The sequence below is a fragment of the Phyllostomus discolor genome, chromosome 3 (genome assembly GCF_004126475.2).
Source record: "Phyllostomus discolor isolate MPI-MPIP mPhyDis1 chromosome 3, mPhyDis1.pri.v3, whole genome shotgun sequence".
Taxonomy (NCBI): Eukaryota; Metazoa; Chordata; class Mammalia; order Chiroptera; family Phyllostomidae; genus Phyllostomus; species Phyllostomus discolor.
In genome coordinates, this window is record NC_040905.2 from 206,661,642 (window position 1) to 206,926,581 (window position 264,940).

A 264,940-nucleotide genomic window follows, 5' to 3' on the forward strand; every position below is an offset into this window, starting at 1 on the left:
GCCTTCTATAACGGAGAGCAGCGAGGGCAAATTTCTTTCACGCCATGTGCCTGCTCAGATGGACTGGGAGTGGCTGTTGCTGGCAGCTACGCACCAGACCCAGGGCGGACCCTGGGCGAGTAGCCGTGTCTGCCGTGAGAGTAAGAAGTTCTGGTTGTGGGATGGGTGCTAAATTCAACATTTCTATGGTATTTTAGGGCAAAATCTAGATAACCCTTCTCACTCTGGTTTTTGCCTGGCTTTCTGTGCCAGTCTCCACACTGATCTTTCTGCTTCTCCCCACCCTCTGACCCCTGACTTCAGCTGCTAGACTGAACCTGAGAATGAAAACCTGGCCATTTCGCTCCTTCACCGGTCGCTGTCCCGTGGCCCCGCCCATGGCTCTGAGGATCAAACCGTGCTCCCAGGGCTGACATTCAAGACCTCCACTGGCCCTCCCAGTTTCATCCATGGCCACTCACTTCCAAATATCCCAACCACAAACCCCATCGGCCTGAGGATCTTTAAGAACCAAGATGTGATTTTCCTGGCTGGCGTAGCTCAGTGGACTGAGCACGGGCTGCAAACCAAAGTATCGCAGGTTCGATTCCCAACCCGGGCACATGCCAGGGTTGCAGGCCATGGCACCCAGCAACCACACATTGATGTTTCTCTCTCTCTCTCTTTCTCCCTCCCTTCCCTCTCTAAAAAAATAAATAAATAAATCTTTAAAAAAAAAAAAAAACAGATTCCGTTTAAAAAAAATGGACCAAAATGTGAGGATTCAAGGACGTCTGGAAAGTCAAACTGAAAGCCCGTGCCCAGACTCACAAGATCAGGTGGAGATCGGAGGGGCAGCCCCGAGACCTCACTGCATTTGGTGAGCGACTTGCCCAACTGGAAGGAGCTGGAGAGCTTCCAATGAACACTGAGTGCAGCTCAGTGGAGCCGTCACCCTGCTCACCCTGAACCACGCTGATGGGATCAGTCCCGAGTTGCCCCTGCAGGGCGGGGACTTTCCCTCCTCTCTCTCCTGGTTGCCCATTCCAAGGTGAATCCCTTTGTCAGCGAGACAGGGGGCGGAGGCTTCCAGGCACTGCTGTGTGCAGAGCTTTTTCGCCCAGGGTCCAGGCATGCACGAGGGCCCCTGCCCCACCGGAGGCCAGTGGGGCTCCTCCCTGTTCCCTCTCAGTTCCCAGCTCTTACTATTCCCCCGATATTTTGATCTTCCAGTTTACAAAGCCCGACCCTGCGCTCTCGCTCTGACCCGGCGTGGGGATGAGCCTTGGGGATTCGGATATGGCGTGGCGGGCGTGTGCACTGGATGGACGTGGTCACTGAGCCTGGCAGGAAGGGGCGGTGGTCGAGACCCACACCTGCACTGCACAGCCAGGGAACGAGGACCTCACGAACAAACCTCGGTCTGTTTCCGAAAGGTTGGCATCTCTGCTGAAGTCACCAAGGAAGAGTCCGGGCTTGTTGAAGACTCAGCCATCTGAATGAGTTCCTTGAGGGGAAATAGCTTCTTTAAAGAAAAGCATCCAAACAGGTTTTCTTCTTTCTTTTTTCTGTTCAACTTTTTCCACTGACGTAATGTTGAAGTTACAGAAAAGTTACAAGAATAGCACAAAGGATTCCCATATACTCTCTCCCCAGATTCACCGATTAGTCACGTTTTGGGACATGTGCCTTTTCATTCTCTCTGGGCGCCTTTTTTCCTAAACCATTTGAGGGGAAGTGGCAGACACGATGCCCCTTTCCCCCTAAAGACTTCAGTGTCTATTTCCTGAGAACACGGGCATTCACATAACCACAGCACAATGAGCAAAATCAGGAAATTGAGGCTCAATGTAATGTTACATCTAGCCCCGACCAGGTAGCTCAGTTGGTTAGAGCATTGTCCCAACACAGCCCAAGGCCGTGGGTTTGAATCCCAGTCAGGGCACATATGAGAAGCAACCAATGAATACATGGATGAGTAGAACAATAAGTCAGTGTTTTTTATTCTCTCTCTCTTTAAAATCAATTTTATCCCTGGCTGGCGTAGCCCAGTGGATTGAGTGCGGGCTGCAAACCAAAGCATCTCAGGTTTGATTCCCAGTCAGGGCACATGCCTGGGTTGCAGGCCACGGCCCCCAGCAACCGCACATCGATGTTTCTCTCTCTCTCTCTCCTTCTCCCTCCCTTCCCTCTCTAAAAATAAATAAAATCTTTAAAAAATCAATTTTAAAAGTTTAACAAATATATTATATCTAGTTTACAAATCTTACTCAAATTTGTCAACGCCCCCAATGGCGCCCTTCAGGGCACTTTTTCCTGGCCTCCCCTGTGTCACATTTTTCTCCCCCCTACGGCAGCGGAGAGCAGGCCCTCAGTGTCCTCAGCGTGCTTTGTTTTCCACTCCGTTCTCAACGCACGGAGCGCGCTGCACAGCTGCTGACCCACACCGCTCCGAAAAGCAAGCCTCGTCGGCGGAGGTCGGTATTGGCTTGTTGTTCTTTTCACCTTCGGACCGAGTGTCTGTCTCAAAGGTCTGTGTTCGGAAGTTACTTGGGTTGGTCCTTTTTTCCCCTTTCAGTGCGGTTGGTTACTCGTTTGAAATACAAATTGATAATTTATAAATACAGAGCTCTTTCCCTCGAGATTTCTTTGTTTTTTCCTTAGCTTGTTTTAGGTCTCTTATAAATAATGTGCAACTGAAATTTTCTTTTCCTGCTTTTCAGCCTGTCTTGCTGTTGTTTTCATCGAGGAAATTAGCCCATTTACATGTAGAGTAAAAGATACTCTATTGTATCACATACATCTGACATCTCGTTTGTGTTTCTCAGTTTGTTTACCTCTTGGGTCCGCGTGGGAGAGAATTAAGGGCCCCTTCCCCTGCCGGTGCGCAGCAGACAGCGCTCAGCAAACGTCCGTGGGATGTTGCCCCAAAGCCCAGCAAGTGGCTCTCCCTGGGACCTCGATAAACAGACACACGGTCTCGGCCTTACCGGGGTGACAACAACGACTGACTCAGCCGTTACCACTGAGTTGAATAACCATGAAAATTCTTAGCAAAGGGCTTGGAAGCGATGCTCGCTGAAGAGATCCTACCTGTTATTTAGCAAGCACCGGCTCAGAGCCAGGCATGGTGTTCCATCGTCTTATCCGATCCTCCCAATAACCCCGTTTCACGGACGGGAAACCTGAGGCCTAGAGAAGTAGTTTTTGACAACGAGGAAGCAGTCGAGCTGGGACATCAATCCAGATCTCACTTCAAAACCTGCCCTTCATGCACCACGTGTCCCTGCCCCCACACACCCAGAGGAACACGGACACAGCCGGGCAGACATGAAAAAGGGTTGTGCGGATCTGCAGGGACACAGAAAGACGTCTCTGATACTTGATTGTGTAAAAAAAATCCTTTTAGACCACAGGCATCGGATAGTTTGTTTCTACAAAACCATGTATGCGCAGAGTGAGGGGGAGTGCCATGTGTAGCAGGAGGGACGCAGTGGCCCTCGTACTGGTGTAGGACACGATGTGACGCGGTGCGTGGTGTAGAAGGGAGGCCGGGCACAAGAGCCATGTATCGTGTGGTTCACAGGCACCACCCATCCAGGCAGGGAGGTGGGTGGCCTCCAGGGGCTGCGGGGGAAGGTGAGGACTGGGACGCGACTGCCGATGGGTTTGGGGTTTCTGGATGGGCTGACAAAAACGTTCTGGAATAAGGTAGTGATGATGGTTGCACAAGCTTGTGACTTTATGAGAAACCACCGAATTGTATACGTTAAGAGGATGAACGTTACAGTCTGTGAATAGTGTTTCAGTAAAATGAATTTGGACAGAACTGCCAGGAGAAACGGACCAAGCCAGAGCCATGATTGGGAAGATTGGGAAGCCGGGGACGTGACAGAGAATCTGTGCACCCCAGCAAGGCAGGGGACTCTTGGAAAGAGGAGCTAAAGTTGGTTGACTATCAAAAGGGCCTGGGCAACGTGGGGACAGCTGGGGCTGACTCGTGGCTTCGGCACATACTGGCACGTGACCATTTCTCCCACCGTTTCTCTGAGCATCCCCCCCATTCTCCGAGCACCCCCCCCCATTCATTACTCGCTGCAAATAGGCTCTGGGGTTAGTGGCTGCTCCCGTTGGTGGGCTTTCATGGGGCCAAAGGACAGTCTGGGGGGTGAAGCTCCGGCTCCGCCCTCATCATCTGCGCCAGCCCCCATTCCCAGCCCCAGGGAAACCCACAACCCGGGTTTCAAAAAATGTGCTCCTCTCATTACGCAATCACGGCAGGACAAAATCTTCACCCCCACTTCCAACGAGACTGACGCTCCCAGAGCCCAATCCAAAGTCACTTCAGCAGCGGAAAGTCCGGGGCAGGGCACTCAGGGTTGTTTATCCGAAGTCTGCATAACATCACGAAGGACCCAGATTCTTGCTCTTTCGGCTTGGCGGCCCTCAGTGTTGTTGGTCTCGTCCTCCGGGGTGGAAATGGCCGCAGCGATTCCGGACATCTCACGGCATCCCTGGGGTCCAGAGGCAGGACAGAGATGGGCCGGTTCTTCCCAGAAGTCCCCCTGCAGACCACTCCTTCTCTCTTCAGCCAGAGCCAGACCACGCGCCCTCCCTGCCCCCAGCCCCTGGCAAGGAGAGGAGGCCCCGGGGATTGGCTCAGACTCGCCGGGATCTGCTGGGTGTGTTAGTAAACACGTTGGTGGAGGGGGCGACCCAGAACAGAACCTGATCTTTGCAGCAAGAGAGGACGAGAGAGCAGCCGTGGTGGGGCCACACTGGAATTCCTTCTCCAGAGGTCTTGCCCTCTGGCCGGACATGTCCTTTCTCAGTCTCCCCCGGGGACAAGGCCTCCTGTTCCTTCACACGGCCCATCACCTCCTCCAGAAAGCCCTCCCTGTCCGCACGGGCTAGGTCAGAGAGCCGGCCCTCTCTGCACAGCGCTGGTCGCAGTGACAGCTAAACAAGTACATGCGGCGTTACTTGAGTAAAGTCTGCCCCTCAGAGGGAGTTCTGTCCTTTATTCCCAGGACCCAGCCAGAGCCCGGCACACAGTAGGTACTCAGCACACGGTGAGTGGCTAGGCAACTGACTCAGTGTGCCACAGGAGGCAGACGTGAGGTCCGGAAGACGATCTCAAGACCTTCCTCTGGGTGGTGAGATTTCTGATGAGCGTGCACACGCAGCGGAGAGCTCACGCTTAGGCGGGGCTCGATGAACACGCTCGTGTGAGCGGCTGGGCAGTGGGACGTGGTCAACTTATTTTCCTCTCTGTCTTTTTCCGGGTGGTGCCCATCCCTTTCAGTGATGTGGTGAGCATCACTTACAAGGGGCTGAGTCTTTTTTTACTAAAACAAAGGCTTTATTTTTATTCTTTCAAACAAAACAACATTTTCAACTATTTGGTTGTGGAAGAAACCGTGGGGCGCTAACAACTTCCTTCCCTCTTGTATTTTCCAGCCCCCCCCCCTCCCGCCCTGGCCCCTCCCCTGGAGCTTGGATAACCTCCTCCTACTCCCGTGGGGTGGGGCGGGTCTGTGACAAGGGCCGGAAGGCTGCAGGATGCTGCGGGCTCAGAATGAAAACTGAGGGGAGGAGGTGACTTTCCGTGAGAGAATCATTACAGGTGTTTGGGTTTTACGTTTCTTTTTCTCCAAAAGCAGGAACCTAAGGGATTTGAAACGTCTGGCTCTTTTAATAAAGAATTGGAATCTAGTCGCAGGTTCGGTTCCCAGTCAGGGTACATGCCTGGGTTGTAGGCCATGACCCCCAGCAACCGCACATTAATATTTCTCTCTCTCTCTCTCTTTCTCCCTCCCTTCCCTCTCTAAAAATAAATAAATAAAATCTTTTAAAAAAAAGAATTGGAATCTGTTCTCAAAGATATGCCCAGGTGATTTCATCATTTAATGTGTATGTGATGAAGTGTTCAATCATTCATTCATTCATTCATTCATTCACTGCCATCTGCCCCCGTGCCTGGCCCATCCCATGTGTGGGGGGGGGATACAGAGATGGGTCGGATCTGGTGTCCGTCCCCAAGGAGACAGACACATTCACAGCTGTCCCTTCAAACCGTGACTGGTGCCCTAATGAGAGCTGGGTGGGCCTGGTGCAGAGCAGAGGCTGACTGTCATCCAAGGAAGGACATTTGAGATGGGTGTGGAAGAACACATAGCAGGCGGCCAGGCAGAGATGGGGTGGAAAGGCATTCCAGGCAGAGGGAACAGCTGTGTGAAGGCTCAGAGGCTGGGACAGCCCAGTGCCGGGAGTGCGGAAGTCCGGGACACGGATGGACAGCCAGGCTGCCGGGGCTGGGCTGCTGCCTTACCCCTGTCTTAGCTACGACCTGGAGCAAGGTTTTTACTCTCACCTAGGAAGGAGAGATCGTGACAGTGCCTCCCTCCACCCAGAGCTGTTGAGGATCAACCCAGACAAACCGCCTGGAGAGCGCCTTCCTGCCCCTGCCCAGGGCAGACTTCAGTGAGTTGTGAGCTCCCGGTTCTGGCGTGATGGGTGCTGGGCCTGCGGGCGGGAAGGCCAAGGCGAGGCTGGGGGAGCTGCTGGGGGCGGAGGCAGTTTGCAAAGGGGATTGACACGGTCAGACAAGGGCGCCTGCAGGAGAGAGTGAACTGGAGGGGGCAGTAGAGAGTCGACTCGGCGGTCGAGGCGCAATGGTGAGGCCGTGAGCGCAGGGAAGGCGGAAGATTCAAGACAGTCGGTTAGGGGCCGAACTGGGTCCCCTCAACATTCACAGGTTGCAGCCTTCACTTCCGGTGCCTGAGGCTGTGATGTGTTTAGAGTCTTTATAGAGCTAATTAAGGCAGAAGGATGCCGTTAGGGTGGGCGCTAACCCAACGTGGCTGGTGTCCTTAGGAGAAGACATAGGGTGAGCCGAGCACGCAGGAAGGACCCTGTGAAGACGCAGCCGGGAGGCGCCGCCTACCCGCAAGGCGAGAGGCCTCAGAAGGAGCCAGCCCTGCGAAACCCTGGCCTCAGACTTCCAGGCTCCAGGATGGAGAGTGAGTGGATTTTGTTGTTCAAGCCATCCCGCCGCTGGTGCCTTGTCATGGCCGCCTGAGAAAACTACTGCAGAGTCCAGCGGTGGAGACACTTGGGTTTGAGTGGACACGGAAGCTAAGGGACAGAGAGGACAACCCTTGGATTCTGGTTGACACAAGAGGTGGGAAGGAGGTGCCACCAACAAGATGGGACAGGTGTGGGGGACAAAGGGTGGCCGCTGTTGCTTGCTCATGGGACACATCTGTGACATGAAATATGGCGGGGTGGGGGACGATGTGGACCCCTGCTCCTGCCGCCACCCCTCCCAACTCATGCCTCTTGGCCTCCTGGGGCCTCGGCCCCCAGCCCTGCAACGGCTCCCCCAGGTGCCTTGGGCTTGCCAGCTCCATGCACTGGTGACAGGTGGTGACACGCCCACTCTCAGTGCAGCCCAGTTGGGGCGCTGCCAGCTGGGCATTGTCTCAGTGTGTCAGAGTAGAAGGAAGGGGGCCCCACTGAGGCACAGGACCCGCAGACGGGGCCAAGGGTGTCCATCCTCGCAGGAAACCAGGCTGGTCACCAGGATATAGCTCGTCACCTCTCTGCGGGCCCGGCCCAAGTTGTGGATACTTCGGTGCATTGGGGACTTTTCTGAGACCCCTTCACCCCTGGTAGTATTAAGCACACCACTCCCCAGGTGTGACATGTCTCCCCAGGCTCAGAGAGGTGAAGTGGCACCCGGGGACACGCAGGTGGGTGGACCAGCCTGTCTCACTCTGGGACTCGCGCTCTGAACCACTCGCCCTGAGGGCAGCTTTCATTCCAAGTTTCCTTCCACAGCGAACTTGGGTGATCGCCACTGGCTTTCACAATGACTTCCCCAGAGCGTGGAGGTTACAGAAAGAAAGGTCATTTCTGAATGTGTTTCTGAGTTTCATGTGTAAGAAATTTGTTGTTGTTTTTTAAGGAGGTTGCAAGGCTCATCTAAAACATTTGGGTAAGAACTTGGAAGCCGTCAGAGGCCGGGAACAGTAATTACCTCAAAGTACACACAAATGCTTGCCAATTCCCGGGCCATCTGGGGGAGACCGGGCCCTGCCCTGGGGAGAGACTCTTGGGGAGCGCCCCACCCCCTCAGGGGTCCTGGCCAAAGCCACTTCCGCGGACTTGGCCGGAGCTCGGAGCCCGCCTGGAAGCTGGCCTGCTGCCCGGCTGCGGTTTTTGCCCTGATGTGCTGGGAGCCATCCCACGGTCTGAGGCCTGGCTCCTTGCCTCCCGGGGGAGTCTAGGGGAGGACGGGAGCCTGGATGCAGCCGATCCTGGGTTCAAATCCCACCTCTACCTCCTTGAGGTCCACAAGCCCTGAGGGTGGGCTCTGCAGCCAGACCCTGCATTAGAGCCCAGACTCAACCACTTCCTGGCTGTGTGGCCTTGGGCCACTCGTTGCCCTCTGTGCCTCAGTTTCATCGCTCGTGAAACTGACGTCACCAGCTTGGATTAAATGCACGCAGTGCTCGGAACTGTGTCTGACACAAAGGGCCCGGTACATGCGGGATGTCACTGTGGCGGTGCCTGGGCACAGCGCCCCTCAGCTCCCTGAGCCCGTCTCCCCGTCTGCACAGCGGGGACGGTCAGCTCTGATCGGCTGATTAGACGAGATGACGCAAGAACACCACTCGGCACAGTACCTGGCAATTAGTGAGTGTTCAGCAAATTCTCAGCAATTATCCCCAAACCCTTCTGGGAGCCCTTGCTCTGGAAAAGCTGCCTGAGATTAAAGGATTAAATCAGCGGGAACGGAGGCAAAGCCAAGCCACTTAACGATCTCTAGGGCAAGGGTGGCCAGCAGCCCCTAGGCCCTGGGAGCACCTTCGTGAGCGGCACAGGATGGGCACAAGGGACACGGAACCGCGGGTGGCCTGGAAAGCAGCCTGTTCCGATGCAGAGGCTGCACGCTGGCAGCAGGCAATGCTGAGAGCAAAAGCAGCTGGAGAATGTCAGTTGTGGGGCTGGGGGATGAGCTGGGGGAGGGACACCGCCAAGGCCAAGGGCAGGGTACAGAGCGGCAGTCTGGAAGCTGAGACTGTGGGGGGGTGGGGCGGGGGCGGGGTTCCAACGTGGCCGTGAGCTCAGCAGAGTCCCTGCCCCTCTGAGCCACACTTTCCTCGTCTGTTCAGTGGGGCGGGTGATGCATTCGGTGACTCAAAGGACACAGGTGTGCTCCATGCCAGGTACCCAGTAGGCGCTCAGCAACAGGGCTGTTATGACAACCTGCAAGCCTGGTTAGGTGTGGGCAGAAGCTGGCAACAGACCCACCTGACTGCAGCTGAGACAGCCCAGCCAAGGGCACCAGGCTCCCCGAGCCTCCCCTACTTGGCTCCCCCTGAGTAGACCTGAGTGGTTTCCCTGGGGCCCTAAGGGGTGGGAGGGGACAGATTTCCCAGACCAGAGGTGGGCCTGGGCCTGGTGCCAGTGGGCACTGGAGAGGGGCCCTGTAGGTGAGGTTGCCCTCCTAGGCGCCTTCTGTAGCCCCAAGCTCCATGCCCCACAAACTACTTCCTCCTGACAGGCCTCAGGCCCTCCCCCAACCCGCTGGTGTCAGGACCAGTGCAGCTCCTCCCCAGGCCTGCACACCGGGTCTCGCTGAGCTGGGCGCTCTGCCAGGGGCCTCATGTGACTCCCAGTGCTGACTCGGTGGCCTCCACCACAGGAGCCCTGTTGGGGTGCGTGGTCTGACTTTGTCCTCCATGGATTCGACAATTCGTCCTGCAGGCTTTCATTAATAACAATGGTTTTGCATTTACCGTGTGCCAGGTGCTGAACTGAGCTGCTACTTGCAGGGAAAATGAGAAAGGACCCCGTGAGGTGGGCTCCATGGTCCTATTCCCAGGCTGAGGGATGTCCAGCACCTTGCCCAGCATCTCACAGTGAGGGTCCAACCCAGGCAGGCTAACACCAGCGGCCCCTCGCTCTGGGGCCACACTGGCTTTGACTCTGCGGAAAGAGCGCTGGTTTGGGGGTCTGTAGGCCCGGACTCTGCCTCCCCCTGGTGCCCTCAGACCACCTTCCAACAGCCATGGAGGTGAGCCCTGCCCGCACCCCCAGATGGCACCCGGACCACAGATATCACCCCCCATCTAGCTGTGGTTCTTCAGGGAAACAGAACCATGGAGATGGGGATACATCTGTATTGCTCACAGAGAGAGGCTGAGGCTCGGGGGCGACCAGCAAGCAGCCCAGGTCCCACAGATATACCTGAGAAAGCGACAAACATGGGCCTTGTCCACATAGACCAGGTCCATCCAAAGGGACCCAGCCATGTCATATGAAAAATAGGGACACTTATTGAAGAAGATACAAGAAACACTGCACACAGGACAATGACGCCTCAGTCCCCTTCAAAGTAGACACCTTGGGACCTCACACAACTCTCCCAATCACCATCAGCTGCCCTGTCATATTTTCCTGAATCTCATCGACAGTCTGAAATCTCTTCTCTTTCAAAAGTGATTTTAGTTTCAGAAAAAGCCAGAAGTCACAGGGCTCCAAATCTGGGCTGTAGGGCTGCTGAGTCACCTGGGTGATTTGATGTTTCGCCAAAAAACTCTGCACGAAATGTGGTGCATGAGCAGGCAGGTTGTGACGAAGCTGCCAATCACCAGTTGCCCATAGCTGCGGCCTTCAGAATCATCTAAATAGTTTCCATGGAGGAATGTTCAAGCTTAATGCAAAATCTGATGCAGATTCATTGCTCTACTCGCTCAGTCATTTTGAGTGCCACGGCCACACAGTGCACCTGCTCACTCAACAGCGTCTTCCACCCCCACTGACTAGTACGGTGAAGTCATCATGGCTCACGCATGCGCACTCCAGTCCCCTCTCCTTGGCTGCCAGGTTACATCGATGTTGCACAAACCATTCTCATTATAGAACAACAGCTGGATTTTCTCCGGACAGACCTCGTATATCTATGTTAACATTGTTAGGAAGTGGGATTTGAGGTGATTTTTACTTTTCTCTTTATCTCTTTCTTACTGTCTAGTATTTTTTAAAATGCATGTGTATAACTTTTATAATTACAAAGAAACATTAAATGATTTTCACTTTGAAAAAAGACTTATTTTCTGAGACTATCATCCTAGGTAGATAAAACATTAAAAAAAAAATAAAACACTGAAGAGTCTACAACTAATTATCCAAAGACTCAGAAAAAAAGCACGGCTAGACCCCCGAGGCGTGCCAGAGCTGTTGGGGACCCCAGGTGGAGACGTGTGTGAGGGCAGTTTCTGTGAGTTGGATTGTTCAGAATAAACGGTTGGGGGGCAGGGTGCAGGAATGTAAAATAACCCGGGAAGAGAGTAGGTGTTGGTAGAAACGGACCACGCACTCGTCACTGACCTAGGTGAGGGGGACTTGGGGACAGACTTCAGATTACACTGGGTTAGGAGTATGGGCTTTATCATTTTTAGGGCAACACGTAAAAATGCACACTTTCCAAACTACTAGGGAAAAACAGATAATCAGTATAAGATAAGAAAGGAGAAAAGGAAATGGATCACAAACAAGAAAAATAGAAGGCACATGAGAAGGTAGATTTTTTAAAATATTTTTTTTCATTCTTTTTTTTTAAGATTTATTTTTAGGGAGGGAAGGGAGGGAGGAGAAGGGGGGGGAGAGAGAGAAACATCAATGTGCGGTTGCTGGGGGTTATGGCCTGCAACCCAGGAATGTACCCTAGCTGGGAATTGAACCTGGGACACTTTGGTTCCCAGCCCATGCTCAATCCACTGAGCTATGCCAGCCAGGGCTGAGAAGGTAGATTTTTTAAAAAATATTTATTATTAAGGACAAGCACATTTTTAAAAAAAGATTTTATTTATTTATTTTTAGAGAGGGAAGGGAGGGAGAAAGAGAGAGAGAGAGAAACATCAATGTGCGGTTGCTGGGGGTCATGGCCTGCAACCCAGGCATGTACCCTGACTGGGAATCAAACCTGCGACACAGAAGGTAGATTTAAATACCCAACCAGTCAGTGATCACAGCGTGAATGAGCTCAGTGATCCGATTGAAGACACGCCTCTCAAACCAAAGGAGGCCGAAAAGTGGAGAGTAGAGACACAGCGTGCAGATAACCAAAACGAGACGGGCACAGCTGTGTCCATAGCAGACAAGACAGACTTTAAGGCCAAAATCATTGCTCTAAATGGATCTCCTCTGATCATAGAGAGAGAGGCAAAGAGAGGGAAAGAGAAGCATTGACTAGTTGCCTCCTGGACTTGCCCTGACCGGGAATTGAACCCAAAACCTCAGTATGTGCTCTGACTGGGGATCGAACCCACAACCTTGTGGTGTACAGGAAAACGCTCCAACCAACTAAGCCAACCCAGCCAGGGGGAAATAAAGACATTTTATAATGACAGAAGGTTTGATTTGTTGGGAAAATTAGCAATTTTGAAATTATATGCAACTAATAAAGTAACTTCAAATTCCGTGACATAGATATTGGAAGAAACACAAGGATAAACAGATAAACTCTACTGTTGTGCAGAGAGACTGTAACAGTTTCTTCCTCGGTGCCTGACAGAAAAGGCAAGGGAACCACCAGTGAGAAGCCAGATTAAGGAGCGGGACCTGCCAGACCCGCCCACGGCCCTGCAGCCCCACAGGCAGAAGGCACAGGCTGTGCAAGGGCAACGCCACGTGGGCAAAACGTGGCCGAAAACTGGGCATAAAGCAAAGGGTTCAAGTCCTTCAGAGCATGGTGTGACCACATGCATTCAATACAGAAATACGTTACAAAAAGGATAGGTAGAAAATCCCCACACATTTGGAAGTTAAGGAACACACTTCAAACACAAATTTGTGGGGAAAAACTCTAAAACAGGCCCACCGGGGGTCTAGGGGAGGGGCAGCCACCTGGGAACCCCGGCAGTCTTGGTTCTGGGGGCTTTGGGGGGTGTGGCCTTCTCGCCGGTTGCTCCCAAGCTGTTTCTCGAAGCCAGCACTCACTGAGGGCCCAGCGCGTGCCATGGCTGTGAGCTCTCCGGCGACTTCCCACCAGGAATCTCCGTGGCAGCCCCACTGCTGTCTCCGTTCTTCAGAGGGGAGAGCCGAGGCTTGGAGGTGTCAAGCGACTCACCCCAAACCGCCCATCTGTAAAGCAGCCCAGGGCTGTCGGACTCCGTGTTTTTAGTTACTCATGGAGCCGGGGCCATCAATACTCCCATTTTTCAGATGAGAAAACTGAGGCCTATTGGCACAAGGCCAACAAGTGGTAGCATTTGAACCCAGGTCTAAAAGGTGCTTAAGCTATTACAGAGTGGGAAACTGAGGCTGAGGCCTGCTGGGACTCGAATGGGCCCACACAGCTGGGAGCGGTGCCAGGCAGAGCTTCTGGAAAGGGACATGAGTCTGAGAGGAAGAGACCACACAGGCCTCCCACCCCCACCCCACGGGAAGGAAAGGACGGTGCCCCAGACAGACTGAAGGAAGGCGCTTCTCCCCGCCCCAGCCCCAGCCCAGGGGCCCCCAGGGCTGACAGGAGTCCTTTATTTTTCATCTCGAGGTCCCCGGGGGGTGGCGGCTGAGGAAGGAGCAGTCCCCTGGCAACAACACAAAATGGCCATTGAGGAAAGTGCAGGCCTGGGGGCGGGGGAGCTGCTGTGCCCAGGCCCCACGTGGAAGACGGAGGGTCTGCCTACAGGGCACCCCACCCCCAACCCTGTTGACTTGACGAGGAAGCCGAGACCCGGGCCCAGATCACTCAGCCCGTCAGCACTGCAGGCTGGTGAGGGCGGCACCTGTGGGAGCCAGGGTGCTGTTCCCGGCAGGAACGGGCGAGCCCAGGAGGCCACGAGTTGCATGTAGTTAACCCTGGAGCCTGAGGGCCAGGGGGCTGCCACTGAGCCCAGAGAGGCCCGGGAGGAGCTCATGGCCACACAGCAGGTGGAGCCTGCTGTTCTCTCCCTGCGCTACCAGAGCTGCTCCTACCCCTGGCTGGAGCTCTGTTTCCCATCCCACCCCGTGTCCCTGTCCCCATTGCCAGCTGTCTCCTTGGAGGGCAGCACAAGGCCGATCGGATTTCCACAAGGCCTGTGGGTGCCAGGTGTGGCGGAGACAGTTGGAAGGGCAGGTGTGCCGAGGAGGCAGGAGGCCCCTCGGGATCAGGCCCCACAGCAGCTGCCCTGCACCTGCTCCGGGCTGCCCAAGGGGCCGGGCACCCGTGGTAGACCAGGCTCCGGGTGTGCGCCCTGGCTCCGCCACTGCGGCTGATGGGAAAGCCCAATTTTGAGTCTCTTCTGCTCCCGTGCACTCCATTTATTTCCGCATCTCCACACTACCCACCCGATGCGGTGATGTAATGGGGCTTGCAAGGCACAGCACCTACTGCCACCATGATGGCCGGGCGATCATTATTACTGTTGCCTCCTGGTGGCCTAGGAAGGAAAGGTCAGGAGGCTGGAGAACCTCTGCAGAGGCTTGGTGGGCCGCTTGACCCCTGGAGGTCAGTCCGTCCTCTCTGGCAGCCAGCGCCCGCTTCCTAAAGCCCACGCTGGGCTGTCCGCTTGCCCTTGCTGAGCGCCCTTTGCGGCTGCGCACCGCCTGTGGCGGCAGAGTCCATACATCTTGTGAAATCAGAGCCATTCTGGCTGGGGCAGGGCGGCCCAGAACTCCCCACTGGTGCTCCTCCCCCCGACCTTTCACTGTCAAGGAGCTCTGAGGTTCCTTCTTGCACCCTCTGGGTTCCAGGTTGTTCACTTTGAGAACTGCTGCCCAAAGAACGTGATCCAAGCCCCTCAGCCCAGCATTCAAGGCCTCCGTGCCAGGCACCTCTCCTCAGTGTCTCATTCTGGTTTCCCATAAATGACCCCTGCCCCCAGGTGTCCCAGCGTCCCCAAACGCTATTCCTGCCTCCCAGTCTCCCTTCTCCCTGTTTTGTATCCGCAGATACTTTTTCAATTCTGGGGCCTAGAAGCCCACAGTCTCCTCCCAGAAAACCTCCCTGACCACCCGAAGGTCCCGTTCCTCCACCCCAAGCCCCCCAGAGTGCCGGTGGCAGGCTCAGCGGGGTGGAGGGGCAGGACTGGGCAGGAACAGGAGGGCGAGATCCGAGTGGAAGGCAGTAGTGGGGGTGGAGGACAAAACAGGAAGAGGGAAGGAGGGGGGGAAGAGGAGGGGACAGGCTGGGGTGGGGTCTGACGGCACCCTAACCTGGGCCTGGCATCAGGAGGGTGGGTGTTCCGGACCTCCCTGGTGCTCGTCCCAGGCCTCAGAGACTTCTCCTTCTCTTTGAGAGTCACGGGGGAGAGGCCTGAGGGACCTGTGGGCTCGAGCCCCTGAACCAGAGCTGGGAACGCAGGCACCGGGCCACGGGCCCACGCTGAGGACAGTGGGTGGAGGTCAGGCCCCCAGAGCTTCTCGGGTTTCTTCTGGCGTCGGGTCACTTTGCTACCCAAACAAAAAAGGAGTCTTTTGTGCTAAAAATATAATAAGGTAAATAAATAAAACCAAGTTCCTGGGTCTAGCAAATTGTGCCCCAAGAGAGCCAGAGGAGAAGGCGGGACCCGGACATCATAAGAGCGGCCCAGAAGCCAGGAGAGAAGAAAAGCACCATGGTCCCAGGCTACGAGAAAATGTGAACCCGGTGGTCACAGGCTGGCTGGCCTGACACTGACTGCCCAGCCAGGTCGGCACAGGTCACCTGGCAGTGGTCCAAGTGCTCAGAAAACAAGTGGCCACCAGAAGTGCCGACAGGGTCCCAGAAATCGAACCTCGTCACCCCTGCCTCTCGCCTCTAATAACCCAGCAACCGTGCCCAGCACAGATACAGCTATCAGTGCTTCCTATCTTGGAGTTGAGTGGGAAAACGTGGACCCGCCACGTAATGCCACTTCGACGACGTGGTTGGCCAGCAAGGAATCCTGACTCTGTGCCAGATGCTTTGCCTACGGTAACTCCTTTCCCAGGGCAAACCCTGCAAGGCGGGAAGCAGTCACTGCCCTCACTGAAGACGAAGGAAAAGGAAGCACAGAGCAGGTAGCTGGTGGGCAGTGGAGGCCGACTGGAATGCAGCGGTCTGGCTCCAGGACCCACAGGTGCACGGCAGGTTTTCAGCGGGCCTGGGGATCCCTGCGTGATTAACAGAGGAGGCCGCAGGTGGGAGTAGAAGCCCAGCGCTTACCAGGACTGCCAATAAAGACACCCAGCCCTCCACTCACTAGGCCAATGTCAAGCTCACCAAGGACCCTGAGCCCCCTTTTGGCCACTGAGGCCCCTGTTGTTTGCAACCAAAGAGCTTTGCTTACAGTAGAAGTTCATCGCTCTCCTGCCCCACCCACGGTGAGTCCGTGATCCTGATGGGTGGGGATGGGCGCAAAAAAACGTGAGAATAACTGGCAGACTTTAGTGACAGACCACAGGCTTCTGTGCTCACCCTTGTCCCATTGATCATCGTTTTTACAATTTGGATGGAGAACACAGAAGGCCTGGTCATCAGATTCGCAGCCGCCACGGCGCAGAATCAATGCTTTGTGCCACAGAGGCCGGACTCACGCTTTCTAGACCAGACGGCTGGATGGGAGCCAAGAAGATGACATTTAACCAGCATAATGTAAGGTCTTGCCTGAGTTTCTGAGGAATTCATTGTGCAATTACCAGATAGGGGGGGAGAGAGTGTGCCAGACAGTAGTTCATGGGAAAAGGCTCGCACTGCAAATTCAGTGAGTCACCAGAATAATGTAACTGTTGAAAACCCAAATGCCTCTCGTAACGTGGGTGGCATTACTAGAGACTGAGCGTCCAGAAAACGAAATGACAGCGCCCGTCAGCTTGGCCCTTGTCGGGCCATACAGAGAGCACGTTTCTGGTTCTGGCCTCTCTGCTGCAGGAGGGACGGTGACATCACAGTGCCCCCCAACACCGAAGGGCCAGGTGGAGGGGAAAGCACTGAGACCTGAGGGCATTATCACCTTGGGGAGCTAGGGTCCAGGTGTGCAGGGGAATCCCAGAGAGGAAGTCCCAAAGGCATAACGCTAAGGGACCAGCTCTGGAAATCAGGGATGTTTTAGAAGAAGCCTTTCAGGTGGCGAGTAACCAAAACCATACTGGAGATTGCCCAGCCAGAAAAGGGGGGGCAGATTTTAGGGAACAGGCATGTTTTAGGGTGGCAGCGTCAGGGGCCGGGGCTGGCAGCTGAACAGCTGGCAGAAACCGGGTGGTCAGACTCTCCACCTCTCTGCTCCCCGCCAGCTCTCCTGCTGCTGAGCAGCTTTCCCTGCTTCCTGGGGAGTGCGTCCCAGCCCTGGCACTGCCCAATCCGCTAACTGCCCAGAATGGGGTGGCGGGGGCAAAGAAGGGACGAGTGAGGAAGGGGGCAGGGGAGGGGGCGGGAGCCAGATAGGAGGGCCCAGGTACCCCTCATAGGATGTGGAGGGCCTGTCGATCATTGTGGCGGGGGGGCTGTCTGGCTTCCTGCCCAGCGCAGGCTGCCCCTACAGGGTGCCCCTTGGACTGTCCTTTCCTTCTCGGGAAGCCTGCCGCATTCTCCCCTCCCTCAGCCCAGACTGTCTGGGGAGGGGGGTGTCCCACTCTCACTCCCTCTGCTGAAGGTGACCCACGGTCCTGGGACCAGCCTTGTTCTCTTCATTTCCTCAAAGCAGCTGCCTTTGCAGGCTCCTTGGTTCCCTCTGAAACTGCCATGGGTAACGGCCACTTTAAAGAGAACACCAGACATTCAGAGAGGGGAAGTGACTTGCCTCATATAGTCACGCAGCTAGAAAGTACTAGGTGAGACTCGAACCCATGTCCCATAGCGATCCCCGATCGTTGGCTGACAGCCCCTGATCCACAGGCCCTCCCATGAAGGGCACCCGGGCCACTTTAGGGGAGCCTGGCAAAGGGCATTTGTGTCTGGGCTCTAAGCTAAAGGGACTAAGGAGGGTGTCGCAGCTCCAGCCTTCTCGGAGCACGGACTGCACCCGAGGTGACACCGACAGGCACCGTCTCACTGACTCCTCACGGGGCAGCCACTCTGAGCACCCCTATTTTACAGACGAGGAAACCGACACACTGCGTGATCAGGTGGCCTGGCCAAGGCTGCAGAGCTGGCTGTCGCTAGAGCCCAGGTTTAATCCTAACCTGTGATTCTAAGGTTCCACCCATCTCGGGCAGGAGCTCTGACTTGGGCTGGGGTGGGGAGGGGCTGTTACTTGAACTAGGTCGGAAGGCAAACATAGGCCAAGAGGGTGGGGACCCCATGTGCACAGGCCCGGGACGGAGGGATTAAAGAAAACGTCCTCGTGGCTGAGTTCAGGGAGCAAGGTGGGAGCAGGGGACAGTGGCAGGATGAGGTGGCAGAGGTGGGCATGATGCTTGAACCCCTGAGACCCCTGGAATTCGTGGTGAGTGGTTCCGACTAGAGGCTCCTGGGTTGAGAAGAGACATTCTAACCTCTGCTGGCCGAGCAGTTGCTGGGCCTGGAGGACAAGGTCTGCCTAGAGCGCCCTGGGAGCGATGGGCTGCATCCTCCAGGTGGAGTAGGAACAACCAGGTGGCTGAAGGAATGCCGGGCGGGGAGTGGGCTGCGGGCACCTGAGCAGAGAGCGGGAGAGAGGGCCTGGGGAGCCGGCTGTGGAAGCACTCTCTCTGGGACCCACGTCTGGGGGTGAGAGGTGTCCCTACAGGCCTAGCTCAGATGGGTCCCTGAGGAGTCAGTTCAGGGACCTCTGGGACTTAGAATGGGGGTGGAGCTGCCTCAAAGCCACCATTGTCACCCCCTCTCCCGCCAGACTGTCTGGAACCTAAAATAGAGCTGGAGCTGGGGGATTCCGTGAGAAGGGTTTCTGGCGAGGAGGTGGGGGAGGAGGGGTGTGAGTCACCACTGGGAACCCTCAAGTCTGAAGCTCCCAAAGCCCAGCTGCCCCACCCCCACCCCTACCCCCAGGGGCTCTGGGATCCTCCACTGGACAGTGGAGTGGAGGGTGTCCTAGTCCCGCCCCCATCCAGCTGTAGGGAGGGGAACTGGGTCCTGGCCCTAGCTCTGCCATGGAGGAGCTGGGCAGCAGGGCCAAAGCTCCCCTGTCAGGACCGCAGCTTCCCAGACGTCCCAGGAGTCAGGGCCCTGGGCATCTGCTGCAAAGCCCCTGGAACTCATGGCAGGTGGTGCCAACACAGGCCCCCAGAGTCAGACACACAAGGGATGAAGTCCCAGTTCCTTTCCTGCCGGCTGAGTGACCTTGGACATGTGCCCCCCTTTGTTGGGGTCTCAGTTTCCTCATCTGTAAAATGGTCATTGAAACCAAGTCCTGTCCTTTCGCAGTGTCAGTTTGAACTAGCCAACAAGCATCACAACAGCCCCTGGGGCCTTTCTCCAAGGCTCCTCGGCCTCAGTGGGCACACTCTGTGCTGCTAGGATCGTTAACAGCAGTGACTCCACCTCTCAGTGCCCCCTGCTTCACCCAACTTCCTCTGCCCCACATTCTGGAGGGCAAAGATGGGCACCATCTCCGGCCCTCCTTGGAAGCTCTTCAGCCTCCTAGAGAGAAGGGTTTTGGTTCCAGGGCACCTACCAGGTACCAGGCTCTACGCTCGGCTGCAGCCTGGAGTGTTTGGGGGCCGGGATGGTCCTCCCCATTATGCAGATGGCGAAACAGGCTCGCCTCGGAGGGGTCTGAGTTCTTTGCAAACTGTTAGCCCTGAGCGCCGCTCAGAGCAGCGGGAGAGTTGCGCTCTGTGGGTCTGGTGTGCCCTCTCGTGGCCACTGGGCGCACAGCCTTGCGCCGCAGCGGGAGCCGCCTGCCCGCTGTGGCCCCACCTCCCACGAGCTAAGAACTCTCCCAGTCAAGTCTTCCAGCTTGGCTTCACAGAGACCCCACAGCGGCTGCGTGCCCCGCCTCGATTGCCATGGAGACCGGTAGTAAACAGTTTCCCCCTTCCCCTTTCCCCTGCCCTAAGTCCGGGCCCGCGGCCCCACCAGCGCCTGCCTAGCAGGGACACTGCCACCCCCCGGGGCTGGCCGGCCGCGGGCCCATGAACAGTAGGGCCCCAGGGATTCTGGCAGTGGGGAGAGTGAAATTCTTCCGCCGGCACCGTGGCGAGGTGAGGCCAGCAGCCTCTGCCCAGACTGTAGGCCCCTGGCTCCCTATGGCAGAACTCCAGCCCCCGAATGGGTGCCAGGTTCTAAGCTCGGGTGCCAGAGAGGGCTCACACTCCTGGCTGGCTCCAATGTTCTTTGGACTCTGGCTTTCAAATGAACTCCTGCTTCTGGGCTCCAGCTCTAGAATGGACTCTTGGCTCAGAATCTGGTTCTAGAGAAGGCTCCAGCCTCTGGTGTCTGAAGCTCAGCTCTGAATGCGCAGTGGTTCCTGGGGTCTGGGTGGGGCGGTAGAGTGAGGTCTGAAGCCATGGCTCCAAACCCAGGCTCCTGGGGGGTGGGGGGTGTTTAGTTTAGGGATGACTCAGGAGCCAGGGGTCAAGAGTGGACAGGAGAGGACTTCTGGCCCCACAGTGGGACTGCTCTTGTGCTTCATTCCAGGTCAACTTCTCTGCCTTCTCCCCGGATGGCCAGATGCTGCTCACGGCCTCCGAGGACGGCTGTGTCTACGGCTGGAAAACCCAGAGTGGGCATCTGCTGTGGAGGCTGGGTGGCCACACAGGTGGGGCTCCTCAGGCTGCACAGGGAGGCTGCAGCCCATGCTCTGGCATTTTGCAGACATTACCATAGTGACCTCCAGTGTCTGAACTGGGCATCCGTGCAAGACTGCCTGGGCAAGGCTGGGGCAGGAGGGCAAGGAGACAGGACCTGGTCGCTGGGGCCACGGGCATCTGACTCTGGCAGACCTGGACTCCATCCTACTTTTTAAAAAGGGACTTCATTGCCCCAGCTGGTGCGGCTCAGCGGATGGAGTGCTGGCCTGTGAACCAGAGGGTCACTGGTTCAATTCCCAGTTCAGGGCATGTGCTTGGGTTGGGTCAGGTCCCCAGTAGGGGGCGCATGAAGGGCAACCTCACATTGATGTTTTTCTCCCTTTCTCCCACTCTTCCCCTCTAAAAATAACATCTTTTAAAAAAATAAAAACAACATATTTATGTTTAGAGAGAGGGGAAAAGAGAAAGAGAGAAACATTATGTGCAAGAGAAACAGCAATCAGTTGCCTCTCACGCCCCCAACCAGGACCCGGGCCCACAACCCAGGCACGTGCCCTGACTGGGAGTCCAACCAGCAACCTCTGCACCCGCAGGCGGGCACTCGGCCCACTGAGCCACATCAGCCGGGGCTCAGGTCCTATTTAAAAAAAAAAAGTTTAAAAATACACATATTTACTGTCTTACCCATTTTCAAGTGTACTCTTATGTATGTTCATATGGCTGGGCAACTGGTCTCCAGAACTCATCTTGCAAAACTGAAACTCTGTACCTATGAAACACCCCATTCCCCCCTCCCCCCAGCCCCTGCAACCCCATCCTGCTCTGTCTCCATGAACTGGCGACTCTAAGTACCTTGTGTAAGTGGAGTCACTCAGTGTTCCTCCTGGTGACCGTCTTACTCCTCGTCAACACATCCTTAAGGCTCATCTAGGTTTTACCTGCTATTGTGACTGTGACTGTGTCACGTCACCTCTCCGAGCTGTTTCCTCCTCCTTACAACGGGGGGTGGTGGTTGCCACCCTACAGGATGGAATAATGCGAAGTGCCTAGCACCCGATAAAGGACTCAGTAGATATAATTTATGATTAAGGAGACAAGGGGAAAACGCTGGTTAATTACTGGGCATATTGATTAATGCTATAATAGGAAAACCCGGGGACACAAAGGAGGCAATGAACCTATGCTAGGTTGTTAAGGAGTTTCCGAGCGGTGCCTGCATTTGATTGGATATTGATTTTGCGGATGGGCAAATGGAGGTTGGGTATTCCAGGAACTCCCAGGTGGACGGCGAGGGTTGGAAGGGAGTGAGGAGAAGGGAGGCAGGCCGGAGACAGGGGAAATTAGCAGGTGTCAAGGGCGGAAGGGCCGGGGGTGGGGCAATGCTGTTCTCTGACCCTGGGCACCTGCCCCAGGCCCCGTGAAGTTCTGCCGCTTCTCCCCCGATGGCCGCCTCTTCGCCAGCACCTCCGGCGACTGCACCATCCGCCTGTGGGACGTGGCAGAGGCCAAGTGTCTGCAGATATTAAAGGGTGAGAGGGCTGGCCTTGGTCGGGTGGCTCGGTGGAAGCATCGTCCTGTGCTCCAAAAGGCTGTGGGTCCGCTCCCTGGTTGGGGCACACACCCGAGGTAACAGATTGATGTTTCTCTCTAAAGCCAGTGAGTCTTTTCCTCTGGTCAGGATTTAATTAAAAAAAATCGGGGGGGGGGGGGGGGGAAGGGAAGGGTGAGTAAGGTAGATGGGATTTGGAGCCAAGCAGCCAGGCCTGGGTTCCCTTCCGGACCGTGCCACCTTGCAGGTCACCAGCGGAGTGTTGAAACAGTCAGCTTCAGTCCCGACTGCAAGCAGCTGGCATCGGGTGGCTGGGACAAGCGGGTGACGCTCTGGGAGGTGCAGGTACCGTGGAGGGGCAGCCAGAGAGCCTGGGATCTTGATGAGACACCCTCCACACTGGCTCCAGAAAGGTCACCCCCAGTACCCCCCCACTGCCGGTGCCCACACCTAGCACCCAAGACCCCTTGCATCTGGCTGCAGCTACCTACTCGCATCCTCCACCACACCCCATGCTCATGAGGTTCCCCTTGCCTCTACTGCCCTCTCCTTTCAAGGGTGGGGAAGCCTCCCAGACCCTGTCTTATGCCTCATTACCCAGGCAGCCCCCCAAACGGGAGCCTGGGTCTGACCCATCTGAGGCCTAGAACCCTGCAGAGGCTTCTGGGCTGCCCTCCGAAGCTCAAGGCCTGCACCTTCAGTCTGGCCAGATGCTGCGCCACTTAGCAGGGCACCGAGACTCCATCCAGAGCAGTGACTTCGCACCCAACTCAGACTGTCTGGTGAGCCATGCCACCTCTGCCCAGGCCCCGCCTCAGGCCCCTCATCTGTCAGATGCTTCAGCAGGGCTTGGCGACATGGTGCCGCTTTCTGAGCCCACCCAGCCTAGGAACTGGGAGGGTGGGCATGGGTTTGCTGGTTCGTGCTCACGGCAGCAGCTGTCTGCAGGCCACTGGCTCCTGGGACTCCACCATTCATATCTGGGACCTTCGGGCAGGGACCCCAGCAATCTCCCACCAGGAGCTGAAGGGTCACACTGGCAACATCAGCTGCCTGTGCTACTCAGCAGCCGGCCTCCTGGTGAGCTGGGCTGCCCTGTGTTCTGGTCTGGCCCCTTGCTGGCTGCAAGACAAGTTGGAGGGTCATGGGCTATTGTGGGGTCCAGTGAGCACGCAGGCCCCAAACAGAGCTATCTGCTGTCCAGGCATCTGGATCCTGGGACAAGACCATCCACATCTGGAAACCCTCTACCAGAAGCCCGCTGGTCCAGCTCAAGGGCCACATCACCTGGGTGAAGAGCGTAGCTTTCTCCCCGGACGGGCTGCAGCTGGCCAGCGCTGGCTACTCCAAAATGGTAACCCTACCAGGCCCCTCCTTCTGGCAAACTCCTACCCCACATCCCACTTACAGGAGTCCTCAGCACTGTCCAGAAAAGGACCACACCCCAATCCCCCCTGAATAGGAAAGTGCCGAAGGTAGGGCCCGGGTGTCAGCCACTCCTATACACAGTGCCTGGCACTATGGTCTGCACTAGCCCAAATGTTAGTAACCGGCCTACGACTCCAACAGCTTCAGGGGAAAGATTGTACTGCACTCAGTGTTTCTATCAGGTGTCACGCCAGGTATGTTAAATATACCTCATAAATAAACCCCAGGAGTTAAGAGCCCAAGATGGTAGCTAGGACTCACCCCCAAAGTGATTTCAAAACTGCTTGTGTTGTGAGGCCTCCCTGCCTTTCTGCTTTTTATTTCCAGGTCAAAGTCTGGGACTGCAACACGGGAAAGTGCATCAAGACCCTGAAGGTAAGGCGCCCATGGCTGCAGCACCCAAGGGCACAGGGGAACGTGTGCCAGGAAGCCGGAGGTAGGCGGGAATTGAATCCTCAGAGGCCAACGATGTGTTTCCGGCAGGGAGCCCTGGATGTGGCCCACACCTGTGCCTTCACCCCAGACGGGAAACTCTTAGTGTCTGGAGCTGCTGACTAGACCAGACACCAGCCCCGCCACGTGACCCAATCACCCAGAGCCTACTACTGTGTAACACCGCCACACGCGGCCCCTAGACCTCCTGCTGCTGCCTCTCCCGCCCATGGCGCATGGGGCTGGCGGAAAGGGCAGTCAGGGCAGTTCCACGCCGCAGGCCTAAGTAATGGTAACACAGCACCCAACAGATCCTCGAGGCCAGCACCGTCATGCCCCGCACCAGATTCAAACAGCTACAGGCAGGCCCGCCAAAATCCACCAGACAGCGGGGCCACATCAGCCCACCTCCCCAGCATGGTTATCTGAAACAAGTGAAACACAAAGCAACGTGAGCCAGTTTGTGCTTTATTGACCCCGAGATGCTCAGGCCTTGACCGCGTACTTCCGCAGCGGGTACAGCCGCTCCTTCCGCTGCTGCTTCTTGGTCTTCAGGTTCTCTTCGTGCTTGTTGAGCCGGCGGCGCATGGCCCGTGTTTTCTTGGGCCGCAGATCCAGGGGCTTGTACTTCTTGCCCTGGGTGACGGAGAGCAGGGGGAGTCTGAGGGCCTCGGCTCAGGAGCTACCAAAGTAGCTAAGGAAGCCCCCGAGTTGGGACCAAGGTGCTGGGAGGGCACTGGGAAGACCTGGGAGGTGACCGAGGAAGGTGCACGGCTGGGTTGGGGACATTAATTGGTAGGCATGAGTGTAAGGAGCTGTATGACATCCAGCCCAGAAGGCGACTGTCAATGTGGGACTAGAGACAGACAGGCTATGCATCTTATTTACTAGTTCATATCATTCCCCCAAACTCAAAGGTTGGGGAGGAATCCTCCCCGTTAAAAAAAAAAATCTGTGAGTTACAGGGCCCAAAAGGGACTGAATTTGTCCGAACCTCAGCAAGCTGTGGCAGAACTGGGGTCTGCACCTAGGTCAACCAACTCCCTGGACAGTGCTGTTCCCAGCAACCCGATTCCCTGCCACGGTGTCAACACCACACCAGCCCAGCGAGGGACACGTGGTGTCTAGCAAGTACCAGAGCAGCAAGTACTAGGGATGGTCACTGTTATCTTGGCTTAAGTTATGCAAGCTGGTGCATGGGGTGTGTGTGAGGTTTAATCTGATAAATCTGGGGTGTCCACCAGGGACCAGTGGGTGTCCCCTGTAACAACGTTCCCACTTAACAAGGGTTCCAGAGGGAAGCTCTGTTGGCAAAGGCAATCCTGTCCCAGAGGCGACACTGCCTTCCCAGCCTCCCACCACTCCTGCTTCCAGCCTTGAACAGGGCCACCGTCTCTCCACCCCTGGCTCCTACCTATTCCCAGTGAACAGGTCCAGACTAAGGCAGCTCTCCCTCCTTTGCTCTGCAAAGGTTCCCTGGACCCTCTGGCTCGAGGCCCTGTGCTGGGTCCAGGCTTGGTGACGAATCAGGCCTGGTCCTGCTCAAGGAGCTCCCAGCCCAGTAGGGAAGACTGAGCAGGTAACAAGTGGCCCATCAATGGGGAGGAGGTTTCACCTAGCAACTGGCAATAGCCCTGAAAGCAATACACACGCCTGCCGAAAGGGGGAGAAGCAGTGTGCGCAAAACCCCCGTAAGGAGGACAGCTCAGGCTCTTTCCGGGAACTGCCAACAGCCTGGAAGAGCAGGCACAGGGCAGAGGACTGCAGAAAAAAGCCGAACAGGAGATGAGGGCAGGCTCTGGAGGGAACCTGGAAGTACTCAAGTCCTAGTCCACCTGCATCCTTTTCATCAGCTGTCACAGGCCAGGACCGTGTCCATTTCAAATTCACTGATGAGCCCCTTAGAGCCCTGCTGCCCAACAGGGCGGCCACTGGCCTGCACTGTTTACATGAGTCAGTCCTCAGACACCAGGCCCATGAAGTGTTCGACAGGCACATATGGCTGGGTGACTGTCCTGGACAGAGCAGACGCAGAACAGGCCTGTCACCACGAGGTCTGCTGGACAGCACTAACGCACAGGCAGAGACTTCACCTCCACCTCCCCGAGTGGTGCCTGGTGCGGGTGCACGCGCTGCTGGTTATGAAGACAGTTCTTCCAGGCCACCGTCTCCGCCTGGGCCCCTCAGAGCCTGATGAGAGCTTCAGACCCAACCCTCAGAAGAACGCTCCCCCACAAAATGTGCACACACCCACGGGTGGCAGCATCCCCCCACCCCCCCACAGCTAGCATCCCGTGGGCAGCTAGCACAGACACAGCATGATGGCTTTGGTGGATACCAAACCCTCCAGTTATTCGAGTACTAATTTAGGAGTTGATGTGAAGTCATTTTATAGATGTGACTGAAGCCACTAATCAGTTGATTTAAAGTAAGAGATTATCTCGGGTAACCTAGGCAGGCCGAGGCTGCAGATAAAAGCAGCTGGAAGTCCTCGAAGGCAAGGCTGAGACTTCCCCCAAGAGATCTCAGCAAGACACAGTCTGTCACAGTGTGTCTTGTCACAGACACACTGTCACAGTCTCCAGCCTGCCCCCGATCTTCTCCTCTGACAGCCATAGCCTGGACGTGCCATTAGCCGGCCCCCACAACTGCATAAGCCAACTATTTGTAATAACGCAAGTACACAAATACACGCATGTAAAATGTCTCCTACAGGTTCAGCTTCACTGCTTGGACTCTGGTGAGACTAATTTGAAGACAGGACTAGAAAACGGGTGTGAAAATCCTAAGCTGAGAGGCCAGACACCTGTGGGCTCTACCAGGAGCACTCCACCCTCCCCAAGACGTGGTTGGGAACCTCACCCCCATCACATCATTTGTAGGTGACCCCGAGTAACTCAAGCTCTGCAAGGCTTGAGGTCCTTTAAAAAAAACAAACAAAAAAACCCAAAAACCAGAATGACAGGTGCTTGGCAGTGACCGACACATGGTGCTGTTAAGACAAAACATTTAACAGCCAGCCCTTGAGAGTGCCCCAACGGGTGTAGTGCACCCAAAACCCAAGCGTCCGGCCGGACCCCTACCACACCACTGATTCCTGACAACTGCAGCCCTGAGGAAACACAGTCTGTACACCATGTGCTGGGAAAAAAGGTGAACCCACCTACAAGCTGGGAAGGCTCTAAAGAGCCCAACGATGTGGGGGCAAAGCCTGTCCCACACCGCCCAGCAGAAGAACCTCCTCTTACTGACCCCCTCGGCAAAGGGGGGCCAGTACTTTGCTCTCCATAGCCAGGCACCCCCACATGGACCCCCACTCACCTTGTAGAATTTCCTGAGGTTCTCTTTCTGAGTCTGGTTAATGACGGTGAGAACACGGGCGATGGATTTGCGAACAACTCGGCTACAAAAACAGACAACTCAGTGAAGACAGCGAAGACAGACAGTGCTCCCCAAAGCATGCCATTCAGGGCCTGCCCCAGATCTCACAGGGCAGGGGCACGCCCCACCAGTTCATCCATGTTCACCCAAGGGGCGCCCAACCCAGCCCAGGAGGAAAGTAAAGGCTGGGGAAACTACAGTGTATGGGTACCCCAGGCATCGGACTAGGGAAAGACTGGAGTATCCAGTGCTTTTCGGGAGTTGGGAAGTGTTCACTCAGGAGACTTAATGAAAATCGGTGGAAGAAAAATCTTCCATCCCGGGCCATATACCCCCAGGGCTATGAAGCCTAACTAGCCAATGCCCATCTTAATGAGCTGACCGGGAAGCATCATGACACAAGCAGGGCAAATCAGGGAAGCTTAAGGAGATGCAGCAGGAGCCACTTGGGAGGGAGAAACCACACTGGGGAAGCAGGCAGCCTGAAGCTGGAAACCAGATCAATCTGTCGTCATGCTAAGTAGCACCCACCTACCAATTGAGGGGGAAAAATCAGGTGCTGACGAGAGGGGAAAGAAAACGTCCAGCTGGGTTTTTGAAAGCAGCATTAAAATGGGTCTTCAGGGACACCCTGCTCTTTCACTAGCTGAAGAAACTGAACACGAGCACTCGGGGCAAAAGGACCACAGGGTCAAAGGCGGGTAAAGGGAGCCGGGTCTCCCAGCAGGTGGGCCCGGTTCCATTCCAAACCAAGAACCACTGAATGGGCACGTAAGCGGACAGCTCCTAGGACAACTTCAAAAACCCACAGATGCTCCCGAGGCGCACAAATTCCTCTCCCCCCAACCCCGCCCCCCGGCCCAAGGGCCTGTCCCCCCCCCCCCCCCCCCGTCCCTTACATCTTAGAAAGCTTGGAAGCCGCGCCGCCTGTCACTTTGGCGACACGCAGCTGGGACAGTTCCACTTTCAGGTCGTCCAGCTGTTTGAGCAGCTCCTCCTTCTTCTTGCCGCGAAGATCTCGAGCCTTAATTTTGGCCTGCGTGCAAGGAAGGGTCTAGGTCAAACGCTCGGTGGCTCCGTCTCGCCCTCCGCCGCCCACAGAGGCCTCCACCAGCCATCCCCTCCTCTCCACCTGCGTCGTGGCCACTCCCAGAACAGCGCGCGCCTCACGCGGGGTAACCGAGGTCCAGGCCTACGCCGAGGCTGGGCTGCCAGTCCCATTCCGCAGACGGGAAGACGGTGGAGCCCCAGCAGCGCGCGCGCACCTCTCCTAGCCCAAGCCGGCAGGGGTCGGAGGGAAGGCTGGCTGTGGTGGCGCCAGGCCTTTCTGCACGGTGCCCCACAGGCCCGGCTGGTAGATGGGATCCCGGGGTTCACCCCGCACTCTCCACCCCAGCTCCCGAACCCCTCAACCCACGGATGGCAACCGATTTCACAGCCCTCACCATGTCTGAACGAGCGCCGCCGCCGCTTCCAGGAGAGAAAGAGGAAGGGGTGGGGCTGACCTCCACGACTACTGCCGGGTGACGGCGGCGGGCGCGGCCAATGGCGTCGCAGCGGAGGAGCACGGTTCCGCCTCTGCCACTCTCCCCAGCTCCGCGAGTAGCTCAGTGGTATCGCTCGCTCAGACGGCTGCAGTAGTTCCAGCGTCTCCCTCTGGCCCCCGAAAGTTTTTTAGGGCTGCCTCAATCCATGAGCAGAGCAGTTGGGGAAACCGAGGCATGGGAGAGGCACTTTACTAGACACGGCATAGTGAGGATTCAAATTCGTGTATTCAGTCGTGTTTTCGTTCATTCATTCGGTAAATCTTTGCAGGTCCCCAGTTCGTGCTACTCTGAGCGGAGCGCGCGTGTTCTGTGGATGGGGGGCATGAAATATGAAATCTGAGGGGTTTCAAAGATGAATTAACAAGGCTCCAGCCTTGGAGTAAAGTCCTAGGTGGGCGGGGAGGGGCGGGGTCAGACGGCCGTAATCCAACTCCATAAACGTTCCAGTGGCAGCAGCGTGTGGAAGAATTCATGTCCTTTTTTAGTGAAACCGACTGGGTTTCAGACTCTTGCTCTGTTGCCTGGAGCTAGCTGAGACTCAGCAAATACCTTCTCCTCTTTGGGTCTCAGTTTTCTCACCTGTGGAACGGGGGGTATTCATGAGAATTAGGAACGTAACACTTAAAACTTCTCACAAGATCTGATGAGTAACAGTCGCTCAAAATACCATCCGTATTAATGTTCCAGTGGAATGAACACTTGAGTTGGGCCCTGAAAGTTAAAGGGGAATGAATTCACAAAGCAGGAGGTACTTAGGCTTCATGCTGGGCTGTTTCATGGCTTCCCTAACCAGCACACATGAATCAGTGCTCCAGTGTCACTCCATTGCCGTCAACAAAGGCACACCAGCACCTCTTAAGAGTTCTAGTTACTGCCAGGTTGCCCTCTTGTTGCTGTCAGATGTCACCTCCAGGGGCATCTTCTCCCATCCCCTTCTGGGGTTCAGTTAATGGACATTAGCCTTGGAATAAATTGTGACACAGGGGACTGGGTCCCAAGTTTTCTGTGCAATCCTTTCTTTAGCTCCAAACATACTGAGTTAAAATGATATTTGTGTGTTGTCCCCACAGCCAGCCTGTGAAGTTCTCTGGGGGCAGAACCACAGCTGACACGCAATTTGGTGTTTCTCGTCTCCAGGCCCAGCCTGGGAATGCCCGTTGGATGAATGAATGAGACTTGCCCCAGGCTACAATGAGAAAGACTTTTAAGAAGTGGAGGGATATGGGGAAGACCATGCAGACAGTGTGCAATCTTGGCACAAATTAGTCTTAAATGGAAGTCAAAGAGTGCACAGGGACTTGGCTCTGCTCACACACAGTTCTGGTAGAGCTAATGATTGTGTACATCTTTCTACACTTGCAGTCATTTGACTTACATTGCTCTTACATGCCACATCAAATTCACCAGCAAACTCTGTGGCCTCTACCTTCAAAATATACCTGCACTCCTCCCAGCACTCTTATTGGCACCTGCCTGGCCCAAGCAAACATTGCCTGTCCTCTGGATTGTTGGTGTCCCCTCTTTTTTTTTTTTAAGATTTTATTTATTTATTTTCAGAGAGGGAAGGGAGGGAGAGAGAGAAACATCAATGTGCGGTTGCTGGGGGTCATGGCCTGCAACCCAGGCATGTGCCCTGACTGGGAATCGAACCTGCGATGCTTTGGTTCACAGCCCGCACTCAATCCACTGAGCTACGCCAGCCAGGGCCTGGTGTCCCCTCTTAAATCACCTACTTTGGCTCTTGCTTCCATATGTGTTCTCAGTACAACTGCTGGAAAGATCCTTTTCAAACTTAAATCAGAGCATGTCACTGCTCGGCCCAGAATTTCCAGGGCTGTCCCATCCCCTGTAAGAAAGGCCTCACCCCATGAAGCCTAACGGCACCCCCTCCACTTTCATCTCTCTTCTCATTCTTCTGCTCCAGTATGGACTTGCTGTTTCTGGAACACACCAAGGTTGCCCTGCCTCAGGGCCTTTGCTTGGCTCCCTCCTTCATGTCCTTCAGGTCCCTTCTAGGGGACACCTACCACCCTTGACCAGTTTCTCTATGGTACCCTCTCTCAGGCACTGCATGACTTTTTCCCTCTCAGCACACAGTCATCCCTGACATGTAGTATGGATTTTTAAAATTCTGCCCCCCCTGACTAGACTGGGGGGGTCCGCAGTGATAAGTAGGGACATTATTTCATTCACCAGTTTATTTGGAGGCTTTTCCCTTTTTATAAAATGGGCATTTCTGGTCATCCTGACCAGGCTGTTCTGGAGTAGGGGACAGGATGTGAACTCTTGCTGTCTTGTGGCCTGCCTGAGTCACAGAGGTTTATCCCAAGGTGTGGAGTTGAAAGACAGATGGGCTTTGCCTATCTCCAGGACCCTCGGGACTTACTCAGCATCTATTTCCCACTGAAAGAGCCTGTATCTTTAGCACCCAAGAATTAGGTAGCATCATGGTCTGGCATCTTTTTTTTTTGATCTGCAGAGACAGTTCAATTAGAAATACTCAAAGCGATAAAATGAGTCCCATTTCATTAATGTCTGGCCTTTATTACAGAGCACTATTCTATGAAAACAAAGGCCCAATTTAGTCTAAGGTTAAGCCCTATTAATGGAACCCTTCAAGCAACAGCCTAGGCACCTATTCCTGGCACGACAGGATTTGTCGTCTTTGACTGTGCCCTACCTCCTCCACCGCCGTCTCTCCCCATCTCAGACTCTGGGCTTCCTGCCAAGCATATGCCTCTCCAGTCAGGTCCGACTTCTAGGCCTCTAGGACCTGGCCCTTCCTGCCGATGGTGGCCAGAGTCATCTCTCTCTCCTCACCTCCACCCCCGCCAGGCCAAGGTGACTGCTACAGATACGGGGCCACCGCACCCTCAAGTCCAAAGGTCTTCATTGTCTTGTCAGCACCCTAAATACACTTTAAACGTCTTTAAATTCTCCTAGTCCGTTTAAGAGGGTCACTGGGGTGTACACGGCAGAGGCCACCTCCTCTCAACTCAGTATAGTGGCGTTCAAATCTCCTAAAATCTCAGACTTAGGCTCCCCCAATCCTCCTCACTCCCAGGGCAAAAGCACTACTACTCATGCCTCAGCTCGAAGGTTTCTTCTCCAAGAATCCTGCCTGGCATTTGACAGGAAGAATCGGGTGCCTTCTCCTGGGGGTCCCGTGCTTCCTCAGTCTCGGCAGTGAGGAACCCGGGAGCCGGGGGCTGTGCCTGTGCAGGCCCCTTCCAGGGTCAGGGGCTCCTCCAGTGCAGGAGGGAAGCCGAAGAACGAGCGCAGTAGTGGCGTTCAAGATGCTGGGCCAGTGAAGATGAGAGTTTGGCGGGAGCTGGCCGAGGAAACGACCACACGGGCTGCAGAGCGCTTCCAGTCGCGCCCCCGCTAGGCCCCGCCTCTCCTCCAGTACTTCCGGTTCCGGTATGGGACGGAAGTGGGCGGGCAGCGGCGGCGGCTACGCGCGGAGGAGGTGGAGGTAGTGCCGGGCGACCGCTTCCCGCCCCCGAGCCGGGTCCGAGCTGAGTGGATCTGAGGTCGGGCCCGGAGCTGAACCGGCTGAGCGGGCGCCGAGCCCCCGCCATGGCCCGGAACACGCTGTCCTCGCGCTTCCGTCGGGTGGACATCGACGAGTTTGACGAGAACAAATTCGTGGACGAGCAGGAGGAGGCGGCGGCGGCGGCAGGAGAGCCAGGCCCGGACCCTAGCGAGGTGGATGGTCTCCTGCGGCAATATCCTTCCCCGGCGTGGCGGCTAGGGCTCTTCTTTGGTTCAGCCTTCCCACTTTCCTCCTCCCCCGGCCCCTAGGCTGACTCCCCACTCCTCTTTACCCCAGCCCCCTCTGGTCAGTCTCCCAACTCCCGATCCGGCTCTCCTCGGGCCACGTTCCTTCCGTCCGAATATCCCCCACTTCCCTCTGACTCGCCTCCCCACTCCTCTTGTTCCAGGCCCCGGCCCCCAAAACCTCCCTCAGCAGCGCACTCCCACGGTGTCCCTAGACCCTGGTGGGCCCGCGTGGCCCGCGGCTCCAGGAGCATGCCGGCGCGCCTCCGGCCCCGCAGGCCGCTCACTCCTCCGCGAGGCCTCTCTTTCCTTTCCCCGTGCCGCCTCATCTCAGGCTGTCCCTTCCTTGGACGCTCCATCACTCCGTCCCTCCATCCTTCCCTTGCAGGAAATGGGGTCAAGCTCGGGCTTCACCGGCGGGAGGGGCGGAGGTGAGCCACCGCTGAGTAATTGAGTGCCCTGGGCGGTTCCCGGGCACAGTCCTCTTGTCCCAGTTGCAGCACCACACGAAAATAGGTGGGTGTATGGCTGCGGGAAAGAAAGGACGCGGGCAGCGAAGGCTGAAGCCTTAGTGCATCCGTGAGGGCTGAGTCTATATTATACCTCTCACTCCCAGATCACTGTGATCCTCCAGCCTAATGCCGGTGTTTCCCACCTATTCTCAGCTTCCTAGGAACACCTTGGGCTTGGGACCTCGATGGCCTCAGCCATGTTCAACAAGTGAGTTTGGCTCCCTCCCCCCACCGAACAGCCGCCTTGTGCAGAAAGCAGTGGGAAAAAACTAGTAGTTTGGTGCTAAGAAAAACCAGAGAGTACAACGTGAAATGTAAAAGTAGAGCCCCACGACTGGAAATGACTATTTTTGTGGCCGCAGCAAACGAGCCTTTAGAAAACAAGATTAAAAATAGAGGTGGTTTTCGCAGCCTGCTTGGTCCCTTAGCAGTTTGAACACAGGAAACTGACTTATTCTCAGAGGAAGGATTTTTCTTGATTCAAATAGTGTTACAGGAAGTGCCTGCCCCTCCCCCGCACTTGCCAGGGCAGGGTTGAAGGCTCATGCTGTATATAAATCAGGTTCTGAGTGTTTAATCGGTTGACTCAGCTTGCCTGGGGAGTCAGGCCCATAGACTGCCTTTGGGAAGAGTCCTGCAGTGTTCTTCCAGTGTGCCTTTAAGACAAAACCCTTCAGACTTTGTTTGGACGGGGATGTGTTTTCAAAGGTGGGGTACAGACTTGTATTTCCTGCCCCATCAGGATCACCTTGCTTAGTCCTTTGGTGAAATGGTGGCACGAGGTGGGCCCCGTGAGGGGTGGTGGATTCTGCAGTCTGGTGCAGTACCCGCACTTGGGCAGGTGGTACCAAAAGGGCTGCAGGGTCAGGCCTGCAGCCCAGAACCGCCCGCAGATGGGGGGAGAACAGGGTCTGCCTATCTGCTCCCTGGGTCTCGGTGTTGTAGGGCCTTGTTGGAGGTCATCTCTTGTATGCCACTGACTAGTGATGGGTTTCTTGTGGCCGCTTGGAGGCCTAGGCGGAGCACATGCAGGGGTGGTAGTTTCTCCACCGCTGGCAATGTCAGGAGCCTTGTTACTATGGAGAGTGTACCTCTAGGGACTGGGGAAAGGAAGGTTAGCAGGTGAGAACTGAAATCCTAGGAAATGTGAGGCCCAGGGAAGGAGGAAGAACTAATGTTGACTGAGTCCTTACCATGTGCCAGGTATGGACCTCATATTAGACCATTGAATTTAAACTATGGAACAGGCTTCTGGGAGTCAGGACGGAGGTGAGGAGAGTAGAAATAGGGGTTGATTGATTGGAGTGGGAAGTGCAGGAAGGAGGCCCCTGCGGCTGTGCACGGAAACCGGTCACGGTGGGAGATAACACAGGCCAAATGGAAGGAGCATGGGCTGCGCATCCACATGGACCCAGCTCTGTTGTGCCATAGCTGTGTGACCTTGAGTAGCTTGCATACCCTCTCTGAAGCTCAGTGTCCTGTGTGAAAAGGAGGAGAATCATACTGCCTTGCAGGTTCCGTGGGAACATGGCTAGATGACATCCTAGAAGGCTCCAGCACACTGCTAGGCACACAGCGGGTGTTTTGGCCACGTGACATGGGTCCGTGGGCGGAGTGCAGCAGGGGATGGTGAAAGGAGCTTGGCTCTGGAGGCAGGCATACTGGGCTCGAAGGCCAGCTGGACAGCTTAGCTTTGTGACCTTGGGCAGGTCACTTCCCTTCACTGAGCCTCAACTTCATTTCCTTTAAAATGAGAATAATGATTTTTGTTGCAAACAGCAAGTAGTCATTAGCAGTAATGACATGGGAAAGCACTTGGTACCGGATCTGAGTCCTTGCGGAGATTTTAAGTAGTGTTAGTTCCTTTTCTTCCTCGCTGAAGCACCTTCTGGCCCTCAGGAGCAGGGTTCTGTTCAGAGTAGTAGTGGTGCTGAGAGACTCTGCACTCTCCTGCCCCCCGGGAAAGTTGGCAGTGTTTGGAGACGTTTTCAATGTCATGGCTTGGGGGGTGTGCAGAGATCTAGAGGGTAGAGGCCAGGGAGGCTGCTAAATCCTGTTGCATAGCGCCGATGCCACATGGGTCATCTGGTCTAAACTGTCAGTGGTGCCGTGGTTGAGAAACCCTGATGCAGAAGAGACGAGGGGCTGGGCAGGGTTCCCCAGCTCCCACGGTCTGTTCTGGGAAGGGCCTGTTCTGGGAAGGGCCGTAGGCCGGCTGAGTATAGAGGCCGGCTTGGTAAGTGGTATGCCCTCCCTGCACCCTGTACCTCCTCAGCTGCCGAAGGTCCGCTGTCCATCAACACCTACAGCGAATGCTTGGGTGGGTTCTTGCTGCAGAGAGGCAACGCCAGAGCAGTGACTTTTTGTCCCCACGGACTAGTCATGCTGCCCTTCCTTCCAAATTATTTTGCTTGCCAGCCGTGCAACAGAGTGAAGAGCACCAGCCGTGTTTCCTTTCAAGCCTCAGAGTCTCTGCTTACGGCTCTGGAGCACCACATTAGAGAAGAATTCTGAGGTAGAAGTTATCGGGGGCTGATAACAGACTGGCCCTCGCCTGGCCGGGAAAGAGGAATTCCAGAGCTGACGGAGAGGGGGGTGGGCTGCCTCTCAGAGCCCAGCAGGCAGCCGGGGGCTTGGCAGGAGTGGCTTTGGGGTGCCGTGGGCCCCGCTCAGTGAGGATGGAGCCCATGCTAGAGCAGACAGGACAGCTTTGCTCCAGAGGCCCTGTTTACACGTGGGCATCGCTGCGTGAACAGGAGTAGGGACCCGATTGGGCAGAAGCCATTCCTTGTTCTATTTTTGAAGCCTTTTGGCTGCAGTCAGTGTTTCAGATGAGGAAATGAAAGTTGGCTGATGTAATTTGGTTTAAAATAGGTGTCACCTTCGGGGACCTAACCTAGATTGTAATTATCTTTTGAGTAGAGGTTATTCAGAACTCAGCAGAGAATCTGTCAGGATTGCAGCTAAGGCTTGGGGAATGAGGTGGGGAGGATTGGCCCGTTTTTCGGCAAAAGTTCTTACGGACGAATAACTCTCCCTCCTGGTAGCATTTGGGACCTCGCTGGCCTGGGGAGGTCTTGGAAGAGGAAAGTTTCAGCACATTTTAATTTCTTTAGTAGTCAACTGATACAAAACATCTCATTAAGAGTGAGAAGACCTCAGTGCCTTTGTTCTTCGCTTTTGAGAATGAGAAGGTGAGGGCGACAACCTCACTCGCTGTTGTGAGGACCCAGCAGGGCAGAGATGGGGCAGGTAATGAGCAGGTGCAAGCAGGCCCAGTAAGATTTTGCTGGAAGTTACCCCTTGGGGGCAGCTGGCTTTGCTACTACCTTCCAGGGGCAGGGAGGGAGTGTCCAGACTTGCTGCGAGGGGGGCAGGTTAGGAGGTGGCAGAAGGAAGGACACGCAGAGTTGGCAGAGGTGTCCTCCGTCCTCCGTGTGGCTCAGGGAAGCTGGTGGCTGCCCTCTGAACAGGCTGTGCCCACCTGGAAGCCCCAGTGGGAGGTGGGTGGATGAGAATAAGGTGCCATTTGACTCCACTGTCCTGAGCTGTTTTTGAGATGAGTTCGTTAGTCAAAGCACAGACAAGCTCGAGCCTAGCCATCCTTAACTGGCGGTGATGCACAGGGGACATGCTTCGGGCGTTTCATGCAGCCTTACGGAACTCGCCCGTCAACACCAAGAATCAAGCTGTGAAGGTAAAGGAGGCTGCGCTGCAGCTCTGCTGGGGGGTGTGGGGACAGGGCTGCAGTTGTCTCCAGCCGAGCGTGAGCTCCCTGGGCCCGGGCAGCAGCAGCTCTATCGCTGCGTCAGTGAGTATCTACCAAGGCAGCGAGCTGGCACTGGGCAGCGCTTCCGCGGAAGCCGCCTGGTTCCCGACATCAAAGCTATCCGTGTTTGTAGCGAAAGCTCCCCAGAGCAACTGTTCACTCCTCCCCAGAGCCTCTTGGAGTGAGAAGCCAGCAGCTATAAATTAGCTTGCCATGTGAGACTTACCGGTGGTTATGCTTTTATAGGTATTGAGTAGGCTTTATTTGCATAAGGATTCTCAGTGCTTTTAAGATTTCCTGCCTTTTAAAGCTGGGTGAAAAGATAGAGTCGTGCTTATTGCCTCCCTGAGGCTAACATTTCATCGCTGAAGCTAGAATTTGGTCCAGGGAAAGGGGTCTCTGAAGCTGGCATTCTGCCGTTTTGTGACAGCATCTTGATGTAGACAATGGCTGCACCTCTCAAAGGTGGAGGGGGACGGCCCCCGGTACTGGGGTGAACACAGAGGGAAGCTGCAGCCAGATAAACCCGTTTACAAAACAGATCTCCCAGTCCTGCTGCTGTGGAGTCTAAGGCCCGGCCGGTCCCATCAGAGGTGGTGATGCTTCTGACTTCCCCCAGGGTAGTGGAGCAACTTGCTGGCATAAAGGATGCTTTGAAATTAAATCAGTAAAGAATGCCTTCCCTCTTTTTTTTTTTTTTTTAAGTATTCCAGGCAAATTAGAAACTATGTGGTGTTTCTAGTGAGCTCTAGCCACTTGGTTTGGGGTTGCTGGGCCAGCAGTGGGGGGCGCGGACGTGCCTGGGCCGCGGCTCTGGCCTCACTCCCCTTCTCTGTCCTCTGCAGGAGCGAGCCCAGGGCGTGGTGCTGAAAGTACTCACAAACTTTAAGAGCAGCGAAATTGAGCAGGCCGTGCAGTCACTGGACAGAAATGGCATTGACTTGCTAATGAAGTACATTTATAAAGGGTTTGAGAAGCCCTCAGAAAATAGCAGCGCAGTGCTACTCCAGTGGCATGAAAAGGTATGTGAACATACTGCCCACCAGGCAGCCCACCGACTCGCCCCAGCCCCAGGGTTCACAGCAGCAGGCCAGGTTTTCCAAAGCAAAGGTCGGACGGTCTGCTAGGCGTGTAAGGATGAGCGGCCACACCTAAAGCAACCTGGGCATTTGGTCACTTGCCTCTGCCAAGGAAGCACTGGTAGGGGTCCACTGTCTCTGGTGATCACCGTTGCTTTAGCTGCTGATTTATGCCAGGCAGGTCATGGGCAGGTGGCTTGGCGTGTCCCAGGTGGGAGGGAGGCAGGCTAGCTGGTGGCAGGGGCTTCGTAATACTCCTTGCTTTGGTGCAGGTGGTGGGGTAGGGGGCGCTTAGCTGGCTCTCAGGGCTTCCTGCTTTGGCCCCAGCCTTACCGAGCTAGAGGGGTGGTGGCAGAAACCTTGACAGTCACTTAAAGGGGCCTTCACCTGGAGCAGAAAAAGCTGTGCTTGTCTTTTGCTCCGGGTGGCACAGGAGCACGGCTCTTCCTCAAGCCCGGGCCTTGCCTGTGTGTCAGTGTCCCCTCACCCAGAGCTGCAGGAAGCACGCCCACCCACACAGCAGGCCAGGCTGTCCTTCCAGAAGGACTCCATTGTGTTTTAAGGGAGTGGTTCTCTTACTGGGGGGGGTCAGTCACTTGGGCAGCCTCAGAGCCGGGGTTGTGGCCTTCGGTCCTGCTGGTAGGTATGCTGCCTGCTCCGCCAGACGATGAGCTCCTGGGCTCGGGAGGTGGGGGTGGCTGTGGTGTGGGGGGAACTGAGCAAGCCCTCTACATGGTGTGGAGGCCAGGCCTTTTGAGCCGTTTAAGGCAACCTGGCTCTCAGCCCTACTGGCATTTCTTTTTTCCTCTTTTATTTCCTTTTTTTAAGGGTTTATTTATTTACTTTTAGAGAGGGGAAGGGAGAAAGAGAAACATCAATGTGTGGTTGCCTCTTGTGCTCTCCCTACTGGGGACCTGGCCTGAAACCCTGGCATACCGTTTGACTCTGCCCTGACTGGGAATCGAACCAGCGACCCTTTGGTTCCCAGGCCAGCACTCAGTCCACTGAACCACACCAGCCAGGGCCCTATTGGCATTTCTAATGTGGGTGCCGTGAGATAGCCTTGATGGGCATGTGTTGGTTCCGGTCCCTGGGGCAGTGCCGGCAGGCTGGAAACAGTGAGCTTGTCCAAAGGGAAGTTTTGGGGGCTCTGTTGTGTGTGCTTGGCTCCAGTACAGGGCTGCGCCCCTAGAGTGTGGGCTCTGTTGCCTCCTAACTGCGCCCATTGCTCCTGCAAGAATCCTTTTCAGAAGGTCTGTGCCATGGCGGGACCTAGGTCAGGGAGAGCACCATTCTGTCTCCCCTGGCGAGCCCAGCCCCCCTCGTCCAACCAGGTTCTGACGCGTTTCCTTTTCCTGCCCCCACAGGCATTAGCAGTAGGAGGACTAGGCTCCATTATAAGAGTTCTTACAGCAAGAAAGACTGTTTAAAAAAAAAAAGACTCATGTTACTTTGAGAAGAATTTTGGATGCACAGGCTGGTGAAGAAGGGATTGACAATGGACCACCTTCCCAGGAACTCCCAACTATTTCAGGACATGCATCCGCTGAAGTGTATTTTATTTTCAAGGTGGAGGGAGAAATTGTCTTACTGTTTCCTAAATCCTTTGCAGGATCGATAGTCTATGCCTTTGTCCACGAATAATGCAGAACTGACATTGTGACTGTCTGCCAGAGTGGCTAGCCACCACTGTTGGTCAGGTGTGTCTGTGGGCACTGCCTGTTTAAAGTGGGGGAGGGATGGCGGGGCAGGTGCTGATCCAAGGGCTGCCACGAAGGGGCGAGCTGGTGTTTCTGAAGCGGAAACCCCCCGGGGGTTTGTACAGACGTCCCATCCTCCCAGAGAAGGCGGGCTCTCTTGGGTTCATTGTAAAGTGCCTGCTGCATCAATAAAGCTCTTGGCTTATTAGTATATACTCTGCGGTGTGTCTCATGTATGTAAAAAAAAGTGGCAATGAATGGGACGGTAATGAATGAGGGATCGACTGTTCCGGAACCCCCCCCCCCCGGGGACATGCGAGGCCATCCGGCCTCTTGCACAGCAGTGCCTCAGGCCTGGGCCACTGTGCTGCGGCTGCTGTGGAGAGACGTTTTGCCGAATAAGTATTTATTGTTTTTACTCCTTTGATTTGTATGTAATTTTGGAGCTTATTTAATTTAATAAAGTGCCAAACATTCAATAATTGACATAGGCTTTAAAAGTCTGTAGTTTGTGTGACTGCACTGGGAGCGGGCCTCAGACGGGCCTGGCCCCGTCTCCTGGCACTGGGTCTGGCTGTGTGGCAGGAGCATTCTCATCCTGGCGTCGACACGTTCTCTTTAAAGGACTGAAACCAGAAACGGGTCGCAGTCAGCCTATAAATATAAAAAGAACATTTTGTTCCCTATAGCTACTAACAGTGAGCCTCTTTGAAAAGCAAAGATACTTTCTCCTTTTAGCACACGCAACTAGCCTGTCTCCTGTTAAAGGTAAGGACCCCGTTCATACTCCTGAAGCTCTCCCCAGTCACCTGGGCCCTGGACATGGACACCGACTGAAGGGACACAGTGCTCCCAGCTCCTCTGCAGAACCCCCACCATTCTGGGGAGGTGGGCCCAGGCTGCCGGCTCACTCAGTTGCATATATTTATTCACCCAAACCCTATCTGGGGAGGTTCTTTCTAAAAAAACACATGCTCTGTGGCTCTTGAAGTATATAAGATCCAATGTACTGGATTTATATTATAATAAGTCAGAAATATCGACATACCATACTGTATCAAGTAAAACCCACTGTAGTTGCATCTGGATTGAAGAGCTTTAATCAAAAAGTATATTGCACCACATGTGACTTTTCTACAGCAGTTTTAGATAATATAATCCCTATTTACAAATGGAAGGAGAGAAGATCCAATGCTTATGAAGGGCTATATATATTGTCCATCACAGAATGTTTATATACGTGAAAGTGCATTAAATCACTTAGAATTGTTACTCCACTCTTCCTCTTAAAGCTGAAGGAAGTTCAACATGCAAGAGGAAAGCCTCACCGGAGTGAATCCTCTCTAAGCAAGTCCAGACTTAGTGATGGCCCCGCATCTACACCTAAACCTGCCAGGGACGCAGGTAGGGGCTGGGGCCGGCCGGAGAGGCCATGGAGGCTTTGGACGGGCTCCGCAGCTGGGCTGTGGCTGCCTTGGGCGAGCCCTAAACTACTTGAATTTCAGGATTCTTTCTGGGAACAGCTGGAAAAGTTACGTCTTCCTCATCAAAATTAAAGAACAGAAGGGAGTCCTGGTTTGTGCCCCCAATAGGAAAGTGGAACATAGCATGCCGAACAGGACAGACACCTGCAGGGAAGAGGTAGGTAAGCGAAGAAGGGCTCACTTGGACGGCAGCGAGCCTAAGCGGGGACAGAGGTGGTGCTGCCCTTGCTTGGTACTTGCAGGTCTGTGGAGATGCAGCAGGTTAACTCTGCAAACCCTCGTTTTTCTGTTGAGATACATTTTATATGTGTTAACCCTAAGCATCATTGAAGAGACATAACTTCACATCATGGGATAATGATAAATTTAGGAGCTCCGGTTACTAATTCAGTTTTTTAACCAATGAAACTCATCAGACTAAATCAGTAAAAGCTTTCTCTTTTGATTTGGTATTGTGGCTAATCCAAGGCAAGCATGTTCTCCCTTTTTAGTAATAGTCCAAGTCTTTGTCAGTCCCCACCAGTCATCTGCAGCCAGCTGGAGCTGTCTGGACACCATACAGGAATGTAGTGTCATCTTAAGTATTTGGGGGTAGGGGGAGGGGGAGAGGTGGTGGCGCCAGTACCAGGCAGACCACCTCCAATGTTTTGGTCAAGGCTGGGGGAGGGACAGCTGCTGCTGCCTCTGAGTAGAGCAGACTGTCCTTAACAGTAGAAAACCCGTGATTAGCATTTGCTCAGTGTTACAACCCAGAATCAAGAGCAAAGCAAATGAACCGCCACCACTGCTTCAGAGGGAGCAGATGCTACAGGATGCTAGTGAAACTACAGAGGGACAGGAATCCCAACCTTAGAAATAATTTCATCTTGATGCTCCAGTTTCCCTCAAAAACACCCTTCCAATACAGAAGACATGTTTGTAATAGTGAAGAACTTAGCTATAAAAAATAGTTCAGAATGGTTTACCAGCAACCTATCCAAGACAAGTACATTCATTAAGAAGGCAATTGAGGGTATTTGGTACTAAGGATCTTTTTATATATTTGCTAGTATTCATCAGTAAAATGAGATACTGCCATCTTCATATTCATTAATCCTCACTGACTCTAGATCTTAAGGATGTACATATTAAATTTCTAGGTTGTTTTAGAAACAAGGTAAAATGTTTTCTTGAGAGGAAAGGTCAAAAACCTCTTCTAATTCATCTGAACCCAAACATCCTAACAGGGAAGGGGAATTTTTAAAAGCCACCCCCCACCCCCCGAGTGGGCTCCTGGCAGGAGCAGGTGAGTCTGGCCTGCGGGGCACCACTTCAAGGGGCGCTCTCGGCATCCAGCACCAGCACGACAGGATGGGTCAGCGGCCTCCTCTCTGCGAGATGCTGGTGCTTCAGCTTTAAGCACTGACAAAGGTCGGAAACTCAGGTGCAGACATGCTGGCCGGAGCTGAGATTTTAGCAGCACTGGGAATGTGGGTAGTGCCAGGACCTCCCTGTTTGTGACCAGAATGACAGGATCAGCTACCTCCTGAGGTTCACGTCAGTCTGAGGGAAGTGGACCTTAAGTCTTGTAAACAATGTTTAGACACTTGTACAAAATACTGCAGTTACAGTGATTAAAAACCCACCCAGACTGGTGTGTCAGTGTTCTTTTCACAGAAAAAGTGTCAGCCCGTGGAACTCCATCCTCGGGTGGTTTCATCTAGGACCACGGTGTCCGCGGGCTGGAGATGGATGGCCGGATGCTGCCCTTGGGAGCTGGCTTGGACCCGAACCAGGACATCTGCGTTTGAAACAGGAAAGGCTCCTGAGATGAGAATCAGTGTAGGTGCAGAGGGAGCCGAAAGAGCCCTCTCGGGACCCCTGGGCCACCCCCTCACGCCCTCCACACATCCTGACTCCAGCCGTGACCACAGCAGTGAAGACCGCGGCTGTGGTGACTAGTGTGTGGGTCACGACATTCTAAGGAAGGGAGGGAAACTGGAGAAAGAGTTGACAAAAACAAGGGGCTAAAGTTGCAGGTAATTTTTCTTGAAATTTTTTTCTATTACAGAATTTACGCAGGTAGTTTGAATATTCTCTCTCTTTTTTAAAGTCTGGGCACGGGGCCAGACCTGGAGCTACTGGTGAAGTGACACCATGAAACTGCTTTGGAAAACCAAGTCTGCTGGCCAAGCCCAGCACAGGCCTGGGGTCGGAGGGCGCGTCCTCAGCAAACACTGCCCGAAGCAAGCTCACTCAGAAGCGCCTTCGCATCTGGTGCGGCGGCGTGGGCTGCTCGCACCTGCCAGCGCTGGGCTCACTAGCTGCATTTTTGGGAAGCCAGACGGTGAACTAGGGAACCCACCTTGTACTCCAGGGTTTCTTTGAGCATGTTCTCTTCCTCGTGTGAAAAGTTCAGCAACACCGACACAGCTTTTATAAGATGAAAAGCCTGAAACAGAGGGAGTTTTGCTGCCTCGGGTCTGGGTGGGGAGGGTGAGTGGGGGCTAATGGCAGTGTCCCTGGCTCTGTCCCTGGCGTGCACTCCCGACGGGAGCCAGGGCCATGCCGAGGTCTGACGGCAATGCCAGGTGCTCTTTCTCCCTCCATCTTTCACTTCGGGGGCCGCACGACGACCAGGACACCCGCAGCAGCCGCTCTGCTCCTCTGAGGGTGCGGGGGTGCCAGGTGGATTCGGTTCCCTGGACTCTGGTCCCACCCCCTGGTGCTCGGTCAGCAGGTCAGTGCCAAGTAGAGAAGTGACTCAATGTCCACTCTGGTCAAACCCGAACGTGGGACAGGAAGGAAGCAATGGACGTTGGGGAGCTGTCTGGGGCTCCGACAAATGAGCCAGGCCCTGGGGTGGAGCTCAGTGCCCAAACGCAACTCAGAAGCCCTTTACCTCAGACTCCCGACAGGACATGAATTTTAAAACCACATGTTTAAGGTACTCGAAGTTGACCTCTCGGGCATCAGGCAGGTCGGTGTGATTTGTGACAGAAGGGGTCAGGTTTGGCATCTCAGGGCCAGGCTTCTCCCGGACTTCAAAAAGCTCACTATCAGGTTTGATTTTCTGAAAGGCCAAAGGAAAGATGCTACATTGAACCACATAAGACAGCTCAGAAAACCACACGGGAGCTTCAGGGGCCCACGCTGTGATCACCTGCCGGTCCTCAGCCACAACCTGCACAGGGCGGACCGCAAGGGCCCCACCCCCCAGGAGGAATCACCAGCGGCTGAAGAAGGCTCAGCCCCTCTGGGGGCAGCAGGGCGGACGGTTTGAGAGGAGGGAAAGAGGTGACCTGGGGCAGTTCAGACATTCCCTTTATCTGTGCCAGGACACGTGTCCTGGGTGGTGAGCCAGGGCAGAGGCCCTGCTCGCCCCCTGTGTCTGCGCCTGGCCCTCTGCCATTCACACACAGTGCATACACCACCTCGCTGACTTCTCGGTCAGGCAACGCGCAGGCTTGGAGAAGGGGGGGTACATGCCTGCGGTCACACAGCTGCTTTACACAGGCATGTTAAAGCTGGCAAGGCCACTGTCCTACCAGCCAACATGCGACATCCCAGAGACCCCTTGCAATCAATGGGGGGAAGAGCAGCATTGTCAGGCAGCAAGGGAGGGGATCCGGGGAGGGCACAGGCAGCAGGGAGAAGAGGGGCACTCACCAGTTCCTTCTGCAGCGTCTTTTTGAGTTCTAGCATCCTCTGCTGCATCTGCTTTATGGTCTGCAACAAAGCCCCCACCCCGGCCAAAGCCATTCATTAACGCACATCTTGCCACCTTTAAGGTGCAAAGGACAACAGAACAGACGGACCCTCTCTCGGATCCCCACACACCTGTAGACTCCCCTGCTTTGTCTCCTGAGAGGCTTGTGCCGTCTCACCTGTGTGCCTGCTGCCCTGGGCTCTTCCCTGCACACGGAGCAGCTGTGCACACACTTGCTCCTCAGGCCCGTCAGTGGCCAACAAAGTCACCACGCACCCCTCTGCGCAGCTTGCAAACGCCCCAGTGAGGCCTGGGTCAGAGGACCAGGGCTGCTCCCCAGTGCTTTCCTCCGTAGTAGCACAGCTAGAAACACCTCTGTCCAGTCTGTCCTTCAGAATGACACGTATGGGCTAGGAGCTCAAGCAGGATACGTGGGCTCAGCCCAAACGTACGGTTCACTGCTGCTCTCCTGAAGCGCCCTGATCACGGGCGGCGCTTCCGTGGAACCGCGTGAAAGATCAGCGTTCCTCTGCACATCCCACCAACACTGGGTTTCATATGGTTTACGTCTTTCATTTTTTATAGTGAGTTTAGTTAGCATTGTGAACCTTAAATGTAATTTATTACACACTCTATTAATCACTACAACAGCCGAATGTTTTCCCAAGAAATTTACTGTATAAGCAGCAATACAGGGAAAAATTTTAAATACAGATTTTCTCCAAAGCCTCACAACCGTGACATCAAAACGAGATTTTCCTGTGGATTTCTAGTCCATGTTGCTATTCTTGCATCGAGTAAATTCTAAATAGTATTTTTCATTTATCAGAGTGTTCACAGCCTCCTACAGTTTTCCTAGTTAAAAGTTTCAATGGGACAGTGACTCTAAGGGTTGCCCCCCGTCTCACTGTGTGGCTAAGTTTCTGTTTTTAAACAAAGCCGTAACATACTGTTTTCTCCAGAGAGGCATCTCCACAGTCTCTCTGGAGGGAGGCGAGGACTGGGTCAGAGGAGCGCCCGAGCCAGAGGGGCACGGAGGCCCTGGCAAGCACAGTAAGCTGCCGCCAACCTCCCGTGTTATAAACCAGTGACAGGTGGCTTCACTGTGTATTCTCGTGGTTGAACATGAGGCTGGACATCCCTCCAAAAGTACATTTGCTACTTTATGTTACTTGATTTTCTAGGTTTGTGGCTCATTCATTCATTCACTCAGCCAACAGATACTGACTGAGTCCCTACTATGCGCCCTACACTGTCCTAGAGGCTGGGGAAAGAGCAATCAACAAACAAAAACTGTCTGCCCTCAGGAGGGCAAGTGTCAAACCAAACAGCAGCCTGTCAGAAGGCGTGCAGAAGACGACCAAGGCTCAGGGGACAGACAGTGCTGGCGGCGAGGGCTGACAGGAAGAGCTGGGAGGCCTCAATGACAAAAGTGATACCATAAAGGAAGCGAGGGTAATTGAGGGACCAATTTCCCAGAGAGAAGGCACAGCAAATGCAAAGGCCCTGAGGCAGAAGGGTGCTTAGTATTCCCAGAGGGCAAGGCCTGTCCGCGTGCCTGAGAGGGGCGCTGGGGACAGCAGCGGGTGGGCAGCGGAGGGCTGCCAGGGGCCAGACCACACAGGGCTTCATGGGCGCTGCAGAGACCTCGGCTTTAGAGAGAGACGGAACGCCACCCACGTCATCAGAGGGCTAGAGCAGAGGAGTGAAGGGGCGACCAGCGGAGGCCCAACACTGTCCTCTAGGGCAGAGGATGGCAGCATCCTCTGGTAGGGGCGAGGTAGGGACGAGAAGGAGCTGGGGACAATTTAAAAGGAGGTCCTGAAGGATCTGCTAATGGTTTGGATGTCAAGGGGGTTGAGGACGACTCCAAGGTTGCTGCCACTTACTGAGACAGGAAGGATGGCAGCAGATGCTGGGAGCTGGAAATGTGCAGTTTGGTTTTGGCTGCTTTAAGTTTCAGACGCCAGGCAGACATTTGTGTGGAGACACAGAGCGGATGGACGCGGGAGTGCGGTGTCACGGGGGCTGCACGGAGCTGACGCAGGGGTGTGCGGCCAGCACTGTGCAGTGTGGGCGAGGCCACCGAGGGCGGGAGTGCAACTCAAGAGAGCAGGTCTGAGGGCTGGACCCTGGGGCACACGGTGTTTGTGCACTTTTCTACGTCGTTTGTTATTTCACAAGAAGAAATGAAATGTGGGTAGGCAGAAGGTAGGGGAGAGAAGGGGGTATAGGAGGGCGAGGGACGAGCAAGAGAAAGAATGAACACTTTTTTCCTTTGTTAAAGATCTAAAAAAAAATCACACAATCACACAATTTGGGGGTAGGATTTCAGGTCAGAGCAATAACTACAGCAACACATTCCACTTCGCAGGGCTCTTTAAAAGCCAGGGTCAAATGAGACCCTGCATTTATAGGTGCAGAGGCCTGGTGGGGAGGCTGGACTCATGAATAAGGAATCACTAATTAAGCCTCTACCAAACACCAGAAATTTTCCAGGACAGCTGACACACCGTTCACTTCATCCCCACCCCCCGCAAACACCTAAAGGCAGATTTCAAGCTATCCCTTCACAGCCGCAGAAAGGAAGGACAAAGGGAAGGTGAGACTGTGGGTCCAACATGACCCAGCTGCTGGCAGCCAAGGAGGCTGGGAACGCCGGGGCTTGCGAGTATTGCTCAAGCTCTAATACTCTGGACGTGGTCTCAGGTGGGTAGCAGGAGTGGGGCAGTGTGAAGAAAGACAAAAATGCAGGCAGGAAACAGAAGAGGAAAACCAGGAAGAAGCCCTTTTAACGAAAGAGGATCCCCCAAGAAGTGCCCAGGGGCATCAGAAAAACTCTCAGAAGGGACCGAGTGGTTTTAGGCACAAGGACAGGGAAAGGTGGATATATAAACAGCCGAGGGAAAGAGCATCCCTACCTTATTTTTCTCCAGAAGTTGCTGCTCCAAGTCCTGTTTCTCCTTCTGTAGCTGCCCTAGATCCATGCCCCCCACCTCACCGTTTGGTATCCCCTCTGCAGGTGAAAGCTGGTACGCAGGGTCCTGCATGGCCCTCAAGGTTACCTGTAGGACAATGGCAAGTTGAGAGCCAGGACAGGGGTCAAGCTAAGCCACAGGTCCATGGGAAGGGGATCAGAGTTATCCCAGAGACGTGCTTCACTACGCCAAGAACCAGACAAACTACGGAGAGCCTGCCCAATGCCTTCCAGAGGGGCCCTCGGCTTTCCACGCCTCGCGTCCACCTGGGCGGAAAGGGCGTTGACGCCTGCACACTGACAGGTGCTGCACACCCCAAGGGCTCCTCGAGACTCACCACCTCTGAGTCGTCAAGCAGCCCCACCTTAAGGAAAGGAGGTGCAAACAAGAGGAAGTGACTTGCCCACCGTCCCTTAGCTCGAGAACCCAGCATGCTTCCCCGAGTCTTCCCACTGCTGCCTCCTCCTGGCAGACTGTGGCTTCGCCCCGTGTCTTGCTGCAGCACACACGGCAGCCACTACACTGTGGCCTGGGGCTGACGTGGGACTTACGTGAGGGTGAGGCTCGCTGACTAACAGCGCCAACCCCGGCTCCTGGCCCGGCAGCCTCAGCCGGTCCTGTCGCCCAGCAGCTGCCTCAGACTCCTCTGCCCTCAGGCTCCGCAGGGCCTCCAGCTCGCTCTGCAGCTGGTGCGCTTGCAGCAGGGCCGCCTCGTGACCTAGGCCAGGCAGAGGGCAGGGCACTGTGAGCCCAGGGTCTCCACGCTGCCCCACGACTGGGCCACCTTGGGCAGAGGTGCTGGGCAGAAACAGGCAGACTCCTCACCTTTCTTCAGCTGGAAAATCTCCTGCTCTTTCTGGAGAATCTCTGCAGCTTTTTCCTGTAGACTCTGCTCCTTCTCATCTACTATGGATGTCAGATTAGCAGCCTTGGGGAGAAAAACCAACGTGAGAGAAGGGTGGCAGCAGTAACCCCGTCTCCTCCAAAGGAACCCCTACTTTTCCACGCCCCAGGAATCCCCCCTGAAGTCTGCAGCCCCGAACATGCTCCAAGCTAACCTCTGCTCCCAGAGTCATGCAAAAATCAGCTCCCCTTGGCGGGGGACAGGGTGGGGAGCCTGCACACAGGCAATCGCCCTCACTGCCCTCTGGCCTGCACTGGGCTGGCCAGAGACGTGGCCATTCTGCTCAGCCTTCCAACAAGCTGTTATAACTGTGACTTCTGTGTCCAGAGTGCCTGCGACGTGCCTGGCATTTGCTACACATGACGTCATTACGGCTTCTTGGAAGGTGTGATTATCCGAGTCTTTTCAAAGGCAACCCTGAGGCTCCATTAAGGACTTAGCCAAGGCCTAGAGCCAGCTCACTGGAAGGTCTGGGGCTGATGCTGAGTCTGTCTTCAAAGGCAGGCCCTTCTCTCCCTCTCCGCTGAGAGCTCAGGTGTCTGTGGCCCACCTCCCGGGACAGAGCCCAGTAGGGACCTGGGTATGGGCTTTTCCCAGATGATGTTTATAATAATAACTGACCATCACAAATCAAAAAAGGCATCCTATGGGGTTAGGGTTTCTTGATAACATTTTCCTCCCACCTTTTAAGAGACTTCAGGGGAATCACACAGCTGTCAGCATTCCTGAGACCTGTGCCCACCGCCTGCCCTGGACAGATGGGGAGGCAGGCTGGTCTCGCCTGGGAGTGAGGTCAGGGTATCACCCTTCGGCCTACCTGTTGCTGGAACTCTTCCCTCTGCTTCCGCGCCTCCTCCAGCGCTTGAGCCACTGTCACGCTCACAGCTTCTCTTTGGCTCCACTCTTCCTACAATCCAGAAAACGGGTCGGAGGTTGAGCCTGAGAACTCAGTGCACACTTTCAGCTCTCATTTGTCACGAAGCCCACAGAGGGGGGTCTGTCTCGCAGGGCCAGACTAACATCGCTCCTGCTTCCCCAGATTCCCCAGCTGCCCTGTCGCTGCAAACCTTCAGTATCTCTCTGGAAACCAGCGCCCCGCAGGGGCACAGCAGCCAGTGCCTGGGCAAGGCTGGGGGCCTAGCATTTGGAATCAGCACAGAACAGGGAGAGACTCTTGGGCTCATGTGAACGGCACAGTGCACTGGAACAATCGGTTACAGAAGAAATAAGAAGCAATTACTGAATTTTAACAGGGCATAATGTCACAGGCTCACCAAAATGACTCATTTTATCAGAGAGGAAACCGAGGCTCCTGAGAGGGTAGGTAATCGGCCCGAGGTTTCAAGCCGGCACCTGGCTGAGCCCAGCACCGAGCCGTGGGCTGCGGGACTGCAGCACGCAGAGTGTCTTCTACCCCGGCAGGGCCGGCTCCCGCGCGGCCTTCCCCAGGGCACAGGGACTCGCACCCGACAAACAGGTCAGTCCTCTTCCTTGAGACGGACGTTGTGCTTGCCCTTCAGCCCCCAGTGAGCAATGTGGCTTCTCAGGTGCCCATGTGACCGGTCTGAGATGTCTGCTGTTTCCGTCTGCCCAGAATCACCCCCAGTTTTTGGGGTAACAGCCTCACTGTTGCTATGCCCTACTCCCACCCCACAATTCCGCAGGGTTATAGTAGGGCTGCCAATAATGACGCTCCCATTTTGTGGCCACAAGGTCAGCACGTGATAAAAGCCTGCTTAATCATAGTGCTTCACTGCCCTGGCCAAATCGATTTGTCCAAAGGGTGGCTCTGTCACCCAAGATGAACCAGTTGGCATCCCTTTGCATATCAGAGCCCTTTTCCTAAGTATGGTGGAGCTAGGGAGAAGCCCTCCTTCCCCTGGGGCTGCTAAGCTGGAATGTTCCCAGCCTGGAGCGGCTGTGGCCTGTCCTCCCAATCTGTGGGATGCAGGCTACACTGTGCAGAACAGCAAGGACGAGAGTCGGTGACGCAGGCAGAGAAGAGAACCTGAGGCCCCAGTTCCAGTCAGACAAGTCCTTCTGGTTTTGTAAGCTACTCACCTCCTCCTAGAAACCTCCTCTCCACTATCCAGTGGGAGGGGTTAATGGCCAGGGGCACCCTGGCTCCGCCTGTGCAGCTGTCAGAACTGACCTTCCTGACTCCACCTCTACCAGTGCAAAAGGCTGGTGGTGAGACCTGGAACTACCCCAGACCACTCCCCTCACTGGGGACGCTCAGCTCTCCAGAGAAAGAGCCTGAGGTCTCAGGCTGGGTGGAGCTATGCACCCCTGGCCCCACCTGCCCCTGTGGGGAGGGGAACAGAAATGCCACGCCTCTGCAGGAGCTTTTCTGGGGAAGTTTCGAAGAGATTCTGTGACCGCTGGTGCCTAAGAGGACAGGACACAGACTGTGAGCCAGAGGACAGGGAGCAGGCCTGGGCAGGAAGCAGAGACTCAGTGCCTCCCTGCCAGGAACTGCCCTCACACTTCCCGGTCACGGTCACACCTGATCGATCGTCGGGGCAGTTCTCTTGAGGACGAGGGTTTAAAAGAAGGAAACTGAGTTCCCTCAAGAATGGGCTAGTGAAGGGTGAGGCTGGCCCCCAGAACTGCAGCTAGGGGGCTGTGCAGCCTGTGCTGCCACCGCAGACACGGGCGCTCCAGGACCGCGGGCTCGAGGCTGGCGGGCATGGCTCCGGGTCGCCGCGCAGCCCTCTGCACCTGGGGACGCCTTCCGCAACAGGCTCAGGGAACAGCTCTATTGAAAAATATGGACACAGGCAGTTCTAAAAACGTACGCACCTAAAAAGAGTGCTTCAAAATTCCCAAAGCAAAGACTGACACAACTGAAGGGAGCAAGAGACAAGTGCATGATCACAGTGCAAGATTTGCACACCCCTCTCAGTAACTGATGGAATAAGCAGACAGAAAAAAAAAATCAGAAACATATAGAAGATTTGAACAGTACTACCAACCAACTTGACCTAATTAGCATTCGTAGGATGTTCTCTCTGCAGCAGCAGAAATACATTATTTTCAAGTGCACTGAAATGTTTACTAAGGTAAACTTGGTAAATACTTACCAAGGTAAACTTGGGTCTTAAAACAAGTCTAAAGGAGTATCAGAGGGTTGAAACCATTCAGAGTGCTAATGGACCAGAGCGGCACTAAACCAGAAATCCCAGATACTGAGGAAACTCCCCAAAGTGGACATGAACTGCACTTCTAAACAGCCTGTGGGCATTGGCTCTGAGTTCCTGCCTCTCAGCCCGCACACGCCCTTCCACGTTCTGCTCCGGACGCCCACCTGGGACCCTGCAAACCCTGCTCCTGTCTGCTCACCCAGCTGGCTCCATGTTGTTCTTGGCCGAAGGGAGGAAGCTCAAGGGAGACTAGAAGGCAGGAGGAGGGAGGGAACGACTTGCTCCCTCCTGTGAGCTTCCCGTTCCTGTGCGCAACACTGCTTTGGCCTGCAGCGTCTGCAGGAGGCAGCCGCTGCCTTCACTGTGCTCGCAGTCTTTCCTGCACGCGGGGCTGACTTCACTCACTGCCCTACCCCCAACACACGACACAAGTGCCAACCGTACAGCGACCACCCGAGGTCTGAGGGTCAGATCTGTGGGGCTCCTGGTCTTAATTCCTGAACTTAGTAACTTCTTCACTGAGTTCTTCACCCTAAGGTTGGGAGCTGCTTCCTTCAGTTGCTCCCTTTGTGGTACCTTTCACCTGTTCTAATGCTGGATTAAAAATGTTACATTAGAGTGTCGCAGGTTCAATTCCCAACCAGGGTACGTGCCTGGGTTGCAGGCCATAACCCCTAGCAACTGCACATTGATGTTTCTCTCTCTCTATCTCCCTCCCTTCCCTCTCTAAAAAAAAATAATAATAAATAAATAAATAAAAATCTTTAAGAAAAAAAAAAAGAACCACTATTAGAAAAAAAATGTTACATTAGGACATAAATTCTCACTCAGATACCCAGAGTGGTTCCCTTCTCCTGCCTGGACCACGGCTGACACAGGCTGACAGGGCCAGATTTCTGTTTGTTCTTATGTGTGTATTTGCAATTCTTTCTTACCTCCTTACATCCTCCACACTCCCATCTAGAATTTCCCTTCACCTGAAAGGTGCCCTTTAATACTTCCTTTAGGTGCAATCTGTTGGTGACTACTTCTTTGTTTTTGTTTTACTGGTTTTCTTTAATTCTATTACCATGCTGTGTCTGCATATGCATCTTAAGATTTATCCTGTCTGGATTTCTAAGGGTTCTGACATCTGTACCTGTGATTGACAGCTTTCATCAGCTTGGAACATTCTTGGCCACCATCTCTTCGATAGCTGCTCCCAACTCATCTGTTTCACTCCTTCTGGCCCCGATGGCACATGACAGAGCACCTCACAGTCCCCTGTATGTCTTTTGTCATTTCTTTTCTGTATTTCATTCTGCTCTTTCCTTCTTTTCACTATTTCTCTCTTTGGTTCTAATCTGCCGATAAACTCATTCACTGTTTTTTTTTTTAAATTTTATTTATTTAATTTTAGGGAGAGGGGAAGGGGGGAGAAAGAGAGGGAGAGAAACATCAGTGTGTGGTTGCCTCTCAGGCACCCTCTACTGGGGACCTGGCCTGCAACCCAGGCATGTGCCCTGACTGGGAATCGAACCAGTGACCCTTTGGTTTGCAGGCTGGTACTCAATACACTGAGCCACACCAGCCAGGGCTAATTTGATTCCTTTTCAACACTGCTGTCATTTTTTGCAGTTTCCAAATCTCTGCTGAAATTTTCTATTTTGTCTGTTATATCCTTAAACACACGAGCATAGTAATATCTGAGCTTCCTGACAGGTTCTCCTGCTTCTGCACTTGCGTCCTTAGAGAACTCTCCACGCAGAGCCAGAGTCACCGTTTAGAAACAAAACTCCTCACACCACTCATCTGCGCAGAATGTCCCATGTCTTCCCTGCCTCCCGGCTTCCTTCACTGTTCTCCCCGCCCACCAAGCAGCCGCTGCACCACCTCTGTGCTGTTCTTGGAACAAACAACCCAATCTTTTTGTGCCTCAGTGTCTTTCTAACTGCTATTTCTTCTGTCTGGAATATCCCTTGACCAAACATTCACATTGTGGGCCCCTTCTCGTTATTCAAAGCTTTTGTTCAAATATCACAGAAGCCCACCCTACCTTCCATATTTAAAAGCCCTCTCCTCCCTACTCACTGTCCTTCACCCTACTTTATTTTCTTTATAGCATTTATGACTATTTCTCACTAGTTTACTGTTTCTAGTTACCAGCCCCACCGGGGGGCAGGGAGAGGGAGGACCGTCCGTCTTGCTCACTACCACATCCCAGCACCTGCAACGGTGCCTACAGGTACTCAAAGGTTGGTTGAAGGAATGCATGAAAAAATACTTGACTCCGAAGTGCAGGCTGCCACATGCAGCTCTACTGCAGTAACAGCTGCAGATCTCAGAGGCGACGGCTGCTGAGAGCTGACTCAGTGCAGGCCCTCCGCTGTGCGTGCTCTCAGAGCAGACCCTGGCCACAAGACCTGAAGCATCTGAGCCGTGACCAACTGGGCAAGCACCGCAGTGACCCATAACGCACTACAGAATGGACGGCTGAGAAGGGAGCCTGGAGGCTGAGAAGGGAGAGGCCGAATCTCTCTTTCCTCCACATCCATGTGTGTCCAGGAAATGAGGGGAGCAGCACCTGATTAGAGCACCGGGCTCTCAGAAGGGGGGAGGGCGGCAGTCCAGCAGACTGCATCCTCATCCCCGCACATGGCGCCTGTGTAAACGAGCAGTAAGGGCCCTGCCACCCTCTGAGGCTTTGCTGTACAGACCAGCAGCAGCAGTGTTCTGACAGCGGCACCTTCGGGCGGCTCCTGACGTTGGCCCTGGGGAAGGGCTGCGCCTCTGCGCTGGGGTGACAAGTCAGACTGGCACCGCCTCCGACTAACTATGGAACTCAATGACAACTGACAACAAGCACAGTTCTTCCTAGTCCTGGACCACTAGAGGACTTAAGGAGGTGACGCTGTCTAGCAAATGCCTAACAGAACTACTGAATAAAGGTTAGTTCCACAGTTCCACTCCTTCTCCAAGTGAAAGGCATGACGCTCTTATGAAACTCTGAATCAGTTACATAAATACCTTTAGCTTCTTTAATTCAAGTTGGTGGTGGTGTAAAGAATGTTCACATTCATTCTTATTTTCTTTAAGGACTGCATTTTCTTGTTCCAGCTCCCTCTGCAAATTGAGAGAAGATATATAAAAAGAAAAGCTCTTTACCATATTTCCCCTGGGCACAGTCCTATCTCTTTGACACTGAACCTTTAAAAACAACCCCCAAGCCTTTTCTGGGGATATGAGAATGGGGTAGGGGAGAACCACTGGCCCCACTCCTCACAAGAAGAAATAGGCACTTGATTCTGAAGACTGTGGAACAGGAAGAAGGACTGGAGAAAGCAGAAGCCATTAGGGAAGACAAATATAAACTTTAGAAAGACAGTGGGAAGCAGCTGATGGGACTGGTCAGGAAGACTCAGGAAGTTCCCATGCAGCCCAAGGAAAAAGAAAAGCCACCTGTTTGGGGTTTTTATTTTTAAAAGCAGCTTTTTTACATCTAGTCTCCTGAGTAGGTGTCTTGTTGGAAAGAGAAAAACTGCTCCAAAGAGTGTCCCCTAGTTCAGAGCGGCTGGCCCCAGTCCCTTCCTCACTCACCACCTGACGCTCTGCAGCCAGCTGGTCGGCCGCCCGAGCTGTCTCGAGGGCAGCGAGCTGGGCCTCCAGCGCGTGGACGTGCTCCCTGCACTGCTGCTGTGCACGGCTGCTCTCCTGGTTTGCAGTGGCCTGTGGGGGTAACAGAGGACAATTATTCACGGGGACAATGGGGGCCTCATTCTGCTCCTCGGTGACCCAAAGATGGGTGTCCGATACAACCATTCTTCCCGACTGTTTCCAGCCTGGGTGCTACCGCGGTCCCTCCCTGCAGGCTCTGCCTATTACCCGCAGGCCCTGGCCTGCCCTGGAGCTGGTGTCTGGGATTGGTCTTGGTGCTGGGGTGCAGCTCCAGGCACCTGCCTGTCCTAAGACACATCCCTCCCTCACCGTACTCAGTGCTGCCCTCTATGGCGGTGGCTTTCCCCTGGGAGGCAGCCTAACCCAGTGATAAAGGCGAACAAGGGTCTTGCCCTGAGAAGAATGCTGGTTCTGCCATTTACTAGCTCGGAGACCATGGCCTAGCAACCTGGTCTTTCTGAGCCTGCTTCCTCTAGAGAAGGAGGACAATAGCTCATACCTCTTGGATCTGCTGCAAGGACTACAGAAGAGGTGCGGAGTACTCGGCACAGTGCCGGGGACAGGGTGACTGTGCAATGAGTGCCATTCTTATTTTTCTAGTTTCTAACTCAACACCCCTCCTGGGACTGTGACAACTGACCAAGCGCTCGCCACCTTCTCCCCAGAGCCTGGACCTGTTCTCCACCGCCCTGGCTGTAAGCTGAGGTTTGAGTGCCGGGGCGCTACCACTGACTGTCACGGTCCCAGAACTAGCCTGGGCCCTCCGGCCAGCTGTCAGGTGGGAATTAGCCAGTCACTGACCCTCTGGGAAACCCAGGGCCTCCGCCAGGCCCTGACTCCCTCCACCTGCAGCTGCCCAGCTGCCTTCACCCAGCGCAACAACTGTATCTACAGTCAGGTCCAGAGACCATTCCAGAAGTCGGGAGTGAGGTTGGGTATGTGCAAAGGTGTAAAGCAACAGCCTCAAGGGCCTGGGACACAGCAGCCACAATAACCACTTACAAGCTCCTGAATCTGAGCTTCCTGTGTGGCGGCAATGGCCCTGCTCTGCATCAGCTTCTCCTCAGAGGCTTGCAGGCTCTGCTCCAGTTCCTTCACCTGAGGGGGGGAGACAGAGGCCGAGAGTAAGAGCAAATGGCTTTCAACACCAAATCAGTTTAAGTCTACCACTAGAAAATGCCATCGCCCTTTCTGTAAAAAAATTCTTTATTTTTAGAGAGGGGGGAAGGGAGGAAGTGGGGGACAGAAACATCGATTGGTTGCCTCTTGTGAGCCCCCAGCTGAGGACCCAACCAGCAACACAGGCATGTGCCCTTACTGGGAATCGAACAGGCGATCTTTCGGTTCACAGGCTGGCACTCAGCCCACTGAGCCACGCCAGCCAGGGCACTATCATCCTTTTTTTTTTTTTTTTTTTAAACACTATCATCCTAATGTATTTCCTTTCTATCTATTTTTACAACTTTAAAAAATAACTTTGTGTACAATTCTAGCAAAACTTTGTATTTTCCTTTCTCAATCAAGTTTTCATCTGTGTTTTCATGTGGTCTTCATACCTGAGATTATTTTCTCAAAGGCTGTTTCGGAATTTATGGCTACACTGCCTACTGCGCTGGCATTTTCCCATCCAAATAATAACGGCAGTTAATATCTTTATGCAGAGTTGTTGGCCTGGTTTGAATCACTTTGTTAGGACAGATTCCCTGAGATGGAACTAGGGTTGCTGCTATGACACAAATTTTGGTCATTCATTCCACAAATGTTGACCAAATCTGACTGTGACGTGCCCGGCCCTGCACTCGGACACGAGGCTGACCCAGTGGGCAGGGTGACAACACACTGTCCAGCTCTCAGCTAGACTGGACTCTCCGGTGGGGCGTTTTTATCTGACCCAAGCCATCTCTGTCAATTTCTCTGATAAAGCCCCCCGTTTGTGGAATAAGGTCTGCCAGTGGGGAACTTGACTACTGAAATATAAGCACAGGCAGGTTAGAGCTTTGTTGAGGAGGAGGAGGCACCCAATGAGAAAAGGATGTTTTTGGGTCTCATGGTTCCTCAGATACATTCCCATTCCATGGTTTCACTGACAACCCCACTGAAACTGTGTGAGTACTTCCACAGAAGAGACCAGTAATGTTAACTGTCCATGATCATACATTTTATCAGTGATAGAGACAGGACCGAAACCTAGCTTTTTAAACTCCTGGCCTAGGTTCAGAACACATCTACTCAAGCCCCAGTTAGAGGCAGAACTCAAGAATGATTTCAGATCTTCAGAAGGTTAAGCACAGAGTTACCATTACATCCCAGCAAGCCCACTCCCAGGTATATATACGATACATCTCAGAGCCGTGAAAGTATGAACCCTCGCTATAACCTCGTCCATTGCGCTACACTGGTATTCAAACAGCATTACCCGCAAGAACTAAAGGGTGGAAACAACCCAAACATCCATGGATGAATGAATGGACTAACAAAACATGGTACATCCATGGAACAAGAGCCTGAAGTGGCTTCTTCAACCTTAAAAAGGAAGGAAATTCTGACACATCCTACAACACACATAAACCCTGAGGACATTATGGTAAGTGAAGTAAGCCAGACACAAAAGGACCAATACTGTACGATGTCACTAGCGCGAGGTACCTACATCCGTCAAATCCACAGACATAGAAAGTGGAATGGTGGCTACCAGGGATGGGGGAGGAGAGAATGGGGAGTTATTGTTTACTGTTTATTTTCTTAAAGATTTTATTTATTTTCAGAAAGAGGGGGAGGGAGGGAGAGAAACATTGATGTGTGAGAAACATCAGTTGGTCGCCTCTCACACGCCTGGCCCACAACTGGCCCACAACTGGCCTGGGCTGTGAGCCCACACCTGTCCCACAACCCAGGCATATGCCCTTTACAGAGAACTGAACCAGTGACCTCTTGGTTCACAGGCCGGCGCTCAATCCACTGACCCCAGCATCCAGGGCCAGGGAGCTACTGTTTAATGGGCACAGAGTTTCGGGCAGAGAAGGTGAGAAAGCTCTGGAGATGGAGGGTGGGGACGGCTGCACAACAGTGGGAATGTACCTGACACCACTGAACTGTACACCTGGAAATGGCGGAAATGGTGAATTTTACGTTACATATATTTTACCACAATAAAAAAATGGATATTCAGAAATACAACGGAATTATAATAAAACAAATAAAGCTGTATTTAGAGAAAAATATACCTTATAATGTATTTATTGGGAAGTAAGATTTTATAAAATGAGCTAAATTGCTATGATCTGAAAGTCCGTGGTCGCCTCCCCTCCACAACAATTTACCTGCTGAGATGCTGACGTGGGGCCTTTGGGAGGGGCTTAGGTCCCAGGGTAGAGCCCTCATTATCTCTGAGGCCCCACAGAGATAATGTCCTTCTCACCACTTCCCACTCCTTAAACTGGCAAGAAATGAAAAGACTGGGAAATGCCAATGTTAGAAAAGCCCCCAGATGCGGACATGGGAACCCAGGTGCATGCTGGGGGTAGCACCAGGTGCAGCCCTGCTGGGAACATCCTTTCCTAGTTAGTCACATCAGGTCACATGCATTCTCTCTCCTCCTTAAGGTGACAGGGATAAGGGTGTTCACTGCAGTGTAATCTGTGGTGACATCAAGAAGGCAATCTGTCACCTAGAAAATAGCTACAAGTAGAGCAGGTACGTACAGTGAAGTAGACACAGAAGATGGAGCTGTTGAAAGCAGGAGAGAAGACACACATGGCTGTATTATTCACGTAAACCCGTACACGTGCACACCAACCAATGCCACCCATTTTAGGGTAACCCAACAATAGGAGGGTCTCCACCAACCATGTCAGGATGGTTTCTCATGGGAGGAAGAGAAATGGGGATAAAAGGAAATAACAAACAAGAAGACACCTCTGTGTGGACGATGATGATAATGTGGCAAGAATGAAGAGAATGCCTACATAAGTCAGACCCAAAAACAGCCCCTTCAAAAGAAAACCTCTGACCCAAGGGGATTCCCAGCCATAGCCCAGGCCTCCAACCAGGCCGCCACCCAGACGCTGCGATCAGGAGGAGTGAGGTCAGTACCCGCGTCTCCAGGATGTCGACGGCCTCGGCCTGGCTGCTTCTGGCTACCGAGAGCTGCCGTCTGGTCTCCTCCAAATTCTGCTCGGCAATTGTTTTCTGTAAGTGTGAAGAAGAGTAAAAGATAAAAATTCACATATCATGAAGTGCACACAGATAAATTCGACACCGTCCTTTACTCTTGAGGTTGGGGCAAAAGAGTAACAAATGAATTATATAATAGAATGCAGTCTGTTCACAAGGAGGAGCACAGAGCAGGAGAGCTCACAGCCTTGGGGAAACGGGGCCTAATTCACAGGTGGCAGGGGCAGGGTCGGGGGTGGCGCACCCAGACAGAGGGATGACCACTGAAGGTGTGAAACTGCCTGGGACATTTGGGAGCTACAACTTGCCCAAAGATGAGAGTGATGGAGGGTTCTGGTCAAGAAACCAGACTGGAAGGTGAGGCAAAGGGCCAAATCATAGAAGCGTTCTATGCTGCAGAACGGAGTTTGAATTTAATTCTGTAGACAATATTTTTCAAAGTGGAGCTGTCCAAACACTGGCATTAAAACTTATAATACTTTGCTAAACTTGAGGCTTTAGTCCAGGCCAATTACCCCAGAAATCATAATTTCTGAGTGTAGGGCCAGAGATACATATACTTTTAACAAACTCCCCAAGTAATTCCTATGCACACTAAACTTTAATAATAATGATGGTGGCACAATAATGATTATATTAATAGCTGAAATATATTAAGACCCTACTATGTTGTAAGTCTCATTCTAAGCATTTCACATACTGTAACTCATTTAATCCTAGTAACAACCCCATGCATTTGGTACAATGAATAACCCTGTTTTAGAAGAAAAAATAAACACAAAGAGATTACATTACTAGCTCTAAGTCACTAATAAACAGTAGAGGTGAGACACAAAGCTAGTCTGGCTCTAGACATTAATTTACACCCTAGAGCCCACAGTGCACGCAGGGCCGACTGTGGGGAGAGGAACCGTGGAAGATCTCTAAGTTCAGGAAGAGCAGTCTGGCAGCACGCTTGGAGGGCTGTGTCAGATGGTGGAGGAGGGCAGGCTGACGCTGGTGGGCTGGTCCAGAGACTTCTAACATGAACTAGGCTAGGGCTGCTGGAAGCCCTCAAGGACAACAGTGGCAGTGGAGATGGAAACTAACTGAAGACAGAAAGTGAGGGTCTAATCTAGGCCCAAGGCCTTGGCTTTGTCACCTCTGTCATGGTGAGGCCCATCACTGGTATAGAAGAGGAGGAAAGGAATGGGGGCAGACAAGGAGCTCAGACCTGGTGAGAAAGCAAGCTCACCTACACCACCGGGCAGAAGGTCAGCCTTCTCAATAGCCTCCTTCCGCTAAGGAGAGTGCACTTACCGCCCAAGGCAATTTTGCTCAAGCCAAAGGCAGATGGTAACTGTCTTCCTTGGCCAAGGGAAAGTGCGAAAAGGGAGAAGTGAACACAGCAGTACCAGACAGTCCAAGTGGAGCAAATCCCTAGGTGGGGTTCGCTGGTGATCAGGATGCTATTTATTCATGTGCATCTCTGAACAAAGCTCTCCCTGAGGAAGACATGTCACACACAGGTGACATGAGGCTGTTTTCTGCTGCAAGCAGGACAATCAAAAGCTGGAGGGAGTGTCCTCTCACCAAGCTGTTTGCAGACTCTCAGGATCAGAAACTCTAGGGTTTTACGAATCTCCTGCCCCACACTGGCTGGCCCCCAGAGAGTTCACTACCTCTTTCAGGAGTTCCTGCGCCTGTTCTTCTCCTGACAAGTTCTGCTCCAGTCTCTTCTCTAAGGACGCAACTTTCTCCTGGAAATGGGTGACGAGCTTTTCTTTCTCTTGAGTTTCAGCAGTGACCTGCAGGTGAAAGCAGAGATGACATTATACCACAAATCCTCTGTCCCTCCCTTCCTGTCTCCTCTAGGACCACCGCGTTCCCCTGAACTTGTTCTCAACTGCACTCCAGAAGAGTATCCAGCCACGAAATCTTCCCTGAAAATGGGTCAAAAAAGATACAAAATCAGAACCCAGTGCCACTTTGGCATCCAGTTCAGACCCTGTTCACCAGGAGGCTAACGCCTGCCCCGATTTAAGCCGCCTGGGGACAGCCTGGGAAGGAGCTCACACTCCTGCCTCTGTGGAATCTAGCCTGGACCCTGGGAAAATGCTTCTCCTCCTTACAATGACTAGGTTCACTGCGATGATTCACTAGCTAAGGGAATGTGTCTCCTCTCTCTCATCAAGCATGTGTTTAATTCCATTAATCCAGTGTCCAACGTCTTTACCCCACACCAAACCCCAGTAGAGATAATCCCATGCAGGAAGCTACCTGCTAGCCCCACAGTATCCAACAGAACCGTGCCCCTGGAAGCGTGGGGCTGGATGAAGCAGCAATGAGGCTAATGCAGCTGCCTTAAGGCCGAAGACGAAACTTCTACAATTAGGGACGATATACACCCTGGCTCACACAGGGACCACGAGAGAGCTGCTGTGCATCTCACACCTCAGCCCTAAACCAACAGCTGCCCAATTCTTTATTCCGGTTTATTGCTTCAGCTCTGATGGTAGCGGTGGGTTGGGGCTGGATGAATGGGAACATTATGCAAGGCAGAACACACAGAAGAGAAGAAACTTAACAGGAAGGAAAAACTAAGCTTTTGCCATATTGACCCATCTGTATGGGTCTCTTACTAACAATGTTAATAGCAGTGACAGGGATGATTATGATGGCATGGAACAGTAGCACCAGCAGCTGTAGTTTTCAGAACATGCGCAAGCCTGCCCCACTGCCACTAGTCCTCACAACCACCCCTCACCGTGTCCCTTTACAGGGAAACTGAAGCGTAAGGACTAAGCCTAGTCCTTAGTGATAGATAACGGATTCAAAGCCAGGTCTTCTGGGTCCAAAGCCTGTACTCATTCTACTACACACTCTACTACATATCAATCTGAACTTGAAAAATACAAGTGACCCTTCCCAGTGAAACCAAAATGACTAACAAGCCTTATACCAGTCACTGCGTCAGGCAGAGCTAGACAGAAGAGAATCAGAGTCTAATTTCCACATAGACTCTGCGCACCACACCCCGTGTGGAGTCCCCTTCTCCACTCGGGCTGCTTTAACGCAGGCCCTCAGCACCTAATGTGCTACAGCTCACATCACACTTAGTGGTGTGGTGAGGAACCGCAAAGCTTTCCCAGTCAGATCAGTGACAAGGCCAGTATGTCCCCTCTCACCACTCTGGTCTGACACTGTACTGGAAGTCCTTGCTAATGCAATAAGGAAAGAAAAGGAAATAACAGGTGTATAGGTTAGGAAGGAAAACATAAAAACTGTGTTTGCAGATGACATGATCCTCTGTGTAGAAAATCCAAATGAATCGACAAAAAACGCCTGCAACTAATCAAGGCTGCGGGACACAAGGTGGTCTGTGACCCCAGGTTAGCTTGAACCTGATGCCCTCTTATAGGGCCCCACCGCATCCTGTGGACTTCCTTCACAGCACGAGTAACAGTTTGTAATCACACACTCACGTGAGCACTGACTAGTGTCTGTCATCCCTGCTAGACTATCAGCAGTATCCACTCTGCTCACCACAGCATTTCTAACACTTAGCACAGCACAGAGCCTGGCACATAGTAAAGCTCAAATCGTATTTTTAGAATGAATGCGAGAACTTAGTATTACCAGCATCTGGACAGTTAGTTTTCCCAATTATAAAATGGATAGTTCTAATTGATATCCAAGGGTCCCTTCAATCCCAAAGTTTTGTATCTGTTATCCCCTCCACGCCCAGCCCCCAAATGCATTCTGTACCCTTCTGCTTTCTCACGCATCCTTGAAATTCCAGATCCTCCAGGAAGGATTCTTTGACTCCCATGCTGGCAATGCACTCTCCTATAGCGTGCCTTTGAATGTGAAAAATCTGCTTCATTTACTTGGGACCTGTTGAGTTGTGATGTTTTTCTCATGGTCACAGTAGGTTTGAGTTCCATACTGAAGTTGTAAGCCTCTAAAAGTGAATGCTGGATGTGTCTAAATTTTCAGTTCACTGAGGACAGAGACCTTGTCTCACAGTTATTCATTTGTGCAAGATGTATTTCCTGGGTGCTCCGTGTTGTGAGGCAAAAGCCCAGAATAAGCATGAGCTTTGGAGAAAGACTTGGGTTAGAATCCAGCTCTGTCACTTACTGGATAAATCTGAACAAGGTGTATCACCTCTCGTAGTCTCCATTTAGCTTCTGTAAGTGTGCTAGTACTTGGCTGGAGGGGGCACTCAGACTTCTATTTACACGAATCTGACTGCACTGTAACAATGCTGCAGTCCCCCTTGCCTGTGAGATTAGTCGTTCCCAGGGGGCAAGGGAAGAATGCAAGGGGCGCCCTCTAGGGGGTGTTCTGTCACAGCAGGGGAAGGGCTGGATTGACATTCAGAACCCAGGGTTCAGGAAAGCCCAATGTCCTGCACTGTGCGGGACAATCACACAATACAAACTGTTCTGCTCAAAACGGTAATAAAAAAAAAAACAACCACTGAGAAACACTACTTTACAATCAACAATGTTGCTAGTGTTCATTTTTATATTCTCAGAATTTAGCATGTACCTAGAGTAGAAGGGCAACAAATGCATGTTGGAAAAAAGAAAAAAGAAACTGTAATATCATTTATGTGCTTTCGAACACACTGGAGTAGAGCCAGGAATGTCAAACTTGGGCTGTGTCAACCATGACTATGACATTTTCTTGTGCTCAGGGGCCCTCACATAGAATTTTAAAACATACCTGAGTAGGCCAAATGGCGCGCTCTGAGAATTCCTGTCAGGACAACACTGACCTCCTCGGTTAAGCTGCCCTTGCCCAGCTGCGTGGCCACGTCCCTGTGAACGAGGCCTGGCTAGACCAGGAACTAGGGTGATGCGGGCTGCATGAGAGCCAGGTTTCGGGAACTGTCCTGATGTGGAAACTTCTGACAGAACTGGTTTTTTACCCTACTCCTGAATCCTAGAAACTGAGTCCACTCCTAACACTCTCTTTACCTTTTGTTTTTTGTTTGTATGTATGTATGTATGTATATATATATCTGTATATATGTATGTATCTATCGAAAGAGAGGAAGGGAGAGAAGCATTGATGTGAGAGAGAAACATCTATCAGTTGCCTCTCATCTGCACCTGAACTGGGGACCAAGCCTGCAACACAAGCACGTGCCCTGACTGGGAATCGAACAGGCAACCTTTTGCTCTGCGGAACTATGGATGCTCAACAAACTGAGCCACATCAGTCTGGGCTGTTTATTTTTTTATTTTTTTATTTTCTGTTTTTGTTCAACTTACCTTTTGCAAATCAATGGAAAGCTGCTGAATGAAAGCTTGGAGCTCTTGTTCCTTTTGCTCCAGGGCTGTGACCTTATTTTCCATGCCTGTTTTTGAAGCTGTCACAAGATCTCTTCATTGAAAGAAAGCAGATAATGAACAAATTTGGATATCTCATCTAATACACACTCTTCTGCAGGAAAAATACAGCGATTCTTTAGATGTCAGGGCTGTGAACATTCACCACGTGAAGATTATCAATGGAGAAGACTCCTTGGCCCTCTCTGAAGCAGAAGCCCAAAGAGAAAAATTCCACCCAGGCTTAAGCAAGAAATCCTAATCTGCCTTTGGTTTCTCAACAGCATAGAAAGTAAAACATACTGAATTGCTCAGCACGGCTGGAGGAGTTCTGAGCTTAGGGAGGTGACAGGGAATGAGAGTTTGGGGGTGGGGGTCCTGAGCCCTAGGCAGAGAAGGGCAAGCCCAGAACCTGTGCCAGAACTGAGATCAGAAAGTGTTGCAAAGGGTAATGGGGAATGGTGGGCGGGTTATAGCCAGAGCTACACTAACACCGCTTCCCATGGGCCCCACAGACCAAGCAAGAACCTCTGCTCTTCCAGCGCTGAGCAGTGTCTCTGCAATTCTTCTAGCTTCTGCCTTAAGTCTGATGACATCTGATTGGAAGTCATCAACTCCTTCTGGGTGCGACTAAGTTCTCTGGTTTGTGCCTCCAACTCTTGCTCCATTTTCCCCAGACTTTCTTCTTTTTTTAAAAGCTGGCACAAAGATAAAGTTTCACTGAGCCACTACTAAGAAATATAATTTAAAATAAAAATCTGGACCAATTAGCCAAACTTTCATTACATTTTTGTGGGCTTCTAATTGGCCTTATATGCCCAGCAGTGAAAAAGAAAGAAAAGAAAATCAAACTGAACTTTTCCACTTTAATAAATTGAAAAAATAAAAATATGATTAATATCAATGATTACTGGGCTATGTTTATCAGTACTGAGAGGGTGATGACTAACAAAATCAGAACAATTAATCATCCATTCAGCACATAGTGACTACAACAAAAATGCGCACCATGTGTTTTACTTTACTTAGCTCCTGCTGCTGGAACCCCTCTAGTTCATCCATTTCATCTCTCTTTTGGAAAAGATTCAAACTCTGGTTCTTCACTTCCTGTAACTGAGCTGTCAGAAACCTTTTCTCCTAGGTGGAAGAAGAAGACATCAGCTCAGGCAACTAAGACATTAAAATCATATATAAGCAGAATTCGTGTGTATGTGTGTGTGTGTGTTTAAGATTTTATTTATTTACTTGTTGGAGACAGGGGAAGGGAGGGAAAGAGAAATAACAATGTGTGAGAGATACAGCAATTGGTTGCCTCTTGTGTGCCCCCAACTGGGGAACCTGGGCTGCAACCCAGGCATGTGCTTTGACTGGGAATTGCACCTGTGACCTTTTTGTTTGCAGGCCGGCACTCAATCTAATGAACCACATCAGCCAGGGACATAATTCTTTTTTTTTTTAAGATTTTATTTATTTATTTTTAGAGAGGGAAGGGAGGAAGGGAGGGAGGGGGAGGGAGGGGGGAGGGAGAGAGAGAGAGAGAGAGAGAGAGAGAGAGAGAGAGAGAGAGGGAGAGGGAGAGGGAGAGGGAGAGAGAGAGAGACAGGCATCAATGTGCGGTTGCTGGGGGTTCTGGCCTGCAACCCAGGAATGTACCCTGGCTGGGAATCGAACCTGGGACACTTTGGTTCTCAGCCCGTGCTCAGTCCACTGAGCTACGTCAGTCAGGGCTCAGAATTCTTTTTTTTTTTTTTTTAATATTTTATTTATTTATTTTTAGAGAGGGAAGGGAGGGAGGGAGGGAGGGAGAGGGAGAGAGAGAGAGAGAGAGAGAAAGAGAGAGAGAGAGAGAGAGAAACATCCATGTGCGGTTGCTGGGGGTTATGGCCTGCAACCCAGGCATGTGCCCTGGCTGGGAATTGAACCTGGGACACTTTGGTTCCCAGCCCGCGCTCAATCCACTGAGCCACGCCAGCCAGGGTTCAGAATTCTTAATAAAGGAAAATCTCAAGGAAATCTCTTGTCAGTAGATAATAATATATTGATAATAGAAAGCTTTACACAGTAACATGATCAATTTGTCATTACCTATAAATTCTTTAAGTTAAAAATAAATGTTTTAAATTACTTAACACTTTAAGTCTTAAGTCTGACTAGCAATTCCGGGTATCCATTTTACACATCTATTCTCAGTGACAGACTCAACTGGCTGATAACAATAACTGAAGCAAGACCAAATGCCCTAAAAAAGTTAGATGCATTTTAGTAGAACTGATTCAGTTAGCAAGCCAACAAAAACTAGACATGACCGGTGTCAGCAGGTAACAATTTACTACATGACAGCTTCCCGAGATGGATTCTCTTAGGGACAAATACTACTATTGCAGTTTCCAAATCCTGATTGAAAAGAAATTAAAACAGCCTAAAAATAACATTTCCAAAAATCACAGTGGCTACACAGTGTCTCATGAGTCTTTCCCAATCTAAAATATTTCCCAACCCCTCCTTTGATGGGGGAGGGAAAGAGAAACAATCTCCTTAGTGAACTAAACCAGGTTTTATTTAGTACAGTCCTATATGGATCCCCCTTTACCATAATTTTACAAGATAAAAAAATAGTCCAATCATAATTTCAATTGCTACAATCATAACAGTTTCTTTTAGGGTAAGAATACTTTGACCTAACCCATACCACCATATTTAAGAAAACCATCATTAACACCATGTTTCGAGTTTTTTTTTTTTTTTTAGGCACACTTTCTTTGGGAGATAGCTTGACTTTTCTGTAACTCTTTCCTTATACATAAATATGTTAAAGTATTCTGATTTAATAATCAGATTTCTACAGAACACACAGAAAATCACTGGCTTAACTTGGTGCTTTATGTGAAGAATAAAGCAATAATAAAGTTCATCTGTTGAATAAAACTAACGGCAAATATATTTTGCAACTTTCTATATCAATCCAAGAAATAACTTTTCTACCATGAAGAGTAACTTAGGACTGCTCAGTGAAAACAAGGAATGACTCAAGTAGTAGCACATAATTCAGGCTGAGCGCGTTGACTACTGATTATTTTAAATTAAAATGTTCTTCTAAGTCAAATGCCATGTGATTTCACTCACATGTGGAATCTGATGAACAAACTGAACTCACAAGGAAAGTGGGGACAGACATAGATGGGGAGCAGGATGACGGGCAGTGGGGGCACAGGGGGAAGCTAGAGGATGGAGGGGTTGAGTCAAAAGGAAAAAGGACTCATGGGCATGAACAAGAGAATGGTGATTGCTGGGGGGAGAGGGATACAAGGGGACTAAAAGACAATGGAAAAAATACAATAAATATTTTTTTTAAATTAAATAAAAAATTAAAACATTTTCCTAATTGTAGCCTTGAAATTCCATCTTCCTGTCCATGCCTGGGGGCCAGGACTCCCTCAGGCGCCAACACAGCGCTGGACAAGCCACAAGCCACGGGGCTGGAGTAATCAGCCCTCCTCATCTGCACGCAGCCAACAGGCTCTCTCAGCTGCTCGATGCCGAGCTTGGAGAAATGCCCTCCTCTCACTGTGTCCTCAAAAAGGGTTCCTAACAGGACGAGTGTCGGTCAGGGTCCCAGCAAGAAAAGAGATGGCAGACTCAAATTATGTATTTTGAGAAATGTTTAATAAAAGGACTTCTCAAAGCTGTGGGCAGAGTAACAAAACTTAAAAAGAGAAAATGTGCTAGTAGTAGATAGGCACGAAGGGGCGAAGGGATGAAGAGGTTACAAGAAACCCAGAGGGAGAAACTGTGTCAAGAGGGGAAACCAAAGGTCCGACTCAAGCTGTGACCTTTGACCGTGGGATACAACCAACCTTGAGGGACCCCACGTGGAGAAGGCTGGGAACTACACATTCTGACCACGGCCTTCTTCCCCACACGGTTCTCTAGTGCTCCCCCACAAGTGGGACCCAGTGGGAAGGGAAAGGGCAATGGAGCCCTACTGAGGAGCTCCTACCCGCCTTCAGGCACACTGAGAAAGTTCAGAGCCGGGTAGACAGTATGTTGGGAGGGGTCTGGCCCCCACGAAAGCGTAAGACATGAGTTTTTCAAGTCAGTACCTGGCTTCGAAGAGGTGACATAGTTATCAGTACCATGGACAGTGCAGAAACCATTTTCTAAGCCCACAGAAAAGGCCAACATTCACAATGAGGCAAAAATAAAGATGAACTAACCTTTTCAAGCTGATCCATTTTTTCTGACCATTCCTAAAACAAAATAACAAAAAAGTATAGTTTCCAGGGAAGAGTATCAATAATAGCATGATTTTCAGAAAACAAAACCACCTACCACTCCCCTCCCCAAAGCAACCCAGCAACCAAACAAAACAGAACATTTTTTAAACGCCCATGAAGTTGGCTTAATATTAAGAAAGCCAAGAGTCCTAAAGGAAGAAAATGAACTTATATAAGATCCTAGGACACAAATATAAGCCTGTGTATGTTTACTAAGTAGACACCCGAACAGAGCTATCTCTGCTGTTCAGATGCGGCTTTTCAGCTTCCCCCTGAGTGTTTCCCCATGATTATTACTGTAATTTCTTGGGATGGGTAGTTTGGACCAGCAGAGTTGGTAACTCTGTAACTGATGTTTAGAAAATAATTTACTAAAGGGGAAAGTCTTCAGCAGCCCCCTAATAATTATTTTCCTTCTTGTCTTGATTTTACCAATATGCTTCATGCCATCTGGTGTAAGTTAAGAGAAAAGGGATTATGCCCCTTATTTACAAATCACTGAACAGGGGAAAAATATCTGCTGGTTCAAAATGCCCTATACCAAGTACCTACAATCAGAATCGGCCGATTTTAGAGTATTTCATCATTTACAGACACTCATACCTTAGTTTGCCACTAAGTAGTGGTGAATGATGTTTCTTTTGTCTAGTAAATATCCTACTTGACAAATATACACTTTAAAACCAACCAACCGACCGACCACCCCACCTAACTGCAGGTAAATCATACATTTTCTTAAATGTAGTAATATAATATTGATAAATTGACCCTGTCTTAATTAATAAGGATTATCATTATAATATCTTGATGCTTATCTTAAATTTAAAATGCCATTGTACAAAATATACCTCATAATAGCTAGTGATAGCATTATTTTCCTTTCTTAGTGTCGCTCATTGAGCATCTTAAAACAGATGATTCTAATGAGATTACAGGCCTTCCTTTCTGTCCAGCTGGCTGGAGCTGAAGAAACTTAGGAGCCTGAGAGTGTAACAACTACGTACGTCACAGGTGATGGCTAGCTTGAAAGCATCTTTTCCAGTATAAAGGGCAGGTATTTGAGTCTAGGTTTTGAGACAGTTTTTCAGAGGACAGAGGCCTTTTCCTTGTCTTGGGCTCACCACCAGATTATGGACACACAATTTCCCTTTTCCATTTTACAAAGCTACACAGTTGCAGACTAATACTCTCACATTCTGGACACATTTCACAATTATAACTGTAAAGTTTCTTGATAATATTCCACCCTGAGGCCAAATGAAATCTCAAAGAACATATATAACAGCATTCCTTTTCTCCTAGGTTGTAAATATTTTCTACCAGGTTTACATCATGATTTTTTAAAATCCCGTCACTAAGTGAAGTCTCTTCACCAGTCTTGGGCAGTGTCACACATAAAATACCTGGTCCTTTCTGGCTAATGCCAAAGCCAGTTCTTCTGCCATTTTGGCTCTGTTGGCTTGGAATGTCTCATTCTGCTCTTGAAATTTCCGCATGGAAGCTGTTAACAAATAGGCTTTTTTTGAGATATGGAAATATTTCAGAAACAGTATGACAAATAACCCATGTGATTACTTTACAATTGTTACCTAACCAAAAAGGCTGAGGTCACATAAGTGAATTATGAGCCTGGCAAAAACCTGATCCATCTCGCCTTTCCCAGAATCTTTTTGGCCTTAGTAATAGATCACCATTTTTTGTTTGTTTCCTATTTTTTTTAATAGTTAAGTATATACATTTAGGAAGATGCCAAAAGGTGACTTTTCAAATGGCACAATGATAGATAGAGCACTGAATTAGGTAAGGCACAAGAAAACACTAACACTGTTGCTAAGGGATGACTGCTACCACTTTACAGAATTAAAACCAAAAACAAAAAGCAAAGCAACATACAAAAAATATGTCTTTCACTTTGTTTTCCTTTAAAAATATTTTTAGTATGTATTACATCAATAAAAAATAACTTTCTACTTCTGGTAGCATCTCCTTGGACTGGGCCCAGCGAAGCACACCCGAGACAGGGCAGAATGAACACAATGCACGTTCCGCTGTGGGAGGAACAGGGGCAGGCAGAGGTTCCCCCCCGCCCTGCTTCTGAGCAGAGCAGGGAGGGAGCTATGGCCAGAACCAGAGTCTCCCAGTCTGGGTCCAAAAGCCAGGTACGAGGTTTTGCCAACAGACTGGCCAACTGGATGGACACAGCTGATAATGACCTTCTCCTAAGAAGCATGCCCATAAAACAACATAAATACCAAACAAATGTTATTATATATCAACCTGATTAAGAAATACTGTAAACTACTCATAAAATAAAGATTTGAACTATGGCAAAGTGAAAAACTTAACTATTTACTATTGTTTCATTTCAAAAAACTAAACCCTAAAAGGATTAAAAAAAAAAAAAAGGAAAAAAAATACGTACAATCCTGGTGTTTTTCTAACGCAATTTCAAGCTTCTCTTTTATCTTCTGCAAGTTTCGGACCTGCTCAGCATAGTCTTGGGTGAGGAGGATGACGCACGTACCAAGAATGGACAAACATCAGGAAAGGAAGTTAATTAAACAAACAAAAAAAAATGAGTGAAAATGATGATGATTTTCTCAGCCTGAAAACCGTTCCTGTTAAGGAAAGCTAGGCAGACAGCCTCCATTAACGATGAACAACACAGGCAAAACAGGTATAGTACAAACTGTGTGTGGTATAAATGGTGAATACAAACAGGCAGATTTTTCTAGCCTTGATAAAGAACAAGGACCAGGCCTGGTTTGGTCATCAGAAATGCCCTGCTGTGAAAACCAGTAATATCTCATCATTTAATTTCAAATCTCACTTTTCACTTCCCCTTCTAATCCTAGCAAGACAGACCAAAGGGAAACCACTAGATACTCACTTACAGTCCACACAACCAAGTGACAGTGGTTAGGGCCACGCAGACACCTTACCACAGGACTGCCTTTACAGTGAAAGTACTTCAAGCTTAGAAAAGCCAGCTTCCTTTCTACACAGAACTGAGCGGCCTGTGCCACCTCACAGGTGCAAGTCAGAACTAATTACCTGGGCGGGCAGAGAAGATAGCATGGTACAGCGGAAAAGGAGACAGGTTTCAGTTCAAATCCTGACGGTGTCAGTCCTTAAGCAAATGACTGATCCTAAGTATCAGTTTCCTCATTTATCAGATGATATCAACTGTACCCCGATAATGAACCATTTTGTATGCCTCATGCACCTGGCACACAGGGCTCAATGAAAGGGAGCTGCTAGTGCTGTTGTTATTATTCACACTGAGCTTCTAGGAGGATACCCAGGACATAAGTGGACTCAGTAAATGTCAGTTCTCTTCCCTGTCCCTTTTCTCTAACATAAATCAAACTTAGACTATTCTCCCTTCCATATTAGGAGGGGTACCTATTATTATATAGCTTTCCCCACAACATTCAACAAATGTACAATTATTTCACCTGTGTTACTGGTATTATTTATACTAGAGGATACGAGGAAAGCGACAATGGGGTTTAAAGCAGACTATAATTAGAAGTATGGACTCCGGTATCAAGCAAATCTGAGTTTGGATCCCAGCTCTACCACCTACTGCGTGTGTGGCCTTAACCTCACTATGTGTAGTACGGCCACCTACTGTGGGGACAAAATGAGGTAACGGACTAACTGGAGGCTGTGAGCTGCACTATGGACCTTCGATAACTGCACATACACAAAGATTTCACACAGAGTTTGGTAAATTTTGCAGTCCACTGCTTTCCCTCCAATAAAATGGGCATATGGCCAAGGGACAAAAAGAAACACAGAAGCCAAGGACCACTTCACAGAATGAAGCTTTCAGAATGTGTCCCCTGGCAGAAACCAACATAAGAACTCACAACTCTACCACAAACATGACCAGCTCAGGCAAAGGAAAAAATGGGAGTTGTGTAAATTGTGAAGCGCACACAAAAGACACAGTGAGAGTTACTGCTCCCATGCAGGTGCCGAAGTTAGAAAAACTACTGAAAAGTGGCCCACACACCAGAAAGACACTTACATAGGTGATGCGTAGCTGCACCAAGTGGCAACATAGCACCAAACCCCGCTGGTGTTGAAGAATCCAACATCTGCTGGTCATTCCCTATAAATGGCATCCTCTGCCTCTCTCCACCCAAAAGCAAGCTATGATAATGGCTAAAAAAGGTGGTCAAATCTATTCTACACACATTTTTAATACCTTTTATATTTGTGGCTAGAAACCTTAGGAGCGGAAAAATATCAGTTGTTTTTTTTAAACCTTAAAACTCAGTTTTGAATTTACACTATATAGTACACTAACAAAAGAAAAAAAAAGGGTACAAATGGCTCCTTTTTTTTTTTTACTAAGAAGATCAAAATACCTCAAAATAAATATAAGGTTATGCTACATGGCTATTTTATAGGGAGAGATGGTTGGTCAAGGCAAATTTCCCGGGTTTGCTTTTTATTAACCCTTAGACATACCAGAGAGCCTGGCTTCTAGTTTCCGTATCTGTTCATTTCTTCTCAAAAGCTGAGACGACAGATCTTCTCTGGAGCTGCTTCCGTCGGAAGCCTGTTGAGATAGACACAAGAAGAGGTTGTATTCTCACAGGTGGTTTCAGACGCATGAGACCACAGTACTGAGCCAGAAAGTGATGACTCTTATTTTAGGTTTAGTTACACTTTGTGATCACTGAAAAGCCTCTTAACTTAGCTGGGCTCTAGCTTCTCAACCAACAAAGCAGAAGCAACATTATATCCATGTATAGTTGAAAGAGATAAAAGATGCTAAACAGATAAATTATGTGTGTGTGTGTACATGCTATCAGAATAAAGGGTGGTGGACTTCTGGCCAAGATGGAGGCGTAAATAGACACACTGTGTTTCCTCACACAACCAAAATAAGGACAACAACAATTTAGAAACAAAATAACAACCAGAACTGACAGAAAATCAAACTGTATGGAAGTCCGACAGCCAAGGAGTTAAAATAGACTCATTTGTCCAGACCGGTAGGAGGGGCGGAGTTGGGCGGCTGGGCAGAGAGGGGCTGAAGGATAAAAAGCGGTGGCACCAGGCGCACAAGGTGGAGGCTGGCAGACCATAGGCACAGGGTGACAATGGGCAGACCCAGTGAGGCAGTGGATTGTGGAGTCGTGCGGCGCGCCAGGCGGCTGACTTACCCGGCAGTCCCACATTTGCACACAGATAAACCAGGCGAAACTGGGGAGCGAGACAGACCTTGAAACCCAGGGTCCCAGGGCAGAGAAATAAAGCCTCAAAACACCAACTGAAAACACCTGTGGGGGTTGAGGTTCTGAGAGAGACTCCCAGCCTCACAGGAGAGTTCGCTGGAGAGACCCATAGGGTCCTAGAATGTGCACAAACGCACCGACATGGGAAGTAGCACCAGAAGGGCCCAGTTTGCTTGGGGGAAGCAGCAGAAGGGACTGAAATCCGACTTAGAGTGAAGCAAGCGCCACTGTTTAGTCTTGGACCCCGCCCCCACAGAAGCATCACAACCTAGCAGAGGTGGGTTGCCCCACCTGGGTGAACTCCTAAGGCTCCACCCCTAATACGTAACAGGTGTGACAAGACAAAAAAAAAAAAAAAAAAAAGGCCCAAATGGAAGAACAGATCAAAGCTCCACAGCAAATACAGCTAAGCAACCAAGAGATAGCCAACCTATCAGAATCACAGTTCAAAGCACTGGTGATCAGGATGCTCGCAGAATTGGTTGAATTTGGTCGTAAATTAGATGAAAAAATGAAGGCTACGCTAAGTGAAATGAAGGAAAATGCACAGGGAACCAATAGTGATGGGAAGAAAACTGGGACTCAAATCAATGGAGTGAACCAGAAGGAAGAAAGAAACAACCAAACAGAAAAGAATGAAGAAAGAAGAATTCACAAAAATGAGGAGAGGTTTAGGAACCTCCAGAACATCAATAAACGTTCCAACATCAGAATTATAGGGCTACCAGGAGGGGAAGAGGAAGAGCAACAAGTGGAAAAGTTATTTGAACAAATAATAAGGGAGAACTTCCCCATTCTGGCAAAAGAAATAGACTTCCAGGAAGTCCAGGAACCTCAGAGAGTCCCAAACAAGTTCGACCCAAGAAGGAATACACCGAGGTGCATCAAAATTGCATTAGCCAAGATTAAAAAGAAGGAGAGAATCCTAGAAGCAGCAAGAGATAAGGGGACAGTAACCTACAAAGGAGTTCCCATCACACTGTCAGCTGATTTCTCAAAAGTGACCTGACAGGCAAGAAGGGGCTGGAAAGAAATATTCCAACTCACGAAAGGCAAGGATCTACATCCAAGATTTCTCTATTCAGCAAAGCTTTCATTTAGAATGGAAGGGCAGATAAGGTCAAGTTAAAGGAGTTCATCATCACCAAACCCTTATTATATGAAATGTTAAAGGGACTTATCTAAGAAAAAGAAGATAAAAAACATGTACAGTAAAATGATAGCAAACTCACAATTAACAATCACACCTAAAACAAAAACAAAAACAAAAACAAAAACAAACTAAGCAAACAACTAGACTAGGTACAGAACCACAGAAATGGAGATCACATGGAGGGTTAGCAACAGGGGAGTGGGAGGAGGAGAGAGGGGGAAAAGGTACAGAGAATAAGTAGCATAGATGGTACGTAGAAAATAGATAGGGGGAGGGCAAGAATAGTATGGGAAATGTAGAAGCTAAAGAACTTATGACCCATGGACATGAACTAAAGTGGGGAATGTGGGTGGGAGAGGGTGTACAGGGTGGAGGGGAATGAAGGGGGGCAATGGGACAACTCTAATAACATAATCAATAAAATATATTTAAAAAATAAAGGGTGGTGAACAAACCCATTATGACCTTATTACACCAAGTACCCCATACAAAATATATGTTGTCAGTGATAAAAAAGGAAATCACTGTATTTTTCTAAAGGTAAAATCGTGGGATAAAGAGGGGAAAGCTGGTCTGTGATGAAGAAACCATCGCTGATATTGATTAAGTTTCAGTATCTTCATCTATAAAACAAAGCGATGTCAATCTAAAGCTCTAAAAAGCATCAACAATTTTAGCAGATAATGCATATTCAATTATCAATATATTAATGAGATATCAACTTTCCCCAACAATCTACATTGTTTTAAAGCACATGGGCACTTTTATTATTTTAGGCACTGCTTACTGTTGCTAATAAAGAACTTGCTTCATCTTTTAACCTCAATTATAAAATTTTTTAAAATACAGAAGAGCAAATGGTTTAGTGAATATTCTCTATCTACTGTGACAACTGCTGATGTTTTCCCACATTTGCTCCATCAATTTTTATGTCACTAAAGTATTTTAAATAAAAGATACCATAGCATTTCATCCTAAATATTTGATAAACATTTTTTCTTTTTTAAAAAATAAGATTTTATTTATTTATTTTTAGAGAGAGGGGAAGGGAGGGAGAAAGAGAGGGAGAGAAACATCAATGTGTGGTTGCTTCTCACATGTGTCCCCAACTGGGGACCTGGCCCACAACCTCGGCATGCGCCCTGACTAGGAATTAAACCCATGACCTTTCGGTTCACAGGCCACCACTCAAACCACTGAGCCACACCAGCCAGGGCTGAAAAACATTCCTAAAATATAAGGACATTTTCCTTTATGGCCACAATACCATTATCACATCTAGCAAAACTAAAAATAATAGCCCCTAATATCTTTATATTTCCCCATTTTATTCCCAAAATGTCTTTAGAGGTGGTTGAACATTTCACTCTAAATCATTATGCACCTAGCCACTTGCCCGGCCAACATTTACAAAGATGCAGTACACTGTATAGTTAAAAGGGAGTCTCTGCAGGGAGAAGGTCCAGGTTAAAGTCCCATCTTCACCACATATGAAGTATAGAACTTGGGCCAATTATTAACGTCTCTGTGCACTGACTGCATACACAAACTATGACAACGAACACGATGTACTTCACAGAACTGTGATGAGGAGTACATAAGTCAAAACTTGTCAGGTCCCTAACATGCAGCCAGGCACATAGCTGGTTTTAATACATGTTCTCTATTATGAGTAGAAGTTATGATTATCACTGTTAGTGAGACATCCTATTCTCAGCACTGGGCTAAGCACTGGGAATAGTGGTAAAACAAAAAGTCCTTACCTGAAACAGCAGTAGCTGCAGCAACTACTAATTTTGACATGTTTGTTAAGAGCCAGCCAGTACGCTACAAAGTGGGTGTTTTCAATTGTATTTTTTCCATCACCATTTATCCCCACTATACCCTTTTCCACTTGCCGCACTCCCCCAGCCCTGCAATCACCACACTGTTGTCCATGCAGCAACTGCTAACTGTGAAATGCTTGCTACGAGGCAGGCACGACATTACAAAGCATTTTGTATACTGTGCGGAAAAGAGTTAACATCATGGACCTGAGACTGCTATTCTTAGCAAGGCCTGCTTGCAAGGTCAGCCCTCAGCTGGCCTATGGGAACTTAGATTTTCCAAAGGTTTCTACTGTTCCTAGTAAGAATGGCTCATTACACCCTAAACTGATTGTGCAAAAAATATGGTTTATGCTAACCTCTGTCTTCCTTCCAGGGGTCTGAAATTTTGGACAATGCGAGGCAGAGGATGCCTCTGTGACTAGTATCCCAATAAAATCCCTGGGCACTGAGACTCTTAGGAGCTTCTCCGGCAGACAACGTTTTACCCTGTGTGGTAACAAATCACTGCTGAGGGAATTAAGTTGTCCTGTTTCACTCCACTGGGAGACTATGCTTAGAAGTTTGTGCCTGGTCTTCCCCAGGCTTTGCCCCATGCACCTTTTCCCTTTGCTGGTTATGCTTTGTGTCCTTTCATTGTAGTAAATGATAGCATCAATAAAACTATATTAGAGAATGGTACAGTTCCTACCTACTGTTACCAATGGGGAAACTAAGTCATAGAAAAGTGAAGGAACTTGCCCAAAGTCATGCAAGAATGATGGAGGCAAGGAATCCAATTCAGGCCTCACTCCATAACCTCACCTGAGTTTCCAACTGCTACATTCTACTGCCTCTCATAAAGCTCCCAGTCCAGTGCGAGAGACGAGCAAATCATCAACAACGATGCAATGCACCAGGTGCTCTGACGGAGTAAGCAGGAGGCCAGAGACCAAACTCAGCCAGGAGGGATGAAGGATAGAGGGGATGAGAGGGGCAAATCCGGTCAAGGGGCTTCCTGGAAGTAACATGTGAACCAGTCTTGGAGGATGCACAAGAGTCTGTCAGAGGGACCCAGAAGTGAAAGGACACAGGAGACGTTCCAGAGAGTGGAAATTGCATATGCAAATACGTAGGCATGAAGGAATGCTGTCCATTCCAGAGGGTACAGTAAGTTCACTATGGCTGTAGCACAGGGTGTGGGAAAGCAGAGTGACATAAGGCTGGACAGACCATGACTGTTCACCATTATATGACAATAATGAGTTTGCACTTCCTCCCGAAGATGATGGGGAAGCCACTGAGGATTTTTAAGCACTAGAGAGACATGAATGTATCTGCTTTGGGGAGTTACTGAGGGCAGGAAGCCCAAATAAGTTACTGCATTTGTCCAAGAAGCAAACACAACCTGAAATAAAATGGAAGTGAATGTATCACTGGCAAATCAAGTAGCACGTTTGAGACACTGAGGAGATGGAAGCCAAATACCTGCTGACTGACTGGACACCAAGAGGCCAAGGAGGAAAGAGTCTAAAATTCCTCCAGCATTTCCTGTTGGTGACTTGGGGGATGAAGGTGCACATGTGGAAATGCAGTTAGCGACGTCAGTTTTGTTCATTTTAGAATTTGAGACACCAGAGGAAAAACATCTAGTTGGAGAAACATACACAGCAGGATATGAGTCTGAAGGTAGGGAGGGAAAAGAATGAATATATATATATATGTGTGTGTGTGTGTGTGTGTGTGTGTGTGTGTGTGTGTGTAGTACAAATCAATTACTTTAAAAGTCTCAGAGCTAAGTATTTCCTGATTTCAGGCCAATCTGGATGTCTGGAATACATTTGAGATGAGAGCCTTCATGTAGCATGTCAGCATGCAGGTATTTCTGCCACAGAACTCAGAATTGAAACTGTATCTTTCAGCCTGGTGATCAAATGCGCATTTATATTTCCTGTTAATTATAGCAGCCAATGATAATTTAGATCTGGTAATCTTATTGTTTCACCTCAATAACCTAATAGCTTCTGCCATGTAATCTGACCCAGACAGGTAGTATAAGAAAGGAGGAGGAAGACTCATCTGACCATGGAAAGAATTCAAGTGTCTATCACCAGGAGTAGACAGAGATCAACTTTCTTCAAATGCTGGAATCTTATATGGCAGTAAAAATAAGTGAACCACAGCTTCATATAACATAGATGAATTTTAGAAACACGAAAGTTCAAAAATAAGCAACATTAAACAACAAACTGTTTGACTATATGCATATCTGGAAGGATATTTTAAAAAGCAAGGGAATGATAACACAACATTTGGGATAATGGTTATCTGGAGGAGATGAGGAAAAGGGAATTGGGACGGGGCATACAAGTGGTTCAACAGTATTGCCCTGGCTGGTATGGCTCAGTGGACTGAGTGCCACTTTGGCTTTGCGAACCAAAGGGTTACCAGTTCGATTCCCAATCAGGGCACATGCCTGTGGTGCCGGCCAGGTCCTCAGTACGGGGCACAAAAGAGGCAACCACACACTGATATGTCTCTCCCTCTCTTTGTCTCTCCCTTCCCCCCTCTCTGAAAAGAAATGAAATCTTAAAAAAAAAAAACAACCCAGTATCAATAATGTTCTAGTTCTTTGGGTAGGTGACAGATTAACAAGCATTCATTTTATTTTTATGCTTTATACTTTACATTTACATTATACACATTCTTTTACATATTCAAGCATTATAAACCTTTTTTAAAATACTCGAGGATATATATTTTTTAAATTGATTTTAGAGAGAGAGGAAAGGTGGGGAGGGAAAGAAAGAGAAACATTGATGTGAGAGAGAAACATGGATTGGTTGCCTCCCATACACGCCCTAACCGAGAATTGAACCTGTAACCCTTTGGGGTACCAGATGACACTCCAACTGAGCTACCCAGCCAGGGCATTATAAATCAGTTTTGAAAAGAGTCTTATCTGATGTTAAGAGGATCCTAACATATGCTAAAGGCATACTTTTAATCCTAAGGCTTGACCTTTACCTAACACAGCAACATCCGCGTTTTTAAAAATCTTTCCAACCACAAAGATACTTTACAAATAACAAACATAAGTGCAGTCATCAGTGCCAACTTTTCACCAACTTTCCCAATAAAAGAGTATACTCTGGTTCACTCCACACAACAACTCACAGACCTTGTTAAGCAATAATGACTTAAAGTATACATGTCTGCAGAGACAATAGACTGAAGTACTGAGAAGTGAAATGTAAAAGAAGATGTGTAAGATATATACATGAAAAAGAAACCAGGGACTTCTGGTCAAGACGGTGGCAAGAAGGCTGGCTTCCTTGCACAACCACATCAAAATATAGAACCATCACTGAGAACTGTCAAAAATCGAGTTGAATGGAAGTCTGACAAATACAGAATTCAAGAAACCACATCCATCCAGACTGGTAGGAGGGGCAGAGACATGGAACAGGCTGGTCCCACATCCACGTGTGGTGGATAAAAATTCAAAAGGGACATCTCAGGAGCGAGGATTCCCAGCCCCACACCAGGCAAAAAACAACCAATTAGAACTACAAGAAATAAAAAGAATAAAAAAAAACAGGGATAGTGTAAGCAACTTCTGGGAAACCTTAAAGTGTTCCAACATTCACATACTAGGGGTGCCAGAAGGAAAAGAAAAAGAGCAAGAAATTGGAAATCTACTTGAAAAATAATGAAAGAAAACTTCCCTAATTTGGTGAAGGAAATAGACTTGCAAGTCCAGGAAGCATAGAGAGTCCCAAAGAAGAAGGATACAAAGAGACCCACTCCAAGACACAGCATAATTAAAATGCCAAAGGTTTAAGATAAAGAGAGAATCTTTTTTTTTTAAGATTTTTTATTTATTTTTAGAGAGGGAAGGGAAGGGGAGAAAGAGAGAGAGAGAGAAACATCAATGTGTGGTTGCTGGTGGCTGTGGCCTGCAACCTAGGCATGTGCCCTGACTGGGAATTGAACCTGCGATGCCTGGTTCGCAGCCCGAGCTCAATCCACTAAGCTATGCCAGTCAGGGCTAAAGAGAGAATCTTAAAAGCAGCAACAGAAAAGCAGTTAGTTACCTACAGGTGAGTCCCCCTAAGACTGTCAGCAGATTTCTCAAACTTTGCAGGCTAGAAGGGACTGCCAAGAAATATTCAAAGTCAAGAAAAGCAAGGACCTACAGCCAAGATTGCTCTACCCAGTAAGCTATCATTTAGAATCGAATGGCAGATAACAGACAAGAAAAAAACTAAAGGAGTTCATCATCACCAAACCATTACTATATGAAATGTTAAAGGGACTTATTTAAGAAAGAGAAAATAAAAACTATGAACAATAAAATGTCAATAAATATGTATCTATTAACAATTCAACCTAAAAAATAAACTAAGCAAACAAGAACAACAGAGACAGAATCATGGATATGGAGAGTGTTTTGATGGTTGCCAGATGGGAGGGGGTGGTGGGGGAATGGGTGAAGAGGTGAGGGGATCAAGAAGTACAAATAGGTAGTTACAGAATAGCCATGGGGAGGTTAAGTACAGTACAGGAGATGGAGTAGCCAAAGAATCTACATGTGACTCACAGATGTGAACAATGGTGTGGGGATTGCCTGAAGGAGTGGGGTATGCTGGGTATGGAAGAGCAAAGGGGGAAAAATGGGGACAACTGTAATAACATAATCGATAAATTATAATGTAAAAAATTAGCCCTGGCTGGTGTGGCTCAGTGGATTGAGCAATGACCTGTGAACCGAAAGGCTGCCAGTTTGATTCCCAGTCAGGGCACATGGCTGGGTTGTGAGCCAGGTCCCCAGTCAGGGGTGTGTGAAAGGCAACTGATTGTTGTTTCTCCCACTGATGTTTCTCTCCCTCTCTCCCTCCCTTCCCCTCTCTCTGAAAAAAGAAAAAAATATTATTTTACATATATATTGAAATGGTACCAAATATTAAAAATTAATGAAGATACTTACAAAGTCATCTCCTGAGTCAGCACCCATAGAGGCAACCGATTCCTTGCTCACGGACCGTGGGATCCTAGTAGTGCCTCCTGGTTTCTGGGAAACAGCAGTCTCTTCGGCAATTTTCTTCTTTAGTTTAGCAAACATTTTGCTGTGGGGCTATCCTGCCCTGAGGACCAGCTCCTAAACCGCAGTAGTCTTTAGGCCAGCAACCAGGAATCCCAAGACAGGTGCCTAAAGAGTTCCAGATATCCAAGCTAGCTTCATCCCTTCTTAAATGTGGGCCAAGGACCGTGGCAACACAGTATCTATAAATCAGAAGAAACAGAACTCTAAGTTAAACACTAGAGAGAGTTCACATTCTCAGTTAGTATGTTAAGCTTCAGGTCTGAAAATGAAGCTTTGTAATTTTACACGTATACTTAATAGAACACCATTACTAAGCATTTTAGAAAGCAGTCAGGTGCTTCATATGCATATACAGATAAGGAAATCCAGATTCGAGTTGGTGAAGTAATCTGTCAAAGATTGCTAGGTGGCAGGGCTGGTATTTGAAATAAGGATTCTGACTCACAAGTTCCTACTCTTTTTTTTTTTTCATACCATGTTGGCTATGGCGTATAATAAATACATTAAGTAAAAATTTCCAGAGCTAATATTAACATCACATGTTTTTGAATCTTTCTCCCAATAGTACTAACTATAGTTTAGCATGTTTTAAGATGAAGGCAAAAACATATAAATTAATTTGAGGAAAAGGCATGATGTTCTAATGTTCCAGGATGGTTTGCAATCAGCTATGCACCAGAAAAAGCCGACCACCCGGAAAAGGCATTCCTGGAAATGCTATGTGGTTCTCTTTAAGGGCGATTAAAATGAATCTCGATTCAGTTTCTTTTTTTTTTTTTCAGAATGTTTTACATAATATTCAATAATGAGATTCAAGTTCTTTTCCTCCCATTGGTGTATAAAAACACTAATATCCCGGTTCCAACCTAAACTTTTCATGTTTTGTGGAAAAAGTCCAAGCTCTACTACCTAAGATCTACAAAGGACTTCTTACATTTCCATTTAGGTCTGTCTGTACAATTCTTCAAAAACTTTACCTTCAATGTCTGTAAACCAACTACTCACCTAGCTTATCTACTAGAGTTAAAACAGCTTGGAGGTCAAAGCATTCTGTCCTGCATGAAGACAAAGATAAAACGCATTGGATACTTCCTTCCAAGTGTAAGGTGAAAATGCTGGGGTGGGGGTGGAGGTGGGAGTGGAGGGGTTGGAAGAGTAGGGAGAGGGATTAGAGGGGAGAGAGAAAAAGTTGTCACTGCCCCATCCCTCAGTGCTACCTTCCCACAGCCTGATATCCTCTGCATTTGTGATTTGCCTAAGAGTTTCACTTACAGGCACAAAGAACAAAAACCTCTCATTGCAGGAGGTCCATAAATTCACTTCACACTGGCGACCCGAGCAAAAACAACTTGAATGAGATTACGACTTCTCAGAACCAATGATTATTTCTCAGTTGATTCTGAGTCACAAACTACCTGGCCAGACCCTGGAGCCTTGACTCACACTATGAAAGCCGCTGGCAGAAAGGATGGCTCAGCTGGGTAAAAGACAGCTGCCCAATGCCCAAGGAGGCAGGCTGGTACCTGCCGCGACAGTTCGGATACCACTCTGACTCCGAGACGCGCTCGGGCGTAGACTGTCAAAGAAGGGAGCCCAATGTCCAATTTCTGTCCAATTTGTCCAATTTGACAGCAGTGAAACTGAGAGCCAGAGAGGAGTGACTTGTCAAAGGTCGCGAAAGGAGGAATCCTGGAACCCTAGGCTCCACGTTCCCAGGACGGGCAGCCCTCCTCTGCCCCCACCCTCGCCCTTTCAGCACCCCGGTACTGACCCCTGCCTTGGGACTTGGGGCAACCCCGTCTGGGCCGCTTTGGGGGCAGACCGAATCTACTGAGAGGATGAGGGGCCTCCTCGCGTCTCTGGCCCCGGCCCGCGCACCTGCCGCTCTCTGGGCAGCCGGCAGAGCCCCGCCTCCGGGGCTTCTCACGAACGCCGGGCCGCGTCACCAGCCCGAACGGCCGGCCGGCGAGGAAAGCACTGACCCGGAACCGCACTTGCACGAGCGCGCCGGAAGTGGCTGCGCGGGGGCCTGCCCGTCCGCCGTGCGCAGGCGCCTGAGAGCCGCCTCCGCAGACCCAGGCGTGAACTTGGAAAGGCGGTTGGGCCCCACCCACTGGAGGGCGCGGCGCGGTGCCGGGCGTTCCCTCCGGCCGGCCGGCCACGTCAGCAAGCGGCCGATCAGAGAATGTTGACGGTGAGGCCGAAGCCTTTCTAGTTTAAGAGTCCGTACGGAACGGAGGGGAAGTGGGCGGAGCCTCGAGGCAAAAAGGAAAGAAGCTTATTGGTGCAGCGGGGCCGACGTGTGTTGAGGGGGGGACACCCGCCTGCTGGTGGCTGCGCTGGGCCAACCCGGAGCTTCTTTCTCCCCCAGCGTCCCGTTCCCCGCACCCTAAACAGCCGCTTAGTCATTTAGTAGGTGACCACTCCAAGTCTGTAATGGGTGCCCCGTGCCTTGTGATTAGTTTTGACTTTTGTGCCTATGACCTGTTGTAGGTTACACATTTTATATTGCAACCCTGGGCACATATGCTGTACCACTGAAAGAAGTTTCCAGCATCATACCCTTATTATATAGTGTACTCTGATACGGTGCATTTAGTTTAAAAAACAAAAACGCTGGTTTGGCAACCCAGTGCATTCATTACGAGGTACAGACTGCCTCGTACAAAGTTAGAGTGCAAATTAGTAGCCTTTGCCAGGTCTCCGTACTCCTCAATGCTAGCCAAGCCAGACATTCCACACTGCAGTTGGTCTTGTTCGTGCCCCAGGCGCAACACCAACCGGCCCCCAGAGTCAACAGCTTCTATTGGATTCCCCTAAACAGTCCCTCCCTTTGCGTGTTCCACTTTCGACCATCAGGAGCAGGGGAGGGAAAAAACCAAGAGTGAGGCTAAGAAGAAATACACAAACTAGGAGAATAAGCCCTGACTCCACAGCCGCGAAAGAAAGAGTTGGAACTATATTATGACACATTATCTGAAATAAGCAAACAAACGGTAAGAGTTTAACATTTAAAGTTGTCAACAATTATTAAGAACCAACTATTTTTAAGCAAATAATGTTTATTTTTATATTGATACACTTAATATATATGTGAATTCAAGATACAAAATTCATTTACAAGAGTTCACACCTGATGAATGTAGTCACATTTCTACAGTACATTTATTAATGTAAAAATGCTCTCAATACACTGACAACAAAAATCAAATGCTGTGTAATCTTGTTACTCAATAAACATAAAAGTGACAATGTTTAACTTTCCATCCTCTAGTATTGAAGCGCCCTCAAGGTGGTAGGCACCATATAAAAGAAGGAAACTGGAAAGACAGGGGCCTACTAAATCTGCTCTGCAGGGTCACAGTGTTTAATTCTGAAATTCATTTTGTGAAGTAGTTCGTGAAAGGCTGACTATTCTTTATGACAAATCACATATACAAGAGTCAAAAGGGATGAACTCAAGAAAAAAAAAGTTTCAATAACCTCTTAATTTTTATAAGCCATTAACCATAACAGACAAAAAGGCTGCTGAAAAAGAACATAAACATCATTAAGAGTATGTATGGCTTAAGCAAGTTTGAAACACAACAGACAAGACTTACAAGATCACAAAAGTTCAAGTCAAATGTTACTGACAATATAATTTTCCCTCTTAGCCATTGGTAGTAAATAGCCCCTTCAAAACTTACTCTACTGACAATGCTTACAAAACTAATGAATTCAAATGGTTTGCTGTCTCAGAGACTGAGTTGATGGATTCTGTCCTAAACTATTAACCCACAATATCCAAAATTTAATACAAGTGAGCAACAAGACTACGTCTCAAGGATTACAGTCATTTGTGAATAGCTAGATAGGCAATCAAATAGCTTCATTATTTGCACGACAGATTAGCAGCACTTGGATAAGAACTGTTACATGAAAATTATTGTGCTTCAATGTCTTGAGGAGAGCTAATATAACTCTATAATCCCTATATTGTTACAATTCTATAACATTTCAGTTACAGACAAGCACAATTTTTAAAAAGTATTTCACACCACTAGAAAATCAATTATATTCTCCAAATGTAATTTCTGCTATGATTGAAACAAGTGCATTTCTGCCTAATATCCGTAAGACAGACAATAGGTTCACCATTATTTTCAGGGAAAAACAAACATAACTTATTTTAACTCCTATTTGATTATCTTAACCTTTGTCATGATTTGAATAAAGAAAAATGATATTCAACCTGACAGTGGAAACCACTCAGCAAAAAGAATGTGGCCTGAAATGATAATAATCATTAGAGCAAATGAAGGGATGATTTATCACTGCTTCATCAGATTCCCTGACTCAGGAAACCCCTGTCTGCACTGAAGACAACCTACTTGGATAAATCCCTTCACTTGTAAGCTCTACTATGAAATATTAGGACATCACACCTGCCTTTCCTAATATCTAAGATCTTTCTACCTTAACAAGAAGAAACCTCTAAAACATAAGATGCTGATTATTTAATGGCAGGTTTATTAAAAACAAGAAACATTTGGAAAACTAGCCACATGGTCTATGTGACAAAAGGAATGTACCCAGGTAACTGTAAAAAGCCGTGAAAGTCAAGTCCTAAAGCATTTTACTGAACCATTAAAAGTTATTTTTAATGAAAGATGAAGAAACAAGAGTTTGTTTTTATTAAAGAACTCATTCTTGAAGGAACAGTAATAATGCTTATTGCCCTAAAACATTTAATGCAATTTTTCTTGCAGATTTTAATATATCACAACACATTTTTATAATTTAGAAAAAAATCAGTAACATGCAAAGGAGGGTAGGAATAAGATTTTTAAAAATACTGCAGTTATTTCCCTATAGTTTGGACATATTTACTTTAGGATAATCATATATAATCATCTCACATTTTACAATGGTGGATCACACTGATTTAACGCTTGAGAAAACTTATGGGTCAAGTTGTGATGTTCACTAATCCTGATTTTCAATCATGGACAAATGGACATTTGAAACAGCTTCAAAAGAGAAAAGAACATTAGTGATATAACATAAAATTTTATTTTATTTTTAAATAGACCTGTAAAAATTTAAAGATTTTACTTACTTATTTTTAGAGAGAGAGGGGAAGGGAGCAGGGAAGAGAGGAAGAGAAACATCAATGTGCGATTGGCTGCCTCTCCCCGCACTGGGGACCTGGCCCGCAACCCAGGCATGTGCTGTGACTGGGAATTGAACCGGTGACCTTTTGGTTCTCAGGCTGGCACCCAATTTACTGAGCCACAATGGCCAGAACTAACAAAATTTTAAATATTGTTTACTGCAGACCTATAGGAAGGCTAGCTATAATTTTCTATCTCATTCTGAAAGTGATAAAACCACTCAGTCTATTAACTTTCATTCCATAAACCTACCAGAAAGGAAGGATCTGAACCCTGAAATTACCAATGTCTCAATAAACACAACATTACACCTAAAAAGATGATTGTCTTAGGATATACTGGAATTGTCCTCCAAAATAGGAAAATACTCCCAATTTACAGTCAGTTCTGTGACCAAATTCAGGTTTATGATTAAGTGAATGTGGAGTGCAAAATTAATATACTTCAAACTATTTAAAAATTCTGACCTACTATTCAAATCTGTTTTAAAAAATTACACAAAATTAGTGATAATTAATTTTAAAAATAACTTCAAAAAACAAAATATTTTAAAATTAAGAAATGGTGCTTCAATCAGTGATTAAGTAACTGTTATGCAGAAATGAAATTCTTCTCAAAAGACAGTATTACACCAAATAAGTGAAAAATACTAACTTTAGCTTAACAGAATATTCCATATCTGCAGATGGATATATTTCTATGGCACAAACAAATTAGTTAATACATTTCTCTTCACCCAGTTAGGGGCATGTCCCTTACATCGTCCTTCTGACACCCTTCTCTTCAATAGGTGTTTGATTCCATTAACATATCAATTATTTTTCCTTAAACAGAAGGTATGCTTAAGAAGTATGTGCCCCAAAAAACTCAGTGAAGCTGGACATAGTGTAATATTATGTTTTGAAATTCTAGATTGAGGAAGACGAATTGCCATTAAAAAGAATGTTTCAAGTAAAGTGGTCACAATATGCAGGAAAGAATGGGAGGTCTAGCACTGTTAGGTTGAGAGTATCAATGTCTAGGAGCACAGGAGAACAGGGGGAAAGTGCTTGGTTTTCTAAGCCATCCTTACACAACCACCAAGCAACCGGCTTAGAGTCCTATTCACAACGGCCCCTCGTCTGCTGCACTTATTGTTGCTGCTCTCCTCAAATCAATGTCCATATTGAGCCCGAGTTGGTTCCATGAATTTTAAATACTGGGTTGGTCAAAGTGTCCGTTTAGTTCTTTTCGTAATGGCAAATTTTTCATTTTCACCAATAACTTCATTGATTTGGATATTCTGAGTGTCAGCTCTCCCCGTGTGGTATAATGTTGATTGTTCTTGATTTGATCGCTGTCAGCTTCAACTGGTCTATGACCGTGGAGCATCGTCCCGTGAGAAATCTCCACCACAAAACTTTGCAAACCACTTTTGACACATTTGATCAATCACAGCACCTTCTCCATACACTGCACCAATCTTTTTCTTGCATTTCAGTTGTGTTTTTACCTTTCTTGAAATAATAAAGCATGAGATGAAGAAAATGTTGCGTATTTTCTTTCATCTTTAATATTAAAATGGCCACACAAAATGTTTGATAAGCTTTTAAAAAATGCACGCTGATATGACAGCTGTCACAGTACAATCTCACAGAAAAAAACCAAGCGAGCGTTTTGGCCAACCCAATAGCATAACTCCTGCTCTGCTAGTCTCCGATTGCAACAAATGATTTGGCGAACATCAAACTCTATGAACGTGTTCACTGATTTTTCAAAATGCTACATTGCCAAATTTTAATATTTATACCATTATTTTAAATTTAAGACTTTAATTGAGAAGTGTTATGCATAGTTGACTGTTTTATTAAAAAGACAATGAAGAGGCAAATGTAATATTTTGGGGGTGGTAAAATTGATTCCTGATTCTAACTTCTCTAAGATAATTTAACATTGGGTCAGACAGAATTAATCTTCTGAAGAACACTGGGGTAAACAGTTGTTTTGCAGTTATATTTTATCATGCAAAAATAACCTCTAATTAATTTCTGTGGTGACTGTATTCAAGTGTATATTAAACATCTTTTACACGCTTCCATGCAAATAAACATGCCCAGTGAAGACAGGCGTAACTGAACATTGCTACTCTGTGATATCTCACAGGTTCACAAATTGGCACTGTACATAATTACTATCCTCTTATCTCCCCCACCTGTCATCTTTGGTAGAGGTTTGAAGGCCCAGAGTTTAGAGCACGCCATGCACCTAATATTAAGAATCCTACTTCATGTATGAATATATCATCAATTTGCAGAACACAAGTGATCTCATAGAGACAAAGAAATACAAGTGGAGGCTTTTTATTCAATGGAAGCATTTGCTCAGATGAACACGCTCATCTTCGATATGCAACCCCCGTAAGAAACATCTATAGTCGGAAATGCCACAACGGGACTAATGTGATCACAGCTGCTGTAAAATGCCGAATAACAACCCCCTGCTCTCAAGGAAGTTCACCTAACTTCAGTCCCCTAGCTAATGCCCCTTTTTCTGCCTCACGGAGTCAGATATGGAATGAGACACACTGGTGAAAACAATTGTTCCCAAATTAAAAGTCAGTATTAGGCAATAAAATGGCAACTAGGAACATATACCCTAGTTAAAGGACATTTTCCTCTCTATTTTGAAATGTGATCAAAGTAATTTTTCCCACAGTCCCTCAATTCTCAGCATAAATACTTTACTATTCAGTAATAATATTTAACTATGGATCAAGAAAATAAAAGACTAATACAGCTTAAGAACCTGCTGGTGTCTCAGTTTCATATACTTAGGTTTTTCAGGTTTATATCACTAATTTTATCATCAGTTTAAAAGAAAATTGGCAGATGAATTTAAAGCTAAGAATACCCAGCCTTCTGTTCAGATCTTCGTACCCTAATTTCAACCCCAAATTTACCCATTTTACCCCAACAAAAGCCCCTTAAAATAGAGGCTCATGAATGAGATACAGCCACAACCTAATTACAGCAGCATGAACAATGCCACTATGATGTCCTCACAGAACGTAAATAAACTCAGCCCACAATGGGTACGGCTATATAATATACACAGACTACATCACTGCATACCAATATATTTACAAACATGTACATATATACAAAAAGTATACAGATTGCATTTAGCATCATAAAAATATACACATGCCATTACAAATAAGGATTTCAAGTAAATAAAATCAACAAAAGAGCCCTCAACATAAATACTCTTTACCCTCTCCAAACAAACACGCAGGAACACATATACACACCCAAAATACTACCAGAAGATTCATACCATTCATATTAAAAATCAAATCTTTTACTCACTTAGGGTGGGGGTGGTGATTCTGAATCACTGGCCGTGGCCAAGTTTGCAGACCTTGGTACCTTACTATATTTCCAGTGAAGAATGTTCTCTGCGTATCAGGCTGATTACGAGTCTCCATGGATAACTAAGTACAAAATTTTTCAACTGAGGCCAAACCCCTTCTAAGAGACAGAAAATTACAAAGTCACACAGGTCAGAGATTAAACCTGAAGAAGAATGCTACAAAAAGCTCCAAAATTGATATATAAAAAAGCAGATTTGTTGATTTCCCTCCACCTCAATGAAATTCAGTTCAATCACCACCTAATCCATTTCAGGGAATTCTATTACAAAAACAAAACAGGGGCAGAAGCCATACATGAGGAAAAATAAAACCCAGACTCCAGATCAGAAAAGTTTTACTCATGACTAGATTGCACTTTGTTTTTATAATCTCAAAACATTTCAACTTGGTAAAAATATAAAGGGTACGATAAATTCTATGTGCTTTGAGAGGTTTTGAGAGCACCACTTCCTAAGAGGAAAACACACACACACACACACACACACACACACACTACATCCTGGCTAAAATCAAAGACAAAGTGTCTAACTTGTGGATTCTTTATAATTAATGCATAAAAATTTGCTAGGGCTGACTGATTTACTGGTTTTAATATTTGATATTAAAAAATACCATAACCTTTGTGCCAAAATATAAATCTCTAATTATTTCTTTCTCGTTCACTATAGAAAACCACCTGAGCTACTGGAAAGACTGGGCTGAGATTAGGAGGTTTGAGTTCTAACTATCACTGTGAGTAAACGAATAGTTTTGGTGGTGGGGGGGGGGTCGTAGATTATTTCCCTTTTGTAAAAGAGGGAAGATAGATGCATTACCAACTTCAGAAATATATGGGTAAAGAAAGAGAAAATAATTCCTTGTGCTTAATTTTGTTGCGTGTATAACTGACTTCTTGTAGTCTTTGACTCCCTATTTTGTTTATAGTGATTTTAAGGGTAAGAGACTGTATCAGAATCTCCAGGGGGGAGTGTGTGCAATTTGAAAACAAAGAAGTGCCCTTTCCTAGTGCTTTGCTCTGTTCTTAGTTCCAATATTTCAATTTCTATGAAATCTAAAAATAAATAAATAAAGGGCTTAATATCTTTACATTTCTAAAGGGGAGCAGCATGCACTGGAAAAAATGAGACCCTTTGCCACTGCCATCCTGACCCCACTGGGTGATTGTCCTTCTACGTTTCTTTGTCCTTGATTAAAGTAACGCCTTCAAGTGTACAAGCTGGGTAGTGGGCACAAGTGGGTTCAGTAACCTCTGTTTACATTTAAAACTTTTATAGTAAAAGGTAAAAAACCAGAGAGAGAAAAGACAAAGAAATACAAAATGTTTGCACAAATGTAATCTTCTCAATAAGGCCTACCCTGATCACTCATTTCAACATTGCTCTTTGCCCCAAAACAAACCAATAAAATTTCCCTTACAGAGATCTAATTTTTCTTCAAACAACTTATAAATTTCTAACATAAAATTACTTAAATTATTATATATATTGCCTGACTCCTCTTACTCGAATGGAAGCTTCACGAAGACAAGAATTTTCAAGTCTACTTTGACTGCTTCCCCAGCACCTAGAACACAATCTGGAGTGCAGGTGTTATTCAACATGCTTTTTTTCTGAAGGCATGAATGAAACAATAGTCGAGAGTTTTCTAGCAGTTTTCCTCTCAAAATCACTTTGGCTTGCTTAAAAACTTTAACTACCAGTAAGCAATTACACTACTCCTAGCTTAAGAAGCAATGCCATCATCTAAACCCTCACTGTGGTGTCTGAGACCCCTTGTTCCTAGATAAACACATTTCTCATCACAGAAGCTCTGATATTTCAGGAGATCCGCTCTCTGAACTAGTTTCTAACAACAACTAAGTGGGACCTAGACATTTTCTTGAATAAAAACTAGTTAAATATAATCTAGAAAAGCAAATATTGTGTACACTAAAATCAGGGAAACTAATTTTCCAGGTGACATGGGTATAAAGAAATCAGTACCTTTGGAATCAAGAGTTCAAATTATAGAACCATTCAATTGGACAGCACCCAGGGCCAATGCCTTCATTTTACAGATGAGAATGCTAAAGAGCAGAGACATGCAGACACCCGCCCAGGGCCTAAAGCTAATTACCAGGAAAGCCAGGATTAGAACTCAGGCCTCCTAGTTCTCAGACCAGTGTTCTTCATGCTAAACAGGTGAGGATAAAGCTCAGGATGTAATATTATTTTAATCATCAGAGAACAGGAACATATGTGTTGCCGGGAATGTCACTGGCACAGAACTTTGGGAGAACTGACACAGCAGCCAGACCACTAAGGCCTGTCTTGCTGGAGTCAGGTGAACACGGGGCTCACAGGAATGCTCCGACATTAGCGAAGGGACCGAAAAAAAGAGAAAACAGTGTTTATCTGCTAAGGAAAAACCACCCACGAGCAAAGAAAATCTCTACCCAGAATAATGTTTCCAAAGCTTTCTGAAATAATGTTTAAAAGAACAAACAATTCAAAAACTAATAAAACATCACCAAGTCCCCCCGAACCAAGAACAATGGCTTCAAGACTTCAGGTGAAAAATCAGCCAACTGAAACAAGTATATGAATAACTTAGGCCCAACTAATTCTGTATGACAGAAGTGAAAACCAAGTTAAAAATATTACAGAAAAAAATTCGCTAGGGACATAGGAAAGCGGCCGCAAAAGCTATCACCATTTCCCCTGGGGCTGCCAGAGGTAGAATCCGAGCCTGTACAGAAGATTAAGCAGCAGGGCTTTTGATTCATAACGTTCTGGACTTGAATTCTGTGGAGTTAAAAGAGGGGGAAACATCACAGCTAGTGCCTGCGAAATTATGAAGGGGATGACAGGGAGGGAAAACACAAACACCTTTATATTATATACTGAGTCCTATTTAAAATAATAAAAAGAACTTGTGCATGAATATAAAATATTAAATAAAACAAGTTTTAAAAAACCTTATTGCCAAATTGTCAATGTGAAATCAACTTCCATTTTAGGTTAAATAACAATTCAGTTACCCTCAGCTAAAATGAATAACAGCTCTGACCCTGAAGTCACGTACATTTGAACTACACAAAAAGGTTACAGACTCTCAACTGCATTCCATGGGCTTCCATCTAGACAGTCTTTAAACCTGACCTTACGAACGAAGAATTTAAATAGAATTCCCACTGCAAATACTGTCTTATGAAACCAACAATCTGCGTTTCAAGTGAAATACTTAGAAGTGGTTCTTTTTCATCTCAACACTCAGAGACTATGAAGGAAACAAAGTATGCAAACATATCTCATAGCAACACAGCACCCACACATCCCAAACGATAGTCATCCCTCTCGAGACCCCAAAGAACGGTTTAGCCTTCAGATGCAAATCAGTCTTATACAGTTTCTGAAATTCTGACAGTATTTAAACAAGCGAAATGATTTCAAGAACTGTCTTGATTATACTTCAGAGAATCATACTCTTTCTATGTACTTAGTTGGAATGAAAAGAAATAGTATGGCAGGACTCTGTTCTTGATTTCTAATGGTCCATGCTGGCTAGTTTCCTCTCTGAACAATTATGTATTTTCCAAATCCACACACGTAAGGTCCAAGTTTAAGAGTTGGATTTTCTTCATGTACAAAAATAAATAATTCACTCTTCACAGGGTGAGAATAGTGACTATTTGAGTGTAGGGTTAGATGCTGGAGGCAAGTTTCCATACCTCAAAACCAAAAATGAAAAAAAAAAAAAAATCCCAAGATTAGTTGAGTTTTTAAAAAGACCCGAAAGACTGTATTTTAAAACAATTACCCTAAAAGTATGAACATTTTTTTCAGTTTGTTCTTAAAATGGTGGTCCTAAATTAAAAAATAAAAACTTAAGTAACACCACTGTGTGTCTGTCATCACATTAGAAAACGGCACCATTTAAAATCTGTGGCAAATGAAAAAGCTGTTTCGACAAGAGGATTCCTGTGTTAATAGTCATCTATGGTATTTTCAAAGAACACGTTTCGAACATCCAGAATGGACGCCAATTCCAAAATGTGCTTCTGGAGGTGAGGGTTCTCCACGGTCTCATCCCTTGGCAGCTGTGGGTATGATTCAGGATAGTTTCGTGTTTCCTAACAGGCAAAGAAGAGAAAAGTCAAGTTTTATAGTTTAATGACAGAAAATCATAAGCATTAATGTTACTGTATGATTGTTCACATTAACAATATCAAGGAGTAACATTGATGTTATATATTTTTCTCTTTCATATTGGTATGATTCTTTCTGGTAACACATTTTTTAAACATATAAAATTTGACCTGAGCCCTGGCTGGCGTAGCTCAGTGGATTGAGCGCGGGCTGGAACCAAAGTGTCCCAGGTTCGATTCCCAGCCAGGGTACATTCCTGGGTTGCAGGCCATAACCCCTAGCAACCGCACATTGATGTTTCTCTCTCTCTCTCTCTCTCTCTCTGTCTCCCTCCCTTCCCTCTCTGAAAATAAATAAATAAAAATCTTAAAAAAAAAAAATTGACCTGCATTTGACCACTTTGACCTTAAAAAAATGACAATTTCATATGATTCAACCTAATTTATTAATTTAGTGAATTAATTAACAAATATTTACTGGGGCAGATCATTTCTGGGCACTATGCTATGTTGTGGAAACCATGTAATTTCTATTTGTTAGGAGATAGAGAAATCCTAGCATGTTTCAACAAGTATTTGTTAAGTGAATGAATAAATATGTTTGTAGTGGAAATTAAAATGAGAGAAAAAAGATGAGAAGCATGGTCCTTCAAAATTAATTATAAGAGAGGGATGTGTCCAAATGACTGTAAGATTTCAGGAGTGGGTGACTCGAGAGAAGAGTCGGGAACCACTGAGAGAAAAAGAGGAGGAGGAGCTGATTTGGGGGTAGTATGAAGCTTCAGGTTTTAGGTATATTTCATTTTTATTTTTTAAATATTTCATTTATTTATTTTTAGACACAGGGGAAGGGAGGGGGAAAGAGAGGAAGAGAAATATCACTGTGTGGTTGCCTCTCACATGCCCCCTACAGGGGACCTGGCCTGCAACCCAGGCACGTGCCCTGACAGGGAATGGAACCAGCACACCTTTGGTCCGCCAGCCTGAGCTCAATCCACTGAGCCACACCAGCCAGGGCACAAAGACCAAATTTTTGTTTTACTACATTAAATACAGGAAACTGATAGAAGACTTCATAGTGGCAATGTTTATTATAATGAAAAATTGGAAATACCCCAACTGTCCATTATCAGTAGGCTAGATGAGTAATTTGCGCTACATAGTCAAAAAATGAAATCCTATACAGCAGTGAAAATGAATGAGTGAAAGCTATAGTCAGTCATCAACATGGCTCAATCTCAGGAATACAATAGGGAGTAAAAAAGCAAGTTATAAAATACATAAAATATGGATCCATTTATCTGTTGTGTAGGAATATAAGCACATGTGGCAAAACTTTAATGCAAAGTGAATGACAGTTATGAAAATCAGGATTTTAGTTTCAGCTGAGAGGAAAACAGGATTACGGAGGACCCAGCCTCAGAAGCAATGAAAATGTTCTACCTCTTAAATTGAGTGGCAGGTAATCAGATATGCCTTATTTTGTCCATCCGTAATACTTTAAATACAATACAATTTGTTTATATGATTTTGGATCTATTCAAACTCTATTTAATCCAGGTGAAATATAACATGTTTCTTAAATACCTAACATGGTAAAATTGGTCATTAAAATACTCTTTGCCTACCCGAAAAATCTTGTGCATCCTCATGGTGGCTGAACAAAAGACAAATCTTGTGAGAAGCAAGCGGAGAAATTCATCTCCAAAGAACTGCAGGAACGCCTGATCTGCAAAGAGGAGAAAAATGACAGTAAAACAAAACTTAAAGGGAAAAACACATTTCCAAGGGGAAGAAAAATTCAGGAAAACCTTCTGAACTTTCCTGCCTTCAACAAATACCTTTAAAAATTCAAATAATTTCAATGATTTTTAAAAATTTTAAACCATTATAGTACGTTCTGTTAAGTGTGCCGTTAGATACTAGTAGGGTACCTATTGAACGTGAATGCGTCAGTAGCTGGGCAATGTCGCGGTTGATTTTTCGAAGATATTCTTGACACTTTTCCCACAGGCCTCTACGCATGCTTGACAATCCAGAGACAAATAGGAAGGCCATTAGAGGATTGTTCAAAAAGAGAGTGAAGAGGCTACCTCGTTGAGATTGATCTGTAATAACAAACATGTTTTATATATACAGATACACACATACATAGAAAACACTTTTGTAAAAGATAAGGATGCATTTGACGAACATTTTAATATACTGATGTATAAAATTAAAGCTATATCATTAAATCATAATTCAACAAAGTAGATCCTGCAAGGAACTACAAAAACATATTCCAGGTACCTTGATTTCTGCTGAACAAACTTTAGAACCTAGTAAACTAAGAGAAAAAGAACATGAATATATTCCTTTGCCGTTTCCCCTCCAACTCACAGATTTTATCCAAATACAGCAGGGTCTGGCTTACAGGCAACTCGACAGAATTCTCTGATGAGTACTAGGATTGCCGGTCTTTTTCACTCTTTTGTTAGTTGCTCTTTTTCCACTTATCCCTTCAATATCAACCTTTCTTTGCCTGATACATCACTGATCTCACCTACTCCCATAATTTTGGTTATCATTTATATGCCTATTGATTCCCAATTCTCTCAGATTGAGCTCCTTAGGTCTAGAACTATGCTGTCTCGCAGCACTTAAAAAGAACTTAAAATGTGCCTGGCTGGCATAGCTCAGTGGATTGAGTGCGGGCTGCGAACCGAAGTGTCACAGGTTCGATTCCCAGTCAGGGTACATGCCTGGGTTGCAGGCCATGACCCCCAGCAACCGCACATTAATGTTTCTCTCTTTCTCTCTCTCTCCCTCCCTCCCTCCCTTCCCTCTCTGAAAATAAATAAAATTCTTAAAAAAAAAACAGCTATGACACCACTGATTAAAAAAAGAACCTAAAATGTGACTGGTCCAAAGTGAGACACACTGTGAAGTGTAAAATGTACGTGGGATTTCAAAGTAGGAGTACAAAAAGACACATGTTTTTTTAATCTTTAAAGATTTTATTTATTTATTTTTAGAGAGAGGAGAAGGAGAAAGGGGAGAGAAAAGTGGTTGCCTTTCACACATCCCCTACAGGGGACCCGGCCCGCAACCTAGGTATGTGCCGGACTGGAATCGAACTGGCGTCCCTTTGGTTCTCAGGCTGGCACTCAATCCACTGGGAGCCACACCAGCCAGGGCTTAAAAGGCACATTTTTTAACATTAATTTCACCAGTTTCTACTTTTTAAAAAACATGGCTACTAAAAAACTTAAAATTACATGGATGACTCCCATTATATTTCTATTGTAGAGTTGCCCTAGACTACTAAATTCAACCTAACTCTCAAAGGTAACTTCAAACTCAACATGTCAAAAATGGACAACAAATTTCCCTCCTTTTGTTTTCTTACAGATTCACTTCTTATTCAGTATCGTTATTTCTACCAGCACCTCAGCCAGAAACCTGAAGTCCATTCCTGCCTCCTTCCTCTCCCTTATTTCCTCACCATCGCCAAGCCCATCACCAAACCCTGTTGGTTCTTTGGCTAGTATTTTTTGAAGCCAGCTAACCAGCCACTGTCCTACCTTGGCCACCACGATCTCTTTATTTCCATCAGTGCTCCTGTCCAATTCATTTTACATAAGATTAACTGAATGCTCTTTCCCATTATGCTGTTTAAAATCTTTTGGTGGCACCCCACTGTCTGCCATTTAAATCAGAAAAGGTTTTTCTTAATTCAGTCGCACGATTCCAAACCCCACCCTTTAATGAGCAGGAACTATTTTAATTGCTCCAAACGTTCCATAATTCTACATGTCCTTTAGCTCCACTTTAGACATCATTTCATGCACTTTCTTAACTCTCAAAAGCTGTTAGGAGTTCCTCAAGTGTTGCGCACGCTTCCTCCTGGGACACTAGGGGCCCCGCAGTAACTGTCTGGACGGCTGGCTGCATCTCCCGCCAGACACCTGGCTCTGAGAGAAACAGACGCCGTCTGTCTCATCAGAGTGTTAGCCCCAGTGCCGAGCACTGCACCTGACAGATAAATGTCGAATAGATATTTGTTGAATGAGTGAAGGAACTCTTGGGTAAGGAGAAAACTGTGGACTTTAGATACCAGAGGCACAGGAATCTAATCTGACATCCAAATACTTAGACACCTGCTGGTTTTGTGCCCGGAAGGGGCACATTTAGGGATTAGAGGGCTAAACTTCATAGCACAAAAGATGGAATACTGGACTAAAAAATACTAAGGATGTACATTATAACTAAGCATATGAATAATGACAGCTGGCACATACAGAATACTTATGATGTACTCAAAGTTATGAAACTGGTACTATTACTGTCTTCATTTGATAGGAAATACTGAGGCACAGAATGGCTAAGGAGCCATCCAAGGTCACACAGCTAGTAAGTGGTTGAGTTGCAATTCAAGTTCAATCGGTTTGCCTTCAGAGTCTGTGTTTTCATCCTATGCGTAATAAAGCCTTGCAGACCAGATGATCTTGGTATTAACCCATTACATCATGCAACTTTAACTAAACCTCCCCCTTGAGAAGACGGATTGACAGCAAAAAGTACTCCCAAGTCACTGGAAGGGGTTACACTTCTCCGGGGCGACAGGTTAACAAAGTTCTCAAAGCAGGAGAATTTTACCGTTGTTTGAAGGTAAGTTCTATCCCTCAGTAATCTGACTTTTGGTTACAGGAACTTAGTATTTCTACATGTTTCTCCCTGTTAAATAGCAGAACTTACCTTAAAACAACAGTGACAAGTCTCCAGCTTCTCTCAGGCAGTCAAATGCTGACCATCACTTCCTGTGTCAAACTATGTCAGCGGACAGGGCTTCTGGCTGGGAAGTAGCAGTAAAATGCCATCCCCCACAGAGAGACATCAGCACTATTCACAGTCAGGGAGATAGTGAATTGGTGACAAGTACTGCTGAAACAGCGTGAAGGTTTGTTTAGTATCGTACCTCGTACCTCGCTTAATGCCTGGGCCACAGAACCAGACGGCACGTGCTGCCAATTAGGGACAAATTATTCAAAGTCTTTCATTTCTTATTCATCTGAGAAATGGCCAGAACACTGACCTGTCTCTCCGGCACACTGAGAAGAGGTTCTTTTATTTATAAAATACAACCAGGTAAAAATGTGGATAAAAGAAACCCTTTAAGTTGTGCCGGTTAGGGTATCCTAACTCATAGGCATAGGCTGAGGAGTCTTCTTGACCAGAAATCTTACAGTCTTAAAAGATGTAGCCAGTCATTACAGGAAATCACGCTAGACAGATGAGAACAAGCTCTCCAAAAACAAAGAGCTGCAAAACAAATTTTTAAATTCACAAATTTTAAGTTCCTCAAGAGCAAGAGACCAAAACCACCTCTGACTCGGGGATGCTTTGCCATTTCTTTGAGAACTATCTCAAGGCCTAATGGTAGCAAGACTTCTGGCTGATTTCAGACTGACACGTGCCACATCAAACACTGCACATCCACATGTGATCATTATAGGTGGGAAGCAAAGATCAATATTACTCAAAATGTAAACAGTGTTTATTGGCAACCTATGGATAGAAGAGGTAATGACAGAACATACCTTGTAAAGCTTTTGGATATGCTGTAGGAGAAAGCAAGCAGACTAGCGGCTGTCCAAATAAGTTTGTGAAATTCTGTAACATATAAGAATTTAAAGCGTTCATTAAAGGCTTGACCAAAGATAGTAATTTTCTAAAGCATATCATTAGTGTGTAGATTGGGCTCTCTGACTCATAAGCAGCTGCAGACACATCAGTAACAGCTGAAGAGACTGCCATTCATGTTTAACTACTATGAATAATAGGCTTTCTTAAAATAGTGACACTGACTAAGTGAACTATTGATTTTTTAAAAATAAAGGCACAGATACTGTTGCAGTGCTCCAGGTTACAGGGGGAGGTCATCTGGCTGTTTACCAGGAGGCCACCCTGTGGGCAACATGCCCTGATGGGTGTATGTATGCACAAGGGTGAGTTTTCTAAGCTCTGAGGTCTGGCTCTAAAACCCGACTTAACAGGTCTGTGAAGACAGAGGTGCCTCTCACTGTGAATCTCATTCACTGCTCACACAGAATGATGTACAAAACCAGAATGTCGATGTGAGAATTAAACTGACATGCAAAAAATACTCTCTGCATGCTTTAAGGGTATCCTTTCCCTAAGGGCAGATCTACACAGGAAATAAAATTATAAACTGCTTGGTAAAACAAGATAGATAAAAAACTAAAAGTAAACTTGGGACACCAGGCAAGAGGGTGGTGTAGGCAGACATGGCTCGCCTCTTTGCACAACCACATCAAAATTACAGCTAAAATGTAGAATGACCATCACTCAGAACTGGCAGAAATCGAGTTGAATGGAGTCTTACAGCTACACAGTTAAAGAAACTACATCCATCCAGACTGGTAGGAGGGGCACAGATGTGGAATGGGCTGGTCCCACACCCACGTGTGATGATAAAAATTCAGGGGGGATATCTAGGAATCCAGGAGTCCCAGACCCACACCAGGCCCCCCAGCCCAGGATTCCAGTGCCAGGAAAAAACAGTGGGGATTGAGTCAGTGGAAGAAACTGCTGGAGCCCCAGGCAGTTCCTCTGAAAGAACCCACACACGGACTCACCCACTCAGACTCACTCCCTTTGAGTTCTAGCTTGGCATAGCAGATGGAAAGGCACTATTGGCATACGGGGAGGAACTGAAGCATCTGGCATCAGGGCAAGCAAAGGCCATTGTCCCTTTGCTAAACCCTCCCCGCACAGAGCCAGTAGGCTGGTGCCATATCTGAGATTCCATTGATCTGGCTAACACTGTTCGACCTGCCTTAGAAATCCCAGAGACTCTGCCCCACCCAGCTCACAGGCCCACCTAAGCTGCTTTCCCATGTGAATGGCTCGTCTTGGCTCATGCTTCACAACTTCCTAAATCTTCTCAAACAAGTAACAGCCAGCCTCAGTGAACCCCAGCCCCACCTGCCCCACACATACTACAGCAACCAGATTAGGATCACAGCTTGGCTTTACCTGGGAATCTCCAGGCCCATCTCAGATGCCTTATAGCTCAGGCAGGGTGGCCCTGGGCAAAACACAGTGGAGGCTGACCTTGGCCTGCACCACCTGGGAAATCCCCAGGGCCAGCACAGTCAGTGGACAGCTACAGATCACATCAGAGTATTACCATCCTGCCCTTGAACAGCTGATCCTCCACAGAGCGTGGAAGTTCATGGTCAGTAGTCACAGCCAATCGTTGCAACATTGACCTGCCAGCAGCAACCAAGTCTCAACTACAAGAGGAGGGTGTACTGAGCCCACATTAAGTACGTACCTTGAGTACCCAGCTTGGGTTACAGGGGAGTCTGTGCCACTGGACCCTACAGGACACCTACTACATTAGGCCACATTACCAAGACATGGAGTCAAAGCAGCTCTGCCTAATAAATAGAAACAAATATATGGAGGCTGCCAAAATGAGAAGACAAAGAAACATGGCCCAAATGAAAGAACAGGTCAAAACTCCAGAGAGAGAGTTAAGCTAAATGGAGAAAAACAATCTATCAGATGCAGAGTTCAAAACACTGGTTATAAGGATGTTCAAGGAACTTAGTGAGGACCTCAGCAGCATAAAAAAGATCCAGTCAGAAATGAAGGATTCACTAATTGAAATAAAGAACAATTTACAGGGAAACAACAGTAGGGTGGATGAAGCCGAGAATCAAAATCAGTGATTTGAAACATAAGGAAGCAAAAAACAACCAATCAGAATAACATGAAAAAAAAAGAATCCAAAACGATGAGGATAGTATAAGTTGCCTCTGGGACAACTTCAAGAGGCCCAACATTCACATCATAGGGCTGCCAAAAGGACAAGAGAAAGAACAAGAAATTCGAAATCTATCTGAAAAAAGAGTGAAAGAAAACTTTCGTAATTTGGTGAAGGAAATAGACATACAAGTCCAGGAAGCATAGAGAATCCCAAACAAGATGGATGCAAAGCGGCCCACTCCGAGACACATCATAATTGAAGTGCCAAAGGGTTAAAGATAAAGAGAGAATCTTAAAAGCAGCAGGAGAAAAGAAGTTAGTTACCAGATGGGTGGCAGATGTGAGGGGAGTGTGGGAGAATGGATGAAGAGGTGAGGGGATTAAGAAGTACAAATAGGTAGTCACAGAATAGCCATGGAGATGTCAAGTACAGTACAGGAAATGGAGCAGCCAAAGAACTCAGACACATGACCCATGGATGTGAACAATGGTGGGGGCATTGCCTGAGGGAGTAGGAGGTGCTGGGTAGAGGGAGGCAAAAGGGGAAAATCAGGACAACTGTAATAGCATAATCAGTAAAATATTATAAAAAAATAGAAATAGAAATTGAAATAAAGTACAAAAAACTTAATAAAAAGTGAAAAAAACAAAAATAACTAAAAAAACACTCTTCAATCATAAAAATAAAGACTAGAACAAATGCAAAGACATACTATGTTCTTAGAGAAGAACCCATTCTAAGAATGCCACACTAATTTATTAAAATTTAAACCAACCTCAAAAAATGGCCACAGATTTTCCCCTGCGACTGAAAAAAAATAATCCCTAAGTTTATAAGGAGAACGTAGATTAGCCAGAAAACCCTGCAAAAGAAGAGCAGAGAGGGGATAAGCCCCATCAGCTATTAAAACATACTTTAAAGCCTCAGAAATCAAAAATAGGAGCGGGTGGGGAATGGGGCACATCTGTGATAGTGCCAACAATAAAGAAAAAGGAAAAAACTAAAAAGAAAATGAGAACTTTGAAAAAATAAATGTGGCCCTGACAAGAGAGTAGGCAGAAGGCCAAGGAAAAAGAACGGAGAGCCTAGAGTGAGATCCCCAGGCAGTCGGAACTGGCGGTATGCGAGGGTGAAGACGACAGTTTCAGTTGGCAGGAAAAACTGGAGAGCCACGCAGGAGAAAAGTTGGCCCCATACTTCACACCACACACTAGGATAACACGTGTCAAAGACTTAAATGTAAAAACTTAAACCATGGAAGTGTTGAAAGGAAAATAGTAGAGTTATTTTTGTAACCTAGAAGAGCTTCCTATCACGATGATGGTTAATCAACCCAGTCACAGAAATCGAAGCCTCGTACATAGTAAAGTACAGCATACACTAAATCAAAAGCCAAACGACGTTGGGGGAAATATATCCGCAACTCACATTACAAAGGGTTAATGTCCTTAACATTGAAAGAACTTCTCAAATCAGTAAGGACGAGTCTGCTGAACCCGTAGAAAAACAGGTGAAAGACAAGAGAATTCAGAGGAAAGGGAACACAGTCGGCTCAAAAGCATGAAAGATGCTGGGCCTTACTGACGAGAGAAAGAAAACCAAAGCAACACTAAATTTCCAACTGTAATCTACTGATTCGGCATTTTTCTAAAAGTCTGAAAATATATGCTCTTGGCAAAAATATGGGTAAACAAATGCATATGTAGACGGCAGGAATATAAATGAGCACAAACAACGCAGAAGACAATTTGGCAGGCTCCACTGAATTCAGACGCATGTTCCGTTACCACGGCAGTTCCACCACAGGAACGCACCCTATCACTGCACCCCCAAACCTGTAAAAGAAGTCCCAAGTTATTCCTCGCAGCATTGCTAATGATACTAAAGGGTTAGAAACAACCAAATGACCAGCAATCAGGGACTCGTAGACTAAATCGTGGCACAACCATACAACGGAATACTGTGCAGCTACAAGGAAAGAAGGAAGAAGTTTTTACGAGTGGATATGGGTAGATCTCCAACATTTCTTCGCAGCAGAAAAACGTACCATACAGAGCAGTTGTGTATGGCATGTGACTACCATTTATATGGCTGATCTTGGCTTATATATGCATTAAAAATTTTTTTCCCTAGAAGGATGAACAAGAAACAGACAACAGCGATTACTTCAAGGGAGAGACAGTAACTGAGTGAGTTGGGCCTGGGAGGGATAACACGCCTTCTTAATTTGGGGACATTATAAATATAATAGCAATACAAAAAATTAAATAATTAAAATGAATTAGAAATTTCTTGTAACCAGAACACAGGGAGCAAGCTGAATGATAGATACTGAGGAGCATCCTTCAGCGGAGGCAGCCCGAGGCACTCCTGCACACGGCGGAGACGGCCTGGGTCCGTGGCCGGGACACTCCGAGTAGCACTAAGATTTGAACACTGCCGTTCCTTGTGCCCCCAGGTTTCCTTTTCCTCTGCTTGCCTTCTGATCAACTGCTCTGCTGATTTGTTTAAATACTGTATGAAAAGAGTTGGCACGGCAAGCCTGACTGCTATCCTGCGAAAGGCCTGCTTATTACAAGGTTGGCCGTTGGCTGGCTTCTGGGAACTTAGATTTGGCCGCGGTCCCACCATTCGCCGAGCTCACTTCACCTGGACCATGCAGACAAGACGGTCTATGCTGAACACCTGCTCTCCTTCTGGGACGATGGCATTTTGGTACGTGCCAGGCACAGGGCGCCTACACGATCAGTCCCCAATAAACCCCCTGGGCGCCGAGTCCCCTGTGAGCTTCCCTCCCTGGTAGACACTGCAGCAGCGTTGTCCCAACTTGTTGCTGGGGGAGTTACGTACGTCCTTGTGTGACTTCCCTGGGAGAAGGCTCCTGGAAGTCGGAGCCTGCTTTGCTCTGGGCTTCATCCGATGTGCCTTTCTCCTTTGCTGATTCGCTCTGTCTCCCTTCACCACGATGCACACATTGTACTGAGCGTTGACTACACGCTTGGCCCCGGGAGTCCTCCCAGCAAATCACTGAACCTGGGGGTGACCTTGGGGACCTCTGAGTCCCTTCTTTCAGATTATATTTAAATTTTATGTCTAGGAAATAGTAACTTAAAGATGTTTCACATCTCTGTTTTAACTCATCCACTAATTAATTTTATAGTTCAACTCTCATTAGGTAATCTTATTTTTTCTGCAAGTGTTGGGGGATGTCTCATAATTTTCCCACATATATGGATCATATGATTCAATGCTATTATGTTTAAAAAATTGTGGCAAATGTATGTAAATGCAATATATATGGAAGAAATTTTAATTTGTTATATGGCTCATACATAAGATTACTATTGATTTTTGTACACTCACCCTATATCTAATTACTTTGCTGAACATGTATTCATATTAATAGTCTTTCTGCAATTTTTTGGGATTTTCTCTATATAAAAATCATCTACAATTAATAATTTTCTCTTTCCTATATGTATACCTCTCACTGGTCTGGACAGCTTTTTTTATTGCTTTATTTTCAGAATATTACACAATTCTGGTCAGGACTAAGACAAGATTAATCGGAATGATAATAGCAGGCATTCTCTTTTTCTTTCTCCTTTTAATTAAGAACACTTCAGTGTTTCTCACTCTAAGTACAAAGTTGGCTACATAATACGGAAGCTCTTCAGCATAGGCTGTTTTTTCCATTAAGAATGGGTTCTGAATTTTAATAGATTTTACAAATGACCATTGAGTAAGCATGTGACTTTTCTTATTTGTCCTCTTGACATAATATATAATATTGATTTATTTTCATATACCTAACCTTTATGTATGATTCAGATAAACTCTTTTGGTACATTATTCTATGAATAGGTCTCTTTACTAGCATTTAATTAAACTTTTTCTAATCCACAAAGATAAACTAACAGGGCAGAGTCTCCTTTTGTGTTTGCTATTTTCAACTCAAACAACGTCAGCACAATAATTCCCACCACTCACTGAGTGCTGACTGCTTTTCAAGGACCGTCCCCGGCGGCTGAGATCCTAACCTGTAAGACCAATATTGCCAACTTATATTACAGAGAGGTGAAAAGAGGCGCAGGAAAGACCAAGAACACATTCAAGGTCATACAAGTGTGTCACTACAGGATGAATTGAATAGGTCGGATCTTCTCCATTGCTCTGGAATTGTGTATTTGATCCTGCAAGTTTCAAGTATTTATCACTGAGCCCAAAGGGCCGGAGCCTTTCTTGTGGGGGAAAGAAGATAATGATGATCACTTCCCTCGATTTCATGCCCTGTGATTAGGCTTTTCAGATTTCCTTCTTATGGCCATTAGATTTTTTTTTTCTCCCAGGAAATTACCTATTTAACTCAGGCTTTAAAACACCTTCAAACCTGAAGACAGTACATGGTGCCCTTTTCAAAGATCTCTGTTCTTCAGCAAATACTCATTGAACCTACGGATCAGACACCATTCTAGATGTGAGGATTATAGCAGGAAACAAAACAGTTTCTAAAAACCCTGTCTTCCTGGAGCTGACATTTAGATGAGGGCGGAGGTGGCAGGTACAGACCCGCAAGAAACGAAACGAAGAAGTTACATAAGAGCAGTGGCAAGTGCTCCCCGTGGGAAGACAGCGAGAGCACAGTTAGCAGCACGGCCTCTGCGATCAGATCGTGGGCAAATCCCCACTCAGCCGCTCGCTAGTTTTGTGTGTGTGACCCTGGGAGAGTGACTTCATCTTTCTGTGCCTTGGTTTCCTCATCAGTAAAATGGCGATAGTGAAAGTAACACACTGGGTTGCGTAAGGGTTAAATGTGTTAATATTCACACAGTGCTTCGAACAGTGCATGGCACTGTACAGAAGCGAACTGCTCGAATTAAGAAAAATAAAGTCGTGGATAAAGAGTGTTGGGGAGGCATAGAATTGTGAGAAGGGCGATCCCTTCGTAGGAAGTCCCTGTGAAGGGCTTTAGTTGGTTAAATACCAGAACAACGATGCTGGTATCTTCTCAAGAGGATTCAAAGGCAGGGGGACCGGAGCCCAAAGGTCCTAAGCAAGAGTGCCGGGTATGTCTGCGGAGCAGTGAGGTCTATGTGACCGAAGAGAACGGACAGGAAAGCGAGAAGACCAGAGAGGCATCTGAGGGGAGTGCGGAGCTGTGTGAGGGCGGGTAACAGGCTGCCTCTGGTCTGCGGGAGAGGATCAGCCTTTGTAGGTTTTACGTAGAGAAATGACGCGATCCGACTTACAGGCACACGCTGCCGGGGCCCGGGAGGAGGAGGAAGACTGGTTAGGAAGCTGCTGCAATAATTCGGGGAACAGACGGCAGAGGCGTGGGCCAGGGTGACGGCAGTGGAGGTGGTAGGTTCTGGATGTACTTGTTGGAGACGACAGGATCTCCGGAAACGGATGTGGGGGTGAGGGAAAGAGGAGTCAACGAAGAACCAGTGGGGGAGACTGAGAAAATAAGCTGACTCCAGATCTTTGTAGTCCTGAGGAAATCGAGCAACTTAAGTTTAGGTTTTAAAGATTTTACCCAGAGAAGGGGACAGAAGTCAGAGCTCAGACGGTGCCTGAGATGGGAGTCTAAGGGAAAACCATCCCTGGGAAATGAGAATCCCAAAGGGCCACACCCCATGTGGAAGGATGAATCAAAACAAATTTCACATCTTCCTTCCTTCCGTGACTCCTCCACAGGGGACTGCAAGGGAAATTTTCTCAGTGCAGAGCAGAGCAGAGACAAACAAAACAGTCTCTGAGGGTTTTAACTATAAGTCAACCCTCCATGTGTTTGCAGCCCAAATTCACACCAGTGAGTAATCCCTTAAACCAGGCACCCAAATGGGGGCATCTCCAGGTGTCTAGCAAAGCAAATGCAGACCCTCTCTGGATAAAAGAAGCTTCAGTCAAGGGCTCCAGCAATAATGAAAGACTTCTTGAGATGGTAGGTTGGAGTTTAACAAGTCCCAGTCAGTTAACTACAAGGAGCGAAACCTAGAACTATCACAGTGTAACTGCAGCCTGCCAAAACCTTGCACAAGAGCAAGAAGGAATGGAACGAGTGAGGCTGGCTGGCAGACGGGCTCTTACACAATCTCACGATAGGGTGAGGCCTCAAGAGACCGCAGCAGCACCGCCAGCTGTCACGCAGGGTGAGGCTCCGTAGACATCGATAAATAGGACTGTTCTGGCAAACGAGTTAGCCACGCTCACCGGCAGGGATCCGGCCTTGGTATAATCACCAAGACACTCAAAAGTGTTTCTTCTTTCAAAGGAAAGACAGCAGAACTAAAAGAAGTGTTCGAAATTGACAGCAGGATTTTTTCACGCCCACTAGTACTACATGACTACAGGTAAGGCCACTGCCACCTGCCTAGTCCCTAAGGGTAATTTGAGGGCCACCGTGTGGACCATACTTGTTACACGCATCCTGGCATTTCACTCAACCTCCTCTGCACTGCAGCTCGGACTAGCATGTAGAGCTCCTCTTTTCCTAAGTGTGGGAGGAGCTGGGGTTTGGAACGAGAAAGGCTGCTGGAATCGGTCCGGCAAGTTACCTAACCTCCATAGGCAGAGTTTCCTTGACTGTAAGGATAATAGCACATCTCTTCCCTTAATCATTCAGCATACATTCACTAAGATTCTTTTAAGTGTGAGGCCCTGGGGACACAAAGGTATATGAATATAAACACTGAGAGAGACTCTAGGGAAAGAGAGCCCAATGTTGATCGGCCTTTCCATTCCAGGCGGAACAGCTGAGTCTGCTCTGGGGTTACGACTGGACTGTGCAGACAGACCTAAAGGGCCGCCAGAGACTACCCGACAAACAGGTACAGCCAGGTCGTCACACCGAGCTGCTCAGAGTACAAAGCCTATCCACAACCTCAGAGATTCTGACCACGTTGCTCGCTAGCTTCCACTCTTGGATCTGAGCAGATAGGCAAAAATTACAATACTCTGAGGAAGGTCTCTAATAGGACGTAGGCAGGCAAAAACAAGCAGAAATGCATCAACATGAAGGAAATAGCTAGCAGGGAGAACTTTTAAAATAAGCACTGATATTCTCAAAGGTAGGAGAATACGAAGTCTGTCTGGAAAAAGTCCAGCTGTTGTTAATATAACGAGAAGGGTTTGTGTGACATTGATGTAACGTGGCAGCCAAGGAGAGTGGACTGGAATGTGCATGCATGAGCAATGACGACTTCACTGTACTAGTCAGTGAGGGTGGTAGACACTGTTAAGTGAGCATGTGTACTGTGTGGCAGTCAAATTCAAAATGACTGAGCAAGTAGAGCAATGAATCTGCATCAAATATTGCATTAAGCTTGAACATTCCTCCACAGAAATTATTCAGATGATTCAGGAAACTATTCAGATGATTCAGAAGGCCATAGTTATGGGCAGCTGGTGATTGGCAGCTTCATCATGACAACATGCCTGCTCGTGTATCATGTCTCGTGCAGAGTTTTTTGGCAAAACATCAAATCACCCAGGTGACTCAGCCCTCCTACAGCCTAGCTTTGGCACCCTATGGCTTCTGGTCTTTCCTACAACTAAATAACCTTTGAGCCTTGTTGATGTAGCTCAATGGATGGAGCACTGTGGTTCGATTCCCTGTCAGGGCACATGCCTGGGTTGTGGGCTGGGTCCTCAGTTGGGGATGAACAAGAGGCAACCAAACCATGTTTCTCTCATACAGAGATGTTTCTCTTCCTCTCTTTCTCTCTCCCTTTTCCTCCCTCTGAAAATAAAGTAAATAAATAAATAAATAAAATCACCCTTGAAAGGGAAAAGATTTGGACAGTCAATGAGAATCAGGAAAATACAACAGGGCAGCTGATGGCAAATGGGAAAACTGTATGAGGGGTTAAGGTGACTACTTTGAAGGGGACTGAGGTGTCACTGTCCTATGTACAAGGTTTCTTGTATCTTGTATCTTCTTCAATATTATTTTTCATATTACATGGCTGGATATCTTCTGGACAGATCCCCGTATATTTCAACCAGGATAAAAACCAAGATAATTATACATGTATATGAATATGTGTTTTCTATGCCTCTATATTTTTATGAAAGAAACATCTAAAGAACAAATTAAAAATCTCAAGAAGAGGATTAGAAGATAAAGGCAAAGGAATTTTCTAAAGAGCAAAAAGACCAAAAGATGGAAAACAAAGAGCAAGAAAATCAGAGGGCTGGAACAGAGGGTCTAAAATGTGAATGACAAAAGCTGCCAAAAGCTAGTACAGAGAAAATGGAAGAGAGGAAATCCATGGAACAACTCAAGAAAATGGGCACACTCTCCAGACTGAAAGGACTCAAGCACACGCCAAGCACCACGGTTAAAAGTAATCCCAGACTGAGACATGCTGTTAAGAATATCAAAAACACAGAAGACTTTAATCAATGTCACTCCAATAAAATCAATTTTTAAAAAATCTGCCTAGTCTTCCATGAAAAACAACAACAACAACAATAAGAAAACAAAAACAACAGGAACAAAGAGAAGATCCTATAAGCTTCCAGAGACTGGAAACAGGTCACCTGAAACCATCCAGAACTAGAAAGCTCTATACTTCCTAAGAAGTACCGGGAGCTACAAAGCAATGTAGCAATGCCTGCAAGTTTTGAAGGGAAAGTATATCTACTCTATTCCAAAACCATCACTGAAGTGTGAGGGTAAACTAAAGACACTTTCAGAAGTGTAATATTTCAAGTGTTTTATCTCATATTCAACCTTCTCAGGAAGCTACTACAGGAGACGCTACACGAGCTGCGAGAGTAAACACCCAAGAGGAAGACACAGCATTGGGGACAGGGACCCAAGACAGGAGAGAGACGAAGACCTCCCAGGACGACAACGGAGGAGGGTCTGGGGTAAGGGCTGTGTGGAAGAGGCAGAGGGCACGCGGGCAGAGGCTCTGGGAGATCATTCACCATGGAGAAAAAATGGCGAGACTCATACATCTGCCTAATCTGAAGAAGATTTAGATAATTGGTGAGGAGTTTGGGGTTGAATTGGTGATAGGCTCAGGGGAGAAAAAAGCCAGGACCAAAGATAAAGAACTATTTGCTCCAGGAAAAGTAGAAAGTTGCATAGGAAAGGAAAAATTTACTATGTGGCTGTTAAAAGCACTTTATAGCCACAATAATATAAGCACTAAATATTTAGTGATTCAAACTTATACATTTATTATATGAATAAAAGGATATAAAAGGTATAAATGTGAATTGGGGCTAGAAAGATGAAAGAAAGCTAAATTTCTCTTCCATACTGGGATATCAATGCCTAAACGTGAAGAATCAAGAAATACAAATACCAGCATGTTATTTAGGAAAATGGTGGTTAAATACCAATAATCAGCTAAAAAAGTTATGAACAGTGGCCTTTGGAAAGAGGCCAACAGGGACAGGGCAAGAGCAGGGAGCCGCTTTTGTAGTAACACCTGGTGGAGCTTGTAGACCGTGCAGCTCCCACGCTGACAGTACGCTGGAATGACAGCAGCATCTGACCCCCGCCCGAGCCCAGGGAATCCGAAGCGGGAGTTAGGGCCCCAGTACAAGTTGCGAAAGGCGCTGTGAATGTTTCCGATGCACAGAGAGAGTTGAGAACTAGAGCTTTAAACTACTACAGGCATGAGTTCATCTCATAACAATAAAAATGTAATATTTAAATAAAGAAGTATACATGAAATGTTTACATGTGAAGAAGCATTTAGAAAACATACACATTTATAAAACACTCATATGTATGAGGCATATATAACAACGTGGGAACTCAAGAAATAATACTTGTGTATGGGTCACACGGCTTTCTCTTTTTTTCATTAGAAACTTGCAAAATGGTAGTTTAAGAGTTTCTACACATGTTTTCTAGAAAAAGCAAGTATGAGACACATTCATATATTAATTAACACAGAACTCTTACTTCATTTAGAGGCGTTAAACAGTTCTAATTTTTAAAAAGACTAGATTGGTCTGTGCCATACTCCGATTTGCCTACTGCAAACGGGTCCCCGTCTCATTCCTGCAGATCAGTATGTTCTGGAAAATTTAATTTTTTAGAGGAGTTACACTGCATGGGCCATCAAACACAAGCAGACAAAAACCAAACAACAACCTTTCTGTTATTCCACTGCTATCCCGTCAGAATATTAAAATCTAGAATGGTGGCGGGAGGAGGGGTTACAGGGCAGCGGGGAATAAAGGAGAGGAAAAAACGGGACAACTGTAATAGCATAATCAATATATTTTTAAAAAATCTTTAAAAAAGGAATATTAAAAATCTAGAATTCAATCATGGTACCTAATTAAGTAAATACACTTCCAAGTAGGCACAGTGGTGTTTTTTTTTTTAAATCAGCATCCAATACTCACTCATTCTACATCCAAAACACACTCTAGAAATAGGCACAGGTAATGAAAGATATTTTGAGATTATAAAAAGTGCTATTGAATAACATCCAATTAAAGTGAGAGAAATTACTAGACTGCTGAAGTACTCCCAATGCACGCTGGAGCATATAAGCAATACACTTGACCTGCTGTGTCAGCAAAGGCTGCCACACCCTTAAACTACAGCAAACGATCCCTTCTCGTTCACTGACAAAGACGCTGAATGATGCTTTTGAATTCTGTGAAGACAAATGCCTGGACTCCTCTGGTTTTGTGAGTTTTAATGGGAAAACTAATAAACTTTCTCCTTCAGCAACCTTGCACCCCCTCAGAAAGACTAACACACCACCACACACATGATTTAAGAAAGTATGCAGCTAATGCTCTCCAACATCAAAGTTGTAACGTCAAACTTGATAAAATGGGTAGCAGGAAATTTGCTGACAAGCTCAGGGTAGGTTGGAGGCTCTTGGAATTCTGACTTTAAAAAGTGAAACTAAACATGAAAATTAGATGGAAAACATATGCTTGGGGTCAGCTCTCAGAGCTACATGACATTTCCATTGCTCTACTGAAATAAACCTACTAACGTTTGCTTCTCCACTAATTACATGAACACCCACAACAAAAATAGCTTTAATTGGCAGTTTTAATGTGCCGATCCCAGCATATTTCTGAACGTACTGTTCACTAATGAAATATTCCGACCACATATAAAGGACTCCAAAAATTCTGTTTTCATTTTTCTGTAAATTACTATAATGTGAACTCTAATATCCTACTTTAAAGTGTTTTGCTGCTGACATCCTTTATACAATCATCAAAAAACACTGCTTCAAAAGTAAAATATAAGACAAAGGACTTTCAAGTTAGATCCCTGTTACTTATTTCAGAATTCAGGGCCATCACTTTTTACTTGTTGTCACAAGTTTTTAAAATAAATGCATTTAAAACAATTCGTGTTGATGTTCGGTGACTGTGACTGTAAAACATGGGATATAAATTTCAGTTAAACCTCAGCAGCTCGGTGTGTAGATGGGGGAGAAGTCTGGAAACTAGAGAATACAATGTGCTCATGTGCTTCTACCTCTATAGAAGGAAATCATTCTGGGTTATATAACAGAAAGAACTTTCCACCAGGGATCTTGGAAATCTTGATTTTTTTTTCCTGCAGAAGGATTTATTATTTTCCACTGAGTATCCATTCATGCGTTTTCTTCTTGTTTCTATTCATAGCACCAGATCCTGACTAGCATGCACAACCTCAAAAGAAAAGAAAGACTAAATACAAACTGTGTAAATAAAATGAAGCAAAATAAAAAGGCACACGTCAAGATCAGCCACCTGGAGTGGCGCCACCACGTCTCACACGTGCCACGGTGCGCAGGGAACTCACCTTATAGGCGACACTGTTGGACGAGTCCACGATGATGAACAGCGGCTTCCTCGTGAAGGGATAGAGGTCTCCAGGGTGGAGGCTGGGAAACAACAACAACAGTGAGTGACTGAGTAACTATACCGCCAAGTCTGGGAATCTTTCTTCTTCGGTTTGGTTTGCTCCCGTCTCCTTTTCATGGTAGCACTGAGAGAAAAACAAACATTCATTAAGCAAAAGAGAAAGATTGTCTGTATTAAGTGTTGTTGGGAAAAAACTTCAGAGATAATTATTACTCAAGAATATCCAGACTGGAGAGAAGGCTATTGTATATGTAAAGACAGGCTAAACACACAACGTGCAGATCTCCAAAGTGAGCACTGAGGTCCTAGCTTAGTATTTAAAAGCCCCTTTGAGAACAAAGATGTGATAACACAACTAGATTTGTACTTCAATAAGTCTTTCAAAATCTATACCTATTTTAGAGATTTTTTTAGTATTTCAGGTTATATCTTTCTATTGCAGACAATAATAGGGCTTCCCTTTTTTACTGGTCTTTGCTTTCTCTGGACAAGTTCAGTTCCTTAAATAACCAGATCGCTCTCTTTCGAATAGAGAAATTGTAGAGCCAATAATGGCTCACCCAGTGGATGTGTCGGACCTAGAAAAAATGCAACTTTCTCAGGTGCATTCTACTTGAAATCATAACTAAGTTCATTTGTGGTATATCAAACCAACAGAAGCTTATACTAAAAAGTTTGTATTGATGTTAACATGTATCATGTCCTGATACATTATTTACGTATGTATATATTTATAGTCTCCTCCAACTTAAATGTAATTTTGTTCATTGACATATATCCGGTAATTGAATAGTGTCTGACATATAACTGACATTCAATGAAAATAAAAAATATATATATATTAGCTGAAATTTCCTAAGATAGTCAGAGATGGAAGTACTGCTGGATTCAAGTAAGTGTAATTAATAGCAGCCTAGGAGAGTATTTCTAGCACTAGAAAAAGTCCCTATTTCACTTTATATTTCATAAGAGAAAACTATAATTTTCATAGTAGGGAGAGACACTAGAATACATACCAGTGCATTTCTTTGTGGGACTGATTTCGTTTGTGAATGGCATCTCCATTTATAATATCCCGGTTACTATTAGTAAGTACCCCTCCAAAATCATAGGGACCTATGAAAACAAAGGGAAGAATCCTAGACTTCAATTGGAGAGTAACATTGTAAATCTCTCACTGATACAAGTAGAAGGTAATTACAAAACATTTTAATTATTTTAAAATTTCTCATTTAATGCAGCATTTAAATGATTTCAGCATGTTGCTTATTTCAACATTTTTAAAAATTCACTTAATTATTCATCAGTTCTTCAAACACAATCTAATGGGAAAACAAGAATCCGAGGTATCCCATTATTCGGGGAAATAAAAGGGATGGAGATCTGGGATGCTCAAAATGAGCTTTGCGTCTCAAGCAAAATTAAAATCTCAGGTTTGACAAAATTATTTAAGTAAGAAATCGCAGACTGAAGTCCAAATAATTTCTTAAGTATAATTTTAAGCAAGCCATTAATTGTAAAATTTAGGAAAAGTCTGGAATAAAAATTTAGGAAAAGTCTGGAAACCTTGAAAATTCTCACTGACAAAAGCTTCACTTATTGAGAAGAATGGCTGCCCTGACCGGTGTGGCTCAGTTGGGAGGGTGTTGTTCCCCAAAGCAAAAGGTCACCGGTTCAATCCCCAGTCGGGACACCTGCCTGGAACGCGGGTTTGGTCCCTGGTCAGGGCGTGTGTGAGAGGCAACTGGCTGTTTCCCTCTCACATCGCTGTTTCTCTCCCTCTCTTTCTCCTTCCCCTCCCCTCTCTCTAAAGATAAATAAATAAAATCTTAAAAAAAGAACTGCCAAATTGTAGCATGTGAAAAAAATCCATTGTCACTATTATACCAACTGCTGGAGTTCCAGTTTTGAAGTTAGCCACTAGTCATACTAGTCAGTTACACTTTCATCTGAACGGAACAGCAACTGAGGGGTGTTCGGAAGAATCTGTCTCCAAGGACTAGTCTGGTAGTTACCGACTGTAGAGCTATTACAGTTTGAAAAGGTAACACAAGAGGTCAGTGTATTAAGCAGGGGCCCAGAAAATCTGGTTCAACAGTAGCTAAGAGATAGAAATAATTGCTTATAAATAAAATTACTAACTTCACTACAAAAGATTAGTTTATGACTTCCAATCACTTTTAATGCTGTTATATTTTATCCCTTAGAAAATCACTGCAGCGAAAAGACTTGAGGTTTATTTTGGTTTGTTTCCATTTATCACTTTAAGAGGATCTGTAGGTCATGCAGGAAGATGGGAGGGACATGCACTGTATAAAGGAATGCAAATTTCACAAACAGATGAGGAGGAACATGTTAAGGATGTCAAAAAATTTTTGTGTGTGTGTCCAGACAGAGATTTAAATGCCTCTTTTCCATCCCAGTTACTCACCTATTCTGACCAATTTCATATGTTCTGGGCTCACATATTCTGGTCAGTTTTAAGTTTTTATTCTGAAACAGCATCCCACTATTCTACATGTTGAATCCATAAAAACCAAAGAAAGGACGGAAAACAAAATCATGACAAGGACTTGAACTTTCACAGTTACAAAAGTGTACTGATTTCTACAAAGACGTTCGGCCACGATGAAGCCACTAAAAGCTCAGAAACATTCAACGACGTGAGGTTGCTCATTACCAGGCTTGGCCATTTCACACACACGTGTGCTTCTGGGAAATCTGACAGTGAGGCACACAGTTGGTATGTGAATTTGCTGACGATTCGTGGACTTTAATGTATACTATTTCAGCAAATCAAATAGACTGGGGTATCTGTAAGACTGCCAATCCCACAAATAGACCAGGTTCCCAATTTGGACGCCTCCCCAGAATGCTGGAGAGGGTCTGCGGGCTGTGGGCCACCGTCTTGTAGAAAACACAGAGAATTCAAGCCCTGCTCACAACAGGAGCATTCCTTTATTGTACCTTCACTATCAGAACGACCTGTGGGGAAGACGCCGGTGGCTGACAGGTAGATCAGGAGCACACTATTGGCGGGCAGCTCCTGAAATTTAAAAAAATCACATATACAAAACAACAAACAGGGAAAACAACAGCTTTACTTAAAGCTCATGACACTTTAAAGGTGTGGGGGGGGGGAAGAACCTAATCTGACCTACTGTCTTCTCCGAGAGAAGAGTCACTCGTACCGGTTCCAGCTTCTGTCTACACGGCAAAGATTCTTTATTAACCTACAATCTACAACTACTGCCAAAATTTTGAAGACATTCTGTGCTTCAAAATGTCCATCATTTAGAAAACGTTCACTGGAAAACTTGAAATGGAGGAGGAGAGATCCTGACTGCAGCTGGAAGAGACAAACCCCCCGTCTACGGCTTTCTCTGCTGGACTTTGGGGGACTCCCTGCTTACTCCCCGTAGCTCTTTCAGTGACCGAAGTGTCTCCCTGAGCTGCCTGAATACATAACAGGCCTACGCGCCCTGCTCCTGTTTTTTCAGTCCTGCACAGACTCTTATGCCTAGAGTAGTTTAGCGATAAAAACCTGGACGGAGGAGAATAATTAAGCAATAGTCTCATTAATTAATGGTAAGGAACATTCAGAGCACCATGAGCAATTTCCATTCTGAACACAGCTATGATTAGGATATTCCAAAGGCAGTTTCAATTTCTTCCTTCACCTAAACTCTTGACTCAAACATTCCAAGAGAAGAGGGACTCTCAGATTCCATTCAGGGCACACTTTCCCCATATAGTAAAATACACTGGATCATATATACCTTAAAAGATGCTGCTAAGAATGTGTACAGTTGGCTGAAGGTGGGTTTGTAGAGCAGGTACTTGTGGGGGTTTTCTCGCCTGGTAGGCTTGTCGGCTGATTCCTGTATTTACACACAGAAAACAACACACAGACAAGCTCTACTTGACAGATGGGTTATCAATGTCTATTTTTACTATCCTCTTCACCAAATAGCTTTCGTTACTATTATTATGCTTATCTATATTTCCTGCGTTTCATCAAGAGAGTTCTTGATTCGCGCTCACACCATGTGCTGGGTAACAGCATTCCGTGGGGAGTAGAGGCAGCAGGAGTGTTACCAAAACCGCAAAAGTAGGGAGAAGGTACCTGCATTCCTGGCTTATTCATCTGGGAGGCTAAGTTCATCGGCTCCCTTTCCAGGGCTTGCAACATCCGGAACATGTCAACAGTTAGTTCACTGAACTTAACCTGCAAGGCCAACAGACCTGACTATTAATGCAGGACGCAGACCTTGAAGCCTTAATCATATTATTACTCTTAACATTCATGTGTACTTAATGACATTGGGTCTTTTTCCAATATTTTGTCATAAAAAATTTCAAAAGATAGAAGACTGAAAGAATTCCACAGTGACATCCGTAAGCTTATCATCTAGATCCTACAACATTTTCTATATTTGTTTTATCACATATCTCGCCATCTATCCATTCTCCTATCAATCCATCAATTTCCTCAGATATTTTTAGAAACAAATCAGCCCTGGCTGGTGTGACTCAGTGGACTGAGCACTGACCTGAGAACCAAAGGGTCGCCAGTTCGATTCCAAGTAAGGGCACATGCCTGGGTTGTGGGCCAGGTCCCCAATAGCGGGGGCGCGTGAGAGGCAACCACACATTGATGTTTCTTTCCCTGTCTTTCTCCCTCCCTCCCCTCTCTCTAAAACTAAATAGATAAAAGCTTAAAGGAGAAAGAAACAAATCAAATTCGACATGTAAACACAGAGACCTACAGAGGTCCCATAAAACATGCTAACTTTTGGCAACACACCGAGGCTACAATACGGCTGTGGCGCACGTTTTATAACCTCCTCACTACGCTTTGGTGCTACACAACGTGTGAGACGGCATCTCTTTCCATTCTGAATAATACTTCTATAGAACTCCGGGTAGGCAACATTGCACTTAAATTAAAATTTTTTAATTTAGAAACCTATGAGTTAATGGTAATAAAAGCCAAAGTTGGAAAAGCACTAGAAAAAGTTAATAACAAAAATTGTAAGTGTAAGGAAGGCTTCAAAATGAAAACTTGTATAAATAATGCATGTAGAAAAATGTATTTACTGGTAACTTTTCCAATATCTCATAATTTCTAGTAAATTACATTCCTAGGACTTTAAATCACCATCATGGGACTGTTCTGTCATGAAAAACATATTTGAAATTTGCTTTTGACAAATGTACTTAAAAAGAACCCCCTTCCCTTTTTTGTGGATTATAAATAATAATAAGCAGACTTAGAAAGTTGTAAAGAAGAAAATAAAAACCACCTATAATTCTGCTACTCAGAGATAAACGTTTTATTATGTTGGTGAATTTCTTCTTGGTCTTTTCTTGTGTGTGTGTGTGCATTTTAACACATGAAATAATTCTGTTTCTCTGTGGAGTACAGCTCCACAACCAGTTTATTTTTACTTACCATATCATGAGTATCTTCCTTTGTGATTAAAAATTCTTTCTAAACCATTTAAATGTCTATAATATAGTCCATAGACAGACATGGCATAATTAACATTTCCTCACAAATGGATGTTAGGACATTTACAAAGAAATAAAAATCCTGTAATATAGCAAAAGCACTATTTTTCAAAGTGGACTTGCAGCTTAGTTCCTTCACAATTCTTTACCTGGTTATTACAATTACCAATAATGAGTGCGTCAGCCAGAGACAGCTGTCCCACAATCATGCCCTGTTCCAGCAAAGGGGCTCCTGTCTCAGCGAGGCGGTTGGATGTGATAACAATGGTGTTGTCATCATTCAGGACCATGACGGGGTCCGCCTGGAGAGAAAAGCAGTCAGTAGTTGACAGCCAAGACAAAATGTCAGTATAATAAGTTATTCCTGCTTGATATACACACAGTCAAAATGCATACCACACAAGAATTCACTTATCCATTAACTATGACAACCTTTTGTCAAAAACTGACCTCAATGAAAGCTGCGACTTCTTGAAGCACCAGGTTCCACTCCACTTGATCTTCAGTATTAAAGCGGTGAGTATAATCTTCGATTTCATCGGACAATTCCTGATTTTAAAATATCATGAAGAAAATGGTTATACAAAAAAAACCTACATGGTACCATATTCCTGACAGAACTGACATTGGTAAGAAGTTTGATTATTATCAGATGCAGTCCCCATTACAACCAAAAAGAAAGAATGAAAACGACCTGGATTTATCGCAAACTCAAAAACTCCAGAATGATCCACATCAATAAGATCCTCAGAGAGATCCTGCACGACCCATACCCACTCAGCGCCACATCAGCATTTACTTTATTAATAGAAAACTCTTAAAGGTAAAACCCCAAATTTTTAACATGCAAAAAAGTAATAATGTCTAGCTGATTCTCTTTGGCTTGTATATCACACTGGTTTTATCTGGAAATTGTCAATAGTAACTAGGAGTGGAGAAAGACAGAGGAGGACTTGTCAAAACCAGCATGGGATACTTGAGTCCCCCAAATTAAGAAGGGTGCCGCGGAAACCGCTATCTGGATGCAGGGTGCAGCCAGAATGCAGTCTGCGATCGTGACAGACAGTGAGTGAGTCCCAAGTGCCGTGAACTCTCCACTGTCTCAGTTAATGAAGGACACAGTGATGCGAACACACTAACGGGATGAAAAAACCAAAACTCTTTCACAATACCTTTGCAAAATATTATGTACTGTAGTTTTTTATGACCTAACACTTCAATTATTTTCTCTTCAACTAAGTATTTTAACTTTTGTTTGCATTTCCCAGCCACGCACGGATGGGTGGTAAAATGGACAACATGCTGATGGGGTACAAGCAAGGAATGAAGATAACCATCTCCAGTCAGTGTGTGTTTGAAGTACGAAGAGAGTCGAAACAAATTTTTTTATCGTTACCCTTGTCAGAAGTTACCATACTTTGAATGCTGGAATGATTTAGATGTATCAAAAATTATTTTCACCTTAAATCTATTTTTAAACAAAATTATCCATGTAGAGTTAGATATTTAATTGTTTTAAAGTACATTTACCTTCACCAGATCCTTCACAACATCCATTTTGTTGAGAAGAAGACAAACGACTATAAATCTTGCATAGTATCGTAGCTTCTTAACTACCAACTCAGGCCTACGGTAGACAAATGGAAAATTACTCATTAGATCAAAAAAGGAAATATGCTTTTTGATTTTTTCCAGCTTTCTTATAGCTTTTAAACTCTTGACCCTATTCTGCAGTTATAAATGTTTTGCATATAACCTATATTCTGAACACATTTCTTACTGATTCATCACGTACTTCATTCATTAAACAAATACCTGCAGTATCGAGAACTTAGATGCATCTGGTACTATGCTAACTGCTGGGGGTGAAAAGAAAAACAAAACCCCAGAACTACAGACACCATTCCTTCTTCACAGAGTTACAGACAAAAAAGCGTTTAAAATATAGAGGACAGATAAATTCTTAAAACACAGTGGAATGAGTACAATGACAGGAGAAATCAAGGGTGCAGGTGCTATTTGAGCCCACAAGGCTGGATCTTGAATGACAGCAGATTTCCTCGAAAGAGTAACATTTTAAGCTAAGGCTCCGTATAAGGATGAGTAGAAGACAAGAGGCAGAACGACACGAGGTGAAAAGCATTCCAGGAAGAACATTCTTTGTTTTAAAATCTTATTTTTCTGATATTAATATTACCAAGCCAGCTTTCTTGTGCTTAGTGTTTATATGTCCTATCTTTTTTCTGACCCTCTGCTTCCAAGCACCCGTGTCCTTTTATTTTAGCGCCTCTTTTGTAGATAGCACATGGGTAGGCCTTGCTTTTTGAGCCACTGGGATAATCCCTGCCTCGTGCACTCAGGTCCTCTGGCTTTGCGTGTCCGCCTTGCTGTACTTGTTTCCGACCTGCCCTTCTGTGTCTGTGTTCCTCTACTGCTCCCCTCTTGCTTTCCTTCCTGTCCCTCTAATGCATTCCAGTGTACCTTTTCATATCCTCCATTGGCTTCTTTCTTATCCCTCCTCATTACTGTTCTTTCAGTGTGGCCAGAAGTAGCAACTGCACCCTCAACTCTGCAAAGGCTGTTTACAGTCCATATGGCACCTCTTTACATCTGACGCTTTATAGTCATCCCTTACCAATTCAGACACCACACTCCCGATTTCCGCTTCCTGCTTTCCACACCCTACATTACAAATATAATCACCTTACAGCAGTATATTTTTGTATATGTTTGACATTTTCCATAATAAAACAAAAATTGCTCTTTGACCCATGAGTTATTTAGAGATGTGTCTACTAATTGACCGATTATTGATTTTTAAAAACTATGTTTTCCATTCTTAATTTTTAATGGATTTGCACCATAGTTAGACAACATATACTTGAAAAAGCTATTTTGATAGAGAACAGGCTGGCAGTGACCAGAGAGGAGAGGGGAGGGAATTTCAGGGGGAAAGGGGAAGGGTTTACAGGAACAAGTATAAAGGACACATGGACCAAAACTAGGGTGGGGGTGGAAATGGGAGGGAGATGGGTGGGCTGGGGAAGTGAGCTGGGATAGGAGTAAAAGACAGAAAACTACCTGAACAACAATTAAAATTTAAAAAGATTTTTTTAAAGACCTATTTTGAGGTACATATAAGTCAATTTCATACAAAAGTTTCATATAAGCTTGGATATTATGTGCATGTGCTTATTGTATGCAATTTTAAATACAACTTTTTAATTGTGTTATTCAAATCTTATAATTTTTTGTCTTCTTGATATATAAATCACTAAATATGGTATATTTAATATCTCCATGAATATTAAACCATTTATCAAATTCTCCCTGAAAATTTGCCACTTTCTACTTAGTTTACTATAATGCTACACTGTTGGGCATATACATGTTAAGAATTTTTATATTTTCCCGAGTTGTTCCTTTTATCATTATGAGATAAGCCTCTATACTTAATAATACTTTCCGCCTTAAATATAAATAATGCACACATAAGCGCAGCAGCATTCTATGTAACTTATCTCTTTGGAGGATCTCTTGTAAAGAGCGTATGACTGGCTTTTCCTTAAAAAGGCATCCTGATAGTCTCTGCCTTTTGCCTAGGGCGTTTAGACCGCTTTCATTTACTATGACTACCAATGACTTGGACTTATTTCTACTTTATTATTTTGTGCTAATTATATATCTTTAATATACATTCCTCTGCTACCTTTTGTTATAATAATCATAATTGTATTACTCACTTTGCTTACCCTTCTACCTGTTTTGAAATTACGCATTCTCCTTCGGTTCTTTAAAAATATTTTTCTTAATATTTAACAAGCAACTTTTACTCTAAGTTTCTTCTGAACAATAAATGGATATTACTAGTATGGTTTAATTCTTTATTTCCTTTCTTCTTTCATGTTATAGTTCTCCAGGATTTGGCTCCATTTTTAAAAAGATTTTATTTATTTATATTTATAGAGAGGAGAAGAGGGGAAAAGGGAGAGAAACATTGATGGGTCTTCTCTCATACGTGCCTGACTAGGGACCGAACCCACAACCCAGGCCTGTGCCCTGAAGAGGAATTGAACTGGCAACGTGTTGCTTTGTGGGACAACACCCAACCAACTGAGCCACGCGGGTCGGGGCAGCCCCATTTTCTTAATAAAATCAAATAGCCATTATTGCAATGATTGCTGTCTTGTGAGGCCTGTGTTTTTTTAGGAAACAAGGGAAAATTTTTTTCTCACTAATCCTTATACATCACCCCTTCTTTCTAATTTCAATTTTCCTGTCCCTGAAGAAATCCTTAGTAGTTCTTTTCTGCCACCTCCCACCTCCCCAGGTTGCTGTAGCACTGGTCACAGTGCTAATGACCGGAGGATCTCCCTTACTCTCTTGAAGCTAAGCTGTCCATTTAAAGAAGAGATGACTGCTCTATTTTTTCCGGCATTGCTAGGTGTTTTGGAGAGAGTATTTTAGATTCTCTATCCTACTTCATTATCAGAAATGGAATTCAAAACAGAAGAAAATTGTAGGAGCAGGATGTCAATTCACACTTGAAATATTAACATAGCAACTTTTTAACATCGGATAGAATAAAATAGGTTCTATGAAGCCATATCACAGTTTCTACAACTATGTAACAGATTACACGAACAGATCTCGAACTGCAGATTGACAAACACTAAGTGGCCAGACAGTAAATATTTTTGACTTTGCAGGCCACAGATGGTGTCTGCAGCATATTTATCTTTTCTTTTCTCACAACCCCTTTAAGAAGGTAAAAACGCGTCTGAGCTACTAGACAGTACAAAACCAGACCCTAGTCTGCTGGCTCTGCACTAAATGAACGTACAGAAGTGGTGGACGCGCTCTGTTCTGGAAACCACGTGCTGAACGACAGCAACGCGCAGATGAAAGGAGTCAGTGCGGCCCACCCACACAGCAGAGGCTACCCCAGCCCAGCGGGAAATCCCGAACCCGCAGCCCACGGCCCACTGCCGGGCTCCCTGTTGAGCTGCGGGAGGAAAGGTCCACATCAAGTCCTCCTTGCCAACGTCACTAGAAAATGCCCAGGCCTTCAAGTTTAGATTCGCATTTCCCACTGCAGAAAACTTCAACACTCTCAACACTGAAGCTGACATCATGATCTTTTGACAAAGTTCTAGTGGCCTCCGGAAGTGTCCAACCTGCCAGGCCCTCCGCTTGTAAGACACCGGATCTTCACACATTTGCAGGGAAACTGTTTCCCAGATGACTCAGTGCAACACCACCCCAACCTCTGTGTACTCGGGCACTTTACCTTCTCCGAGTCTAAGTCTGGTCAGGGTCCGCTGCTGCCATCGCCACAGTCGGGGCTCAAAGCTCCTAGGACGACTGATTAGGGGGTAACATCTCCCTGTAGTACACAGGATGGCCCTGAGGAATGACAGTGTGCGGGCTGACTGCTTAGTGACAGGCAGTTACCTTGGTGATTGCTAGAACGAACCCTTCCTCCCGGCACTGACAGAATCCTAGGCACTGAGACAGTGCAGAGAACTCGTCCCTTTGAGGAGGGATTTTTGCCTGTGAAAGCAACTGTGATATTGTGGAATGCTTTCCTACTCAGTTCGAGTCTAGTGGCTGTTGATTACAGGGGCTGTCTCGGACTGCTACCTGGACTGGCCGCCTTGCCCTGCCTGCACGTGCTAAGGAACAAACAACACACCAACTGAACAAAGTCCCCCCAGAGAACAAGGTCCAGATTTCTGATGGTCCTTTGATTCCAATTCAGTGCCTTTAAGACAAGGGACTTTGGCTCCGTGGTTCCAAACAACACCACCTCTGTTCACCTGCCCTGCTCTAGGAGGCAGCACAGGAAAACAATTAAGGAGCGGTGTTCGCCGTTAGGATAGCAAAGGATTTCCATGAATCAAACTGATGGGTTTTAAGCCAAGGGGCTTATGGCCAATTTTCCTTTTGACAAATTAGAAAAGTGAATTACACAAGGTACTTTACTATTGCTTAAAATAGTTCCTTGCTGATAAAATATTACAGAGCCCTTTTGCACATTCTTAGAGATAAATTCATCTCACCAAGAATTCAGACAAATTGTACGACATAAATGCAATAAGGAGAGGGTTGGAGGAAATATATCTGTAGTGAGTATAGGCAGAGCAAATCGTTTAATCTGAAGGGAGAGTAATGGACGGGAGTCTAGATGGAAGGAGTGAGGTGACGACACAAAGACTCCAGCCTCTACGAACCTCACTTGTACCCAGCAAACTCCTCCAGACAAGTCTGAGCAAGACTTGCAAGGGCACGAGGGGGATTTACAAAGGTGGGGCTTTCCAAAAAACATTGCCGTAGAGCGGGAAAGCCTACGACAGTCAAGCACAAAGTGTTCTCCAGAAAAACATGTCAAAACTATGTTTTCTCCTAGTGCTAAGAGAATGTATTATTTTCACTATAGAACAACCATGAGTTCTGTGAGTCAATGGTAGAGAGAACGTTCACATCTTCTAGTCCTGAACTTTTTCTTTTTTAAATAAACTTTATTTTTTATTTACTTTTAGAAGGGAAGGGAGGGAAGAAGAGGGGGGGAGAAAAATCAATCAGTTGCTTCTCACACACCCCCAACTGGGAACCTGGCCCACAACCCAGGCATGTGCCCTGACTGGGAATCAAACCTGTGACCTTTCGGGTCACAGGCCAGCACTCAACCCACTGAGCCACACCAGCCAGGGCTCAGTCCTGAACTTTCTCTTCCAACAGTTCTTGGAATGCCAGCAATAAGGGTTCTCCAGCAGATCCCTGGTTTCTCCCACAACTCCACACTCATCTGGAATTAAAAACATCACCACCTACTTGCACCCCAAAGGCGTCTGTAACTCCCACGAGAAGATAACCATTTAAAACAAAACAGAGCACACGTGTACACCTTTTCTTTTTTCTTTTCCCACCCAAGTACCAACCACACCGCCGTCTATACATGTAAGTGCTCAACAGATTATTGTTGGGAATTAATAAATCCCACCAGATGTTTCTCCCTAACGCCCACACAACAGTGTTGTGCTTACAAAATAAACGCCCAACAGCTTAGCGCCTTTTCTTTAGTCCCACATGGCTGCTGTCAGCAGGCTTTTGAATGTATATGAAGTAAGAGTGCCCAGGCTAAAAAGAACCAAGATTATTGGCAAAGGCTCACGCTGGAGTTGTTTCTTTTCAGTGACACTTTGTGACCCCACGCTCTCATAAAGAAGTAAGCTATCCCTCCTTTGTGCTTTGACTGCACACTGGTACTGTGACATCTGTTACAACATCTACAATGTTCAAAGCCACTAGGTAACATCTCTGTGTGCTGCAGGAGGCCTGGCACATAGTAGGCACTCTGTAAGACCCGTTGAATGAATAAAAGTTATACACAAATGTATGCATTTCTGCATAATTTGTACACAAACTAAAAATGTCCAGTGTTTTTCCTTCTTGTCTCTAAAAACATTCTGGGTACGTACCTGTCCTCTTTATTGACTTGAGAATAGTAAGATCTCTGTCTGATGGCGGAATAGAAGGAGAAAGCCTCGTTCAGGTAGCTGGTCTCAGATGTGCGTAAGCTATGAGAAAAAAAAAATCTTTCAATTTGACACTGTCTCAAATTCTTCACCACAATCAGTGCTTGTTCCATTACCCCCCTATTCCTCCACATGGGGGGAGGGGAACGACTGTCCTAAATTTGAATCAGCAAAGCAATATGCATATGCAATATTGCTATATGCATATGCAATATGCAAATGCAATATGCAATATGCACCCTTAAAATATATAAAAATAATAATAGTTATTTTTATAATACCTCCCCACCGATCCCGAGCCTTTTTTGATGGCACCTCCAAATAAACATTATTCTCATTCTTCAAGGGGACTCTCCAAACAGCCTTCCACTGAGGTAAAACTGTCCGCCTAGGACAGACCTTTCACGACCCTCCCCAAATCCACACAGAGTCACTTCTCCTTTGACTCATCTCTTTCATTTTTTTCTCACAGGATTCAGAAATGGACTAATCCATATCAATCTTCAGAGGATGCTGATAAATTAGGTGCTTTGTTTAAAGAACTGGGTGAACGAGGTGAAGGGATTAAGAAGTGCAAGTTGACAGTTACAGAGTAGCCACAGGGACATAAAGTACGGCACAGGAAATGTGGTCGATAATATAAGGACTATGTCTGGTGCCAGGTGGGTGCTGGAAATATCGGGGAACACTTGGTAAAGTATACAATTATCTAAGCACTATGCTGTACACCTGAACTAATACAAAATAACACTAAAGGTAAACTGTAATTGAAAAATTAAAAAATAAATTAATTAAAATAGCAAAAACCAACACTTCTAGTTTACAAAGGACTTCTTAAGAAAATATGCTACCCAAGAGAGTGATTTTACTGGTGGGAATTTTGGGAGATGTGCCAAAGGGCAGGAAGAGGAAGGGACTTCTGGCCTCTCAGGTCACAGATGGTCCAGGCCTTTCTGTGGTACCCCTGACGCTACTTCACGAGAATGAGATTCAGAGTCCTGAAGGAGCCCTCTTCTCTCCATGGCCCATGGAGGGGGGCTGGACTACCCAGATGCTGTCACTCCAGGGATATAATCAGAAGTATCCTTATCTACTTCATGCAACCCTTTAGACACATCCTCCAAGTAGGAGTTGGAAAATACCCTCCCGAAAACCACTCATCCAAACACACGGGTTATGGTCTGTCTCGCACAGTTTCTTCATGGTTTAAGTGAAGCCACGAAGAACTAGAAATGCATTTATATTTATCTAGTACGAAGACCACACTCCTTGAAGTTAAAAATGAGTCTGACCAAATGAACTGTTTGGAAGGTGAGCCCTGGAAGCAAATAATGTTACTTTCATTATGGAAGGTCATTTCATAATGCTGCCTTGAACAATCTGATCTGAATTATTAAGGTTTCATTTGTAACTCCTTAGTTTTCCCTCCAAACAAATAAGCATATCATGCATACTTCCGCATGCTGTAACTTAGGACAACACTTGGTTTTTCCACATGCAATTCACTTACTAATAATGGTAGTACAGCTGCCCAATCTTAGAAGCAATTTCCCCTATTTGCCACCGCTTCAAGCCATACCGATTATCCAAGACTTGTCTGTTTTATATAGAAAATAAGAAAATAGAAATAAGAGACCATAATTTTCAAAAATAACCAAATCTGTAAACTTAATGGGATAAAATAACACCCAATTCAGCATGAAATTTTAAATTCATGAATTTTTCATGAGATTTCAACAAAATCATTCCATTAAATTCAAAAAGCATTTCTAGAATGTCTATTTAAAGTAAGTTGAAATATAAAAAGAAACTTCTCTGAGCTATACTCACAACTATTAGCAGCATAAATACCCCCACATTGTTTTGGCCAATAAACAACACCTATTTTAGAATGAAACCACAAATCAGTCAAGCTATGTTAGACTTACTCTGAACCATTTCAGTTATATATAGTCTTTAGAAATCTGATAAGAACACTACATTTCAAAACCTCAAGTAAGCGAGAAAAAAACCAATTTGTTTTCATCTGGGTCATGCAGATAAAATATACTAAGATGCACCCAGAGATGAAAAGCACTGAGGCAGCAAAGGTCAAGACTGTGACTAAAATAAAAGGGAGCCTCACTCTCCTTTAACTACACAATCCCTTTACCGGTGCTGCTGCTGGAACTTCCAGAGTTTGGTGTAAACGTCAAAAGTTCTTCCAAAATAGGACTGCCACTGCTTCTGCCCGTACTGCGGCAAATCTCTGTAAGAACAAATACGCATGTATTAGTTTTAAATCTCTTACGCTAGTTGGAAACTAACTCTTGTGGTGATACAAACTGGATAGAGTTAAATCGTTTGCATTCAGGCTTTCTCTCCTTAAAAGAAGTTATTTTTGGAGAACAGCTCTGTAACAAGTCTCCTGGGCGCCCTCTTTCCTGTCCTGCCCCCACCTCCGACGGCTCATTCTTCGTCTCCCGTGAGGTCTCAAGCACTGGCTTCCCTGTCCCGGGTGATCTTATTCATACACACCGAGACAGTGAGAGCGTCCAACAGCTTATCTTCAGCTAAGAACTCAGCACTTTGAAAAACACTGCTTTAGGGACTCTGGAAGTGAACATGCAGGTGGTACCGTTCTCAACTGTCCTGCCCTCTCCCTTCCAGTAGGTGACCAGACAGCTGCCTGTGCTTGGGCCTGATGGCTGCAGTACGTGCCTCAGGGACACTCCCCTGCCATGCAGACACGGGGACTGGCCATATAACTTCCTTTGGCCCAAGACATATACTTGTAAATTATCTGCACCATGTGTGAGAGGCATACTAAGAGATATGACAGGGGTCAGCACTGTCACTTTTCCCTCTGACCTAAGTAAGACCAAGGCAGGGCTGCTCCTCAGACTGAAACACAGAGCAAGGCACATTTCACGGAGCCGCAGAATGGCATGCAACTCGCGGCTAACCCGGGAACTAGAAATCTCTGTTGTCGTAAGGCGCTAAAATTTTGGAGTGTTTACCGCAGCCTTATTTAGGAAAAGCCAGGAGAGAACCTGGTACCAGGAAGGGGCCAGTGCCATAACAAACACATTACACATGTGAGACTGGCATGGAGAGTGAGTGGTAAGTGACGGTTACGGATGACTGGAAAAACAATGACACGCATCATAACAGCATCATAACACGGCAGGACTATGTCTGCCAGCAATAACCCGGGAAGCGGATCATGGGATTAATGAACTGGTGGATTCATAGGAAGAAGTCAAGGGACTGCATGCTCTTAGCTGTACTTAGCAAAATATGAGAAAGGGATGAACTTTTGCTAAGAGAAAATCTGCAAATTACAAAACTTGAAATACACAACAGTTTCTAATGTATAAGTGTAAAAACTATCAGTTGAAAAATGCTAGCTTAAGACTGTGTCTTATCCTTAAAAACCTCGTCATGAAAACCTGTGAATAAACACAGGAGAAAAGCCCCAAATGTATCGTTTCAGCAGGACAAAACAGATCAGGGAAAAGACTAAGAATTCTGCTGTCTTGTAGAATTCTGATCAGCTCAAGGTATTCATACTAGAGTCTAGGGGAGAGAGAGAGACATGTCTCAGAATATCATGGGCATGGCTGTTGGGACTCGGAAGCTACCCTGGATCGAACAAGCAAACAGTCAACCAAATCTGCTGAGAGCTACACTGCCCAAGTCACCTGTTCTAGGAAGCAACAATAATCGTATGTATCAGTTACAGCGTGGAACACTTCTCACCCCAGTCTGTGACTTGTCGTCTCATTTTTACTGATTTTTTTCAGTAGTTATCAAACATATCAAGCTTAACCTTTATGTGTAGTGCTTTTAATATCTTTTTAAAGCAATTCATCCACACACTAATACAGTCTTTTTAAAGATCTATAGTGTTGGCTTTGAAATGAACTCCTTAATATAACCAAAAACAAAGTCCATCTGATTTTTTAAAAACCCCCTTCTGGCCAACGTGCCGGCACTGCGGTCGCCGCCATCAGTTCCCCGTGTGCCCCTGTCCCGGCCCTTTGTCTGACTCCGCGGGGCGGCTGTTCCAGCTCCTCACTAACCGTCCGTTAATGCGCTCTGTAATAAGCCTGGCATGTTTCTTCTTTTGCAGGGCTGCCCTGGCTATCCTCGCTCCCTGGTACTTGCATGTGAATTTTAAAATTAGCTTATCGAAAGTCTAAAAATAATCCTCCCGGTAGAGTTATAATAAGGACTGAATGAATCTAGAGATCCATTTCGGGAATTATTTTTTTAAAATAAATTTCATGTCAATAGTATCTCTTTCCATTTATGTTAAAAATACTGTCACTAAATCAATTTTACTTTTTCCATAAAGATCATTTTATCACTTTTGTGAAGGGTGTCTCTATTTTTTAAGTTATATCTTTAAACTACTTTTTATGGTGGAAGGTTTCAAACACACACAGAAGCGGAGAAGAGTACGATGAACGCCCATGCACCACCACCAGCCTCACAGATTACAGGCTTGGGGCCAGCCCCTTCCACGGGGGTCACCAGACAAACCAGTGCTTTGGGTGCACGGCTCTCTGCTCCTTCCCGTCAGTCCCCCTGTCTGTCTCCGTGCCAACGTCACTGTGTCTACATCCCTGCCCCTGGGATCACCGCGAGTACTTTTCCAACTAGGAAAAGATGTGCAGGCTGTGTTTTAGAATGAACCCCCATGCCACAAATGTCTTCCAAAATACATAAAATAGAGAAAACAAATGTTTAGGAGTAAAAGAAACCTTTAAAATATAAATTCTCTCATTTAACCCTATTCTAACTCTGAAGTATAAAAGAAATCCTTTACTTACTTCACAAAGCTAAACAAGCCAAATGGTCTCTGTATTCTATACAGTTTATGGGAACACGAGGAAGTGGTTTATACTGTTTGGTTGTTTCGGAGGCAGGGATGTCTATCATCCTAGATTCTATACATGTACAGTATTAATACAAAGTTTCCCACTTACTATATTATTAGGATTTTTTCGTTTTCATATACACACATGTGTCACACTGTATATAATATACATACATGTTTGGATTGGTAAAAAAAGACCACACACACACACACACACACACACAAACCGGCTATGCATGTTTTTATTTACCTGACGAAGGAAACATAATTTCATGGAAAGGAGAGAGCTACAGGGCAGAAAGAAATGCAGCCCGGGTTTGCGTGGCTCTTCTCGTACACCAGCGGGGCATCATGCTACTGCTGGAGGCGCATGCCCGGCAGCTCGGCAAGGTGCGCGCTGAGGACTCGGGGTGGAAGGAGGAAATCTGGTACTACACGTAGTTCTCTCAAGCACTGACTGTTATGAAAGCCAGAGAAAGTAATGTGAAATAGGATCTGTACAATCAAGGAGCTTATCATTGGGTAGACAGAAAAGACTAAAAAGATATATACAGAAAAAGAGAAAAAATGGCACCTAAGTACTAAATTACATGGTATTGAGTAAAAGTAAAAGAGTGTAGAGAAGAGATACATTGAGGGCTTGAGGGAAAGCTGCATGAAGACAGATTTGGGTATGCAAAAGAGAAAGAAGACATCATCAGAGAGAGAGCCAAACAAGACATTTAAGAGAAACAAAGGCAGGATAATGCTACCGCTGGTCAAGATGGAGGCGCCGGTAAACACACTTTGCCTTCTTGCGCAACCACAGAAAGAATTACAATTGGACCTCAAAACAAATAACACCCAGAACTGTCAGAAAATCAGCTGTACAGAAGTCCAACAACCAAAAATTTAAAGAAGCCGCATTCATCTAGGTGGACAGGAGGGGCAGAGATGCAGAGACGGGCCAAGAGGCACAGAGACACCGTGTGGCATGGAGAGGCAGCGGTGGCAAATGGGTGGTCCCACATTCACGTGTGTGGATAAAGATTGGGAGAGATGCCCTGGGAGAAATCGACCCCAGCCCCAGGCCAGACTGCACAGCCCAGGGTTCTGGCACCAGGAAACTAAATCCCCATTAACTTCTGGCTGTAAAGACCACTGAGGGTTGGAGCAGTGGAAGAAACTTGCCGGATTTTCAGGCAACTTCACTTAAAGGGCCTAAACGGACTTAGAAGTCATGCAAATCCACCCACTCTGGTAATCACCACCAAAGCAACAGCTAATAGGGTGACAGCTGCACAGGGCGAGTGCTGGGCAAACCTCCAGACACCAGGCAGCAGCCCCGTCCCCTCTCCAAACCCTCCCCCAACACAGAGCCACAAAGTGGTGAAGTGCATTGCCTAAGGCTTTACCCCACACAATTTACAGGTGCTTTTTCTACAATAGGCTATGCTAATAAGACAAAGCAGCTCTACCTAATACACAGAAAGAAACACAGAAGGCTGCCAAATTGAGGAGACAAAGAAACATGGCCCAAATGAAAGAGCAGAACAAAACCCCAGAAAAGGAACTAAATGAAGCAGAGACAACCAACCTATCAGATGCAGAGTTCAAAACACTGGTGATCAGGATGGTCAAAGAACTCACTGAGTACCGCAACAGCACAAAAAAGATCCAGGAAGAAATGAAGGTTATGCTAAGTGAAATAAAGAAAAATTTACAGAGAACCAACAATGAAGGGGATAAAGTGAGAATTCAAATCAACATTTTGGTACATAAGGAAGAAATAAGGATTCAATCAAAACAGCGAGAAGGAAAAACAATTTTAAAAAATGAGGATAGTATAAAGGTGCCTCTGGGACATTTCCAAACATACCAATATCTGAATCATAAGGATGCCAGAAGGAGAAGAGGGAGGGCAAGAAATTGAAAACTTATTTGATAAAATAACAAAAGAAAACTCCTAATTTTGGTGAAAGAAATAGACATACAAGTCGAGGAAGCACAGAGAGTCCCCAACAAGTTGAATCCAAAGAGGACCATACAAAGACACACTATAATTAAAATGCCAAAGGTTATAGAGAGACTCTTCAAAGCAGCAAGAGAAAAGCAGAGTTACCTACAAAGGAATGCCCATAAGACTGTCAGCTGATGTCTCAAAAGAAACTGCAGGCTAGAAAGGATTCACAAGAAATATTCAGTCATGAAAATCAAGGACCTACAACCTACATCACTCTACTCAGCAAAGTTATCATTTAGAATGGAAGGGTAGATCAAGTGCTTCTCAGACAAGATAAAGCTCAAGGAGTTCATCATCACCAAGCCATTATTACATGAAATGTTAAAGGAACTTATTTAAGAAAAAGATAAAAACTATGAACATTAAAAATGGCAACAAACTCACAGCTATCAACAAATGAATTTTAAAAAACAAACAAAGCAAACCACCAGAACAGGAAAAGAATCATAGATATGGAGAGCATTTGGAGGGTTATCACCTAGGATGGGGTAGGGGGAGAATGGAGGGGAAGGTGCAGATATTAAGAAGCATTAAATGGTAGGTGCAAAATAGGGGATGTTAAGAATACTATAGGAAATGGAGAAGCCAAAGAACTTTTATGCATGATCCATGAACATGAACTAAGGGGGGACTGCTGGAAGAAATGGGGTACTGGGCAGGGAGTGGGGAAAATTGGGACAACTGTAATAGCATAATCAATAAAATGTATTTTACAAAAGAGAAAGAAAGGCAATTAATAGCTAATAAAACTATAGCACAAGTCTCAGCCAGACCTCACTCATGCAACTGTAGACAGACAGTGGTGGCAACCTCTCTCAAATACCCAGCAGTTGCCTGGCCGGCAGCTAGGGTGCTGCTGGGGCACGTGTTTTTCATCGTCTACAGGCAATGTAGGTCTGTTTACATGGGGCTGGTGGCAAGATTCCCAAGAGCAGCAAAAGGGAGGGCAGCTCAAATGTGCATTTTTCTTCCCAAGTCTTTGCACCAAGTTTCTGTGGTTCCATTGGTCAAAGCAAATCTCCTGGCCAAGCCCGGAGTCAGAGTGAAAGAGGATGACTGGTGGGCATGGGTACAGGGAAGGCAATGGCTCTTTACAAACAATCTATACAGAGACCTTATGCTTCTTTGTTTTTTGAACTTTGAAAATAATATAACGCTTGGAAAACAAAGGTACTAAGCATACAAAATGAGAAGTAAAAAAATACCCTATTGCTTCTGCCCTCAATTCTAGTGCCCAGAAATAGCCCCCATTAAGAATGTATTTTGTATGCATTTTATAGGAGTTTTTGTATTCTTTCTATGTGAATTTTTCTATTATTTTAAATAGGTGGGATCAAATGATATATAATGTTTTATAACATGCCTTTTTAATTTATGACTATATCATTTTCTTTAATAAATACAGAATTATATCAATATTTACTATGTACAATGTAGTATATAATGAATCACTTTTACCAATCCCTCCTGACAAACATTTATGTTGCTTCTAGTAACAAATTTGAATAGTTTTGTGATATGAGTAAAAGGTAAATTTCTACAGATGAAATTGATGAGTGAAAAGAAGATTCCTATTTCTGTACCAGGTATTAAGAAAATGAGTAAAAAGCAAAAGGCTTTCCTACCCCAAATTTTCAGGCACACATAAAAAGAATGAGCAAGTAATTGCATTTTTTAATTCATTTCCATTATCCTTATGACAAGTAGAAACTCATTTCAAATTACAGAAATAGGTTAACTAGAGGTACTAGTTTCCACATTTATTGAAAGTTTTCATCATTTTCTTGTCTCTATGGATCTCCAGTGGGAGGCTGCATTAGGAGGAACTAATCAGATATTTAAAAGTGGAAGCTGCTGCTATAACCTTTAAGACTCTTACCAAGTGGCTGCTGACAGGAAGACTGTACTATTATATAAAAGCCTTAGGCATCAAAATCACCTTCATGAGACCTGACAACACTTGGGTGCTTCTTTAAAGATATTGTCTAAATTCTTTAGGCAAATTTTCAAGTAGGCATTTGCCTGCAAGTTCCTTTGTTTCCAAATCTGACAAGTTTAATAAACCTCAGTAATACATCTTTTTAAGGGAGAAAACAGAAGTAGAGCTCAGTGTTTCATGACTACATTAACTCCAGACAGTAAGTGGAAGGGTTTTAAGGGAAGAGAATTTTGCATGAGGGTGAAAAGCACAAAAAAGGTGATCTAAAAGGCTAGAACAAGGTTCCTGACTGTAAGTAATAATATACAAATATTCTCTGATTTATAGCTATGAACAATATTGGCTAAATTCTATAGCATTAGCCTCAAAAGAATTTAGAAAATCTATCACTCCAGTGTAAAGTCTCATTATAAAAATAGCAATTTCTTTTTTTTATTTAATTCTCATCCGAGGATATGTTTATTGATTTTAGAGAGGAAGAGAGAGAGAAAGATCAATGTGAGACAGAAACATCGATCAGTTGCCTCCCATACCCGCCCCAATCAGGGATCAAACCCACAACCTTCTGGTGTACGGGGCAACATTCCAACCAACTGAGCCAACAACCAGGGCACAATTTCTTTTTCAAAATAGGGTTTAATTTTTTTTTTAATATCCTAAAAGGATAAGCCCTGTGATCACTCCTTTCTTAATGAGACATATCATAAAAGCTAATATTAAAAAATTCACTATAATATGATCAGAGTCTAAAATTCAGGTACTTTATAAAGAGTTTTAGATAAATTCCTCTACTATTCAGAGCTTGACTCTGGTTTTAAACTCGGAATATATCACTTAGTCATTACTACTGTCAGCAGAGATGGGAAAGTAATGGTCCATAGAATTAATTTAAATGGGGCTCTGTGAATTATCCTGTAAGCTAAATGACCTTGTATTTCACATCCTACAAAGACACCTGTGTTATAAATTGGCTGCGCCTACTCCTTTCCCAAGGCTTTAGAGGAAACTGAATGTATGACAATCTCTCTTTTTGAAAACCCTTGACCCTCTCACCAGAAGTTAGGGGACTACCGCAGGAAGAAGTGCGGTGCAAATGATCGAACCTGACTCTCGGAGGCGTTTCAAATGTAATGCTCAGATGTCAAAACCCAGGAACTTCTTTCCAAGTTTCTACAATGCAACCCTCTTTGCCAGGTTCAACTAGCTAAGATCATGGATGCCCACCAAGGACCTCAGAATAAGACTGTATTTGGAGATCGGGCCTGTAAAGAAATGATTGGGTTAAAATGAAGCCTTTAGTGTGGGCCCCAATGCGATTTGATTCTTGTCTTCATAAGGAAGAGATTAGCACACACAGAGGGACTGCCACATGAGGACACAGAAAGAAAATGGCCATCTGCAAGCCCAGGAGAGAGGCCTCAGAAGGCACTGACCCTGCCAACACTTTGATCTTGAACTTCTAGCCTCCAGAACTGAAACAGTAAATTTCTCCTGGGTGAGCCACCAGTTTGTGGTATTTTGTTATGACAGCTGGAGCAAACTACTATAGTTAGTGATAAGGTACCCCTCAAATATGAAAGTATAGGTGGGTGGGGACAAATCACCAACAGCCAAGACCTGCCAGCTATCAGCACCTGTACAGGAAGAGACAAAAGGGACACCTGATGGACCTGTGGAGAAGAGAACTCCAAAACAGCCAATGTGAATTCACTGGACAGCACACTGGACCATGTTGAGAACAGAAGCTAAAAGTGGGAGGGCCTTCGCCTGAGCCAATAGCCACATTTGGCTGTGGAGTACCTGAAATGTGGCTAATCTGAACTGAAATATGCATTAAGAATAAAACTTTTGGTGTACTTCAAAGATAGTATGAAAAAAAAAAATGTAAAAGATCTCAATAATTTTTCTATACAGATCGATCACATGTTAAAATAAAATATTCTGGATACAATGAATACATCAAATAAAAAATATTATTAAAATTAATTTTACTTTTTTCTTTTTACATTTTTGAAATCTGTCTGCCAGGAAATTTTAAATCATATTTGTGGCTCACATTAAACTTCCAATGGTCAACGCTTCTCCTCCAGATCACTCTGGTGGCAGTCTCCCTCAAATTCAAGGGCAAAGTTTTTGAGTGGACAGCCATATCAAATGAAAACCTACAGCACAAACTTGTACAATACTTTAGGGTGTTATTTCTGAAGAACATATACCTCACTATTACCCGTTTGTGTGATTTGCCTCTAGGAAAGTACTGCCTTTTTGGAGGAGGAGAAGGAAAAAGGCGGGGAAGAAGAAGAGGGACGAGAGGAGGAGCAGGAGAGGGCAAGGGAGGGGAGGGGGCGACACAGGAGCAAACTGGTAACTTCCTTTCCTGTTTAGGGGCCGGGGCTTCCTAAAAATAGGCTTTTAAGAAGGCACCATGGATGATTTATTCTTTAATGTGAAATCTTGGGAGCATATTTAATAAAAATGATTTCCGCGATGATTTTAATTAAAGGCCACTACACTTGACGCTGGTGTGCGTCTCTGCAAACGTACACATTCGTGGGCTCCAACGCTTATTTTGGCTTTGTGTATTTGCTTCTCTGCAGTCAAATAATTAGGACTTGGAGGCCTCCGCTGTTTCAGAGCACCAAAAATCATGGGTGTCACTGGTAGATACAGCTGTGTGTCTCAAATGTGTGTCTCAAGACGCTGCCTTATATAATCCCACCAAGTATTCCATGCTGCTTCGTCACCATGGTAACCCTGCAAGCACTTGGGCCCTGATCATTCTTATGACATTATTCAAAGCTATTTCTAACACTTCATTACTACTGTAACTACATGCAAGAGCTATTATAAGCATAACACCATTCATTCAATCCATTTCTCACCTTCTAGACTATGTTTTCTTACACAGTAAGTGAGAAGAAGTTTATTTATTATGCACATATTATCAGAAAGTAATTTCAGTCAAGAAAAATACACCATCGAGACAACCACAGCTGGGAAATTGAAAAAGCTCCAACAACTTAGGTGAATGGCTTAAAACAAGGTGAAAATGCACACTTAAAAAAAAGATTTTATTTATTTTTAGAGAGGGAAGGGAGGAAGAAAGAGAGAGAGAGAGAAACATGAATGTGCAGTTGTTGGGGGCCGTGGCCTGCAACCCAGGCATGTACCCTGGCTGGGAATCGAACCTGCGATGCTTTGGTTCGCAGCCCATGCTCAATCCACTGAGCTACACCAGCCAGGGCGAAAGTGCACACTTTTAAGAGAAGATTTGTTATATCCAAATGAGATAGTATATAAAAACTCTGAGGCACGGAACTGCACTTTTCCACTCTGTTATAAAGCCCAGGTGAGAGGGAACACCAGGGGGTTGCCAGGGTGCTGTATGTTCTATTTCTTTACCCAAGTGCAAGCCGCGTGTGTGAGTTCAGTCTATAAAAAAATTATTATGTGTACCTTCCTACAAATACATTACACTGCAATAGTAAGTTTAATCACCACCAGTTTGCAAACTCAGGAAAGAAAGGGGAAACACGAAGGAAAGCTAGCCAAAAGATAAGTGGAAACAATGAAAGGAACGCCCGGAAAGAAGGACCAGTGTGAAAAGCTGGTGCTATTCCAGCCGGATTCCCACTTCGCCCCGTTTCTCCAAGTTCCAGCGCTGGTTCAGACCACGACCAATGCATTTCTTGTTCTCTATAGCACTGTGATCCTGTCTTCTACTCTGGTCAACGCAAATATAAAGGGATGGGAGGCAATCAATAAAAACCTTCTGTTAATTATTCCCAAAGAAATCTCTATTTCAAAAGAAATGCGCAGGCACTATCAACACTTGCAAGCAGAAAGGTGTTGAAGCTGCACTCCAGGAGCTTTGGAGAGGGCACCGGAGAGCAGTGTGGAGCACACCCCACGCCCCTCCCACCTCCCACCACAGGCACCTCTGTCCCGGACCTGCAGAACTGACAAACAGAGGCCTTTCCCATCCAGGACTAATACTGAACAAAACACTCCCATTTATACAAACAAGCACAGAAAACACACAATTCACACGCACTGGACACTGTGAGAAAGTCAGTCTCCCAGGAGGAAGAGACGGAACTGGGCACTGAGAGCAAACAGTTCCCACTTAAATAGATATATTTAAGACAGAATTTTTTATTTAAAACATCTTGTTTTTACATTTTGCTTTTTTCATTTAACCACATATCCTCAGCAACTTTTCATTCATATCTTACCAAAATCTTTTTTAATAGTTCTGTTACATGAGGGGGACCCCCCCCAAAAAAACAAAATTATCTTCTAGATGGCAGGCCTTCTGTAGTACATGCAAAGTGAAATAAAAAAAAATATACATGGAACCAACAGTTACAGGAAGGAAACCGGGACTCGAATCAATGGTTTAGACCAGAAGGAAGAAAACTTTCAATGAGAATGGAATGAAGAAACAAGAATTCAAAAAAATGAGGAGAAGCTTAGGAACCTCTGGGACAACTTTAAATATTCCAACATTTGAATCATAGGGATGCCAGAAGGAAAAGAGGAAGACCAAGAAATTGAAACCTTATTTGAAAAAGTAAGGAAGGAGAAATTCCCCAATTTGGCAAAGTAAATAGACTTCCAGGAAGTCCAAGGAGCTCAGAGAGTCCCAAAGAAGTTGGACCCAAGGAAGCACAAACCAAGACACATCATAATTACATTACCCAAGATTAAAGATAAGGAGAGAATCTTAAAAGCACCAAGAGAAAAGGAGAGAGTTACCTATAAAGGAGTTCCCATCAATCAGCTGATTTCTCAAAAGAAACCTAACAGGCAAGAAGGTGCTGGAAAGTATTTGAATTCATGAAAAGCAGGGACCTACATCCAAGATTACTCTATCCGGCAAAGCTGTCATTTAGAATGGAAGGGCAGATAAAGTGTTTCTCAGATAAGGTCAAGTTGAAGGAGTTCATCATCACCAAGCCCTTATTCTATGAAATGTTAAAGGGACTTATCTAAGAAATAGAAGGAGATCAAAGACTATGAACAATAAAATGACAACAAACTCATAACTATCTACAACTGAACCCAAAACACAAAAACAAAAACTAAGCAAACAACTAGAAGAGGAACAGAATCACAGAAATGGAGATCACATGGAGGGTGATCAGTGGGGAGGACGGGGGAGAATGGGCTGGGGGAGAAAAGGTACTGGGAATAAGAAGCATGATTGGTAGGCCTAAAATAAACAGGGGGAGGGTAAGAATAGTACAGGAAATGTAGAAGCCAAAGAACTTATATGTATGACCTATGGATGTGAACTAAGGGGAAGGGGAAGAGAAAAGGGAATGCTGGAGGGCTGGGGGGTGCAGGGCAGAGGGAAGCTAAAGGGGAGAAAAAATTGGGACAACTGTAATAGCATAATCAATCAAATATACTTAAAAAGATTCATATAAATTGTTTTTTAAAAAGCAATTCTGAGAAAATAGGAAAAGATTAGATCTCGCACAACTTCCCTCTGTATTAGTTTCTTACTATTCCTACAGATACAATTTTATTCTACAATTGCTTTAAAAATAAAATCTGTGTGATAGTTAAAATGGCACTTTAACTATTAAAAAAGATCAAAATGAGAACACAACTCAAACGACATTTCAAGAACATGAAATAAAACAATTCATTTTTATTTATTTTAAAAGATTTTCTTTATTTATTTTTAGAGAGAGGGGAAGGGAGGGAGAAAGAGGGAGATGGAAACATCAGTGTGTGGTTGTCTCTTCAGTGCCCCCTACTGGGGATCTGGCCTGCAACCTAGGCATGTGCCCTGACTGGGAATCAAACTAGTGATCATTTGGTTTGCAGGCTGGCCCTCAATCCACTGAGCCACACACACCAGCCAGGGCAAACAATTCATTTTTAGATAACAGGTGTTTTTGGTACTCTGTACTGTCATCATATGGCCAAAGTATAAAGAAGTGTCTGAAAGTGATTTACAAGCTGTAGAACGCTACATGGAAATGCGTTCTGTTATAGTTACAGTAGTTTCAGACTGACCTTAGTCCAGCAGGGAAGCTCTAGCAGGAGAGCTTATGACTTTAGCTTTACAATTCATTTATGATTCAGAATCAGATTAGAAAAATAATTCCTTTTTAAGAAGAAAATGCCACTGCTAAATTAAATATGCTTCTCAGACATAATGAAAACTTCATTTCCATTTATAAACACATTCTCAGTGTTTATAAGATTCTTATATTCTTATATTCTAAGATTTCTAGTGAATGTCTTAGAATATATAGAGAAACTAGTCAACTTTAGGTTAAATACTTATACCTAGTTTTAAAAAAGCAGTATTGCAAACAACATTGCTATGAAATGGCAAGATGAAATACATCGGCACACAGTGGACAACTCTGATTCATTTTCGAAAACGCTGAGAAAAAGAAGGGAGATGAAAATCAAACCAGAGCAGGTGACTAAAGAGGACTTAGAGTTCTCTTATTCGGTCTCTTTTTAAAAATATATCTTTAAATTTTATTTATTTATTTTTTAGAGAGAGAGGAAGGGAGGGAAAAAGAGAGAGAGAGAAACATCAATGTGTGGTTCCCTCTCACGTGGTCCCCACTGGGGACCTGGCCTGCAACCCAGGCATGTGCCCTGACTGGGAATCGAACCAGCGACCCTTTGATTCGCAGCCTGCACTCAATCCACTGAGCTACACCAGCCAGGGCCATATTCAGTCTTAGCACTACAGGTATTAACAAGGAAAGAGATAAAAATGAAGGAAATACAATAACAAATTGAAATTTTTTTCGATAAAAAATGCCTAAGAGCTCATACCAAACTGAAAAAATTAACTCAAAATGGTTCACAGACTTAAATGTCAGAGGTAAAACCATAAAACTCTTGGAAAAAAACATGGGAGTAAATCTTGGTGACCTCAGGTTAGGCAATAATTTTTTTAGATATGACACCAAAAGTACAAATGATGAAAGCAAAGAATGACAAGTTGAACATTATTAAAATTAAAAGCTTTTGTGTTTTAAGGACACCGTCAAGAAATGAACAGATACTCGCCCTGCCTAGTGTAGCTCAGTGGATTGAGCGCGGGCTGTGAACCAAAGCATCGCAGGTTCAATTCCTAGTCAGGGTACATGCCTGAGTTGCAGGTCACAGGCCCCAGCAACCACACATTGATGTTTCTCTCTCTCTCTCTCTTTCTCCCTCCCTTCCCTCTCTAAAAATAAGTCTTTTTAAAAAAATGAACAGATACCCAAGGAATGAAAAAATATGTATTTGCAGATGATTACATCTTACAAGGGACCTGTATCCAGAATACAAAGAGAACTATGACTTAAAAATAAAATAAATAACTCAATTTCAAAAATGGTCAAATAATTAGAATAGACATTTCTACAAAAGAGACATAGAAATGGCCAATAAGCACAGGAAAAGATACTCAATACCATTACTCATTGGGGGAATGCATATCCAAACCACCATGAGACACCACTTCACACCCACTCGGATGGTTATCGCCAAACAGACAGACAGCAACAGGGGCTGGTGAGGATGTGGAGAAAGTGGAACCCCCACACACTGCTGGTAACGTAGTAGCCTCTTTGAAACACAGTCTGGAAGTGCCTCCAAATGTCAGACGCAGAGAATCCTATCACCCAGCAAGTTTACTCCGAGGTGTTACCCAAGAGCAATGCAAACATATGTCCATGCGAAACCTTGTACACAAGTGTTCATAGCAATATTATTCCTAACAGCCAAAAAGAGCAAACTAACTCAAATGCCCACGGAATGATGACTGGACAAACAAGATGTGGTAAGTCTGTACAATGCAATATTAATCTGTAATAAAAGGAATGACGTGCTGATACCCGTATACTACATAGATGAACCTCAAAAATACTATATTTAGTGAAAGAAGCCAATCACAAAGGACCACATACTGCATGATTCTACTTATATGAAATGTTCAAAATAGGTAAATCCATAGACAGAGAAAGCAGATTAGGGATTTGGAGGTCGGGGAGAATGAAGAGTCACTGCTAATGGGTATGGCGTTTCTTTGGGGGGTGATTAAATGTTCTAAAATTAGACTGCGGTGACCTTGTTATTATCTTTATGATTGTAAACACTTTTAAAAAGATATTAACTTTAAAAGTAAACTCTGCCAGTACAGTTCCCAACACAGGGATGTGTAATTCAATTATAAAACATAGAAAAAGTTTGCATTTTTACCCAGGAATGAACTGTAAATTAAAATAACTATCTTTACAATCGTTGACTCATAAAAAATTTCAAAAATGAAACCTATTTCACCTATATCACGAATGAATGAAGCTTTGGGTCTGAGGCAAGTCAATAAGCTAAGAATCTTAAGAACTGTAATATGGACTAACTCACTTAAACAGAACACAACAGTACAAAATTGTTTACCCACCACGCACGAGGACACATAATCAAAGACACATTTGGACAAAAGCGCATATAGTTTCTGCTGCCAGTCCGTTCAGGGCATGTGCAGCTAATGTAAAAATAACACTGTCTAGAACACTCTGTCGTTACTTTAGTCAACAGATAGTGTATCCTGAGGAAAAGAAAGGAAAGAAGAAACGAGCAAAGAAGTATGAACACTGTAACAGGAGAGAGGATTGCATTCGCCTGCATGATGCGTGGGCAGGCTCCTTCGTCCTCAGTCCCCCAGGTGTAAAACCAGGTGTAACTAGGATATCATGTGGACTAATGTATATAAAACCACCAAACAAAAGAGCTCTCCTTAACTTGAGTAAAAACAATCCTCTTTTCCTACTGTTTTTCATCTGAGAATGAAGAAATTTATGTAACATTCCATCCATAACATTCAGAAAGTTACTACATATCAGACATGAGAAAAAACACACAGAACTAGAGAAAAGTTTAGATAGCAAGAGTCCACTCACCTTAGCCCATTGAACAGTTGTTTAGACTTATCCAGAAGGTAACAAAAATCTGTAACTGTTTTCCTCTCTCCCTGCGGGATGTCATCTTCAGCACCTCCAGAGGACATGATTTCTTTAAGAGCAAATTCAGTCCTGTAAGAAAACACGTGTCCATTTACCAAGTGGGTGAAAACAAAAAGAGAAACAGACCTTAGTTATATCATCTTGATAGCTTTTTTTTTTCAAGAGAGAGAATTCTTCTGATTACAAACAAATCATCAGTTTAAGTGTGCCCTGGCTGGTGTGGCTCAGTGGACGGAGTGCTGGCCTGCAGACCAAAGGGTCGATTACCCAGTCAGGGCACATGCCTGGGTTGCGGGCCAGGTCCCCAGCAGGGGGTGTGCAAGAAGCAACCACACACTGATGTTTCCCTCTCTTTCTCCTTCCCTTCCTCTCTCTATCAAAATAAATAAAATAATAATAAAAAAATTTTAAGTGTAAGATGGTGTGGGAGAACAGAAATCTCATATTGTTGATGGGACTGAAAACTGCTACATCCATATTGGAAAGCAACTTTTAGAATCTTCTTTAATCCAGTAAACATTACTTAATTGACTATGATGTTCCAGCCCTGCTTTACTTGGTTAGGAATGAAAAACGTTGATCTTTCCAACCTGCTTATCTATTTGACCCATTCTATAATCCATCAAGGAAAATAATCCTACAGAAGGAAAACACGTTACCCATAAAGATTTTATTTCAGTATCCTAGTATCTAAAAACTGATAACAACCTACAAGAACCACGAAGGGAAATGGTTAAGCACTTCACGGATACTAATGACTGCTCTCGACCGTATCGCTAACTCACGATTATAGATTATAGTTGGACGGTAAGGCGGTGACATGGGGACGCCTCGGTATAAAAGGGGTATAAAAATCACAGCCACACACAGAGGTATATTTTAAAGCTGCATTTTCCTGAATCCACGCTCTTTTCGTGTGCAGTCAGACACGAGAGTCAGCCATTTTAGAAACAACAGGTTGCTGGGCAGCACGTGTGGTGGGCCCGTGCTCACCGACAACGAAACATTCATCCGTGTTCACACGCGCATGGGAGTCCCTGGGACAACACGGGGGCATCTGGCCCCAGTGCAGGGGAACAGAGAGGCAGAGGAGCCAGGGCCAGGCACCGGGACGGGAGTCAGGGTGTGGTGCGGTTGCTCTGGTAAATATTTTTCTCTCCAGCACTGTCCGGGACAGGCCACTGCTGTTGCAACACAGGGGAACTGTCAGCAAGCCCGGAGCTGTCAAGGGCCACAGGGTGACAAACCTGCGGGTGGCACTGGCCCAGACGGCACTCGGTGCTCCCAGCAGGCCCAAAGTCCCCTCTTCCCAGCACCTCTTCCCAAATCCTGTGCACTAGGGTTCTTAAGAGGAAAACCGGGTCATGAGAAGTGCTGAGTCTGGGGAGGGGTTCCAACGCTAATGACCCTGGGCGCGTCCTCCCCTCCCACCACCACCAGCCTTCCCCTCTAACCCACAACAGGCACAAGTAGGTGCGAACCAGGCAGCAGCCTTGTCCACCCCGCTCCATGGACCTCATGAGCCACGGTGGCTGAGATCTCCAGCATATACGAGCTCTCAGAAGAAGCAGAAAGTAAAAATTTAAACAAATTCAGGCTGAGAGCTCTGGGGGACAGCTGGGGAGGATCAAGCAAAAAAAAAAAAAAGGACTAACTCATGGAATGGACAACGGTGTGGTGATTGTTGGCGGGGGGGGGGGGGGAGTTGGAAGAGGGTGTAGGGGGGATAAATGGTTGGGGGGGGAATCGAGTATCAAATTGATTGGGATTATAAGCCAAAAAATAAAATAAAATAAACAAATTCAGTAAGGAAGGACATTAGAAATAAAGCAGGAAGAAACATTATAATGAAGCAAATAAAATACAGGTACATAAAACATAATCACTGAAATAAACTTAATAGATGAATGGGCTGAAGAAGAAAGGGCACAGTTGAACAGATTAATAAGCTAAAATGCCAGGTTTAAGGCACTCTGCCAAAAGACAGCGGGAAGAAATAAAACACAGGACAGAAAAATCAAGACATAAGGAACAGAGAAATGAAGGAAGTCCGCACCCACACAATAGTGTATTTATAGAAGGAGAGAAAAAATACGTGAAGCTGATGAGTATTTCCAGACATAAATTTCTGTAAACTTCCCAGAATTAGAGAAAATACAAGACTTTGAACTAAAAGGACTCAAAGAACATAATTTTTCAAAGAAAAGATAATTCTACAGCTAGAAACCTTGAAGTGAAACTTAAAATTCCAGAGAAGGAAGCCCTCTCTCCTTCTGAAGAATCTGGTCCTACGGCCACCAGGTGGGGCAGAGCACAGCTGTGTCCACACAGAGGGCAGCCTGGTGGTATCGGGGTCAGAGGGTGGGGAGCCCACCCCATCCACGCAAGGGCAGGCTTGCGGGGGAGGTGAGAACCGCAGGGGTGAGCAGGGCATCCATGGGGCGGGACGACTGGCAGAGGGAGCGAGAGCCCGAGCAGGGTGAGGGGGGCATCTCCACCAGGCAGGGTTCCGAGGCAGCAATAGACTTCACGTGTACAGGAGGATCCATCAAATAAGAAAATCTATGAAGGACCACAGCACCCAGAGTTGTCTCTGCAAAAGCAGGAAGGTGCAGATACAGAAAGGAAGAAGGCTGGAATGAACCCTGTGGATTGAAATGGCAGGTATGGGTGAACTAATGAATTTTTCAAATATAAACACATATGTGAGGTGTGTGCACGTGTGTAAAACAAGCACACACATACATGATCTCTAGCTCTATAGATCTGTCTACTGAGAGGGCCTCTGAGCAGTGACCACCTCCACTCCCCAATGGTAAGAACACACCTAGTTGCACTCAAATCTTGGGGCCACACATAGTTAAAACTGCACAACTGACCTCATTCCCTATGCAGTACTTTCTATCCCCGTGACTAATTCTAATCACTGGTAGTTTGTACTTCTTAATCCTACCACTCCCCTACCACCGTCTGGCAACCATCGATTTGCTCTCTGTATCTATGAGTTTGTTTCTGTTTTGTTGTGCCTGTTTTGCTTTTTAGGTTCCACATATGCAAAATCATATATTTGTCTGACTTACTTCATTTAGCATAATACCCTCTAAGTCCACCCATGTTGTTGCAAATGGCAAGATTTCACTCATTTTTTATGGCCAAGTATAATAATATTCCACTGTGTATATATAGCATCTATTCTTTATCCATTTATCTACTGATGGAACACTTAGGTTTCTTCCACATCTTGGCTATTGTACATAACGCTACAATGAACACTGGTTTTCAAATTAGTACTTTCAATTTCTTTAAGATTTCATTTATATATTTATTTTTGGAGAGAGGGGAAGGGAGGGAGAAAGAAGGAAAGGGAGAGAAACACTGATGTGCAAGAGACATCGGTACATTGATCGGTTGCCTCTCACACGCCCCGCCCCCAGATGAGGACCTGGTCTGCAACCCAGGCGTGTGCCCTGGCCGGCAATCGAACCGGCGACCTTCTGGCTCACAGGCCTGTGCTCCATCCACTGAGCCACACCAGCCAGGGAAGTATTTTCTTTAGATAAATACCCAGAAGTGGGATTGCTGGGTGTATGATAGTTCTATTTTTAATTTATTCTTTTTTCTTGTTTCTGTTTAAATGACAGTTGATGTACAATATTATATTAGTTTCAGGTGTACAATTTTAATTTTTGAGGACTCTCCATGCTGTTTTGCATAGGGGCCACACTAGTTTACAACTCCAACAGTGCATGAGGGTTCCTTCTTTTCCACATCCTTGCCAACACATTCTTTGTTGTCTTTTATTTTTTATTTTTATTTTAATCATTGTTCAAGTACAGTTTTCTCCCTTTTACTCCCATTCCAGCCCACCCACTCAACTCTCCCCACTTCCCTCCCATTACCACCCTCCCCCTAGTTTTTGTCCATGTGTCCTTTACATTTGTTCCTGTAAACCCTTCCCATTCTCCCCTGAAATTCCCTTTTCTCTCCCCTGTGGTCACTGTCAGCCTGTCTTCTATTTCGGTGTCTTTGGTTATATTTTGCTTGTTTCTTTGTTTTGTTGTTTAGGTTCCTGTTAAAGGTGAGATCATATGGTATTTGTCTTTCACTGCCTGGCTTATTTCGCTTAGCATAATGCTTTCCAGCTCCATCCATGCTGTTGCAAAGGGTAGGAGCTCCTTCTTTCTTTCTGCTGCATAGAATTCCATTGTGTGATTGTACCACACTTTTTTTTGCTTTGTTGTCTTTTAAACACTAGCCATTCTGTGACTTATTCTTGAATAACAAGACTGGAAGGGAGGGAGGGAGGAAGGAAGAGAGAAGGAGAACAAGGGAGGAGAGGAGGAAGGGAGGTAAAGGGAGAGGGAGGAAGGGACACCAGACCCAGACGGTTTTCTAAATTTTAAAACAAATGTTTAAAAAACACATTAACATTGAATATACAATGCTTTCCTCCCAACCTTCATTTTAATAACACTAACATAGCCTTGACACCGAAATCATAGAAAAGCAATTAAAAAAAAAGCAAAATTACAAGCCAAAGTCCATATTACATAAACAGTTGTTATGGCTTCAAATGTTTGTCATATTAATAGTCATGTCCTAGATCACTGATAGTTTAATATAGCAACCAACACAATCTCACTGGTTTACTAAAAAATGGTAAATTAAGACTTATGAATGAAATATATATACTAGTATGTATCAATTTCAATTACGTGGGGAAATACACACGGAAATCTATAACAAGGTCAGTTCTATTGGCAATCATGGGAAACATATGTGTAAACAAACCGCATGGCTAAGAATAAAAGTAGTTTTGTTGTACGTTGAATTGTGCCCCCCCCCCCAATAGCTATGCTGAAGTCCTAACTCCTTGTACCGGTTTACAGATGTAGTTAAGACATAAGTTAACATGAGGTCATACTGAAATACACTGAGTCCTCAATCCACGGTGTCCTTCAGAGCCGAGGGAGAGATGCAGAGACAGACGCCCACAGAGAGGAGAAGGCCATGGGAAGACACAGAGGGAAGATCGCCACGTGACGAATTCTACAGCTTTCAAGCCAAGGAGCGCCAAGGACTGCTGTCACCCAGCAGAGGCTGAGGAAGACACACAGAACAGATTCTCCCTCTGAGCTTCTAAAAAGGAACCAATTGTGCCAACACCTTGATCTTGAACTTCTGGCTTCCGGTCGTGTTAAGCCGGTCGGTGGAAAGCAGTCGTGCAGGAGAAAGGCCCAACACAGATTACAAAGTGGGCACACGAGTGAAGGAACAGTGAGAGGGGCGACCACTGGAAGGCTTGTTCTGCTGAATACAGGGCGGCTGACCAACTCCTCACCTGCCCTGCTGACAGTTTCTTTTTATGGGAAGTCTTTTGACAAAGCAACAAGGGAAACTGCTGCTCTGGATTTAATTCTGAGTAAGTGGTTCAACACGAAAGTATGGAAAAGAACTTCCAGTCAAGATGCAGGCATAGGTAGATATGCTTTCACAACGAGAAAAAGAATCGCAACTAACCTCAAACGAAAAAACACCCAGAACTGCCAGAAAATCAAACAGTATGGAAGTCTGCCAACCGAGGGTTTGAAGGACAAACGTTCACCCAGACGGGTCGGGGCGGGGGGGGTGGGGGGGGGGGCCAAGAGGACACGGTGCGGCGTGGAACCGGCGGCCGCACATTCGCGTGTGCTGGATAAAAGTCGGGAGGGACACGTCGCAGTGGTGTCAGAAAGGCAGTTAATCGACCATCTAAAAACTGACTATCAACAAGGCACAAACAGGGACTATTTATGAAGCTAAATAGGGCAGGACATGCATAAAAAATGAAAGAAACTGTCAAAAATTTGGACCCTAGAGAATAAAGTGGGGAAACGTGACCTGAAGCAGCCCACGGCTGACCAGTCATAAAAACGTCTCTGGTGGAGAACCCACAGCAGCAGCCGTCAACTACGACGCAGCTCAAGTTAAACGGCCACTTACTCACATCACAAAAACTCGAGAGGGAACCAGAAGTTCAGGCAGGAGCTTGAGTCACCAACTGACAAGACATTGCTCCTATTCAGTACATAAAAAAGTACAAGCCGCACAGAGTTCCTTCCTAGTCACATCCGAAGATGACAGCAACAGGCGGACACCATGGCAGGCACTTTTATACATGTCATCTTCACACCCCTGTAAGGCCGGCACTGCCAGCAGAACTTAGAGATGAAGAAACAGGCTCAGCTAAATTACTCACCCACAGACGCACGGTTGGAAAAGGACTCCCAAGTCACGCTCTTCTTCCCAGAGCACCCTTGAGGGCAGCACCCTCAGGGGAGAATGCAAAGGTTACACAGGAGGGCAAGCTGACCTCTCAACCCCAACGCTTCAGATCCCACGGGCTCTACCTCTCCTTCCCCTTAAAACAGGGCTCACAGTGTTTTTAAGCCACTCTCCCACCCAGTAACTGGACATTATTCTTTGAAAAAAATTACAAGACCCCAGAAAATCACTAAAATAATTTTTAAAAATGGACTTGGGTTGTCAGATCTACCTGTCAAGAAATGATTCTGATTACTAGACATTTGACTCTGGGCATATTTCCTTTTTCTAAGTTTTTTTATTTCTTCGATTCTAACTTGGGGATTATCATATTTACCCCTCATACAACTATTAAGAAGATTCAGGTAGATCATAGTCAAAACGTTCTAGTCCAGAAAGTGCACACGGTTCATAAAAGGCAGCAAATATTAGAGCTGGTAATTCTGGGTGCTGGAATATAGCAGTGAACAGAACAGGCAAAAGCCCTGTTTTCACAGAGTATACTTCCTAGTGGAGAGATACAAATAAAAGAAATACAGATACAACACCCAAGTGGTAAGATGTAGTGTGCAGAAAGGACAGCAGGAAGGGAGAGGGCACGATGGGGGTACATTCCCGTTCGGGCAGGTGAGGTGACGTCTGAGCAGGTGACATCTGAAGGGGGCCTGGAAGGAGTGAAGGACTGAGCCAAGCGGAGAGCAGGGACGCTCAGGTTCCAGGTGCAGGGAACGAGAACAAGGCAGGTCTATACTCGGTATACTGAGGAACGAGCGGCTCTGTCTATAAATACGACAGCTTAAAAAAAAACCCCTGCTGCTCATAAATAAATGACTATAAACAAGATCCATGGCTGCCGCTTTTTGAGCATTACGTAAAAGAGGCAGAGTCGATGAAAATCCAGACTCGCGTTTGCCACGCCCAGCACCCTGGTGTGGGCTGAACCCGCCCCTGGCAGATGTGCCGTCTTCTGGCCAGCTCGTCCAGCTAGAAGGACTGCCTCTTTCTACCTTGGACGTGGGTCCATGCAGGCCACCTGCGGCCCCCACAGGCTTCCCCTTGGGCAGAATTTATTGGCTCTACAGTCATCAACACAGTGTGAACAAGACGGTCAACTCGGAAATGGAAATGGACTAATTACGTTGAACTAGATTCTATAATGACATTCATTAAGAAAGGATTTATGATGGGATAGAATCACGACTTTCACTCTCCTTCTTTATCTTCATATCAATAAAAAAAATTTAATCTAATGGGTTAAAATAAGGCCATGTGACATACACTGGATCTGGATGCTGAAGACCCAAGTACGAGTCCCAGCTGTGCCATTGTCCCCGCAGGCACGCAGCTTACGGTTTAACCTAACTTAGTTTCCTCCCGTCAAGTGAAGATAATGAAAACTGTGCACCTCGCCAGGCCATTGTTGTCATCAATTCTGCTCAAGTATAACAGTATTTTCTTACTAAGATATCCAGTAAAAAGGTAAAAAAGCAAATGCAATTATATTACACTAAAATTAGACAACATTTTCATTAAGGAAGAAGACCTTGTACGTATCAATAAACTCAAAAGGTTAAAAAAATAATCAAATCAGTAACACCAGGCTTCCACAGTGAAACCATAAAATTCGTTGCTGCGGAGGAGTTCCATCTGTCCCTGCTGCTCATAACCCACCTAGGGGTCGAAACGCGCCACGGCGATGGCAGCACAAAACAGAGCGACGCTGCCGACTGAGGATTTCTAACAAGAGGGCCGCCCGTCAAAACTGCTGGAGCTTCCCCTCGGCTGGGTTGAGGATGATTCCGCCAGGCCTCTCCTCTCGGCAAACCTAAGCCTGTTATTCTGTAAGGTTCAAGGGGTCGTTCTTCTGTGGCCAGTTCACAAGTCATTAAACTGACGTAAGAGCCTCCGCCTTCACAGCGCTTTTCTGGATCAACCCTGTCAGACGCTGTTTTTCTCTGAACTCTAAAATTATTCTACTCATATAGCTCAGCTGCCTTAGCTCATAGTTATTCATGTACATTCATCATCTCCTTACTAAATTGCAAGCTACTAAAAGCGGTAGCTGCCTGAAAAATCTTTCCATAAAGCACCTTTGATTAACGGTCTCCAGGTAATTCCACAATACGGACCGATCAAAGGTAATGAAAAAGGGTGTGTGCCTGCCACCTGACAGGCACTGTTCCAGGTGCTGGAAACCACACGCGCACGTGTGTGTGTGTGTGTGTGTGTGTGTGTGTTTGGGTGCGTGTGATTTATTTAGATACCAAAGATGGCCAGAAGTAAGGGAAAGTGACTGACAGGCACTTGAGCATTTGAAAAGCTGGGAATGTCCGCCACCTAAAGTCCAGGAGGGAACGCCAAGTAGCTGCCATTAAGAGGATGAAAAAAGGCGAATGTTCAACCTTCTGAGAAAGAAGTCATAATAATCAGAATGGCGTAGCAGTAGGCAAGGAACCTGTAAGTATTTTGTGAAGGAAAGGAAACTCCTCAAAATCCTAAAGCCTTAACCAGGTGCTAATCTAAAACCGTGCAAATTATCAGCAGACTCCTGGTAAATCAGCATGTATTCGACAAAGACAAGTATGTCTGGGACCCGCAAAGAGGCCACAGAGCGGAGTGCGGAAGAACACTGGCTCCAAACTGCCTGCGCTCGAACCCCCTCGGCCCACCACTTGCCTACCTACCACTTGCTAGGCAAACGTGACTGCCTGATCTTAGCCAGGTTATTTAACCCTTTGTGCCCTGACGTCCCCCTCTGTAAAACAGGGACAATAGTGGGATCTGATTCTTAGGGCTGTCATGAAGATTAAATGAGAATCTATGTAAAGTGTTCCGTAGAGAGCCTGGCACACATTGCATGTCATAGAAGTAGGACTACCACTTAATTTACCATCTAAACTAGGCTAATTCTGTGAATGACAAAGAACACCATTAATAATTACATCAAGACTGCAAAGACTGTGGCTGGATCAAGCAACTGGGACTTATGGTTAGAAGAAAGTTAGAAGAAATGGGAAAGTGTGACCAGAGGAGGTGAAGTTCCCTGCCTCGTGTCTTTATAAGGAGGCTGCCCATAGACACAGGTGCCAAACACTAACATCTGAGTTATATTCTGCTGCATGCACATTGGTAGAGCTAAATAAGCATGCTTAGTTTTTCTGCTATAAATGATTTCGATTAATATCAACAATCAATACTGGCATGACCCCCTCAAGATTAGTAACAGGCATCTAACAGATCCTGGGGACGTGGTAATGGTAACAGGCAGGAAGATGGTAAGACTTGCTCCTTGCCCTCAAGAAGCCAACCACCAGCAGTTAAATGACTCCTGCAGGTACTGTCCTGCTGACAGTCCCCAGAGGCCATTACTACAGCAAATACACCAAAGCTGGAAGATACCTCAGAGAAATTTAGAAAAGATGAGAGTCGTGAAAGGCAAGGACCTACATCCAAGGTTGCTATATCCAGCAAAGCTTTCATTTAGAATGGAAGGACAGATAAAGTGCTTCTCAGATAAGGTCAAGTTCAAGGAGTTCATGATCACCAAGCCCTTATTATATGAAATGTTAAAGGGACTTATCTAAGAAAAAGAAGATAAAAAATATGAACAGTAAAAAGACAGAAAACTCACTGTTATTAACAACCACACCTAAAACAAAAGCAAACTAAACAAACTACAACAGGAACAGAACCACAGAAATGGAGATCACATGGACCCATGGAGATCACAGGGACCCATTCCCTGTTGCTAACCCATGGAGGGTTAGCAACAGGGAATGGGAAGAGGAGAGAGGGGGAAAAGGTACAGAGAATAAGTAGCACAGACGGTAGGTAGAAAATAGACAGGGGGAGGGTAAGAACAGTATGGGAAATGTAGAAGCTAAAGAACTTATGACATATGGACATGAACTAAAGGGGGGGAATGTGGGTGGGAGGGGGTGTGCAGGGTGGAGGGGAGTGAAGGGGGGAATGGGACAACTGTAATAACATAATCAATAAAATATATTTTTAAAAAAAGAAAAGATGAGAAAGGCAGCTTTACAAATGATGACAGTAGCCCTGCCTGGTATGGTTCAGTGGATTAAGCACTGGCCTGCGAACTGAAAGGGAACTGGTTTGATTCCCTGTCGGGGTACACTGCCGAGTCATGGGCCGGGTCTCCACTTGGAGGCATGCCAGAGGCAACCGAATGATGTTTCTCTCCCCCTCTTTCTCTCTCCCTTTCACTCGCTCTGAAAATAAATAATTTTTGGAAAATGATGACAGTAAAAAAGAGAGGTAAAGGAGTATTTCATTACTTTACACAGCACTGCCAAATAGTTTAAGATATTCTAGAAAGAGCTCTGGCTGGTGTGGCTCAGTGGATTGAGTACTGGCCTGTGAACCAAAGGGTCACCGGTTCGATTCCCAGTCAGAGCACATGCCTGGGATGTTGGCCAGGTCCCCAGTGGGCAACCATATATTGATGCTTCTCTCCCCCCTCTCTCTCCTTTGCCCTCTGTCTAAAAATAAACAAATAATATCTTTAGCCCTGGCTAGCGTAGCTCAGTGGATTGAGCGCGGGCTGGGAACCAAAGTGTCCCAGGTTCGATTCCCAGCCAGGGTACATTCCTGGGTTGCAGGCCATAACTCCCAGCAACTGCACATTGATGTTTCTCTCTCTCTCTCTATCTCCCTCCCTTCCCTCTCTAAAAATAAATAAATAAAATATTTTTTTAAAAAAAGCTTTACTTTAAAAAAAAAGATATTGTAGAAAGAAAAAGAAGTGCGCAAAAAATATTTGTGGCAGAAAGCTTTAGTTTTGGCCTGTGCAGCATCCATTCCCCCTTCTTTGAGGAACTACTGCTCAATCTTATTGGAAATAAAAACCATCATTTGGGATAAAATATACTGGGAGAGAGAAGGAAAGAGAATGAATCAGGGACATTATTAATTGTGTGTGGTAATGGCTCAAAAAAAGAGTCCTCAGTTTTAAGGACAGGTGCTTACGAAATGACATTTACGGACGAAATGATCTGCAGTCTGAGAGTGCTTCAGGACACCCTGGGCGAGGGGAGTGGGTGTGGAGACAGGGCAGCCAGGCGTTTATGACTAGGGAAGACTGCAGGGTCAGAACATGGGAGATAATGATTCTGTTCTATTTCTTTTTCCCCCAAACTTAAAATTTTTCATTATAGAAAGATGGTTTTTTTTTTTTTGCCCTGGCTGGTGTGGCTCAGTGGATTGAGTGCCAGCCTGTGAACCAAAAGGTCGCCAGTTTGATTCCCAGTCAGGGCACATGCCTGGGTTGTGGACTAGGTCCCCAGTAGGGGGCGTGTGAGAGGCAACCACACATTGATGTTTTTCTCTTTTTTTCCCCCCTCTCTTCCCCTAAGAGGTAAATAAATAAAATCTCATTTAAAATTTTTTTTCTAGTTCATTTACAATATGGTCCCAATTTCATAAAGGCATCCTCTCTATGCTTCTGTGTATGTACAGACAGATATAACTATATAGACATAGCTATCTGGGACAATGAGTGTTCTTCATCTAGTGCTAATAATGGTTATTTCTGGGTGCTGCGATTTGAGATAGCTTCATTACATTCATTCTTAAATTTTCTACGTTGTTTGAATTCAAAATAGTAATTGTGATTTAATTCCCCAAAATAACAGGATGAACCCTGGCAGGGTGACTCAGTTGCTTGAAGCGTCATCCCATACACCAAGAGGCTGCGGGTTTGATCCCTGGTCAGGGGCGTGTACAGGAAGCAGCCAATCGCTGTTTCTCTCCCACACTGATGTATGTCTTGTCTGTCTGTCTGTCTCCCTCCCCCTTCATCTAAAATCAATGAACATATGATCAGAGGAGGATTAAATAATAATAATAATAAATAGAATGATATTTCTTAAACCAGAAGCCTAACATCAAATTAAGATAAAATGTTAATACTGGTTAAATCTGACTAATGTAAACATGAATGAGTACTTTCTAGCTATACTTTCTGTATTACTTTTAATTAAAAATTAATCAGGTACTTATGAATATTCTCTAGCATGAAGGTTCTTCATATTGGCACCACTAACATTTGGGGCCCAGTAGTTCTTTGCTGTGGGGGCTGTCTGGTGCCCTGTAGAGCGTTTAGCAGCATCTCTGGCCTCTATCCACCAGATACCAATCAACACCATCACCCCTACCACCTGCTGCGGCAACTGAACACATCTCCAAATACCACCAGATGTACGCTGAGAGGTAAAATCACCCCCAGCTGAGAACCATTGCTCTGACCTATCCTATATCTCAACCAAAGCGCGCTCAGTTCTGCGAAAGACAAACTTCTCAAACCTCAGGCGTGTGTAGTAACAATTCTCAGCACTGTCACTTTCTCTTATTCTTAATTCAGTTACAAAAATACTCTATTTGTAGCTCAGACTACCTCAATGGATAAACCAATTTTGCTGCTGCAGATTTAATGATTCAATAAAAATTATACTGTGTAAGTTACTACTTTCATTCAGTTTCAAAGCCTAAAACTAAGAACCGTAGGCTATATGTAGTACTATATAACCTTCAAGAATATGGGGGAAAGCATTAGAAGGTTATATAATCCAATCTTCTTAAAATGTACTCCTCGACCTTTGGTCAAACTAAACAGTCCCAAAACATGCCCCAAAGTAGAGTAACTCACACAAACATAAATGCCCAGAAGGTAATACTGTACAATTATTAGCTGGCCTCTTATGAGATCAGCAAACAGCAGCAGTGGCACCACGACCCGGAGTTTATGCAGAGAGAATGCAGAAGCTCAGCCCCGCCCCAGACCTACCACACCACAACGTGCATTTTAACGAGTTCTCCAGGTGATCTGAATGCTTGGTAAGCTTGAGAAGCAGTGATCTAGCTGTTTTTATACAAACTTGCTTAAAGCTGAAATTTAGAGAGCTGTAGTCTTGTAATACGGAAAACAAGTATCTTCTATTTATGGGGATAACATAAAAGCTATGTAATTACAAAATAGCCACGGGTAAGAGAAAACTTAATGGAATCTACCTCTACCACCCCCCAAAGAGTAGCTGTAATGAAATGAAACCAAATGTCATATTTTTATATCAAGCTGAGAAATTCAAGTAGTTATTTATAATGGATTCCTCCCATTAGAAGAATTTAATGACCTCTTCCAGTGAAAAGTAAGGCTAGTCTGAATAGCATGAAGCTATGATTGCTAAGCCTGGCTGATTATTCTGGAATGCTTTTTTCCCCTAAATAAAGATTTCTGGGACCTACTTCTAGATATTACGATTCAGGAGGGCTGGGATTCTGTATTTTTAAAAACTATTTTAGCCATTTCTGATTAGTTCCATCTGAAAATCAGTCTTAAAAGGATAAATAAAAGACAGTTTTCTTTCTCGTTACTTATTTTTAAATAATGGATATGCATTTGGCCTATTTCAAATAACTGATATGTAAAAAGACTAAAATGAGGGACTACACAATCCTGGGGGGGGGAAGTTAGATGAAATTGAGTTCTTGTGGTCTCACTGAGCCACACCTAGGAAGTCTGGCTAGCCTGCTCGGCAGTCCTGTAGTGCCTGGGAATAAAGAAATTCTTTCTGAGTGCCTAGACTTGAACCCAACTCCAGAATGACTGCAGCTAGCAACCCCCTTCAGCGCCATGATGAACACTGCAGGATTTTATGAACTATCCTGCCCTGTGCAAGATCAGATTGCATCAAGGCCTCTGGAAAAGTCTAGATTTGAGGGGGGGGCGGGGGTGGATAGAGAAAGAGAAGTAGGAGAATAAGAGGGGGAGGAAGAGGAGGAAGAAAAAAAAAAGAACTCTTTCCAAGACAAGAATTTTAGTAGCAACCTAATGAGCTACGTCGTGGATCTGCCCATTTCTTTTCCTCTCCATTGTCACCGCACGAACCTGAGTCTGTGCCACCTCTCACGGAGCCTCGTGCCTGGCCCTCCCCACCTCTGTGCAGTCGCAGCCAGAGTGATCTTTCTAACGGTCTTTGAGATGGAGCCAGTTACTACAACAGAGAATGGTAAGTTCATAAGTCATTTGCCCAACAGATGAAATCCTGAGGTTCAGAAACGGCAGCAACAGCATCTCTCAGGCTTCTCACGCTGCTTTGTTTCACGGTTTTCCACTCTCTGGCACCTAGAACAGAGCGTGGCACATGGCACTTGCTCAAAAAGTTTCAGTGAAAAAAAAAACAACCAAGTAAATCTTAGCTTTTTAAAATTATAAAATGGATATATAAACATGTATTACTGACTTTCACACACCAACGCTGTGACAGTGACATGCCACCAGGTCTCGCTTCAGAGGGCCTGCTGTCAGTTGCCTGGAGTGCCGCCTTACCAGCCCCTGCGGAGCTGCCTCGCCCAAGGTCATGTTTCCTGGGAGGTGGCCCACATCCAGTGACTATGGAGGCCAGGGTATAAGGGTCCGGCCATTTCCGCCAAATGCGGGACAACTCTAAAAGGCCACTTGAGCTCCAGAGCTCCCTCTAGAGTTAGCAAAGACAATGTAACAAACAATTCGCATTCACGGCTGCTACAGAGATGGTTGCGTAACAGCAAAGTCCCCTCTTTTAAACCTGGCCCAACGCCAACCAGGAAAAACTACTCTTCCTTGCTTCCAGGTGTGGCCAATGGGATTTGATCCGAAGTGACAACTACAACTTCCAGGACTTGTCCTTGGAGGAATCAATGTGCCCTCTACCCTCTGACCTTTTCCCTTTTTCAGTGGGAACAGAAACATAATACTGAGCATCCTGAGCCATGCAGATGTGGGCACTAACCCACTGATGACAGAGCAACAAAAGAGAAGCAGCCCGGAACACGGTGAAGCCACCACACATAAACTAGATGAGGACATGAGAACACAATAAACCCGGATCTTGTTTAAACCTCTACAACGGAGGTGACAGCTGCTCTTGCTTCTCTGTCCATACCTCCCGCCAGCCCTGAGCTCTCAGGACAGCCAGGGCCTGCAGGTCTCCCAGGAAGGCGACCCCTCAGGCTGCCTGCACATCCTGGATAGGGCTGAGTCAGAGCTGCCAGGCCTGGGGCTCTGCTAGGTCCCTGCTCCATCCTGGCCTGGCCCCCAGCCCCCTTCTTTCTTCCCAGCCCCACTTCCTCACTCCCTACCAGGTGTTCCCAGACTCTGCTTAGTAGGTTACTTCCCAGCCAAATCTCATCCAAGTGCTGCTCCTGAGGAATCCAACCTGACGCAGTCTTCGCTGAGAGCATCCAGTGCGTATTACGTCATTCCCTCGGGTCCATCACAGTGAATGACTGTGCACCCTTCCAAATCCTTTTCATTGCATAATCAAATACATGGTGATTTTCTTAACTGGAAATGGAATTATATGATATGAACTAGGCACCTCGCCCTTTTCACTTAAAATATGTCATGGCCCATATTCCGTGACAGATACACATATATAAATAGATAGATATGTATCTACATCTACATACATATATGTATAACTATTCTATGTATATCTATCCCATTATTTTCAGGATGCATGGCTGCTATAATTTAAAGTCTAAATAAATGTCAATTGAGCTCAGGCTGAGAACCAAAGTGTTGCAGGTTCGATTCCCAGTCAGGGCACATGCCTGGGTTGCAGGCCATGATCCCCAGCAACCGCACATTGATGTTTCTCTCTCTCTTTCTCCCTCCCTTCCCTCTCTAAAAAAATAAATAAATAAAATCTTTTTTAAAAATAAATAAATAAATGTCAAAAACATTTTCAGAGGGAGAAGGAACTTTTTAAAAAGGATTCATGGATTCATCCCTATAGTTCTGCTCATTGGTGAGTAGAAAGGTTAGATACACATTGAATTCTGAGAACACCAAAAAGAATCAACGCAGAATTGGTTACAACCAGCTAAAGTATATCTTCTTTACATTATTTCTTTTAACTTGCAAAGAACTTAAAGACCTGGAAAAGACTATATTTTATATGTATACATACCTAACCACAAATATGCTAACACTCAAATATAGCAATATATTTAGAGACATATAAAACTCATATAAGGAGACATATAAGGAGGCAGGGAGACAAGAAAGAGGAACTGTTCGAATCATAGGTGTATTGCTACTCTCTCTAACTCCAAGTTGAAGCTGGGGTTTCCCAGTAATACCCTCTTGTCATTGACCAATTATATTGTGGATATTTTAGGAGGGTATGCTACTTGAAGTAAACCTACATTTTAAGGAAGGAGTGTTTATGGATATTTCAAGAATGCCCAAGAATTAAAATAACAGTCAACAAGCGACAGAAATTCCAGTACTAACATTATTTAAGAATATGAACATATCAAGAACATACCTGAAAATACAATAATAAAAATGATCTCTTATTGGATGCTAAATCTGGATTGCAATCGCAAAAGAGACTTAGAGCAGTGTGACATGTACTTTGCACAAAATGACCATACCGGTACACAAAATAAAATAGAAACCTTCACAAGAAAAACTCTTATGAATGACGAGATTGTTTTACATTCATTTAGAATTGTTCAATGTTACATATCAAAGAATTAGGAAGGCCGATAACCTTTACATTACAATTTACGATCACACTACAGTGCAAGGATGCCAACATGAGGCGTGGCAGTGAGACGCAGTTGCCTCGCTGGCAAATCAAGAGAGGGAGGGGGCCAGATGTGGGAGAGTAACTTCTGCGGTGGTGTTTTTCCCATTTGTGCACTGCGAAGGGAAATCTCCAATCTAGTTATTAAACTTTCAGTCTGTCTGAGGTAATAGCTATTATGCCAAAAGCAATTACACGGGCTGGAGCTGGAGATCTGAGGGTGTTGTTGTCGTTTCAGCAGAAGGAAGATCACTCCTGGGCTTGTGTTGTGTGCTCTCATCCTTTCGTCAGCAAGTACATCTACAACATCAAACTTCTCCCTCCTGTCCCCATGTCTTCCCAACTGGCACAATCACAGATTAAAAAAAAAAAAGACACTATGACCCTACATAAATGTGCCCAACATTGCCTTTGATACAAGCCTTTTTGGACAAATTTAAAAAATGGTTTACGGAACTAATCGGGTGAGCCGTGGAGACGTGCTTGCAGTTCCCTGAAGGTACCTGGCTCGCTTCCCTGAGCGTGTCTTCACAGTTCCTCCACACCACAGTATGCATCGGAATCTCATCCTTCTTACAGGTGACCAACAGTCCTTCACGTGTATACAACCCATCTTGTCTACCCACGCATCCACAGGTGGACACGGGGGTTGTTTCCACCTTCTGGCTACTGTGAGTGCTGCTGCTGTGCGCAATGCTGTCTGTACACATTACCTGCTCGAGTCCCGGCTTTCAGCTGCTTTGGGGATTGTTGGAAATGAAACTGCTGGATCATGTGGTTCTTCTATGTTGAAATTTTTGGGAAACTGCCGTAGTCTAATGTAAAGTTCTAATTCACGAAGGTCAGTGTACTTTACAGATCTATGAAAAGTTGTCTGGCCTCTCAAGTTGACTGCTCACTCCGACCACATTTACCTTAAAACTGTAACATGTAACACATATGTCATGATGGTCCAAGATTTCACATTTGGAAGGGAAATAATCGGAATAATAGCATCTATCATTTATTGACTGATTACAAAGTGTCACATTTGGAGCTAAGAGCTTTACATGCAAAGATGAACACACAATACCAGCCAGCCAAGAAATGGAAGTATAGTCTTTTCCTAAATGTATTTCTCAGGGTGTTCACAGTTGCTATGAAGGTCGGCGGGGGGGGGGAGTAGAGTCAATTGGTTGAACAGTTAAGATTTTTCAGACTTTAATAATAAACGAGTGTGCACTGTGACTTTCTCAGAGGGGACATACTGAGCCATTATTCGAACTGGCTTCTGTGGAAGACTGTGCCCCGGGAGCGCTCCCATCTAGGGCAAGGTTCCCATCCCAAGTGCACGGGGCACTCGGTGCCCAGATTACTCTCTGATGCAGGGGCTGTCCTGTACACTGTAGGATGCTCAGCAGCACCTCTGGGCGCCACACACTAGGTGCCACCGGCACATCGCCCAGCTTACAATCGACGACATCTCCAGACACTGCCAACTGTCTCCCGGGAGGCAAAACCACCCTCCGTGGAGGACCATCGGTCTGTTATCCACTCAGGAAGTTCACTCTCCATTTTGCCACTTCAGCAGAGGCCACTAGACATGCATTTCCTCTTTGGCCCCTCCCACCTCGAACTGTCCTCCTCCTTCCCTCCTCTCCTGCCCAAGAGCAGCTGCCCCTCTCGGCCTCCACCTGTGCGGCGCTCCGTCCCCCCCGACCCCACCCCCGGCCTCAGACCACCACCTGCCCATCAGCTACCCTCTGGCTGGGACGTTTAATTTCTACCACGGGCTCCAAACATGCTCATGTATTTTCTTTCCTCGACGAAACAAACCTAAACCTTTCCCCCTCTCTTTTCCTTCTCTGCACAACTGAATCTTCATAAGGATCCATCTTCCACTCTTGGCCTCCGCTTCCCTCGCCTCACATTTCTGTCTCTGTCCAATAAACGCTGGGTCTACAGCCATTTTTCTAAGAAAACTCGGGCGAACAGAGTCAGCAGTACACAGTTCACTGCCAAGCCTGCAGGCACAACAGTATCTAAATCACTCCACACAGATGAGTCTCTTCTATTTTTAATGACATCTAGGAAAGGAGATTCCTTTTTTTTTTAATCCTCACTCAAGGGCATTTTTTTCCCTTGCTTTTAGAGAGATAGGAAAGGAGAGGAGAACCATCTATGTGAGAGAGAAACATCAATCCGTTGCCTCTCGTACACACCTGGACTGGGGATCAAACCCACAACCTAGATATGTGCCCCACTGGGAACTGAACCCGCAATCCTTCAGCTACAGGACTACTACATTCCAACCAACTGAGCCACACTGGCCAGGGTGGAAAGGATTCTTGCCTACTCAATTTAGATTTTGAGCCAAAGGAAGGAAGCCTATCTAATTTTACACTCCATCTACCTACACCTTCACATACAGTTGGCAACGTTTCCTAACAGGGTTACTAGAGGTAGAATTGGATACTTAAAAGCTACTATCAAAAAATAAAGCCAGTCAGTAGAGAGGGATTCAATCGGACTCTTCGAGCTGCCAAGAGAACAGAATCATTCCCGTCCAGAAGTACAAAGGAGCTGACATCACAGTCTTCCTATTGCAACCCATCTGGCAGAAGTAACTGGAAAAATCACAGAGGAGTCTCTAGTATGAGGATTACATGTTCCATGGCCGTCACCGATCTCAAACAGTCAATTCCAAGTCTCACTGGAGGAGAGTCGCGAACGCCTCTGAGGGAAGTAACACTTGGAGTTGCACAGCTCTGCCCTTGCCATCATTTCCTCTGGGCTCCAGGTTTGAGAATGCAGACACTTCCCAGTCCCCCCGAAACTGCCGGCTGGTTCTGCCAATCAGATTATCCTTGCCGGCTCTCAACACAGTACAGGAAAAACAAACAAACAAAAAATTAACAAACGCTGCAAAATGAAGAGATTTATCACAGTGTGCTTTACTTTAAAAAAAGTTCTTTGGCCTGGCTGGTGTAGCTCAGTGGATTGAGCGCGGGCTGTGAACCAAAGTGTCGCAGGTTCGATTCCCAGTCAGGGTACATGCCTGGGTTGCAGGCCATGACCCCCAGCAACTGCACATTGATGTTTCTCTCTCTCTCTTTCTCCCTCCCTTCCCTCTCTAAAAAATAAATAAATAAAATCTTAAAAAAAAAAGTTCTTTGCACTGTTTGTTACAGCAGGAAGATAAAATCCCTTTAAGATAATTATCTTGAAGAAGCTACTGGCTAGAGCTGACACAAAAGTTTAATTGGCCTTAAGTCAAATACTTTCCCAAATTAACCATTCGAGCGTACATCTTCACAAAGTGAGGAAGGCTTTGGCATTACTTCAAATAACATAATCACTAAGTCAAATCATGATGTAAAATAAAGCTCGTCCTTTTTTATAGTGATTAAAGAAAACTGCAGAGTGGATAATCTCAGAAGTTGTAACCTCCAAAATCACACTAAAATCCAGCACAGACTAGAATAAGTGAAAGTTGGTAAAGCCACAGAAATGTTTGTATGAAATTACAGTAGTGCTGGCACAATACCAAAAACCCAGATCACGGCTCGACCGTTTTTTTAAAACATTTTATTTATTTATTTTCAGAGAGAAGGGAAGAGAGAGAGAAAAAGAAGAAGAGAAACATCAATGTGCAAAAAGAAACATTGACTGGCTGCCTCTCGCAACCCAGGCATGTGCCCTGACAGGAAATCAAACCAGCGACCTTTCACTTTGTGGGACACACAGCCCGACCAACTGAGCCACCCTGGTGAGCCACCCTGGTCAGGGCTGTCTTCCTTTTTTACGACAGCCATCCTACTGGGTATGAAATGATATCTCACTGCTGTTTAATTTGCATTTCCCTAATGACTAATGATGTTGGGCATCTTTTCGTGTGCTTTTTTAAAAAACAGTCTAATGGGTTTTTAATCCATTAATCCGAGTGACTACTCGGTGTCTTTTGATTAAATAATTTCATTCTTTTACACTGGACAGGGGAGGACCAATGATTCCCATTTGATTCAGTGTTTTCTGATTGTAGTTTCATTTCTTCTCTTGCTGTCTTCCTTCGTGACTTGATGACTTTTTGTAGTGTTTTGCTTCTATTTCTTTCCCATCATCTTTTGTGTATTCACTTCACAAAATATACCTTCTTCTCAAGTGTACATGAGACAGTCACAAAATTTGATCATTTATTAATTCTCAAAGAAAACATCAGTGTCACACATAAAAATACTACAAAAAGCATTTTCTGATAGCAATGTAATAAAACTGTAAGTTGAAAATAGACTTTAGGAACAAAGGCCCCCCCACCCCCACCAGCAATCACCGCACTGTCGTCCATTGCTTGGGGGAGGAGGGGTTTTTCACGTGATTTTTGGTCATTTGCGGATATTCTTCAGAGAAATGCCTGTTTAAATCCTTTGCTTATTTGTAAATTGGGTTGTCTTTTTATTGTTGAGTTGTAAATTTTTTTATATTCTGGCTGCAAGGCTCGTATCAGATACACGATCTGCAAATCAATTCTCCAATTCTGTGAGTTGTCTTTTCCATTTCTTAAGGGTGGCCTTTAAAACAAAAAAAGTTTTTAATTTTGATGAAGTCTAATTTTTCTATTTTCTCTTTCATCATTTGTGCTTTTGGTTTCATATCTAAGAAACCACTGCCTAATCCAAGGTCACAAGGATTTACCACTGTGTTTTTTTAAAAGTAAATTTTCTAAGAGTTATTTAATTTTAGCTCTTACATTTAGGTTTGTGATCGATCCATTTTGAGTTAATTTTCATATTTGGTGTGAGATGTAGTGTCCAACCTCATTCTTTAATATCTGGATATCCAGTCGTTCAGCACCATCTGTTAAAAAGACTACTGTTTCACCATTTTCCTATCTTGGCACCCTTGCCAAAAATCGACTGACCGGAGGTATACAGGTTCTATTTTTTAACTTTCAATTCTACTCCCTTGATCTACATGTTTACCTTTACGCCAGAACCACACTGCCTCGATGACTGCAGTAAGTTTCGAACACTTAGATTTTTAAGAATATTTTTAGAGCCTGGCTGGGTAGCTTAGTTGGTTAGAGTAACGTCCCAATACGCCACTGTTTGCAGGTTTGATCCCTGGTCAGGGCACAACCAAGAGTCAATCGATGAATGCATAAGTAAGCGGGACAACAAATCAATGTTTCTCTCTCCCTTCCCCCCTTTCTCTCTCTCTCACATCAATAAATAAAAATTCAAAAATAGTATTTTTAGATTTATAAACTCCAATTATAGAAAGACTCCAACTTTTTAAAGGTTGCTATTCTAAAACTTCATTTTCCACTCAGCTGTTCAAAACCCTAGAATTTCATTTTTCATGGTGTTTATACATACCTCATATTTTTATTCACGTTATTTTCTATATATACCTAGCTTTCAGTTTTGCAAAATGTTCCATCACACACGTATCGATTTTATTCCAAACAGTCTGTTACATAGAACAACCCATCACTTGTCCCACGTGTCCCCTGGACACCTCCTCCCACAGCACTCCACTCTGGCCACAATGGCTCGGCTGTGCTCAGGTCTGCCGTGCGATGTGTCACCTTGAAACTTCCCCTTTGCTGTTCTCCCACGTTGGAGCTGCTGATTCCTGAGGCCCACGAAATGCATCATCTTCCACAAAATACACCCTTATTTTGCTAAAGAGCACCTTCCCGCAGTTTCCTAAGAAGGGATAGAATGTCTAAATTCTTGCTGATCATGTACTGCTAATACTTGACTGATAACTTGGCCAGATATCAAATTCAGGCTGAAAGACATGGATGTAACGCTTGGAAAATTCTGATAAAAAGTTCTAGAAATGCAATAGAGAAATCTGATTCTCTTCTTATTCTCTATTCCTTACATATGACGTGTGTGTGTGCATGTGTGTTACTGAAAGATTCCAGACCTTTATCTTATCTTTTATAAAGGCTGTTCTGCTATTTCATGATGACAGGTCTTACTATGGAGCTTTTCTCATTCACTTGGCTAGCCAGGATGGAGACATCAGTTCTGGACAATTTTGTTTCGGGACTGTTTTATTTTGTATAATGTTCCTCTCCTTATGTGGCTTCTACTAGTCTGTCACTGGACCCTCTCGATACTGTAAGCTTCTTATCTTTTCTCTCCTATTTTCATCATTGTCTTTTCCTTCTAGTTTCTCGGAGACTTTTTCAACCTTACCTTCTCACCATTAAAAAAATATTTTTTTACCTGCATAATTTGGTTAACCAGTATCACCCCAATAAATTCAATTAAAAAAAAATGTTTTAGTCTGAGCTACCATAGTGACATACATCCAATCGCTCTCTCATATCCCAAATTCTCAAAGAACCCAGTTCTTATTTTACAAACTCTTATTTCTGTGAGATCATGAGCTAGAGAATTTGTGCTTTACTTTGGTTTGATGAGATTTTCTTCGCTGTGTCTCATGAACCCGAGCTGTCTGCTTCTGCTCGAGAAAGAGGCACCGAGCGATCTGACCGGCAGGGTCTTCGGCCAAAGCGCTTCCCTGCAGGAAACAGCTCTTTCACTTGACACCCTCAAACATCACTACGAGAAAGTCTTTTCTTTGAAGCTTCTTCAGTTTCTCTCCCCCGCGAGCTGTGGAAGCCAGGTGGCCAGTGCTCAGCGGCCAGAGTGTATCTGACAGACGAGGTGGGAGGTTGTAAGCTCCCAGCTCAGTACAGGGATGATGCCCCCGTTCTGTTGTACGGCTCACTTCATCCCCGAATGTCTGCAGTTCGTAGAGACCCCGTCCCCAGCTGCGTTCCTTTTCTCCGGAATACTGAAGGGGCGAAGGGGAAGTGGCTGTCCGGCTGCACAGGGTGAGGCAGCGGACTTGGGGGTCCAACTTTCTGGTGCACAGCTTTGCAGCTCAGGGCCACAGCCCACCTCTGACTACCTGGCGCCTCTAGCAAACGTGCGGGTGCAGTCGGTTTGCGTCCTGCAGGCACTGTTCCGTCGGGTCCTACAGGTTGATACCTAAAAAGTAATAACATTTCTCTGTTCTGCTATGTCAGTTACTTTTTCCGCCATCGGGTTTCTGTCATCAAAATTTTATTAAATCTCCTGTCCGTCAGATGCTCTGTTCTCAATCATTCTCCTTATTTTGTCGTCTTAACCTTCTCTGCTTTTTTAATATTAGAAGAGAAATGTACATATGTATGGGAAGTGCATCGTTGGAAGCCAAAAGCGAATCTAAATTTACAGTAACACTGGGAGAAAGATATTACCAAGTGCATTTTAAAAATAAGAAAACTAAGTCTCAAAATTATTAGGTAACCGCTTCAAGTCAAAACCCAGCAAGTGACAGAAACAGAATTTAAATCCATGCCTGTTAAAAGAAGACTGGAACATTAGATTTGGGACCAGGGCAGAATTACATATAAAATAAACTAAGAAATATAATATTCAACACAGAGAAGAGGAGCATATATCCCATGTACATTTCTTCTCGCTTTGGAGTAAATCAAGAAAAGAATGAAGGGAAGGGGAAGGAAGCGGACAGAGATGCGTGAGGAGGAAGGAGACGAGAATGGGGGTATTTACTCACGTTACCCTCCCCCTGTCCCACCTCTGAAGGCTGGGACGGGCAGGAGCTCAAAGAACCCCATCACAGAGTGATGGAGAGACCACCACAATATTCTGAATGTTAAGCCTGGCTCTGTGATTAGATGGGACTTTTGGGTCCTCTCTCCTCAGGAGGAGAGGAAGAAAAGGATTTTATAAGCATAAAAAAGGGAAGGACATGTTTATGACTGAAAGAGTGAAATGTGGAATACTGAATTACTGCTTTACACTTTGGGAAATGCTAGTTTCAACTGTCAAATTTGCGGGAAGAACTGTAACATACTGACTAATAAAGTCTAATAACAACAACAGGCAACATTTACTGAATACTTACTAAACCAGATTCTGTTCTAAATGCTTCACACACTCTAACAATAACAAGCTGAGTGCTTGCCGTATGTTCAGCACTTTCTAAACACTTCACAAGTATTAATTTAACCCTCAAGCCTATGAGGTCCACACCATTATTATTATTCCCATTTCAGAGATGAAGAAACTGAGAGACACTGAAGTAAATAATTTACCCAAGAGTACAGAGCTAGTAAGTGGCAAAGCCCTAGCTCTAATTCATGATTCAAGACTGCCACGAGGCAGCTACAATCTGAGCTTAGAATACAACTTGGCTGCAGAAAAAATTTTTCTCAAATTAAGTGGGAATTTTTTTTGCATCTTCAAAAAGCATCTTTACACCCCGACTGGTGTAGCTCAGTGGACTGAGCATAGGCTGTGAGCCAGAGTTGCCAGTTCAATTCCCAGTCAGGGCACATGCCTGGGTTGCAGGCCAGGTCCCCAGTGGGGGCCATGTGAGAGGTGATCACACATTGATGTTTCACTCCCTCTCTCTCCCTTCCCCTCTCTCTGAAAAATAAATACAAACCTTTTTTAAAAAAGCATCTTTAACGCTGTCATGGCCCAGAAGTGAACCAGACCATTAAGATTCCAGCATACAACTGCATTACAAGGACTGCCTATGACGGAACGACAGGACCATTTCCATTCCTTTTGGAGTTTTATAACCTGAGCCTGAAACACGGCTGGGAGCTCCAAGACGCACTCCTAGGGCAGAGAGGAGACACCGATATAGAAGCAGCCCACTAGGGCTTAAATTGAATAATTTCATCATAGCCGTCTGTCAGTTCTACGAACCTAAAGCTATTCTTACTTTATTTAAAGTGCCAGCACTGTTTTGGTTTCCTGAACAATGGTGGTCCTCAGAGAGTCTGGGCAGTTTTCACTTTTTCAGGCAATGCCCTAAAAGGGGACACCCCACCAGTCAGAAGCCGCCTGGTGGTGAGAAAACCAAGACCACAGTTAAGATTTCTAGTAAGTAATACAACAGTAATTAAGGGACAGGTTCTGTTTCCCCAAGTGCTAAAAATGTCCTGATTCCCTTTCTGACCCTGGGAAAACTGCTGGTACTTCAACCAGACCTGTCTCGTTTCCCCACATACAAAGGGGCCCAGTTAGATTTCCTTCAGAAGGTCTTCAGGTGCAGAACTCCTGCAGTTCTGTGCAGTGTGTCTGGCTGTGCACAGCAGAAATGGGAAGGGCTGTATTGTAAGAGAGAGAGAAAAAAAAAGAGAGAGAGAGACAGAGAGAGAACCACAGATAAACACTTAGGCACAACTGCTTATTTACATTTTCTGTATTTCCATTTTCGCCATAGAAAAGGAAACTATTTACACTATTTAATCCCTCAGAACTTAAAGCTCATCTACTAATACATTTCCAAGCCTTAATCTCAGAACATAAACACCTAGTAGGAAAAGGCTATAAATATATTCATATTTACTGAATAGGATCTTAGAAAATTTCTTAAATTTGGGGTTAAGTTTTTTAAAGTTTAAATCACATGTAAGTAACTCTGCCTATTCAACGTAAGAGCGTGATTTAAAAATTACAAGCAATGGAAGATTCACTTCCAATGGCCTAGCCATCCAGCAACATTTTTTTTAGCATCATAAGCTTTACTTCCTGCCTGACATCCTCAGGGATCTAGTCTGACAGCTCTCCTGTGCAATTTCTACTACAAGACTTCCCCGGCCTCTCTTGGCACATGTCAGCCGCTGCTAGGTAATATTTCTTTTGGCAACAGACAACATGCTTCACAGAAACAGACCTTCAATTGAACCCTTTCCACTCAAACCACATTCTTCCCTGACATGGGACTCTGAAACTCAGTCCCCTCTAACCAGATGAACACATTTGGTGGTGCTGAAATGTTACGTATTCACTAAATTCTCCCTGTTAACACAGTTCAATTCAAGTTACAATCTCTCCTGAACAGAAACAAATACTGGTTTTGGTAAGTCATATCCCGAACTAGGCTTATTTTTCTTTCAATTGCTGTAGAATGACAGACAGATACCCATTCCACAAGGTTTTAAGAAGTAAGAATAAAACTGAGTGAAATCTAGAAAAATAAATGTAACAGAAATGGTATTTCCAAAGTTTAAGAACTATACCTTCAATTCACAAGTCCCACCTTTTTATTCAGTGCATCGTCTAACAAACACCAGCCCACTGCCGAAGGGGAAAAATGTACGTTTCAGAGACTGACAGAGCCCAAGTGAAGTACTGGAACAGCTACTTAAGTCAAGGGCCCTCCTTTTAAAATCTCAATACAAACTCTAAATATGCTGTAATTTAACTAAAATATCTACCTGGCCCTAAGCCTCGGGTAACACTAAGTTTCAGCAGAGAGGAACCTGCCTGCTAGTCCACCGTCTACTGGGGAGGACACAAGAGTGCACACGTTTGAAAGCACGTACTGTATCATGGGGGGCCGACATCGTCTGAACAAGCACACGACTGAAAGGCTTATTCGGGATTAGATGTCAACTTTGAACAGATTACTTGTCTCCTCAGAAAAACAGCTGACCAAAACTGAAACGAAAACGAATGAAAAATCTGAATATTCCTATAACTATTAAAGAAATAGATCTGTACTCAGCTTCCCAGATGAAATTACCACATGGCTTCACCAGAGAATTCGTCTAACCGTTTATGGAAGAAAAAGCACCAATATTGTGCAAGCTTTTCTAGAAAAAGAGAAGGAACATTTCCCAGAACATTTCATAAACCAGGATAGTCTTGATGTCAACACCTGAGCAAGGGCAGTATGTAGATAAAAACATAAATGCAGAAATCCTAAAAAAATACGCTAGCAAATTGGATTGAGCAACATATAAGAAAGGATAATGCATCATGACTAAGTAGGATTTATTCCAGAAACTCAAGGTTGATTTAACATTAGGGGGAAAAAAAATCAATGTAATTTAACATGCATTAACAGAAAAAAAGGAGAAAAAAACCTTTTAATCATCTCAATAGACACAGAAAAAGCATTTGATAAAATTAAACACCCATTCAGGCCCTGGCCTGTGTGGCTCGGTTGGAGCAACATCCCATACACCAAAAGGCTGGAGAGTTCAATTTGTGGTCAGGGCACACACGTAGGTTGTGGGTTCGATCCCTAGTCGGGGTGCGTACGGGAGACAACCAATCGATTTCTCTTTCACATTGATGTCTCCCTCTCCCTCTCTCTCTACCTTCCTCTGTCTCTAAAATCAATAAACACTTTTTAAAATTAAACACCCATTCAGAATTTTTAAAAAACATCTCAAAGACTTCCGCTTCTGTCCAAGATGTAGTAGTAACAGGGACCAAATTAATTCTCCCACAAGACAAACAGGATATACAAATAACGTGTAAACATATACAAAGGTGCTTGACTTCATCAGTCATACAGAAAGGCAAATTAACAGCCCACTGTCCCCCAGTAGCAACAAGCACACCCAAGTACCCAGATCTTGATCTTTAATACCATTTCCAATAAAAGGAAACAAGGTTCCTTGGAGAAATGTCTGAGTCTTTGACAGAAGCAAAAAATACACCAAATGAGTCTGGAGTATTTCATAGTGCCAGAAAATAAGGAAGTGTGGGGAAAAAAAGTGTTTTTTTAAACCCACAAAGACAGAAATATGTCAAAGGGACAAAGCGTCAACTGAAGAGCTCCCGTTGGCCGAGTTGGAACAATCTCAGCAACAAAAATAATGTAGCACTGGATTATAAATCAAAGTATTTAAAAAATCATGTGTCCAATTATATAAACAAACAGACAAATAACTAACTAGGAGATTAGATGAATCTTCTATGAAGAAAAAAATCAAAATAATTTACATACTTTGCCTTCAAGAAAGTGGAGCGGAACTCCCATTCTCCAAGTGCGGACTGCAGAGCATGGCGCCCCACCCACGGACGCAGCACCTGGCCGGGCGGCTCGGCTGGCCAGGGCATCGTCCCGCTATGCCGAGGTCAGAGCACACACAACAAGCACCCAATGAATGCAGAAATAAGTGGAACAACAAATTGATGTTTCTCTCTCTCTCTTCCCTCTCCCTTCTTCTCCCTCTCTCAAATCAATAAATTAAAAAAAAAAAAAAATACAACATGCTGCAAAGGATAAAGGGATCCAAAATACAAGAAGAAAGAAAAATCTGAGACCTCCAGGAAGAATATCCTGATTGAATCAAAGACTGCATTCCTGTATATTGAATGTAATAGAGTGAGTCAATCTTAGTGAAGATGTTTTTCACTCGGTAATGTTTCAAATTGCCTGTCTGTCGTCTAGTCTCATGCATAAGGTTTGTTTGTTATCCAGTAAATTCACACATCATTTTAACATTTCTGCCTTTAAATCTGGTACCTGTGAGACGTGCAATAGCATGAACTGTCTAGAACAGAATTCTTTTCATTTTTAATGGCCTTTACTCTCTTTGATACTTAAAAGTAAAAATGCCACCTGGTTACCAAAAAAAAAAAAACACCCCAAAATACTTTTACCTAATTACCTGAACCATTGGAGAGGATCAGCTGATTAAACTACATTATCTCAATTACAGAAATTGGTGAAATAAAAAAGAATGGTTGTAGAAGCATGAGTAGGTTTGAAGCATTTGAAGCCAGAAGACATCCACATCAAGAAGTGTTTTCATTTTATTATGGACCTTAATAGAACCTTGTGGACCTTATGTTTTCATTTTATTATGGACCTTAATAGATAAAAATTATCTCCACCAAAGATTTTTTTAATCCAATGGTCCTATTTTGAATTTTTTATTTATGTATTTTTAAAAAGGAGAAAAGAGAAAGAGAGGGTGAGAAACACCAATGTGCAAGAGAAATGTCGATCGCCTGCCTCTTGCACACCCCACCCCCCGCCCCGACTGGGGACCTGGCCTGCAACCCAGGCATGTGCCCTGACTGGGAATCAACCCCGTGACTTTCGGTTTGCAGGTCGGCGCTCAATCCACTGAGCCACACCAGCCAGGGCCAATGGTACTATTTTAGTCTGTTGCAAAAATGTTATAGAGCCAGGCAAAAATAGTGTTTTGTCTTGACTGTGTCACTTCTAGCCGGGCTACTTGACTTTCCTTAGCCTGAGTTTCTCTATTTGTATGTGCGAATAACACCATCTGTCTTCAGATGAAGTAACACATATAAACCTGATCAGCACCCTGGGAATAAGCATCAGCACTCCGGGAATTAGGTTATCCTCCCATGGTCCCCACCTCCCATTTATCATTTACTACTCTACCTTGTAATCAACCTTCACACAAACGATTAAGAATTGATAAAAACACAGAGTGAACACTTAAGAGCCATACATTTTTTTTGCATGTATTCACCAATACATTTAAAGGGCTTGTCAGAAAAAGAAACCAGTGACAACAGGTAATATATGAGACATCACTGCTTAACCCATTCAGTAAATGCCCATTACTATCAAGAAGTCCAAAAACCAGCACCGGCCCATTCCTGGTTTTGAAATTTTTCCATCACCTTCTCCCTAATCCTCTTTTCCAAAGAGGTGTGAAACTTTAAGCCTTGAAAAAATCTAAAACACGTTTATTAATCCCTTAGTCCCTTCAGACCTTCCCAAATCCCCCAGTCCCTAACTTCTTAGAAGTATTTACTCCATGCTTTTAGACCGCAGCCTACTTCCTTATCCTTCCCCCTCTCTGGAGTCATTAGCAGTGCTAACGAACACCGAGACTCTGTGACAGGCACTATTAAACACTTTATGTGCATACATAACTGAAATTTACAACTGCCCTAGGACGCAGACACCTTCGCACATGCAGATACGGACTTACAAAGAGGATGTTCCTTTCCAAAGTCATTCTGAAGTCACTTCTCATTGTCCACACGCACACAACCTTCTCAACCAGAAGGACACGAGAATGGCGTTCTCTAGTAAGTGACATTCTTGTCCAACTTTTGCTGTTTGGTGCCACCCTTTATTTTTTTTTGCAATACCATCCTTGAATAAACATGTAAAAGGACAGTCAATGACATAAAAATCTGTAAGGGAAGGGGACGCAGAATCTGTTTTTCTTCTCTTCAGGGACTAAGAGTGCTCCTGAAGGTAGAAATACACCTTGTTCTTAAAGTTGAGGCAGTTGAATATATACTAGGGTCTCTACTCCAAACTCTGGCAAAGCGCAATACCAGTGCAGTTATCTTCTGCAGTACAACTTAGTAGCTTAAAATAACAATCTCTCATCATGCCTGAGAACCTGGGTAGGGCCTGGCAGGGGCGGTGCTCTGCTGTACGTGGGCAGTCCCCGGGGCAGCATCATGGGGATCCAGAGGATCACGATCCATTTCGGGACGCTCGCTCACACGGCTGGCAGGCTGGCGCTGGGTGTCAGCTGGGGCGGAGGACCAGGAGCTTCAGATTCTCCCTCCCTTAGGCCTCCCCCCTGAGCTCCGCACAGCACGGCCTGGTGGCGAGGTTCCGAAGAGTATGCCAAGAGAGGAAGGTGGGAGGACATGGCCTTCCGGTGACCTAGCCCCGGAAGTCACGTAGTGTTCGCCTGAGCCATGCTCTATTAGTGGCAATGGCTGCATAGGCCTGCCCTGGTTAAGAGATGGGGACAGAGTCCTCACCACCAGATGGGAGGAGTGTGAAGGTCACACTGTTAGTATGCCATGTGGAATGAAAGATGCTGTTGCAGATGTCTTCGGCGAATACAATTTATCACACCAGTGGAATGGTGATGTGTCAGAATATATCGACATTAACTTCTTGTCAATAGTGTTTCCTGGTTTTCATTACATAGACATTGCCTACAAAAAGCAACAAGTGGAGATTGAAAACAATTCCTCCTCCCCTGTGATGAAATGAATTCAGTGGCCTATAAGTCATTATCTTCAGGGCCAAATGATGGAGGAAAGGGGAAGAAAGGACAGTTAGGTACTTTCCAGAATAAAAGAGTGATAAAATATACAGTTAAGTAATAACTCATAAAAGAGTAAACACATTTGAGTTGGAAGAAACTTCTGACATCACTTAGTCTACTACTTTTATTTTAGCAACTGCTAGAAAACTAAACGTTTCTCATTTATCTTTCAGTGAAGGTCAGGGGAACCTTTTTTTTTTTTGAGTAACCCTCTGAATTCTAGAGTACATAAATTTAATTTACTCATTCCCCACTGTTACTGGCAGTAAAAAACGCTTAAAAATGAAAATGCATCAAATACCTTCGGTTACCGAGGTAAGGGAGGAGCTGAGGCACCTGCATCCTGTTTCAGGGCAGGGTTCATGGGCACCGAGAATGACAGAGTACAGAATGGATGTCGGAGTAAAGGTGAGTCAAACCCTGGGGCATGCAGGGATAAAAAAAATAAAGACAGAGAAGGAGTGACTAGAAACCAGCCAAAGCTCTGGGGGTCCCACCAGCAGGCCATGCCACATGCTCTTCAGACACATTCGTGCACAAAAACTCCATCCTTCAGCCCAGTCCCTTTTCCACAGGTTAGAGCTAGAAATGGCACCAGAGAAGGCTAATGCAGTGGTTTCCACGTTTTCAAGTATAAGCATCTCTTTTTTTAAGAGTAATGATTCTGCCCTGACTGGTGTGGCTCAGTGGGCTGGGTGTTCATTACCCGCAAACCAAAAGGTCACTGGTTCAATTCCCGGTCGGGGCTTGTGCCTGGGCTGCGGGCCAAGTCTGCGGGCTGGGGCATGTGACAGCAACCAGTCGATGTTCCTCTCTTTCTCTTTCTCCCTCACTTTCCCTCTTGCTAAAAATAAATAAATTAAAATCTTTTCTTTTTAGTTAAATTCTGTGGACATCTACATGACAACTGTGATTTTATTTCGTGGTTATTGAAAAAAATCAATAATGACAAAAGTACCACAAATTCACTAATACCTCTACAAAATGCTATTGGTAGTTTGTCACAAGGGCATTTCCATGCTACGGTATGTACATGAGACAGTCAATTTAGATAAAATTCTTAGAAAACATTTAAAACATTTCTGCTAATGGTGAACATACGGGTGAACAGAACCGCATTTGAAAAGGCTGAGACGGGCAGGCTGCAAACCGAAGTGTCGCAGGTTCGACTCCCAGTCAGGGCACATGCCTGGGTTGCAGGCCACGGCACCCAGCAACCGCACATTGATGTTTCTCTCTCTCTCCCTCCCTCTCCCTCTCTCTCTCTCTCTCCCTCCCTCCCTTCCCTCTCTAAAAATAAATAAATAAAATCCTAAAAAAAAAAGGCTGAGACAGGATTTTCAGGGGCTCCCTCTCCAGGTGCGTTCGGGGCTTCCGCTGCTCTTGCAGGTGGACTCAACACCTAATCTCTTCCAGCACAGACTCTGTAATTCTCTCATCAGTTATTCAAAGCATCCCCTTCTTTTAAACACATCTTGATGATTTAAAATAGCTCTGTGACAATACAGATGGAATTCTTATTTTATAACAAAGTAAGAATCTCCCTGACCTGTGTGGCTCAGTGGGTTGGGCACTGGCCCCAAAACAGAAGGGTCGTCATTTTGATTCCCAGTCCAGGCACACGCCTGGGTTGCAGGTTTGGTCCCCGGTCGGGGCACAAAAGAGAGGCAACTGATCAATGTTTCTCTCCCTCTTTCTCCCTGTCTTCCCCTCACTTTAAAAATAAATATATAAAATCTTTTTTTAAGTAAGAATCTTCTTACTTGTTGATGACAATTTTATTTTCACCAGCCAGGAGTTACCTCAATAGGTAAATGGCTTGTTCACATACTGTTAGAAAGAAGGGTAATGGTGACTATTCTAAATCTAAAATCCTTGTTTTTGGCAGTTGCTCTCTGAAAATCCGCATGGGATCACTCCATACTGTGGAAATTATCACAATAGTTTAAAAGTTCCGATGGTCACTCTGCAGGCTTTGGGGAAACCATGTGTAAGTGCCTTTAACAGGGGCCCACGCAGAGAAGAACCCCCAGGACACTGCCGAACAGGCAGAGACCCTCCCATGGCCCGGGGGCCACATGGCGGGGCTCAGCAGAAAGAATCCCGGCTGCAAAACAAGAATACAGACTGGTGTCTAGCCTCACCATGAAGTGTCTCCAAAACAGCTGCCAAGTTCATGACAACACCAATACCTCTCCTTTTGCTTAGCTGGGGGTGACGATGGCCGTTTCACGGCGGCCTGCAGCCTCGAAGGGAGCCGACAGCCAGCAGTGCACAACTATGGCGGGTGTAAGAGCACTTTGGAAAAGCACGGAGGAAACACAGGCCGTAAAAAAGACCAGACTCATGCATCAGTCAGGGTTCTACTGAGAAACAGCACAACACAAGCGTGTGTGCTCGTGTGTGCAGAGAGAGAAGAAGGAACTGGCTCCCGCGATGAAGGAGACAGAGAGGTGCCAAGTTCTACAAGCCGGAGACCCACCAGAGCGGACGGCGTCATCCCAGCCCGAGTCTGAAGGCGGAAAACCAGCAGAGCTGATGGTGTGCGTCCCGGTCTAAGAGCCAGTGGGCTTGAGACCAGGAACAGCAGTTTTAGCTCAAGCCCAAAGGCGCTTTAGAGACTGATATCCCAACCCAAGCAGTCAGACGGGCGCAGTCCCCTCATACAGCAGTCCTTCTGTTCTTCTCGGGTCTCATGGGACGGGACGAGCCCCTCCCTCCCCCCGACACACACACACACACACACACACACACACACACACGGGGAGGGCAACCTGCCTCACTCAGTGCATGGACTGAAACGTTACTCACATCTAGCACACCCTCACGGACACAGCCAGAATAACGTGTGACCAAAAGTCTGAGCACCCTGTGGCCCAATCAAGCTGGCACATAAAATTAGTTACCACAGCTTACTTGAATCTGATTTGCCCATTCTTCCCAGAGAGCCCAGCAGGGGTTGGAAAGGAGTTTAAAACCTGGGGATGGTACCGGGCAGAGGAAAACCGACTCCTCCCTGGGCAACTACCTTTTGGCTCTTCCCCTAATAAGCAGGAATGTGGGCAAGGGGACGTGTTCTGTGGGACAAAACACCAGGGAGGGAGCAATGACTCTGAAGACGAAGAGCGAATGGCCAGAGACTCAGTTACTAGGACAGGCACACGTCGCTGCCTGAAGCTACGAGTCAATCGCCCTTCAATGCCTTTAATAAAAAGATAGCTGTTTCCCCAACATGCAAATATGTACAAACACGTGCACACACAACAGCCCATCAGAGAACTAACTATCCAGGAGAAAAGGCTTAGCCAGAGATTGAACCCGTTGGGTATAATGGAGCCAGTGCCAGGAGAAAGGAGACTCTCAAAAAAAAAAAACAAAAAACATCACAGGCTCATATAACTCAGCGCTGGATAAGTGAAGCCTCCGGCCAGGGCTGCAGCCACCTCCAGGCTCAGCCAACGTAGGCTCCCCTTCCCAGCTCACTCCTGTGGCCGCTGGCAGGTCTGGCTTCCTTACCATGTCGCCCGCCCACAGGCTGCCCCAGTGTCTTCACAACCAGGCCACTGGCTCCCCTCTGCACAGGGCTGCCTCGCATCACCAGCCTCCCCCAGCCAGAGCAAGGGATTCAGGAGAGACTGAGAAAGACTCCACTGGAGACGGAAGCCAGAGTCACCTTCTCACCTGATCCGGGAAGTGACCTCTCATCACCTCTGCTAAGCCCAGACCACACTCAAGGGCACGAAGGCCAAACTCCATCTTTCAGAGAACAGAGAATCAAAGAATTTGTGAGCAGATCTTTAAAACCACCACAGGGACTAAAGGAATGACTGGGGGGAAATATAGCCGGATAAGTTACTGAGACATCAACGGATGTTTTCTTCCCACTGCCTTCCCCAGTCCCCAGGAAGACAGCACATGACTCAGGGGAGGTTTGTGTTTGTTTTCCAAAAATACGGACTCCTTGAGGAGGCTACCCTGAGGGAAGGGTGAAAAGGCAGTGCCTTTGAGGACAGCAAGGTAGAGACAAGAAAAAAAAAGGGGTGATTTACCTGGGGAGGAGGAAGAGTCTCGGGGCCTGCAACCCCACTCCCTGGCAGGTTCTAGAACAACGGCAAGTCCGTGGAGGGGAATGGGGTGCGCCATACCTAGAAGAGCGGAAACCTCTACACCAGGATCCCCGTAACCGGCAAGGACTCCTGAGCCTGAAACCGGCTACAACCACCAGAGACACCGAACACTGAGGAACCACATCCTCTCTGATGACACACTTACCAGCCTCGGCCACAGCGGCCTGCAAACTGACCTTCCGCACAAGCCTCTGGGATACCTGCACAGCCCTCAGGAGGGGTAGATGCCTCTTCTTAATCACTGAGATTAAAGTGCTCATCAGTTTGGTTTGGTGGAATTGGGGTGGGGGGTCCCCACAGTTCGATTTCATCTCATTTGAAGAAAATGAATATTGTAACATTTCTTGGTTACCTGATTTTGTGAAGTAAGATTCATACTTACCACATGGTCAGTTAATGTACTAATTTATGGATAGCTTTTATAACTCATTAATCTTGGTAATTTCAAAGAAAATTCCAAGCAAGTTGTTCCCTCAAAACATTATGATCATTCCATCAGTAATATATTTCCCCCAAATTTTTCCAGGCTATATTCCCATAATGTATAGAATATTAAACAAGTGGTTTTATATCCAAAAAATCCTGGCCTCACAGGAAAGCCATTCACTTAGGTTAGGGACCCACAATTTCCATAAAAAAGAAAATAATCAATTCTACCACTCTAGTCACTTGATCTCTCAATAGATCAGCATTGAGAGCTCACCTGTGATAATCAGCATTACAGATCACCTGTGTTTCAGGATGTTAACCTAAAATGTAACTCCCCACAGTGTGCTACTCAACTTCTATCAAAAAAAATCCAAGTGGAAAAAATTACATTGATGGAGGATTATTGAAGAACACAGTAACGTATACAATCCATTCTTCTGAATTTGTCACTTTCATAACTACTTTTAGGCTATACTTTTAGGATATTCTAATTGAGAACAAGGATTCTACAGGGTGGGGCAAAAGTAGGTTTATAGTTGTTTTTATGGAAAATAACAATCAATAAATAATAATACAGGAATTCTGGGTTTTGCACACTCACAACTGTAAACCTACTTTTGCCCAGCCTGCAGAATCCTTGTTTTCAGCTAGAACCTCAGGATGAAAACATACAGTAAGAAGCAGAGTGACGCCAGAACAGGTCTCCCTGGAGAACAGCACATTCTAGGTCTGAGTCAAACACATACAAGACGGGCCTGGAACACCCGGTCCAACCAGGAAGCGAGGGAGCTCTCCGAGTCTACCACAGTCCTGCCCAAGGACCGGGAGCCAATTTAAAGAGGTCCCCACGGGGCAAAGTAGGCGGGGTAAACAGTTCAGGTTCACTGCCATGTTCTCAGTTTGTCTACATTCACATTTTCCATATTAAAAATATACAGGCAAACAGAAAGCAGAAGGGATGCCTTAGAGGCTAGTCCGCCTAATCTTCTCCTGGCTGCTCCCAGCATCCCACCCTCCCGGGGGCCCCTGAGTTAGTCCCAAGGCACCCCTGGGCTCTGTTTGAACACACCGGAAAATCACTGCTTGAGCTAGTCCAGATCTATTCCAGAATAAAATCTTACATGGAAATGCTAAACACTTTGACCACGCTATCTCGGGCCCCACAGACTCTGCTTTCACAGAACTGAATGTTGGCATCGCGCCCTAGGTTTTCACTGACACCTGCTTTGCCAAACCCACTGCATTTCTGTAGGGAGGCTGCTGAAGCAAATATCATCACAAAGAAACTGTAAATAGTGGATATGCCTGTGTTTCAGTGTGAACTGGAAAACCTGCCTCTGGTTTTCTGAGTAACGACTTCCAGAATCTCAGCTTCCGACCAGACCAGAGAGATCTACCTCCCGGAGATGAACACTGCTTGTCTGATGACTACTGACAACTGCAGTGGACAGATAACACAGCAAAGAAAGAGGGAACATCCAAGAGATAGAAAGCAGTTTGGTAGACAGTCTGTCCAGAAAAAGCCCAGCCATCGTTAATATAATGAGGATAGTTCGCACGGCATCGATGTAACGTGGCAGCCAAGGAGAGTGGACTGCAATGCCCGTGCGTGAGCAATGACAGCTTCACTGTACTAGTCAGTGGGGGTGGTAGATGCCACTGAGTGAGCATGTGTACTGTGTGGCTGTCACATTCAAAATGACTGAGCAAGTAGAGCAATGAATCTGTATCAAATTTTGCATTAACCTTGAAGAAACCTCCGCAGAAACTATTCAGATGCTTCAGAAGGCCACAGCTATGGGCAACTGGTGATTGGCAGCTTCGCCACAACAATGAGCCTGCTCACACATCACGACTCATGCAGAGTGTTTTGGTGAAACATCAAATCACCCAGGTGACTCAGCCCCACTACAGCCCAGATTTGGTGCCCTGAGACATCTGACTTTTCCTAAAACTAAAATCACCTTTGAAAGGGAAGAGATTTCAGACCGTCAGTGAGGTTCAGGAAAATACGATGGGGCAGCCAGAGAACTGTGTGAGGTCCCAAGGTGCATTCTTTGAAGGGTACTAAAGTGTCATTGTCCTGTGCACAATGCTTCTTGTATCTTGTATCTTCTTCAATAAATGTCTCTAGTTTTCATATTACATGCTGGATACCTCCCGGACAGACCTCGTACTTCCACCCAATGTTACTGTACCATTCTACTGCCTTCTTCACATCTCACTTAACATGGTCTCCTAGGGTGTTGTTTTTTTTTCAGGTTATTTCATTCATTTTCATCACTTGGACCACCGAGTCTTTGCTTTTGACCTCTAAATCCATACCTCACGCTCCAGACCCACGTCCTCAGCTGCCTGGTTAGAGAGGGTACACTGAAGCACTTTACACTCCACACAGCCAGTCAACTCAGGCTTAGCCCTCCAAACTTGCTCCTCTTGTATCTGCTACCTCAATTAAAAGTGTTCCCATTCAAACTAGTATTCAAGCTAAAAGCTCCTCAAGATACGGTGAAGAAAAAGGAAAGGTGGCCCACAGACTGGGGACAATACCTGCAAAACACTTACCTGATAAAGAACTGGTTGGCAGAATACATAAAAAACTCTTATAACTATATAAGAAGATGACTGATAAAAATGTGGGTAAACTCCCTGGCTAGGCAGCTCAGTTGGTTAGAGCACTGTTCTGGCACACTGAGCTTGCAGGTCCGATCTCCACTCAGGGCACAAACAAGAATCAGCCAATGAATGCACGAATGGGTGGAACAACAAGTCTCTCTCTCTCTTTCTCTTTCTATTTTCTGTCTCTTTCTCTCTCAAAATAAACAAATAAAATTTAAAAAAAAATTTTAAGTAGGTAAAAGACTTGAACATAAAATTCACAAAAGAAGTTACAAGTGGTTATGAGTGGTTAATAAATACACGAAAAGATACTCAAAATCATTAGTCATTCGGGAAAAGCAATTTAAAAACATAATGATAGCTCTGACTGGTATGGCTCAGCGGGTTGGGCATCGTCCTGCGAGGTGAAAGGTTGCTGGTTCGATTCCGGGTCAGGGCACATGCCTGGGGTGTGGGCCAGGTCCCCAGTTGAGGGTGTGCGAGAGGCAACTGATCAATGTTGCTCTCTCTCCTTCTCCCTCCCTTCCCCTCTCTCTAAAAATAAATGTTTTTTTTTAAATAAAGAAAGAAAAAATGACAATATCAAGTATTGACGAGGATATGGAGCCAATGGAATCCCATACCTTGCTGGTGGGTATGCAAAATGGTACAGCCACTGTGGAACCGCTGGGCAACCTCTTAAAAAGCTAACTAACCATCCACTTGCAGTAAGACACGGCAGAGTCATTCCTAGGCGTTACCCAAGAGAAATGAAAACGCACATCTGCACAGAGCCTTTGCTCAGGCGCTCACAACAGCGGCAGTCACGCCAGCCAAAAACTAGAAACACGGCAAACATCCATCCACTGGCGAGGGGATGAACAATGGTGGAAAAACCGTACAATGAGATGTTCCTCACAAATAAAAAGAAATTAACTACAATTATACATAATAATATGGATGAATCTCAAAAGCATTATGTCAAGTAGAAGCTACACACAAAAGACTATAGAATGAACGGTTCACTCACATGAAATTTCAGAAAAGACAAAACTTTTACTGACAGAGTAAGAGATCAGTGGTTGCCAGAACCATGACTGCAAGGGAACATGAGCAAATTTGGGGGAGGGGGCATGTCCCATTTCACAATTGCAGTGGGTGGTCACAAAACTGGATACATTTGTCAAAAGTCATCACACTGTATATGTAACCCTGGTGAATTTCATTATTGTGCAAATAATACATCGATAAGCTGATTTTTACAAAGACTGGAAGAAAAGGCCAAATAAAAGTAATTAAACCAATGACAGTCTCAGCTATCATTTGCTGAGTCCTTCATGGATGTCAGGTAACTGTATCATGTACTTTACAATCATTGTTTCCTGGAATCCTCTCAATGAGCCATTCACTGACTCAGCCAACGAAGACTCACTGAGAACCTATTATACAGGGTGGAGCAAAAGTAAGCTTACAGTTGTCTGTATGGGAAATAACACAACAATTCATAAATACTAATCCAAGAACAAACTCTGCATTTCACATACTCACAACTGTAGACCTACTTCCGCCCCACCCTGGATGTGAGGGGCTATTCTAGATGCTGGGAATAGAATAGTCAAGCAAACAGACAAAGACCTCTGCTCTCACACAGTGTACATACTGTCAGAGGAAAGGAATAACCCTACAAGGTAGACCCACTGTCATTACCTGCGTTTTGCAAGCAAGCAAGCAGGCTCAGAGCTTAAGCACTTTGCTCAGGAGCCCAAAGCTAGTATTTGCAAGACCTGGGACTCAGACTCGAGTCCTGGACTTCCCAACCTCAGCACCGCTGACAACCGGAAGTGGAAAATTCCTAGACGTGCAAAGCTGGCCTGTGTATTATAGGTGTTTAGCAACATCCCTGTTCTCTCTACCCGCTAGCTGCCCCCAGGGCTAACAACTAAAAATGTCTCCAGACATTGCCCAATGCCCTGTGGAAGGCAAAATCGCCCCTAGTTGAAAACCATCTCTTAAGCTCTAAAAACTGACATCACAGCCCAAGCTTTTAAAAACACCATTCTTGCCCTGGTTGGTGTGGCTCAGTGGACCAACTGCAAAGCAAGGGGTCACTGGTTCGATTCCCAATCTGGGGGGTGTGTGCCTGGGTTCCTCGTGGGGGGGCACGTGAAAGGTGGCCGGCACACATTGATGTTTTCTCTCCCTTTCTTTCTTTCTCCCTCCCTTCCCCTCTCTCTAAAAATAGATAATAAAATCTTTAAAAATAAAAACACCATTCTTTCCACACCTGAGACCACTGTGGTTCAGATCCTGAACTCACCTCACCGAAGACCTAGTCCTGTGTCAGTCCACACCCAGGCTCCACCCAGCCTTTTCCAGAGCCACAGGGCTGCCGGCTGCCGCAAACAACTTTCCAAGCCTTCGGGCTTGGGCTTCGAGGAAGTGTGTCTGGAAACCGCCCTCACAACCAGCACACAGAATGACTAGGAACCCTTTGCAAATACACAGTCATTATAATGTCTCACGTCCTTGTGTCTCTCTTCCCCACAAATATATGAGCTTTGGCCCCCCCGGCAGGGGCCCAGTCTCACTCATGTCTGTATCTCTAGTATCCAGGACTAAAAAGCATCTGAGTGTTTTGTAATTCAAACCAATTACGCATACCATCAAAATGCCTGGATCCTTTGCTTTAAATACATCTCACACACACAACCCAAATCACCAAGTTTTCTATTCTTTACTTTTTTGAGGAGAGAGGGGAAGGGAGGGAGAAAAAGAGGGAGAGACACATCAACATGAGAGAGAAGTACCAGTCAGTTGCCTCTTGTACGCACCCCGGCCGGGGTCCAAACCTGCCACCCAGGCACGTGCCCTGACCAGGAATAGAACCAGTGACCCTTCACCTTGTGGTACAATGCCCAGCCAACTGAGCCACGCTGGTCGGGACATACAATAAAGTTTTAATTAATGTTAACCCTACCCAAACAAGTGGGTCTTATTCCAAACAGGATCTGAAAGGATCCTGTAACTCATAACCCAAATTTTTATTAACTTCAATATTGAAGTCTTCAGAATTTTCCAAAACCACCCTGAGATGAAGTTTCCTAATCTTTAAATTCCTTTCAGTCTAGCAGTTTATCAAGGATATTAAATATTATCACATCATTTTGGACCACCAAAGCCCCATCCCACACTAACTCCCTCTTGCCACCAATTCATTTATTAGTTCATTAGTTTTATTAAGTATCCCTTCAGTACTACAGATACAAAAAGGGAGACAAGGAAATAAAAGTTTTAGTGGGGGAAAAAAAAGACACACACACAAAAAGAATAACAGTAGGGTATGAGATGCTTGCTTATCTCAAATCATCCTGGTCTTTCTTTAATTGTATTATAGTTTGGTCAGTACTAGGAAGGTTCTCAAAAGATAACGCAGCTGTAACAAATGTTTATCAAAAAGAAGGACTTAACGGCAACTATTCTAAAATAAAAATCAAGCTTTTGGCAACTATTTTCCAAAATGTAGCAGGATACACAGTGTAACAGTCAACAGCTCTCCACAGCAGGCCAACTCTGAGGGATACTTAAGGCTACATTCAACAATTAATGCATCTGAAGTGCCCACCAGGAAGTTCTATCCCTCGATGTTGAGAATTTTTATGGCCACAGTATGCCACTGCTGGTAACAGCTGTACAACTCCTGGCTATAGTCATGACATCCCCTGAATCTATAAACCGTCCTTAGGGCCATAAATGGCCATTTTGTTTTCTATTTTTAGAGCAGTCCCAAAACCGTTTTCTGAAACCAATCTTGGTCTTGCCCACAGCACCTCTTTAGAGATGTACGCTGGCTGTCCGTCCATTCAGGCCAAAATCCTGACTTGATCAGGATGTGACTTCAATCAGACAGGCAGTCAGAATACACGACCTCACGATTCTTGACTGAGAATAGAAGCTTAAGCTCACTGCTGCCCAATGGTTACCAAAATTTGGTGACGAGGAGTAATAATATTCACGGAGGACTTATTCACTCAGTCATTCAGTCCACAGCCTCCTAAAGGCCGGGCACTATTCTAGGTGCTGGGGATAAGCGAGTGTCCCCGCGGCTCAAACATTCCTCTTCGTCTCTGAGCTGGGCTCAACCATCGGGGAGCTGTGTACCTAAACCACACTGCTTTGGCTCTTTGAGGATGTCCTGTTCCCTGGCATTACCTGAGTCTGGAAGGAGAAGCATTATAAGAAGCAACCTGAAAAAACTCACTACTGTGCTTACCACTGGGATTTTCTTTCCCACAAAACCAGTGTTCCCACTCTGGAGACCAGCGGGAGAGATGTCCCTCAGACCTAACCGTCAAAACAAGCCACGCTTCTCCTGAACGACCTGTGTTAGACATTACAGGCACCGCGACTCTGGAGGCTGAGCTTTGCATTCTTCTTTGCTTTACTCTAGGACACCCGGAGCCAAATACGGAGCCCGCCTTCAGGAGCTGTGCAGTACTTTCTAGCCTGTACACTAACTTGTCCACTGGTTTAATCTCATTATTCTTCCCCCATTTCTTCTTTGCCTTCATATCTATATGATCAATCCTTTGGACAATATAGATTTTAAAAAGAGGTGGAAAATAAAAGGCATTTGATGGGTGCTTTTTAGTCTAAAATGTATTACGTATTTTCTATACGCCAGGCACTGTAGTAGGCATTTGACAACTCTGTAAGGGGTGAACTATTATTATTTCTATTACACAGGTGGGGAAACTAGGGCTCAGGGAGGTTTATTAACTTGCATATAATTTCACAGCTTGCCTCTGAGAGAGCTAAAATTCAAATTCAACCCGAACCACTACATCTAGGTGTTTGTAAAGGCTATCATGGGAGCAAATAAGGCAGAGCAGAGGAAAGAGAAGGAGAGAATGGGGGGAGTCAGCACAGAGGATTTGACATTTGAGCTAAGTCTTAAAGGAGGGAGCTTGCCAAGGAAGGAGGAGGAAGTATTCCAGGAAAAAAAAAAAAAGAAAAAGTGTGAAAAAACCCAGAGCAAAGAGAGAACATAAGTTCTGGGAATGGCAAACAGAACACTGAGTTACATTCAGCAATGAATTCATCATGAAGGATTCACCAGAAAGTTAAGTCATTTCACACCAGACATTTAATAGATCCGTTATTGAGAACTTCCATGGCTATCATACCAAACTGTGGCTCGAAACATAGGGAGGAGTGAAATAAAGGCAGGCTCTTTTTTATGATTAGGCTGAAAGTCTGAATTACGTTCCATAAGCAATGGGAAAACAGAAAAAATCTTAAGCATGAGAATGACAAGATCAACTTGTACAGTATGGTGAATAAATTACAGAACTGAGGTTGGGACACCAGTCAGGCTACTACAAGAGTCTGGCGGTGGCGTAATGAGAGTTAAACAAGGGCTGTCAAACACAAATACAATGCAAGCCACATATGTAAATGTTCATTTTCCAGTAGCTATTTAGAAGAAGTGAAAATAATTTTAATACTTTTATTTAATCCGATATACCTAAAATATTATACCAGCATGGAATCAATATAAAAATCAGTAATGAGCCCTGGCTGGTGTGGCTCAGTGGATTGAGCACAGGCTGCGAACCAAGGGGTAGCCGGTTCGATTCCCAGTCAGGGCACATGCCTGGGTTGCAGGTCAGGTCCCCAGTACAGGGTGCGCGAGAGGCAACCCCACATTAATGTTAAGAAAAAAAGAAAAAAAATAGTAATGAGAAATTTTACATTCATTTTTTGTACTAACCTGAAATCTGGTGTGTATTTTATACTTAGAGCACCCCTCATTTTGGACATTGAGTTTCCACTGGAGATACTTGATCTGTACTTAAATTTCATAAATTTTACAGATGAAAAGGTAGACTCACATACCCAAGTTGGTCCGAACACACGGAACCATTTTTCAGTAACACGTCGTATTGGTGTTTGGATTTAAATGATGATTAACGACAGTACAATCTCAGTTCTTGAGTCATGCTAGCCACATTTTGAGTGCCCAACAGCCAGATATGGTCACCACATGAAACAGTCCAGGCCTGACGAGAGACAAAGGGACTTTGGCTGTCGGCCTCTCCACAATCAGCATTTTCACATCTACCTGCTATGGAGGTTTTCTGTGTACGAACATCAATAACTTACCAAGTACTGACTACGGCAGTAGTCCTGGTCACATCCTCGCTATTACAGCTTACTTTCTCTAGGCCAGAGCCTACATCTGTGAAAAAGGAAATCTTCTAATGACGACACAGAATTGCTATATGGTACCTGAGATGCTGAATGCACTCAAAAATGCTTGTGGAGTGGACATAGGCTCTTTTTTCCCTCCAGAAATAACTCACTTGTTTGCAGACGATGTAAGCCCTTTTTTCTATTTCCCTATGATTCAAATGTTTACTAGACTCTATGTACAATGAAAAAAAGAAAAAGCGATAAGAAAACCTATTTTCAATTGGCTATTTATTAGAGACATTATAGTCGAGTGGACAAGAGCTTAAGGTCTGGAGTCAGACCACCTAGATTCAAATCCTGCTTCTGTCATTTATGGGATATGCAACCCTGAGTAAATACTTGGCCTCTCTGTTCCTCAGTTCCCTCCTCTGCAAAACAGTGAAAACGGTACATGCTTCCTTAGGGTGTTTCATGGATTACAAAAAAATAACACATACAAAGCACTTGTGCACAGTATGTGGCACAGAGTAGATGGTCAATAAACATTCGCTTTTAAACAGAGCTGAGGGAGAAGCTGAAATTATGGCTAAAGTCAAAAACTAGGATTTCTCCATTTTCCACATCTCTCCCATATAATCTTAGATTATCCCCTCCCCCCCCCCCATCAAAAAAGAAGTCCTGCAGATAGTTATATTCGTTAGGAAACGGGGTAAGTAAAAGGCTTCACCTACGGACAGGGTGTAATTATACATTATGGCACAGGTGTTGCCAAGCAAATGGAGAAACACGAATCAAAATAGGAAGGCATTTTGCCTTACCTGCTTTTCCGTTTTCGAGGTGGTTTCTCCACTGTGCCAGTCAGTCTGTAGACCAAAGCAGAGAAGATGGTAACTAAAAGTGACATACAAGAACACGTCCCCGGGCCCTACTCTGCCAGTCAATAACTCAACGTACCACCCTGTAGGACTATAGGCTCGCTAAACCTATACCCGACCTTCCAGATGCCTAGACTGTTTCCCCTATCTGCCAACACCAAGCAACGCTGGGTCCCACTGTTCCCTTGATGTCTGCTTAGTCCAAACCCTGCTCTACCTCCAAATCTCCCATTCCATCCTTGGCTCTAATTCGTCACAGCCCAGCTCCCCAAAACCACCCACCGCCACCTACTCATTGTCTGCCTCGTCACCCCCGTACGTCCCTCCGGCCTCCCCTTTCCCGTGCCCACCCCCTGGCGAGCTTGCACTACCCCTCCGAGCCCCGCCCCTCCGGGCTCCGCGCCCCCCGCATTCCACGGCCCCTCCAAGAGGAGCGCGCGCCCTGCCCCTCCTGGCCCAGTGCCCCCAGCCTCACCCCTTGGCGCCCCCTCCCGCCCATGCCCCTCCTGCCTCGAGGATGCGATCGTCGCCCATCCCGCCCCGCCGCCCTAGGCAGTCCCCGAATCCTTCCAACCTAAACCCCCCTTCCAGCCTCTGCGCCCCGAATGCTTCACGGCCCCAAGCCGCTATCCCTCGGCCCGCTCCCGCGCCCCATCCCCAACCCAGTCCCCGCCCCACCTGGGGGCCAGGCGACTCCGCGGCTGCTGGGGCTGCCGGGCTCCTCTGACCATCCGGCTCCTGCTCCGCCGCGGGAGCTGCTCCGGCGGCCGCAGGGCTCGCTCGGGAAGCTGAGGCGGCGGAGGATGGAGTAGGCGGAGAGGCGGGAGGAGGGCCTCGCGCCTCTGCCAGGCTTGCCGCGGGGCCCGCCTCCCCCGCTCCTCTCCTCAGCTCCTATTGGTTGTAGCTGTACGGTACCCGAAAGCCTGGTGGCCGATTGGGCGCTCCGGCCGTCACGTCCCACCACCTAGAGTTTGGTTGAGACTGCAGGTGGCGGCAGAGGTGCCTTAGAGACGGCTGGCAGGGCCAGGGAGACCTGAGCGCCACCGTGCGTCAGAAAGTAGAAACTGCACCTTTGGCGCCAGACACCTGCAGGCAGGTTCAGCTCGCTAGGCGTCCTGCATCCCACACACCTGCTGGCGCCCCCGTACACTGCACCACGCCAGGACTAAAAGCCAATCACCGGAATTACCCAAACTCCTTCTGGCAGACGCAACAGTGAGGCAACTCTCCAAAATAAGCTTCATTTTGAACCACCTCCTTGTATGCGGCTCATCTCGACATCAGCGATTTTCAACTGGTGTGCTGCAAGAATTTTGAAAACATGCAATACCTGACTATTAAGTCAGGGGCATTGACCTTTCTTACCCTAAATGGTCAAATTAAAAAATGACAACAGCAGTCCAGTGTGAATGAATCAAAATTATACCTATCTTTTGTCACATCGGCAAAAAATATTTTTTTTGGTGTGCCACGGAATACTAGTGTGTGTGCCATGAGAGGACAAAAGTTGGAAATCGCTGTTCTACATCATGCTGAGGAATAAAATGCTCACAGTTCCCAGGTACCCTTCACAGAGAATCCAGCCAGAAAACTCTTTAAGAATCTACCCGAATAGTGGTTTCGATGCTCAGTCCTCTTCAGAAAAGATCACAAGCTTGGATGCAGGTTTCCAAGAAAGCAAGAGATTTTCTTTAATTGCCATGTACGAACAACACTGCAAACAACTGATGCCATAACTAAGAGCAGTGTTCCATTTTCAAAGACCTGAATAAACTGATCCCTGAGTATATGCTAATTGTCCTGCGACACTACAGATCATTTTAAGTTCTATGCCAGTTAATCAATAAATTTCACTGTATTTGTGTTGTTGACAGACGACCAGCACACAAGCACAATGTTTTAAGGCCATCCTTCAAAAGTAAGACGTGGCTCATTACCATGTTAAAGAACACTCCCTTGAAGGTAGTATCCCTTTCAGCCTCTCTATATTCCTTGTGTACTTTTTGTTTGGTAGATCCTCGGCATCCACAAAAAAAGCTGGGAGGAGGCATAAAACTGTCTCTTAAACTACTTCCACTAGAACATTTTTATGCATTAAAAGTGAGACAGCTTAGAACAGTACACACCAATAGGTTAAGGACAAGTCTCTCACTGATTTTCAAATATGTCAAAAATGAGGATACTAGTTTTTCACAAAACCAAATGTATGGCTGCCTTTATGCAGAAATGGCCCTTTTTACATGTGATGTTAAAAATGACCTTCCTTCTATAAAATACTAATAGTGGTATACTGTAGAGAAAATTTTTTTAATGGCTATGAGCTGCCCTGGCTGGCTAAGCTTAGTTGGTTAGAGTGTTGTTCTGATCCATCAAGGTTGAGGTCAACCAGTAAATGCATACATAAGTGTAACAACAAATAGATGTTTCTCTCTCTCCCCTTCCACTTTCTAAAATCAGTAACTTAAAAAAAAATCAAAATAAATGGCTATGAGCTATGACAAGGAAAAAACATCGAACATCTGTTGGTCCCCTACATTAGTATTTTATGTAATCCTAAAATCACAGAACCACCACCACACCAGTCCCAACCGACAGTATCCACCTGTAGTATCACCACGCCAGGAAGGGTGAAGAACCCCAGAATAACGCCAGACAAGACTGGAGAGGGTGGGGTCGGAGTTCTGGTGGAGAGGATTATCAACCCACTAGCAAACTAATCTTAAAATATTGCTCACTACTTCTTAAAATATGGATTAAAATCTTCTGCCTGGTTTTTCAGAATTGGCCAATGCCTCTCTGATACATGGAAGATATTAACAGAGCTGTAGTTATTCATGAACGCTGTCCAGAGAAGTGCCCTCGAGTCATATTTTTGTCATGTCCGAATTCTAGTAATCTCTGCCTTTGTGCTTTTACTATATGAGAAATGCACCTCTCATCATTCCAGTCCACATTCAATTCATACTTCCTCTTTTAAGCCTTTCCTGATTACTCCATCCTACATCAAACATTTCCTTCTCCAAATTTGTTGTACTAACATAAGCTTTACTATGTCAGCAATTATATATTGCCTTGGGTTATCACTTCTCAACCACACTGAATTTGGACAAATGGTATAAGTACTCAATAAATAGTAGCTTTGGGCCAAGGACTGGGAGCTTTATGAGTGCTTTTTAATCCTGTTAACAAGCCTGTATGGTATCCTGAATAGACACAGAATTTCAAGATTCAGAAAACCCGACTTGCTCGGGGTCACAGAGCTACAATAACAAATATTGCCTAAAATTTCTGTACTAGGACTTAAGATGTACTTTGGTATGCCCTGCAGGGATTCAAGTTCCAGCTCTCCTGAGCAACCTTGGGCAAGTTACCCAACCTCTTTAAGCCTGTTTACTTGTCTGACAAAAAAAAAAAAAGGTAATATATTGTCATTGAGCCATAGTAAGAGTACCACAAAATAGGGGTATCACGACATTTAGCAAAATGTGCTCAATACAGGTTAGCTGCCAGGCATGGTTAGGGTTTTTACCTATATCTGATCCCAAAGCCTATGTTTTCCACTATTCCATAATGCTGCCATGCGGTCTTCTCTATCCCATTCCCATTTGCAGACAAAAGCAGGTTGTTGAGCACAAGAGTGGGTGCCCAGGGAGTAAGTGAAATGTACTTATGTAATGAGTATTTTTGTTGACACACACACACAAAATAAAATCTTCATAAATTTCATGCATTTTTTGATTAACAACAACAACAACAAAAAACACATCTGAGTGATCTAAGCCAGCATAAGCATACTCTCACAAGGGTAAAGCACGTATCAGTAAGAGGGGAATAAGGAACCAAACTTCCTCAAGCATCAGCTGTCTGGCATCATGCTAGGGGGCTCTGGGAATGCTTCTTGGCATTTTACGACTGTATTATTATTTCCTCAGCATGAACGCGCACTGTAAATATATAACCGAAAGAACTGTGACAATCTCATGAAGCATGGTTCTGGGCATGGACCCAGGACATAACAATGGATGATGCCTTTAAAGGGTGAACACTGAGCTCGGAGTCAAATGCGGAACAAGAAAGTTTCACTTCTCTTTACTAGTCAAGCAACCAAGTGAAGGAATAATCATTTTTAATTTAAATTGTGTTATATAAAATGCTAACTTCTTGTTGGGACATACTACAGACTATGCATTAGATAAAATTTTCTGACAAACTTCCTATAACACTTTTATTAATTTACACTGAGAGAATATAGCACCTTTCATCCAAAGAACTGAAGGTGCTTTACAAACATTAGCAGTTAAAAAACAATGACATTTAAAAATCTGGATTCTTGCTATTAAATCTCTTCAACTCCAGGTACACAATTTTCTGGAGGCTCATGTAAAGTAATTCTATTTCTCACAATGAAAGAGGCTCAGAAAGTTGAGATTTGCTTTCACAATACAGGCATTTTCCAAAACCTGGTGCTGGGCTTACAAAGCAAAAACACACAAATCTTAATGCAAGGAACAATATTTCAAACCTTATTCAAAAGCAAAACCCAGGATTTAAGACGTCAAAATCTTGCAACAGTTCTAGACATCCAGATGGAGTAGGAGCTGATGCAGGTTGCATGTTAGGTATGCTCTTGATCCAGGCTTTTTAGGATCACACCCAAAGTAACACATTTCAAATGGTGAGATATTTCAGGAAGAAGCACTAATCTATAAAAAGCTAGCCAAGAATATATTAGGCAAGTAAGGAAAGGGAGTGATTGGCAATTAAAGTCGACAGTTCTCACTAGAGCCTAGGATACTTTATTAGAAACCAAGTATATCATAGGCAAATAAAAATAGTTATTACCCCCATTAATACAACATAAGGGATTTTACATTCAGCCTAGATACAGGGAGTAACAGATCCTTCTGTCTACACACCTATGACTTGCAAGTGTCTTCCACCACCTGATTACTCTATATAGTACATAGCCCTTATTTCGTAGAGGAACCCAAATATTCCTGTTAGGCTTACAAAGTCCAATACATTCACTCTCTCTTCCCTTTACATGTCTAATAGTAAAAACTATTTTTTTCCATGCAAAAAGCCATTACTCGGTTGGGGAGAAAAAAAATCAGGCAGAACAGAGATGGCAGTTAAGGAAACGGACAGAACATTATTGGCACTTGCCCAACTAGTGACAAACAAATGCAGTACACCATGACTTAAAAATCAAAGTCACATTACAGGGATAACTACAACAACTACATCAATCTACACTAGGGAGTGTCGAAGGGGAAGGGAGGGCTCAGGGTTACTGGTTTTATTGGTACAACTGAAAAGCAGAGGTGAGGAAGCACTTAAATACAATTTATGGTAACAGAAAAAAAAATACTGCAGAGAGCTGTTTAAACACCACACCAAGTTGTCTGCATCATTAATTTCCAGTGTTTAACAATTAGTAAAATACATAGCTACATATCCCTGTAAGATTAATACCTTTCCCCCTGAATTACACTGGGGTCAGGGCAATGACACAAAGCTACTGACCCAACAGTTCAAGTGTGTGCAGCACATGTCTTAGCCACTTCTTTCATATAGCTATACAATTAAAAATTATACAAGTAGCTGGGTGGTTGGGAAAAAAATTGCAAGTGTTGTGCTCATTTAATAAAAGAAAACCCTGATGAAAAATTATGTTCCAAGAAGCGTAGGCTATAAAGATTTTTATTGCATTTTTAGATAACCTGGAAGTTCTTATCCTGAAGGGGAAAAGTTGGTTTTCAAAACTACCTGAACAGATGCTAAAGTGCTTTATTAATTGGCTGGCTTCACAAAGATTTCCTGGAATGACAAAAATTAATTATAGTAGTAAAATGATACCAACTATTTCACAAAATGGTAAATTCCAACATCATTTATGACCACAGTCATAAGAGACACTGGAACACTTGTCCTTATTAGTGGACATTGCATATCAAGAACTGATCATCACAACCCTTTGGATATTCAAATTACTTACACAAAGCCGAAACATAGTATCACAGACCTTTACAAAAAAGGACAATTTGTTTCCTTCTACATTTTTTAAAACCTGCTTCAGATTACAGTTCACAAGTACAAGAGTCCTGACTTTTCAACCTTTCCAGTTGCAGTTAGAAAATGAACACTTTCTAAAAGTTAAGGTCAAGTGTTACAGCAAGAGAATGATTCCTATTGAAAAGTACATAGATTTTACTTAATGATACTCATGATAGATTGTAAACTGGATTGATCACATTCTACTCAACTGGTATCAAATGAACACATCAGTATTACAAGTATTAAATGTTTTTCTACTACTATAGAGGATATAAACCAAAACATTAATATGGCAGTTATGTTTTTAGGCACAGTTTAGTGATTTTTTTCTTAAATAAATAGTACTGAATTTCAGTTGAAGTTTTAAACTCAATAACCAAAGGGTCAAGAACTCTAAAAAAAAAAAAAAAAAAAAAAAAAAAGAATAACTTTAAGCTAACAATGTAAGCTGTTTAAAATTTCTAACACTTTAACCTATCTGGATTTTATTTAAGATTACTTTATTAAAAAATACAAGGAATCTGAAAAAAGATCAATACAATTTATCTTAATGTACAAAGTCATAAATTGTAGCAGTTTTTAACTGAAATTTAAAAACACAACAAGGAGGGCAGCCCTTTAGACCAATTTATTTTTATCCATTTAAAATATCATCCAACAAAGGACAATGAAGTTTACAGCTGGGATAAGTATACATAACTCTAGGCATTTGCAGTCCATCGTGCCCACTGAATAACAACTTTGCTGCTGAAATTTCTTAAAACTTACCAAACTAAAACAAAAGGCTGAATGATACAAAAGGAGGAGTATTTCAGTGTAGTCTTTTCTGTCAATTGGCTTTTTATAAAAAGGAAACACATCTTGTTTCCCCCAGACCAGTAAATAAGCAAGAGCTACATGCAGCAGTATGAGTATTAAGACATTTCTCAAGTCTTCTCAGATGAGTCCAAGGTGGGGATGGGATGGGGGAGAAAACTGATAGGAAAACATTGCTATAAACACCATAACAAACAATAAATTTAGATAATTTAAAATTAAAAAAAAAGGCAAGAGGCAGCATTTCAGCAGCAAAGTGCTCAATAAAAAGTATATTATAGAGGGTAATACACAAAAGTTGGGATAAGAAGAGGGCAGAAAAATGTGACCGGTCAGCAGGATGGGCTAAGGCCTCAAAGGAAATACGGCGTCGTTGTTCTGGGAGGAATAACACGTTCTGAATCTGGAACTGCCCGGAATAACTTTGGTTCTCTTGTATTTACATCTTTGAAGACCATGATCGAAGCAATATTTCCACAACGATAGCAGTAATTAGGAGCGGACCATACTGTTACCAGCTTTTCATCAAACATAAACTTATAGCCTTCGTGCACCAGTTGGTGTGCTCTGCAGATGAGTTTTAAGTTGTTGATATGAACAAACTGCAATTCAGAAAGGTGTTGTTAAGTATCCAGCATATTGCTTTTTAAAAAATCAACCTAAATATATAATAAACAATTAAATAAAGTATAAACCCTGTCACTAAATACAGCTCTCATGATTATAAAATCCATTCTACAGTTACCCCCAGTAATTTCAATGAGTTATTAGCTACAGAAGTTTGTATAACTTACATTTGTACAACTTACACAAACACAAGTCATACAAACTTTAATAAGTTTGGCCCGAGTCTATTAAGTTTTAGAAATCATACAGCCACACAATTAGAAGTCTCTGGAAGAAAAGCATTCTACAGGTACTATCAGATGTGAAAGAAAGTTTTTATGGTTTAATAGTAAATATATTGCTACCATATCTATGATTTACTGAGGGTTTAGTATGGTTCCTGAAGAACTTCAGCCAAAGATTTATCATCCTTCTTTTGCAATTTAAGGGAACAGAGATTCAGACAAGATGAGTAACAAGTTATTCTGAACCTAGCTCTCTCTGATTCCATGCTGGATTACTTCCCAATATAGCTCACCTGTGTGTGTACATGTGTGTGGAAACAGCTGAACCTCAAAAAGTTGCTTATTCACAATATATACATATATCAAGTCATTATATTGTACACCTCAAACTAATATGACATGTTAATTGTACCACAATTAAAAATGTAAACATTAAAGTATACATTTTTAAAGTTGCCTATCTTACTCTTGCTTTATCTCATTACTTAATCACAACATTTGAAAGAAAAAGAACACTTATTTTACATGTATTACCAGGTGTAGATGCTGAAAGAGGTGTTTACATTACATCATCTCATCTAACCACCCAGGAACTACTTACATGAGAAATCTGATATCCAAAGCCACCAGTTTAAATAAACTAGGCTACAAGTTTGTTTACTGCCACCATAATTCTTTAGTCATCAGCAACCAATAAATCACTTTTCTGAAAACGTTGGCTTTACCTCATTTGTGACCTTTGCGCCAAAAAGCCAACCTGCTCCTCGGGGACTGATAGCCCAAGTATCCACATCTTCAGGATCTGACCAAACCAGATCACAAAATGCTCCTTTATGAGGAATTTCTTGATTCCGTTCAATGGTTCGAATTTGATCCAGTGTTTTGATATCAGGAGATAAACCACCATGAACACACAAAATTTGCTCATCTATTAACTAACAAAAAAGATAACAAAGAGTTGAACATACAAAAATAAACTCAGTCACATCTGAATTCATGCATGAATCCTAATAATGTCAATATAACTAAAATAACAATTAGATAAAAGTATGCAAAGTGCTATTGGTAAGAAAACACTTGAGGTTTTAAAAAGATTTATATAAACTTACAGCTGCTACTGTGAGCATGTCAAAAACTTTGGTACAGTATCTCCAGGCATTAGCATTTCCATATTTGGTTTGGCACTCATCTATAAAAGAAACAGGAGAGATCTCAGTAATGCAGTTCTGAGTCTGCCGATAAAAATAAAGAATATAGACTGGCTGGCACAGCTCAGTGGACTGAGCGCAGGCTGCAAACCAAAGCATCGCAGGTTTGATTCCCAGTCAGGGAACATGCCTGGGTTGCAGGCCACGGCCCCCAGCAACCACACATTGATGTTTCTCTCTCTCTATCTCCCTCCCTTCCTTCTCTAAAAATAAATAAATAAAATATTTAAAACAAAAAATAAATAAATAATACATTAAATACTGGGACAAAAGAAATTCAGCTTAAACTAGTAAGAGAGTAAGAGAGTTCAGCTTATCTTTATACTGACAGAATATAAACAATATTCAAAATAAAAAATCTAAAACTAAAGGGTTATAAAATTATTTTCAAATCTTTCAATATATGCCTTAATTGTGGGCAAGAAAATTCATATTAATAATCTCAATGATTCTTCTTCAAAGAACTTCTTAACCTTCTTCATTAAAAACTTCAATCACACAGAAGTGTTTATAAAAGCAGCTATTTTGCTTTAATGGCTGAATTCTGTTTCTAATCCCTGAGGTCCTGGGATTCTCTGGGGCAAGGGCACAGATTTTATTTATATATATATAATTATACATATAATATTTATATATAGTTTTATACATATATGTAAAAACATATTCACAGATCTTTGGGATATCATATATATGAACGTGTGTGTGTACACACACACATATAAACACACACGAGGTTTATCCAGAAGGTATCCAGCCATTTAATATGAAAAATAGAGGCATTTATTAGATATTAGAAATATTGTACATAGGACAATGACACCTCAGTCCCCTTCAAAGTAGGCCCCTTGGAATCTCACACAGCTCTCCCAATCGCCATCAGCTACCCCATTGTATTTTCTTAAATATCACTGATGGTCTGAAATTGCTCCCTTTTCAAAGGTGATTTTAGTTTTGGGAAAAGTCAGAAGTCGCAGGGCGCCAGATGTGGGCTATAGGGCGGCAGAATCACCTGGGTGATTTCATGTTTTGCCAAAAAACTGAGCCAGATGTGATGTGTGAGCAGGCATGTTGTTGTGATGAAGCTGCCAATCACCAGTTGCCCATAGCTGTGGCCTTCTAAATCATCCAATTGTTTCCGTGGAGGAATATTCAAGCTTAACTCAAACTTTAATGCAGATTGGTTGCTCTACTTACTCAGTTGTTTTGAAGGCCATGGCCACATGCTACACATGCTCACTCACTGGCAACTACAGCTCCCACTAACCAGTACAGTGAAGTCGTCATTGTTCACGCATGCACATTCCAGTCCACTCTCCTTGAACATTGTTGTACAACCTGTTCTTGTCATATTAACAATGGCTGGACTTTTTGTGGACAGACCTCATATATGTAAAAGGATATTCATTCAGCTATGCATATACAGTGGTCCCTCACCTATCATGGGAGTTATGTTCCAGAGACCCCCTCGATAGGTGAAAATCCATGAAGTAGCGGTGTTATATTTATTTTATTATTTGTATATATTTTAAGGCTTTATAAACCCTTCCCACACTCCTATAAACCTTTCCCACACTCTTATAAACACTTCATATGCTCTTAAACACTTTCTACACTCTTAAACCTATGCAACTTTAACAACATATAAAATTCTATATGGGTACTCACCAGTGAGGTATACAGTCATTCCTCACTATATCACAGTTCACTTGTTGAGGGTTTAAAACCCACAATACAGTGAAGCCGCAACAACTGAACCATGATATAGGGAGGGACAACTGTAACAGCAACTTAAAAATAACTCCAATATCCAATGTTAAAGAGACTACTTAATACCATTATAGGATATCCATACAGTATAATACAATGCAGCTATAAAAATAACATTAATGAAGTAAAACGGCAGGTCACAATATTAAATGAAAATAAACAGGTGTGATCTCATTTTAGTGTGGTGTGTATGTGCACACATGTATGTATACAACAAACACATACAAATATGTACATACATATAGAACAGAATCTCAAACTTGAGTGTGCAGAACATTCACCGTTAGTAGATTCAAGGACCCCACACTGAAAGATCTGCAGGGAGGTCCTAGTAATCTACATTTTTAACAAGCACCCCAGACGATTCCAATGAGGTAAACTGAACACTACACTTTTGAGGCACTGATCTATTGGGTTGGCCAAAAAGTTCATTTGGGTTTTTCCGTACAATGGCTATAGTAGTCCTTAGTTGCCATTCACTTCATTTGAAACACTTTTGTTAGGCTGTGACAGCTATCATGTCAGCATGCATTAAAAACATCAAAATAGGTGAATATTTGTGCAACTATTTTAATATATAACGTGGAAGGAGATACGCAATTATTTCAACATATTATGCTTTATTATTTCAAGAAAGGTAAAAACATACCTGAAACACAATAAAAGGATTTGTGCAGCATGTGGAGGTGGTGCTGTGACTGATCAAACATGTCAAAAGTGGTTTGCAAACTTTCTTGGTGGTACTACTGACATTATGGCCAGATAATTCCTTGCTGTGGGCTATCTTATGCATTGGAAGATGTTTAGCACCACCCCAGGCCTCTACCCACTAGAAACCAATAGCAGGAGATAGCCGACATACTCAAATATCCAAATCAATAAAGTTATTGGTGAAATGGAAAATGATGTGTCTATTATATTACGGAAAAAATATAACAGACTTACTGGCCAACCCAATAAAAAGATACAGACCAAAAAGTTAAGAATGGTTCTCTCTCCAGGAAAGATTTTCCACTGACTGAGGGAAGAGGGGAAGTTAAAGAAAGTGAGAAAGCGGAAAAAGATTATCTGTATTTTCTAATCTTACTATAAAACACATGTATGACTTGTGTGGTTTTTTCCCCAAAGAGCAAAGTGAAACAATATTCAGAATCACAAAAATAGAAGGTCTTACCATAAAATCCATACACCTGTGTTATCTGTCTACTCTCATGATTTCCTCGCAAAAGTGTAATACGATCAGGCCATTTAGCCTTTAGTGCAAGAAGGTAAGTGAAGGTCTCCAAACTATAGTAACCTCTGTCTACAAAATCACCCTGTAAAGTAAAAGTTTACAGTTATAAACAATATAATAGCAACAATATTTTTTAAAATTACACCAAACTTTACAAACTCAGAGACAGTCCAAAATAACAAAAATGTGGAGTTATACATTGAATTATTTGGAAATTGAGTTTTGACAAAAATTCAAATGGAAATAAATAGGCTGTTTTTACTAAGTGTTTGTGCTAGTCTACAATTTAAGAGGCCTATAGGTACCTCCAGTACAATTCTCTCAATGATTTTCCCTGCAAAACTACCATTTTTCCAATTCTCTATTACCTATATTAACAGATTTTTTTAAATCATGTATAAATCCAAATTTTAAAATAAATTTCAAAAATAATTTAAACTGCATCAGAAGAGCTGCCGACTTGAAGAAAATAGGGTTATTCTATAAAAGCAAATACCACAATTATAACAGTGTTCTATGTTCAGCTTTGTATTTAACAATGGCATATCATGACATGCCCATTAACGTTTTACTTGGGCCAATATTAGACCAATACAAAAACAGCTAAAAAAATAATAGGAAAGTGACACAGAAACTTTCAGAGGACAGAAACATGACAGAATGATTCAGAAAAAGTAGAACAGTAACATTACATTCTGAAAGAAAAGTTAAGTAAATATGACTCTTAATAGCAAGTGTGTATATTCATCAATCCAAGGATTAATAATATAAAAATGAATGCTCAAAACAGTCTGGTAAAATAAAAGTAAATATTTATCCCTTCTAGTAGCACTTCTGGGATATTTTTCAGCCCAAACATTACTGAGGGCTGCAACCCAGTCCTACGTATATAGCAGTTTACTAAAGCATTTATTCTCAACTAGAGGACAAGGAAAAATGTAGAAAAATATAGAATCACCTTTTCAGATATTTAAATAGTCATTATCACATGGCAAAAATTACTTTGTAATTTATATGTAATGGAACAGGTATTTTTAAGTAAGTACTTGATATCACTGGTGTTTACATACCATAAATATGTAGTTTGTGTCAGGAACCTGACCTCCAGTTCTGAATAGTTCACAAAGGTCATAAAACTATAAAAGAAAGGCAATATATGTTAATCACAAATTTCTATAAAGGAGTAAAATAATAAAACTGAGAATGAAATGTGTAAAGAAGTAGTTAATTAAGAGGACTTCAAATATTTACATTAATTTAAAAAATGTATAAGCAAAACTGCCAAGGACGCAGCTCCCAACCCCTGCAAAAAAGGCATTACCACAAAGCTCACAGCCACCATTAAAGCCACTCCTAGATCACTGGTGTTATAGGCCTCCCTCTCAAATTTCTTTCATACATCTCCGCACCCATCACTTGAGATTTTGAAATCATTTAACTTAACAGTTACCTAACTTGTCAATAAGCCAACCTAACCATCCCTTCACATATTCAGCTCTATTTCAATGAAATAAAAGGAAACACATAGGTAAACATTTCTCTCAGCCCTGGCTAGGGGGCTCAGTGGATAAAGCGCCTGCCTGTGAACCCAAGGGTCGCCAGTTCAATTCCCAGTCAGGGCACAAGCCTGGGTTTTGGGCCAGGTCCCAATAGGGGGGGTGTGAGAGGCAACCACACATTGATGTTTCTCTACTTTTCTTTCTCCCTCCCTTTCCCTCTGTATAAAAATAAATAAATAAATTTTTTTTTTTAATTTCTTTCAAAGAATAAAATTACATGACACTTCGGGCCATGAAGAACAAATCGATCCACCTTCCTACACTCTACTGTTGGAAATGTGTACCCTCAGAGTCCACAGATATACAGTGTCTTCTCAGTAACAGGTAAAAACAGAATCGTGTATTTCACCATATTCTATCTGACTGAAAATTGGTAAATGACTAATTATACATTTGTAACGTCAATCAACTAGATTACCCCAATCTAATTCTTAAAGAAAACTTCAATTTTTCTAAAAAAAAAAAAAAAGATTTTGGATTAAAGGAATCGACTATAATAAACTATATCAACTACAACTAATAATTTCCTACACATTTATCTTTTACACTTGAAAGTAATATTACCTAAATTTCTAATACTCAAGACATTATAGCAATCTTGATAACAGTGAATAAAACTGAAATTTAAATGTTAACTACTGAAATAAAGCATTCCCCTTTATAATACTTTCATAAGTCTAAAGGGTTATTACTTGTTTAAACAAAACTTTAGAAAATTGAAAATATAATTCTCCAATCTTCTTAAAGTTAAGAAACAAGTGACAAAAATGTTCAATCTAAGTGGAAGACCCCCCCCCACACACACAAAAAAATTGCTATTTCTACTATGTAGAGTCCCTTCCTATAAAGGACTATGATGTGTTTAGGCATATACACTCTTTACATATTTCACACACACACATAGTATGAGCAGTAAAAAAGAAATGTCTATAGATCTATATATACGTGCCCTGTTCGAAAAAACTCCAGCCATTTTTAATATAACAAGAACAGTTTGCACAACAACGTTCAAGAAGAGTGGACTGGAATGCGTATGTGTGAACAATAACGACTTCACTGTACTAGTCAGTGGGGGCGGTAGATGCCACTGAGTGAGCATGTGTACTGTGTGGCCATTGCAATAAAAATGACTGATCAAGTAGAGCAATGAATCTGTATCAGATCTTGGGTTAAGCTTGAACATTCCTCCACAGAAACTACTCTGGTGATTCAGAAAGCCACAGCCATGGGCAACTGGTGATTGGCAGCTTTATCACAACATGACCACTTGTGCCTCACGTCTGGTGCAGAGTTTATTGGCAAAACATCAAATCACCCAGGTAACTCAGCCCCCCTACAGCCCATGTTTGGCGCCCTGTGACTTCTGACTTTTCCCAAAACTAAAATCACCTTTGAAAGGGAAGAGATTCCAAATCATCGATGAGATTCAGGAAAATATGATGGGGTACCTGATGGAGATTGGGAGAACTGTGTGAGGTCCCAAGGTGCCTACTTTGAAGAAGACTGAGGTGTCATTGTCCTATGTACCATGGTCCTTGTATCTTGTACCTTCTTCAATAAGCGTCTCTACTTTTCATATTACATGGCTGATACCCTCTGGACAGACCTCGTATACACACTCTCAGTGTATTATGTACTTGTATGTGCAACTCTGACCTACTAATTCCCCTTCTCTGACTATATCCTAAATGCAAAAAAAAAAAAAAATCTGTGTAAATACACAAAAAATGTGTTACAACAGCATTCAGAATAATAAAAGAAAAAAGCTTCACGAGTAACATTAGGAAACATTTTAATAAAGTATGATCTACCAACTCAAGGACTGTGACCATGTGTGGTCATGAATAATGATTATAATGGAAACTATGTAGAAAATGGAAAAATAATCAGGAAAAAGAATGGAACACAAAACTATACCTACAATATAACTACACAATTTTACTATGTAAAACCTGAGTATGTATACACACAGTCAGGAAAGGAACATTAAAAAGCTTTACGAAACAGCTGCTTTCATAAAAGTGTGGTAGAAGAGTAAGTGAACTTAAATTTTTCTACTGATGTTTATAAAAATATGTTCTTGAATAAAAGCTTTATAAGTTTCCATGTACCCTGTGTATGTTTAATAGACAAAAATTCTGCTTCTGGGATGCATAGTTCCTATTCTATATTGAAAGGTTTTTTCCAAAATTATTTAATAAACATTTACTGAGAACATGTACAGATAATTTACCCTGTAATAGAAGTCCACCTTATCATTTCACAAATAATTTCTACCATCTATTATGTGTTTTTCATACCATACTCTGTAAATGTTCTCATTTTAAAACAAAACCAATCCTGAGAAGTGGATTTTATTCCATCATTAAAGGGAAGAAAACAGTTAGCTAGCTCAGTAGTTTTTAAACTTTTTGGTTTCAGAACCCATTCATAGTCCTAAAAATTAGAGGTCTCTAGAAAGCTTTTATGTAGATTATATCAATCAGTATTTACTATATTACAAATTAGAAGAGGTCATTTAATAATTCATTTTAAAAACCAATAACTCATTAAATAGTAACATACACATATTTTAATGAAAAAATAAACTGTTTCCCAAAACAAACAAATTGAATGAGAAGAGCGGCACTGTTTTACATTTTTTGCAAGTCTCTTTTATGTCTCACTAAATACAACACAGCTGGACTCATTCCCTGCTTCTGAATTCAGTCCGTTGGGTTAGAGTGATTTAAGTATATGAAGAAAAGCCATATGTGTAACAGTCTGTCTTACAAAAGGGAGAAGTTATTTTAATTACCTTTAGAGATAATGGCACATATTCTTTTTTTTAATATATCAAAACTTGAAAAGTAGTCTTATCATACTTAGATAAACTAGTGTAACACTTTGAGTGGATAACATGGAAATAACATTTCATTACACATCATCGAAAGCCTTATTTGTTGATAGATTATTATAACCACTCATCTCATCGGAAAAGTCTTTAAATATCTGAAGGTGTTAACTTCATGGTGGTAGACTCAAATCTTCCAAAATTCCAATTTTTCATTTGAAAACTCAAATTTTGGCATTGGCAACAAATACTATCCATTGTGTTCCCTAAAGTGACTGGCTCAGGACTTCCTTCACTTTTGCAAAAATGGCTGCCACATACCCATGGTTAGTTATTTCTTCTCTCAAGTAAAAATAGCGTTCCCGAAAAAAAGAGGCTACTCAGCTCTCAATACAAAGAACTGCACAAGCACTTTTGCTGGAGCAAGCCATCTTTCTCTGGCATGCAGCAGATGTGCTTTGTGCAGACTTCCTAGTTCACCAGGGTCAAAAGAAGTATCTACTCCACCTAATCAACAAAACAAACAAGTGAGCAAAACAGAACCAGGACTTGGAAATAAAGAACAAACTGACAGTGACCAGAGGGGAGGGGGACAATGGAAGGGGGAGAGTCAAGGAAAGGAACTTGTATAAAGGACCCAGCAACAAAGACAATGTGGGGGGGTGCTGAATGTGGGGGGTGGGAGGTGAGGGGTGGATAGGGCAGAGAAGCCTAAAGGGGGAAAAATGGGGATGGAGACAACTGTAATTGAACAACAATAAAAAAATTTGTTTAAGAAGTTATCTACTCAGGGTTGAAAATTACAATTAATATCACTGCTTCATCGAGGACCACCCAATGCGATAGCAGTATTCTAGTTCACTGGGCATGCATGCTGGTACCGAAGACAATGACAACCAGCACAGTCTGGTGCTACTCTCTTGCTTTGTTCTGAGGTACCAGCAGTTTTACCCTCAACTGATTTTGTGACACCTTAGGGGACCTCGAGGATCCACAGGCCATACTTAGAGAACTTATGAGCTAGTTTAAGTGGCTTCTGAAACAGCTAGTATGTAACCAAGTCAGGATTTAAACGAAGTTCTGATATTGAAGTCTACCATTTCCTCACTAGATTACACTGCTTCAATGCCTCTCAGCACTACAGTTGGTCATTTTCATCTGCAGATTCTGGATTCTGCATGGCAGACTCATTCCCAGTAAACCAAGAGCAAATCGAACATATTTGGGGGTGGAGGGGAAGGGAAGTTATGTTTCTGCTAACATGTACCATGTAGTTAGGCCTACAATGATTGTGTCTGTACTGAGCATGTACAGACTTATCTTTTTCTTCCCATTATTCTTTAATCAACTATCTGCATAGCATTTACATTTTATTAGGTATTATAAGTAATCTAGCTTTAAAGTATATGGGGGGATGTGCATAGGTTATATGCAAATAACTAGGCCATTCCATATAAGGGACTGGAGACCCCAGGATTTGAGTGGGAGGTCCTGGAGCCAATCTCCTCAGGATACCAAAGGACAGCCATATATGTTTGCCAGCATATTTCTTTATACTCATAACCCAATCCCACAATTCCAGAACTACCCAAGGGAAAGACATCTGTAACAAGACCCAAAGGACACATCTTACATTTAGTTTAGGGGTAGAAGCTCCACAAGTCCCATGCTTTTGATTAGCAATTGTTTCAAAGGATCTGGTACAAGAGAAACAATGTTCACAGTCTGGTGGTAGTCTTAAATTAACATAGGCTACCCCACACCCCAATTGAGTTTCAAATCTCTGCTCTGTCCCTTAAGGGCTCTGAGAGTTTGGGCTAACTCTTCAATCTTTCAGTCTCGGTTTGCTTCTCCATAAAATGATCCATTCTTACAGGACTTCTGAAAAACTTTTAAATGAAACATGGGAAAAAGCATTTTGTTAACCTCAAAGCATAAAAGAAACATTAGCAAGAATTGTACATTGGGATGAAGGTATATATGATACAGAAGTACAATTTTATAATTTAAATTGATTTTTGCAATTTGAAGTTGTCTCTAACTTCCTGACCTTTGAACATGACTAATTCATATACTGAAAAGTTCTCAATAATCTCTCAATTTTGATATAAGTAGAGGCAAACACTGCTTAGTTTAGTCTAGCTGTTAGGAATCTGTTAAGGAACTTTATGTCAGCAAAATACAAATGTTTATTACCTTTGGAGAGAAATTACGTGGAAATTTTAAGAAATCTACTCCTAAAATCTACTAACAGATTACAGATGACATAATGGGGACTCTGTTTAGAAGCCAAGAATATGCAGCTGCCAGAGTTCTTATAATCTCAACCATTCAGAGAACAGATTGGAAAGCCAAAAAGAAAAGAGCCCTGTAAGTAGTAAAAATAGAACTTCACTCATTGAGCAGCCCTCAACCACAACCAATTTACTCACATTTCTGCTCGTTTAGGCAGTTATATGTAAGTCAGGGAAACTGCATGTAAGACAGTTATTATTGTTAATACTCATAAATACTATATTGTTCACAATGCATATATGTCTTGTAGCCCCAACTTCACTGTATGCATACAACCAAGAGTGATCAGTTCACTTTTCATTGCCCTATTAAAAAAAAAAAAAAAACTTTGTAAACACACTAGGCTAAACACTGACAGTAAGAGCCTAAAGATGAGGTGTGCCCATCCTGCCTTGAAACTCTTAAAAACAAACAAACAAAAACCAGCAGATGAAAAAAAATTAATGAACTAAATCCCTCTCATCCCATCCTAGAAGTGACTTGTTGTGAAATCATGCACCAACAATTTTCTTTCTGAACCTTTGCTATTCTCAATCCCACTGAGGAAATGAGAAATTTTCAACAAAACATGATAGGAGAGAATAGAATGAATAGAAAATCAGTGCCTAAAACCAAAGCATCTCTTATTAATCATAGTAACTATGAGCGGTCCACATTTGTGTTTTTTATCTTCCACTGTCCACAGAACAACAGGGCTGCTTTCTACTTACTTTGCAAGTACAATTTCAACAAACTCCATGAATAATTTGACCACTGCTTTTATTTGCTGTACCAGTAACCAGGAATCGTGTCTTACAGACTGAGGTAACTTAGCCAACTACCAACAACTGATGTTTTTTGTTTGTTTGTTCTTTGCAGCACAAGTAGAAACACACATGAACTATGGACAGTATGAAGCTAAAAATCTGCTCATAAAATTTTACCTGTCCATGTATGTCTCCACACACTGTTACTGGTGTTGATACTGGCTGAACATTCGACTCTTCCAAGAGGAGGTCACAAACATAGTCACATAGCCGCTGTAAGAAGAAAAGACAAAATGTAATCTTTTACTACAATATTAAAACTAACAATCATATGACAAAAAGACAAGAACTAATACATTGTTAGATAGGAAAGGAAACTGTCCTTTGATGATCATGAGATTATGTTTACAGTAATTAGCTCCCGAAGTTTATAACCTACTATCTGCATTTTTTAAAACCCTAACTCACTTCCATGTATCTTAAGGTTATCTCCAAAGAATGAATATGCCAAGTTTGGCCCATATTTTTCTAATAGTCTTCTATTACCACCTTTTTTTTCCTCATTTTACCGGAATAAAGAGCACTGCTCTTTTTAAGTTAGCTTCATAAAGTAGCAATTAATACCTTAAAAATGTTTTTTCTGCTACCGTATAATTTTTTAAATAAAACTATACAGTGATTTTTTTTAAGCCTCACTGAAGACACACTTTCATTGATGACAAACATCGATGTGAGACAGAAACACCAACTGGTTGCCTCCTGACCAGGGATCAAACCCCCAACCTAGGTCTGTGCCCTGACCAGGGATGGATTACAATAAACCAACCGAGCCACCCTGCCAGGGCAATACAGGGATGTTTTCAAGTACCATCTCAGACCTTAGCCACCTTTCTTAGATATAATGCCTTATTCAAATAATACTTAGAATATTTTTTCAGATACACTCACCCAACCCCCTCAAAGAGAATTCCACCAAAGGTATTTTTAGACATGCTTTGCTGCAATTTGTTCAAGAGTGGGCAGAGTTTTCTGTTTGTTAATATGAGACCTGCATGTTGTCAGATACTTGTCCCATCCACACTTCCTTTCAGATTTCACATCTTTTAAGAAGAGTCCTAATTTCTATCACTGAAGGTCAGAGCACATACCATGAATACAATTTAAATGTTTCCAACACATCCTCTGACAAAAGCCACTGAAGAAGCTCATCTCCCACTCTTCTGTCCACAATGCATCTCTGGGAGAGACAAGTTCTCTATTTCCTACAATGCCAATCTTTCTATTAATAACTGCCCATTCTCAGGAAAGTGCTGGCTACTTATATATTTGAGGGCTGCACTTATTACACCCCTTTAAAGATCATTTGTTAAAATGTTACCCAAACAAACCCACTATAAACTCCACCCTGAATTAAACTCAGATTGTCCTTTAAAGAGGTCTGTCCTCACCATGTATTGCACTGCCCTCCCTTCCCAATTGCTTTTTCCCAAATTGCACTTTAATGTCATGTTATCAACCTGCAGTAAGGGACACTGTAGGAGATGGTCCTCTCTATAGCTTGTCACTGTGTAGGCGACAAACAAGGTACATAGAATGCTGTGAATGAACAATTGCCTTCAAGGAGGACCCAGAAGAGAAATGTCTCTTTGCTTTTAGAAAAAGAGGAAGGGGGAGTGAGAGAAAGGAGAGAAGGAGAAACGTCAATTTGCTGTTCCACTCATTTATGCATTCATTGGTTGATTCTTGTATGTGCCCTGACGGAAGAACATATCCTTGGCATATCAGGAAAATGCTCTAACAAACTGAACTACCCAGCCACAGCCACTCTGTGATATTTTAATTGATCAGTTCCCTTCTTTCAGCAGCCTCCCAGAAAGTTTGGGGCATAATTTCAAAGAAGTAACCTGATTATCACAGCTTTTATTTTATATATGAAAGTATATTCTCACTTTTACTGATGGTTCCATCTTGGTTTCCTACCTTTATTTTCCCTTTGCCTCACTTATTCTGAATATAATTTACCTTGCTATATTGAATGCATTTTGTAAACCACTCTATATCCTTTTGGAACCAAGTGAGTTATCATTTAATTCACATTTTGAGAGTAATCACAGCACAAATTCCTGAGAAACCCTCCATGGTTTCCATATTTGAATGTTCCAGAATGTGAACCCCCATATAGTTGGCTCTCCCAGCCCGTAATGCCTCCTGAACTGCAAGGAGTTTGCTCCATACCCCCAGTACTGATCTAAAAGTAACAGTACACTATAAAAAACATCACTGTGAAACCCTGCCCATCTCAAAGGCCAGTGAGTGCCTGGAGAACACATGTAAACTACTCAGGCACCATCTTTAACCTGAGGCCAGGCACACTAACTTGAGTAAAGTAACAGCTGCCCCCTGTAACTGCCACTTCTATAGTCCCAACTGAGGATTTAGAGTTAAGTCTCTAAGCCAAAATCATTGCTTCTCATCTCTCCAGCGCAGCAGTAGCTTATAAATTCCTATCAAGCAAACCCAAAAATAAGAAGTCCATGAAATCTCAGCACAAACTCTGCATATGTCAGCTAGCTTTATGTAGAGTGGCCTCAGGCCAGCCTTGCCATGGGAGAAGCTCCTCCAAAGCCCTTCCGGTTTTGTTTTGCTGCTTGGTTTGTAGGAAATGTGGTTACTCTTACTTAACCAAAAAAGCAAGATTCTTAATCTTATCCCAAATTTAGGGCAAATTATATCTGTCTCTTCCCATGGTCCCCAATTAATTCCTAATCCTTGAATAATTAGGGGTTCATGGCCCCCATTCTGAGGAGAAGATCCTATTTCCCTTGCCTACCTTTTCCTTAAGAAACTTGCTCACGGTTGCATTCTATTATCTGCTCCTGTCTTCCTGTTCCCTCTTGTCCCTCAAATACACTGGGTTTTAAATTCTCAACCACAGCACTACTACTGATTAATTCTTTGTTGTGAGGGCTTCTGTCCAGTGCACTATAGGATGTTTAGCAACATTTCTGGCTTCTACAACCACTAGATACCCAAAGGAACCCCCACCCTGAGCTGTGACACACAAAAATGTCTCCAGACATTGCCAAATATCCTCCAGTGCAAAGTCACTCCCAGCTGAGAACCACTGGTCTTGACCTTCCTCCTGAGTTTAATACTACTAGAACAATGCCTGGAGCACATATGGCAATCAGTAAGTATTTATTAACTAACCAACGTGTGTATGCAAGTCTTCTGAACATTTCTACCTCTCAAATTTAGTATTGCCCAAACCAAACTCCCTTGCATTCCTTAATCTAGTTATAATATTTACTAAGTAATCCATGCCAGAAACTAAGAGATTACACTGAACTTTTCCCTCTCCCCATCACCTAGACCTACTCGGTCAACAGGTTCTATTATATCTTCTTCATTTCCTTTTAAACATCAGAATCACTTGTTACTTCAAGTTCTCATGTCACCTACTCTATTGCTTCTATGAAATTCCTGTCCCATTCCAATCCATGGTCCATGATGTTGCCATAATAGTTCTAAAACCCAGTGTCACTTCCTTAAAAATCTCTCAAGGGCACTCTTCTGTTTATGGCAGTGTCTCAATTCAGATACCATTGTCACTCCTACCATATACAACAATGTATTCCTGTAATAGAGTTCTGTGAATCTACTTTTGTTTCTTAGTTAGCCATATTTTAAACAATATCAAAAAAGTCACAGTATGGTGTTTCCCCTTAAAATATAAAAGCACTTTATACAACCTAAAAGATAAAAGTTTGTCAGCCTTATCTTCCATGATTTGCCCTCTGCCTGTCTTCCCAGCACCACTTCCAGACATACCAACTGCCTCAAATTCCTCGAATCAACCCTGTTCTTTCTTTCAGATTAAGCTATACATGGCACATAGTATCTACATGTTCTTTCCTTCCTGTTTTGTTTACCTGAGTAAACTCTACTCATCCTCTCATTTGTTCCTCCTTTGTAAAGCCATCTCTGTCCTCAGAGTTAGATACTGCTTCTGTTTCCCAATACACTGGACAGCCCTCTATTTTAGCACACCATACAATGATCATTTGTTTACTTCTCTATCTCCCTTACTTCTTTATCTCCCTTATATTGAGAGCCCCTCAAAAGCAGAGAGGAGTATGAGATTCTACCTCTAGCACCCACAGGGAATAGTACTTGACACAGGAAACATTTAAAGAAATGTTTTTGTAAAGCAGTATACAGTTTGATGCCAAAAACCTTATACTGATTGTCACATACAAGGCAGTGATCTAAGACTGTGGAGAATACAATAAACAAGATATGACCCTGGTCTTCAAGAAGCTTATAGTCTAACAGTAGAGACAGGCACACTTGCTATCATACAAGACAGAATACATACTCTAAGTGGTATGTACAGACAATGAAATATCAGCTCACACCTGTCAGAATGGCCATCATTAATAAGTCAACAAACAGCAAGGGCTGGCAAGGATGTGGAGGAAAGAGAATCCTACTGAGCTGTTGGTGGGAATGCAGATTGGTACAGCCACTGTGAAAACAGTATGGAATTTCCTCCAAAAAACTCAATATGGAACTGCCTTATGACCCAGTTATTCCACTGCTGGAAATATGCCCTAAGAATTCTGAAACACATCAAAATTAAAAGCTTCTGCACAGCTAAAGAAAACAGTATAAAAATAAAAAGAGAACCAACTGTATGGGAAAACATATTTGCCAATGATACCTCAGACAAGGGTTTAATCTCCAAAATATATAAAGAACTTACAAGACTGCACTCTAAGAAGACAAGGAATCTAATTAAAAAGTGGGCAAAGGACTTGAACAGACACTTCTCCAAGGAGGACATACAGAAAATCCAAAGACACATGAAGCGATGCTCAATATCGCTAGCTATCAGAGAGATGCAAATTAAAACCACAATGAGATACCACTTCACACCAGTCAGAATGGCCATCATAAACAAAGCAACAAACAACAAGTATTGGAGAGGCTGTGGAGAAAAGGGGACCCTAGTGCACTGCTGGTGGGACTGCAGACTGGTACAACCACTATGGAAAGCAGTATGGAACTTCCTCAGAAAACTAAAAATGGATCTGCCTTTTGACCCAGCAATTCCATTGCTGGAACTCTATCCTAAGAATACTAAAACACCAATTCAAAAGAACCTATGCATCCCAAAGTTCATAGCAGCACAATTTACAATAGCTAGATGCTGGAAGCTACCAAGATGCCCATCAGTAAATGAATGGATCAAAAAACTATGGTACATTTACACAACGGAATTCTATGCAGCAGAAAGAAAGGAGCTCCTACCCTTTGCAACAGCGTGGATGGAGCTGGAAAACATTATGCTTAGCGAAACAAGCCAGGCAGTGAAAGACAAATACATGGTACAAATACATGATCTCACCTTTAACAGGAACCTAAATAACAAAACAAAGAAACAAGCAAAATATAACCAAAGACACTGAAATAGAGGACAGGCTGACGGTGACCAGAGGGGAGAGAAGAGGGAATCTAAGGGGACAGTGGGAAGGGTTCACAAGAACAAACTTAAAGGACACATGGTCATAAACTAAGGGGAGCGTGGTAATGGGAGGGAAGTGGGGAGGGTGGGAGGGGGGACTGGATTGGGAGTAAAAAGGAGAAAACTGTATTTGAACAATGATTAAAATAAAATAAAAAAAAGAATTCTGAAACACCAATTCAAAAGAACTGCATCCTTAATTTCATAGCAGCACTATTTACAATAGCTAAGTGTTTGAAACAGCCCAAGTGCCTGTAAGTAGATGAGTGGATTAAAAAACTCTGGTACATTTACACAATGTAATACTATGCAGCAGAAAGAAAGAAGCCCTACCCTTTCCACAGCATGGATGGAACCGAACTATTATGCTAAATGAAATAAGACAGTTGCGAAAGACAAATACCATATGACCTCACTTATAACTAGAATCTAACGCACAAAATAAACTAATGAGAAAAAGAACCAGAGACATGAAAACATGGAACAGACTGACAGCTGTAAGAGGGGAGGTGGGAAGGGGGATGGTGGAAGGAATAGGAAGGGACTAGTCAAAGAATATGTACAAATGATTCACAGACATGGACAAGAGAGAGAGGACTGACTGTGGGAAAGAGGGGTGGGTTGGGTGAAAAGGGGCAAAAGGGGAAAAGAAATTGTAACAACTGTAATTGAATAAAAAATAAAAAGTATAAAGCAAAAAAAAGTAGTATGTATGGAATAAAAATGCTATAGAGCAAAGTATAGGAAAAATGGAAATTTTTAGTAATAAATTAATTCAGGCATGTACTCTGCTGAATCAATGTGGCAAAAATCACTTCAACTTTACCAATTCATCTACTCTGCCTATCACAAGGAGTATGTAAACAACAGAATGGACATGACGGTGCTCAGAAAACTATCAGGAGCTATGTAAATTCTAATCATTGCTAGTAATTCTGACTATGGAATCCAAGTGCCCCGCATGGAGAAACTGGCATCTAAGCTAAAGCTCAAAAGAGGCATGGACTGTACTGCACAGAGGAAGCATCGGTGGTAGTTAAGGACGAGAACCCCGGAGCCAGACTTGCCTAAGTTTGAATCCTAGCTCCTCCACTTACAGCTATATGACTTTGGAAAGTTACTTAATCTGTTTCAGTTACCTGTTTATAAAGCAGGGCAGATATAGTAACCAACTCACTGAATATTAAATAACTTAATATCTGTATTATGTATGTTTTAAGCAGGTGTGGAAACACACTACAAAGAAGCAAAGAAGCACAGAAGCAGGGTATGTGGTCAGAAGACAGCAGTCCAATGTGCTTAGAACAGAATGTAAAAAAAAAAAAAACCAGGTAGGAAGTGGAAAACATACATAGAAAAGCAAGCTATTTGCCATCCTAAAAAGGCTACTAATTGTATCACAAAGAGTTCTGCAAGGAGGCTTTCCAACCTAATTCATGGGTTAGCTGGACATCCTCAGGCAGATCTAATGCTACAAAGCTCGGTTTTCCCCTCGGTAAAGTGAGAAGGGTACAGAACTAGACGAAAGCTGATTAACTCTCTGCTCTGCAATTCTAGGGAGTGGGTTGAGGAGTTGTTGCAGGCATGCACCGTCCCATCCAACACCCACAGCAACATGTAGCTACTGAGCACCTTAAATGTGACTGGTCTGAATTGGGATACATCATAAATGTAAGATATACACCTTATTTCATAGACAATACAAAAAGGGGAAAAATTACCTTAGTAACTTTATATCAACTACATGTTGAAATAATGTTAAAATGAATAAAATTAATTTCACCTGTTTCTTTTTTACTTTTTAAGGTATTTTCAGGCTTACATTTCTGAGCATTTTATTTCTACTAGACAGCACCATTACAGTCTATTTTCAGAATATACAGGAAAATGTGATTCAGTGGCCAAAGCAACAAACAAAATGCAAGGCCCTGTGAAAGAGCCTTGAAAATACAGAACGCACTCTTCTGGCCCCATACAAAGCCATGGTGTGTGCTGATGTCCTCTACTATGTTCCTTTTTCCTTGCACTACCTGAAGAAAGATACCATGCAAACCAAACAACTCTGGTAAATAGCATGATCAGTAAGACAAGCAATAAGGTGACAAATATATATGGACATATACAAGCATGGAAGGATAAAAACTACAGTATATGATGACAATCTATAAAATCAGACAGAGGCTGAATTAGATGGTGCAAAAGGTTGTTCAAATGTCGGGGAAAAAGTTCTCTGAAGCTTTATGGAGGCATTTCAGACAAAGGTACAACTTTACAAAGTAGGTAGTCTCAAATGAAAAACTCTGGGATGGCTCAGACTAAACATAAAAGTGAGTTCTAGAAAGAGTACATTGACTATTAATCCATAAAAGCAGTTACTAAGGAATTACACAATTCTTTACATTGCATCTCTGAGATAGACACTAGTATTCTCCCACCCCCTACCATGGTAACAGTCTTCAGTTCCTCAATAAAAAAGTGAACACCAACTCAATGTGCAATTTCTTTGTTTCAGCACCACCTTTAAAAACCATTCAAGCCCTGGCTGGCGTAGCTCAGTGGACTAAGCGCGGGCTGCGAACCAAAGTGTCGCAGGTTCGATTCCTAGTCAGGGTACATGCCTGGGTTGCAGGCCATGACCCCCAGCAACCGCACATGATGTTTCTCTCTATCTCCCTCCCTTCCCTCTCTAAAAATAAATAAATAAAATCTTTAAAAAAAAACATTCAAAAGCTCCAACAATCTCCAAGTTATAGAACCCATCAACTGTCTAAGTATTGGGTTGGCCAAAAAGTCCGTTACATTTTTTTCCCATAAAATAAAAGACACTTTCATTTTCACCAATAACTTTATTGATTTGGATATTTTGAGTATGTCAGCTATCTCCTGCTATTAGCTTCTAATGGGTGGAAGCCAGAAGTGCTGCTAAACATCTTACAATGCATAAGACAGCCCCACAGCAAAGAATTATTTGGCCAAAATGTCAATAGTACCAAGAAAGTTCACAAATGACATTTGACACATTCGATCAGTCACAGCACCTTCTCCATACACTGCACAAATCTTTTTTTTGCATTTCAGTTGCATTTTTACCTTTCTTGAAATAATAAAGCATAATACAATGAAAATGTTGTATGTCTTTTTCCATCTCCAATATTAAAATAGCTGCACAAAAATTCACCAATTCTGGTAAGTTTTTTAATGCATGCGGTTATGACAGTTGTCACAATACAATCTAACAAAATTGTCAATACAATCTAACAAAATTGTTTCAAATGAAGTTAAAGGCAACTAAGCACTACTAGAGTCATTACTGAAAAAAACTAAATGAACTTTTTGGCCAACCCAATACTGAAATTTAAGTTTTCAGTACACCTGCCTTTTATCATTCTTTCTTCCACTTAGCCAGATATGGAATCTGTATCTTCCACAATCAGCTCTGAAATCTTTTTTGTGGATGAGAATTGCATGACCTCTTTTTTAAAAAAGGTTACGCTTTGGTCCATTCGCTCTTATATTTCATCCTTATTCCTTCAAAACAGTTATGTAGATTTGAATCAGTATTAGTGATTTGACCACTTCCAGTTTAGGTATAGAGAAATCATAATTAAATCTAGAACACCTTATGCATTTATTGTTTTATTTAGTACCTCCAACTTCTAATCAGTTTAAAACACAGTGAATTTCCATCTTTTCTACCAGATCAAATCTTTTCCATAATGATCACTAAATGGCCCTAATGATTTCTTTTCTTCCTCTGACAGAATCTTTTATTTTGGCTTTGAAGCCTCTGAAAAGGTGCTCCTGGAATACTTTCCTGGCCTGCCTAATTTTAGTGTGCACTTCATGCCAAGAAGTAGAAATAAAATTAAATTTCTTTAAATAACCCAGAGATGAGCAAATTAAATCACAAGCAAATTAATGTGGTAAAAACAGTTCCATCACAAAAAAATTCCACTTAAAAAAAATAATTCATGTCCTGGGTGGCGTAGCTCAGTGGATTGAGCACAGGCTGCGAACCAGGCATCGCAGGTTCTATTCCCAGTCAGGGCACATGCCTGGGTTGCAGGCCATGACCCTCAGCAACCACACATTGATGTCTGTCTGTCTGTCTGTCTCTCTCCCTTTCCTCTCTAAGAATAAATAAATAAAAAATCTTAAAAAGAAATCTTAAAAAAATAATAATTCATAATTTTCCCCAGTAGATACCCCAAAAATTTTTTTTAAAGTTTATTAAGAAACACACACTCTGGCTGGTGTGGCTAAGTGGACTGAGCATCCGGCTGGGGATGAAAAGGTCACCAGTTCGGTTCCTGGTCAGGGCACATGCCTGGGGGCTGGCCAGTCCCCAGTTGAGGGCATTTGAGAGGCAACTGAACAATGTTTCTCTTCCTCTCTTTCTCCCTCCCCCTCTCCCTAAAAATAAATAAATAAAATCTTTAAAAAAAGAAAAAGAAACAGATAGATGCTTAATACGTCCAACTGTGTTGCAAGGAGAAATTAAATGGTTTAATTATATTTCCTTGAAGTGGGAAGGAAATCTAATGTTTATCAAACTACAAGGTCTAAAGAAAATCCAAGTGATTATCCGAATCATTTCAATATCTAGTTTCAAGTTAATATCAAAATACATTTTCATAATAAGCAACATTTTACTAATTATAAAACCCAAAACTTAAAACAGCTTTACATATGCCGAAGAACCAAAAATTTCACCATGATTCACTGATACACAAAAACCCACTTCCCTCATGGGGTTAATAATGCTACCTAAAGATGCCTGGGTTAGTTTTCCATGAACTGGGTACCAATGTTGGTGGTATATTTGTTTCCTAAAAAAAGCACCTAACAAGCCCTGGCTGGCGTAGCTCTGTGGACTGAGTGTGGGCTGCGAACCAAAGCATCGCAGGTTCAATTCCCAGCAAGGGCACATGCCCGGGTTGCAGGCCACGGCCCCCAGCAACCGCACATTGAGGTCTCTGTCTGTCTCTCTCTCTCTCCCCCACTCCCTTCCCTCTCTAAAAATAAATAAATAAAATCTTAAAAAAAAAAAGCACCTAACAGAAAGGAGCCACAAAAGACTCAGATGAGTATGAAAGCTACATTCCTACTAATATTGGTTTTGTCCCCGTTTAATTAAATCACCCCATGAAGAAGGGGAAAATGCACAAGACTGATGACTCCCTATCATTTAGCCCTATCATTAATTCCCCTATAAGTAAAAACAAGTTACATTCACAACAGCTCCTTTGGCTTTTAACATTTTGCATACTTATTGACCGTGGTTAAAAACCAACTTCCTGTATCAAAAAAAAAGAGCAAAAAAAACCCCCAAAACCCAGTAACATCTTCCTTAAGAGAAAAAAAAGTCACAAACAAAGATAAATTGCTTCAAGCCCACAGCTCAAAGAATTTTTTTTAAAAAACGCAAAAACAGCTACTGACAGTTTACTCACCTCTCAGCAAATCAAAGTTAACTGAACAAATAAAAACAAGCAGCAGCACTACTGCGAAACACTGCGAGACACCTGAGCGCTGGTTTAACAGACGCAGGAAGAGAGACTTGTCAAAGCCTGACATTCCTCCCTTTTCGCCGCGCGCACGGGGACTGTCACTTGGATTCGGCAGCGACAGAAAACCTCCCACCTCCGTTAGGAAACCCAGGAAAGGCGATCCCGAGTTCAGAAGGGATCACGGGGGAACAACGCCAACGACAGAAAAGCATTGGTCTTTATGGAGGGACTACTACATCGTCCACTTAAACGAGCTCCACGGCGCCCTCGAAAACGGGACTCCGACCCGAACGAGCAGAAGGAAGCCCGCACCCCTGAAGAGCAACTGGGCGGAGAGGCTGGGGGAGAGACGCCTCGGCATCCCTTCCTCCTACCTCTCGCCCAAGCGGCCGCCCGGTCCTCGGGAATCTAAACACCCTGGGGCCGCGGTCGCGGGCCCGGGGCATCTGTCAGACGCCGGCCACCCAGAGCTCCTGTCACCACCTCTGGAGGGATGACCCCACGCCGAGGGCACTGCCCGCTGGGGCCCGGGTCGCACTCGGGGAGGCCGGGGACCGGGTGAGAAGAGAAGGGTCTTCCAAGCACAGCTGTTAGGGCTCGGAGCCCCGAGGCCGCCGAAGGCCAGGAGGGGCCACCCTGGGGCAGAGGCCGCGACATCCCCCGGGCTCCCCGCTACGGACCCGGGACGGCATTCGGCGGACTCCCGCTCCCCGGGCTCCCCTTGATCTCCGCGCGACGCCGAAACGGGCCGGGTCGCCCGGCACCGCGTCAGGCCCTCCACCATGACGGGACGGGATGCTGGCGGGGGTCCCGCGTAGAGAAGGGCGGGCCGGCGGGCGCCCCGCTGCCGGAAGGGGCGAGCCCCGCCAGCGGCGCTCCCGCCCCGACCGAGCTCACCTTCAAGTCGTTCTCCGGGAGGTACTTGCACAGCCGCGCTATCTCCACATACTTGTCCAAGTCCAGGGGCGCCATTTTAGAAATAACAAGCCCCGACGGCGGCGGCGGCGGCGGCGGCGGCTGAAGTAGCGGCGGCAGCGGCAGAGGCCGAAGCCGGAACTCTTCCTACGTCACGTCCGGCCCATGAGAGGCGTCTGCGCAGCGGCGTACGGCTTGACCCGAGTCTCCCCGCCGCCTCGGCACGCCCCTCACTTTCCCCCGCCGAACTCGGGCTGCGGGCCCCGAGGGGTACCCCCTCGGTCCTGCTGGGACCCGTAGTTGTTTGCCGCGGGGAGGGCTGGGATTTATAGTTTTGAGTAGCGGCCAGACACTCCTCTTTGCCTCCAGTTTCCTTCCACCAGACTTTCACCTCTAGGGACCCAGCGGTGCTATTCTGATCAAAACGGCGAAGTAGGTGACCCTAGCTATTCCCTGGCTTCTTACTTCGACTCATTTAAGCGTTGTCACCCCCAACACCTTCAGTTAAAAATTAGGTAGGCCTGGTCATGGTACCCTGTTTGCACCTTTCTTAGGCCTTTTGAAATCCTTGCCTAAATCTGTGGCAGAGATGTCAGGCAACCAGCCTTGGAGGCTTTAAGGAAGGGAAACAAACAGTAAAGCGTTATTATGCTAAGTGCTATATGAACGCTGTTTTTCTGTTTAATTGTCTTAACGACTCAGAGAAAAGCAACACTTAGAGGGGTTAAGTAACTTGCCTCAAATCTCAAAGGAAATAGGTGGAAGGCGGCTAGATTGGAACACAGGACTAGCTGGTTTAAGTACACTTCAATGTGTCTCATCAGGTCAGGGGTTTTTTGTTGTTGTTGTGTCTTCAGCACCAAGAACAGGACCTGGCATGGCACTTAGCATACCCTCAACACTTGGTTCATTGACCAGTTTTTATTGAACGCTAACTATGTGCCAGGTACAGTTGTAGGCACTTGGGATATTCAGCAAACAAAATAGACAAAGATCCCTGTCCTCAACCAATAGTTACCTCATAGTAGAAGAGACAGAACATAAACAATAAATAACTGTACAGTATATTGAAAGTCAAGGAGCTGTTGGGAATGTAGCTTGTTATTTACTTATATGTAAATTATATGTGCTATGTGATAGGTGAGTCATTCCTGTGCATTTTTCCATTCTTCATGGGATGATTTAATTAAAATGAGGACAAAGCCAATATTAGTAGGGATGTAGCTTTCATGTTCATCTGAGTCTTTTGTGGCTTCTTTCTGTTAGGTGTTTTTTTTAGGAAACAAAGATACCACCAACATTGGTACCCAGTTCATGGGAAACTAACCAGGCATCTTTAGGTAGCATTATTAACCCCATGGGTGAAGTGGGCTTTTGCATTAAGCACTGGAGGTAAGGAACTCCAACAGGATAAGGGAGATGGGGTGATGCATTTTAAAGGACCAACAGACAGGTGGGGGCATGATTGTACTAAAGGAGAGTTATAAGGAGGAACTGATGCAGAGGCCTTAAGATGGAAGCATATGTAGAATCTTGGAAATGGCAAGATTAGCGTGGTTAGAGCAAGGTGAGAGGAATAGGAGAGGAGAGGAGAGAAAAGAATGTTTTCTTTTTCCCCTGATTTTTACTTTTAATGTAACAGGGAGATATTGCAGTATTTCAAGCAAAGGAGTAATACGATTGAACTTATTTTAGAAGAAGATGGTGCTGTATGAGACTAAGAGATAATGTTTGCAGCTGAGACACCAGTTAGGATACTGTCATATAATCCAGTAGTAGCAGATTCTCAATAAATATTTGTTGTTCAAGTGGCTTTGGACTGGATCTTCTTTCTCTAAAGTGTATTTCAGGGACATTTGGCAAAAATTTAATGAGGTCTCTGGGTAAATTTCTTTATATTATTCTTGCAACTATTCTGTAAGTATGAAATTGTTTCAAAGAAAAAATAATTTGTGAACGTTTGTTGTAGAATGAGCCCTGGCTGGTGTGGCTCAAGGGATTGAGCGCCAGCCTGTAAACTGAAGGGTCATGGGTTCAATTCCTGGTGAGGGCACATACCTGGGTTGCAGGCTGTGTCTCCAGTTGGGGGCATATGACAGGCAACTGATTGATGTTTTTCTCCCTCAATTTCTCCCTCCCTTGCCCTCTCTCTGAAAATAAATAAAATCTTTTAAGAAATAAAAAATGAAAGTTTGTTGTAGAATGAGTGATGCCCACAAGCATACATTTCTTAATTCATTCAACAAATACTTACATAGTACCTGTAATGTGAATGAGACCAATATGACCCCTGCCCTCACGGGGCTTACAGTATGATAGGGGAGACAATAAACATATAAATGAGAAAATAATTAGATGCAATTATTTAGCATCTAAATGAGGAAACATTAAAATGATTAGCATTAAAATGAGAAAGTGGTATTGTGAGTTTAAAAATGGAGTATAAGAGGCCTTCCTTAGGTTGGCAACGTAGTGGAGGTAAAACATGCAGACTCTAGCACCAGAGAGCCAGGGATCAAATCCATTACTAACCTTGTGACATTGGCAAAGTTATTTTTCCTTTCTGTGCAGCAGTGTATTAGCTCCAATATGAAGGCTGTAATAACAGTGCCTAAGTCATACGGAGATAAGGATAATATTTACCTTGTAGGCTTGTACTTCGTTTTAATAGACTTAATATATGGAAAGGGCTTAAAACAATGTCATGTACAGAGTGCAATGTGAGTGTTAACTCTCAGTTTTGGGTGGGCCAAGCAAGGCCTTTCTGAAGAGGTAACATTGAGGACCTTAGGGGAAATAAAGTATAAGGAGAATGTGCTCTGGATTTCTTGGAGGGAAAAAAATCCAAGTGAAGAAAAGATGTGACTTTGTTGTCAAATGTTGTTTGACATTTTTTAAAATTACAGTCCTCTTTGGAAAGCTGGCAATTCACTTTGCATCTCTGAACCTCAGTAACTGGGAATGAATCCTTCTCAAAATACTTTCTCAAATTTGAGGAGGACAAAGTGCTTGAAAGGAAGTTGTCATGAGCATCATTACTTTCCTTGCTGGTAAGTCAGTGAACAGGTAGGTAATGAAAGCAGATGGTAACACATCCCAGTAAAAATAGGTGGCAGTCCTCACATGACCAAACTGGCTGGCAGGAAGAAGCTGCATCCTGAAGACCCACCTCATTCGATGAATCTCAGTGCTGACATCCAGAGCTGAGAGAGGGAAGCATCCCTGAGTACTGGGCAAGCTCTTAGAAGAGTTGATAGACATGTTGGGTGATCTGTTACAAAGACAGTGTGCAGAGCTTGCTGACTGCAATATGTTATCAGTCTGCCTTGCACAAAGCAGAAGATACAGACTCCTGGTTCTGCCATTTATGTGAGTTAGTCATTTTAATTTCTCTAGGCCTTGATTTCCCTTATAAAAATAGACCTCAAAAGTTCCTTCCAGCACCTTCTGAAATGTGATTCCTAGTCTAAAAGCATAAGTTTCACAATGAAAACTGGTTGCTCTTTTACCCACAAACCTCTTCTAATTTTTGTTTATGCACAACTCCGGCACGGCACCATGAAATGGATCTAGTCAAAAGACACGGGATGTCACACCTTTCTGCAGCTCTGAGCAGAAATCTCCATTGCGATGCACATAGACAGACAGCAGAGCCAACTTGGCCTTGGTTTTTCTTGCTGAAGGAGAGCAGAGTAACTGAATACTTCTGAACAACTCTTTGGCAGACATTCAATGGATATTTTTTCATTAATACGGAAATTCACAAAGACTCCAGGTGTTTGAAATAGGATATTTGAGCAGCGAGGAGAGCTGCAAACCTCAGATTCCATTTCAGGAATAAGTTTTCATTATGGTTTCAAGTAGCCAAAACCATTACCAAGTTGGTTTTTCACCTGTATTACCCAATCCTCTCAAATGCTCCCTCTGAGAGGTAGATATTACTATTCCCATGGTAGAGATGAGGAAACCAGGACTGGGAGAGGGTAATGAACTTGCCAAATGTCAAAGTTAGATGGTTAGGGTTAGAGCCTTATTTGAACGCAAGTCTGTCCTTCTTGTTCCCACTATGCTACCATACTTCTGCACTTCCGGAACTCCCATTTCCTCCCTTAGTTGTTTCCCGTATTTCCTAGGTTACTGGCCTCAGCCTTCCTAAGCGATTGTGGGGTTCTCTAAAACAGACATAGGCAAGCCACATCTTCATTTTGAGGAAAGCTACAGAGAACCTATGGAGACCAGGAATGATGCACATGAACATTTCCCATTCAGGACTGAGTTCGTTCATAGCTAGGAATAGCATCACACTTTACAGAGGACCAGCTCTGCACCAGCAGCTGGGCACTGAGCACTTTAGATACATTAGCTCATGTATTCCCCATCACAACCTTGTGGCAAATCTTAGCTCCATCTTACAGCGGTGGCAGATGAGGCCCAAAGCAAAGTAACTTCCCCAAGAATAGATACTCTCACTGATGACCTTTTTATTTCTTGCACTTTTTACAAAGGTGCCTAGTTATTTTTCCTTTTTAATCTCAATATCTCTCTCTCTCTAGTTCGACTGTGAACTCCAGGAGGCCAGGACCCTTGTTTGTCTGGTTCACCATAGTGCCTGCCACAGTTAAACGCCCTAATTCTGGAATGAGTCAGCCGTTTAAGGCGCCAAAGCTTGAATTGGTCTAAAGACTGAACAGGGAGATTTTTCCCTTCCAGAAACCATTCTAACAGCCACTGGAACTGAAAATATCCTAGCCCCTTTTGGATAACCCAGAATTGGGTCACGCTAGTAGACGCCCAACCCCCAGCATTTCTCTGGCGAATCCTTTCCTGGTAGCCCTGGTTTATTGACTCCGAGGGTAGGTAGGACCCCGAGAACGCCCGGCCTATCGGTTCCCCGAAAAGGTACTCCAGCTGCCAGAACCCCTCCCCGGCCTCTTCAACGGCGATCCCCGGAGGCCGGACCTGCTGGCCGGACCGTGAGTGCGCGGAGGAGGCGAGCGGTTGGCTGCCTCGCTCTTCCGGGGTCTGGGACGGAGTGAAGGCCCAAGCACCGCCCCCTAGGGGGCGGAGCCCCAGTCCCGGACTGGCCTAAGCCGCCGCAGGTAATGCGGTCTGGGGCTGGGGGTCACCCGACGTGGCCGTGGGGAAGGGGTGGCCGCATCCTTTAGGGGAGTGGGTACTGGTCGGATGGGCAGGACCTCCTCTGGCTCCTGCCAGGCCCATGGACCGAAAAGAGCCGGCGTGTTCCCTCCCGACCCTGTCTCCTATTCCCTGTCGTTGCCATGCGGGAATGGGACTGGGGGTTATCCACGCTCACGCGAAGTTTATCCCACTGAGCTTTTAGGCTTTGGGGACAGCAGTCAGTGGCTTAGGCCAAGGTTGGATTTATCCATTCATTTCCCAGAAATCTTACCCATTTTTTTTTCATTCACTCAATCCCTCACTTCTGCTCTATGCCGAGCCCATAGGTAGGTTCTCTGAAGGAATACTGCAGGCCTAGCTCTCTTGGATTTGAGTCTAGTGGAAGTTAGTCTAGAATCTAGTCTAGAGACCTTTACGTGGCTAATTACATTCAGGGTGACCTCTGCAGTGATGTGGTTTAACAGACACCTTCCCAGGGAGAAGAAAGTAATTTGAGGATGTTAACTGAGGAAGGTTCATTGGAAAAGGGGATTGTGGAGGTTGACCAGGAGTTTGCTAGTTGACAGGAAAGGAAGGGACGTTTTAGGTACAGGAAGCAGCAAGGGGTGAAAGTTATGAAAGGGCTTGTCATATTAGAGGAAGAATAAATATAGTGAGAACTACTAAATATAGCAAGATATTGTGGAGGTAAGTTCCTGGAAAGAAGATTGAGACCAGAAATCTTTGAATGTGATGATGGGGCCAGGATTTATCCTAGACTTCAATATTTCTCAGCCTTTTAAAACATTTTATCTTTTGATAAACATAAACATGACCTCTGAAAGTTTATTTTGACACACACCCCTTCACCATGAAAATTACAGATACACAGAAAACTTTAGCCAAAGCACTTCTGTAATTGTGTTAAGAAAGTTGTTATATTTGCCTTCCAAATACAACATTATATGAAAAAGTTGGTAATGCTTATTCAAATTCATCAGATCCTAGAATTGGTATACCAACAGGAAAGGTTTTAATATGGGCAGTGACCTAATTTGTTCTGTGTTTTAGGTAGAAGTTAATCATAAATGTCTAAAAAGTGCCTTTCTTTCTTGTATGTAGGACACCATGAAGCAGCTGCCAGTCTTGGAGCCTGGAGACAAGCCCAGGAAAGCAACATGGTCTGTAAGGAAGGATTCAGACAGAAAAAAAAAAACATAAGTTTTTGTTTCATTTATAAGTCGTTTACTAACATACTTAAACATCTATGAAAAGGGGGAGAGATGAAACTGTTTGCAGTTTCTGGTAATTAGACTCAAACTGTCTGAGAAGGTCTTCAGAGGAAAGATAGCAGGGCAACAATTATCAGAGCAGATGTTGATTTTATTAAAATCCATTTACCGGAAAGAGGAAGGCGCTGGCCATCTGGCATCCTCAGCTTCAACACTGTGTCTTCCCCTCAAGCTGAGATTCATTTTTAAGATTTTCAGGGAATAGGATTTGGATTAAACTGGCTTCGCTGTTTCTTGACTGCTTGCTCAGTCAACCCCTCATTCAACAATTAACACTGGCCTGACAGGGGCAGCTGCTGTGTAGCCACTGAACGTACAAAGGTGAATAGTCTTACTGTAGTGGGGGCTACAGATGAAGCAGTTGATGGTGATGAAATGTGACCAGTGCTGAAACAGGGCCCACACGAGGCTGTAGAGAGGGGGCAGGGCTGAAGCAGGACGTTGGAAGAGAGTCTGTGATGTGGCTTCCCTGTGCCTACACTTGCTCTCTACACAGCATAAATCTGACCATGGCATTTCCTCACTTAAAACCTTTTTGTATCTCCCCATTGGCTTTAGGATCAAAACCAGAGTCCTTAAAACGGCCCAATGGGCCCTGCATGATTTGTCCCTGCCCATCTTTCCTACCTCAAATCCCTGGACTCATCCTTTGTCCACTTTCTCTTCCGTAACATGCCTTGCACTGTCCCCACTCAGCAACTGTGTGTGCTGGTCTCTCTACCTGGATCGCTCTTTCCCTCCATCTTTCGTGCCTCTTGTTGCCCAACTAACATCCGCTCATATATCAGATTTCAGTTCAAAAGATGCTTCTTCAGGAAGCCTTCTCTGACTGTCCCCTCCCCCACCTCTCCTAACAGGGTAAGGTGCCCCTATGAGAGGTTCTAACACTGTATACCTTCTATTGCTTTATAGTGCAATGGGAATGAAACAGATATTTGTGAAGTTATCTGTTTAATGTTTCTCTTCCCAAGTAGTCCATAAAAGCTATGACGGCATGAACATTTTTTGTCTTATTCACTATCTATCTGGATGCTGTGTGTTCTTGGGTAATTATTTAACATTTTTAAGCCTTGAGTCCTCAGTTGTAAAACTCAGATGATGATAATAGAACTGTCCTCAAAGGGGTTTTATGCACATTAAGTGAAACTGGGGTTGTAATGAAGTTAGCAGCATGCATGGTATATTGTTAGTAATTATTCAGGTGCTAGTTGATCTGTGAATCTGGACCTCAGAAGACAGATCTGGCAAAGAAATAGTTTAGTATCCAGCCATGTGATATGAAAAATAGAGACATTTATTGAAAAAGATACAAGAAACAGTATACATAAAACAATGACACCTCAGTTCCCTTCAAAGTAGGTACCTTGGGACCTCATACATATCTCCCAGGCACCATCAGCTGCCCCATCATATTTTTCCTGAATTTCATCAATGATATGAAATCTCTTCCCTTTCAAAAGTTCTTTTAGTTTTGGGAAAAGCCAGAAGTCACAGGGTGCTAAATCTGGGTTGTAAGGGGGCTGAGTCACCTAGGTGATTTGATGTTTTGCAAAAAAACTCTGCACGAGACATGATGCATGAGTGGACGTGTTGTCATCATGAAGCTGCCAATCACTAGTATCCCATAGCTGCAGCGTTCTGAATCACCTGAATAGTTTCCATGGAGGTTTGTTCAAGCTTAACACAAAATTTGATGCAGATTCATTGCTCTACTAGCTCATGTTGAATATGATGGCAACACAGTGCACATGTTCAGTCAATGGCATCTACCACCCCCACTGACTACTACGTTGAAGTCATCATTGTTCATGCATGTGCATTCTAGTCCATTCTCCTTGGCTGCCAGGTTACATCCATGTCTCATAAACTGTTCTCATTATATTAACAATGGCTGGCCTTTTTCTGGACAGACCACGTATACAGATGAGTGGTAACTGAATCCCTCAGTACAGGTAAAATTGGTCGGGCAAGCAAACATAGACTGAGGAGAGGGCAATCCAAGGGTACTGGGGGTTAGAAGAAGACTGGCAGGGACAGGAGTCACAGAAGGAAACAGAAAGAGCAGCCAGAAAAGGGGGTAGAGAACCAGAAGGCAGCTAGGTAAGAAGAAGGTACAAGAAGGAGGGAGGAGTCAGAGAGGTCACATAAGACAGGGCCTCAAAAATAGCTGCAGAATTGTCTTTTCCAACCAGAAAACTTGAAGTATACTTTCTCAGTCATAATTCACAACAACTTTAGACAGTGAAATAACTGGATCCTGTATTTGACTTTTTCAAAGGCTTAGCTTTGGCTTCTGTCAGGTTGAGCTTTAGGAGTAACTGGAAAAGCTCTTAAAATCAGTAAACCCTGGAGAATATTTCTTGACAGCAGGAAAGCATCCCTGGCTAGTGACAAGAGCATTGGGTCTCTAAGCTCCTGTGTGATTGCACCTAAGCTCTAGCCACCACTTACTGAGTCTTTTCCTCCACCGTTACAAGACTTCATCTTACTCTTTACAGATAGGATCTATTGCTAGCCTCATTTCACAAATAAGTAAACTTTGCTTCAGCAAGGTTAAGTGGCTTCCAAAAGGTCACACATCTAGAAAGTGCCTGAACTGGGACTTGAACAAGGTCTGTCTGAATTCACAAACTGTGCTCAGAACTACCATCCTGTGCTCAGAGGCACCACTGAAGATTTCTGAGTGTCAGTTTCTCTCTCTACCAGATGGGGACAGTCACTATGCCTGTGCATCACTGTTAGGTCAATGTAAGATGAAAGTAACGACAAAATTGGAAAGTCAAAGTTTACGTGCAAATGGAAGGCGCTGTTATTAGGGAAATGATGCTTTGCTTTAATACAATTTCAAGTGTCTGCGTCTGTGTAAGACCCTTGATTCTTATGCATATTTCACGAGGAATGGAAAAAACTCTGCTGCTTTTATTCTCTGCTCAGGCCTCCTGAATACATCCTTCCTTTAACAGGTACACCTTGACCCCCACTGGAGACAGCCCATGTGCTCGGGTGGGCCACAGCTGCTTGTATTTACCCCCAGTTGGTGATGCCAAGAGAGGGAAGGTCTTCATTGTTGGTGGAGCAGATCCAAACAGGAGCTTCTCAGACGTGCACACCATGGATCTGGGTAAGACCAGCAGCTGCGGAGCACGTGCCCCGTGACCAGAGAGCAGGGCTTTGTGCTGCTGGCCAGGACCAGAGCACTCCTAGGAACCCCAGCTCAGACCAGACCGTGGGGTTTTCCTTTAAGAACATAAGCATCACTGAGAGATCCCTAAGGTCTCGGCAGACCCCCGGAACACATCCACCACCCAACGAGTACATCGTTGTTTGGGGGAAAGAGTCTGCATGGAGCTCTGGACATCCGGCCATTGATTTATTAAATATTTATCTGGGAGACATGAGACATTGATGACTCCATCTCCTCTTCCATCCACATATCCAAGTGATCACCAAGTCCTAAATATTTCTCTCTTTATCCAGGACTGCCCATTCCCACTACTACTAATGTCCAAAAATTGTTATCTGCCAACTAGATGTTACAACAGCCCTGCTTCCAGGAACTGCTGCCCCCTCTCCAGTATATTTTCCATATCTAGGCAGAGAGTATTATCTAAACTGGAAATCTGACCATATCACTCTGCATTTCAAGTCTTTCCCACTTCATTTTTTGGCTCTCCCAAACCCCCATTTGCTACACTGAGTAGCCTTCAGATTTTTTAACATCTCGTGAATTCTGGTCTCCAAACTTTTGCATATATTAGTAATCCCTCTGCTTAGGAGGCTCTTTCCTTTCTTATCATCTGGCTATATCTTTCAGATTTCTGATGTTGTGATTTATAAGAAATACATATTTAGTCTTTGTCAACAGTTCCAGGCTCACAGCTCCCAGAGTCTTGGAATTTCTTAAGTATTAAGAGTGATAAGTTTCTTTTATATTAATGAAGAGACTTTTATAAAGTAGCTAAGGATGTGGGCTTGTCACCGGGAGACCCAACGTGGTGATTAGAGGGTTGGAACTTTCAGAAATACCCTCCCTCACTCCCCCCCCACCACACACCCACACACAGGGAATGGAGAGAGGCTGGAAGTTGAATGAATTGCCAGTGGCCAATGATTTAATCAGTCATGACTATGTAATGCAGCCTTCATAAAACCCCAAACAGACAGGGTTCAGAAAGCTTCCAGGTGGTGTACACATGGAGATGTGGGAAGAGGGGTGCACCTGGGCATGGAAACGCCACACCTGTTCCCATACACCTTGCCCTATGCACCTCTTCCATCTGGCTGTTCCTGAGTTAGTATATCCATTTACAATAAACTGGTAATTGAGTAACATGTTTCTTTGAGTTCTGTAACTTGCTCTTGCAACTTAATTGAACCTGATGACAGTGGATCATGGGAAACTCTGATTTAGAGCCAATCAGAAGTACAGGCGGCAGAGATGGGGGCAGGGGCTGGGGCTGAAAGTTTCAATCCTCTCATAATAGAGTTGGTTTCCTTGGCAACCAGCCTCATCTTTAGAGGCTTTCATAAGTCACCTCATTAACATAAACTCAGGTGTGATTGCCCCGGGCTTGTTATATTAGGCACCTTTATGGATCTTACTGCTCAGGGAAATCCAAGGGTTTTAGGAGCTCTGTGGCTGGAACTGTCAGAAGTCAAATACATATTTCTGACTATAAATCGCAAAGTCACAACCACCATCTGTATTTTCATGGCATCCTGTACTTACCCATCCTCATCGTTCTTCACAGCCCTTAGCTGTCATGTGTGTCTCTCATCTGTCTCCCCCATGAGAGTGCAAGCTCCCTGGAAACAGGAAACATGGTTATATTGCCCGTCATTGTATCCCCACCCACTAGCAATAGCACCTGACACAGAGTAGGTGCTTTATATGTATTTGGATGGCTGGCTGGGTAAATAAATAGTTAACTACTGTATACTGTTCACAATGGCGGAAGGAAACTGCCAACTCACCTGTTAGGTGCATGTGACATGGCTGTTATTATTTTAATCTGAGATTTTCACCAACCAAGTGTGAAGAAGTCTACATAACAAAATTGATGTGGTTTGGCTTCTCTTGATAATTTTGAAAGATAGGACATCAGCAGGCCTGTATGTCTACACGACAGCAGTTATTTGGAGCTGAGCTGCTACCTATTGATGGGACTCTTTGGCTCCAACTTACCGCATTCCCTCCACTCCTGTGTAGGCATTTGAATTTCTACTCCCTGCACTAGAATCAGGGGGCAGTTAAATCTCTTCTGGCTCTAGTTCAGTTACAGCTTTATTGTCACCTCTTACTACCTTTGTGACTCTGGCTAACCTGTCTCAACCAGGTAGGTTTCATTGTCCTATAACATTGATCCACTTAGCAGTTGTAATGATCCAACAAGATAGGCCCATGAAGGTCCTTTGTAAGTGGTTTGCTAATTAAAACAACTCATTGGTTAGATACTGTTATTCTGTGAATTTGTTTTAGCCAGAAATCATTCATTTGTGGGTAACAGAAACTCATTTAAACCAGCAAAAAAAGGAGGAACCCAAGGACCCAAGGGTGGAAGATACAGCTTAGCCTCAGGAGAGAGGGGAAACAGGAATTGGAAAGCTGTAAAAAAATTTTCTTTCTGGGACTTCCAGCAAGATGGAGGAATAGATGGACGCACCGTACCTCCTCGCACAACCAAAATTAGAACAACAATAATTTACAGTCAGAATAACACCCAGATCCGGCAGAGGATTTATCTGAATGGAAGTCAGGCAGCCAAGAAGTTGAAGTAGACGCGTTCATCCGGACTGGTAGAAGACGAGCCAGGCAGGCGCAGGTCGGTGGCGCGCGGAGGTCGGGGAAAGTTTGGCGCGAAATCGGCGCGACAGCCATCCGGGGCGCAAGAACGCAGCGGTGATCCCTGAGTACGCAAGCTGCGGCTGGCAGACCCAGAGGGAAAGCGATTGTGGACCAGAGCGGAGCTCGCAGCCGGGGAGTCCAGACAAGGGTCTGAGTCCAGGGGAACGGAACTACCGCCATTGTTTTCTCCCATCCCCGCTCCTGCCCCGCCCCCACATATAACGTCACAATCTAGCGACTGGGGTGCCCAGCCCCGGTGAGCACCTCAGGCTCCGCCCCGCACCGTAACAAGAGCAACCAGACCGGAAAAAAAAAAAAAAAGAAGAAGAGATGGGGGAAAAATATGTTTTCAACAGAGCAGATCAGTCCCCCTGGACTCATCCTTTTGAGCGACCAAGAAATAGCCAATCTATCAGATACGCAGTTCAAAACACTAGTGATCAGAAAGCTCACGGAATTGGTTGATTTTGGGCGCGATTTTGATGAAAGGATGCAGGTTACCATAAAAGAGATACAGGAAGATATATGGAGGAGAGCCAATAGTGAAAGGAAGGAATCTGAGTCTCAAAACAATACAGTGGACCAGAAGGAAGATAGAATCAACCAAGCAGGAAAGCATGATGAAATAAGAACTCAAAAAATCGAGGAAAAGATTAAGAGCATCCAAGACACCTTTAAACATTCCAATATCCGAATTATAGGGGTACCAGAATCGGAAGGGGAAAAGCAACAAATTGAGCATGTATTTGAACAAATAATAAAGGAGAACTTCCCCAATCTGGCAAAGGGAACAGTCTTAAGAAATCCAAGAAGCTCAGAGAGCCCCAAAGAAGTTGGACCCAAGAAGAAACACACCAAGGCACATCATAATTACATTAGCCAAGGTAAAAATGAAGGAGAGAATCCTAGAAGCAGCAAGAGATAAGGGGACAGTCACCTACAAAGGAGTTCCCATCAGACTGTCAGCTGATTTCTCAAAAGAGACCTTACAGGCAAGAAGGGGCTGGAAAGAAATATTCCAAGTCATGAAAGACAAGGACCTATATCCCAGATTGCTCTATCCAGCAAAGCTCTCATTTAGAATGGAAGGGCAGATAAAGTGCTTCTCAGATAAGGTCAAGTTAAACGAGTTCATCATCACCAAGCCCTTATTATATGAAATGTTAAAGGGACTTATCTAAGAAAAGAAGATAAAGAAAAGACATGTATAGTAAAAGGACAGCAAACTCACAATTATTAACAACCACACCTAAAGCAAAACCAAAAGAAACTAAGTAAACAACTAGAACAAGAACAGAACCACAGAAATGGAGGGCACATGGAGGGTTAGCAGCAGGGGGGTGGGAGGAGGAGAGGGGGGAAAAGGTATAGAGAATAAGTAGCATAGAATGTAGGTTGAAAATAGATAGGGGGAGAGCAAGAATAGTACGGGAAATGTAGAAGCTAAAGAACTCATAAGTATGACACGTGGACATGAACTAAAGGGGGGAAATGTGGGTGGGAGGGGGTGCAGGGGGAGGGGAGAGAAGGGGAAATGGGACAACTGTAATAGCATAATCAATAAAATATATTAAAAAAATTTTTTTTCTTTCTCCGTCACGCTCTGTGAGATCTGCTTCTTAATGTAGATATTGCATTCTTCTCTCGTCCATACTTTGGCTCCCTCTGCCTCTCCACAGGCGGTGGGAGATGGCCACCCAAGTCTGGGAATTTGTTTGAATTCCAAACTCTTGAGAGAGAAGATCTGATTGGCCCATTTCGGGTCAAGTGGCTACCCTTAACCCAATCAGCTAAGGCTAGAAAGTCAAGGTGTTGCAGTACAAACAGGTCTTCTGGGTTTTACCCTTGTTATTGGGAAAATGGGGACGGTTTCCATAGAAGAGGGTCTGTGGATGGTCCCTAAAGTGTCTGATGTGGAACTTTTTGGAGTTTGACCATGTTCCCTTTAAGTACTCTGATTGTTGTTCACTGATGCTCTTGACCATCTTCTCTTCACGACCTTCCCCCAAGTTTGCCAAGCAATCAAAGCAGTTGACAGCCCCAGTCCAGAAACTGGGTGAAATGTTTTCTAGGAACACACCAGTGGAGTTTAGCCACCTCGGAGGGCCTCTTGCCCCGGTACGAGCATGCCAGCTTCGTTCCCTCTTGCACACCGCACAGCATCTGGGTGTTTGGAGGTGCCAACCAGTCTGGAAATCAAAATTGCCTACAAGTTCTGAACCCTGGTAAGTAGTCAGAGGTTATTTTATTTACTTACATAAATAAAATTCCAATTCTGTTTCCTGAAACATAACCTATTTGCATTGTACCAAGTTATCCATTGAACTTTGCTGACCTCATAGAACACAGGAATTTTAACTTCTGGCAAAATCTGAAAATAACAGACTTACATTTTGTTTTCCTAGTAACCTGTACAGCTTCTTAAAAGCCAAAGCTGGAAGAGACTTCAGAGGACAGCTATGCCAAGTGGGCGACCCATGTCCAGGGGAAGTGGCTTTCCCAAAGTCACTAGGGAGTCAGTGACTGAGCCAGGCTAGGCCCTGTGACTTACATTAGGGTGGCGATTGTTCTCCCCAGGGGACATTTAGCCATATCTGGAAACATTTTTGTTTATGCCTGCTCGGGGAAGTTGGGGGGCAGTTTGCTACTAACATCTAGTAGGTAGAGACCAGAGATACTGCTGTATATCTCATAATGCACAGGACAGCCCCCGACGATAACCAACGATCTGGTCTAAAGTGCCAACAGTGCCCACCCTAGATCCTTCTCGTATATTTCTGTGAGCCACAAAGTGCAAAGTCCTGACCAGTCTCATGGGCAGTGTCATCCCAAAGGAGGCAGTTTAGGAACATCGCTACCGAGCAGGTGTTGCCGGACCACAGATGGATGGGAGCTGGGCTTATCATTTTATTAGTTAAACAATCGTTCTTGGTTTTTTTAAAAAATAATGTAGGCCCTCACCAGGTAGCTCACTTGGTTAGAGCATCATCCCAATACGCCAAGGTTGTGGGTTCAATCTGTCGGGGCACATACAAGCACCAACCAGTGAATGCAGAAACAAGTGGAACAACAAATCAGTGTCTCTCTGTCTCTCTCTCAGCCTCTCTCAAAAATTCAATCAATAAATATATTCATTGTAAAATGTGTAAAAAGTGTAAGTATGTGGGCAAAAACCATCCACAGTCCTATGATGCTTAGGCCTTTAACATTTGTGTGTTTCCTTTCTGTCTTTTCTCTGCATTTTTATAAGCCTTAGCTCATACTATTTAACCTCTACACTATTATACATTTTTCCTTTTAATTTCATAGTTACTGCATAAGTGATGTCCTATTCACAGCAGTGCTTTGTTAGCATCATCTCTAATGGCTACAGGAGCACTCCATTGTATGATGATACCATAATTCTGTTTTTTAACATTGAGGCTACTTTCAGATTCTCGCCACTATAAACAACAAAGCGGTGCCACGAACCTCTTTGTTCAGAGGACAGAGACTGTGTTTCAAATTATTGCCTTAGAATTCATGCCCAGAGATTTTAAACAACTGATTGAAACACAACTTTCAGTCTTTTGGTATGTGCTTTCTAACTGCTCTTCAGAAGACTGCTCCAGCTCACCTCCAGCTGTGTTTAATAGTGCTTGTTTTACTCCTGACTGACATTGAATTTATCATTTTTAAACATTGCTAATTTGACTAGGCAAAACAACTTGTGTCCGAATGTTCAAATGTGCCTTTGTTAATTACTGGTAACTTGGACATTTCTTCACATGACAGTTTGCCCGGTCCCCTCTATCAACAATAGATTCACTTGCACAGTAGTTGGTCTTCTCTTTCACTTTGGGATAGTGATAGTTCCTACATTGTTAGATTTGGCAAGGATTTTTTTTAGAGATTTTACTTATTTTGAGACCGAGGGGAAGGGAGAGAGATAGAGGGTGAGAGAAACATGAATGTGTGGCTGCCCCTCGTGCATCCTGCACTGGGTAACGTGGCCCGCAACCCAGGCACGTGCCCTGACTGGGAATCAAACCAGTGACCTTTTGTTTGCAGGCCAGCGTTCAATCCACTGAGCGACACCAACCAGGGCAGTTTGGCAAGGATGGAAATTAACTCAATATCTGGCACAAGGTTAATGCTTAATAATGGTTGTTGCAGTTGATGTAGCTGTAGTTTGACAGATGGAAGTTCATCTGGAACCCTGGCCTTTTGATTTTCAATGATGGCAATTATTTAAATAAAATACACTGAGAATTTGTAAAGCCTCTGTCAAAGGATTGATTTTACACCAGATCATTTTTCTCTCCTAGAAAGTATAGCTTGACACCATGCCCAAGAAATATGAAAAATGAAAGTGAATTATTAGTTGCTTTTGTTACTAAGGCAAGTCAGCTTAGGACTCCTTTGTGATTATTTGTGCTGGCATTTGAGTTGGCAGCAGCACCATCCCAGGATCTTCTGACCTCGGGATCGGAAAGCTCCCTAAGCTCTGTAGCCATGGAGACGGTTCCTTTGGCTTTGGATATAGGCGTAGACTTGTTTGGTCTCCAGGTTTATGTCTGAGCCCCACACATACTACAAATGCTTCATGGATCACTTTGTATATTGGACGAAGACTTTTACCAAAGGCACAGCATTTGCCTGGTGAGAAATAACTCCTGGTGTGTTATGGTAGAGTGAGTGTGGGAGTTTTGATGGATCTGAGTTCAAACCACTACCCTGCTACTCACAAGCGCTGTGTGACCCGGGGTAAGGATTTAAGTTTTCCGAACTTCAGTTCCCTCATCGGCAAAGTGGAGATACTTTCTGCCCACCTCCCGGGGTTAAGTGAGGACCGTGGGGAGGGCAGAGCGCTCAGGGCAAGGATCCTGCTCAAGGAAGGGGCTCAGTTAATGGGTCTGTTCCTCTACAATGTCTGCTTCATTCTAAAAAGAAATAAGCTTCTAAACACTCAGCCAGGTGATGAAATTTTATTCTCAAGTCAGAAGAGTGGAAAATACTTAGCTCTTGGTGTTATCGAAACAGACTTTGAATCCCAACTGAACCATTTATTAGCCGTGTCACCTTAAGGGAGTGACTTCATATATCTCTGCTTAATTCCCTTATCTGTAAAACGGGAAACTAATACACCGTATTTATTTAGCACTTACTAGTTATTAAGGACTAATTACGACTACTGAAACCATAAAAACACTGCCTGCTTTCTTTTAATAGCCACATATCCTGGGAAATTTGGCACATGAGCTTTCTAGCATTCAGCGGAAATGACTTTTAGCAGATGTTGGGCTCCTGTGAATGGCGTGGAGCAGGAGTCAGCAAACTGGAAGAGGGCTCAGAGGGGTTGTTTGAAGGCCTCCAAATCAATCTCATTCTTAGTCTTGGGGACTTGGGTCTACCTGGGCAAATTCTAAGAATCTCCCCTCACCCGTCCTTGACTTTGGTACGACATCACTGCCTTCGCCTGTGCTGCCCCGCTTGGGGATTGGGATTTGGAAGGTGACCCTGCCCAGCCCCAGATTTAAGGTCAGAGGCCCCTCAGTTCGGGTATTTGAAGGCCTCCCTTCTCTCTGGAACAGAAACCAGGACTTGGACCACGCCAGAGGTGACCACCCCCCCACCTTCCCCAAGAACATTCCACACATCCTCAGCAGTCATTGGAAACCAGCTGTACGTCTTTGGCGGCGGAGAGAGAGGCGCCCAGCCCGTGCAGGATGTGAAGCTTCATGTGCTGGACGCAAGTATGGACGAGCGGGCACCTTGGGGCTGCCACTCACCGGGTCCACCGCTTACCTGATGTAGGAAGCAGGGGTTAGAAAATGACATCCTGGCTGAGTGTCTCACTCCTAGACTTCTTCAGTATAACCCTTAGCTGATGCCTTCTTCCCACAGCAAAATTCGTATTTAAAAAGTATAAATGATCAATTTTAAAAATTTGAACAGTATAGTTTATAAAGTAAAAAAGCAAAAACTTCTTCCTTTAGTATTTCTTTCCCACTCCCCAGGCACAGGTAGACACTGTGGGCAATTCCTTATTTCTCTTTCCAGACTTTCCTATGCATTTGTAAATCATACATATAAGTGTATATGAACAGGTACGATTTTTGAAATTATATAAAAACTTAACATCCTGGCTAGTGTCACTCAGTGGATTGAGCACTGGCTTGCAAACTGAAAGGTCACTGGTTCAGTTCCCAGTCAGGTCACATGCCTGGGTTTTGGGCCAGGTCCCCAGTTGGGGGCATGCAAGAGATAACCGATCAGTGTTTCTCTCGCACATCATTGCTTCTCTCCCTCTCTTCCTCCCCCCACCCCTTTCTCTAAAAATAAATAAAATCTCTAAAAATACAAAGAACCCCTAGGTTTATTTGTATTTATTTATTTATTATTTTTAGAGGGGAACGGAGGGAGAAAGAGAGGGAGAGAAACATCATTGGGTGGTTGCCTCTTGCTCACTCCCAACCAGGGACCTGGCCTGCAACCCAGTCATGTGCCCTGACTGGGAATCAAACTAGTGGATTGAGTGGCACGCAGTCCACTGAGCCACACCAGCTGGGGCAGGTTTATTTAAAAAAAAAATTAAAACACACACACATGGACTCAAATTATAAATATGGTTCTGCAGCTTGCTTTTGCAAGGGCGAGGTTAGATCTTTGTGGGTGAAAGCATGAATTTTGAAGCCATGTGACCTGCACTTGACCAGCTCTGACCTATTCTTTCTGTATCACTTTAGCCTAGTTACTTAATCTCTCTAGGCCTTGGTTTGCTAATCTGTAAACAGAAGTAGTAGCAGTGCCTACTTGAGGATATTGTCTTAGTAAAAGAGTGCTCTGAAAGCCTGTCTTAGAAGAAGCAGATTCATTCTTTCTAAAACTCTGGCAGCTCTCCGTTGAAGCTTAAGGGAGGTCTTTTTTAATTCAAAGCGAGGAATGATTTCCTAATGCCCAATAGAAGGAGCAGGCATGTCAGGCAGTGAGCTCTCTGGTGCCAGAAGTGTTGGAGCAGAGGCTACACAGGCTGTAGAGAGAGAGGGAGGCCTGGACTGGGCTGGCAAGTTGGAGTGAATGACCTCAAGGTCACTTTCTGCTTGGAGCATCTCTGCTTGCTGGGAGGTGAGGCTTGGGTGTATTTCTCGTGTTCTTGCTTCAGAGCTCTGTCATCTGATGTTGATGAATTTATTTTTCTAGACACTCTGACCTGGTCACAGCCAGAGACACTTGGAACACCTCCATCCCCCCGGCATGGTCATGTGATGGTGGCAGCAGGGACAAAACTCTTCATCCATGGAGGCCTGGCAGGGGACAAATTCTATGATGATCTTCATTGCATTGACATAAGTAAGTAGGGTAGAGGGCATGGGGGCTTGTCTGCTTAAAATTATTTTATTTTTTTAAATTTTTATTTATTTATTTTAAATAGAGAGGAGAAGGGAGGGAGAAAGAGAGGGAGATAAACATCAATGTATGGTTGACTCTTGCACTGACAATCCACTGAGCCATGGCTTTTAAGCAGCCAGGGCTCTGCTTAAAATTAAATAAAATGTGCTTTGATAGAATGTAGCCTTGATCTTAGGTGTAGGTAACTTTACCAGCCAGCAGAATCTTCCCTAGATTCTGTCAAAGGTAGCCTGAATATTACTACTAATAAGTAATAATGGTAAAAGCAGTTGGTCCCTGAACATTTGCTATGTACCTAGCTATCATCTCTTCTCCCTGTGCTTTCATTCAAAAGCGTTATACTTCGTGTGCCCCAACTGGATTCCTTTCAGGCGTTAGCCCTTAACCCCATGCCCAGGAGAGGCATGGACAACTTCTAGAGTGTGTCTGGAGAGGGCAGCCGGAACTGTCGTGCTACATAGTGAAAAAACACTGCCAAAAGGAAAGTTAGAACAGAACATGAGAATTGTCTTAAAGTGTGAGGGGCTGATGTGCCCTGGAGAGCCTGAACTCATTCCGGGTCATTGTTTTAAGCTGTGAGCTCCTTAGAGCAGGGTCTTCGTGTTTTTTGTTCCCCAGTGTATTTCTAGCACGTAACACAGTGTCTGGCAGGTCATGGGTGATGAGTGCATAGATGTTAGGGGCTGGAGGGATGAACTCGTTCTGGGTTGGTCCAGACCACAGGAATTGGAACAGTGCGTGGAAGGCATGGGAACTGCGGTGCATCCAGCTACCGTGCCAAACACTGGGTTCTCTGGTGAGGTCACAACTGAGGCCAGGGGACACTGGCTGGGATTCCTGCATTGGCTGGAGTTTTGGCTGGGCTGGATGATTTTCCTTTCTTACTCTGGACCCCTGCCTTGAATTGACAGGTGAAAAATATCTTCACAAAAGCATTTCTTGTAGGCAGTCAAAAAAGGTTTGAATGCTTATTTCCAAAAAGAAAGTCCTTTTGTGCTGAGGAACTACTTCCTGTCTCTTTTTTATCCATTTAGTTCTCTGAACCTAAAATCCAGTGATAACGTGCTTCATTTAAATGCTCGTTTGAAAAGATGCAAATATCCCTGAAGAAATAGGTTGGGAGTAGGTGCTGAGGCAGCAAGGTACAGTGTGGAGAACACAGGTTTTGGAGTCAGATCTGAATAGGTCTAGCTCTGCCACTTGCTAGCTGTGGGATCTCGGATATCTCTTTCCTCAGAGCTGCTTTTGAAGGAACTGTTAGTATTTAAAACATGCACACGTGTGCACACACATGGAACCTCACTTACTTCTGGGCTCCAAAATAACTAATGGTGATGGTCACCAAAGATAATACCACATTTCTTAGTGTGCTCCGAAGACCACCTACATCAGAATCCTCTGGTATGTCCTGGTTGATGTGACTCAGTGGATTGAGCACCTGCTTGCAAACCTAAAGGTCACTGGTTCAATTCCCAGTGAGGACACATGCCTGAATTATGGGTCAGGTCCCCATCTGGGGGCCTGCAAGAGTCAACCAAATAGAGTTTTTCCAACTATAGATTCCTCCCTCTCTGAATGACCGGAACAGGATTTCAGGTTCCCCCAATTAATTTTCACGCACCCTAACCTTGCCGTGTTGCCTCTGAAAGCTCCTAGTCAGTGACGTTCAGTGATTGCCTTGTGAACTGCAGGAATCTGGCAGAGAGGTTTGAAACCACATGTCAGGTCATATAGTATGCCCACTGTCTTTCTCTTGCCAGGTGACATGAAGTGGCAGAAACTAAGTCCCACCGGGGTGGCGCCCCCAGGCTGTGCTGCCCACTCGGCTGTGGCTGTCGGGAAGCACCTGTATTTCTTCGGAGGGATGACTCCCACAGGAGCACTAGACACAATGTACCGGTATCACACAGGTGAGCAGGTGTTCCCTGTGGGGCTCTATGAACAGATGTGACTGTTTTTTGAAAGTACCTGAAAGAATCTGAAAGTATCTGAAACTGAAAGCTTTAGCTTTTGTTTGGTCCCTCTGCGTCTAAATCCAAGGGAATGAAAACCAAATTTTTAGGGAATGACACAATCAAAGAGGTAAGACAGCCATTAGATTTTGTTGTTTCTTTTATTTCCCATTCCTTTTAAGGTTTGGGTGATAAAGCAAATCGCTGAGCATTTCTGGAAACTTGTTAACACAGAGCCTTTGGTTTGTTCCCCCCCCCCCATCCCCAACAGAAGAGCAGCGTTGGGCCTTACTTGAATTTGATACTTTCCTACCCTCCGGACGATTGGACCATTCCATGTGCATCATCCCATGGCCAGTGATGTGCACTCCTGAGGAGGAAGATTCAAATCCTGTCCCTCTGAACTGTGATGCGGAGAAAGGGGACTCCACTGCCAAAGGAGCAACCCGAGGCGCCGACTCACAGCAGGAAAGTCAGACCGACTCACTGCTCTGTTTTGTGTTCGGTGGGATGAATACAGAAGGGGAAATCTACAATGATTGTATCGTGACTGTAGTTGACTAATTAAACCCACATTGTTGTTACTTTTAAGGCAATTACTTCCAGAAGTTAAGTGAAATCTTAACTGTTTTATACTTCCAAAACACTTTCTGTTTAACCCTCTTGCTCTTACCTACTTTGGTAGATGAGGAAAGGAACTGGATAGCCCAGTGCAAAAACTTCAGTTATATGAAGGGTTTCACAAGCGATACAACCTAGGTGAGATTGGTTGCTCAAGATACTAATCACAAAATGTTGAAGAATCATAATTGCGAGATACAACATAAGCTCTAGAGATCAGGAAGTGGTTATTTACAGGTTCCAATGTTTTTTTTGTTTTATTTTTTAGAAAGAGAAAGGAAGAGAAATATCAACTTGTTCCACTTATTTATGTATCCATTGCCCTGACCAGGGATTGAACACTCAACCTTGGTGTATCAGATACTCTAACCAACTGAACTACCTGGACAGGACTTATTTGTCTTTTTAATGATCAGTAGCTACTCCTCAAAAAGAGGTGGACTACTGGCATTTGGTAGTGAGACCCACTGGGGACAAGACTGGCCCTTTCTTTCCCAACTAACCCCTAAACCCACTACAGACAGCACTGCAGGTGATTTTTAATGCTTGTATTCAGCGTAGCCTGATGACCACATATTACTCCAGGCCTGTCCAAATGATCCTGGGCATTGGAGCAGAGATCTGGGCCTCAGAGTAACACAATCATGCTATCAGGTTAGCAAATTCATGTCAGCCACTGCCCATCTGAAAAATAGCTATCCCTGGGTTGTTATTGGATTTCATGTCAGTGCCAGGTAGGCTGCCTCTTATATTCACCTAGACCACCCTTCCTCAGGAAGCCAGTTCAAGTGGCCTTGAACTTGTCTCAACACAAATGGCTGCGTTTGATCCACAATTGTGGTGGGGTTTAATGTAAGCTGAAGGTCACCATCCTAGGTCCCACTGTATTGCCACCTGGTATTAAGAAATTTCAGAGATGGATATTTTAACATAGTGAGGTTCAAAATAAACCTTTACACTCTAAAATAATAAATCCAAGGGTGTAAACGTATGACTCACCTCTCTGTCTTGAGAACTCAAGCAGCTGTAAAACATCATTAGTAAAGAGCCACCAGGGGGAGGGTTGAAATGGGAGGTGGGGGGTGGGTAGAGAGAAGGGGAGAGTAAGGGGGCAAAATGGGGACAATTGTAATTGAGCAATTTTTTAAAAAACTTAAAAAAATAAAATAAACTTAAAAATAAAAAGCCACCAGAAAGACAGCTTTAGAAAGGTAAAGAGAAATAGGGAATTTCAATTATGTTTAAGAAAACTCCACTCTAGGGCACTGTGAAGTGGCCCTTGCGTAAGTGAGGATATGGATTAAATTTCTACCCCTTTTTCTTCAAGTTAGGCAAGTTCTCAAAGAGTACTGAATAAAAATGTTTCCTTACCTCAAAACCCCACCCCCTGTAAGAATTTAATCTTAAAATAAATGACCTAATTAGAAAGCTTATCACAAAAGTTAGACCAGTGTAAATAACAAACATTTATTGGTGTCACTTATGGTAGAAAATAAAGTTCCTACACTGGATGCACATGACCCAATTGTTAAATAGAACATTTCCATGGTGAACGCGCATGAGATAGCCAATTTCTCCTCCCCCCACCCCAAGACTTTTGAGCAACTGCTAATGAAAAGCAGTAAACAGCCACTTGGGCTATAGCATTTTCAACTCCACTCCAAGGTGAAGATTCCAATTACATTCGAGACTTAAGTTCTCTCAATTTTCTCCTAACGAAAGTTCCTGAGTCCAGTATTTACAATAGTACAGCACTAGGAGAGCAGTGTCTACAACTCATCTTTGTCTGCTGATTCTTCTTCGCCAGTGGGGGGAGGGCCTGCACTTCCATAGAGTTTGCTGATAATTGGCTGCACGATTTCTTCTAGTTCCTTCTTTTTAGCTTTGAAGTCTTCAATGTCAGCATCTTGGTGACTTTCCAGCCATTCAATCTTTTCCTCTACAGCTTTTTCCATGGTCTCCTTATCTTCAGAGGAAAGTTTACCCCCCAGCTTTTCTTTATCTCCAATCTGATTCTTTAGAGAATAGGCATAACTTTCCAACTCATTTCTAGTATCAATGCGCTCCTTGAGCTTTTTGTCTTCTTCGGCAAACTTCTCTGCATCATTAACCATCCTTTCAATTTCTTCAGGTGTCAGGCGATTCTGGTCATTGGTAATTGTGATCTTATTTTTGTTGCCCGTACCTTTGTCTTCAGCTGTCACTCGGAGAATACCATTCACATCTATCTCAAAGGTGACTTCAATCTGCGGGACCCCACGGGGAGCAGGAGGAATTCCAGTCAGATCAAAAGTTCCCAGAAGGTGATTGTCTTTCGTCAGGGGCCGTTCACCTAGAAGTTGTATACAAAAACCTGTTAGTTGCTGAAAAAGAGTGTACCCGGATCCCTCCATTTCAGACTGTTAGAGCCCACAGTGGCAAGGGCACTCTCTTCAAGCTGCAAGTGGGTCACTGATGTGTAAAGAGCAACAAATGAGACTAACAGTGAGTCAAGTTACTAGAATTCGACTGAATTTCACCTACTTTACACGTACCTTTTTGTTCTTGTATTCTAAAGCTAGCTCAAAAATTATTTTTAATAGGAAGGAGTGCTAAGATACCTGGATAAGATCTGGGTTTTAATGCTGACTATACCAAACTCAACTCTAGTCAAAATAGAGACCCACTACTGAAAAAAGCACCTATTTCTTTCCCTAGTCTTTTCAACAGAGTATATTAAGCAAGAAGTCATGCTGTTAACACACGCACCATAACACTAACAAATGGAAGCAATTACCTTCATAAACCTTGATTGTAACAGTTGGCTGATTATCAGAGGCTGTAGAGAAGATCTGTGACTTCTTGGTGGGCACCACAGTATTCCTAGGAATCAGTTTGGTCATGACACCTCCCACAGTTTCAATACCAAGCGTAAGGGGACATACGTCAAGCAATACCAGGTCACCTGCAAAAGGAACATAGAGGTAAGTTCTAATTAAAGAGTCATAAAAGCACTAGCAAGCAATCTCCCCATGAACAATGCAACTTTAACCTTCTTCACCTTGCTATCTTGTTAGGTTCCAGCAAAAACAGTTTAGAAGCAGTGAATTAGACATTGCAAGGGATCTTGAAACTGTACCCATGTCTTGCCCCTCCTCCCTGTACCCTTTACTACCTGTGTGACCTTGCTGCTCATGTTTTATTGCTTTCTAAAGCAATAGTTAATTATACTCTTCCCATCAAGCTGCTGAAGCAATGTGGAAGATGCTTGTGACAGTGACCTACCTGTATCTTGATCGCCAGAGAGCACACCGGCCTGGACAGCAGCACCATACGCTACAGCTTCATCTGGGTTTATGCCACGGGATGGCTCCTTGCCATTGAAAAACTCTTTAACCAGTTGTTGAATCTTTGGGATTCGAGTAGAGCCACCAACAAGAACAATTTCATCAATATCAGATTTCTTCAAATCAGAATCTTCCAGCACCTTCTGGACAGGCTTCATGGTAGAACGGAACAGGTCCTAGAGAAAGAGACATTAATTACTGTGATGATGATGATGATGCCTGTTATACTGAGATATTGTCTAGATTTCTAAATGCAATGCCCCAAACTCGAGAGAATCTAATTAGATCTCATTAGCATAACAAGCAAACGAGGAACATACCATGTTTAGCTCTTCAAATTTGGCCCGAGTCAGGGTCTCAGAGAAGTCTTCTCCTTCATAGAAGGACTCAATTTCAATTCTTGCTTGATGTTGAGAAGACAGGGCCCGTTTGGCCTTTTCTACCTCTCGTCGGAGTTTCTGCACGGCTCTGTTGTCCTTCCTAACGTCTTTGCCAGTCTTCTTCTTGTAGAGCTTGATGAAATGTTCCATGACACGCTGGTCAAAGTCTTCTCCACCCAGATGAGTATCGCCATTAGTGGCCACAACTTCAAAGACACCATTGTCAATGGTGAGAAGAGACACATCAAAGGTTCCACCACCCAGGTCAAACACCAGGATGTTCTTCTCCCCTTCCCTTTTATCCAGGCCATAAGCAATAGCAGCTGCTGTACTGTTAGGAGAATAAGAAGAAAAAAAAAGTTCCATTAAGTTTACATTTTCTCCTTACTTAGCAAGTATGCCACACCTTTGAATGTAACACTTACGGCTCATTGATGATCCTCATGACATTCAATCCGGCAATAGTTCCAGCATCTTTGGTTGCCTGGCGTTGGGCATCATTAAAATAGGCTGGTACAGTAACAACTGCATGGGTAACCTAAATGGATAACAAAAGGTAATTAAGTGTATTTTATCACATGGCTTTTCTCAGAAGTTATAGTCAAACCATTACTTTAGCTTCTAAGCCAGCTCATTTGTAAGTCTAGCATAATATATATAGTTTTATACTGGGAAAAAGTCCCTAGCATTTTGTTCGGTCTACAGGAAATCATACAATTAATTAAAACTGACAGAATACATGGATGTCATTCAGATCCAAATTATTAAAACAATGAAGGCATTTATACAACACAATCATAGTAATAATAAAATTACATAACACTGGTCTCAAGACACTTACCTTCTTTCCCAAATAAGCCTCAGCGGTTTCCTTCATTTTAGTGAGAACCATAGCGGATATTTCTTCAGGAGCAAATGTCTTGGTTTGGCCACCTCCAATATCAACTTGAATGTACGGTTTAGTCTTCTTTTCAACCACCTATTTTAAAGAATTTTTATTATTTGCAGACACGGAAGGACCCTTCAAGCTTTAACAAAAGTGGACCGTATAAGAGCTTCTTCCCCCATAGCTTGGTTTACTTTGATCCCCTGGAGCTGAATATTGATCAGAAATACTTCCCTTAATCCTAAACTATTGGACAGAGTAGTTATGTGTGAAGTTTGTGACTTTAGTTTTATGACACATCAGAATGATGAAAAATTATTACATATTCCCTGTCTCTACCCTTTTTTGCAGTCAACACTGTTTTCCTGTAAGTTCTCAATCTTAACTACTACCACCGCCACCCCCCACCCACTTCCTATCTGGTAAAAAAAAACCCAGTCGAACCTTGAAAGGCAAAAACTTGATGTCCTGCTGCACAGACGGGTCATTCCATGTGCGGCCGATGAGCCGCTTGGCGTCGAAGACCGTGTTCTCGGGGTTGGAGGTGAGCTGGTTCTTGGCTGCATCGCCGATCAGACGCTCCCCTTCGGGAGTGAAGGCCACATAAGACGGCGTGATACGGTTGCCCTGATCGTTGGCGATGATCTCCACGCGGCCGTTCTTAAACACCCCGACGCTGGCGGAAAAACCGAATGGAAGAATCAGCACAGCCATTCTCTCGCGGCCCAGCCACGCCCCATTCTCCCCCTTTCCACAAACCCCACTTACCAGGAATAGGTGGTCCCCAGGTCGATGCCGACCACCGTGCCCACGTCCTCTTTCTTGTCCTCCTCCTCGGCCCGCGCCGCGCCGAGCAGCAGCAGCACCGCAGCCACCAGGGAGAGCTTCATCTTGACGTCGCTGTCGGTCAACAGGCAGGCAAGGCGTCGCAAGCAATCCACCCACAGGCCCGAAACACGGGAACGCACGGAGGTGACCGACCTGAGAGCGACACAGGGACTGGGGGTCAAGAAGATCAGCGGACAAAGCGACGGAAGGTCCGAAAAGGCAGGCCGCGGCGCTTACCTCTCACGCTCACGAAACCCTCAACTCAATTTGTCTGTGAAGTCTGAGCAGCGTCTACCGCGCGGTCCCCCGACTCCGTTTATATACCCTCCCCCCAGCCCAGTCGTGGAGGCCGCCGATTGGCTAAGTCTCTGCTAGTTGGAGGCCTCTGATTGGTCCAGACCACCAAGCTGGCCGCTGCCGATTCGAAGCAGCAGCCTCCGCAACTAACGTCACCGTTTCCCCTCCCGGGCTGACTCATTGGTTGCTGGTCGCGCCCAACAACCACCAATGGGAGGCAACATCCGCCCCCGTAAGATGGGCTCAGTGGTTCAGCCGCTGTCCGTCTCGCTTACGAACTCTCACCCGGAGGCTGTTTCTGCCGGTAACCGCTGATCTCCCGCCTCCACGCTGCGCCCTTTGGGGCAGGAGTCGGGTTCCTGCTGTCCCCCTTGGGCGGTGGGATTTGAGTTTGTTGCTTGTCCACTTCCCGCCTGCCCCTCCTCGGCCCCTCATCCCGAACCGGGAAGCGGTTCTTCCTCCTGCCGGCCTCCATCCCGTCTCGTGCAGCAGGTGTCCGCCTAGGTGCTGTGATCGCCTCAAAAGAATTATCTGTCCTTCGTAGCCACTAGATGTTCGAGCCTCAAAGCCTCTTGTTCACTGGTCCGCAGTGCTCAAGTCGGGACCTTGGTCCGGGCACCGCCCGGCCGCTCCTCTTAGCCAGTGTGTCACCCCTGTATCCTCTGCCCAGCTATCTTTGTCTATACCAAGTCTCTCCAAATTGTCATACCCCATGGTAAGTCATAGGACAGGCCTGGCCAAAGTAATTGTCTCCTATCCTTGAATCCTCTCCCCATTGTGGCAACTGGCGCCTTGAAGAGCTTCCTCATGTCTTCGCTCCCTTCCTGGGATGTGTCATTTTTCTAGTGTGCTACCCCTTGTCTTCCTCTGCCCTGTCCATCCTTTCCCTTTGTGTTTCAGGTTATCATTTGCAAGACCTTCCCCATTCTTTATTCTTGATACCTTTCTGCCCTCACTCTGTCTGATTGTGCTTAACCGCTTCTGGTACACTAAGACTAGATAATACCTTCATCTTGTATACAACAACCTGTAGCAAAAAAGAATACAGGTTGCTATATACTTCAGGTTTACTGTGTGCCAAGTTTAGTTCTATGTTTCCTGTGTCATTCAGTCCTTACAGTTCAGTATTTGGCATTTCCATTTTTCCAAACACAAATGTGTACAATTCTATAACATCTATATATTGCACTGTGTTCACCACCCCAAGTCAAGTCTTCCATCACCATTTATTACCCCATACCCTCTTCTACCTCCTCCCACTCCCCTTTCCCTCTGGTAATCACCATGCTGTGTCTGTGTCTATGAAGGGGTGGAGTTAGGGTCGATAGCCAAGTCAGCATGACTCCCTAGCCCATGCTCTTTATTTTTAAAAATAAATTCATTCATCAGATATTTCTGGAGGACCTACTAGGGACAATCCAAAGGCCTGATACAAAATATTTTGAGAAAATACGTGGGACATTATCGTAGTCATAAACTGATGACTCCAGTATTTTCCCACTAAAAGTGTTTTTGAGATTCATGGGTATAGGCAGTACTGTGTCCACATAGCATTGAAACATCTTACACACAGTTCACTAAGATGCTGAGCATAGGAGTCAGCACTCTAGAATTCTCTCTCTCCTTTAGTGCTCTTCAAAGGTTATACTGGTGACTCAGTTCATTCCATTCTTACTACTGAAGTTGCATCATCCATCTCTCTCAACAGGACTTGTAATACTGTAGTAACATTGACCCTTCTTTAGGTTGCATCAGTCTATTATCAAGACAGAAATCCCCATTCAGCCACATTACAGCTTCATATCAACTCAAGCAAATTTCCTCTGTAGATGTCACAGTCCACTTCCATTAAAATCAAAGCTTTAAATTTCAGCCTCTCCCTTGATTGATGATGGAGTAACCTTTTGCACCTCTCCTTTTCCTAAGATTTAGAAAAGTGACATCTGGCTAACTCATGAAGGGAGTTGAGTATATCGGTGGTTGTAATATAGTAGGTATATTTTATATTATAGTATTTTCTAAAGTTTCTATAGTATTTTCATTTATGGCTTGAATAGGAAAATGTGTAAGTCTAGTTTGCTGAAGTATCAATACCAAGTTATCAATATTTAAATAAGTGCTAGACACTAAGCTAAATACTTTATGTGCATTATATCTTTTAATCCTTGTGAAAGCATTTTTTAATGCCTATTTTAGAGCTAAGCAATCTGAAGCCCCAAGAGATAAAGAAAATTGCCAAGAAGATCACACAGCTGAGAAGATACGGAGCCAAGTTTGAACCTTGGCAGTTTGATTTTTAATTTCTGTACTCTAGATTGTCATCCTGAGCTTCAGGTTTATACGATTTTTGTTTTAGGATAAAGAATAGTTACATAGTTTGCAAATATTTAGAGAATGGGTTGTAGACAAGTGTAGATTTTATCCAGTGCTCCCATAAGCATCACAACAGATTTCTATTTCCCATCTAATCTCACAAAGGTAAGCAGAGTTAGGGCTGATTAGGATTAGATGTCATTTAGCTGCTAAATCTTCCTGTATGAAAGGGAATGAAAGGCAGAGAGGTAAAGGAAAAGGCCTATGTACATGACCAGTTGAATGTTTAGACTCTGATACTTGGGAATTTTCCATATACTTTGTTGGAGAGAATATTCAACTAAGAGATGAGGCACATGACCTTGGAAAAAAACAGGCTTCCAGAGCTTCAGTTTCATCATCAACTGAATGTCAGGGATTTCTGTCCTACCTGTCTTAGTGGCCTGTTGCAAGGATCACATGAGATGCCATATTTGAAAATACTTGGAAAACTGTGGAAGAGTGGTAATATTATTAATCATGTCATTGTATTAGTACAGTGAGAAGAAATATCAGAAGCTCTTCAAGAAAACTGCCTCCTTATTGGAAATATTGGGGAGGGGAACATTTTGTAAAGTATATGATCGTCTAACTACTGTGATGCACACCTGAAACCAATACGAAATAATACTGAAAGCTGTGATTGAAAAAAAAATTAAAAGCCTCTTAAGAACCAATTTTCAAGATTTCTTTCAATGAGTAGTAACTGATGATAAGTTGAATTTGACAAAGACTTTTGGAAATGCTTTAAAAAGTGCTGCATCTAATGACTCCCTTAAATTGGCCACATAGATGCTTTTTTTATTGAAGGGCTGGGAATAATTTTTAACCTTCATTAAACAGCACTGGAGTAAAACAAAAGTGTCTCCCTGACACCTGAAGGTTCTTTTTTATTTATTTATTTTATTTTGGGTACTCCTGGAAGTGTAATGTGGTATGCAGTAAGTTCTCTTTGTCTTCACTTTTTAAAAGATAATTTTATTTATTTATATTTATTTTTAAAATTTACTTTTAGAGAGAAGGGAAGGGAGGGAGAAAGAGGGAGAGAGACATCGATGTGGAAGAGATACAGCATCAGTTGCCTCTTGCACACCCCAAACTGAGGACCTGGCCCACAACCCAGGCATGTACCCTGACTGGGAATCGAACTGGCAACCCTTTGTTTTCCAGGCCAGTGCTTGATCCACTGAGGCACACCAGCCAGGGCAATAATTTTATAATTAATAGAGAACTTTCACCTCTCTTTCCTTCACATAAATGAAAAGTAGTAAGTATTTTTTGTTCTCCAAGTATATATATATTTTTTTGGTGGGAGGCATTAAGAGGATATACTGTATCAGATAGTGTGATAGAGAGGAAAGACTATGGGGTTTGGAAGCATAAAACTTGAGCTCCAGTTCTGTTACTTAGCTGTGATTAAGAGCGAGTCACTTAATGTCTCTTATGCTCTGTTTACTAGTCTGTAAAATGGATACAATTCTGCCTCCTCATAAGGCTGTTATGCTTCACATAGTTGATTAATTGTAAAGCATTTTTATACATAAAATGTTAGTTTTAATTTTTCTCTGTCTTAAATTTTCCTTGGAAGTAAAATAATCTAAATATAAAGAACTCTATAGAATTTGAGTGGTAATATTTGATACTATCAAATATTACCTTAAATCTCTAAAATAGGAAGTGTATGTACATGGTATAAAGTTCAAAGGCTACAGTATACAATGAAAATAAGCCTGCCCACCACCCACTTCCTAGCCCTGCTCCTGTACACTGGTAAACGTAACCACTGTCACCACTTTCCTGTGCAGCCTTCTGGACTTGTTTTGTTCATACGCAATGTGAGTGTGTGTGTGTGAGTGTGTGTGTGTACACCCCTGTTTCAAAACCAGTGACGGGGCAGGCATACGGCACACGCGGTTCTGCTCCTTAACCAGGTAGCTGTGTTTCTTAGGGATCATCACAAACCATCTGGCTTTTTTATGTCAGTAGTAGCTACCCTTGTGTATCTGCTAGGTGCTCGACGTTTGGCATGTTTTAAACCTGTTTATTTTAAATTACAATATGAATACAGAAACACATAAAATGTAAACCCCCAGGTTAATGAATAATCATAAAATGAATATCCAGGTCAAGAAGTAGAATAGTCAAAACCCAGAAGTCCTCATTTCCTCCCCAGCTGATCATAATCCCCTTTCTCATAAAAAAAGTTGTTTTTCTTTATTGTAACAGTCCTATTTTTGCATTTTTTAATTTTAATTATTGTTCAAATACAGCTTTCTCCCTTTTATTCCCAGTCCAGCCCACCCACCCAACCCTCCCCTCTTCCCTCCCATTATATTTTAAGTCTTTAGAGTTTTACCACCTAGTTATATTTCCTCAAACATCCTGGTGTAGTGTCTGGTTTTTTACTTGATGTAAATAGAATCAGAGATTCCATATTCTTCTGCATCTGGCTTCTTTCAGTCAATACTGTTTTAAAGTTTTACCCTTTCTCTTCTATGTATCTCTAATTCACTCACTTTCACTTCTGTATAGTATTACAATATATCACATTTCATGTTGTACTTTGACTTAGGCTTTTAAGAACCATGCTGCTAACCTTGGCTAAGTGGCTCAGCTAGTTGGACACCAAAGGTTGTGGGTTTCATTCCCAGTCAGGGTATTTACAGGAGGCAACGGATGTTTCTCACCCGGGTCTCTCTCTCTCTCTCTCTCTCTCAATCTCCCTCTCTCTCTTTCTTCTTCTTCTCCTTCTTCTTCTTTCCTTTTCTCTAAAATCACTAAACATATCCTTGGATGAGGATTAAAAAAGAGAAGAACCATGCTGCTGTGAACATGCTTCCACATTACTCTTGGTACACGCATTTATGAATTTCCCTAGGGTATATGACCAGGACTATAAATTATGGATCAAAAGTTTCAACTTTTAATAGATCATGGTAAATTGCTTTCCATCATGGTTGTCACCAGATGTCTGAGAATTTCAAGTGTTCACATCATTGTCAACACTTGATATAAGCTTTTTTCTTGACAGTCTAGGGTATGTGTACAGCATCTCATTGTGTTTTTAATTTTAATTTCCCTGATCACAGATGAACTTGGTGTGTACCTGTTCATATTTTTACTGATCACTTCAATTTCTCCTTTTCTGAAAGTGCCCATTTCACTGTTGAGTTATTTTGTAATTAATCATTTATATTCTAGATACTAGTACTTTCTTCCATCATTATATGTGTTGCAAGTATCTTGCCACTCTGTGGCTTGTGTTTTTATTTCCTTACTGTTGTTTTCTTTTTCCAAAGCTTTTAATTTTGAAAGCAGTACAGACTTGCGGAAAGTTGCAAAAGTAGTAGAATCCTATGTACCCTTCACTTATCCTCCTCCAATGGTGGTATCTTATGACTAGAAAAACTAGGAAGTTGATATCGGTACATTACTTTTAACTAGACTACACATGTTATTCAGTTTCACTATGTTTTGCCTGCATTTGTGTGTATGTGTTTGTGTATAGTTCTCTACACTTTTATGTCATGTATAAATTATGTAACCATCACCAAAATCAATTTATAGAATTAGTACCGTTTTTTGATGAACAGATATTTTGACAAACAGAAAATTTATCAGTTTTTTCCTTTATGGTTGTGCTTTTTATATCTTGTTTAAGAAATCTTTCCAAGGGGATAAATGGTGATGGTAGGAGACTTGACTTGGGATGGTGAACCGACAATACAATATTACAGAATTGTACACCTGAAACCTATATAAATTTATTAACCAATGTCACCCCAATAAATTCAATTAAAAAAAAGAGAAAAATAAGCCTGGCTGGCATAGCTCAGTGGATTGAGCATGGGCTGCGAACCAAAGTGTCGCAGGTTCGATTCCCAGCCAGGGTACATGCCTGGGTTGCAGGCCATAACCCCCAGCAACCACACATTGATGTCTCTCTCTCTCTCTCTCTCTCTCTCTATCTCCCTCCCTTCACTCTCTAAAAATAAATAAATAAAATCTTAAAAAATAAAGAAAAAAAAAGAAAAAATATTTCCTTATCCTGAGAACATGGAGATTACTCTTCTGCCCTGACCAGTGTGTCTCAGTGGGTTGGGCATTATCCTGCAAATGGAAAGGTTGCCGGATTGATTCCCAGTCTAGGGCACGTGTCTGGGTTGCAGGCTAGGTCCCCAGTTGGGGGCATGTGAGTGGTAACTTATCAATGTTTCTCTTCTCTTTCTTCCTCCCTCCCCCTCTCTCTAAAAATAAGTAAATAAAATCTTTTTTTTTAAAGACAGATATTCTTAACTATCTTCTAAAAACTCAGTAGACAAGTTTTACTTGTGTCTTTTAGATCTCTATATTTCACTTGGAATTGGTTTTGTATATATGTGAATTGTATATAGTGTGAGTCAATTTTTTCCAAATGGATACCCAATTGTCCCAACACCATTTTTCATGTTAGTGTATTTGTCAGCATCTCTCTTAATTACTATAGTTATACAATGTCAATACCCAGTAGAACAAGTCATACCACATTACTTCTTCAGTAGTGTGTTTGTATTTAATTATAAATTTTAGAATTAGCTTGTCAAGTTAGCAAATCAACCTGTTGTATAGTAAGTAAAAAAGCAGGTTATTCAACAGTATGATAGTACTATACCATATATTTTTAAATAGGCTTTAAAAAGTCTTAAGTTTCTATTTATGTAGTCTGGGATTTTTAAAACTTTGCATGAATTTAGCACTTAAAAATTTGCTATCAGAAATAAACAATTTCCATTTTGAGATGACAAATTATAATACATCGGTATTATGAAATATATAGCCATTAAAATTGTTGATATCTGTGTTATTCAAAGAGTGAATTGTATGTTACTTTTTGGTCTACATTTTGTTATTTAAAAAAATCTCTGTATCTGAAAATTACCAAGTTTGAAAAACTTTAAGAGTGAAAACTAAAATTAATACAAGACAACAAAAAAGTTGTCAGCAAAAAATATGTAAGATACGATTTTGTAGCCCTGGCTGGTATAGCTCAGTGGATTGAGTGCCGGCCTGTGAATCAAAGGGTCGCTGGTTCCATTCCCAGTCAGGGCACATGCCTGGGTTGCAGGCCTGGTGCCCAGTAGGGGGTGCATGAGAAGCAACTACATATTGATGTTTCTCTCCCTTTCTCTCTCCCTTCCCCTCTCTATAAAAATTAAAAAATTAAAATGTTTAAAAAAGATATGATTTTGTTAAAGATACTTCATAACTTATAATTAGCTGTGGGTTAAATCCAAATATAAGTAATGCACCAAACTCTTAATGGTGACAGCTACTCTCGGTCCAGACATCCTGGTACTGGCAGAAGAATAAGGTTTGTAGTAGATATCATCGGGCTGAAATGTGAGTTGCACGATTTATGACCTTGTTCTATAGGAATCACTTTCCTCATTATCACTTTCCTCATTTTTAGTATTCTCAGGCTTTAGGCTTGTATCTGTCATCCTCAACTTAGCCAATAAGTTAAAATTGATTGGCAAATGTTACAAAACCGAATGACTATGGGAATATATTGCTCTGGCCTTGGAAGTGTCCCCAAGCAAGTGAGGGGCCCTGAATCATAAGCTCCATCAGCCTTAGAGTAAGTGAACCCCTGAGTACTAAATGCTGGTTCTGAGCCTGCCAGCTGGGGCCAGAACAGGACGACCAAGGGCTCAGAAGACTATAGCTGGCGTCTTGTCCTTTACTTTTCAATTGGATTATTCCAAGTTATAAAAAGGGTTTTACCTGGCTGGCGTAGCTCAGTGGATTGAGTTCGGGCTGGGAACCAAAGTGTCCCAGGTTCGATTCCCAGCCAGGGTACATTCCTGGGTTGCTAGGCCAGAACCCCCAGCAACCGCACATTGATGTTTCTCTCTCTGTATCTCCCTCCCTTCCCTCTCTAAAAATAAATAAATAAAATCTTTAAAAAAAAAAGGATTTTATTAGGGAATACTAATTTTTGCTGCCTGTGTATGAGACAGCTTCAGTGTGTGTCTTTTTAAATTTTTTGGTTTACAGATTCTCAGAGCTTTAGAAAAAAATTTCCATTAAAAAATAACATATAGTTAATTCACATGTATTTTTTGTTATTCAAAATGTAATGAGTCAAACTTAATGTTCATTGAGAAAGGATGTCAAGTGCCCTGATCATTGTGGCTCAGTGGTTGATTTTTGTCCTGCAGAGTGAAAGGTCACTGTTTCTATTCCTGGTTAGGGCACTGCTTGGGTTGTGAGCCTCATCCCTGGTGGGGCACATGCAAGAGGCAGTCGATTGATGTTTCTCTCCCTCTCTTCTTCCCTTTCCCTCTCTCTAAAAATAAATTTTAAAAGATGCTAAATAAACAGTGTAGATTATACTATGGAAATATTGTGCAAAGCCTGAAAACAAGGTAGATTTTTATGTATTGATTTGGAAAAATGCCCAAGATTTACTATTATTATTTTTAAAGATTTCTTTATTTTATTTTTAGACAAAGGGGAAGGGAAGGAGAAGAAGGGAGAGAAACATCAATGTGCGGCTGCCGCTTGTGCGCCCCCAACTGGGGACCCAGCCCACAACTCAGGCATGTGCCCTTACTGAGAATTGAACTTCTGACCCTTTGGTTCTTAGGCTAGCACTCAATCCGCTGAGCCACACCAGCCAGGGCAGTATTTATTATTAAATGAAAAAAACAAGTTATAGAACACAGAACAGTATGTACAGTATGTACAGTATGATCCTATTTGTGTTAAACACACCCTCCACCCCCTCAAATCTGGATGGATACCTATTATATTGACAAGAGTGGCTCCCTCTTGGTGAAATTAAAGGAACTTTAGACTTATTTGTATACATATTTTTCAGATAACAAATGAATACCTGTATTACCTGTTGGATTGAAAATAAATTTTAGAAAAGAAATGTTGTGAATGAAAAATGGCCGAGTTAGCCTTAGCTTTGAATGTTTCAAATGTTTGCCTGCTCTTTGAGTTTGAACTATGTCATAGTATAGAGCAGCTTACATTTGTGTGTTGCTTTATGGTAAACAAAGCTTTGCCCTGCATCCCTTGGCTTTATCCTTGTAACAACGAAATGGGATAGTAAAGGTTGGTGACATCTCTGTTTCATAGTTGAAAATACAGTCCCAGAATTTATTCATAGTAAGATTGTGAAGTCTCTACCATATGAGTTTCTACTCATGCTATTGCTGCATTTATTTAACACCTGATTTATAACTTAATAGTGTCTTTCAGATGAGGCACTAAGATTAAACTTTCCACAGGCTGTGGCTTTCCACAGCCAAGTGTGTACCACCACTTCAAAGTAAGCTATTTCCTAAGCTGTGTGCCAAGTAAGTCTATTTCATAGGTGAAGTCCTTGTTTCTTGCCTTTCATCTTGCTCTCTGTCTTCCTGTTTTCTTCTGGATGTGGCCCTGTTCTTCTTTCTGATATCATTTTCTCTCACTTAACTGTTACTATTTCCTCATGCATGCACTTGCCCTTTCCATGGGAGATGAGACTGTATCTCTCCAGCTGAGCTGAAACGCAGATGTCTCACCAGAGAGAGAGGAGAGCGGAGCAGAGCAGACCACCAAGGAGCTGAGCTGTCTGGTCAGAGACGGGCCTGGCCCCGGGGCTGTCTCATAGCCATGCTGTTTTCACAGCTGTGCTGTATCAAAATCGAGCTGTTTTGCACTGAATGTTCACCATCCCCAAAACAGAACTGTCATTATTTTCTAAGTGTTGATGCATAATAACTTAAAATGTTACTTTTCCCAGGGGTACATACTTCTTAATTAGGATCTCTTGCGGAACAGCCTCCAAAGTCAAATGAGGGGGTTAGACTAGATGATTTTTGAGATTCAGCTCAGACATCTGTGTTGCCATGTATCTATCTCTAATTATGACATTTTGGGGCCTTTCACAGACATGAGAATAAAATAATTTTGTTTAGAAATACTTGTCAAAGGCCCCTCAAATCATTCGGCATAGCTCCGGCTTTCTTGGCTACTTCTAAGGCGCTTTGTCACTGCTCTCGGTTCTGCGGTGGAGTAGTCTATGGGGACTGTGGAGCTGGGAGTCTGGGGAGCTGAGCTCTAATCACGATTCAGTGTGAATTTTGTGCCTATATAAATGTCTGTCAGAAGAAGCTGAGTGGTGTGGAAAGAAAAGGGTTTTGGCCAGGACTCCTGGTTTATTCACCCCATTCATTTATTTTTTTAAAAAAGATTGTGTTTACATTGAGTTGCGAGTGGCTTTAGGGGCGTTTTTAGGAGTCAGCAACATGGCAGAAGGCATGAAGACCAAAGTCAAGAGCTATAAGACCGCCCCTTTTGCTAGCCACTTTCCCAGCCACAACCAGACCAGGAACTGCTGGCAGAACTACCTGGACTTCGACCGCTGTGAGAAAGCAATGGCTGTTAAAGGGGGTGATGTTTCCATGTGCAAATGGTACCGGCGCGTGCACAAGTCCCTTTGCCCATATCCTGGGTGTCGGCCTGGGATGACCACCAGGCAGGAGCACGTTTCCTGGGAAGATCTGAACTGGCTGCACCCAACCTGTCCTCTGTCTTCCATCCTTCTCCCAGGGAGGTGAAAGGGGACCTGAGTACATCCCACCCTAGGGTCCTGAATCATGGCTTAACTAACAGTAAATACTTGTTGGAAAAATGAAAAAAAAAAAGATTGTATTTATTTTTATTTTTTAATTTTTCAAAGATTTTATTTATTTATTTGTAGAGAGAGGGACAGGGAGGGAGAGAGGAAAAGAAATATCAATGTGTGGCCCTGGCTGGTGTAGCTCAGTGGACTGAGTGCAGGCCTGTGAATCAAACGGTTGCTGGTTCGGTTCCCAGTCAGGGCACATGCCTAGGTTGAGGGCAAGGTCCCCAGTGGGGGGCGCGTGAGAGTTAACTACACACTGATGTTTCTCTCTCTCTCTCATTTCCTTCTCCTGTCTCTAAAAATAAATAAAGTACTAAAAAAAAAAAAAAAAGAAATATCGATGTGTGGTTGCCTTTGTGTGCCCACTACTGGGGATATACTCTGCAACCCATGCATGTGCCCTTGCTGGGAATTGAACCAGCAACCCTTTGGTTTGCAGGCCGGTGCTCAATCTACTGAGCCACACTAGGCAGAGTAGGTTTGATTTATTTTTAGAGAGAGGGGAAGGGAGGAAGAAAGAGAGGGAGAGAAACATCAGTGTGTGAGAGAAGGCCTGGCCTGCAACCCAGGCACGTGCCCTGACTGGGAATTGAGCCAGCCTCCTCATTTTGCCCGAAGACGACCAACCCACTAAGCTACACCAATCAGGACTCACCCCATTTATTTAACAAACAAATATACAGCATAGGAAAATAGTCAATAATATTGTAACAACTGTATGGAATTATCAGGGGGAACATTTTGTAAAGTATATGATTGTCTAACCACTATGTTGTATACTTAAGACTAATACAAAACAATATTGATTGTAAATTGTAATTGAAAAAATAAAATAGTAATGATTTAAAGAGGCGAAAAAAACCCCAAAACCAACCCAAACCCAATCAAACAAATGGGTATTACATCCTGGGTACTGTGCCAGGCTCCAGAGAGACAGTGGTGAATAAGATAAAGTTCTCTATCTTCAATGAGTACTATTTATTGATTTTGAGCATTTTTTCACCTCTTGAATTCTCTTTCCCCTATGTAAAAGGTGCTGAGAATACACACTCAAATTCCACAAGAATTACTGTTGTAGTGTTCTGATCCATTGTTCTGATGCCAGGTTGTAGTACCATAAGTAGAAAAAAAGATTGAAAACTGCTGATCTAGTTCAAGTTCTTCATTTGTAGATGACAGAGTAGGACTCGGAATAATTATAATTGACCATCCTGGTGCCCTTTTTACTTACCATTCCCAGTGTAGTTTCTTCTGGACCCTCAGGAAGTTTCTGTAACTTTGGGGGTCCTTTCTTTCCCCTCCTCTCTGACCTGTGTGCTCCAGCTCAGCAAAGTACTCAGTGTTGAGAACAAACTATGAATGTGTTCATTTGCATATTTATTTTTTTTAAATCCTCATTTGAGGATATATTTATTGATTTGTTTTTAAAGAGAGTGGGGAGACAGAGAAACATTGATGTGAGAAACTTCGATTGGTTGCCTGTTCTATGCACCTTGACGAGGATCAAACCCGCAACCTAGGTATGTGCCCTGACCAGGTGATCAAACTCACAACCTTTTGGAGCACTGGAGGCCACTCCAACCAACTGCGCCGCCTGGCCATGGCTGTTCATTTGTTTTGCTTCGGCTGGGTTCTTTCCCCACAATCCTTTTCCCTTCTTGAAACCCAACCATCCAGTGTCACTTTTTTCTAAGGTCATGGCCCCTCAACTTGATGAAGACTTTCTCTGGAGTCTCAGAGCACTTTGAATCTTAGTTTACTATTACTATCCTTAATCTGTGTGAGCTTTCCTTTCACCCTAGAGTGTGAACTGTGTCCTATTGCTTTTTTCATTCCCCTAGTGCTTCCTGCAATGCTTTATAACAATTGGTAAGTAAATAATCTTTGATCAAATTGAGTTCTTTAAAAAATTTTTTAATGTGTTGATTGATTTGAGAGATAAACATTGGTTTGCTGTTCCATTTATTTATATATTCATTGTTGTTTTTCGTATGTGCCTCAACCAGGGATGGAACCCGCAACTTTGATGTGCCAGGGTGATGCTCTAACCAACTGAGCTACCTGGCCAGGACAGGAATTGAATTTTTGAATCAGACCAATGACAACATGATAGCAATAATACCTGACCGGCTTGCCATAGAATGCTATTGTGGTAATAAAATGAGGCAATGAATATGAAGCAAATTTTGACAGTTTTTCACAGTAATACATCAAGGAGGATGACTAAATAGAAAGTAATCTGGGAGCTGATTCACATTTGAAATAGTTAGAAAAGTAAATATTACTTTTTTTTTTTTTGCCAGGAGACTCTGAGTGTTGGAAGATATAATCGTTGTTTTCATTTTTTTTTTGAAAGGCTGTCAAGCAGTAAACATTCTGTATTTTTCTACCCAGCGAAGAGAAGTAGATTTCAGTTCAGCAGGTGGCAGAACGGGCTAACACTTAGACCTGTCCAGCAAGGGAGCCGGCTGCCTTACTGAAGGTAGTGAGCTCCCTGAAATTTGAACAACTGCTGAAATAGAAGTTGGATGACCCTCTGGCTGGAATGTGCAAGAGGGAATTCCTGCCTGGGCGGGAGTTGGACTAATGACCTTTAAGGTGTATTCCAACTCTAAGGTTTCTACCGCTGTTCAGCTCAGTTGATTTTCTGAATTATCTTTGTAAACAGTTTTTTTAAAAAATTAAATTATCAATCAACTTAAAAGCTGCATGGTCAAATTGGCAATAAGTAAAATTTGATAAAATGAGGAGTGCGAAGTCGGGTTTCAAACTCCAGCTACCACCAGCGGAGAGGGGGCCGGGAAGAGGGGATG

The 264,940-nt window shown here is 44.5% G+C and overlaps 8 protein-coding genes and 2 long non-coding RNA genes across 27 annotated transcripts; 5 read left to right on the forward strand and 5 right to left on the reverse strand.

Annotated features, from left to right (window-relative positions):
- Positions 1 to 19,864: 19,864 nt before the first annotated feature.
- On the forward strand, positions 19,865 to 24,489 carry WDR38 (WD repeat domain 38). Its single transcript, XM_028529898.2, is given in 10 exon segments — positions 19,865 to 20,076; positions 20,513 to 20,633; positions 22,038 to 22,154; positions 22,422 to 22,519; positions 22,876 to 22,956; positions 23,123 to 23,254; positions 23,379 to 23,528; positions 23,930 to 23,977; positions 24,086 to 24,211; positions 24,346 to 24,489. Coding segments are annotated over 10 exon segments (1,086 nt in total). The 5' UTR covers positions 19,865 to 20,007.
- On the reverse strand, positions 24,483 to 29,000 carry RPL35 (ribosomal protein L35). The gene is made up of 4 exons (XM_028515818.2): positions 28,861 to 29,000; positions 28,315 to 28,451; positions 27,356 to 27,437; positions 24,483 to 24,670 (listed from the first exon to the last, which is right to left on the reverse strand). Exons 1-4 carry the CDS (start codon positions 28,861 to 28,863, stop codon positions 24,521 to 24,523), a joined length of 372 nt encoding a protein of 123 aa, XP_028371619.1. The 5' UTR covers positions 28,864 to 29,000; the 3' UTR covers positions 24,483 to 24,520.
- A 3,392-nt stretch (positions 29,001 to 32,392) lies between these two features.
- ARPC5L (actin related protein 2/3 complex subunit 5 like) lies at positions 32,393 to 40,017 on the forward strand. The gene is made up of 4 exons (XM_028509031.2): positions 32,393 to 32,690; positions 36,879 to 36,951; positions 37,869 to 38,045; positions 39,470 to 40,017. Exons 1-4 carry the CDS (start codon positions 32,542 to 32,544, stop codon positions 39,530 to 39,532), a joined length of 462 nt encoding a protein of 153 aa, XP_028364832.1. The 5' UTR covers positions 32,393 to 32,541; the 3' UTR covers positions 39,533 to 40,017.
- On the forward strand, positions 32,697 to 34,626 carry LOC118499809. Of its 2 annotated transcripts, none has more exons than XR_004902343.1 (2): positions 32,697 to 33,258; positions 33,377 to 34,626. It is a non-coding gene; the product is annotated as an uncharacterized LOC118499809 (long non-coding RNA). The 2 variants fall into 2 exon arrangements; XR_004902344.1 differs by having other exon boundaries at positions 33,408 to 34,626.
- Positions 40,018 to 40,882: 865 nt separating the features above from the next.
- GOLGA1 (golgin A1) lies at positions 40,883 to 84,814 on the reverse strand. 5 transcript variants are annotated; one of them, XM_028508998.2, is made up of 23 exons: positions 84,620 to 84,814; positions 83,747 to 83,796; positions 82,625 to 82,920; positions 73,904 to 73,994; positions 71,844 to 71,918; positions 70,825 to 70,922; positions 69,362 to 69,394; positions 66,156 to 66,284; positions 65,676 to 65,845; positions 65,091 to 65,202; positions 61,488 to 61,613; positions 59,746 to 59,841; positions 56,656 to 56,751; positions 55,576 to 55,704; positions 55,006 to 55,101; positions 49,674 to 49,763; positions 48,778 to 48,880; positions 48,504 to 48,670; positions 47,896 to 48,039; positions 44,935 to 44,994; positions 44,168 to 44,338; positions 43,631 to 43,717; positions 40,883 to 43,066 (listed from the first exon to the last, which is right to left on the reverse strand). In XM_028508998.2, the coding sequence occupies exons 3-23, from the start codon at positions 82,757 to 82,759 to the stop codon at positions 42,986 to 42,988; spliced, it is 2,289 nt and encodes a 762-aa protein (XP_028364799.1). In that variant the 5' UTR covers positions 82,760 to 82,920; positions 83,747 to 83,796; positions 84,620 to 84,814; the 3' UTR covers positions 40,883 to 42,985. The 5 variants fall into 5 exon arrangements, with proteins under 5 accessions (XP_028364799.1, XP_028364791.1, XP_035878106.1 ...); XM_028508990.2 differs by having other exon boundaries at positions 84,513 to 84,814; XM_036022213.1 differs by lacking the exon at positions 84,620 to 84,814 and adding an exon at positions 84,265 to 84,337.
- Positions 84,815 to 90,591: 5,777 nt separating this feature from the next.
- Positions 90,592 to 192,713, reverse strand: SCAI (suppressor of cancer cell invasion). 4 transcript variants are annotated; one of them, XM_028516930.2, is made up of 18 exons: positions 192,537 to 192,711; positions 191,802 to 191,846; positions 145,853 to 145,984; positions 130,273 to 130,368; positions 129,631 to 129,717; positions 128,064 to 128,162; positions 122,113 to 122,209; positions 121,033 to 121,131; positions 120,732 to 120,884; positions 119,195 to 119,296; positions 118,848 to 118,949; positions 118,036 to 118,114; positions 116,085 to 116,184; positions 115,007 to 115,088; positions 101,018 to 101,090; positions 97,370 to 97,543; positions 97,064 to 97,164; positions 90,592 to 95,420 (listed from the first exon to the last, which is right to left on the reverse strand). In XM_028516930.2, the coding sequence occupies exons 1-18, from the start codon at positions 192,587 to 192,589 to the stop codon at positions 95,274 to 95,276; spliced, it is 1,821 nt and encodes a 606-aa protein (XP_028372731.1). In that variant the 5' UTR covers positions 192,590 to 192,711; the 3' UTR covers positions 90,592 to 95,273. The 4 variants fall into 4 exon arrangements, 3 of the variants coding, with proteins under 3 accessions (XP_028372731.1, XP_035878108.1, XP_035878109.1); XM_036022216.1 differs by lacking the exon at positions 192,537 to 192,711 and adding an exon at positions 171,842 to 171,940 and having other exon boundaries at positions 95,274 to 95,420; XM_036022215.1 differs by lacking the exon at positions 129,631 to 129,717 and having other exon boundaries at positions 192,537 to 192,713.
- Positions 192,714 to 196,069: 3,356 nt separating this feature from the next.
- On the reverse strand, positions 196,070 to 223,342 carry PPP6C (protein phosphatase 6 catalytic subunit). Of its 4 annotated transcripts, XM_036022224.1 has the most exons (8): positions 222,942 to 223,136; positions 222,257 to 222,283; positions 211,402 to 211,497; positions 204,862 to 204,927; positions 203,732 to 203,873; positions 200,692 to 200,771; positions 200,308 to 200,517; positions 196,070 to 199,333 (listed from the first exon to the last, which is right to left on the reverse strand). In XM_036022224.1, exons 1-8 carry the CDS (start codon positions 222,951 to 222,953, stop codon positions 199,085 to 199,087), a joined length of 882 nt encoding a protein of 293 aa, XP_035878117.1. In that variant the 5' UTR covers positions 222,954 to 223,136; the 3' UTR covers positions 196,070 to 199,084. The 4 variants fall into 4 exon arrangements, with proteins under 4 accessions (XP_035878117.1, XP_028386643.1, XP_035878118.1 ...); XM_028530842.2 differs by lacking the exons at positions 222,257 to 222,283; positions 222,942 to 223,136 and adding an exon at positions 223,159 to 223,342; XM_036022225.1 differs by lacking the exon at positions 222,257 to 222,283.
- Positions 223,343 to 228,007: 4,665 nt separating this feature from the next.
- RABEPK (Rab9 effector protein with kelch motifs) lies at positions 228,008 to 245,366 on the forward strand. 6 transcript variants are annotated; one of them, XM_036022217.1, is made up of 8 exons: positions 228,008 to 228,029; positions 229,417 to 229,475; positions 232,550 to 232,707; positions 237,504 to 237,656; positions 241,005 to 241,166; positions 242,614 to 242,763; positions 244,584 to 244,733; positions 245,047 to 245,366. In XM_036022217.1, exons 2-8 carry the CDS (start codon positions 229,423 to 229,425, stop codon positions 245,337 to 245,339), a joined length of 1,119 nt encoding a protein of 372 aa, XP_035878110.1. In that variant the 5' UTR covers positions 228,008 to 228,029; positions 229,417 to 229,422; the 3' UTR covers positions 245,340 to 245,366. The 6 variants fall into 6 exon arrangements, with proteins under 6 accessions (XP_035878110.1, XP_035878113.1, XP_035878112.1 ...); XM_028532663.2 differs by lacking the exon at positions 228,008 to 228,029 and adding an exon at positions 228,198 to 228,275; XM_036022218.1 differs by lacking the exon at positions 228,008 to 228,029 and adding an exon at positions 228,382 to 228,551.
- Positions 245,367 to 246,838: 1,472 nt separating this feature from the next.
- On the reverse strand, positions 246,839 to 251,165 carry HSPA5 (heat shock protein family A (Hsp70) member 5). Of its 2 annotated transcripts, XM_028532646.2 has the most exons (9): positions 251,054 to 251,165; positions 250,757 to 250,969; positions 250,433 to 250,664; positions 249,944 to 250,081; positions 249,528 to 249,640; positions 249,043 to 249,433; positions 248,661 to 248,898; positions 248,173 to 248,340; positions 246,839 to 247,728 (listed from the first exon to the last, which is right to left on the reverse strand). In XM_028532646.2, the coding sequence occupies exons 2-9, from the start codon at positions 250,876 to 250,878 to the stop codon at positions 247,166 to 247,168; spliced, it is 1,965 nt and encodes a 654-aa protein (XP_028388447.1). In that variant the 5' UTR covers positions 250,879 to 250,969; positions 251,054 to 251,165; the 3' UTR covers positions 246,839 to 247,165. The 2 variants fall into 2 exon arrangements, with proteins under 2 accessions (XP_028388447.1, XP_028388454.1); XM_028532653.2 differs by having other exon boundaries at positions 250,757 to 251,133.
- Positions 251,166 to 251,333: 168 nt separating this feature from the next.
- LOC118499811 lies at positions 251,334 to 253,783 on the forward strand. Its single transcript, XR_004902346.1, has 2 exons — positions 251,334 to 251,828; positions 253,310 to 253,783. It is a non-coding gene; the product is annotated as an uncharacterized LOC118499811 (long non-coding RNA).
- The last annotated feature ends 11,157 nt before the right edge of the window (positions 253,784 to 264,940 follow it).

Bases quoted from the DNA above. Each gene is read 5' to 3' on its own strand.
- HSPA5 (XM_028532646.2), bottom strand. From the start codon at position 250,878: ATGAAGCTCTCCCTGGTGGCTGCGGTGCTGCTGCTGCTCGGCGCGGCG. The intron at 250,082-250,432 runs GTTCGACTGGGT...TCTTTAAAATAG, and splicing joins TCAAGTTTTTGCCTTTCAAG to GTGGTTGAAAAGAAGACTAA. The intron at 248,899-249,042 runs GTATGTTCCTCG...CTCTTTCTCTAG, and splicing joins AATTTGAAGAGCTAAACATG to GACCTGTTCCGTTCTACCAT.
- SCAI (XM_028516930.2), bottom strand. From the start codon at position 192,589: ATGGTCAGAGGAGCCCGGCAGCCCCAGCAGCCGCGGAGTCGCCTGGCC. The intron at 145,985-191,801 runs GTAAGGCAAAAT...GTTTTCTTACAG, and splicing joins CCTCGAAAACGGAAAAGCAG to GACTGAATTTGCTCTTAAAG. The intron at 130,369-145,852 runs GTGAGTGGACTC...TTGTTCTTACAG, and splicing joins CAACTGTTCAATGGGCTAAG to AGATTTGCCGCAGTACGGGC.
- GOLGA1 (XM_028508998.2), bottom strand. From the start codon at position 82,759: ATGTTTGCTAAACTAAAGAAGAAAATTGCCGAAGAGACTGCTGTTTCC. The intron at 71,919-73,903 runs GTATGTCTAAGG...TCCTCACCCAAG, and splicing joins ACTAGAAGCCAGGCTCTCTG to ACTATGCTGAGCAGGTCCGA. The intron at 65,846-66,155 runs GTGCGCATTTTT...TCTTTGTGCCAG, and splicing joins TAAGTAAAGTAAAACACATG to CTTTTAAAAAAAGAAGAAAG.
- RABEPK (XM_036022217.1), top strand. From the start codon at position 229,423: ATGAAGCAGCTGCCAGTCTTGGAGCCTGGAGACAAGCCCAGGAAAGCA. The intron at 229,476-232,549 runs GTCTGTAAGGAA...TTCCTTTAACAG, and splicing joins AAGCCCAGGAAAGCAACATG to GTACACCTTGACCCCCACTG. The intron at 242,764-244,583 runs GTAAGTAGGGTA...TTCTCTTGCCAG, and splicing joins TCTTCATTGCATTGACATAA to GTGACATGAAGTGGCAGAAA.
- RPL35 (XM_028515818.2), bottom strand. The intron at 27,438-28,314 runs GTAAGGGACGGG...CTGTTTTTGTAG, and splicing joins GCTTCCAAGCTTTCTAAGAT to CCGAGTTGTTCGCAAATCCA. The intron at 24,671-27,355 runs GTGAGTGGGGGT...TCCGTCACCCAG, and splicing joins ACCTCAGGAAATTCTACAAG to GGCAAGAAGTACAAGCCCCT.
- ARPC5L (XM_028509031.2), top strand. From the start codon at position 32,542: ATGGCCCGGAACACGCTGTCCTCGCGCTTCCGTCGGGTGGACATCGAC. The intron at 36,952-37,868 runs GTAAAGGAGGCT...TGTCCTCTGCAG, and splicing joins CCAAGAATCAAGCTGTGAAG to GAGCGAGCCCAGGGCGTGGT. The intron at 38,046-39,469 runs GTATGTGAACAT...CTGCCCCCACAG, and splicing joins TACTCCAGTGGCATGAAAAG to GCATTAGCAGTAGGAGGACT.
- PPP6C (XM_028530842.2), bottom strand. From the start codon at position 223,233: ATGGCGCCCCTGGACTTGGACAAGTATGTGGAGATAGCGCGGCTGTGC. The intron at 204,928-211,401 runs GTAAAATTTTAT...TTTCTTTTATAG, and splicing joins GTGGAGACATACATGGACAG to TTTTATGACCTTTGTGAACT. The intron at 203,874-204,861 runs GTATGTAAACAC...TTTACTTTACAG, and splicing joins ACACAAACTACATATTTATG to GGTGATTTTGTAGACAGAGG.